We start from the raw sequence: 264,218 nt of genomic DNA on the forward strand, positions 1-264,218 counted from the left end.
AGTTTACCCTTCAATATCCTGCGACGCTTAGGGTGTTCCAAGCGGATGGATCAATTTCAACCTTCCTCACCGCGAAAGAAGCTCAAGATGGCTTAGGTGAAGATGACGACGTCCTCGCCTTCCACAGTGGTCCATCTCAAAGAAACGGGTTCTCTGGGAGAGGAAAGAGGGTAAACCGACAGCCTAGTCGTGGATCTCCAAAGGCGACGGCCAAGACCGAGAATCACCAGGCTCTACTTTCTTCAAGACAGGACTCAGCGTGGGGATGTTGACGTAGAAACCACTGATGGGACACGTGAGATTCATGTTGAGTTTAGTTTTTTCTGTTGAAAAGGTCTGCGCCCTCTTAGTCAGGGCTGGGCGAGTCAAAGAAGATGCTCATGTAAGGAGGGGGATTATGAGCAATAGAGAAAATATTTGGTTTGATTCATGTTTTTTTACAAATGGGCTAGCGGTGGAGAAGAATGTGGACTTTGAGAATGGACAAGGGTAAAAAGGATAGCTGCAACGGCTATGCACTATCATGTGCGAAAAAAGTGAAGTCGAGATGTGGGTTGTTAACGCTGTATTATGGGGAAGGGTTTCTGTTGTTCCTGGAATGGGTTAGGGTGGGGGGCAAGGTGATTCTGACATGTGGTAGAACTGTAGATCCTGAGTATCCGACTGGTGCGGGTGGAGCGTGGGTCGTGTCAAACAATCCAGGAGTGGTTTGCCTGGATGCGCCTCCTGAGGTCAATCTTATGGTTCACGCATTATGCGGATAGTGAGTTGGAATGTAAAGGGCCTGAGATCCCAAACTAAACGTATCGCTGTTCTGAGACATCTTAAAAAAATAGAGGCTGATGTTGTCTTGTTACAGGTGACGCATCTGGGGGAATCAGACTTCTGGAGGCTTCAGTAATTATGGGTGGGCCAGGTAGTGGGTTCTCTATCATTGGGAAGAAAAGCAGGGGTCATTATCCTGCTACACAAACGTTTACAATATACTGTTACGGCCACAAAGTCGATAGAGGAAGGTAGAATACAAAAACTAGTATTGGAATCCCCGGCGGCCTCACCACATTTTATAACGTATATGCGCCAAACTCTTCCCAACAACAATTCTATAAGACTTTGGAGGTGAACATTCTGCAAGAGGGGGAAGGTCATCTGGTGGTTGCGGGGGATTTCAATAGAGTCCATGATAATGTAGAAGACAGATGTCGTAGTAGTCCACGGGTGGGTTCTAAGGCGGGGGGGGGGGGGGAACTCTCTCTTCATAACTACAAGCCACAGGTATGGTAGATGTCTGGAGACATCATCACCCAATGGAGAGAGAGTACACACACTTTTCCCACTCACAAATGTCTTGGTCGCGGTTAGATTACTTCCTGAGATCTCCAAATCTGTTGCTCAAAACGAAATCTGTAAAGATTTCTGACATTATTATATCGGACCACGCTCCGGTAGTACTACAGCTATTAGATGACGTGCCTCATGGGACAGACTTTCTGTGGAGGATCCCCCAACACCTTTCAGCCGATGAAGATTTTGTTGATAGACTTAGAGGATGGTGGTGGGAATTCTCCCAGGATAACAGAGAGCATATCTCTAATCACATACTCTTTTTTGGAACACAGCGAAAGCTTTATTAAGGGACCATACAATGGCATATACTACAGGGGAAAAGAAAGAAGCTAGGAGAAAATTTGATGAGGCCACGAAGAAGCTCAGATGCATGTACACTACTTTTCCGAACCACCCGACGGAGTCCAACAAACTACAGTGGGTAACAGCCAAACTTGCGTATGATTATGCTCTAGCAGGCATCTAAATGGTTCGGGGACCGTAAGAGGGCCGATCTCTTTCAGCATGGAAACAAGGCGGGAAAGTTGTTATCCAATCTCACTAAATCTTACGTTAAGCAATCCCACTACCACCCCTTAAAAGATGAGTGTGGAAACCTCCGCTCTAAACCAGAGGAAATATTGGGAATAATGGGGAAATATTTTCAATCCCTTTACACCCGGGACCCCTTCATGAGAGAAAGGGCTGAAGATCTTTTGAACAAGGTAACTTTACCCTTAGTGTCATAGGAGGCCCAAGTAGTCATGAACAAAGAGATAACGGAGGACGAGCTGAAAATGACGATCAAAACCCTGTCTGGTGGTAAAGCCCCAGGACCTGACGGCTTCCCGGCCGAGTTTTACAAAGCTCTTCCAGGGGAATTGGGGAATTGGCCCCCATTCTTACTCCATTATACAATTCTATTATGAAAGGCAATAGTTTGCCGCCATCAGGTCATATGGCTTATATAAAAATGATCCCCAAGCCCGATAGAGACTTGACACAACCGGGATCCTATAGACCCATATCTCTTATCAACCAAGACGTCAAACTCCTGTCGAAAATAATAGCCAATAGGCTAGCCTCTCTGCTGCCGTCAATTATAGGGGAGCATCAGGTAGGCTTCATGAAGGGTAGGTCGGCGATCACTAACATTCGGATAGTCCTCACGATACAGGACGGACTGAAAGGGAGACAACATAGGGGCAATCCGGCTTTATTGGCGATTGACGCCGAAAAAGCCTTTGACAACGTCAGTTGGGAATGGCTCGATTTGGTTTTGGATACTATAGGCTTTACGGGGGAATTTCGCAATTGTCTAAAGGCTCTCTATTCTAAACCCGAAGTGAAAATATATGTACCCGGCTTCCTATCCAATACAATTGCACTCGAGAAAGGAACCAGGCAGGGATGTCCTTTATCCCCTCTATTATTTAATATAGCTCTGGAACCACTTGTTTTATATCTAAAACATTCCGATCTGTTCAAGGGTATTGACGCAGGGGAGATGGAAACCAAGGTGACATGCTTCGCTGACGACTTACTACTTTACTTAGATTCCCCGGACTTGCACTTCACAGGGGTACTAGATGCTTTACTTCACTATGGCTCGTTAACGGGATACAAAATAAATGTATCCAAAAGCCAAATCCTCTTTCTAAGTCACAACCAGAGAGACAAGCGGCGATATGACACCATAGAAGTTAGAAAGGATTACCTGAAATATTTGGGGATTAAGATTGGGCGTTCATCCACAGCCTTGTATCTCCTAAATTTTCCTCCCCTGATCCAAAAGATAACACAGGATTTGATAAAATGGAAAGACCTGCCGCTTTCTTTAAGCGGAAGGGCACACCTGATTAAAATGTCATGTTTCTCTAAACTCCTATACCCTTTACAGACAATCCCTCTGTTATTAAGACACGATGATGTCAGGAAAATCCATTCAGCTTTCATAGCCTTCTTGTGGAAGCATAAAAGGTCACGTATATCCTATGAGAAACTTACGATGCTAAAATGGGAGGGGGGCCTTCAGATGCCAAATGTTCGTCACTATAACCTGGCAGCGTTATTTTGCCACGTGAGGGACTGGATATGGAGTACCTCCTTCTTTTCGGCTACTTCCCTGGAACAGGAGTTGGCACGCCCGTGGCGACTGGGGGCGCTGCTACACACAAAATTAAGTGATATCCCATCCCGAATTAAACAGAGTGTGGTATTGCAAGATACAATTATGTCCTGGAAAGCCATTAGAAAGATCTACCGACTGTCGTTCTATGTGTCGCCGCAGATGCCACTGTGGTCTTTGACTTTTTTCCCCCAGGGTAGGGAAAACAAGATGTTTCGGGTGTGGAGAGAAAAAGGTATACATAAGCTACATCAACTGCTAGACAGCACTGGCCAGGCCCTTCTCCCTTGGGAAGAACTTAGAGATAAACACCACCTGCTCCCTTATCAACAATTGAAAGCCTACTGTAAATCGCAATCAGAAAAGATGGGCGGATAGACTGTTGTGGTTTGATGCACTTCTGGGCACAGGGGCATCATTACGCCCTCTGTCAGAATTGTATCAGAGGATCCACAGTACTCAAATGTTAGGTCTGGTAAATAGTGTTTTTCACACATGGGAGAGAGAGTTAGAGGACCAAGACGTACCCAAAAAGATGAGGGATGGCTTTGAATGTATCAGGAAATTAATCTTAAATGAGCAATGGAGGGAAACGCAATTGTGCATACTGTATAAAGCAACGTACGCATTTGACTTGCCCTACAGAGAGGCGCCAGCTCATTATTTGAGACACTGCCCTAAATGTGCATTGCCAAAGGCGAACCTCTTATATTGTTTTCTTCCTTCAATTTTTATATAGTTTTTCTGTTTTTATCCTTTAACAAACATTGTTTTATGCAATATTGTATGCTATTATCATAGAATCCTAAACTGTTTCCCAAAAAAAAGGGGGGGGGGGGGTGGTCCCCTTAGGAAGCGCTTTGTTGCCAGAATACATTTCTGGTCCGCCCAGTGAGCTCCCTCGATGCGCTCCTTGGTTTAAAGCGTATCTCCGGTACCATGTGACCAGAAGCCATGTGAAGTTTCCCGCTGTGATGCGTCCCATGGGTGGAACGCACTTCCGGATTCCGGTACCATATAACCAGAAGTCCACACATCGGGCACAATTTTTCATCTCCGCCCACCTCAGTCTCCGGTGCCGAACCGGAAGTGAACCTGTGAGTTAGATACGGACAAGTTTCACAACCCTTACAGTAAGAACAAAATTATCTCTTTTTATGTGAAACCCATACACCCAACCCCTGAGAGTTTTATTGGGTGTCATTGGTACTTATTCTAATGTTAGTTAGGTTCTGTTTAATTCCAAATCCTACGGGGAGGGTACACTTCTGGTTCCGGGTATCCGGGCCGGGAGGTGGGCCCACCAAGTGGAGGAAGTTCCTGCCTGCTTGTTTGTTATGTATATATGTTGTTGATTCAGTGTAACATGCATTGCTCCTGAGGAAGGGGTTGTTGTTAATACCCCGAAACGCATCGAGCTCTAATTAAAGTCAATCCGTATTACCTGAGAAGTCCACCGGGTCATCTTTTACCGAGACAATGAAGGGACTACCATACTACAGGCTACCTCGGCGAGGGGGGGGAGGTTTCTTGGTGTCAAGTGTCTTGAGGTTATCTTGCACCAACCTCCCCTAGTGACTTGAGTAACACACAAGATTGTGTAAAAATTCCTTCCCCACTGTGGTAAAAATCTCCTCCCACTTTATGTTGGTGGAACGACTTCACAGTGGCCATCAGATCTCAAGTGTAGGTTACACACAATTGGTGTTCCTTTTAACCTATTTTTTTCATTTTTTTAATTTATGTCTGATACATACGGCCCTTCTCCCTCTCCTTTCTTCCCTGGGGGAAACAGGAATACCCTGTGACCCCGGGAGAGCCAAGGAAGAAGGTGGCTGTTCGGTCTCTTAGATTTGGATTTTGTTATAATAATACTATAGTTACTATTTTTAAATCAGTATAATACTGTATTCTAATTGGATATTCTCTATTTTTATGACCTTGGGCGCCCCACTGATTCCTTTTTTTCTTGCGTATTTATTGCATGCTGCGGCGTGCGAGTCAACCGTTAGTCCAACCTGGTGTGAGCAGCCTACACTTACCGCTTCTTTTCTCTGCCTCACATCACTAACTTCACCTTTCTATTTTTCCCTCCCCCCCCTTTCCTTCTCTCATCTATATCTGTTCCCTCTCCTTTCTTCTTCTGTCTTTCTTCCTCCTCCATATCCCTCCTCTCTCCCTTTTCTTTCCTTCTGTCCCCCTAACCTTTCTAACATACGCTTCATTTTTTCTTCTTTTTATACATTATGGACCGATCCTCCCTGATGGAAGCACCGGCTGGAGCCATAGGGGCTGACTTGGGATACTAATATCTACTAAATGATGTACAGGACCTACCTAAAAGAGTCTCCAATGAAATTGAGAATCTTAACACTCCATATGAACTGGACCCATGGAAACAGGGACTCCAGGACATGAGATCGTCCATCAATAATAATCCTGGAGAATATCCCGTACCGGGTGGCACAACCCTTTCTAAAGATTTGAAGGAACTTATACACCACAAAAGTGATTGGTACTTTTTGAGTCTTTACCTACATCTAAATATTATACCAAGGGGTCTGCGGATATCCTTCAAACCTGTCTTTCTTAATGACTTGGAGTTTACCAATTGTTGGTATGAACATATTGATGGATGTTCGAGATCCCTTATGAACACACTGATATGCCCCCATTGTCTTATAGGTGCGGGTCCCACCGCTGGGACCCGCACCTATATCAAGAACGAAGCCCCGCAATATTCCCACATTGTGCAATATATCTATTTCTTATGATCTTACACTTGTGTCTCATTTATTATACCCAACTTAAAGGGGTTCTGCAGTTTTTTTTAAATTGATAATCTATCCTCTGGATAGATCATCAGCATCTGATCGGCGGGGGTCAGACACCCGGGATCCCTGCTGATCAGCTGTTTGAGAAGGCAGCGGTGCTGGCAGTAGCGCCGCGGCCTTCTCGCTGTTTACCGCAGGCCCAGTGACATCACGACTAGTATCAATGGCCTGGGCGGGGCTAAGCTCCATTCAAATAAACAGAGCTTAGCCCCGCCCAGGCCATCGATACTAGTCGTGACGTCACTGGGCCTGCGGTAAATAGCGAGAAGGCCGTGGCGCTACTGCCAGCGCCGCTGCCTTCTCAAACAGATGATCGGCAGGGGTCCCGGGTGTCTGACCCCCGCCGATCAGATGCTGATGATCTATACAGAGGATAGATCATCAGTTTAAAAAAACTGCAGAACCCCTTTAAAGAATCAGACTGAGTAATAGGGTATATTATATATACCAATCTATGAGGCCAAGTAAACAAGCTTGACCAATTACTCCCAAAAACAAATGACAAAATGTACTGATCCCCTAGGGGACAAAGGGGAAAAACTTAACATTTTATATGCATTTCTAAAATAGATAAGCGCTAGCAAGGAGAGCCTCTAATACAAACAAACAAAAGACAGCCCAATAGGGCCTAGACAAACAAAGGCTGGATGGTAACAAAAAAGATATAGCATAAAAAGTTGACCTTAATAGGGTGTACTAGGGATTCCGCCCGGGCACAGGGTAAGGTATCTGGACAGGGATGCTCCTTGCGGGGCAAGTACCTCGTATAGACAGGTAGGGCGTTATAGGCCCTGCCCCTCCAGTAGGGTGATCTAGGGTCTTTTTGCTCCCTAGTCCTGTTCATGCTGAGGTCTACACGCTGGCACCGATCCGGTATGGTAACATGTCAACACTGTCTACCGCCTGATATTTGCAGCACGAAAGAGACTCTACCATCTACGTCTACAGCATTTATGGGTGAGAACGTTCCTTTTTATGCTATATCTTTTTTGTTACCATCCAGCGTTTGTTTGTCTAGGCCAGTGGTCGGCAAAGTGCGGCTCGCGGGCCACAAGCGGCTCTTTTGATCCTTCAATGCGGCTCTTTGGTGCGGGCTGGCGGGTGGGCGCCCGCGCAGCCATATCGCGCCGCTCAAGCTGCTTGTAAAATGTCCGTCATGCGCCTGCTGCCCCGTCTGTCTGCTCCTTCCACTTTATGAATGAAGCAGGCAAGCGGGGCAGGAGGCGCATGACGGAGGGAGAGATGTCACGCTGCGCACAGCAGCAGAAGGGCGGGCAGCGGCGCTCTAGTTCGGCTGCCCACTGACGGCCATGTGACGAGTGGTGAAGAGGCCGCCGCTCAGGAGGAACGAAATGTCCTGCAGCAGAAAGGTAGGAGCTGCCCCCGGTGTGTGCACTACACCGGCCCCGCCGCAAGTGTCCCTGCCTCCTTCCTTCCCCCCACTAATACATTACTTACTGGAAGGCACTTATGGGGGATATCTGTGGAGGGCACTTATGGGGGATATCTGTGGAGGGCACTTATGGGGGATATCTGTGGAGGGCACTTATGGGGGATATCTGTGGGGGGCACTTATGGGGGATATCTGTGGAGGGCACTTATGGGGGATATCTGTGGAGGGCACTTATGGGGGATATCTGTGGAGGGCACTTATGGGGGATATCTGTGGATGACACATATATAGCATCTTATGCTATATATGTGTCATCCACAGATATCCCCCATAAGTGCGTCATCCACAGATATCCGCCATAAGTGCGTCATCCACAGATATCCCCCATAAGTGCGTCATCCACAGATATCCCCTATAAGTGCGTCATCCACAGATATCCCCCATAACTGCGTCATCCACAGATATCCCCCATAACTGCGTCATCCACAGATATCCCCCATAACTGCGTCATCCACATTACATCCACATCTGCAGACAAGTTTAATAAAAGTAAAATATGATAAAGATAAAATGAAATAATAATCAACATCCAAATAAAAGAAAGTACATATAAAAGTATGTAAAAACACATTCTGGGCTCATGCCCACGAATGTAAGGGCGCCGTGCCTGTGCTGCAGACCGCAAATAGCGGTCCGCAATGCACGGACACAGACCATGGGGAAGCTGTATGGGGAAGCTGAATGGGGTTCGCGATTCGCATCCGACTGCCCGCACCGCAAAAAAGTAGCGCATGCTGAAGTGAATGGGTCCAGGATCCGGGATATGAGTGCTACAGAGTGCTCCCGTGGTGCTTCTGGCTGTGCCTCCGCACCGCAAAAAAGTAGTGCATGCGCTACTTTTTTGCAGTGCGGAGGCACAGCCAGAAGCACCACGGAAGCACTCTGTAGCACTCATATGACCGGATCCTGGACCCATTGAAGTGAATGGGTCCTTGATGCGGGCTGCACACAACCGTGTGCAGCCCGCATCATGGACCCATTCACTTCAGCATGCGCTACTTTTTTGCGGGCACACGGTTGTGTGCATGAGCCTAATAGTCCTCACTGGTACTGTTGACGCAATATTTTAGGTTTTAAAAATGTGGCTCTCTAAAGAAATTCCAATCGTGGTTTTGGCGATATTTGGCTCAGTTGACAAAAAAGTTTGCCCACCACTGGTCTAGGCCGTATTGGGCTGTCTTTTGTTTGTTTGTATTAGAGGCTCTCCTTGCTAGCGCTTATCTATTTTAGAAATGCATATTAAATGTTAAGTTTTACCCCTTTGTCCCCTAGGGGATCAGTACATTTAGTTTTTTATATTATATATACATTTTATGTATAAGAATTTCTTACAACGAGTATATTAGGAGCACTATATATATTACTAGTATATTAAGAGCACTATGTGTCAGTAGTATATTAGGAGCACTATGTATCACTAGTATATTAGGAGCACTATGTGTCACTAGTATATTATGAGCACTATGTATCACTAGTATATTAGGAGCACTGTGTGTCAGTAGTATATTATGAGCACTATGTATCACTAGTATATTAGGAGCACTATGTGTCAGTAGTATATTAGGAGCACTATGTATCACTAGTATATTAGGAGCACTATGTGTCAGTAGTATATTATGAGCACTATGTATCACTAGTATATTAGGAGCACTATGTGTCACTGGTATATTAGGAGCACTGTGTGTCAGTAGTATATTAGGAGCACTGTGTGTCAGTAGTATATTACGAGCACTATATATCACTAGTATATTAGGAGCACTGTGTGTCAGTAGTATATTATGAGCACTGTGTGTCAGTAGTATATTAGGAGCACTATGTGTCAGTAGTATATTAGGAGCACTATGTGTCAGTAGTATATTAGGAGCACTATGTATCACTAGTATATTAGGAGCACTATGTGTCAGTAGTATATTATGAGCACTATGTATCACTAGTATATTAGGAGCACTATGTGTCAGTAGTATATTAGGAGCACTATGTATCACTAGTATATTAGGAGCACTATGTGTCAGTAGTATATTATGAGCACTATGTATCACTAGTATATTAGGAGCACTATGTGTCACTGGTATATTAGGAGCACTGTGTGTCAGTAGTATATTAGGAGCACTGTGTGTCAGTAGTATATTACGAGCACTATATATCACTAGTATATTAGGAGCACTGTGTGTCAGTAGTATATTATGAGCACTGTGTGTCAGTAGTATATTAGGAGCACTATGTGTCAGTAGTATATTAGGAGCACTATGTGTCAGTAGTATATTAGGAGCACTATGTGTCAGTAGTATATTAGGAGCACTATGTGTCAGTAGTATATTAGGAGCACTGTGTGTCAGTAGTATATTAGGAGCACTATGTGTCAGTAGTATATTAGGAGCACTGTGTGTCAGTAGTATATTAGGAGCACTATGTGTCAGTAGTATATTACGAGCACTATATATCACTAGTATATTAGGAGCACTGTGTGTCAGTAGTATATTAGGAGCACTGTGTGTCAGTAGTATATTAGGAGCACTATGTGTCAGTAGTATATTAGGAGCACTGTGTGTCAGTAGTATATTACGAGCACTATATATCACTAGTATATTAGGAGCACTGTGTGTCAGTAGTATATTAGGAGCACTGTGTGTCAGTAGTATATTAGGAGCACTATGTGTCAGTAGTATATTAGGAGCACTATGTGTCAGTAGTATATTAGGAGCACTGTGTGTCAGTAGTATATTAGGAGCACTATGTGTCAGTAGTATATTAGGAGCACTGTGTGTCAGCACGTTGTAGGTTTTGCACACATTATATAATCAGATTCCTGATAATCTTCTATGTGTCTCTTCTGTGCTGTATATAGGCCGTTGTCACTGTCACCATAGAAACCATCTCCCCGCCCCCCTGCGTAAAGACGCAAGGGTAGAACGTTCGTCACGTCGTAAGTAGGATGGTGGGCGGGGCTTTTCTTGTGGCACGTCCCTGCTGATGATGCGCGGGCACGGGAGGTGGGGGTAGCCGGGTGCGGGTTCTTGTATGTTGTCAGGCCCCGGACAGACTGCAGCAGCGGCGGACGACGAGGGAATAGTAAACCGGGTTCTCTCCGCCAGCAGGTAAGCGACTGTTCACACTGCATGTCCTCCCCTCCCTGAGAGTGTGTGGTGCATGACTGCTCCTCCTCCTGTCAGTGCTCGCAGCCCTGCTGTCACTGCTTCCCTGGGCATCATAACAGGGCTGTCAGTGGGTATCTGCTATCCTGCTCTACTATCATGCATGCTCTTGTCATTGCTTTCTAGGGCTGCACGGCTGAGGGGGCGCTCAGGACCCCCATTGCTTCCCATGGCGCTCCGGACCCCCATGGCTGAGGGGGGGGGGGCGCTCAGGACCCCCATGGCTGAGGGGGGGGGGGCGCTCAGGACCCCCATGGCTGAGGGGGGGGGGCGCTCAGGACCCCCATGGCTGAGGGGGGGGGGGGTGCTCAGGACCCCCATGGCTGAGGGGGGGGGGGCGCTCAGGACCCCCATGGCTGAGGGGGGTGGGGCGCTCAGGACCCCCATGGCTGAGGGGGGTGGGGCGCTCAGGACCCCCATGGCTGAGGGGGGTGGGGCGCTCAGGACCCCCATGGCTGAGGGGGGTGGGGCGCTCAGGACCCCCATGGCTTCACATGGCTAGGGGGGCGGGGCGCTCAGGACCCCCATGGCTTCACATGGCTAGGGGGGCTCTCAGGACACCCATGGCTGAGGGGCGCGCTCAGGACCCCCATGGCTGAGGGGGGGCGCTCAGGACCCGCATTGCTTCACATGGCTGAGGGGGCACTTTGGACCCCATGGCTGAGGGGGGTGCTCAGGACCCCATTGCGTCTCATGGCTGAGGGAGGCACTTTGGACCCCCATGGCTGAGGGGGGTGCTCAGGACCCTCACTGCTTTCCAATGGCTGAGGGGGGCGCTCAGGACCCCCATTGCTTCACATGGCTAGGGGGGTGCTCAGGACCCCCATGGCTAAAGGGGGCGCTCAGGACCCCCATGGCTGAGGGGGGCGCTCAGGACCCCCATTGCTTCACATGGCTAGGGGGGTGCTCAGGACCCCCATGGCTAAAGGGGGCGCTAAGGACCCGCATTGCTTCACATGGCTGAGGGGGCACTTTGGACCCCATGGCTGAGGGGGGTGCTCAGGACCCCATTGCGTCCCATAGCTGAGGGAGACACTTTGGACCCCCATGGCTGAGGGGGGCGCTCAGGACCCCCATTGCTTCACATGGATGAGGGGGCACTTTGGACCCCCATGGCTGAGGGGGGCGCTCAGGACCTATAGCTTGCTTCCTATAGCTGAGGGGTTCGCTCAGGACCCTCATTGCTTCACATGGCTAGGGGGGTGCTCAGGACCCCCATGGCTGAAGGGGGCGCTCAGGACCCCCATTGCTTCACATGGCTGAGGGGGCACTTTGGACCCCCATGGCTGAGGGGGCGCTCAGGACCCTCATTGCTTCTATGGCTGAGGGCGGGTTGTATTCAGGGCCCCCACTGCTTCCCATGGCTGAGGGGGGTGCTCAGGACCGCCACTGCTTCCCATGGCTAAGGAGGGTGCTCAGGACCCCCATTGCTTCCTATGCCTGAGGGGGGCGTTTAGGACCCAGTGCAAAAATAGCGTGCATCGGGTTCACACAATACACCTTGGGTCGTGTGACGCCAGTGTACTGATGCATGACTGCATTCGCCCCTGTCATACAGCTTAGTGACACCATCATGGTGCTCGGATCATCATATGGCGGTTTATTTGTGGATTATGCAAATGTTGCAGCAGATTGGACCATTGTGCACATGCAGCTGTATTGAGTACTGCGTGCTGTGTAATCTGGAGGCTAGATCGGTGCTGTTCTCTTCCAGCGGGTACTAGAAGACCGATCCTGCACGCCTATAGTGTGCATTGGCATTGGTGTGGTAGGACACATGGAGGCACATTGATGCGTCATGCCGTCAGGTTATGGGGTGATCCAGCTGGTTCCTGATAGTAATGTATGTACCCGCACTGTGGAAGCCCCTGTATACTCTCCATGCAGCGAGGGGTTGTTATGGGCGGCGAGCCCAGGTATAGCCCTTCTGCTTCCTGCCCATCTGGTACCCTGGTCAGCTCGGAGTTCACACGTGTGACGCCACTTTCACCTAGTGGGTGTTATCTCCACGACCAACGACTTGTGTCAATAGTCTAATTCTCCTGTCACAGTTCATGCCCTACAGCCCCGGCTTCTATTACGACCCATTCTTTTCAGGTTACTCATTTCCACTCCAGTGTCATTCTTCAAATTTTTTTCTATTGCGTCTTCTGATCTGGTGACTGATGTGTAATATTGGATTTAGAGCTCCCTGTTATACTGTCTGGGAAAATGCTTTGCTGCTTGCATCTCTCTTACAGGGGTTCTCCAGGAATAGAATACATGGCTGCTTTCTTCAATAAACAGCATCACACCTGTCCACAGGTCGTGTCTGGTATTGCAGCTGAGCTCCATTGAAGTAAATATGGCTGAGATGTAATATCGCACACATCCTGTGGGCAGGGGTGGCGCTCTTTCTAGAAGAAAGCAGCCATATTTTTTTCTAGTCCCGGAGAAGCCCTTTAAAGAAGACTTGTCCCCTCTCCTGACTTGTCTGGTTTAGTTACTACTTGCATTCCCCATGTAATAACAATTTCTGAACCTCTATTATTATGACGTTATGTTGTGTCATTCCTGCTAGAAATTATGAATGAATAGCTAGAAGTTTGAAATAAAGGTCCAGATGGGTGTTACAAGTTGTGGGCGTGTCCCTGCAAAGTATAAAGCCTCATTCACACATTGATGTTTGTTTTGGTCATTTCCATCAGGGATTTTGAGCCAAAACCATGATTGGAGCCTCCACATACATAAGGGATCGGGGAAAGATCTGCACCTGTTCTGTGTTTAGAGACGCACCTGGTTTCTGCTCAAAATCGCTGATGGAAATCACTGACCGAACACTGATGTGTGAATGAGGCATAACTGATAACGTCAGACTGTGCAAGGACACCTCCCCAACAGGTAACACTCATCTGGACCTTTATTGCAGACTGTTGGCAAATTCTAGCAGGAATAATAGAGGAATGGCACAACATCGTCATAAGAATAGATGCTCCAGAGCTGTTTTTATATGGGGAATGCAAGTAGTTAGTTACCACAACAGACATGTCAGGAGAGGTGAAGGGGTCTTTTTAAAGTGCTGACAGTCCTTCCTTGCATGGGGGCACCATGCCATCAGCTGTGCGGGGAACTTCCACACAGTGGATCGGTCAGGCTGCAGCGCCCTGCATAGCTGGGAGGCCGGGGTGCAAACATTGAAGGGGCTGCAGTATTGAATCAGCGCCGGGCCCCCTCTATTTTCAGGTTTGGTGGGGGTGATAGAGGTCGGAGCCCCCTCCCATTATACTATCTCTGAGCCATAACTTTATGAGATGGGAATATCCCTTTGTGTCATTAACATCTCTGGTCGGTAGGGTCCCAGCCGTTGGCATGCCCACCTCTGCTTTCAATGAAAGGGGCACAGACTTTTTCCAAAGCGGCGCCACTTCCTAAGTGAATGGGGCTATGTTCCAGCACAGCTCTTGGTTGGGGGTGACCTTTTCTTGGTTAAAATGAGAAGGGGCGTGACCCTTTAATTATTCACTTTAATCATTGGAGTCTCAGTTGATGATCTCCGACCATTACTGGGAACGGGTGGACAATTTGGCGTCCATTCCTGATATCTGCTGTGGTGGTAACACGTGCAGCGTTAATTGCAGTATAGGACGGACTTATCCTGTTCGGTCTCTTTTTTATTTATTTTTTGCTCTGGAGAAGAGGTGCCAGTGGCGGCCGCTTATCTCCCTTTACCCTATAGAAATGACGTGCATACAGTTTCTTCCCCATGTGATCTGCATGTGCTGCCGGCTCCCATCCCCCTCACTTGTCACCATTCCTGTCTTCCTTCTTACCAGCCGCCCTTCTTCCTCCTCTTGACAGTAATGGCCCTTGCTGCCTCTTCATCACGCTCTCCAATTTACTCCTGATGAAGTCATGGTCCCCGCTCCTCACAGCCGCCTTTCAGTTTTGGATGTAGGTCATTATCCGCCCGTTGCTCCAGTGCTGGTTCGTGACGTCGCCCCATCGCCCTGATTCCTCCGTATTGATTGAAGACACGACCTCCGCTTCACGCTGTCCTTGCACAGATTGTCATGTAGCCCCATAGGAATAATCCAAGAATAACCTGCAGCCTTTCCTTCGCCCTCCTGTCGTCCCCACTGACGGTTTCCCTCCCCCCGAGGAGACTGCTGCCTCTCCCTGGACTGGACGTATGTCCCTGCACCCCTGGACGGTCGGATCAGTGCCATAGACTGAACGGGGTGGAAGTACGCCCGTCTGACCTCTGCTCATTCTCACATTGGTCTTGGGGACCCCCGTTTTAGTGATGGCTTGGGGGTCCTAGCATTTTGACAGGTGATAGGTTGCTATGGTGGGACAACCCATTTAAAGGGGTTATCCCATGATGGACGTAAAAAACGAACATCAGACATCATACAGTACATGACAGTAGTATTTCTGACACAGCTAGAACCGGCCCTGTACCTCACATTGGTCTAGAGATCTCTCCATCCGCTGCTCCAACTGTTCTGCTACATTTAATTCAGGCTGTCAGCTCAGGGGTGTGTCCTTTCTGCTGCAACTGTCTCCATATCACAGCTCAGGGGGCCTGTCCTTTGCTGCAGCTCTCTCCCTATCACAGCCCCGGGTGACGTGGCCTTTCAGTTTAATCTCTCCCTATAATAGCTTAAGGGGTGTCCTCCTTCAGCTTTCTCCCTATCAGATCACAAGGGATGTGTCCTTTCTGTTGCAGTTCTCCCTAGCCCAGCTCGTCGGGGCGTGTCCTTTCTGCTGCAACCCCCTATCACAGCTTGATGGACATGTCCTTTCTGGCACCTCTCTCCCTATCAGAAATCAGAGGGAGCATGTCCTATCTGCTGCAGTTCTCTCCCTGTAACTGTCACAGTAGATATAGCCGCTGGTAGTTCTAGAAAGGAACTGAGCATGTGCGTCCACCTCAGCAATATTACCGAGGTGGACAGAGAAATAAGGCATGGAAGAAAGAGCAGGTGGCTCTATACAGATAGATTTTATTGAATAACTGGCTATTTCTGCTTCCTGGGAAAGCTGTCAATCAATATGGCTTCCACAGGGGAGTGCAAATGTAGCACAGTTGTTCGTTTAAAGGGATTGTCCAGGATTAGGAAAACATGTGTGCTTTTTCCCCCAAAAACAGCACAGGGGTTTTACCGTCACAGACAATGGGGGCGTATCGATAGGATATGCCCCCATTGTCTGTGATGGGAATACCCCTTTAAGTCGCTTTACTGTTTGCAATTCGATGAGGGAAGACCTCAATGTACCTGTACCGTGAGGACAGAAAATATGGCGTTTCATTCAGAGCAATTCAAAACCTGCGTTTAAAGGGGTTGTCCGACTGAGCTGAGCATGGATTGGTTGCTATAAGCAACAAGCCAGTCTGTTACGCCAAGTCCAGGCCTAGCGGGTATATTCAGCAGCGGATTTTGACGCAAAGTCAGGAATTATGATTAAAAAAAAAAAACATCCGCCCACCTACCTTACCCTCCACCACTTCCAGCGCCACCGTTCTGATCCTCGCCGCCACTGCAGCCATGACGTAATCTTTTTGGATGTAGCAGTGAAGTGTCCGTGTAGACCCAGACCAGTGACGTCACATGACTGCTGAGGCCAATGATTGGCTGCAGCTGCCACATGGAGTATATGTGCATGTCAACAAAAAAAAAGCCTGACGGTGAGGTGGCATTGATAGAGACAGGCGGTGAAATATGTTCTTATATATTCTTTTATTATTTTATGAGGGTTTCTGCCTGGGGTGACTTTTATTTTATTTTATTTTTCTTTAGCACATAAGGATTTGGGCACAGATTAAACATGGATTTGCACCAAAATCTGCTGCCGAAACCATCCACTTTGTCAGACAGGAAAAAAAAAAAACTGCTTGTTGCCTGTAGCAACCAATCAGTGTTCAGCTTTCACTTCATGAGCTGCTGAGGGGAAATGAAAGCTGTGCTGTGATTGGTTGCTGTGGGTAGTGAGGCGTGTGTTCAACTTTAACTTCATAAGCTCCTGAGGAGAAATGAAAGCTGTGCTGTGATTGGCTGCTGAGGGCAACCAATCCATGTTCCGCTTTTGCTTCATAAGCTGCTGTTGGGAAATGAAAGCTGCGCTGTGATTGGTTGCTGTGTGCAACCAATCCGTGTTCAGCTTTCACTTAATAAGCTGCTGTGGGGAAGTGAAAGCTTTGCTGTGATTGGTTGCCATGGGTAGTGAGGCGTGTGTTCAGCTTTCACTTCATAAGCTGCTGAGGAGAAATGAAAGCTGCGCTGTGATTGGTTACTGTGGGCCTGGTTTTCTGTATAAAATGGCTTGTAAATGGTGAATTTGATTTCTTGAAACTCTTGTTTTACGGCCCGTATTGAACAATGGCTGTCACACTGTAGTCGGGGCTTCCTCTGTAATGACGCCCCAAGGCAAAAGAAAGATGAAGGCCTCATACCTCAGTGAGGTGAAAAGTTCTCACTACATGGACTGTAAAATGTCTGCCTCCATGTTTTAGTCACCAGCGGTGTATCATGGCAAGTGCAGCCATGACCTTCCCCCACCACTGCAGGAGCCATGGGTAACAGTCTGCCAATGGAGGAGGCGTACAGGAGGAGGAGGCAGATGGCTGATAGTATTGTCATCCCCTAAGTAAAACCTGCCTTTAGCCTGCGCGGCCTGACTACTGTGTGCACAGGCCGTGACAGAGCGCGCGTCACAGAGGCTCCAGGTCTGTGTACATACAGTGGGAGGGATCCTGATGCTTTTAGTTTCGTGTTTATATTGTGACTTCGACGACAGAAGGCGTCTCGGAACAGATGCGGAAAACTTGCTTGGAGATACGGCACAGATTGGCAGCCATGAGCTGATGGAGCGCACATGCCATAAGGAAAAATACTTGTGCTGGTGTATGGGAGGGACGGGGATGCTGGTAGCTGCCCAGGCTTAAAGGGAATGTGTCTTCTGAAAGTGACCTAATCATGTTTTCTTAATTTTTCATAGTTATATTTTTAATTTTCCTTGTCACTATAAATATAAAAAAAAAAAAAAAAAAAAATCCTGCAGTTTTCACCCTGGCCATTAAGCCAAATAATAGGTGCCACTTCTTGCTCTGTCCAGACTCCGTGTGCCATCTGTATTCCACGGACACTGCTCAGCTGAAAATTTCTCCCTATAAGACGCACCTTGGTTTTAGTGGAGAAAGAGAAGAGAAAAAATATTTTTATCAGACTCCCAATCAGACCCCCCCCCCTGCAGTTTTAATCAGACCCCCATGTTTCTAAGACCTCCAGTCAGACCCACATGTTAATCAGACCTCAGATCAGAGAAAAAAAATCAACTCGCCGCTCCTGCTCTGGATGCCGCCGCCACTCCTGCTCTGGATGGCGCGCTGTTCTGTGACCTGACGTCACACACAGGGCAAGGTCACAGCGCGGGCCCCCGACCTCGCACTGTGCACCATGTTACAGCACAGTGTGAGGAGCCTTCAGGAGAAGACCAGGAAGCAGTGAGTACAGAGCAAGCACAGGGAGCGCTGCATTCACCGTTTCTTGGTGGGTACTAATGAGCGCCTCCATAATGGAAGCATTTATTCATATTCGCACCATAAGAAGCACTGACATTTTTCCCCTCCACTTAAAGGGCGAAAAATACGGTAATTCCAGAGCAGTGGTCAGTGAAAAATGGTTCAAACACAGATGCTGTCCATGGAAGATGCAGACCGCACACGTCAGTGAAAAAACTAAATGTAAACCAGGCCTTTCCCGCTCCCCACTGGATTCCGGCTCCTTTGATCCCCTGCCTCCACCGGTTTCTATGTGTCACGTTGGCCACTAGGTCAAATGACACATGGGGGACACTTTACTGCTGGATCAACCAGAGCGAGGCGGCAGCGAGGGACCGAAAAAGGCCTCATTGCTCTGATTGGCTGCAGCAGTCATGGGACCAAGCTTCTTCCTGGTCCTGTGGGGACCAATAACAGCCAGGAATAGAGCAACGGCAGGACGACGGACAATACATTTTTTATTTATTTTTTTATGCTCAGGTGCGGGAAGAACCCCAGGGGTTGCCAGCTCCAAGGCTGAACAATTCATTTAAAGGATATCTTTCATCATGACAGTCTCTTTTTTTTTATTAAAAGGGGTTGTAGAGTATTAGAAAAACATGGCTGCTTTCTTCCAGAACTGGCCTGTCTATGGGTAATCTCCCTTGAAGTGAATGAGGCTAAGCTGCAATACCACGTACAACCTGTGGACAGGTGGGGCGCTCTTTTTGGAAGAAAGAATCCATTATTATTATTTTTTTTATATCCCCTTAAGGCCCCCTGCACACGATCAGGATTGCGTGCGGATTTTCCGCGCGGATTTGCGTGCGGAAAATCCGCACCGTAGGTCATGTCCATTGTATTCTATGAGAATTTGAAATTCTCAATGCACACGATGCAGATTTTTTCCGCGCGGATTTTGACCTGCGGTGCGGATTTTAAAATCCGCGACATGTCAATTAATTTTTTTTTTCCTGACCGGATTTTCTTCATTCACTTAGTGAAATCCGCATGCGGAAAATCCGCACCAAATCCGCACGCAAATCCGTATGCAAATCCGCACCAATTAATGCGGATTGACCGCACAGATTTGCCTGCGAACACCTGCGGATTTCAGTGCGGATTCTCCGCACATGAATCCTGAACGTGTGCATGTACCCTAAACCTCCTGCTCTTCAGACACCAGGACGCATAGTCTCGAATGGCTGCCCTGCCACAGGCCAGAGGTGACCTTCCTTTATACAATAGATGTACTAGGAATACGAATAATTTATAAAATTATTAGTAATTTTTATAACGCATACCCCATGTTCTAATGGTAAGGAGGAGGCGGACATTGTCTACCTGCCAGAGGTAGCCCCTGCTCTCATTGCAACCTTAAAGAGTTAAACAGCAAATTCAGCTCTGCTTCATCTTTATGAACTGGCGTGCTCAGTGATTGATATCTACGTTTCCAGCGAGATGCAGGGAGCGATGACTATAATTGAGAGGACATGACTCCCGGCAGGCAGGGGGGCGGCAGCGGTGAGGGACGGAATTAGAAGCGGAAGGGATGAAGGGTGAGATGTTCCAGCAGAGCAGCAGGGGCAGATGATTAATAGAAGCAGGGAGAGATTGATCCGCACGTATGAGGATGGCCGCGGTGGAGCCGAGGCTCAGGGATGGATGTGCGCAGCGCGATGAGGAAGCAGGAAAAACAAGGAGAGGGATTGCTGTGCGGATCACTGCCAAGGCAGGGGGAGAGGATCGTACATGAGTCTAATGCATGAGATGGTGGGTGCACCTCCTCTGGTCAGGTGCATTGGGATGGGGGGGGGAGATTGTGCTGGGGGCAGGAGGGGGGGGGCTGTGCTGGGAGGTGTGGATATGTGGAGAGCAGATGTTTTTTGGGAGAGGAGATTCAGCCTAGGGCATTGAGAGAAGGGTTGGTTGTGCAATGAGGCAATGACGGATGGTTGTGCTGGGTCAGGATTCTTGGTGAGGAAGCACTTTGGCCAGGCAGGTGGGCATGGTGGGTTTCTGATGAAGGGCACCGCTGTGGGGCAACTGGGCAGTGCTACAAGGGTACTTGGCCAGGTGACTGCTCAGAGGGGGTGGGATATATGGCGGGGGTCTACATCAAGGATACATGATGAGGGGCACCACTGCACAGGTAGTGAGATTCCCAAGCTGTAGGGCAGATCATTGCTGAAGGGTAAGAACGCTAAGGGACAGGGCAGCACTCTGTGCCGGGGATGCATGCCAGGAGGCTGTGTTGTGTCGAAGTGTGATGCATACAAGGTAAAACGCACGTATGATGTACGTGCATGGCGAGGTATGTGTAGAAGGGGGGAGGGCCGTGCACGGTGAGGTGGTGGAAGTATTGGTGGCAGAAGATCAGGAAGATGGTAATCTGCAGATGATTACGCACCAGGATGATATCAGATGCATACATTAAAAGCTTCTCGGTATAAGGAGGCTGTCAGAAGCGCTGCGCAGGGCGGCCCCCACCATTGTACCCCCACTTGCAGTCTGATCTTTGTATGTAGACCTGATATGATGGGCTAACGTCCGTTCCAATTTTTCCCCAGGTCCCTGCTGGTGATCCCACGTGGTCAGCAATGGTCCAGCGAGCAGAGTCGGAGCTTGTAAAATGAAATAGTACTACGGCAGCACCATGGGGCAGAAGAAGAAGCAGCCGTGTCCCAGGTTGCTGGACTACCTGGTAATCGTAGGCGCAAGGTAAGTCCTCCGGGCAGTGCACGGCTCCTGTGCCCACAAGTGGAAAACAACCGTCATCCGACGAACGCTAATAGCATAATGGGAAGAAATTAGGGATCATGCAGCATAATTAGGTTTCCTTTCAGAGAGGATCCGCCACGGTGAATTAATATTTCATTCATTCACTGGGAACATCAAATTACCTTTATGTCATGTAAGTCGTAGGCGCCGTTAACCATTTCCTCTCTGCATTGACTCCTGTTATCCTGCCTTTGGCTTTCCATCTGCTTTATGTATATATTGGTTGCAGACATTTCTGCCAGTGTTCAGTTCTCGTCACCACAACAATCCAATTAGGATGAATGGAAGGGATTTTCAGCGGCAGAAATGTTTTCAGCAAATCTGCCATGTGTGACCTAAACAGAAAACCGAGGGCACCTGATTGACCGTAAAGAGATGATGGACTGCCAACAATTGCATCTGCTGACATGTAAGATTCATCAAACCGGTGTAAAGTAGAACTGGCTTAGTTTCCCATAGCAACCAATCAGATTTCACATTTAATTTTCCAAAGGAACTGTGAAAAATAAAAGGAGGAATCTGATTGGTTGCTATGGGCAACTAAGCCAGTTCTACTTTACACCAGTTTGATAAATCTCCCCCTATATGTTCACTGCCTGGTATAATATTATACTGCTCAGTAGGTAGCACTGCTTCCTTGCAACCCAGAGGCCACGGCTTCGACCCATTTTCTGCATGTTCTTCCTGTGTTTCCCCAGACACTGACTTCCTCTTAAACATCCCCAAAAACAAGAAGATATTAACTGACTTCTTAAAGGGGTATTCCCATCTCAGAAAATGGGGGCATATGGCTAGGGATTGCCCCCATTGTCTGAAAGGTGCGGGTCCCACCTCTGGGACCCGCACCTACAATGAGAACGGAGCGGGAGAGAGCTGTGGCCGGAGGACCCCGGATTTCCCGGGGTCTGTCCACCACCAAGCGCTGCTCCCATAGAAGTGAATGGGAGCGCATCGTGCACGTGCGGCCCCTGCTCCCATTCATTTCTATGGGGCAGAGGGAAATAGCCGAGCCAGTGCTCGGCTATTTTCAGTGGCCCCATAGAAATGAATGGAGGGCGGCTGCGCATGCACAGTGCATCCTCCATTCATTTCCCTGTTCTGTTCTCATTGTGGGTGCGAGTCCCAGAGGTGGGACCCGCACCTATCAGACAATGGGGGCATATCCTAGCGATATGCCCCCATTGTCTGAGATAGGAATGCGTCTTTAAATTAAAGGGGATTTGCCATCTCAGACATTGATGTTATATCGCTAGGATGTGTTGTCAGTGTCAGATAAGTGCAGATCCCACCTTTGGGACCCGCTCCTATCTGCAGAAAGGGGTCCCTGAAGTGAAGGAGAGTGCACTGTGCATGCTCTGCATTCATTGCTATGGGAGTTCATAAGACACTAATAGTGGTGAATGAAGAGCACTTTGTGCATACACAGCCACCTCTTCACTCACCACTATCCCACTGCTGGAAACTATGCTGCACTATTTTCGGAACTCCCATAGCCGTGAACAGAGGGTCGCTGCATATGTTTGACTGCTCTCCCTTTACGTAGCTGGGAACCCATTCTGCAGGTAGGTGAAAGTACCAGAGGTGGGACCCCCACCTATCTGACATCTGATATTCTAGCAATATGCCATTAATAATATCATCTGTTTATAGAGGAAAAAGTCTCTAGCCCAGAATACCCCTTTAAGGAGTTCACACGTCAGTTATTTCATCAGTTATCTCTATCAGTTAGGTCTCATGCACACGACCGTATGTATTTTGTGGTCCGCAAAAAAAAATACGAATGACGTCTGGGTGCATTCCATATTTTGCGAAACGGAACAGCTGGCCCCTAATAGAACATTCCTATCCTTCTCCGTAATGCGGACAATAATAGGACATGTTCTATTATTTTGCGGAACGGACATACGGAAACGCAATGCACATGGAGTAACTTCCATTTTTTTCTTCTTTTTTGCGGACCTATTGAAGTAAATGGTTCCGCATACGGTCTGTAAAAAAAAAAACGGACACGGAAAGAAAATACGTTTGTGTGCATTAGCCCTTATTGTGAGCCAAAACCAGCAGTGAAGCCTACACAGAGATCAGGTATAATGGAAACATCTGCACCTGTTCTGTGTTTTTTGACCGGCACCTGGTTTTGGCTCACAATAACTGATCAAAATAACTGACCATGAAAACTGAAGTGTGAACTTGGCCTAAGATGGTCAAATTCAATTGTGTGCACCACAGGGACCAATATGTACTGTTTATAAAATCTTTAAAGAGTTGCTGTCCCCTCTCCTGACATGTCTGTTGTCGTAACTTCTTGCATTCCCCATATAACAACCATTCTGGAGCATCTATTCTTATGACTCTATGATGTGCCATTCCTCTATTATTCCTACTAGAAGTAGATCTAGTCTGCTTATAACAAGACCACTGTTTATGGCTCTGTCTTATCTCAATGATGCATCTCCCCATGTACATGTCTTCCTGTAACATCCTCTAAATGTTGTTCCTGTTTCTCAGTCTTTCATTTGTAAGGCCGCATTTCACACAAGCGAGTTTTCCGCGCGGGTGTAATGTGTTTTGATGCGTTTTTCACGCGCGTGATAAACTGAAGGTTTACAAACAACATCTCTTAGCAACCATCAGTGAAAAACATATTTCATCCGCACTTGCTTGCGTATGCAATGCGTTTTTCACTGATCCCCATTCACTCCTATGGGGCCAGGGCTGCGTTAAAAAACGCAGAATATAGAACATGCTGCGTTTTTCACGCAACGCAGAAATGATGCGTGAAAAAAAACGCTCATGTACACAGACCTATTGCAATGAATGGGTCAGTATTCAGCGCGGGTGCCTTAGGCCCTTTTCACACGAGCAAGTTTTCCGCGCTGGTGCAATGCGTGACGTGAACGCATAACACCCGCACTGAATCCTGACCCATTCCTTTCAATGTGTCTGTGTACAACATGAGCGTTTTTTTTTCTCGCATCAGTTCTGTGTTGCATGAAAAACGCAGCTTGTTCTATATTCTGCGTTTTTCACGCAGCCCTGGCCCCATAGAAGTGAATGGAGCTTCAGTGAAAAACGCATTGCGTTCGGAAGCAAGTGCGGATGTATTGCATTCTTCACTGATGGTTGCTAAGAGATGTTGTTTGTAAACCTTCAGTTTTTTTACCACGCGTGTGAAAAACGCATCAAAACGCATTGCACCCGCGCGGAAAAAAACTGAACAACTGAACGCAATCGCAGACAAAACTGACTGAACTTGCTTGCAAAATGGTGCGAGTTTCACTGAACGCATGCGTCCAGAGCCAATCCGTCATGCTCGTGTGATAGAGGCCTAAGGCCCCTTGCAGATGAGCGTGTCCGGATTAGGTCCGGATGCGTTGCTCCTGCGATCAGGGAAAATCGTGTGAGTGCGTACGCAATTTCAGTCAGTTTTGACTGAGATTGTGTTGCTCAGTTTTTTCCGCACGAGTGCAATGCGTTTTGGACGTGCGTGAGAAAAAACTGATTGTGGGACCCAGACCCAGACCATGGTTATAAGGGAAAATAATAGCATTCTTAATACAGAATGCTTAGTATAAAGTCAATTGAGGGTTAAAAAATAATAAAAACATAACTCACCTCATCCACTTGTTCGTGCAGCCGGCATCGTCGTCTTTCTTCTTCTTTCAGGGCCTGCCAAAGGAGCTTTGACGTAATCGCGCTCATCACGCGGTGAGCGCGGTGACGTCAGCGCAGGTCCTGCTGAATGAAGATAGAAGATTACGTCATCAAAGGTCCTTTGGCAGGTCCTGAAAGAAGACGATGCCGGCTGCGCGATCAAGTGGATGAGGTGAGTTAATTATTTTTATTTTTTAACCCCTCAAGCCACATTTTACTAAGCATTCTGTGTTAAGAATGCTATTATTTCCCCTTATAACCATGTTATAAGGGAAAATAATACAGTCAATAGACTTTAATGGGGTCCGGGGTTACTCATTCCTATCATCTCCTAGCAACCATGCGTGAAAATCGCACCGCATCCGCACTTGCTTGCGGATGCTTGCGATTTTCATGCAGCCCCATTCATTTCTATGGGGCCTGCGTTGCGTGAAAAACGCAGAATATAGAACATGCTGCGATTTTTCACACAACACCCAAGTGATGCGTGAAAATCACCGCTCATCTGAACAGCTCCATTGAAGTGAATGGGTCCAGATTCAGTGCGGGTGCAATGCGTTCACCTCACGCATTGCACACGCACAGAATTCTCGCCGTGTGAAAGGGGCCTAACTCTGCCTGAAGAAGGAGCCTCTGCGCTCTGAAAGCTTACAGTATGATTTTTGTAGATTTAGCCAATAAAGGTAGTATTCAACATCTCGTGTTTTTTTTTTTTCTGGCTGACATGGTACTATGCAATTTTTACTACACGTTATACTAGAAGTTATGAATGAATTACTAGCAATTTACAGTGAAGGTCCAGAAGAGTGTTACCTGTTGAGGGTGTGTCCCTGCTCTGACACTATCCAATAAGTGTTGCCAGTGCCAGACTGTGCAGGGGACCCCCCCAACTGGAAACAACCATCTGGACCTTCGTTGCAAACTGTTAGTAATTTGTTCTTAAAGGGGTTGTGACATTTATCACGCAGAGAAAGTGAATCCATTGCACTTACTAATGTATTGTAATTGAATCCAGCCAGCAGAGGAAGCAATGTGGACAATCGCATTACGTTAGTAGAAGATATTGGCATGCTCATTTGCCTCGCAATAAACCCGTCTGAATTGCAGTGATTACTGGAATTAATAAATAATTGAAGATTGCATTATATACACTTGATTGCATAATACCACTGACACATACGAACACGGGGAAATAAAGTGATTTTTATTAAAAGGGTTTTCCAAGATATTTCTTTTACTGATGGTCTATCCTCTGGATAGGTCATCAGTATCTGATCGGTGGGGGTCTGACACCCGGGACCCCCCGCCAATCAACTCCTTGCAGCTGACCAAGCACAGCGCCGTACATTGTATAGTGGCTGTGCTTGGTATTGCAGCTCAGCTCCATTCACGTGACTGGGGGGGACTGAGCTGCGCCTAGGCCACGTGATCGCTGAACTTGTCATCACGCAGTCTAAGAAAAGCAGAGAGAAAGCGCTCACAACTGATCGGTGGGAATCCTGGGTGTCGGACCCCCACCGATCAGATACTGATGGCCTATCCAGAGGTTAGTTCATCAGTAAAAAAAAAATAATCTCAGAAACCCCTTTAAACTATTTCCGGCTTGGCGCTGATTTCACCACTTGGTCTTACAGATGATGACTAAATCTCAGCCTCTTGTGTGCTTTTCCGTCTCCCGTACAAACCGCTTCTGTCTTGTGAGCCATCTGTACACAATCCTTTTCTCTCCTTGCCAGGCAGCCAAGCAGCGACAGCGTTGCCCAGACGCCTGAACTTCTTCGGCGTTACCCCCTCGAGGACCATCCAGAATTTCCCCTGCCGCCTGACGTGGTGTTTTTCTGCCAGCCGGAGGGATGTCTCAGCGTACGGCAGAAACGGATGAGTTTGCGGGACGATACTTCATTTGTGTTCACGCTGACGGATAAGGACAGCGGAGTGACACGTTACGGGATCTGTGTGAATTTTTACCGCTCCTTTCAAAAACGCATTCCGAAGGACAAAAGCCGCAAGCAGCCCAAGCCAGCTTCCGAGAATGGGTCCGAAGGATCGGATGGGGGCCACTCCTTAAAGGCAACGAGCGCCGAGTCTACTCCAGATATCAATCATTCTCCCCGAGGGAAGCGTCTGTCTAAAGGGGCCCAGAGATCACGGAACAGCACTCTCACCTCTCTTTGTATCATCAGTCACTATCCATTCTTCTCCACCTTCCGGGAATGCCTGTATATTCTCAAGAGGTTGGTTGACTGCTGCAGTGACAGGCTGGTCAGCAAGAAGGCCGGAATATCCAAGGGGGTCCAGAGGTAAGTTCTTTTTTTTAGTCCTTGCATGTCTTAAGATAAAATGATTTGTCTTCATTTCGGGAGGTAGCTGTGTGACAACAATATCACCCCGTGTGACAACCACATCACAGGTTGTCACCGGGCTTTTTCTAGACCACTTACAAGGTGGTAATTGGTGATATATCTCTAAAAACAGGACATCGGGTCTCTAGGACAGCTGTGACAACCCTTCTGGGAGAAATAACGAAGGCCATAGTTGTCAGTAAAATGGCTAATGATTTTCCGCATTGCTTTGACTTTTTAAAGGTGCCTTAAAGGCTTACTCCACCTCCTAAAGTGATGGCATATCGCTTTTATATGGTGAGAGGACCCTCAACCTCTGGGACCCTCACCGATACTGAGACTGAAGATGCTGAAGCCCTTCTTTGCCTGCAAAGCGGTACCCAGCCTCCCGGTTGTGCAGGCTGCCAGCCCTATTCACTGAAATGTGACGGTTTTAGTGCATCTGCACCGCCAGTGGCCGGGTGCTTCTGTGCAGGGAAAGACTGAAGAGGCCGCAGCACCTTTAGGCTACATGCACAGGAACGTTGTTTGTTTCTGTGTCCGTTCCGTTTTTTGTTCTTTTTTGCGGATAGGATGCGGACCCGTTCATTTCAATGGGTCCGCAAACAATGCCGACAGCACACACATGTCCGTTCCATAGCCCCGCAAAAAAAATAGAATATGTCCTATTCTTGTCAGTTTTAGGCATTGGTACAATGGATCTGCAAAAAAAAAAAAGGATGGCATACGGATGTCATCTGTTTTTTTTTTGCAGACCCGCAATTTGCAGACCTTAAAACACATACGGTCGTGCGCATGTAGCCTTATTCTGAAGAATGTGTGGCTGTCTGCATGCTGGGAGTTGTAGTTTCTCAATAGCCACGGGTTGATGTAAACAGGTCTGCGCTGCACTACAACTTCCACTGTGGCCTAAAGCCATTACATTATATGTTCCTAAGTGCTAATGGAGATGGCGTGTGACATGCAGGCAGAGAGCCTGATCGCATCGTAATGGAACAGATGGCGAATCCAGGACAGGCCGCGAGGGCTCCAGCATTGGATGATTTTATCAGCTCCGAGAAATATGAGGATTAAGACCTTATGCACACAACCATATTTGTTTTGCGGTCTGCAAATTGGGGATCCGCAAAATACGGATGTGGACCGTGTGCCTTCCGCATTGTTTTTGCGGACCCATTGATTTTAATAGGTCTGTGGTCTGCATTTTGCAAACATATTCTATCTTTTTGCTGAACGGACATATGGATGCGGAAAGCACACAGATGATCTTTGATGGCCGCCAGTTATTGCACGTCTGTGGGCACCTGTACTTTTGAGGTATTTGCCAACTGTGCTCCACAAAGGAGGCAGAATGGGGGGAGATTTATCAAACTGGTGTAAACTAGAACTGTCTGAGTTGCCCATAGCAACCAATCAGATTCCACCTTTCATTTTTCATAGCTTCTTTGGAAAATGAATGGTGGAATCTGATTGGTTGCTATGGGCAGCTAAGACAGTTCTACTTTACACCAGTTTGATAAATCTCCCACAATGTGTCCAAAAAAGGGCAATTGTCCCTATGACACTGTCTGACCTGTTACATGTGCACTTGGCAGCTGAAGGCATCTGTGTTGGTCCCATGTTCATATGTGCCCGCATTGCTGAGAAAAATGATGTTTTAATATATGCAAATGAGCCTCTAGGAGCAACGGGGGCGTTGCAATTACTCCTAGAGGCTCTGCTCTCTCTGCAAATAGTGCACTCTCTCCAGTTTGATTAGCAGGGACAGGTGTGATGACGTTTTCCCTCCCTGGTCCTGTCAATCAAAGTGCAGAGGGCGCGGCAGTTGCAGAGAGAGCAGAGCCTCTAGGTGTAATGGCAACGCCCCCGTTGCTCCTAGAGGCTCATTTGCATATAGTAAAACTCAATTTTGCACAGCAATGCGGGCACATATGAACATGGGACCAACACAGATGCCTTAATATATGCAAATGAGCCTCTAGGAGCAACGGGGGCGTTTCCTTTACTCCTAGATGCTCTGCTCTCTCGCCAAATTCTGCGCCCTCTGCACTTTGACAGGACCAGGCAGTAAAAAACATCATTTTTCTCAGCAATGTGGGCACATATGAACATGGGACCAACACAGATGCCTTCAGCTGCCAAGCGCACATGTAACAGGTCAGCCAGTGTCATAGGTACAAATCTACTGAGAGATGTCCTCTAACAAGATGTCTTGGTGGAACAAAATGGATTTGTGACCCTTTTCCTAAGAAGTCACTGTTTCGTCCTTGGTAAGGGCCACAGAGCTCTTCTAGCCTCGGGTCTTTTATTGCTGGTGGACAGATCACAGGGCAGTGTCACCTAGTACTTTACTACTTTCTGCAGAAGGGCGTTGTGTTCACCTCTCCACACCCCTCCCCCGGTATAATATCTTTATGACACTATGCTGTTGTCACACGTCACCTCCGTGATCGAGCCGCAGGCTATGTGGATTTGATGAAACAATGGGGCTGTAGGTGATTCTCCATAGTCCTGTTTGCTTCCTAATAACGTTACAATGTTAATAAAATTATTCTATATTGGTTTTATGCAGAAATGGAAATCTAGAACAAATTGCTATTTGCTATATTATTTTTTTTTTACTGTTTATAGAATGAATCTACATGAAAAGCTGCGTAGCCTTGTAAATATATAATATTGTACTGATCCTGAGTTAGGCCTCTTTCACACGGGCGTTGCGGGAAAAGGTGCGGGTGCGTTGCGGGAACATGCGTGATTTTTTCCGCGCGAGTACAAAACATTGTAATGCGTTTTGCACGCGCGTGAGAAAAATCGGCATGTTTGGTGTTCTGTAGATTGATAACATGGTTATAAGGGAAAATAATAGCATTCTACATACAGAATGCAGAGTACAATAGGGCTGGAGGGGTTAAAAAATAAAATAAAATAAAAATAAAATGTAACTCACCTTAATCCACTTGATCGCTGTCGGCATCTCTTCTGTCTTCTTCTTTGCTGTGTACAGGAAAAGGACCTGTGGTGATGTCACTCCGGTCATCACATGGTCCGTCACATGATCTTTTACCATGGTTATGGACCAAGTGATGACCGGAGTGACGTCACCACAGGTCCTTTTCCTGCACACAGCAAAGAAGACAGAAGGAGATGCCGGGCTGCGCGATCAAGTGGATTAAGGTGAGTTACATTTTTTTTTTATAACCCCTCCGGCGCTATTCTACTATGCATTCTGTATTCAGAATGCTATTATTTCCCCTTTATAACCATGTTATAAGGGAAAATATGCTTGCGATTTTCACGCAGCCCCATTCACTTCTATGGGGCCTGTGTTGCTTGGAAAACGCACAATATAGAGCATGCTGCGATTTTCACGCAACGCACAAGTGATGCGTGAAAATCACTGCTCGTGTGCACAGCCCCATAGAAATGAATGGGTCGGTATTCAGTGCGGGTGTAATGCGTTCACCTCACGCATTGCACCCGCGCGGAATACTCGCCCGTGTGAAAGGGGCCTTACTGTATTGTAGTCAAAAGAAGCTGCACAGGTCTTCTGGTTACTAATGGCAACAGTCGACAAGCTTGTTGTCAGACACGCCCCCTGAACAGAAATATTTACTTAGACGTGTGACTGATATTAGAAAATCGTAGTGTAGGATGCAGATTTCAGATCTACTGCCAGTGAAGCCTTGCGGCCACTTTATTCTCCTAATCTGTGGGGTTCGTGTCCTCAGTGATCGGTGTTGAGCATTAGTTTAGGATTTTTATATATTTTTTTTTTTACTGATTAAAGACAGAATCTGATACATATTCTCTATTTTTGTGTATATATATATATATATATATATATATATATATATATATATATATATATATATATATATATATATAATTTTTTTTTTTTTTTTTAATTTTCTGTACAGGGTTATGGGGGTGGCCATGTTGCCTGATCTATTGACTGCTTCGTTAACAGCAGTTCAGAGCTGTGCTTTTCAGCAGCCACATGTTCCATACAGAACTGGTGTCTAGAGGTGACTTCTGTAGGGCAATGCTGTGGGCATGCTGTGCAAACTGTGCAGGGGTCAATGGGCAGGGAGGGGGAGGAGTTAAGTTGTGACCATCACCTAGTGTTATTTATATATGTGATATCTGTCTTTGCAATCCTTCCTGTGATGATAGTGAGATGACTGTTAGGCCTCTTTCACACAACTTTTTTTTCCGTTTACAGGCCGTTTTTTGCATTCCGTATATGGAACCATTAATTTCAATATTTCCGCTAAAAAAAAATAATGGAATGTAGTCTGCATTCCGGTTCGTTGAGGCCTCTTTCACAAGACCGTTTTTTTTTCTTTTCCGTTTACAGGCCATTTTTTGCGTTCCGTATATTATATTTTTGCCTGTGCATCCCTTTTCTTGTGCTGTCAGCGGGCAGTATAGAGGGTACAATTCTATACCTCTAGTGATATTGGTCACATACACAGCGGGACTGTGGGGTCGGAGTGAGAACCATAGGAGTCAGAGTTTTGACTTACATCTCCCCAGCCGCATACACAGCGCCCGGTACACCGGCATGGGTAACGCTGGTCTGATGATGTGGGAGATGCAGAACAGACGGTGTTTGCTGCCTCCGCTTGTCGACTTTGTAAAATCTGTTGAATGTGTGATATTGTACAAAAAAGACTCCGGTGAGATTTGAGACTTTTCTGTATTTGCAGATTTTTTGGGTGAGAATCGAATGCAGAGTGTTCTTTTTTTGGTGGTGGAGGGGGATGTGTCCTTTCCGGTATCGGAGAATGTGGTGAACGGTTTCATTTTCTAGAAACGGCATGGTGCAAGATATCGGGCCGAAATCCATGGCTTCCTTAAGGGATGGTCTTAGATTCCAGCGGCAGAGGGTACATCTGGTATTGCGGCTCAGCCCCATTCAAAGCCATACAGTTGAGCTAAATTACCAGATACAGCCTATGGACAGGAGTGATGCTCTTTCTGTAGGGTCCATTCACACGTCCGCAATTTCGTTTCGCATTTTGCGGAACGGAATTTCGGACCCATTCATTTCTATGGGGCAGCACAATGTGCTGCCCGGATCCGGAATTGCCGATCCGCACTTCCGGGTCCGCAAGTCCGTTCCCGAAAAAAATAGAACATGTCCTATTCTTGTCCACAATTGCGGACAAGAATAGTCATTTTCTATTAAGTGCTGGCGATGTGCGGTCCGCAAAATGCGGAACGCACATCACTGATGTCCGTGTTTTGCGGATCCAAAATACACACTGACGTGTGAATGGAGCCTAATTATTATTATTTTTTTGACTATTTTTGGACAACCACTGAATAAAAAATAGCTGGAAAAATCTGCAGCACCCATAGAGATTACCATTGACTCTGAATAACATGCATCCTCAGGTAAATTAAGAGAACTCCCCCCCCCCCCCCCCCCCAAGGAGATGTGGGACTGATTGCTGTGACCCCAAACAAAGCTGCTGTCACACATATTACAGGCCGCCCATTAGTGTCGAAGGGGCAGTCATTTATTACATGGGTGCACTGAATCCTTTGGACCAAGGGCCACTCATTGCAACGTCTCCTAGAGTTGGGGTGCTGATTGTGAGATGCCACCGTCCTCATGTATTATATCTATTTCCGCTATCGCATGATTGAAAAGTACAAAACCATCCAAAATGAGATGTGCGCCTTATCCGGCTTTTCCATTGGATTCAGTTAGTGCGATGTATCCCGAACCATTAGACCTCTTTCACACGGGCGAGTTTTGCGCGGGTGCAATGCGTGAGTTGAACGCATTGCACCCGCACTGAATCAGGACCCATTAATTTCTATGCGGCTGTTCACATGAGCGGTGATTTTCACGCATCACTTGTGCGTTGCGTGAAAATCGCAGCATGCTCTATATTCAGCGTTTTTCACGCAACGCAGGCCCCATAGAAGTGAATGGGGCTGCGTGAAAATCGCAAGCATCTGCAAGCAAGTGCGGATGCGGTGAGATTTTCATGCACGGTTGCTAGGTGACGATCGGGATGGAGACCCGATCATTATAATTATACCTTATAACATGGTTATAAGGGAAAATAATAGCATTCTGAATACAGAATGCATAGTAAAATAGCGCTGGAGGGGTTAAAAAATAAATAAATAATAATTTAACTCCCCTTAATCCACTTGATCGCGCAGCCGGCATCTCTTCTGTCTTCATCTTAGCTGTGTGCAGGAAAAGGACCTTTGATGACGTCACTCCGGTCATCACATGATCCATCACATGATCTTTTACCATGGTGATGGATCATGTGATGGACCATGTGATGACCGGAGTGACGTCACCACAGGTCCTTTTCCTGCAATCAGCAAAGAAGGAGACAGAAGATATGCCGGGCTGCGCGATCAAGTGGTCTAAGGTGAGTTTAATAAAAAAAAAAAATTTTTAACCCCTCCAGCGCTATTGTACTCTGCATTCTGTATTCAGAATGCGATTATTTCCCCTTATAACCATGTTATTAGGGAAAATAATACAATCTACAGAACACCGATCCCAAGCCCGAACTTCTGTGAAGAAGTTCGGGTTTGGGTACCAAACATGCGCCATTTTTCTCACGTGAGTGCAAAATGCATTACAATGTTTTGCACTCGCGCGGAAAAATCGCGCATGTTCCCGCAACGCACCCGGACCTTTTCCCGCAACGCCCGTGTGAAAGAGGCCTTAGTCTGGATGATTCACATAATTTCCTGCGCTGGACATCATCCCTGTAACAACAGTACTATTGTCTTCCTATACTTTACTGCCAGAGCCACTCATGTTTACCTTTCCGTGACACATATATGACCAGGCTTTGTGTGCACATGTAAACAGGCGAAGACCGAGCAGCGTATACAGGACCTGCATTGTAAAAAGCTATCGCTACATTACACCAGAAAAGTGCCCCTCTCGCCTTAGGCTGCAGGCAGCGTTTTGGTGTCCGCCTCCAAAGCGGAATGTAGACCGAATGGAGACTGAACTGAGGCATTCTGAGCGGATCCTTTTACATTCAGAATGCATTAGGGCAAAACTGATCAGTTTTGGACCGCTTGTGAGAGCCCTGAACGGATCTCGCAAAAGGAAAGCCAAAACACCAGTGTGAAAGTAGCCTAACCCTTTGTCACCCATGGGTCTCTTATGGTAATGTTCATATGTGGCGAATCTTCATATCAAATCATCAGGTACGTTTCCGGTGCTCTCATTTCTGCCGTTGATGTGTGGTTTGATGCGCTGCAAATTTAAGTGGCATGCGCACTAAGCTCTCCTGATATATCGATGGCCTATCGCTAGGATGTGCCATCAATGCCACATAGGTGAAGGACCCACCTCTGGGACCTGCTCCTATCTCCAGAATGGTCTCCCTGCAAGTGCAGGGAGAGTAGCTGCGCATGCACAGAAACTCTCCATTCTCCTCCTTGGGAATTCTGGAAATAGCTGACCTGGTTTTGGCTATTTCCAGCAGTCCCATGGTGGAGAATAGAGAAATGGCTGCCTTGAATTTACCGCTATGCGACTTTCAAAAATGCGCTCTGCTCTTTTTAGTTCTCCCATAGCAGTAAATTGAGAGCACGCTGCACTTGTGCCGCACGCTCTCCTTCACTTTTGGTGCCCAGTTTTACAGTTAGGAGCAAGTCCCAGAGGCAATGGTAAAAGTGGATAGAGACCCCCCCCCCCTTTTAACTCTTTAGAGCTCTATATCAGAAACACTCTGTCAGCTATCAGGAAACAGAAAGAAATAAATTAACAGAGAATGTTGGACCTAAAATTCCCATAAAAAAAAAAAAATTCTCCCACATTTATATTTTCCGTCGGGTTGAACATTAGACCAATCTATTGTCTGACGCCGTCTACACGTTTGATTTATTCTGTCTGTGACCTCGATCAGCGCTGCGGTCCGGGCGAGGTGCTCCAGTTTGTGAATTTCACGTATTTTCGTATCAGTCCCGGGGCTGGAGAACAGCAGATTAGTCATTTAGCCGGAGAAAGGTGACATTTCGAGATGTTTGTGTACTGCTTCACGCGTGGATGAGATGGAAAAATGGGAATTAGTTCAGGCCTCCTTCTGGTTGACTCTGGCTGAGATTACGCAGCGCCGCTGTAATCGTGACACAAAACATGATTTGACTATAATAAGCGAATGCGCTGTTATGGGAAACTACAACTCTCAGCATACCCAGGCATCTATAGACTGTCACAGTATGCTGGGAGTTCTAAATCTACCCCAGCTGGTAAGGCTTAGCTAGGAAACTACCGCACTATGGGGGCAGCCCATTGATTGTCCCATTACGACAACTTAGCCCACAGGATAGGGGATAAGTGTTGAATCAGCGGGCGTCCGACCTTACGCCCCCCTACCGGTCATGAGATATGTGCTGTCGCTCCATTCAACGCTATGGGCCTGCTGGAGATCGCCAAGCACTGTTACTCCGCTATATCCGGCAGTTCCATAGAGCTAAAGGGAGTGGCGGACGCGCGTGCAAGTTAAACGCTCCATTTAAATGGAAGAACAGGGCACCCCTTTCTCATGATCTGTAGGGGGCCCAGCGGTTGAACATAACTTAAAGGGGTTGTCTCACTTCAGCGAATGGCATTTATCATGTAGAGAAAGTTAATACGAGGCACTTACTAATGTATTATTATTATTCATATTGCCTCCTTTGCTGGCTGGATTCCTTTTTCAATCACATTATACACTGCTCGTTTCCATGGTTACGACCACCCTGCAATCTATCAGCGGTGGTCGTGCTTGCGCACTATAGGAAAAAGCGCCAGCCTAAGTGCGCTCCCGCAGTCCCTGCCACCAGAGAGTCGACACTTTTTCCTATAGTGTGCAAGCACGACCACCGCTGATGGATTGCAGGGGGGTCTGCAACCATGGAAATGAGCAGAGTATAATGTAATGGAAAAATAAATCCAGCCAGCAAATGAGGCAATATTTACAATCACAATACATTAGAAAGTGGCTTGTATTAACTTCCACCCCTTTTAAAATTGCAACTGCGCTTGCTGGTTTCTCAAAATAGGAAATTGGAGATGACCACCATAATACACTGCTCAAAAAAATAAAGGGAACACAAAAATAACACATCCTAGATCTGAATTAATTAAATATTCTTCTGAAATGCTTTGTTCTTTACATAGTTGAATGTGCTGACAACAAAATCACACAAAAATTAAAAAATGGAAATCTAATTTTTCAACCCATGGAGGTCTGGATTTGGAGTCACACTCAAAATTAAAGTGGAAAAACACACTACAGGCTGATCCAACTTTGATGTAATGTCCTTAAAACAAGTCAAAATGAGGCTCAGTAGTGTGTGTGGCCTCCACGTGCCTGTATGACCTCCCTACAACGCCTGTGCATGCTCCTGATGAGGTGGCGGACGGTCTCCTGAGGGATCTCCTCCCAGACCTGGACTAAAGCATCTGCCAAATCCTGGACAGTCTGTGGTGCAACGTGACGTTGGTGGAGACATGATGTCCCAGATGTGCTCAATTGGATTCAGGTCTGGGGAACGGGCGGGCCAGTCCATAGCATCAATGCCTTCGTCTTGCAGGAACTGCTGACACACTTCAGCCACATGAGGTCTAGCATTGTCTTGCATTAGGAGGAACCCAGGGCCAACCGCACCAGCATATGGTCTCACAAGGGGTCTGAGGATCTGATCTTCGTACCTAATGGCAGTCAGGCTACCTCTGGCGAGCACATGGAGGGCTGTGCGGCCCTCCAAAGAAATGCCACCCCACACCATTACTGACCCAATGCCAAACCGGTCATGCTGGAGGATGTTGCAGGCAGCAGAACGTTCTCCACAGCGTCTCCAGACTCTGTCACGTCTGTCACATGTGCTCAGTGTGAACCTGCTTTCATCTGTGAAGAGCACAGGGCGCCAGTGGCGAATTTGCCAATCTTGGTGTTCTCTGGCAAATGCCAAACGTCCTGCACGGTGTTGGGCTGTAAGCACAAAACCCACCTGTGGACGTCGGGCCCTCCTATCACCCTCATGGAGTCTGTTTCTGACTGAGCAGACACATGCACATTTGTGGCCTGCTGGAGGTCATTTTGCAGGGCTCTGGCAGTGCTCCTCCTGTTCCTCCTTTCACAAAGGCGGAGGTAGCGGTCCTGCTGCAGGGTTGTTGCCCTCCTACGGCCTCCTCCACGTCTCCTGATGTACTGGCCTGTCTCCTGGTAGCGCCTCCATGCTCTGGACACTACGCTGACAGACACAGCAAACCTTCTTGCCACAGCTCACATTGATGTGCCATCCTGGATAAGCTGCACTACCTGAGCCACTTGTGTGGGTTGTAGACTCCGTCTCATGCTACCACTAGAGTGAAAGCAGTGCCAGCATTCAAAAGTGACCAAAACATCAGCCAGGAAGCATAGGAACTGAGAAGTGGTCTGTGGTCACCACCTGCAGAACCACTCCTTTATTGGGGGTGTCTTGCTAATTGCCTATAATTTCCACCTGTTGTCTATCCCATTTGCACAACAGCATGTGAAATTGATTGTCCCTCAGTGTTGCTTCCTAAGTGGACAGTTTGATTTCACAGAAGTGTGATTGACTTGGAGTTACATTGTGTTGTTTAAGTGTTCCCTTTTATTTTTTTGAGCAGTGTATATAGCTATTAGCACGCTTCGTATGGATGACAATTCTACGGCTCCCCTCCCCCGCGGTGAGGAGGTGTTATTACTTACATTAACCACTTCATATCCGCCCATAGGATATAAACGTCCTATGGGTGGATGTTTATCTCTGAATGGACGTTCTGGAATTGGCGTGCAGCTGCGGAGCGGGGGCCCTCTGTCAGTGACAGCAGGGCAACCCAGAGAGAAGGCAGGGACAGTTCCCAGGTGTCCCTGCCTTCTAGATTGCTGTATTGCTTCAAAACAGCTATTATTGTGTTAAAGTGAAATAAAAAAAAGAAATGAAGTGGACATACTGGTATTGCCGCATCCGTAACAGCCTGCTCTATAAAAATATCATATGACCTAATGCCTGAGGTGAACGCCGTAAAAAAAAAAATTATAAACTGTGCCAAAAAGCCATTTTTTGTCACCTAACATCACATAAAGTGCAACACCAAGCGATCAAAAAGGTGTATGCCCCCCAAAATAGTTCCAATCAAACTGTCACCTCTTCCTGCAAAAATTGAGACCCTAATTAAGACGATCGGTCAAAAAATTAAAAAGCTATGGCTCTCAGACTATGGAGATCCTAAAACATCATAATTTTTTTGGGGGGTTTTCAAAAATGCTATTATTGTGTAAATCTTCAATAAATAAGAAAAAGTATAAATATTAGGTCTTGCCACGTCCGTAACGATCTGCTCTATAAAAATGGCACATGACCTAACCCCTCAGGTGAACGCTGTAAAAATAAATAAACTGTGCTAAAACAACCAATTTTTTGGCCACCTTGCCCCATAAAGTGTAATGATGAATGATCAAAAAATCATATGTATCCAAAAATGGTACCAATAAAAACTTTAACTCTTCCTGCAAAAAACGAGCCCCTGCACAATACGATCGGCAGAAAAAAAAAAAAAAAAAAATGGCATTCAGAAAATGGAGAAAAAAACATATATTTTTTTTCAAAAATGCTTTATTATGTAAAACTGAAACAAGACATATTTGATATCATTGCGTCCGTAAAACAACCTGCTCAATAAAAACAGCACATGATCTACCCTGTCAGATGAATGTTGTAAAAAATTAAAACCAGTGCCAAAACAGCAATTTTTTGGTTACCTTGCCTCACAAAAAACTTAATATATGGCAATTAAAAATCGTATGTACCCCAAAATAGTACCAATAAAACTGGCACCTTATCACCTAGTTTCTAAAATGGGGTCACTTTTTGGGAGTTTCTACTGTAAGGGTGCATCAGGGGGGCTTCAAATGGGACATGGCATCTAAAAACCAGTTCAGCAAAATCTGCCTTCCAAAAACCATGTGGCGCTCCTTTTCTTCTGCGCCCTGCCGTGTGCCCTTACATCAGTTTACGACCACGTGTGGGCTGTTTCTGTAAACAGCAGAATGAGGGTAATAAATATTGAGTTTTGTTTGGCTGTTAACCCTTGATGTGTTAAAAGAAAAAAAATTAAAATCTGCCAAAAAAGTGAAATTTAGAACTGTCATCTCCATTTTCCTTTAATTCTTGTGGAACAGCTAAAGGGTTAACCAATTTTTTAAAATCAGTTTTGAGTAACTTGAGGGGTGTAGTTTCTACAATGGGGTCATTTATGGGGGGTTTCCACTATGTAAGCCCCACAAAGTGACTTCAGAGCTGAACTGGTCCTTTTTAAAAAGTGAGTTTTGGAAATTTTCTTAAAAATGTTAAGAATTGCTTCTAAAATTCTAAGCCTTCTAACGTCCTAAAAAAATAAAATGACATTTACAAAATTATGCCAACATAAAGTAGACCTGTGGGGAATGTAAAGTAATAAATATTTTATGAGGTATCACTTTCTGTTTTAAAAGCAGAGAAATTGAAATTTGGAAAATTGCAAATTTTTCAAAATGTTCGGTAAATTTTGGATTATTTTATAAATAAAATATACCGACTCTAATTTACCACTGTCTTGAAGTACAATGTGTCGAGAAAACAATCTCAGAATGGCCTGGATAAATAAGTGTTCCAAAGTTATTACCACATAACGTGACACATGTCAGATTTGCAAAATTAGGCTCTGTCAGGCAGGGGGTAAGTGGTTAAAGGGGTTGTCCAAGATTAAGAAGAAATGGGGCACAGGCAGGCGTAAAATGACAAAATAATCACTGCGTAGCCGTTGATTTTCCCACCGTTCCAGCACTGCTATGCGGCCCTCCTCTTCAGCCTTTGGCCGCCGAGTTCGCATTGACACCACATGACAATCACTGGGCAATATAGGAACATTTGTAAGTAAATTCAGCTTACAGAGGTTATACATAGTCCAAGGGGGTTGTACTTTTTAAAGGGGTCATCCAACTAGGACAAGCCCCTTTTATTAGGCAACTCTGTACAAAGTTGGGTGACAACCCCAGTGGGAATTGTATCGACACAATTTTTTTTCTCAGCATGTAACAAGAAGAGATCTGGACGACAATTTCATTTTATTGAGGAGTTTTGTTTTCTATTTAGGGGGAATTTCTTTTGACCCCCCCCCCCCCCCCCTCCCATTATTGTCATTAGTTATGTGCTCGCCCCCGGACGTCTCTTCTTCTTGCCCGTGACACCTTCTACAGATATCCTATCTTCTCTCTTTTCCCTGCAGTACTACTGGCGGCCAGCACTTTTACCAGACAAGCGGAGGTACTGTGATACCATTACCTCCTGTAATACCTCATTACCTCCGCCCTCCCCTGGAGGCACAGACTGTCTGGTAGTAGCCGGCGTCTCCATCAATAGTGGATGAGTGTGAGCCTGCGCGTCACGTTGTCTGTAAATCCTAAAGCGTGCACCTGCTGATAAGAGACTAAGCCGCAGGGTGTATATAGGAACGACGTGCCTACAGCTCTGCGGAACATATAGATCTCTCCAAGGATATGGAGCGAATAGTGACCACTCTATAGGATGTGGAGGTATAGAATGTACAGTGACCTCTGTATGGGATGTGGCGGTATAGAACGTACAGTGACCTCTGTATAGGACATGGAGGTATAGAACGTACAGGGACCTCCTGTATAAGACACAGAGGTATAGAACGTACAGTGCCCTCTGTATAGGACGGGGAGGTATAGAACGTACAGTGCCCTCTGTATAGGACATGGAGGTATAGAACGTACAGTGACCTCTGTATAGGACGGGGAGGTATAGAACGTACAGTGCCCTCTGTATAGGACATGGAGGTATAGAACGTACAGTGACCTCTGTATAGGACGGGGAGGTATAGAACGTACAGTGACCTCTATAGGACATGGAGGTATAGAACGTACAGTGACCTCTATAGGACGGGGAGGTATAGAACGTACAGTGACCTCTGTATAGGACATGGAGGTATAGAACGTACAGTGACCTCTGTATAGGACATGGAGGTATAGAACGTACAGTGACCTCTGTATAGGACGGGGAGGTATAGAACGTACAGTGACCTCTGTATAGGACATGGAGGTATAGAACGTACAGTGACCTCTGTATAGGACATGGAGGTATAGAACGTACAGTGACCTCTATAGGACATGGAGGTATAGAACGTACAGTGACCTCTATAGGACGGGGAGGTATAGAACGTACAGTGACCTCTGTATAGGACATGGAGGTATAGAACGTACAGTGACCTCTGTATAGGACGGGGAGGTATAGAACGTACAGTGACCTCTGTATAGGACGGGGAGGTATAGAACGTACAGTGACCTCTGTATAGGACATGGAGGTATAGAACGTACAGTGACCTCTGTATAGGACGGGGAGGTATAGAACGTACAGTGACTTCTGTATAGGACATGGAGGTATAGAACGTACAGTGACCTCTGTATAGGACGGGGAGGTATAGAACGTACAGTGACCTCTCTATAGGACGGGGAGGTATAGAACGTACAGTGACCTCTGTATAGGACGGGGAGGTATAGAACGTACAGTGACCTCTGTATAGGACATGGAGGTATAGAACGTACAGTGACCTCTGTATAGGACATGGAGGTATAGAACGTACAGTGACCTCTGTATAGGACATGGAGGTATAGAACGTACAGTGACCTCTGTATAGGACATGGAGGTATAGAACGTACAGTGACCTCTGTATAGGACGGGGAGGTATAGAACGTACAGTGACCTCTGTATAGGACATGGAGGTATAGAACGTACAGTGACCTCTGTATAGGACATGGAGGTATAGAACGTACAGTGACCTCTGTATAGGACATGGAGGTATAGAACGTACAGTGACCTCTGTATACGACGGGGAGGTATAGAACGTACAGTGACCTCTGTATAGGACGGGGAGGTATAGAACGTACAGTGACCTCTGTATAGGACATGGAGGTATAGAACGTACAGTGACCTCTGTATAGGACGGGGAGGTATAGAACGTACAGTGACCTCTGTATAGGACGGGGAGGTATAGAACGTACAGTGACCTCTGTATAGGACAGGGAGGTATAGAACGTACAGTGACCTCTGTATAGGACATGGAGGTATAGAACGTACAGTGACCTCTATAGGACGGGGAGGTATAGAACGTACAGTAACCTCTATAGGACGGGGAGGTATAGAACGTACAGTGACCTCTGTATAGGACGGGGAGGTATAGAACGTACAGTGACCTCTATAGGACGGGGAGGTATAGAACGTACAGTGACCTCTATAGGACGGGGAGGTATAGAACGTACAGTGACCTCTGTATAGGACGGGGAGGTATAGAACGTACAGTGACCTCTATAGGACGGGGAGGTATAGAACGTACAGTGACCTCTGTATAGGACGGGGAGGTATAGAACGTACAGTGACCTCTGTATAGGACGGGGAGGTATAGAACGTACAGTGACCTCTGTATAGGACAGGGAGGTATAGAACGTACAGTGACCTCTGTATAGGACGGGGAGGTATATTACAGAACATCGGCGTATAGATTATATAGTGACATTTCCAGGACATGGGAAGATATAGAACGTCAAGTGCCCTTTCTGTAGGATATTAGGGCTGAAGGGGATGGGATGTATAGTGACTCCTACATGGCATGGTTGGCACAGATGATGGTCTGGAACATGGCGACTGTTCTTCAGGACGTAAGGAACATATAGTGACCTGAGGAGCAGTCGCCCATACTGACCGATCAGGTTACAGCCTGGGGTCAGGGACTGATGGGAGGAATACTCTGTATGTACAGAGCAGCGGAATATGTTAGCGATATGTACACAATGGAAAACCACGTTTTTCTTCTGCTATGCGGGGAGGCAGAGCAAATAGAGTTGTTTGACATTGTGACATTGTCCCAGTAAGGGTAAATATTACTTTCTAGGACTAGAAAAACACAACGGCTTTCTTCCTGAAACAGCGCCACACCTGTCCATGGGTTGTGTATGGTATTGCAGCTCAGCTCCATTGACATGAACGAGACTGAGCTGCAATACCATACCCAGCCTGTGGGCAGATGTAGCGCTGTTTTTGGAAGATGGTGGCCATGATTTTCTAATCGTAAACCCTTTCCCTCAGCGCCACCATGAAGCTATTATAGGACCGCGCAGCCTCAATTCTTACCCCTAAGCAGCAGCCCGCGGGTGCCTAGTAGCTAATAACATAACATAGTAACATAGTACATGAGGCCGAAAAAAGACATCTGTCCATCCAGTTCAGCCTGTTATCCTGCAAGTTTATCCAGAGGAAGGCAAAAAAAACACCTGTGAGGTAGAAGCCAATAAGACCTAGGTGATCAGTCAGTGCTCTGCCTGATCATTAAAGGGATTTCCCAGGATTACTATGATGTTTAAGGCCACTTTCACACTAGCGTTTTTCTTTTCCGGCATTGAGTTCCGTCCTAGGGGCTCTATACCAAAAAAGAACTGATCGGGCATATCCCCATGCATTCTGAATGGAGAGCAATCCGATCAGGATGCATCAGGATGTCTTCAGTTCAGTCTTTTAGACTGCTCAGGCAAAAGATAAAACCGCAGCATGCTACGGTTTTATCTACGGCCAAAAAAACTGAACACTTGCCTGATTGCCAGATCCGGCATTTTTTTCCATAGGAATGTATTAGTGCCAGATTCGGCATTCAAAATACAGGAATGCCGGATCCGTCCATGCGCAGACCGAAATTTTTAAAAAATAAATGCCGGAACCGTTTTTCCGGATGACACCGGAACGACGGATCCGGCATTTCAATGCATTTGTAAGACAGATCAGGATCAGGTCTTACAAATGCCATCAGTTGGCACACGTTTTGCCGGATCCGGCAGGCAGTTCCGGCGACGGAATCCTCTGCTGCAAGTGTGAAAGTAGCCTAACAGATCTGCTCATGCAGTTTCTTACCTCATGTTCATCTCCCCCATGCTTTTTTGTTTTTTCTTCAATTTGGTTCAATCTGGACTCTCCTGACCCATTTGTTTCCCTCCTGTATGTCGCTCTTCTTGTTGCTGGATCCAACCAAACCCATGAAGCACTTCTCTTTTCTTTGCCATACCCCTAGCACCGTCCCTAACAACTCCCAGTTGGTTTATAGCTCCTCCCACCCAGCTAGTTACATAGACACGCCCATATCACCGCCCCCCTACCAACGCCCAGCTAGTTTATAGCTCCTCCCACCCTTCTAGTTACATAGACACTCCCCTATCACTGCCCCACCCACGGACATAACATCACAGGAAATAAAGAGCTGCATGGACATGGTCATGTGACCACAGCCCAGACTGGAAGATAGGAGCAATTTACAGCTACCTTCATAAATATTGTTGATGCAAACTGGAAAACCCCTTTAAGGGTCCATTCACATGTCCGCAATATCGGCAATGGGTGCGGACCCATTCATTCTCTATGGGGCCGGAAGAGATGTGGAGATGTGCATCCGCATTTCCGGAGCGCGGCCCCGCAAAAATAGAACATGTCTTATTCTGGTGCGCAATTGCGGACAAGAATGGGCAGTTCTATGGGGGGTGCTGACCGGGTGTATTGCGGATCCGCAATACACCACGGACGTGTGAATGGACCCTTAGGTCGTGGCTGGGAAGGTCTGGACTGGCACCGTCGGCCCTCCTTACTGCAGAATTTTTGAGCAGCTATTTTTATTTTTTTCCTGCTGAAACTCTCCTCCCCCTGGGGGAACCCTGTCAGATAAAAACTTGTTCAGCCAGGAACCATCTCCCGTGACTTCACCGTTAAGTGGGATTTTCTGGACTTAAAGGTCGATGACCTATCTTCAGGACAGGTCATCAGTATCAAATGGGTGAGGGTCCGTCTCCCGGCAGCCCCTCTGATCCTCTGTTTGAAGGGACCGCAGAGCTATGCTTGGTATTGCAGCTCAATCCCATTCACTTCAATAGAACCGAGCTGCAGAAAGGCCATGTGCCTGATGGGAGATGGTTCCTGACGTCACAGGCCGATGAAGAGGCCGCGCTGATCAGGGACGGCAGCTTCCAACAGCTGATCGGCAGGGTGCCCCCCCCCCCCCACTGATCATATATTGATGACCTGTCCTGTTTTATGTCCTGGGCAACTCCTTTAGGTCTCATGCACATGACTGTAAGCAAACTGCGGATCCACAAAATTATATTATATTATATTATTATTATTTTATTTGTTTGCAGACCCATTGACTTCAATGGGTCCACATTTTGCGGACAAGTATAGGACATGTTCTGTCTTTTGTGGAACGGTCATACGGATGCGGACAGCAGGCGAATGCTCAGCGCAGTGGGGACGGCTGGTGCCTGATGCCTCTTGCTGCGGCTTATCTCCCAAGCAAACAAAGTAGTAAATATTAAAATTCAGCATGCCTGGAAGACATTGAGTTGCAGGTGGATCCAAAACGAAATCCCTGGGTTTGGCTGACCGTTGGGCAGAGCTGACCATCGGTGACTGTGGCAATGATGGAGGCAGTGTGCTGTGTGGGATGCAGAAGGAGGCAGTGATTCGTACTTGGCCCTTTTCTGTGTATTTTTCTCTCCCTTCCCTCTCATTGTAATGACATAATGAACCCATGACCAGACGGCGGCCGTTTATGTACTGAAGCCCTTGAAAATGGATTGTGTTCTCCTGCATAAGCATCCTTCTGTTATAAGAAGACCTCTGATTCATCTCCGTAATGTCCTTCTAATATGAAGCAATGAGTAAACCGCCTGCGCTGTCCTCCTCGTGATAAAGGCGAGCGTGTCCTGCAAGGCGGCCATGGAGGAGAGTGATTAATCCCCCGACATGGCATGATCGTTTTAGTCATTACTTGCATTCTCCTTGTAATAACATTTCTGAAGCATCTATTCTTAGGACTGTGTGTTGTGCCTTTCCTCTTTTATTCCTGCTAGAAGTTTGGATGATTCCAGCTAGGGGGGGGGGGGGCGTCCCTGCACAGTCTAACACTGGCCGTTGTCAGACTGTGCAGTTACACCCCCTTATTGGTAACGCCTTTACTTCTAAAATATCTAATGGGAGTAATAGAGGAACATCACAACAGAGTCATAAGAATAGATGCTCCAGAAGTGTTATTACATGGGAAATGCAAGTAGATACTACAACAGACATGTCAGGAGAGGGGACGGCTCCTCTTTAAAATGTAAAAGAAGCGGTGTGGTTTGGGTATGCCTGAGCCCTCGAGCGTGCAGCAAAGCGTACACAGCGTCGCACAAAGCCCCTACTGATCCGTGAGGCGCTGGAAGCAATCCCTTTAGGGGCGAATACGTCTTTAACATGTCATGTGACAGAGCACGCCACAATGGGACGCATAATATGGCTTCATCTGTATGTGCCTCTATATATCTGCATTAAAAATCTTTCTATCTGCTGTCTAAAAAGTTCCAAAGTCGCCAAAAGTTTATGGTTCTGGTTTTGGCAGTGATATTTCTTGGACTGGAGCAGATCGTTTCAAATAGACAGGAAGCAGTCGGCCCGACGCACAAATTCCTCCGCTTCTTCAGCTCTGGTTGTTCTTACTTAGGGTACTTTCACAATAGCGTTTTTATTTTCCGGCACGGAGTTCCGTCCTAGGGGCTCTATACCGGAAAATAACTGATCAGTTTTATCCCCATGCATTCTGAATGGAGAGCGATCCGTTCAGGATGTCTTCAGTTCAGTCTTTTTGGCTGATCAGGCAAAAGATAAAACCGCAGCATGCGGCCCAAAAAACTGAACACTGGCCTGAATGCCAGATCAGGCATTTTTTCCATAGGAATGTACTAGTGCCGGATTCGGCATTCAAAATGCCGAATGCGTCCTTCCAGTCTGCGCATGCGCAGATCAGTAAAAATGTGGAAAAAAAATCAAAACGGATCCGTTTGTCCGTATGACAAACGGACAGACAGATACGTTCTTGCAATGCATTTGTAAGACGGATCCTGATCAGTCTTAAAATGCAATCAGTTGGCATACTCCCTACCGGACTCCTCTGCCGCAAGTGTGAAAGTAGCTTTAAAAGGGTTGTCAGGCCAATTACAATTTTTAATATTTTTTTTTTAAACTTCAGAATGGTGTAAAATAATAAAATGAGTGACACTAACCCTACTGATCCCCCACCACTCCCGTCCCGTCGCTTTCTGGTTAGGGAATGACCCTAGTGTCAGTCGAGAGGGAGCAGACATGGAGACCAGCAGGGGAGTGAGCGAGGTGGGGGGTCCGTCTATTGTTTTACATCATTCTGGGCCTTTCTTCAAAAATTGGAGGTATCTGAAATAATATTAAAAGGGTTTTCATGACTCCGATATCCTTAGGATCGGTCATCAGTATCTGATCGTTGGCGGTCCGAGCTGCTGTGACTCGGCACGACCTCTACACGGTGTGTGGAGCTATCTGCTCCTGTGTTGGGCTGCTTTCACACTAGCGTTTTCAATTCCGCTATTGAGATCTGTCATAGGGTCTCAATACCGTAAAAAAAAGCTTCCGTTTTGTCCCCATTCATTGTCAATGGGGACAAAACTGAACTGAACAAAACGGAGCGCTCCAAAATGCATTCCGTTCCGTTTGGTTGCGTCCCCATCGCAGACAGAATAACGCTGCAAGCAGCAAGACAGATCCGTCTTGACACACAATGTAAGTCAATGGGGACAGATCCGTTTTATCTGACGCCCCAATTGACTTTCAGTGGTGTTCATGACGGATCCGTCATGGCTATAGAAGACATAATACAACCGGATCCGTTCATGACGGATGCATGCGGTTGTATTATTGTAACAGAAGCGTTTTTGCAGATCCATGACGGATTCGCAAAAAACGCTAGTGTGAAAATAGCCTTAGGTCCGATGGCCCTGTAGCAGTTGATTAGAGGGGGTGGCCATCAGTCTAGTATTGATGCCTCATCCTAAGGGTAGCCCATCAATAACAAAGTCTTGGAGACCCCATTTAAGGAAATTCACTCTCTACAGCTCCCTGTTCTACATGGTAACTAGATATTGGTGCCCGTAGTGTTAAATACTAATGTCCCGGTCGATTTCTCTGTGGGAAGTAGATTGATTGGCTCGACATTTGTGTTTCAGAGACACCATGTGGAGGATCTTCACCGGCTCTTTACAGTTAGAAGAAAAGTCTAACGTTCTCCTGCACGACCTACGGGAGATAGAAGCGTGGATTTATCGCTTGCTCCGATCTCCCACTCCAGTGCCCGGCCAGAAGAGAGTCGACGTGGAAGTCTTACCCTTAGAGATGCAGCCACCCTTGACCTTTGCTCTTCCCGACCCTTCCAGATTCTCCCTGGTGGATTTTCCCCTACACCTGCCCCTCGAGCTCCTTGGAGTGGAGGCCTGTTTGCAAGTCTTATCCTGCATTTTGCTGGAACATAAGGTATGGAAAGAGTCGCTTACACCCATGTGTTTTTTAAATTTTTTATAATTATACATCATGGCTGGATGAATTTCTGCAGAATTCCTTCCAGGTGGGTAAAGGAGTTGTATGACATTGGGGGAGGAGATGGGCAGTGGCGTGCCTGGGGTGTTTGGCACCCGGGGCTGGTCCTTTCTCTGGCACCCCACTCCCCCAATACTTTAAAAAAATGGTACCCCCTCACAGTAGTTTTGCCCTCATTGTACAACCTTCACAGTAGTTTTGTACAGATGTGTGCCCCCCCCCCCACAGTAGTTATGCCCACATTGTGTCCTCTCACAGTAGTTATGCCCACATTGTGTCCTCTCACAGTAGTTATGCCCACATTGTGTCCTCTCACAGTAGTTATGCCCACATTGTGTCCTCTCACAGTAGTTATGCCCACATTGTGTCCTCTCACAGTAGTTATGCCCACATTGTGTCCTCTCACAGTAGTTATGCCCACATTGTGTCCTCTCACAGTAGTTATGCCCACATTGTGCCCTCTCACAGTAGTTATGCCCACATTGTGCCCTCTCACAGTAGTTATGCCCACATTGTGCCCCTTTTACGGTAGTTATGCCCACATTGTGCCCCTTTTACAGTAGTTATGCCTTCTCTGTGCCCCTTTCACAGTTGTAATGCCCTCTTTGTGCCCCTTCACAGTAATAATCCCCATTGTGCCCCCTTCATAGTAATAATCCCCATTGTGCCCCCTTTTATAGTAATATTCCCCATTGTGCCCCATTCACAGTAATAATGCCCACTGTGCCCCCTTCATTGTAGTAATGCCCTCCCTCTGGCTCTGTGCCCCCTCCATAGTAATAAAGCCCTCTGTGCCTCTTCCATAGTAACAAAGCCCTCTGTGCCCCTTCCATAGTAATAAAGCCCTCTGTGCCCCCTCCATAGTAATAAAGCCCTCTGTGCCCCCTCCATAGTAATAAAGCCCTCTGTGCCCCCTCTGTATTAAAAAAAACCAAAAACACAGTAACTACCCACCTTGTCCTGTTCCTGAAGCTCGCATACCTCTCTTCCCCGCCGGCAGAGATCACTCTGCAGCACTGTGTGCGTGGAGCTTATGCAGATCCTCTGGCTGCAGGCTCCGCCCACACAGGTCAGCAGCGCGATCTATGACTGCAGGATGAACGGTGGAGCAGGGAGAAGTCCTGCTTCACCATTAAGAGCGCCGCCGGCCTGAAGGAGGGGTGGAGTGCTGGGAGCTGAGCGGTGAGTAACAGGACCCTGCGCTCCAGCAATGAGCGCTTCCATCTGTATTGTTGGAAGTGCACATTGCTTCTGGCACCCCACTGAGAGCCTGCACCCGGGCGGACTGCACCCCTTCCCCCTTGTCACGCCACTGGAGATGTGCCATTATCATTCTTGTCCGTCATCTATATCTGGTATTACAGCTCAGCACTACTCATTTCATTGTGCCCGTCCTGCAATACCACACACAACTGATGGACAAAAATGTCGCTGGGGAAAAAAGAGGCCATTTTTATTTTCCAGCCTCCTTTAATCCTATTAAGCCCTTGATGATACAGCAGCTAGTAATTAGTGCTAAGGCATAGCCGGATACTGCTGTCCACCGCTGGAATGCCTTGACTATAATGGGATCCTGCGGGCATCCGGCTGGTTTCTGTCATGACTGCCTGGTTTCGGACAGACAAAAACTGGTGCGTGCACCGGTTCTTGTCTAGCGGAAACCCAGCACTCATGTCGGAAACCGGACGGATCCCATTGTAGTCAATAGTGATGCTGTGGCGAACGGCAGTATCTGGTTATGCCGTATACGGTGAACTCCAGCAGGACTTTCCTCTGCTGGATTTCAAAATGCAGATGTGAAACTGGCTTAAAGGGTTTCTATCACTTCGTTTTACATAATTAGCTGTCAGACACTAGCGATCCGCTAGTGTCTGCTCTGCCAAACCATCCTAATATAATAGGTTTTGGGGCAGCCGTTTTGCTAAAAAAAGAACTTTTATTAATATGCTAATGAGCCTCTAGGTGCTATGGGGGCGTCATTAGCACCTAAAGGCTCAGTCTACCTTCAGAAACTGCCGCCGCCCAGCGCGTCCCTCCAGCCCGCCCATCTCCTCCTGAATGCGATCCTCCCTGTGAGCGCCTGTATTCGGCGCATGCGCAGTGAATGTCTGACCGCTTCTCTGCTCAGACATCTCCACTGTGCCTGCGTGATGACGTCATAGTGCTCCGAGGAACAGGCGCAGTGGAGATGTCTGAGCAGGGAAGCTGTCAGACATTCACTGCGCATGCGCCGAATACAGGCGCTCACAGGGAGGATTGCATTCAGGAGGAGATGGGCGGGCTGGAGGGACGCGCTGGGCGGCGGCAGTTTCTGAAGGTAGACTGAGCCTCTAGGTGCTAATGACGCCCCCATAGCACCTAGAGGCTCATTAGCATATTAATAAAATATTCTTTTTTTAGAAAAACGGCTGCCCCAAAAGCAGTTATATTAGGATGGTTTAGCAGAGCAGACACTAGCGGATCGCTAGTGTCTGACAGCTAATTATGTAAAACGAAGTGATAGAAACCCTTTAACCACTTAAGGACCACAGGTTTATACCCCCCTAAAGACCAGGCCCTTTTTTACAAATCGGCACTACACTACTTTCACCGTTTATTGCTCGGTCATGCAACTTACCACCCAAATGAATTTTACCTCCTTTTCTTCTCACTAATAGAGCTTTCATTTGGTGGTATTTCATTGCTGCTGACATTTTTACTTTTTTTGTTATTAATCGAAATTTAACGATTTTTTTTGCAAAAAAATGACATTTTTCACTTTCAGTTGTAAAATTTTGCAAAAAAAAACGAGATCCATATAGAAATTTTGCTCTAAATTTATAGTTCTACATGTCTTTGATAAAAAAAAAATGTTTGGGTAAAAAAAAAATGGTTTGGGTAAAAGTTATAGCGTTTACAAACTATGGTACAAAAATGTGAATTTCCGCTTTTTGAAGCAGCTCTGACTTTCTGAGCACCTGTCATGTTTCCTGAGGTTCTACAATGCCCAGACAGTACAAACACCCCACAAATGACCCCATTTCGGAAAGTACACACCCTAAGGTATTCGCTGATGGGCATAGTGAGTTCATAGAACTTTTTATTTTTTGTCACAAGTTAGCGGAAAATGATGATTTTTTTTTATTTTATTTTTTTTCCTACAAAGTCTCATATTCCACTAACTTGTGACAAAAAATAAAAACTTCCATGAACTCATTATGCCCATCACGAAATACCTTGGGGTCTCTTCTTTCCAAAATGGGGTCACTTGTGGGGTAGTTATACTGCCCTGGCATTCTAGGGGCCCAAATGTGTGGTAAGGAGTTTGAAATCAAATTCTGTAAAAAATGACCAGTGAAATCCGAAAGGTGCTCTTTGGAATATGGGCCCCTTTGCCCACCTAGGCTGCAAAAAAGTGTCACACATCTGGTATCTACGTACTCAGGAGAAGTTGAGGAATGTGTTTTGGGGTGTCATTTTACATATACCCATGCTGGGTGAGATAAATATCTTGGTCAAATGCCAACTTTGTATAAAAAAATGGGAAAAGTTGTCTTTTGCCAAGATATTTCTCTCACCCAGCATGGGTATATGTAAAATGACACCCCAAAACACATTCCCCACCTTCTCCTGAGTACGGAGATACCAGATGTGTGACACTTTTTTGCAGCCTAGGTGGGCAAAGGGGCCCATATTCCAAAGAGCACCTTTCGGATTTCACTCGTCATTTTTTACAGAATTTGATTTCAAACTCCTTACCACACATTTGGGCCCCTAGAATGCCAGGGCAGTATAACTACCCCACAAGTGACCCCATTTTGGAAAGAAGACACCCCAAGGTATTCCGTGAGGGGCATGGCAAGTTCCTAGAATTTTTTATTTTTTGTCACAAGTTAGTGGAAAATGATGATTTTTTTTTTTTTTTTTTTTTTCATACAAAGTCTCATATTCCACTAACTTGTGACAAAAAATAAAAACTTCCATGAACTCACTATGCCCATCAGCGAATACCTTGGGGTCTCTTCTTTCCAAAATGGGGTCACTTGTGGGGTAGTTATACTGCCCTGGCATTCTAGGGGCCCGAATGTGTGGTAAGGAGTTTGAAATCAAATTCTGTAAAAAATGACCTGTGAAATCCGAAAGGTGCTCTTTGGAATATGGGCCCCTTTGCCCACCTAGGCTGCAAAAAAGTGTCACACATCTGGTATCTCTGTATTCAGGAGAAGTTGAGGAATGTGTTTTGGGGTGTCTTTTTACATATACCCATGCTGGGTGAGATAAATATCTTGGTCAAATGCCAACTTTGTATAAAAAAATGGGAAAAGTTGTCTTTTGCCAAGATATTTCTCTCACCCAGCAGGGGTATATGTAAAATGACACCCCAAAACACATTCCCCACCTTCTCCTGAGTACGGGGATACCAGATGTGTGACACTTTTTTGCAGCCTAGGTGGGCAAAGGGGCCCATATTCCAAAGAGCACCTTTCGGATTTCACAGGTCATTTTTTACAGAATTTGATTTCAAACTCCTTACCACACATTTGGGCCCCTAGAATGCCAGGGCAGTATAACTACCCCACAAGTGACCCCATTTTGGAAAGAAGAGACCCCAAGGTATTCGCTGATGGGCATAGTGAGTTCATGGAAGTTTTTATTTTTTGTCACAAGTTAGTGGAATATGAGACTTTGTATGAAAAAAAAAAAAAAAAAAAAATCTGCATTTTCCACTAACTTGTGACAAAAAATAAAAAATTCTAGGAACTTGCCATGCCCCTCACGGAATACCTTGGGGTGTCTTCTTTCCAAAATGGGGTCACTTGTGGGGTAGTTATACTGCCCTGGCATTTTCCAGGGGCCCTAATGTGTGGTAAGTAGGTAAATGACCTGTGAAATCCTAAAGGTGCTCTTTGGAATATGGGCCCCTTTGCCCACCTAGGCTGCAAAAAAGTGTCACACATGTGGTATCGCCGTATTCAGGAGAAGTTGGGGAATGTGTTTTGGGGTGTCATTTTACATATACCCTTGCTGGGTGAGAGAAATATCTTGGCAAAAGACAACTTTTCCCATTTTTTTATACAAAGTTGGCATTTGACCAAGATATTTCTCTCACCCAGCATGGGTATATGTAAAATGACACCCCAAAACACATTCCCCAACTTCTCCTGAGTACGGCGATACCAGATGTGTGACACTTTATTGCAGCCTAGATGCGCAAAGGTGCCCAAATTCCTTTTAGGAGGGCATTTTTAGACATTTGGATACCAGACTTCTTCTCACGCTTTGGGGCCCCTAGAATGCCAGGGCAGTATAAATACCCCACATGTGACCCCATTTTGGAAAGAAGACACCCCAAGGTATTCAATGAGGGGCATGGCGAGTTCATAGAAATTTTTTTTTTTTGGCACAAGTTAGCGGAAATTGATATTTTTAATTTTTTTCTCACAAAGTCTCCCTTTCCGCTAACTTGGGACAAAAATTTCAATCTTTCATGGACTCAATATGCCCCTCACGGAATACCTGGGGGTGTCTTCTTTCCGAAATGGGGTCACATGTGGGGTATTTATACTGCCCTGGCATTCTAGGGGCCCTAAAGCGTGAGAAGAAGTCTGGAATATAAATGTCTAAAAAATTTTACGCATTTGGTTTCCGTGAGGGGTATGGTGAGTTCATGTGAGATTTCATTTTTTGACACAAGTTAGTGGAATATGAGACTTTGTAAGAAAAAAAAAATAATAATTCCGCTAACTTGGGCCAAAAAAATGTCTGAATGGAGCCTTACAGAGGGGTGATCAATGACAGGGGGGTGATCAATGACAGGGGGGGTGATCAATGACAGGGGGGGTAATCAATGACAGGGGGGGTAATCAATGACAGGGGGGGTGATCAATGACAGGGGGGGTGATCAATGACAGGGGGGGTGATCAATGACAGGGGGGGTGATCAATGACAGGGGGGGTGATCAATGACAGGGGGGGTGATCAATGACAGGGGGGGTGATCAATGACAGGGGGGGTGATCAATGACAGGGGGGTGATCAATGACAGGGGGGTGATCAATGACAGGGGGGGTGATCAATGACAGGGGGGTGATCAATGACAGGGGGGTGATCAGGGAGTCAATATGGGGTGATAACCACAGTCATTGATCACGCCCGTGTAAGGCTTCATTCAGACGTCCGTATGCGTTTTGCGGATCCGATCCATCTATCAGTGCATCCGTAAAAATCATGCGGACATCTGAATGGAGCTTTACAGGGGGGTAATCAATGACAGGGGGGTGATCAGGGAGTCTATATGGGGTGATCACCACAGTCATTGATCACGCCCCTGTAAGGCTTCATTCAGACGTCCGGATGCGTTTTGCGGATCCGATCCATCTATCAGTGGATCCGTAAAAATCATGCGGACATCTGAATGGAGCTTTACAGGGGGGTAATCAATGACAGGGGGGTAATCAATGACAGGGGGGTGATCAGGGAGTCTATATGGGGTGATCACCACAGTCATTGATCACGCCCCTGTAAGGCTTCATTCAGACGTCCGGATGCGTTTTGCGGATCCGATCCATCTATCAGTGGATCCGTAAAAATCATGCGGACATCTGAATGGAGCTTTACAGGGGGGTAATCAATGACAGGGGGGTGATCAGGGAGTCTATATGGGGTGATCACCACAGTCATTGATCATGCCCCTGTAAGGCTTCATTCAGACGTCCGGATGCGTTTTGCGGATCCGATCCATCTATCAGTGGATCCGTAAAAATCATGCGGACATCTGAATGGAGCTTTACAGGGGGGTGATCAATGACAGGGGTGTAATCAATGACAGGGGGGTGATCAGGGAGTCTATATGGGGTGATAACCACAGTCATTGATCACGCCCCTGTAAGGCTTCATTCAGACGTCCGGATGCGTTTTGCGGATCCGATCCATCTATCAGTGCATCCGTAAAAATCATGCGGACATCTGAATGGAGCTTTACAGGGGGGTAATCAATGACAGGGGGGTGATCACCACAGTCATTGATCATGCCCCTGTAAGGCTTCATTCAGACGTCTGTATGCGTTTTGCGGATCCGATCCATCTATCAGTGCATCCGTAAAAATCATGCGGACATCTGAATGGAGCTTTACAGGGGGGTGATCAATGACAGGGGTGTAATCAATGACAGGGGGGTGATCAGGGAGTCTATATGGGGTGATCACCACAATCATTGATCATGCCCCTGTAAGGCTTCATTCAGACGTCCGGATGCGTTTTGCGGATCCGATCCATCTATCAGTGCATCCGTAAAAATCATGCGGACATCTGAATGGAGCTTTACAGGGGGGTGATCAGGGAGTCTATATGGGGTGATCACCACAGTCATTGATCATGCCCCTGTAAGGCTTCATTCAGACGTCCGGATGCGTTTTGCGGATCCGATCCATCTATCAGTGGATCCGTAAAAATCATGCGGACGTCTGAATGGAGCTTTACAGGGGGGTAATCAATGACAGGGGGGTAATCAATGACAGGGGGGTGATCAGGGAGTCTATATGGGGTGATCACCACAGTCATTGATCACGCCCCTGTAAGGCTTCATTCAGACGTCCGGATGCGTTTTGCGGATCCGATCCATCTATCAGTGGATCCGTAAAAATCATGCGGACGTCTGAATGGAGCTTTACAGGGGGGTGATCAATGACAGGGGGGTAATCAATGACAGGGGGTGATCAGGGAGTCTATATGGGGTGATCAGGGGTGATCAGGGGCTAATAAGGGGTTAATAAGTGACGGGGGGGGGTGTAGTGTAGTGTAGTGGTGCTTGGTGCTACTTTACTGAGCTACCTGTGTCCTCTGGTGGTCGATCCAAACAAAGGGGACCACCAGAGGACCAGGTAGCAGGTATATTAGACGCTGTTATCAAAACAGCGTCTAATATACCTGTTAGGGGTTAAAAAAAACACATCTCCAGCCTGCCAGCGAACGATCGCCGCTGGCAGGCTGGAGATCAACTCTCTTACCTTCCGTTCCTGTGAGCGCGCGCGCCTGTGTGCGCGCGTTCACAGGAAATCTCGGCTCACGCGAGATGACGCCTATTGGCGTTAGCGTAGCCTGGGGGAGCCGCCGCAATGACGCCTTTCGGCGTTACAGTTGCGGGAAGTGGTTAAAGGGGTTGTCCCATGAAAAATATTCTACAGTTTTCAAACCAGCACCTGGATCTGAAGACTTTTGTAATTGCATGTAATTAAAAATTTAGCACAGCCAGTGAGTTATTAAATAAAATGTATCTGTATAGCGCCACCTACTCTTAGTTTTTCTTCTTACTACTTTGTCCTGCTCACTGAGATGGTCGCACATGCTCAGTTTCCTGCTTCAGCTGCCTCCTGAGCGGTGATAGGGAGAGCTGAGACACGCCTCCTGAGCTGTGATAGGGAGAGCTGAGACACGCCTCCTGAGCTGTGATAGGGAGAGCTGAGACACGCCTCCTGAGCTGTGATAGGGAGAGCTGAGACACGCCTCCTGAGCTGTGATAGGGAGAGCTGAGACACGCCTCCTGAGCTGTGATAGGGAGAGCTGAGACACGCCTCCTGAGCTGTGATAGGGAGAGCTGAGACACGCCTCCTGAGCTGTGATAGGGAGAGCTGAGACACGCCTCCTTGAGCTGTGATAGGGAGAGCTGAGACACGCCTCCTTGAGCTGTGATAGGGAGAGCTGAGACACGCCTCCTGAGCTGTGATAGGGAGAGCTGAGACACGCCTCCTGAGCTGTGATAGGGAGAGCTGAGACACGCCTCCTGAGCTGTGATAGGGAGAGCTGAGACACGCCCCCTTGAGCTGTGATAGGGAGAGCTGAGACACGCCCCCTTGAGCTGTGATGGGGAGAGCTGAGACACTCCTCCTGAGCTGTGATGGGGAGAGCTGAGACACTCCTCCTGAGCTGTGATGGGGAGAGCTGAGACACTCCTCCTGAGCTGTGATGGGGAGAGCTGAGACACTCCTCCTGAGCTGTGATGGGGAGAGCTGAGACACTCCTCCTGAGCTGTGATAGGGAGAGCTGAGACACGCCTCCTGAGCTGTGATGGGGAGAGCTGAGACACTCCTCCTGAGCTGTGATAGGGAGAGCTGAGACACTCCTCCTGAGCTGTGATGGGGAGAGCTGAGACACTCCTCCTGAGCTGTGATAGGGAGAGCTGAGACACGCCTCCTGAGCTGTGATAGGGAGAGCTGAGACACTTCTCCTGAGCTGTGATGGGGAGAGCTGAGACACGCCCCCTTGAGCTGTAATAGGGAGAGCTGAGACACGCCTCCTTGAGCTGTGATAGGGAGAGCTGAGACACGCCTCCTTGAGCTGTGATAGGGAGAGCTGAGACACGCCCCCTTGAGCTGTGATAGGGAGAGCTGAGACACGCCCCCTTGAGCTGTGATAGGGAGAGCTGAGACACGCCCCCTTGAGCTGTGATGGGGAGAGCTGAGACACTCCTCCTGAACTGTGATAGGGAGATCTGAGACACGCCCCCTTGAGCTGTGATGGGGAGAGCTGAGACACGCCCCCTTGAGCTGTGATAGGGAGAGCTGAGACACGCCCCCTTGAGCTGTGATAGGGAGAGCTGAGACACGCCTCCTGAGCTGTGATAGGGAGAGCTGAGACACGCCTCCTGAGCTGTGATAGGGAGAGCTGAGACACACCCCCTTGAGCTGCCAGCTTGATATTATGAACGGGAAGATCTCTGTATCCATGTGAGGTACAGGGCTGGTTCTAGCTTTGTTAGAAAGAGATTGTCATGTACTATATGATGTCTGATTTTCATTTTTTACATTAGTCATGGGAGAACCCCTTTAAGCTCCGTACATTTATAGTATACATGGGGTGATTGATGGTCACCAGACTGCAAGAGCAGCCAGGATTGGAGAAAACCTAGATCCTGCCGTTTTAACCCCTTTAATGCCATGATCAATAGCAATAGATCACTGCCTAGAAATGTATTAACGATATATCATATTGCTCTCCTTTGTTTGAGCCCTTGCTATCAGTGGGCCACGTGATGCACATTCCAGTAGACCACGTGCTATGTGTTTGGCGCTCCTATTATTGCCCTCGCTTGGCGGTTCTCTTGGGCAGTTCCGGTTTCAATTCTGAATATTGCTTTACACATTTCAGGTGGTTCTGCAGTCCCGGGACTACAACGCATTGTCTATGTCCGTCATGGCATTTGTATCGATGCTCTATCCACTAGAATATATGTTTCCTGTAATCCCTCTACTGCCCACGTGTATGGCCTCAGCAGAGCAGGTAAGACTCGGTCTTCTCCAGCCGTCCTATATGCTTTTTGTAGGTCCCTACCTTTCTCATCTCACCTGAGTTTGCCTTGGCTCCTGGCAGCGGACGGATTCCTAATTTAAGACTCCTGTTCCTCTTCACTGTTGCTGCCTGTATTTGTTCACGCCGTATCAGGAAATCTCACAATGTATTTACTGTTTAGCTGCTCTTGGCACCTACCCCATACATCATAGGAGTTCCTGCCAGCTTCTTCCTCTACAAATCTGACTTCAGGATGCCAGACGACGTGTGGCTAGTAGACCTGGACACCAACAAGGTAAAGATGGACTCCTCTTTCCTGCTGTTCTGTAATACTAGTGCAGGAATGGCCAACCTGCGGCTCTCCAGCTGTTGTAAAACTACAACTCCCACCATTCCCTGTTGTAAGCTGATAGCTGTAGGCAGACTGGGCATGCTGGGAGTTGTCGTTTTGCAACAGCTGGAGAGCCGCAGGTTGGCCAGCCCTGTACTAGTGCATTTATGTTCAGCTTCATTCAGCATTTATCTTTTCCGAGCAGGTTGTGGTCCCCACCAATGCAGAACTGCTGCCTGTTCTCCCGGAGCCAGAAGCTTCTGAACTCAAGAAGCACCTGAAACAGGTGACAGGCCAAGTGTCGGTGCTGTACCCTACAGTGTACATGGGGGTGGGAGGTGGTATATGTCCCATTGATTCCCATTTATATTGTTTTTTACGTCAGTTTTAGCTTTATAAAGGTTTTCCGCTCCATTATTCTTTGTTACGCTTTCTGCTCCTTCTGTCAACTTTCCATTTTCTCCTCTTTTTGATTATTCAAAACATGACTGCATTAAGTCACTGCTCGCATGTTATTTTTCTAAATGTAGGTAGTATGCATCAGGAGAATTCCTTGATTGGCTGTTAGAAGAGACCAGGCACTCAGTAAGCAGCCGACTCCTCCTAGGCCAGTGACGTCACTGTACATCGGTCACATGGCCTAGTTGCAGTACAGCCCTATTCAAGTCAATGGGGGCAGAGCTACAATACAATTTTTTTGCCTATTTGCTTTCCCTTCTTTCTCTGATGTTTGTGTTCCTTCTATCGACCTTTGTACCTTTTTGTTGGTTCTGGAGTTATGGCTTCATTATTAGTCTATGACTATAGTGAACTCCAAGTATCAAGGAGCTGCCTCAAGCACATTAAGCTTATCCTTTTATTTCCCTTTCATCTTATCTTGTATTGTACAGTTTCTACAATGTATTTATCATTTGCTTCTTTTAAGGCTACTTTCACACTAGCGTTGTTTGAATCCGGCGTTCAATTCCGACACCGGAACTGCCCGCCGGATCCGGAAAAACGTGTGAAAACTGATTTACATTTGAATCCTGATCAGGATTTTGATCACAATGCAAAAATGCATTGGAAAAAACGGATCCGCCATTTATGGACTTTAACTTTTTTTTCACATTTTTCGGGTTTAACATGCAAAAGCCGGATCCGGTTTGACGGAACACACGGCGCCGGATCCGGCGTTAATGCAAGTGAATGGGAAAATGGCCGGATTCGGCGTTCAGTCAAAGTGTTCAGGATTTTTGGCCGGAGGTAAAAATACAACATGCTACGGTTTTCTGAAAAGACTGATCAGTCAAAAAGACTGAACTGAAGGCATCCTGAACGGATTACTCTCCATTCAGAATGCATTAGAATAAAACTGATCAGTTCTTTTCCGGATTTGAGCCCCTAGGACGGAACTCAGCGCCGGAAAAGAAAAACGTGTGAAAGTACCCTTAACCTACATAGGTCTAATGTATGTGCGGAGTCATTTCATACATATTTAGCAGGGTTTTGATACAGAGCTCGAGTACTCCCATCTACCGTACTTTACTTCAAAGGGGTTACCGCTATGCTACTTATTGAAACGATTTGTCATCACTTTATTATCATGGGAGTTCGAGCTGTGGGACCCAGACTGTTCCTCAGAATCATAGGGCTGCAGTGCTGATTGCAGCCATACCCATTCTTTTAAGCGAAGCTGTGTTGCAATTCCCTACCCAGTGGGTGGCTGGGTTCCCTTACGCGGTGGGTGGCTGGGTTCCCTTACGCGGTGGGTGGCTGGGTTCCCTTACGCGGTGGGTGGCTGGGTTCCCTTACGCGGTGGGTGGCTGGGTTCCCTTACGCGGTGGGTGGCTGGGTTCCCTTACGCGGTGGGTGGCTGGGTTCCCTTACGCGGTGGGTGGCTGGGTTCCCTTACGCGGTGGGTGGCTGGGTTCCCTTACGCGGTGGGTGGCTGGGTTCCCTTACGCGGTGGGTGGCTGGGTTCCCCAACGCGGTGGGTGGCTGGGTTCCCCAACGCGGTGGGTGGCTGGGTTCCCCAACGCGGTGGGTGGCTGGGTTCCCCAACGCGGTGGGTGGCTGGGTTCCCCAACGCGGTGGGTGGCTGGGTTCCCCAACGCGGTGGGTGGCTGGGTTCCCCAACGCGGTGGGTGGCTGGGTTCCCCAACGCGGTGGGTGGCTGGGTTCCCCAACGCGGTGGGTGGCTGGGTTCCCCAACGCGGTGGGTGGCTGGGTTCCCCAACGCGGTGGGTGGCTGGGTTCCCCAACGCGGTGGGTGGCTGGGTTCCCCAACGCGGTGGGTGGCTGGGTTCCCCTACGCGGTGGGTGGCTGGGTTCCCCAACGCGGTGGGTGGCTGGGTTCCCCAACGCGGTGGGTGGCTGGGTTCTCCAACGCGGTGGGTGGCTGGGTTCCTATTACGAATGGAGAGTAAGAGGGACTTGCACGGTCACCGCTCTATTCAGCGCTGTAGGACTACCAAAAATAACGAAGCACTTGTCCTTGAGTTAAGACGGGTCTCGGAGGTGGCACTCGCTCCTATTAGACATTTGACTGTGTGAAGGGAAGTCAGGGTCTGGAGTTCTGTAACATAAATCAAGAGCTGGTCCCCATCAAGATATTTTATGAAATGAATCAGCAAAGAACTTTGGATCTATTTAGAAAAAAATTAATGAAATGATAGGTACACCTTAAAGGGGCATTCCAGAATTTTAATATCCGTGCCCTATCCTTAGGATGGGCCATCAATGTCTGATCGGCAGAGGCCTAACACTCCACATCCCCGCCGATCAGCTGTTTCAGAATAGTTTTGGTGCCTGAATTCATGATTGGAATGACACAGCGCCGTCCTTTGTGTAGTTGATGGAGCTGGTAACTGCAGCGCTGCTTCCGTTGAAGTGAATGGGAGCAACGCTGCAGTTACCATCCCTGTCCACTACTCAATGGACGGCGCTGTGTAGTTTCAACCCTGGAGCTACTCTGAAACAGCTGATTGTCAGGGTGTCAGATCCCCCACCAATCAGGTACTGATGGCCTGTCTTGAGGATAGGCCTTTAATGCTAGGATCCTAGCAATGCCCCTTTAAGCTCTTTTTCTCTGGTGAGTGTTTTCCTTTACATTTTTATTGTTGCAAAAGTTTATTTTTTCCTCACTTTGAAAAAATAAAATTGAAATCTGGTGTTCTTGTGCCTTCATTTTCTCATCTGTGCTCAGTGATTCTTAATTTTCTTCCCTCCATCTGTCTCTTTGTGCTCATGTGTCCGTCTTGTCTCTGATTGGCCGCTGATAATGTCATGTGACGTCCTCTCAGTGTCTGCACAGCATGTCCGTGATCACGCAGCAGCGCCTTCTCGCCTCAGATAACAAGGTTCTTGCCGTTCTTTCTATTTTCAGACCTTTATAGTTTTATATACAAGTATATGTATGATAACTACTGCAATGTTGCATCTTGTGGCTCATGGTGCAGAACATAGCCTCTCGAGGGCACAGATAGGGCGATTCTTAAAGTGAATGAATGACTAAGACATTCTTTCTTACAAATGAAAGCCAGACACCCATACATATTATTTTTGTTTTTATTAATCTGTTATTTTCTGAATTTAGATTTTTTATTTATTTTATTTTCTCCATATTATTGTCAGTGGCCATCTTGCATGCGCGGCTAATAAAAATATTCAGAGGTATGTTTTGCAGCATACTATAGGAACCTTTAGTCTAGAGATGACCCTGGTTTCTATGGGAGCATATTTTAGGCATGCTCTGTGACCTGTGTAGAGGTCATTGTGCAGTGAGGGGAGTAGGTGAGCTGTAGTTATCTATTGTGACTGGTGAATACTGTTATCTGTATATAGGTGTTACCTATAACGCCTATATATAGGTCATCAACCATCTTGCCTGAGTGGCTGATAAAAGCAATAAGAGGTATGCTACACAGCATTCCATAGGACCCTGTAGTCTGGAGATGACTCTGGTTTCTATGGGAGCATATTTTAGGCATGCTCTGTGACCTGTGCAGAGGTCATTGTGCAGTGAGGGGGAGTAGGTGAGCTGTAGTTACGGTATCTATTGTGAATAATGAAAACTGTTATCTATATACAGGTATTACCTGTCATTGTATTCCTGTCCGTGATAATAATGAGACCACTTCTAAAAAGTGATCTGTACAGAACAGGAAGTGTCAGACTATTATGAGGCTCAGGGGGCAATGTGAAAAATGCAGAATTTCAGGATTATTTAATAATTTTGAAATTCAAATAAGCGTCACCTTAAAAAAAAAAAAAATTCACGGTGTTCAGTAGTTTTTCTCAATTATTGGCTTATCCTTATGAGCTGGGTCCCTCAGAGCAAATCATACAAGGGGTTGTGGGCAGAGGACCTTTTCTCTGTGAGATCCGTTTGCTGTAAAGCGGTTGTCTGAAGCATATATACCGCAGCACAGTGCCGATCCAGCGTTAAGATGACGCATGTCTGACATTCTGGTCGCTGGGGATTCACTGCTGTGCAACCCTCTTCTCATGGTAGTTACCAGCAGCATGTTGCTAGCAACAGGTCCCAGGTTACATAGGTCTTCAGCTCTTAAAGGGAACCTGTCATCAACTTTATGCTATCCATACTAACAGTAGTATAAAGTAGAGACAGGTGAGCTGATTTCAGCGGTCTATCATATAAAAGTTAAAAGTAAATGGTTGCTGAGAACCAACATCACAATCATTGCAGACTGGGCCTGGAAAAGAGTCTCGGCCACCTGAGAAGAGTCCTGGTTATTCATGACTTCCTGCTCTCCTGCCACCTGCTGATGACTGACAGTCTAATCCCTAGTTTTCTCCTTTTCTCTCTAGGAGAGAACTGCCAATCATCAGCAGATGGGCGGGAGAGCAGGAGATTATAATAACCAGGACTCTTCTCGGGTAGATGTGACTCTTTTCAAGGCCTGTGCTGCAATGATTATGATGCTCATGAGTGACACACCGCTGAAATCAGCATTTCTGTCACTATTTTATGCTGCCCTCAGTGAAGTCAGCATAAGGGTTTGTTCACACGACCCTGTGAAGCCCGTGCCCGTGCTGTGGACCGCAAATTGCGGTCCGCAATGCACGGGCACCCATTGGGGCCCGGTCGCATGGGGATCCTTCCGGTCCGCAAAAAGATAGAGCAAGTTCTATCTTTTTGCGGTGTGGAGGCAACGAACGGAAGCCCTCAGTAGTGCTTCCGTAGTGTTCCGTTCCGCATCTCCGAATTTGCGGACCCATTGAAGTGAATGGACACGGAACAGTGCCCATGTATTGCGCATCCGCAAATGCGGTCCTGCAATACGGCAACGGGCAGCACACGTTTGTGTGAATGAGCTCTAAAGTTGATGACAGGTTCCCTTTAATTTTAAGGACGGAAATGGTGTATGTAGGCTTGGCAGGACTCGGATAATGCCATGTGCTAAGCATATATGAAAGACCTTTATGGTGCCGACCGCTCTGTATTTCATCAGACCTTCCTGACACATAATAAGCAATGATGCATTCATGTTGTAAAGCAAGTTAAGTGCGTGCTTCTCTTCAGGAGTCCTCCATGGAGATTGTAATAACCAGATGTAATGACTCTTTCCTTGATGTAGGCCCTGGCCAGCATGAGTCTGAACACACAGCCTATCCTGAACTTGGACCGATTCCATGAGGGATCGGAGGCGGCCATGCTCCGACATCACAACGATGCCCAGGGTACACCCTCCACAGAATTCAACCCTCTTATTTATGGAAATGACGTGGACTCTGTGGACGTGGCGACGCGGTACGAAACTCTTCATTGAACTCTTTGCAAAACATGGGTTGTACTTCAGCAAGGCTTCTTCATTACAGTGCAAACCGGATTAGTGCTCCATATTCTATTATACAGTCTGGTATTCCGTTGTGCAATGAGTACAAATTGCCCTCTTACCTGGGTAATCTGGTTTGGCAGCCCTTACATGATGCCACAGCCTCGTGTGCTGGAGGAAAATTATAATTTATGCTCTTCAATACAGGTTCTGTGACTAAATGTATTGAAGATGTTATCTGGGGTATAAATATTGGTGACCTATCCTTGGGGGGGCCACAGTGCTCGGGTGAGTCTTGCGCTGTCCTCCTAATATACCAGGCATAATGCCTTACGTATGGCTGTGCTTAGTATTGCAGCTCGGTCCCGTTCACCTTGAATATGATTGAGCTGTAGAACGGCCATGTGACAACGAACATGACTTCACAGGTCCATTTGAGAGACCGCAGCCGACTCCTTCAAACATCTAATCAGCGGGAAAGCCCTGGAAATCCTCTTAAATTTATATATTGTATGTCCAGAAGGGACCTTAAAGGGGTTATCCAAGAGTTTAAAGTGACACTGTACTTTCAGTAAACTTCTGATATGTCATAGGGGTAAATCAATAGCGCGGAGACCCTCACTGATCTCTAGAATGAGGGGAAAGAAACGTTTGCGTTCCCTCTCCTCGCTGCAGGACAGAAAGTGAGACGACTCACAGAACTGTTTTGTTGTATTTCAATAAAAATACAAATATATATATATATATATATATATATAAGTCTATGGACCTGTCTCGTGGAGCGAGGATGGAGCCTGCTGAGCGAGCACTTCTCTCCCCTCACTCTAGATATTGGTGAGGTCTCAGTGCTCAGACCCCTACCAATCTAAACTTTTAATATGTCCCTATGACATATCAAAGGTTTACTGAAGGTACTGTGCCACTTTAAGAAATATAAGATGAAAGTAATGTAAAATAAAATAAAAAACGCACACACACAACAAACTTACCTGTTAAATCCTCCGCCTGCCGCCAGTTTCAGCGCTGTTGCACTGGTGGTCCCTGTCAGTTTTTATTTTCCTGCAACCTCCTATACTGTGCAAGGACTGTAGATGGCTGGTTGACAAACCTTAAGGGGCATCTGTCAGCAGCTTTGTACCTATGACACTGGCTGACCTGTTACATGCGCACTTGGCAGCTGAAGACGTCTGTGTTGGCCCCATGTTCATATGTGCCCGCATTGCTGAGGAAAATGATGTTTTAATATATGCAAATGAGCCTCTAGGAGCAACGGGGGAGTTGCCATTACACCTAGAGGCTCTGCAACTGAAGCACCCTTTACCCCTTAGGAGAAGTCAAGGTCAGGTGTGATGAAGTTTACACTGCCTGTCCCTGCCAATTAAAGAGCAGAGCCTCTAGGTGTAATGGCAACGCCCCTGTTGCTCCTAGAGGCTCATTTGCATATATTAAAACTCAATTTTTCTCAGCAATGTGGGCACATATAAACATGGGACCTACACAGATGCCTTCAGCTGCCAAGCGCCCATGTAACAAGTCACCAGTTTGAGAGGTACAAAGCTGCTGACAGATGCCCTTTAAGTACACATAATGGCTGTAAATAGCGGTGGTCAGTATTATAGAAATGCTACCTCTCATAAAGACCACTTTCTATTTCAAATGAATTCAAACCTGGTGAATAGCAGATCTTTGCAGGTCCGGCTTGTAAAACCCTTGACAAACGGGTAATATAGCTGGGGAGGTTCCGGCCAGCCGTGCGTTTCTCCTGCACTGGTCATAGCAAGGCCAAGGTAGTGGTACAGGCTCTTTACCTTCTTCGTTGAGGGTCTCGAGTAGGGGACTTTCTTACATGATGTTTATGTAGCAAAATGGAATATTACCAGACTTTGCAAGGAATAACCGGCTGTTTGGCATAGTGGCGCCTCTAATGTTCTTCATTGTTCTCTTCCGTCTCCATTTTCTGGTTACAGGGTAGCCATGGTCCGGTTCTTTAATTCTCCCAACATGTTACATGGTTTCCAGTATCATACCCGTACCCTGCGTCTCTTCCCTCGCCCCGTGGTGGCTTTCCAGGCTTCTTCCTTCCTGGCTTCCAGACCTAAGGCTTCTGCCTTTTCTGAGAAGCTTTCCAAAACACAAGCAGTGGAGTACTTTGGAGAATGGTCTTTAAATCCCACTAATTTTGCCTTTCAGAGGATCCACAACAGTAAGTCCCTTTCTGTCTTCTCTACATCTGTCCACCTCCTGGCCTTTGTGAAGGTGTTGATTCCCCCCCCCCCCCCCCCTCTTATTTAGATATGTTTGACCCAGCATCTATTGGGGATAAGCCTAAGTGGTATGCCTATCAGCTGCAGCCCATCCGTTATCGTGTGTATGATGCAAATTCACAGCTCTCCGAAGCCCTCAGCGTCCCAATGGAGCAGGACAGCGATTCAGATCCCACTGATGACAGGTGTGTATTAAAGAGATTATCTAATTTCAAGAAATTGCACCTGTAATTGTGGCAAACCATGGCAAAATTCACCTTTTTTGCAGTGGTGCAGCTTCCTGTGAATGTAGCCTAATGACTCGTGTTGTCTTCACAGTGGCAGCGACAGTGTGGAATATGACGACTCCAGCTCTTCGTACTCTTCCCTTGGAGACTTTGTCAGTGAAATGATAAAATGTGACATAAATGGGGACACACCAAGTGAGTGTATACCAGGCAGGTGATGTGATTGATGATTTTTCTGCAGCTTCAGTTCAACGCCGCTATGTTTGTTACCTGCAGACGTAGATCCACTAACACATGCAGCACTGGGAGACGCCAGCGAAGTGGAGTTTGATGATTTCCATGAGTACTCGGGAGAGGTGGAGGAAGTGGCACCTGATAGTGAGAACTCTCCCGATAACAACCAGCCACGGTCGGGTTCTAGCACCACCGCTAGCAGCAGCCCTAGCACTGTCATCCATGGAGCCAACACAGTAAGTGCAGCATCACATTATTTAAAGAGGACATTTTTCTTCTCTTGGTAGCTGTCTTTTGTTCCCCATGAAATAGTAATTTAACAATATTGGTGCTATCCCTCCTGGAGATGTAAGAACAACTTAAAGGAGTTTTCAGGATAGGTCATCAATATCAGATCCCGTTCTGGTGAGTGCTGTGGCCTGTGACTTTACGTTCATCGGACACATGTCTCATGAGCAGCTCAGTCTGAGTGCAATGGTGCTGAGTGCAATACCAAGCACGACTGCTATCCAATACACAGTGATTAAATGGCCAAAGAGAAAAGGGGAGAAGGCGCTAATCAAAAAATAAAAAATACTTTGTATCCTCAACTGGGTTGTGAATTGCGCCTTGTGTCCACCCACTCACTGCATGCACCCAGTGCAGACGAGCCCCCTGGCGCCGGCGTCTTCTCTTCCGGGTGTATGCGATGACGTCATCGACGCAGGCGCATTGAGGATGGAGCGGTCGAGCAGAGCGGCCACCTCTCAGTGCGCCTGCGCCGATTGAAGCCAGGTACGGCGCAGGCGCGAGATTTCAAATTCTACCAGCGCCAGCAGAGAAGGATTACCTTCCCTGGCCCTGTCAATCAGCATGCCGAGGGGGCGTCATTACCATCGGAGGATGCGGCTGCTACCAGCAAGTAGCCGCCCTACTTGCTGGTAGCAAGGTAATTAGCATATTTTAAAAATCGTTTTTTAGCAAAATCTACTGAACCAAAATTATTAATTTGATTATGTATCATGAGATCACACTATAGGGATTATTATTAAAGAAAAAAAAAAAAAAACGGTTTAATGGGGTGACAGAAACCCTTTAAAGACGTGAAGAACCCCTTTAAGAACTGTGCTTTATTATTCCACTTGTCAAAAGAATAATCCACATGAAGTCTGACATCATCGGCGTTGATTGGACAGTGTCAGAGTGTGTAGGGTTATGTCCCTTTAACATGGAGAAAGGTATAAACCTGTTGTCAATGTATTCATTTATTTCTAGGAGGAATAAAAGAGGAATGGCACGACACAGGAATATGCTCTATAATTTTTAGGGAATTCATGTATTACAAGAACACGTCAGGAGAGTTGACAGGTCCCCGTTAGGGGATTTTCTATAAAGCTTATGGAAACAAGCATTTGTCTTTGCTTATAGTGCTATTTTCAGTTCCACAGGATATACCATGCCTGATAAATCTCTAGGACATTTATCTATCTCCAATATGGGTGCCCCATTCTGTACTCATACTGTAGGTGCGGATCCCTGAGGTGGGACCCACATCTGTTAGATATTTATGGCATATCCTGTGTATATTCCATTAATGTCTAATGTGGTAATACCCCTTAAAGGGAACCTGTCACCTGGATTTTGGTTATAGAGCTGAGGACATGGGCTGCTAGATGGCCGTTAGCACATCCGCAATACCCAGTCCCCATAGCTCTCTGTGCTTTTATTGTGTAAAAAAAAACGATTTGATACATATGCAAATTAACATAAGAGTCATATCTTACTTGTGTGACCAGAGAAGAGTCCTATTTTCAAGCTCTGACTCTCAGGTTAATTTGCATATGTATCAAATCGTTTTTTTTACACAATAAAAGCACACAGAGCTATATGGACTGGGTATTGCGGATGTGCTAGCGGCCATCTAGCAACCCATGTCCTTAGCTCTATACCCAAAATCCCGGTGACAGGTTCCCTTTAAAAAAAATAAAAAAAATAATAATAATAAATATATATATACTCTATAGGTATGCCAGGTGCAAATTCCGCAATAGTTCCCGGACCAGGAACAGTGAACTAGAGATGATGAAAAGAGGGCAGCACTCCGGTCTTGTGGTGAAGATAAGGTGATGTTTATTACACCCAAAAGCAATGCAGCATTTCAGCTCTCTCAATGGAGCCTTTGTCAAGCTGTAACCTTATCTTCACCACAAGACCGGAGTGCTGCCCTCTTTTCATCATCTCTAGTTCACTGTTCCTGGTCCGGGAACTATTGCGGAATTTGCACCTGAGTGCTGCCCATAATTATTCATACCCCTGGCAAATTTTGACTTAAAGTTACTTTTATTCAACCAGCAAGTAATTTTTTGACGGCAAATGACATAGGTGTCTCCCAAAAGATAATACGACGATGCACAAGAGGCAATATTGTGGAAAAAAACATTTCTCAGCTTTTATTTACATTTGAGCAAAAAGTGTCCAGTCCAAAATTATTCCTACCCTTCTCAATAATCAATAGAAAAGCCTTTATTGGCTATTTCAGCAATCAAACGCTTCCTATAATTGCAGACCAGCTTTTTGCAGGTCTCCACAGGTATTTTTGCCCATTCATCTTTAGCAATGAGCTCCAGATCTTTCAGGTTGGAGGGTCTTCTTGCCATCACCCTGATCTTTAGCTCCCTCCACAGATTCTCAATTGGGTTCAAGTCTGGACTCTGGCTGGGCCTCTCCAAAACGTTAATGTTGTTGTCTGCCAACCATTTCTTCACCACTTTTGCTGGGTGTTTTGGGTCATTGTCATGCTGAAATGTCCACTGGTGCCCAAGGCCACGTTTCTCTGCAGACTGCCTGATGTTGTCGCTGAGAATCCTCATGTATTACTCTTTTTTCATGGTGCCGTTCACTGTGATCAGGTTCCCTGGTCCATTGGCTGAAAAACACCCCCAAAGCATTAGGTTCCCACCGCCATGTTTGACAGTGGGGATGGTGTTCTTTGGGTTGAAGGTTTCTCCTTTTTTACGCCAAATGAAGGAAACATCATTGTGACCAAACAATTCAATTTGTGTTTCATCTGACCATAACACAGAAGACCAGAAGGCGTCTTCTTTGTCCAGATGAGCTTTTGCAAAGGCCAAGCGAGCTTTTGTGTGCCTTATCTGGAGAAGTGGCGTCCTCCTTGGTCTGCATTGTGCAGTGTCCGTTGGATTGTCTGCCTTGAGACATTGCCTCCAGCAGAGCCCAGATTCCCCAGGATGGCCTTGGTGGTGATCCTTGGATTATTTTTCACCTCTCTAACTATCCTCCTATTTGCCAGGGGTATGAATAATTATGGGCAGCACTGTGTGTATGTATGTATGTGTGTATATATATTATAATTTGTGTGTTTGTCTTTTCAAATCTCTGGATACCCCTTAAAGAAACCAGTCAAGTGTGAATAACCATATTCAAACCCAAAAGTTTAAAGTAGTCTTCTTCTGACCAATATTTCAGCAAGAATCTGCCGATTCCACAGAGCCTGATGAGAAGGTTTTGGGGGTCCTACAGAATCACTTGCCTCCTCTGGCGCCCACATTCAACCGCCTGGTTATGGAACGACGTGAGAGTGAGGCATCTATTGGTGGGGAAGCGCAAAGACGCGAGTACGACAATCCGTATTTTGAGCCACAATATGGATTTCCACCAGAGGAAGAGAATGAAGACCGGGAAGAAAGTTACACCCCAATGTTTAATCAAACTGTCAATGGCACCCGGTAAGACTTTTCTTTCGCTTATGCAGGTTTGAGACAAATTATTTAGCAGCCCTATTCAGATAAGGCAAACCCTCTGTGAATAGGTCCCTGAGCTGCCTCCACTGAATAGCAATGCACATGGCGTGGATAGCTAGTGCATGCGCAGGGATATTAAATGGAGACCGTTGATGGACGGCTCTCGTCATCTGCCACTCCATCAGCAGCCATATTGTTGGGACCAGAGCGCTGTGCGTACAGTTGAGCTGACTAGTACACATGGATGCTGCACTGCTTAGGTGCATTTATAACAGTATATTAGTTAATTGATCATAGTGCTTTTTCCAGCACTTAAAGGGGTTGCTCAGGTTATCCTTACTTGCGACCTTCTTTCGGGAACCGTGCCAAGCCTGTGTGTGGTATTGCAGATCAGACCCATTCAGTGCAATGGAGCCTAGCTGCAATACCGGACACAACCCATAGACAGGTGCAGCCATGTTTTTTTGTAATCCTGTACAATCCATTTAAAGTGCATCTGTCAGCAGATTTGTACCAATGAAAATGGCTGACCTGTTGCATGTGCGCTTGGCAGCTGAAGACATCTGTGTTGGTCCCATGTTCATATGTGCCCGCATTGCTGAGAAAAATGATGTTTTAATATATGCAAATGAGCCTCTAGGAGCAATGGGGGCGTTACCATTACACCTAGAGGCTACGCTCTCTCTGCAACTGACACACCCTCTCCACTTTCATTGACAGGGCCAGGGGTGATGACATTTTCACTGCCTGGCCCTGGCAATCATAGTACAGAGGACGCAGCAGTTAGGTGTAACGGCAACGCCCCCGTTGCTCTGAGAGGCTAATTTGCATATATTAAAACATAATTGCGGGCACATATGAACATGGGACCAACACAGATGCCTTCAGCTGCCAAGCGCACATGTAACAGGTCAGCCAGTGTCATAGGGACAAATCTGCTGACAGATGCCCTTTAAGGTGTTTTCTGTGCCACAATTTTTTTTGAAGGAAGAAATTATTTTTTGGAGATGTCAGTAGATATACATAGGCCTCAACCGTGCAGATTGTCTTCTGAGACCTCCCCTCTATTCTTCATCAGTTCCCAGAAGCCTCTTCTGCGACCTAATAGTCTCAAACTAGCGAGTGATTCTGACGCAGAAACGGATTCTCGAGGCAGCTCGCCCACCTCCACCGTGTCCAACAACAGTAGCAATAATGAAGGCTTTGGAGGGATCATGTCCTTTGCAAGTAAGTTGTGCCAATAGGGATCTTACTGAAATGTGTCACAACTCAGAGCTTTGTTTCACACTGCTAGATGGTTACCTTTTGTAGATGGTGGCAAGACCATCCACCACTTTGTTTCTCATAGGGAAACATTGCGCTTGTGGTTACACTGCAATTCAGAGCCAACTTGGGGTTGGGCAGATGTTGCCATGTAGCCCCCACCCAATGGCACACAGGTCTTGCCACTTCCATTCAGAGGTGATTGAGAATGGAGGGCTGTTAAGCTTTAGTTGCTTTCTCTATTTGCAGGTAATCTATACAAGAGTCATAGTAGTACCTTCAGTTTGTCAAGCTTGACGCTTCCAACCAAGAGCAACCGAGATAAGGCAACGCCATTTCCCAGCTTAAAAGGTAAGTGGTCCCTTAGTCTAGATATTATATAGACAAGTATTCCATATAGTGTGAAAGGTAAGTGCTTTTAGTACAGAGTGCACATGGACAGCAGCGCTCTTCATGACCTTGGGAAGGTAAGTCATTCATCTATAAACTCTGGATGTTGGAATGAGGCTGATGGTTATGTCTGTGCAGCGATCGGGGGGGTCATTTTCCATGAACCACTACATTGTATTCATCTCTCATCCACAGCTTTGTAGAATGGGGGTGAAGTGCGATCACTGACATTTTGTGTTTTTACATTCTCTTATTATTTAACATTTTTTTTATTTCAATTGCTGCATGCTTCTTGGGGGTTAAAGGTCAGCAAGAAATGGCAGGGGAATTGGGAAAAGGTTAGTATATAATCTGGATAATCTTTGGCATAGTGAGCAACCAAAGATTGCTTCCAGGGGTGTGTGTGCAAAGATTGTCTTATCGCTTGGTTGTGAGCGTGCACATAGGATAGCTCAGTCTAGGTGCTTTACCTTATAATAGATAAATGATCTGTCAGTCTTGCAGAGCAGCACAGAGCATTTTTAAGCTGTCTATTCGACCAATAGTCAATACGAAGAGAGAGAATATAGTAGGAATTTGCATAGCTAGCAATATTCTAAAATGATGAATTGCTCCTTTTTCAACCTAGCTCTCCTGTAGAAAGAGACACGTGTAGGTAGCTACCTTGTAATTGTGCCAACCATTAAAGGGGTTTTCCAGGGTTTCCTATTGAGGGTTTATACTCAGTATAAGGCTACTTTCACATCTGCACTTTCCCTTTCCGCTATTGAGATCCGTCATAGGATCTCAATAGCGGGGGGAAAACTCTTCAGTTTTGACCCCATTTATTGTCAATGTGGACAAAACTGAACTGAAGGGAACGGAGTCACCAGAATGCATTCCGTTCTGCTTCATTGCGTTCCCATGACGCACACAAAGGCAGCGTTTTTTAGTGCGTCCTGGGATGCGGAGCAAGATGGATTCGTCATGACTCGCAATGTAAGTCAATGGTGACGGATCAGTTTTCTCTGACACAAAAAACCCGCTATTTTAAAGGTAATACAACCTGATCCATTCCTAACGGATGCAGACTGTTGTATTATCATGACAGAAGCGTTTTTGCTGATCCATGACGGATCCATCAAAAACGCAGATGTGAATAGCTTAAGTCATAAATATCTGATTGGCAGGGTCCCACACCCCGCACGCTCGACGATCAGCTTTTTCAAAGTAGTGGACAGCTGGTAATTGCAGTTCTGCTCCTATGCACTTCAAAGGGCGCAGCGCTGCATTAATCAGCTCTGTCCACTGCACATTAGACGGAGATGTGTAGTTATGACGCCAGAGCTACTCTAAATCAGCTGATCAAGAGGGATGCAGGGTGTTGGACTCCCACCGGTCAAATATTGGTGGCCTATCCTGAAGATAGGCCCTCTGTAGTATATTCCTGAAGAACCCCTTTAAAGAGCCCATGCTTGTTCTCAAGGCATGGACATTCATCACCTGTCCACAGGATGGGGGATAAGTATTTGATCACTGGGGCCACACTGATCATAACCGTAGTGAGGAGGAGTTCAAATGGAGCACCTGTCGATTACCCACACTGCCGCTGCATTAAAAATCTGGCTGACTGAGCAAGATAGCTGCGCTTTGTACATGGCTATCTTCGGCAGTTCCATAGACTTTGAATGGAGGAGCTGGGAGCATGCTTGACCATTGCTCTGTTCAAACTCTGCGATCGGTGCAGCCCCTCCTGTGCATAGGTGATAAATATTGTTTGTGGAAATATCCCTTTAATGGCTCATATTCCTAGTAAGGTTTGAAGACTTTAAGGCCCCTTGCAGACTAGCATGTGTCACGCTGTGAGTTCGCAGCGCAGCTCCCGACGGCCTGACCTCCCAGCGCTGATGGGGTCACATAGCATTATATTGATTTATGATGCTATGTAACCCTTACAGTTCTGGAATGTATTGGATAACACTGGCAGCATTATGTCAGTGTCATCTAATACATTCCAGAACTGTAAGGGTTACATAGCATCATAAATCAATATAATGCTATGTGACCCCGGCAGTGCTGGGAGGTCAGGCCGGGAGCTGCTCTGCGGACTGGCTTCATGACACACGCTCATCTGCAAGGAGCCTACGGCTATACACACCTTCGGGGCAAATTTTTTTATGATTGCATTTTACTCATTTTGGGCTAAAAATAATTTTTTCAGTTGGTCTTGAAAATAGTCAGCCATTCTGTTACAGGGTTAACCGTCTAGCTGTGTGAATGGTATTTTCACTTTGTACCGTCATCTAATAAACCTTATCTCTAAATTTCTAAAAGACCTTTAATTAAAGGGGTATTCCCATCTTAGACAATGGGAGCATGTCGCTAGGATATACCCCCATTGTCTGATAGGTGCGGGTCCCACTGTTGGGACCCGCACCTATATGGAGAACAGAGCGGGGAGCACTGTGGCTGGAGGACCCCAGATTTCCCAGGGTCCGTCCACCACCAAGCGCTAATCCCCACCTCTCCAATAGAAGTGAATGGGAGCGTGTCGCACATGCGCGCCCCATGCTCCCATTCATTTCGCGCTCGGCTATTTTCGGTGGCCCCATAGAAATGAATGGAGGGCGGCTGTGCATGCGCTGTGCGCTCTCCTTCACTTTCGGGGCTCCGTTCTCGATATAGGTGCGGGTCCCAGCGGTGGGACCCGCACCTATAAGACAATGGGGGCATATCCTAGCGATATGCCCCCATTGTCTGAGATAAGAAAACCACTTTAAGCCACATTCTTAACAGTGAGATGATAATTCAGCTATGAGTGTTTATAAGGTCAGAGATAAGGAGCCATCAGCTGAGCTAGCTGACAGTAAAAATACAGACTCTTTTTAATAAAGACCAATTGAAAAAAATATTTTTAGCTCCTAATGAGCACAATGCAAAATGCCGCCAATGTTGTACTTAGCCTTTTAATTGTTCAGATAGATGGCACTAGAGAGATTTTTCTTTCTTCTGGAGGAGAGCTTATTTGCATGTTTTTTTTCCGAAGGAGCATTGCTTGTAAGGCTCCCTATGCAAGCTGAAGATCTACAAAGAACCAGTAACCCTTCAAGAGCTCCTTTTGCAATGAAACATGATACTGATAACTAAATTGCTGCAACAGTGATTCGGCGCTGTTCTGTTGCTCTGAGATAACAAGGTTTCTCATCCGTATCATTGGGGAACACAGGCTTGACCTTGGGTATAGCTGCTGCCACTAGGAGGCGACACTAAGCACAAAAGTCTGAGCTCCTCCCTCCAGCTATACCCTTCCTACAGGGACTAAGCTAAAACAGTTTTAGCTTAGTGTCTGTAGGAGGCAGACCTCCCTGCTTTGCAGGTCTGCAGATATTTTTTTTTTCCCTTTTTTTTTTCTTTTCTCCTAGCGGGTTTACAGGCAGTTCTAGATGCCTGCACTCCCACCCGGGAGACCAGGGGGTCCCCAAGCCCGCTGATTTTTTTCCGGTCTCCAGAAGACAAGGTGGACCAGAGGTTCCTCAAGCCTCTGCATCCCGCCATCCTTCTGGTTACCACGGCAATCCATGACAAGTCCCCTCTGTTTCCGGTGTAGCACCCCTCCCCAAGGGGCCGCACATCGAAGCTGGAATTAGGGGGGGCAGAACACGGCAGATGGGTAAGTATTCCTGGCTCCAAACCTCCCAACTCCCCCTTCTCCCCCCCCACCTCTCCCTCCGCTGCCCATTCCTTTTTTTCTGGCTATTCTCTCCCTTCTGCGGCAGGGAGTGATTGTTCCTGTTCCGCCTCAAGACCGTTTTTGCGGATTCTACTCCAATCTCTTTGTAGTTCCCAAGAAGGAGGGTACGGTCCGTCCCATCCTAGACCTCAAAGCCCTCAACCGATTACTTCTTGCTCTGCCGCTTCTGGATGGAGTCCCTGCGTTCGGTCATTGCATCCACGGACCCAGGGGAATACCTGTCCTCGATAGACATCAAGGACACCTACCTCCATATTCCGATCTGCGTTGGTCACCAGAAATATCTTCGGTTCGCAGTGGGACTTTTTCATTACCAGTTTGTGGCCCTCTCGTTCGGTCTTGCCATAGCTCCCAGAGTCTTTACTAAGATTCTGGCCTCAGTCATGGCTCTGCTTCATGCCAGGGGGATAGTGGCGATTCCGTACTTGGACGATATCCTGATCAAGGGTCCGTCATTCCAGGCAACGGCGGACAGCCTGTGCATCATCTAGGACACCCTGGAACGCTTTGGATGTGTTCTGAACATATCAAAGTCATGTCTTCATCCATCTCGAGAGCTGATGTTTCTGGTCATGCTGTTCGACACTGATCAGGCCAAGATATTCTTGCCCCCAGACAAACTCTCCGTCGTCAGATACTCTCCTTGTTGCGGCCTCAGTTTCTTCCCATTCGCCAGTGCATGAGGGCTCTGGGCCCCATGGTCTCTTCCTTCGAAGCAGTGCCCTATGCTCAGTTCCATACCAGGGCTCTTCAGCGGTGCATTCTGACCATTTGGGACTGTTCCCCAGCCTCCCTGGATCGACTCATCTGTCTCCCTGCCCAGACGCGCCGAGACCTTCGGTGGTGGTTGAAGTCTCCGATGTTAACGTCGGGCCGCTCCTTCCTTCCCCTGGATAGTGTTGACGACGGACGCCAGTCTCCGGGGCTGGGGGGGGAGTTCTGGACAATCTCTCAGTCCAGGGTTCCTGGTCCCGTGAGGAACGCCAACTTTCGATCAATATCCTGGAATTGCGGGCAATTTCGTCTTTCTCTGGTTCATTGGTCTCCGGGGGTATCCAGTTCAGGTTCAATCCGACAACTCCACGGCAGTCGCATATATCTAAACCACCAGGGTGGCACCCGTAGCACCTCAGCCATGTCAGAAGCAGCTCATCCTCTCCTGGGTGGAGAGCCATGTCCCAGCTCTGTCGGCAGTTCATATCCCTGGCATCGACAACTGGATCGCCGACTTTCTCAGCCAAGAGAGACTCTATCCCGGCGAATGGGCTCTGCATCCACAGGTCTTTCTCGTGACCTGCGAGCTGTGGGGTCGGCTGGATGTGGATCTTATGGCCTCCCGCTTCAACCGCAAGGTAGAGACCTACGTGACGAGGTCCAAGGATCCTCTGGCTCGGGTGTCAGATGCCCTTGTGATCCCGTGGACGCAGTTCACGTTTCCTTGCATGTTCCCTCCTCTTCCGCTCATTCTGCGTCTTCTCCGAAAAGTCAGGTCCGAAGGTCTGCCTGTCATTGTCGTGGCCCTGGACTGGCCACGCAGAGTATGGCACGCATCCATAGTCTGCATCCTTGCCGACGAACCTTGTCGTCTTCCCCTTTGGGAGGACCTCTTGTCGCAGGGACCGATCTTCGACCCCAACTTACGGTCACTACATTTAACGGCATGGCTGTTGAAGCCGCCATACTAAGGGCTCTGGGTTTCTCGGATGCGGTTTTCCAGACCATGATTCGTGCTATGAAGCCGTCGTCCTCCCAGATCTATCACCAGACCTGGAAGTCCTACTTCAGTTGGTGCGAACGCCACCAGTTGTCTCCCATTCGGTTCTCGTTGCCTCGAATCTGGTCTTTCCTGCAGTCGGTTGTGGACTTGGGGCTGGCTCTCAGTTCCCTCAAAGGGCAAGTTTTAGCCCTTTCCATTCTTTTTCAACGAAACTTGGCTTCGCTTTCTGCGGTTCGGTCCTTTCTGCAGGGGGTGGTGCACGCTGCGCCCCCTTACCGTCCTCCGTTGAATCCATGGGACCTTAATCTGGTGCTCAGCGCTCTCCAGTCCCTCTCCGTTTGAGCCTTTGCAGTAGGTGTCCCTTTGCTTCCTGTCCTACAAGGTGGCCTTTTTGGTGGCAATCACTTCCATCCGTAGGGTGTCGGAGCTAGCGGCTCTTTCCTGTCGGTCCCCCCTTCCTTATCCTCCACCAAGACAAAAAGTAGTTCTTCACCCTGTTCAGTCCTTTCTTCTGATGGTCGTTTCGGCATTCTATCTCAATGAAGAGATCATTCTCTCATCCTCGTGAGCAGTCGCTCCACACTCTGGATTTGGTTCGGGCCATTCGCATCTGTCTGTCTCAGACATCCTCTTTTTACGACTGGCGGTTTCTCTATTCATCATTCCAGAGGGACCGAGACGAGGGCTGGCTGCGTCCAAAGTTTCCATTTACCGATGGATTTGTTTGGCGATTGTGGAAGCGTACCGCATCAGTGACCGGGCTCCGCTTTTCCGGGTTACTGCTCATTCTGCTCGGGCAGTGGGGGCCTCTTGGGCAGTACATCATGGGGCTTCTGCCCTTCAGTTGTGCAAGGCGGCTACCTGGTCGTCTTTGCACACTTTTTTGCATCTTCTGACTCTTCTCTGGGGCATAGAGTATTGCAGACGGCGGTTATCTGATTGGCCGGATGGCTTCTTCGTTTATGGCCCACCCCTGGGACTGCTCTGTAATGTCCCAAGTTCAAGCCTGTGTCCCCCAATGATACGGATGAGAAAACTAGATTTTTGTGCTTACCGTAAAATCTGTTTCTCTTCCGGTCATTGGGGGACACAGCTCCCACCCATTCTCTCTGGTTACAGGCCTCGTTGTGGCCCTGTTTTTCCTTTTGCTTCTCCTACTGCTTTTGCACTGTTTTTGCTTAGTCCCTGTAGGAAGGGTAAAGCTGGAGGGAGGAGATCACACTTTTGTGCTTAGTGTCGCCTCCTAGTGGCAGCAGCTATACCCACGGTCAATGCCTGTGTCCTCTAATGAACAGAAGAGAAACAGATTTTACAGGAAGTACAAAAATCTATTTTTCCCTTGCACCAGTTTTGATAAATCGCGCTCCTGCAGGAGTTTTCTTTTACCTCGGCAGTTTTTGCAGTGGCATACTGTTAATCACTTTGCATTAGCTTGCAGTCCATTTAGATGGCAGCGTTGTCCGTGTATTTGCCCTTCTCCAGCTTTCGCTCCTCCATGTAGGTATAGCTGCCACCTTTAAGTTCCTGGGTTGTTGGGATCAGCCATCTCATTCACCATTCCATTACTTGGGTACAGATTTGGCCTTGTGGGATCAGGTTTAATATTGTAAATGTAAGTGTTCACATTCTCAACAGTGAGAAGTAATAGGGGGGGGGGGGGGGTTTAATGTAAAAGAGCTTTTTTTTACAAATTAGGGGATGGGCTTGTCTGATGCTTACCTGTGTTATTTAATGTACAATATATATAGTCTTTAACCTGTAGGACTGTCTGGGTTTTCGTCACAATGTAGGGTGCTAGCTGTATTCACTGATTGATTGGTTGCCACTAACCTTGAATTTTTTTGCCCCAGTATTTGGGCTTAATACTATAATGGAGATAATTGCAGACTCCGGGCCTGCCCCTGCAGAAGGTGGGTGCCTGTAGCATGAGTTCTGCATGTTACCACTCCCAGCATCCTCTCTACCACCGATCATTTTGTCCTTCTCATCGGTCATCATCTGTCATATATACATTGCCTTGTGCTTCTCACTTGTGGTGGTTGTTATCTAGTTTCAGTAGTTTTTTTTTATCCCTTTCGGTCGCCTTTTCTTCTAGTTAAAGTGACCACATTCTCTGGCCTCCATGTTTACCCACAGGTCATGGTTTCTTGGCTCCTCTAACCATGTCCTTTCTTATCCTCTTTCTCAACAGTTTTTTTCCCACTTTTGCTTATCTGAGCGGTGAATTTGAAACAGACCAAAATAAATGACTATTTTTGCAGGACAAATCTCAAATTCACAGTTTAGTCAGCGTCTTTCCTTCTCATATTCTCTCTTTACAGCTTCCGTCATTATTAAAACCCTTTTCTCCCAATGGAAAAAAATAATATTTCTAGTCTTTTGAATTCCACCTTGTTATAAATGATATCTGTGCTGGGCGATGGTAAATGTGGCTTTTTCAGCTTTCACAGGGATTTAAAGGGGTTCCTCACCAGATCTTGGATATACCATTGCTATCTCATCAGTGGGGCTTACCGTTCTGCACATTGAAGGAGCTGCAGTGTGCATAGATTCTCCCTTCACAGCAGCGCTCCCTGTCCCACCCACTCTGCAATACCATTCCATTTACTTCAAAGGAGCTGTGTTGCAGTTCCTGGTGGCCGGGAGTGCCAATATTGCAAGAAAAAGCAGATGGAAAATTGGTCCCTTCTGCCTACCACCACAGTCGTAATGTCATGGCATAGCCTAGTGATCTGAAGTAAAATTATAAAAATATAATACCCCATTAAATTGGTGTCTGATACTGCCCCAGCTTTCATAGGGCTGCCTTACCGGAATATGTTTGCTGTTCAGGACTCTTGAATGCTGGCTATGGGAGCTGAAATGGTGACATTTCCCAGAAATCCATATGACTGAGGATCAATTAAAAGTAACTTTTACAGGAACAGAACATCACTGGTTGATCATCTGATTTTAGTGGGAAATACTACTTTTGAATGCGTTTGACAGGGGCGGACTGGTAAATTAAAGTGGCCATGAAAAAAAAAATAAGCAAAAAGTGGCCCATCCAAATTGACAGAAGATGGTAGCAACACGAGTAGGCGGCTCAGCCATACCATCTGCAGTGCAGGCCACAGGCCTCTTCCAGCATGGAGCCTGAGGTGCCTGCGTTCCTGTGCTGTTTGTACACTGCCTCATAGACTTCAAGCCTACAGGCCTGTTTTCTGCGAGGGTGAACGATGGGGCAGGAAGCCATGGGTAATGATGGTACAGTTGAATTCAGGAACACCCGGCTGGGTACATAAGTACCTGATGCTCCCATTGTTTATGTTGAGAACGATGGATCGTTACGCACCCATTGGCCATGAGGAGGGCTTGAGTGGTCCCCCTGGGTATCGGCCCACTGGGAAATTTTCCTGTATGATCTATGGCCAGTCCGCCCCTGGCGTCTGAAGTTTGCGCCTCTGTAATTTTAAAATTTCCAATTGTTCTTTTGCAGCCAGCAACAGGCGAGCGCTTGTCGATCACAAATCTTCTGTTATAAAACACAGCCCGACCGTAAAAAGGGAGTCTCCTTCCCCTCAGGGCAGAGCAAACAATTCCAGGTGAGTTTATGCTTTCATCCCGGCCAGTCGACAATCTAATGCACATGGAGAGCTCCCGACTCTCCCCTGGCAGAAGATGTCGGGGGAGAAAAAGGATCCGGCGACTTGTATAGTGTTACATGATCCTGTTGATCTCCCTGTGGATAGCTGCTGCAAGAGGTGTCTGGCGGAGGCTTTCCCTCTCTCCCCAATAGGACACATGCATGCTTGGCTGAACCAAGCATGTATTCTAGGAAGTTAGGAGAGATAGCTGTCGGTCAGATGATCATAAGGCTGGAGCAGGCTTACGGGCACCTTAACATTTCTGCTGCCTTACTTTTATAGGCTGCCTGATCTGATGGTTCTTCAGAGGTGCTTTGGGTGTGCCATGCATCTCTCAATGCTGGGCATGGTGACACATAACATGCTCATTTGGGTGCCAAGTCGGTCAACCTGCAGAAATAAGGTGGCAGGGAATTTAATTAAAGGCTGGTAGAGTGAGCTTTTGCCTTGAGCAGTGAGGCAGCACATGATTTCATGGAGAAATGGGTGCGGTTCCTTAAGCTTGACTCTTATGTTAAAGGGCTATTCCAGTTGTGTGAAGAAGATTAAAGTGTATAGAGAATAACTATTAGATCGTTGGGGGTCCTACCACTGGGACCACCACCAATGATGAAAACGGGGACCCGGTAGCCCGTGGAGCACCCCCCCCCCCCCCCTTCCTGAAATGAAAGTAGCGACCATTCAGGCATGCACGATGCAGCTCTATTCATTTCTATAGGAGTTCAGAAGATAGGCAAACATTGTTCCTTGCAATCTCGGGAGCTCCCATAGAAATGAATGAAACGGCAGCGCATGCCCAATCGGCCATTCCATTCACTTCGGTGGTTACAGGGTCCCCAGCGGTAGGACACCTACAATCTAATAGTTGTCACTTATCCTGTGGATAGGGGATAACTTCCAACAACTGGAATAACCATTTAAGTAGAAAATATGTTGTTGTTTTTTTGTGATTCATGATGACCTTTTCACAAATCAAATATCCGTCTATAAATCACTGCTATAGTGTTATACAGGATGGTAATGGCTTTCTAGGGATGTGAACTTGAAATGGTCCTTGAAGCATAAAAGAAAAAGGGATAAAGTGTAACTTGCTATCTATGAATAGTCATGTGGGCGATCCTAGTCTCTGGAGTAGTCCTGCATCCCTAGCATTACAAGTAGCACACTACTTTGTAACTCTATTTTTTTCCCTTTATGCTCCAAGGCACATTTCAAAGAGTTAGCTTCCTCGAAAAATTTGAATATCGTGCAAAAGTCCATTTATTTCAGTAATGCAAATGAAAAGGAATTGCATTAATGCAGCTTAAAATTAGAATTTCTCGCCCAGTTTCCTTGGGGGACACAGAAGACCTTGGGTATAGCTCATCTCCATAGGAGGCGTGACACTAAGTGAAGACTGTTAAGCCCCTCCTCCACAGCTATACCCTCAGCCTGGAGAGAGAGACTGCCAGTTTTTTGCTTAGTGTCCAAGGAGGCAAGACACTCCCTGCTCTGCAGGGCTGGTTTCTCCTTGTTTCAATTTGAGATTTTTACTTTTTTCTTTTTGTTCCAGATCATCAGGGATAACAGAGTCGCACTAGACCTCTCTGTTCTCCCGGGGTTGAGCTGCGCCAGTGCCGGTCACCCGCACTGCTGCCTCCCCCACAGAAGGCAAGGTGGATCAGGGCAGCCCAGCTCCCCTACATCCCGCCAGCGCAAGGGTCGCCCGCACGCCAAGTCCCTCTTCCAGCGTCCTGCCACTACGGTGCCAGTAGCTGAAGGGGCGACCCTGCTGGAATGGACCGAGGGTGAAGACGGCTGTGGTAAGAGAGAGGCTTCTCCAGCCCTACGTCCCACACCCCCCCACCCTGGTCTCCTGCGTGCCTGACCCCCATACTGGGCCTCTAGTCCCCTGCTGGATCTATGCTGGCCCCTGGGGTGCCGCAGAGCGGCAATCTCTTCTGCTCCCTGCCTGGCCCCCATAGACATGCAGCCAGTGGCTGTCCCCACAGCCAGCTACAGAAGCGGCGACATAGTTTATTTCTCTGGGTCCCCCCCCCCCCCATCTCCTACCGGAGTGTTGCTCAAAGCCTGAGGCTCCTGACGGCTGTAGAGTAAGGCCTCACCTCCGGCCGACATTGGTATCCTGGTGCGGCCGGGCGCCGCAAAAATCTTAGCCCAGGCTTCGCGGCCTGCTAGGCCGCCATTCCGGGTCCCTGACTCTTCCGGCCGCGGGGTGGGCTCCCGCGGCCGGCAAGCCGCCATTCGAGCCCCTGACTCTTCCGGCCGGCGGGGTGGGCTCCCGCGGCCGGCAAGCCGCCATTCGAGCCCCTGACTCTTCCGGCCGGCGGGGTGGGCTCCCGCGGCCGGCTTTGGGCTTGACTTCTATGCAGCAGGCCCCGGCCGACCGTTGGTGCCGGTCGGTGGGGCTCCGCAAATTTTGGCCCAGGCTTCGCGGCCTGCTGGGCCGCAATTCCGACCGGCCCGCGGGGTGGGCACCCGCGGCCGGTTTTGATGCGTCACTCCCCTCAGGTCCCAGAGAAGATACAAGCGGCACTTCTGCTTTCAGCGGTGCGGTGCGCGCGTCCCGGGAGGAAGATCCACAGATAATGGTATAGTAAGGACCAGCACTCGCTTCAGTAATAATTGAATCATTTGTATGTGACCATTAAATCTATTTGAAATTATTACTGAAGCGAGTGCTGGTCCTTACTATACCATCCCCTCAGGTCCCGGCGGTACATACCGGGCGCCGCAAATTTAGACCCCGGCTTCACGGCCTACTAGGCCGCAAAATTCCGGGCTCTGGTGGAGGGGGCGGGAACTTCTCCAGGCGCGAATTCTTCCCGCCGGGAGGTTCCTCCGCCCCCAGGGGATCGCAGTGCCGCCCTCCAGGCCGGATCCATGTTAACCCTTTGGGTACAGGCCGGCTCCCAATGGGCCTGTATGGCTGGCCCCACTTTTCCTGACTATCTGTGCCCCTATAGGTGGCCCCCCTTTAGCCTCAGAGAAGCTGTGTTTTTAATGAAAAAAAAAATAAAAAAAATAATAATAACAGATTTCTATTGGACTGCGCAGGACGCTGCAGCCTCATCAGTAGTGCTGCATGTCTGCATGCCCTCTTTCCACAGGTGGCATAGTGTTGCGCTCCCAACCTGCGTCGGTGCTAGGGCATTTCCCCTTTTAGGTGGTTTTCCTGCCCTCTTCCAGGATATGGCGCTGGCCAAGTGCATGCGGCCCTTCCGTAGGCAGCATTCATCATCTCTCCAGTTATGGTGCCTGCCATGTGCATCCCCCCCCCTCCTAGGCGGGATACTGCACTCTCCCTGGCTGCCGGCTGGCCATGTGCATGAACCCCTTTTAGGCGGAATACTGCACCTTCACCGGATACGGTGCTGGCCATGTGCATGACCCCCTTCCATAGGCGGAATGCTGCACTCTCTATGGATTTGCTGCCGGCCATGTGCGTGACCCCCTTCTCTAGGCGGAACGCTGCACTCTCACTGGATTCTCTGCCGGCCATGTGCGTGACCCCCTTCCATGGGCGGAACGCAGCGTTCTCACTGGATTCGCTGTCGGCCATGTGCGTGACCCCCTTCTCTAGGCGGAACGCTGCACTCTCACTGGTTTCACTGCCGGCCATGTGCGTGACCCCCTTCCATGGGCGGAACGCAGCGCTCTCACTGGATTCGCTCTCGGCCATGTGCGTGACCCCCTTCTTAGGCGGAACGCTACACTCTCACTGGATCTGTTGCCGATCATGTGCATGACCCCCCTTTTTAGGCGGAATACTGCACTCTCACCGGATACGGTACTGGCTATGTGCACGACCCCCTTCCATAGGCGGAACGCTGCACTCTCTCTGATGTGCTATGATGTACTTATGTACTATGTTGCTATGCTGCACTCTCACTGGTTTCGCTGCCGGCCATAGGCAGCATACATACATACATCCCTCTGTCTGTGGTTGTTTTCTCGCAGGTACGTTGCTGGCCATGTGCATGTACCCCATACATGGCGGGGTGCTTGCACTCTCGCTGGATCCGCTGTCGCCATATGCATGACCCCTCTTCCGTGGGCTGTGTACGCACTCTCGCTGGATTCGCTGCCTGCCATGGGCATGCCTTCCTTCCTTCCTCAGGTGACATACACACATTCTCACTGACTGTGTTTGTCTCTCACCAGTACGATGCTGGCCATGTGTATGACTCCCATACATGGCGGGGTGCTCGCACTCTCCCTGGATGAGATGCTGGCCATGTGCATTACCCCCCTTTTTTTCTGGGCGGCATGCTACACTCTCACCGGATACCTTGCTGGCCATGAGCATTGCCCTCTAACATGGGTGGAACGCTTGCACTCCCATTGGATACGGTGCTGGCCTTGTGCGTGGCCACCCCTCATTCCATGGGCAGAATCTGGCACGCTCATGAGATTCACAGCTGTCCTTGATGGCTGTGCTGGACTTGTACATATCCCCCTTCATTGGCAGAGTAGTTGCACTCTCGCTGAGTTCAGTGTTGGGTGTATTATTGCACACTCACTGAATGCTAGGATAACCCTGTGCATGTTCCCCTTTCACTAGGTGGACCTCCTGCGTTCCTGCTGGATTATAGGGTATGTCCTGCTTCTCTGAAGTAGGTACGGCTTTAAGCATCACTCCCCTTTGGGACCGGCCTTTGCACTCTTGCCGACTGCAGTTTGCCTGATACAATTCCCCCCTTTCGGGGCGGACTGCTTGCGTTCCATCGCATGCTATACTAGGCTTGTGCATAACTCCCTTTCAGGTTGCACTTTGCAATTCCGTACATGCTGTGGCACTCTGTGGCGAGCCCCCTTTTTCGCTGAATTAACCTTTTTGCAGTGAGCGGACGTTCTTGTGCGTTGTTTGGGCCGTGTATGCCTTCTCCTCCTGTAGGTGGGTTGGCCTTCTCACTGCTTACGGGCTGCTCGTACGTATGCCTCATCTACTTCCTGCGGCATACTTTTGTTTTCTTGGGAAACGATGCTTGCCGCAAACCTTGCACTCGTCTCTAAGGAGTTCATTCTGTCCACCTGACCCGGACGGGCTCTACTTGCTCTCTGCTGCACGGAGCTGTGTGGTACTCATTCATTTAGTTGGCCCTTCATCCCAGGGAGTGTTCATGGGTCCTAGATGCGTGCCCATTCGTCCTTCCGCGGTATTGCTTCCCTGCGCTAGTGGTCACATGGTCGAGAGTGCGGTTGTCTGGAGCGCCCCTCGGATTCTTCGTTGGCTCTGGCAGGACTGCGGTTCCCTTGCCTGCTGCAATTTCCTCCTCTTCGGATGTAGTGTGGTATGAGTCCTTCCTCTTGGCGCCTCTACGCTTCAGTCTGATCTGCTACCAGGTGCGGGCCGCTTTCTCGGGAAGGTCACCCAAATTCTCTTGGGTGCTCGATTACCCAGGTCCGGAGGACCTCCGCCTTGGGTTCTTCAGGGTATTCGCCTTTTGCGAGGCGGTGAACCGGGCATCTCACAGTGTAGCAGGGTTCTGCTTTTGAGCTGTCCTATGGCTTCCCTGTTGCCACTCCTCCGTTCGGTTGGAGGGTGTTACGCCGGCCTCTGTCTCGACTACCTTATCTCGCCGGCTCTGTTTGGCTCCCGCTCGGTACAGATCACTCCGATGTGGCTTCTGTCCCGCCAGACTTCAGAGGTTGTTCCTTCACTGTCCTCCCCTCTGGGGAGAGCATGGTTGTTCATGTGGATGGTTCCGGTGTTCCTTTTGGCCTTGTACTGTCTCCCTTGTTCACACTGACTGTATTAGCTGTGCCTATTTACCGAGTCTACCGCGTTCTGTCTTCCCGCTGAGTGCAGATTGCGTGGTCCATTCTAAGACAATGGTCCTGCTGTAGACTTACCTTCTCGGTAACTTGGGGAGGACTACCTTTCGGTCCAGATTGTCCTTTGATCTCCTACACCGGGACTGTAGAACATGGCTACATCAGCATGAACTTTAGCCTGTCTTGTCCTGGCATCTGGCGGATGCTGGGCGGACCCTTTGGTTCCTTTCCGTCTGTCCTTCTGCTCCCCCACTTGGGTGGATACGGGACAACGTTGCTCGGGGGCCGACGGGACCAGTTTTGTCGACTTCTGCCCGTGTTACTGGTCTGCGCCTGATCACATTTGGTTTTTAGCCCGCTTGCCAGGCGACTCCAGCGGGTTCGCTACTGTCCGCTCCTGGCTGTATTTCGGCCAGGATCTGTCGTAAGACTTATGATTTTTTTATCTGGGGTTCTGTGGGAAGCTGTGCATTCCCCACTCTGACTTTTTCTCTCCCCATGGTTCTGTCTTTTTTCCAGTCCGGCCTGGACCTGGGACTGGGATTCCTTTACTTGAGGTATCAAGTGTCAGCGCTGTTCTTCCTCTTCCAGCGTTCCCCGGCCCTCTGGGCCTGTCAAGACCTTCTTACTCGAAATGGCTCTTTGGTTCCTCTGTACTGTCCTTCGGTACCGCCCTGGGAACTACATACTGAGTTCTCGGCGCTCCAATCTTGTCCTTTGGAGCCGTTACAGAAGTTCTCTCTACCCCGCCTGTCCTGTAAGGTTGTGTTTCCGTATCAGTCGTGTCTCTGACGGGTGCCTGAATGGCCCCTTTTTTTGTTCTGAGCCTTCTGTCTTTTCCCAGGACAGGGCTGTTCTACATCCCGTTCCTTCCTTCTGAAGGTGGTGTTTGCCTTTCGCTTCAACACTTCACCGATTTGGACGTTGTTTGGGCCTTGCAGTTTTTACTTGGAGATCTCCGACTCTTGTCGACGTTCGGTCTCTTGGGTTTCCTGGAGGTCCGCGCTTAGAGTTGACGGACTCCAGGGTGGTTTTCCTCCGCTTTATCAGATTGGCTATTGCTGAGGTTACTGCACCGTGGGCAGGATTCTGCCTTTGCTGTCACCGTTCATTTCACCAGAGCGGTCGGTGCCTCCTGGGCCGGAGGCATTGGGCTTCGGCCATGCATTTGAGCAAGGCGGCCACAGGTCTTCCTTGCACGCTTTACAGAGTTCTACAGGGTGCATACTCTGGCTTCGGCGTATGCTGCCTTGGTCCGCCTGGGTCTGCAGGCGGCGGTTCCTTGATGCCTTCGGGTGCTTCGCCTTGGAGCTGTGGTCCCTCCCCTTTTGGACTGCTTTTGAACGTCCCAAGGTCTTCTGTGTCCCCCAAGGAAACTGGGCGAGAAAACGAGATTTTTGTATAACTTACCAGTAAAATCTCTTTCTCGCTCTTTCCTTGGGGGACACAGCACCCACCCATTCGTTGTTTTTCTCTACACGGTTTCCGAGTTTGTGTTACCCGTTGGGTAGTTGGCTTGTTGGTTCCTTGTTGGACTTTGCCTTTTCTCACTGCTTGGACACGCAACTGGCAGTCTCTCTCTCCAGGCTGAGGGTATAGCTGCTGGAGGAGGGGCTTAACAGTCTTCACTTAGTGTCACGCCTCCTATGGAGATGAGCTATACCCAAGGTCTTCTGTGTCCCCCAAGGAAAGAGCGAGAAAGAGATTTTACTGGTAAGTTATACAAAAATCTCGTTTTTGTGAAAAGGTTCAATATTCTAGGCTCAAAGTGTCGCACTCTAGTCGGCTAATTAATCCATACCCCCTGAGCAAAGGGGACCTCAATATTGTGTCTTTGGGGTTTCATAAGCTGTAAGCCATAATCATCCAAATTATAACAAATAAAGGCTTGAAATATCTCGCTTTGCATGTAATGGGCCAGATTTATCATTCCTCTGACAGCTCACTCCACTTTAACATATGGCTAAAGTCAGTTTTAGCCAAGTCAGATTTATGATCGGCCCTTTAAGACTGTAATAAATGTGGTTTGACGGTAGCAGTTTATCCGTCAGTAAGCAGCTTTACAAAAGTCGCACATCTTTACGAAAAAGTCGCACGTTTTTATGAAAAAGTCGCATGTTCTATTAAAAAGTCTCATAAGATAAGCATGGTCCTCACTGGAGTGAAATTGGGACTTTTTTGCGACTTTTTTGCGACTTTTTTAAATAGTCCCAATAGTAAATCTGTCTAGAGATTCATTTACATAAGAAAACACGCCCACTTTCAGAAAACTGGCGAGCAAAGTGAAGAGCAGAAAAAAGTCGCAAATTTGTGCGCAGTTTTAGCGTTTGGGACTTTTTCACTCCATTATTCTGACTTGAGCTAATGATAAATCTGGCCCAATGAGTCTCATGTGTTAGTTTCACCTTTTAAGTTGCATTACTGAAATAAATTAACTTTGCACGATATTCAAATTTTTCGAGTTTCACCTGTATAACACTATGACGGCTGTATTTTTGATGACATGTTCTCTTTAATTCGGACAATTCTTCTTTCCTGCAGTGAGAACCAGCAGTTTCTGAAGGAGGTGGCACTTAGTGTCTTAGAAGGACAGGGCGTTGGGTGGCTTAACATGAAGAAAGTTCGACGGTTGCTAGAAAGTGAGCAGCTCCGTGTTTTTGTCCTGAGCAAACTGAACAGATCCATCCAGACAGAAGAGGATGCACGGAATGATGTCATCCAAGAAGTGGTGAGTTTGTATGAGGATAATGGATAGTTGCTAGAATGTTATCATTTGGGGGGGTTACTGTGTCCCCTTTATGAGATCAAATAGGCTGCTGTACCTGGTGGAGCACCATGACCTCTCCATCTTTTACCAGGCACAGCTCGTTACCAACAATCTGCCCGTCTAAATGTGCCACTGATCACTCGATGAACGAGCAAAGCGCTCGTTCATCGAGGGATCCCGTCATTTGTACAGGCACATCAATCATCGTTTCTGGGCAGCAGATTGTGCTCTGCTGACCAGATACAGTGCAGCTCTATGGGGATTAGCGATTGCAATAGCAATCCCTTCTTCTCATACTGTGAAATGTGGCCAAGGAAAGAAAAAAGCGCTCATAGGGTAAATAAGTTAAAAGACGAGCCTCCAAAGAAACAGGAAGAGTGGTACTGCTCACCTGTTGTTGTTGCACCTATTGTTCGGTGCAACTGAAATGGAGGTGAATAAGAGTGATTACGTCTCACTGGTTGGTGCTGCCGATTCCGTCCGCGTTCCCCTTTGGCGGGGGCCAAGCCGCCGTCTGGGTCAATAAATAGGGTATATTTCCACTGGACCGGGGGTCGAGTGGAGAGGTGGACCGTAGGCGCAAAAACGCAACCAGAGTTTTTTTTTACAAACCAATAGTTTTTTTTATTGTTACCTATTGGTTTGTAAAAAAAAACTCTGGTTGTGTTTTTGCGCCTACGGTCCACCTCTCCACTCGACCCCCGGTCCAGTGGAAATATATCTCATACTGTGAAGGAGATCGCTGCATGTAAATGCAGCAGTCTCCTTCACTGAACGAGCAGCCGACTGTCGGGATGAAATGCTTCCTTCCTGACAATCGGCTGAATATTGCAGCGTGTAAACACGCCTTTAGGCTGTGTCTGATATTGCAGGTCAGTCCCAATCAATTGAAAGTGGCAGAGCTGCTAATATACTGCCGTGCTAGACAAAAAGTACACAGGCAAAGGTGATGCTGTGACATGTTCAAAGCTTAGGGGGCCACAATACTCCAGCAGTCATCGCCCTTCTCATGATAGTTGTGAGTCCCACTATTAGACCAATGCTGATCATGTAATGACTGCATAGCCCAACAGTAGGTCATCAATAGTTAGAAGCATGAAACCACTTTAAATGGATATTATGGTTGTTAAACGTTATCCCCTATTCACAGGATAGGGTATAATATTAGATTGGTGTGGGTCCTACCTCTTGGACCCCCACTGATCACGAAAACTGTTAACTCCTACCCCTTGGAGCGCACCGAAAGGAACGGAACAGAAGATCAGGCATGTGCACTGCCGCCCCATCCATCTCTACGGGAGTTCTGCAGACAGCGGAGTACAGCCCTTGACTATGTCCAGAGCTCCCATACAGACGGATGGAGCAGCAGTTCACAATATTGACCTGCTGTTCTGTTCCTTTCGGGTTGATCTAAGGAGTACAGGGTAACCTTTCTTGTCATCGGTGTGGGTCCAAGCGGTATGAGAGTTATCGGACAGCCCGTTTAACCCACATGTGTTTTTCTCTGAAGATAGTCAATTCTACTTTTGCTTTCGATATGCCTTTTATTTTAGATCGGTGTGTATCCGAAATTTGGGATCCTCACTTATTGCAGGGTGGTCGTAACCATGGGAACGAGCAGTGTATAATGTATATATAAATGCCTTGTATTCACTTTCTGTACATGATAAATGCTATTTGCTAAAATGAGCCAACCCCTTTAAATACATGAACAACATCTAGATGTCCTTTTATTTTTCTATGTGATCATACAGGAGATCAGCAAAAAAGTCTACAAGGGGATGCTGGATCTGCTGAAGTGTACGGTATCCAGTTTGGAGCAGTCTTATGCCAATGCTGGCCTGGGCGGCATGGCTAGCGTCTTCAGCCTCCTAGAAATTGCTCACACGCACTATTACAACAAAGGTAAAGGATAATGCTCGATCTGACGGAAATGACAATGTGTTGATACGTGGTGGTCATTATAAACTATGTCATCTCTATGATCTTACAAAATAACTTTCACGTTTTTTTTCCCTTTACCACTTCTCTCTTGAATCTTTCTCTTTACATCTTTCTTTTCTCCTCTCTTCAATCTTTTTTATCTCCTTTTATATTCTCCTCATGCTTCTTTTAAGAATCTGAGAAAAGGAAGCACAGTCCTTCTGCCGATGGCACTGTGACCCCCGTGTCTAGGGATTCTGTCACCATCCCGCGAGGAGAGTCTCGACCTACCCCACAGCTGCCTGTCCCACAGCTGCCAGCCCAGCAGCTGCTTCCCCGCTCATCGGGCCCGGCTGGCCGGGGGACACGAGAGTTTGACACTCGGAGTCTCAAGGAAGAAAATTTTGTGGCCTCCATTGGTGTGTATAGAGCAGAAGAAAGAGAACATGAGGCAATGCTATCAGAACCACACTGCATTACCCACCTCCAGCATCACTGCTGCCCCCCCTCCCTTGTCATCCACCATCATCCGTTCCCAGATTCAATCCATAGTAACGTGATTGGTAGGAGTTGCTTCTTTGGGCACATTCTTGTGGGTTTTCCTGGGGATTAGAGGTGTCTGCTCCATTTGTGGGAGCTCACGAATAATGTGCATATCTTTGCGTAAGCAAGGCGACTATGCACCATAGGGATTTCCGAAATGAGGTTGTGATCAGACAGAGGCCCAGTGATTGGAACCTGCTGATCATGAGAACATGGGGGTCTAATGTTCCTCCATTTTAAAGGAGCAGTGGTCACACCTGCCCACCCGTCCATTGGCGTTCTCTTCAGCTCTATGGGACTGCCAGAGACATTACGGCACCCGCTTGTCTCAATCAGCCCCATAAATTTGGCTGAAATGGCATCGGACATGCTCAACTGCCGCTCCATTCAAATGATGGTACATAGGACATCTCTTCTTGTTACTGGCGGAGGCCCCAGTGGTTGGACCCCTGCTGATCAGACACTTATCCTCTACCCACAGGATAGACGATAAGTGTAGCAGATTAAAGGGGATCCATAGGATAGGACATCAGTATCAGATCGGTGGGGGTCTGGTACGCTCAATATCAGAGTCCTGGAAAAGTCCCATTTCATGTACAGTAAGTGGTATGTTATTGTACTTTGTGTAAAAATAGAGGTGCTAAAGTGTAGAAAGTTAAACTGGCCATACCCATTCGAATACATTCAGCTGCACCTGTCGATTTCAGTCGGATCAGCTGTCGTGTGTGTGTGTGTGTGTGTGTGTGTGTGTGTGTGTGTGTGAGGGGCCACACGACAAGACCCCCAATGACAGATGTAGAGAGAAACAAGGATCAGGCATGTTGAATTTTTACATGCCCCATCCTTTTTTCCCCCTTGCATTAAGAGATAAACTTAAATCATACAGCAGCTTATGCTCGTCTCGCCATTTGTAGAAGGAAGTGCATGCTGCGCAGATCATGTTTATGGTGGAGTAACAACAAGTGTATGATCAGCTCCACCCTGTGACATATACCATTGGCTGCAGGCTGTTTGTCGTTTGCACAAAGAGATTTTTCCTGAATGTTGGAATATCTCAGTGCGATTTAAAGGGATTCTGTCACCAGTTTTGGGGCTATAGAGATACGGACATGCACGGCTAGATCGCCGCTAGCATGTCCGCAATATACCTGTCCTATAGGGCTGTGTGGTTTTAATTTCTTTAAAAATGATTTTATAGATATGTAAATGAGTGTTGAATGTGTCCAAGGGGCTGCACTAACCTTCCTGGAGCCCAGCACCGCCTATGTCTCCTCCTTTCATCAACGATAGATGGCCGTAATCTCGCGATGCGCGAGCTCGCGCATGCGCAGTTCTTTCCCTGAAGCTGATGCCAGCACAGGGAAGGAACACTATACCGGCACTGCGCATGCGCGAGCTCGCGCATCGCGAGATTACGGCTATCTATCGTTGATGAAAGGAGGAGACATAGGCGGTGCTGGGCTCCTTCACAGGCGGGCGTGGCTGGGCACAAGGAAGGTTAGTGCAGCCCCTTGGACACATTCAACACTCATTTACATATCTATAAAATGCTTTTTTAAAGAAATTAAAACCACACAGCCCTATAGGACACATATATTGCGGACATGCTAGCGGCGATCTAGCCGTGCATGTCCGTATCTCTATAGCCCCAAACCTGGTGACAGAATCCCTTTAAGCAAAAGTTTTCTTTTAATCCAGTCACTTAGGTGGGTTTGTGGAGAGTTGGGGACCGCAGGATGGTGTCTTGAGAAATATAAGAAGCATTCATTCTGCCAGGAAACCGTAGGATAAGTCGCTTGTATTCATGACTTACTGCATGCGGCTTCTTCTACATATGTATTTGTGAATGAAACAAGGGTACGTGAATTCGAAAGATGCTGTAGGTAGATCAATGCGAGAGATGGGTACGTCTATACCTATAGCCATAGCTCTTGCTATGAGGCCCAGTGGTTGAGGGGGCCCAGTTAGGTTCAAGAACATGGTTATTCCCCACAAAAAGGTACAATCTGGTGGCTTTTTGCCATACAGATGAAACTCGAAAAATTAGAATATCGTGCAAAAGTCCATTTATTTCAGTAATGCAAATTAAGAGGAATTGCATTAATGCAGCTTAAAATTAGAATTTTGTGAAAAGGTTCAATATTCTAGGCTCAGAGTGTCGCACTCTAGTCAGATAATTAATCCATACCCCCTGAGCAAAGGGGACCTGAGATTGTGACTTTATGGCTTACAGCTTATGAAACCCCAATCATCCAAATTATAACAAATAAAGGCTTGCAATATCTCTCTTTGCATGTAATGAGTCTCATATGTTAGTTTCACCTTTTAAGTTGCATTACTGAAATAAATTAACTTTACACGATATTCAAATTTTTCGAGTTTCACCTGTAATGCGTTTTTTTAAATATATATGGTGCTATTATAACCTTTAAGTTATTGCTACTCGTGCTGCTGTTTTAATTTCTTTACACTAGGTGGCGGAGGCCCTATATTATTTTGCTATGGGGCCCTATGAATTATAGTTATGCCCGTGGCTGCGTGAGATGGGTACGTGGCTGCGAGAGATGGGTACCTGGGTGCGAGAGATAGCTAGGCGTTAAAGGTATTTTCCAGCTCAGCGGCAGTATGATAGGACACAAGTTTAATTGTTTCATTCATCTTGATTATAAGGGCTGTATTTGTGGCCTTCTTTCCGTTGATGGAAGAGAGTTCTATGGATTAGTTGGGTTCCTGGCTGCTGGACCACTGGCCACACTTTCTTGATTCGCCATGACTTTCAGCCTGGCCCCAGAAGTTTCCTCTCTATCTCTCTATGGCTCGAAGTGTCACTTTTTTTTTTTTTTACTACAATGATTATGTCCTTGGAAATGTCTGGGTGCATGGTGCTCTGTGAATGGATGCATCTGTGTCTTTGGTCCAGCTGGGGGATTTTGGCTTGTGGGACACTTACCTGCGTCCCACCATATACACTACGCTCTGGTTTTGTGCTGAAATGCACTCGACAGGTTGCTATCCTCTATGGTGGATAATGTTGGACACTAGTGAGTTCTGGGTTTCTCGTGAGGGTGGGTTTCCATATATCCTATGTATATATGCCCCCCCAGGTATATATACATCTGTAAATGAATATTTATGTATATCGTGTACTCATACATAAATATATCAGCTACTAATCGTGCCCTTTCTCTCTGACACTTTCTCACCATTACACTCGTGCTCACATGTCTGTGCCCCTCGCTTTCTGTGATTTGTGGGGAGGGGGCAGGAGGTCTCTGTGTCCATTTAAGGCCTGTCTGATCCTCATCTGACTCTCTCTGTCTTTCTCTCCTGCTTGCAATGCATCTTGGGTAGAATTATGGAACAAGCACCAAGAAGTGAGAAAGCAAAAAGCTATGGATAAACAGAGTAAGAAACTGAAGAAACCCCCCAAACCATTCCCAGATCTGCCAGCAGGGCGGCCACAGAGATGCGCTTTATGGGAGGGGGCGCGTCCAACATATTGCTCTTCACACAGGGCAGAGGTTCTCTTAGTATTTGGACTTCTGTCTCCTGTAGGAAAAGTAAAAGTCTGGAATTTTTTTTTTTTTTTTTAAAGCTAGACAATATGGTCGTCCATAGACATCAGCCCAGATATTTCGGCTGCATGTTTCTGGGTGCACTGCCTCCATCCCCAGTATACCACCGTTCAGTGCGTAATGTAAATTGGGAATTCATTTTGCAGTGGCATAATCTGTCACGTGAACTGTCATAAAATCAAATGGCAGCAGCTAGCCTGCTTGCTGATGGGTTCCAGATAGCAACACACTTTTTTTTTATTTTCTACAAATCTCATGCTAAAATAATGATTATTTTTATAATGTATTTTTTTATATATTATATTAGTATTTATGATATTTTTTTATATATGTTTTATTTATTTTCTATAGTATATTTTATTTGTTATTTATATATTTTTTATTTTGTTTGTATATTTTATTTGTTATTATTTATATATTTTATTACATTTATATTTTATTTATATTATTTTATTATTATTTATTAATTATAAAGACGCTATATATTTTTTTTTATTAAGACTCTATGACCCACATTATAAAATAATATATCACCAAGAGTTGTAACATGCGATCTCTTGCTTGGTAATGTCCATTATATATTTCTCTCGTAGTTTTATATAGTAATAAATATTGACATCCCCCCCCCCTCGTCGCCATGCCCGTTCCATTTACAAGTACTGAACACTATTCTCCCAGGCTTGCCTATAGGAGAAGTATCAGGGGACTGACGCGTACCCCAGTACTACTAGTCGCTTAGACTCTGGGTCATGCTGGCAGATTGACCATTGGCGAATGATTTGCTGGGGTTTCTTGTCCTGAGATAGTATCTGTAGTGGTGAATACACTCCTCCCCTTCCCTCTCTCCCGCCATCTTCCTGATCTAGCGCTTTTTAATCATGCTCTCACTCCTCTCTCATAATCACTCAGCACCATATGAGCCTTCAGTCTACCGACCCTGAAGTCAATGCTGCGGTGACACCTTCTCTAACTGCACATGAAAGGATTGATTTTTCTGAATGGAAGCAGCATCACCCTACGTGTGTCTACAGAGATATAACTGACTCGATCCTTTCATTATTACATTGGCTAGTCACAATTTGGTCGCCCTAGTGGCCGGAGCCTGCAACTACAATAGCTGATTGAATCCTGATTTTGTGCAAACTGAGGAGGAGTGATATACACGATCATGTTATAAAGTGGTTTTCTGCATAAATAGCTTTCTTATTAATGCCACTGGTGTTATATTAGTATCATTATTTATCTTATTATTTCATCTTTTGATTTAATATCCGTTCTAGACCGGTTCAGGCTCTTTTAAAAAAAAAAAAAAAAAAAGGAAAAGAGAAATAAAAACCATCACCAGCAAATACAAGCCCTTAAGGGGATTATCCTATGATTATTGTAAAAAAAACACGAAAATCTGATATCATATAAAACATGGCAATCTCTTTCTAGCCAACTTAGAACCAGCTTCCATCTCAGTGAGTGGGACAGAGAAATTAGAAAAAGAGCAAACAGCAGGTGGCGCTATATAGATTTCAGAGAATAACACGGTGGCTATGCAAAATTTTTAATTACATACAATTACAAAAGTATTCAGATCCAGGTGCTGGTTTGAAAAATTTAGAATATATATATATATATATATATATATATATAATCTCATCACTATCTGATCGGCAGGGGTTCAACATTCCACGCTGCACCAGCTGTTCTGCAGTAGCTTGGCACTGGAATTACATAGATTCATCCATTGTGCAGTGGATGGAGCTGTTTACTGCAGCACTACTCCCATTCACTACAGTAGGAGCAGCACTGCATTAATCTGATTGTTAAGGAACCCCCGCCAACCAGCTGATAAGTGGGGGTACTGGTTTCCTGACCCCCCTCTAGAGAGGTAGTGATGACTTTTCCTGAGGAGTGCTAAACAAACCCTTTAAATGGGTTATCCCATGACGAATGTAAAAAATAAATATCATACATCCTATAGTACATGGTAATCTCTTTCTAACAAAGTTAGAACCAGCCCTGCACCTCGCATGGATCCAGAGATCTCCCCATTTATTGCTCTGCTAGATTTATATCAAGCTGACAGCTCAGGGGGCGTGTCTCAGCTCTCCCTATCACAGCTCAGGGGGCGTGTCTCAGCTCTCCCTATCACAGTGCAGGGGGCGTGTCTCAGCTCTCCCTATCACAGCTCAGGGGGCGTGTCTCAGCTCTCCCTATTACAGCTCAGGAGGAAGCTGAAGGATGAAACTGAGCATGTGCGACCATCTCCATGAGCTGGACAAAGAAGTAAGAAAAAACAAGCAGCAGATGGCACTATACATATACATTTTATTGAATAGCTCAGTGGCTATGCTACATTTTTAATGACCTATAATTACAAAAATATTCAGATCCAGGTGCCAGTTTGTAAACTGTAGAATATTATCTATGGGAGAATCTCTTTAAGTTACGGCTGTGTTCTGATGACATTGTTGGTATCTGCTTACCATGTACGATGGGGAAAGCTCTCGCCGACAGAGGCCTTGTGAGTGTCCTTTTTGCCTCTATCGGGTAGACTACGCCATTCCATACAAATGGTACTCGGTAAGCAAAAACCTATATATTGAGATCCATTAAGTGACGTATATCATGATATGCTTATACGACGTAGTCCTCCATAGCAGGTATACATCAGGAGGTTTCCCAGCGTATATTGTGATCTGAACAGGGCCTAATATGGTTGACATTATATTTTCTGCCGTTCCCTTGACTTTACAAGAGTCTTTGATGACAAATCTGCCTAATTGCACAACCCTATAGGCACTGATAATGTATCACTGGATACCTAAGAAGCCATTCATGAGACTTGCAAAGCTGGGTGACAACCTTATGAGCTCTGTATTGACGGCCATATTGGTTGCCACTCAGCTTTCCAAGGAACAGATATATCTAAGAATTTTCAAAGCTTGAGCGTTGTCGGGAACTTAAGGACTTTTATTTACTGGTGATAAGATTTGGACCATCTAAGAATTATACGTTTCCTCGGCCCAGACCTGGCCTAGAACTTTCTTTTGCTTAGGCAGGATGTATATTAACGTTCAGCAGCTTGAGCTGAGAATATTGGATCTCCCTTAGTTTTGTTTCTTACATTCTATCACTTTAACCCAGTGTCCTTAACGTTTGCAGGCACTGAGCAGCCTAAACAGGTACCGGACAGCAGCGACACGGAAGAGAAGCGCTCTCAGATAAGTGCGGACAGCGGCTTGAGTGTCACGTCCGGATCTCAGGTAAAGATGTTAGATGTAGTATAATAGTTGGCGGGAGTAGATACTGTCTCATTAGCATTGTGCAGTCTGGGGTCAGAATCCCCATATCTCATAAGATGGGTTGTTTGTTTTTGTCTTGTGTCTCCTTACTTTTGCCTGCGGAAGCAGCGGGGTGATTTGGATGGTGTCAGCTCGGGACCTGCTATTCTCATCCGAAGCAGCAGTCAGGATTCTGAAATCAGCACAGTGGTAGGATCTGAGCATGTACCGTGTGGACGGGGGTTAGCTAGGCATGACCTAATTGCGGAAGGACACATTTAAAAGGAACCTGTCACCGGGATTTTGTGCATAGAGCTGAGGACATGGGTTGCTAGATGGCCGCTAGCACATCCGCAATACCCAGTCCCCATAGCTCTGTGTGCTTTTATTGTGTAAAAAAAACGATTTGATACATATGCAAATTAACCTGAGACGAGTTCTGTCCCTGACTCATCTCACCTACAGGACTCGTCTCAGGTTAATTTGCATATGTATCAAATCGTTTTTTTCCAAAATGAAAGCACACAGAGCTATGGGGACTGGGTATTGCAGATGTGCTAGCGGCCATCTAGCAACCCATGTCCTCAGCTCTATACACAAAATCCCGGTGACAGGTTCCTTTTAAATACTGCACATGACAGCCCCATCAACCTTTTCTTTTAGGTTAGCAACAGCTCTGGTGAAACGCTTGGCGCAGATAGTGACCTGAGCAGCAATGCTGGAGACAACTTGGGAGGACCAGGCGGAGGGCGGCTTTCCGGGTCCAAATTAGCGGTGTCTGACAGTGAAATTCAGTTGAGTTCTTTTACCGGGGCTATATTTGTAAGTACTCGGTAATACGCTAACTTTTGTATATTGTTTGTATACATTTCCATCCTTTAAAAAAAAAGTATTTAGTCAATTATAGGATACATTTTTCATGTCTTTTAAGCATCTGGATTGTATTGTACTGTTCAAAATTTTTATCCCGTTGTTTGTCCATGTGTCCGTCAATGTGGCAGTTCCTCCTGCTCTGAGCAAACTTTTATTATCTGGAGCAGAAAGCTGCTATAAAGATCCTCTCCTGCCCTGGAGAAGTAATTGCAGGCATGAATGTCATGGTCTATTCATTGCATGCATGCTGTGTAATACTACATTTCTCCTGCTGTACCGCTGCAGGGAGAGTATATACCGCTACATGGAGAGTACCCGCATAATCTGCTTAGTATATGAGCTGATCTTTAGTGGCTTAAAGGGGTTTTCAGACAGTTTTTAACTGATGACCTATGCGCAGGATAGATTATCAGTATCTAATCAGTGGGGGTCTGACACCTGGGACCCCTGCCGATCAGCTGTTTAAGGAAGCCGTTGCTTACCTAGGCCAGTAACGTTCATCGGTCACTTGGCCTGGGAGCAGCTCAGTCCCATTCAAATGATCCGGGCTGAGCTGTGATACCAAACACATCCGCTATACGATGTACAGCGCTGTGCTTGGTGAGCTACACGATAGTTGTTGCCACACATTGGAGGGCCACAGCCTCCCTAAACAGCTGATGTCCCAGGTATTGGACCCCCGCCGATCAGATACCGATGACCTGTCCTGAGTATAGGTAATCAGTAAGAAAAAGAAAAAGTTTAATTAGCCTGGCCCTCAGGGATCCAGCCAAATGGCTTCTAAAATTAGTCAACTTCCGATGGAACAGGGTTCCTTTTTCGGATAGTAGTCCTTGATTTTTCCTTTTGGGTTGCAAGTTGGAAAAATGTAGCATCAAGGAAGAGAGCAATATAATAGAAAGAGTTACTGGCCTTTCTATGGTGAGTGCAATTTTGCCTACTAAACAGTCTCCCATATTGCCCGCCATGAGGCTGGTATATAGGATGCCACACATGCACCAGAGCCGAGAGGTGAATCGGTAGATTTTTTTCCCCATGAGTGTGCATCTTAAAGGTGTTGTGCAGTGGAATAATATGGATGACGTATCCTCAGGATAGGTCAACAATATCAGATGGGGGCTTTGCCGGGCAACCCCCGGCGTCCCCGACGATCAGCTGTTTTGGCACTCCTGAGAGCGTTGTGTCCTCTTTAGTGTTTACCTGCCTTTTACTGGTGGCGCAGTATAATTACCGCTTCCTCTCCCATTCAAGTGAATGAGATCAGCAGTTGTAATTACAATAGGGAGACAGCTTACAGATAAATATTGAAGAGGAGACTACGCTGGCACAAAAGCCGCAACCACTTCAAACAGCTGATCGAAGGGGGGTGCTGGGCGTCGGACCCGTGCCAACCTGATATTGATGACCTATCCTGAGGACAGGTCATCAGTTTATTCCACTGCACATCCCCTTTAGGAAGCAGGCAGAATCTATTGCTAATGGCACATTAAGACACACAGATTTGTAAATGATTTTTTTTTTTTGTTCTTATATTGGCACAACAGGGAAAGCCACAGATGCTACGTCCTGGGGAAAGGGATAGCGCTGTCAGCCCTGGACGTCCACCACAAGACGTCAGTCAACGCATTTACCTATATGAAGGACTTCTAGGTAAGGCTTTCATTTCTTTTTACTTTCAAAAATATACACTTGAAATGTTATTCGCTTGAAGGGGTATTCTGGTATCAACAAGTGATTGATGACTGATAACTTGTTGTTACTGGGATACCCATTTAATGTTATTCTGCAAAGCTGGAAGTAAGTTGTACAAATTTCATAACTAATTCACTTTTTAAGAGTGAAATCTGTGCAATGAGTGCACGTGGCACCGTGTCTCGTGCCTCACTGCCCTTACAGGCCGAACCTTTATTCATCCCAGATATATAATACAGTGAAATGCTCTTTTTAACCCTTGCTTGCTCTTCTGTCTTTCTTCCTCTTCTCATGCTGCATTATGCTGTGCACTGGCTTCTTTGTACAGGAAGAGATAAGGGTTCAGTCTGGGACCAGCTGGAAGAGGCAGCGATGGAGACCTTCTCTCTGAGTAATACATCTCGCCGGTCTTGCTAGATACCCTGGCATGCCTGTGTGTTTGTGATCTCTGCTTGCCCCTGCACTTTTCCTGGTTGTGCCTCCCCAACGTTTGTACCTTTTTTTTAAAGCTGTAGGATATCCATAGCTACAGTAGATGTATGCAGCCCTTATACAGGTATATGTATGTAGGCTGTGGCTAGAGGATATCTTTTTTGTCTTTTACTTTGGTCAAATGCATGATGGAGGTGCTGTAGATGATTGCGTGCAATTTCAGTGTTGGGGTTCAAAGGTGGTTGCAGTGTTTGTTCAGTCTATTTGATGTTATGGACCCTGTTGTGCCTATAACCTACCAGAGGTCAGCAGCCTTCGGCACTCCAGCTGCTGTGAAACTACAAATCCCAGCATGCGCCTTTCATGTCTTTGATGGTTCAAGAACAGCTGAGTAAGTGTTCATGCTGGGAATTGTAGTTTCACAGCAGACTGAGATCTAGAGGATCTATATAATGCAACATGTTAAATTACCTGTCTTAAGATATTCGTCTAGGCTGGTTGTCCGCATTTAGGAAATTCTCCTTCACTTTTATGGTAAGAATAAGTAGCAACGGCCATTCATAACGAAAGAAACCTGAAAGTGCCTCAGCAGTGGACGACAAAGTGCCCCATAACAGTCACCCCAACAGTCTCCCCACAAAAACTACAGCCTTAAGCCCTTAACAGCAATGATGTAAAGGATTCTCATTTGTCACTGGAAACACTATGGGGCATTCTAAGCAATATGCATTATTCAGTAGAAGAACCGAAGTAACTGGTCTGACATTAGAAGTAAGCTGATCTTCTGGATGGTGAGGAATGCAGTCAGGTTAGCGGAGACTGTAACATCCACTTTCCATTTTATGGTAATTGAGGATTTTTAACTTATGTGATAGTAAGGAGGTGAATAAGGTTTCCATTCTTTAAAAAAAAAAGTGTGCAAATAGATTAAAGGGCATGTGTCAGCAGATTTGTACCTATGAAACTGGCCGACCTGTTGCCTTCAGCTGCCAAGCGCACGTGCATCTGTGTTGGTCCCATGTCCATATGTGCCCGCATTGCTGAGAAAAATAATGTTTTAATATATGGAAATGAGCGTCTAGGAGCAACGGGGGCCATACCGTTACACCTAGAGGCTCTGCTCTCTCTGCGATCTCCACTTTGATAGACAGGTCAGGTTTGATTACTTTTTCCCCGCCTGGCCCTGCCAATCAAAGTGGAGAGGGTGCAGCAGTTAATGCGACCATACACTATCCAAACAAATTTCCTGTACAGTGTCCTGATAATACCTCCATTTAATGCTGAAATAATACTTCTAAACATTGTCCACATAATGTCATCGCAGATGATATGCAGTGATAATATCTAGTATTCTCCGAAGGAGCCTACACAAGATGTGCTTGTACAGTAGTTCCTACACAATACTGCAATTAAATTTCCAAATAGCACATTGCAAATTACCATAATACCGCCTAATTTTACAATTAATTTCAATCTAATGATGTCACTGGGTAATTGCCCAGTTTCATGTCCTAAAATCAGCCCTGTACCAATATGCTGTCTGTAGTTGAAATATTGTTCCTGGCATTTATCTCTTGCTTGTGTGATGTCGGTCACACATCTTGTCCTGTTCTTTCCTTGCCATCTCTGTCCATTCACATGTTGGGCAGCAGATCTTGCAGTTTGTCAGTAGTATAGTAGTGTCCCAGTATCAGAACTGTGGTATGTGTGAAGACAGGGAGTAAATGTAATCCTTTACATTGCACCCACAGTAAGCTCTGGCAGCCTCAAAACAAATGTGCAGAGCAGATTAGGGTAAAACAAAGAAAATAAAAAAAATCTACTTCTGATAAGCATTCAGACACATACAGATACTTTTCTTTATAGATATAATAAAGATATATGTACCCACCAGACAAGCACCACAAACGCCACAGAATATTGAGGTATCCTCATACCTGCGTAGTCCTGGCTTCTGTTCATTTTATTTTTTTATCAACGAGCTAGGGTAGAGTAAAATATGAATAACATGGCTTCTAAAATAAGAGTCTAGTGGGTGGGCTACACAGTAATTGACAGCCTTCCCCATATGATTGTGCACAAAGAGATATCTGTTAGTCACTGATAAGACTGGACTCCTAAGCCCAATTGAGCAGAGGTTTAAATGAATACCTGGTTTGCTGAATCTTTCCCCTTAAAACTATTAATTAATCTGCTCAGCTCCTTCTGCTCTAATTGCAGATTAACTGCACGGTCATGGCGATAGGTTCCCTTTAAATGGAAATATGGTTAAATATTGACTGTATTTCTGCCAAAAATTAAGGTGCTCCTTCACTATAGTACCCTCCAGCAGCTTGCATCAGACTGTCCTACACAGTTAGAAAAAAGTATACCAGTGCATATCAACCCAGCATGTGCCAGTCTTTGGGCATACATTGGGTGCATGGGGGCCTATTGATGCTTTCAGTGTGTGTGTGCTGGAAGCTTTCCTGGCACATACGGCAGAGGTGAAGTAAAAACAAGGGGGCACATTTACTGCGCCTGTTTTTAGTGTCAAAAATAATTTTTTATATTTTTTTTTGTTACATTTGCTTATAAAATTGCGCCTATTTTGGGGGCTTTTTTTTTATTTTGTAGACTAATTCAGAAGTTTTGTAACTTTTGCAAATTTTTTCCAACCTGTTTATGTATAGGCGTGCTTTTTGCTCCTAAATTTGTTGCAAAAACTGTATAACTTATGGTCCGTGGTAGCAGAATCCATAACGTAATTCTTAGATAACTCGAACCTTGTACGCCGAACTTGAAAACAGAAGTGACTAGTGACTAGTGATCATTTAAATGATCAAGCTTTTATCTGGTGTAGGGAGAAAAAAAACTAATTTCTCAGAGTGCTGAGGTGCATCTAAATGTCGATTTGGTTCCATTAGTTACCTGCAGAAATCTGAATTCAGCTCTGGGCTGCAATACATGGTGTCAGGCAGGATCAGTACAACATGAGCGATGTGGATTACATCTATATACTAACCATATGTAGATGTAGAAACATTTTACGTTCAATGCTTGCATAGGTTTCTGTTATCGTATATGAGAGTATATAATGCCAGTGTATTTCTATTTTTATTTTTGGTTTATATTGTATTGGTTTATCTTTGACATGTAGTGTGGTGGTTGATCAGATTGTTCATGCCATTACTAAGAAAGGTTCACCATAAAATCTGTATATATTTTAGGTAAAGAACGTTCCACACTCTGGGACCAAATGCAGTTTTGGGAAGATGCTTTCCTTGATGCTGTGATGCTGGAGAGAGAGGGAATGGGTATGGACCAAGGACCTCAGGAAATGATAGACAGGTGAGATATCTCTGCTTAGCTGTCTTTAAAGGGACCTTCTGGTTGTACCTACGCAGTACATACTAGAAGTTTGTATTGGGGTCTCGGTGCTGAGATCTCTTCGCTGATGAACAAAGTCCCTCTGAGCACTACGTTCTTCAGTCTCCAAAGATACAGTATATGTATGAATATGGATATAATACATATGTGCATTCATTGCTGTAGCTGGGGTATACAGAGTATCCATTCAGGGCTCTCAAAAGCGGTCCAAAACTGATCAGTTTTGCCCCAATGCATTCTGAATGGAAACGTATCCGATCAGAATGTATCAGTTTGTCTCCGTTCAGTCTCCATTCCGCTTTGGAGGCGGACACCAAAACACTGCTTGCAGCGTTTTGGTGTCCGTCTGGCGAAAATGAGCACAATGACACACAATGTTAGTCGATGGGGACGTTTTCTATGACACAATCTGGCACAATAGAAAACTGATCCGTCCTCCATTGACTTTCAATGGTGTTCATGACGGATCCGTCTTGGCTATGTTAAAGATGATACAAACTGATCCGTTCTGTACGGATGCAGACGGTTGTATTATCTGAACCGGATCTGTCTGTGCAGATCCATGACTGATCCGCACCAAACGCGAGTGTGAAAGTAGCCTTAGGAAGCATACTTGCCTGCTTCCCAGTGCTAGCTTCCTGCTCCTTATCTTAAACTTCCAGTTTGACGCCTTTACAGCTAATGGCTGGCTGCAGTGGTGACTTGCTCCCCTTACATCATGGCAAATGGTCATGTGACGCAAGGGGAGCAGGTCACAGCTGTGGCCAGCGATCGGCTGCAGTGGCGTTAAACAGGAAGTATATATCCACGGAGCCCGGCAGAGCAGGAAGACAACGTCGGGAATCCTGTTAGTATGCATTGCTCTGCAGATCTCCGAGGGGGTATGGGGTGGAGGTTAATAGAAAGTCCTAACCTCAGAGTTGCACAACCCCTTTAGAGGGCTTCAGCACACTTTGCTCCAGATTATGGTCTCCCACCAACATGAGCTTCTGAGATACCACTAAATAATTTGTTAAAGACTAGTGCCTCTTTAATGAGGGTTTGTTTTACCTTCTGACTGGTTCATGCTTCTATGTTTAGGTATTTCTCTTTGGGCGATCATGACCGGAAGCGCCTGGAAGATGATGAGGATCGCCTGTTGGGGACTCTTCTGCACAATATGGTGGCCTACATGGTGATGATGAAGGTAAGGTTGTTCTGCTGTTTGCATGTTACATTCCCTTCTGATTTCTGTGTTATTTCCGCTGTGGTTTTTACATCTAGTGAAGAACAATGAATCTCAGGCTACTGCTAAGCGAAGTCATTTTATGCGCTGATACAATGGTTGTAATACATGGCCCACTGTTACTGGAAAAAACACTCTTAGGCCACTTTCACATCTGCGTTTTCGCTTGATCCGTCAGGGGATCCGCAAGAATGCATCTGGTATATAATTCAACCGTCTGTATCCGTTCAGAACGGATCCGGTTGTATTATCTCTATAATGACCAAAACTCTTTTGTGTCGGAGAAAACTGATCAGGCACCAGTGACTTACTTTGTGTTTCATTCCGGATCTGTCTTGCTCCATCTCCCATGACGCACTCCAAAAAACAGCTTGCAGCGTTTTTTGTGAGCATCATGAGAATGGAACGGAATATATTCTGGTGCACTCCGTTCAGTTTTGTCCCTATTGACAATGAATGGGGACAAAACTGACGCGTTTTCCTCTGGTTTTGAGATCCTATGATGGATCTCAATACCGGAATTGAAAACCCAGATGTGAAAGTAGCCTTATTTGCTCTTCTCACACAACCCCTTTAATCCTTTAAAAGGGGTTTCTCCACAATGCACATATATCACCTATTAGGTGAGCAATATCTGATCGCTAGGAACCTCATCGCAAGGCGCCAACAATCGCTAGAACGAAGGTCCTGAGCCCCCTGTTTCTCCTCTCTATTTAGGAAAAGTTTTAATGGCCGGTGATCGACGTGCACCCCTCTCCAGATGATATACCGGTACTCGGGCTGTCTCCGCCTGTCCTTGAATGGAGCTGCGGGGCACATGTTCAACCAGGGCTTCATTCAAACTCCCCCCTCACTGCGGTCATGTAGTGAGGAGAAACAGGGGCTCAGGGATGTTCTTCTAGTGAATCCGGGGCCACCGTGATCAAACATTTGGCAGCTATCTTTTGGATACATAATAAACAACCATTTTAGGAGACATAATGTTTTTCCCTTGTTATTCCTAGTTAAATAAGACAGAACTGCGGAGGAAGGTTCGCCGACTCCTGGGAAAGTCTCACATTGGTTTATTGCACAGTCAGCAAGTCAACGAGCTGCTGGACAGAGTGTCTGACTTGGTGAGACTTTTTGAAAACTTTTAAGTGTAATAATACAAAAGGTCAGAATGTAATGAAATAAAAGATGAATGCCACATTTTAAATGTACATAATTGGACAGAAACCAGATTACATAGTACATAGTGCAGCCAATAATTCAGAAAGTCAAGGCTGGAATGTAATATTTCATTCTCGCTTGTTCAGAAGATTCACTCCTCTCTTTGGGTGAATGCCAGACTTGATGCACTTGCTGGATTTGCCTGTCACATGAAGCTGTCCTATATGTGATAATTGAATGGGAGGATCAGCCTGATCTGTAATCTTTTCATATCAATTGGAAGCTTTTTTTTTTTTAATGCACTGAAAAAAATCTATATTAAATGCAAACTGACATTATTTAACCCAAAATATAGAATGGCCGTGACCTCGGCTTACGACCTAGTGGAAGCCGTCATATCAAGAAGCAGACGTTCGTAGTGCATGCTGGAACTGACACTAGCGGAGACCTATTCTTCATGGAGGCAAGTCATACAGATGTGGTAGCTATTACTGTACACTGGTTATGTTGTAAATCTTGAGCTTACCATCACTATATACTAGACTTTTGACTCTCTAAAATATATTCACTTTTATATTCGAGCTAAAGAGGGGTTGTATGAGATTAGAAAAACATGGCTGTTTCTGGAATTCTAGCTTGGCCCCATTCACGTGACCTGCAATATTACACACAGTCCGAGGACAGGAGAGAAGGCATTTTCTAATCTCATACAGCACAACCTCAGCAATGTGTGGCTAGTTTACATTTTGCTTATTGTGTGACAACTTATGTTGTCAGCACTTTATCTTGCGCCATCTCTCTCCCTCTAGGTCTGTGACGACTGCATTGTATTACGCAGTAACATTGGGGCTGTCTATGAGCGCTGGTGGTATGAGAAGCTCATTAATATGACCTATTGTCCAAAGACCAAAGTGCTGTGCTTGTGGAGGAGAAACGGACAGGAGACGCAACTCAATAAATTCTTCACTAAAAAGGTTGGTTGTACTTAGACTTTTGGAGGAATCTAGGTAATAAGTGGTGCCTTTTTTTTATTAGGATGGGGCTACACAGCAATTTTGGCTGCGACATGCGCCGTGTGACTAAAGATCTCTGTGTAGCAGCGCCGCCTTAAAACATATTGTCACTGAATTTGTGTGCAGCGTAGTTCGCAAGTTACCACAACCCAAGAATTGCAATTGCATTTTTTTTTTTCGATTCTGGGGTCATAGCTATTTGCAAGTTGCCCTGCAACCTCATTCAGTTCCATTATGTTTTGAGGCTGGACTGTTGCACAACGATTTTTGGTCGTGCGACACTTGTCACAGCCAAAGTTTCTAACCCCAGCCCTAAAACCTGCTGGAAGTAATTGGATTGTGGATAGGCTTTCACTTGTTACTTCTGGGTCAGGTTAATTGAATTTTAAATTTCAGATAGTTGGTGTTGAGTGGTTCATTTACACTGATGGCCTGAGGAATATCTGATCAATATCTGTTATGTCGATGTCTGACACCCTGCCCCCCTGCTGTTCAGCTGACCGGGAGTAGTTATGGTGGCAGAACCGCACCTCTCCGCCCATTATGTAGTTGTTTGAACTGGTTACTGCAGTGCTGCTCCCAATTACGTGAATGGAAGCAGCACTGGAGTAACCAGCTCCATCCACTTCACAGTAGACTGAGCTGTATAGTCCAGTGCCGAAGCTACTCCCAAACAGTTGATTGATGGGGGGTGCACAGTGTTGGACCCCCAACAGTCATATAATTTGTGGCCTGTCCTGAGGATAGGCCATCAGTATAAGAGGACTGGAAATCCCCTTTAAATGGATCTCGATTAAAATTTTTGTACTATATTTTCCTCTAGTGTCGGGAGCTGTACTACTGTGTAAAGGAAAGCATGGAGAGAGCGGCCGCCCGGCAGCAGAGTATTAAACCAGGTGATTGCTGGAGGTTTTCATTCTTGTAATATATTGGGGAAAAAAAATAAAAATAATAACTATAAATATATATTGACCTGTGTCTGTGTAGGTCACATTGGCTGTTGTGCGATCTGTTCATGTGTTTGGAAAGTATGAAGAGGTTTTCTCACTAACGCTAGTTTCACACTAGCAGTTTTAGTTCAGCCGATTCTCGGCATACAGTATTTGCCGGTAGTTAATAGGACCGGACAACAATCAAGTAGTTTCCGGCAGTATCGTATGCACTGAGACCTGGCAGTCTGTTCCCTGAAGGATCTCAAAAACACTAGTGTGAAACTAGCCTAAGGCCCCTTTCACACGGGCGAGTATTCCGCGCGGATGCGATGCGTGTGGTGAACGCATTGCACCCGCACTGAATACCGACCTATTCATTTCTATGGGGCTGTTCACATAAGCGGTGATTTTCACGCATTACTTGTGCGTTGCGTGAAAATCGCAGCATGCTCTATATTCTGCGTTTTTCACGCAACGCAGGCCCCATAGAAGTGAATGGGGCTGCGTGAAAATCGCAAGCATCCGCAAGCAAGTGCGGATGCGGTGCGATTTTTACGCACGGTTGCTAGGAGACGATCGGGATGGAGACCCGATCATTATTATTTTCCCTTATAACATGGTTATAAGGGAAAATAATAGCATTCTGAATACAGAATGCATAGTAAAACAGCGCTGGAGGGGTTAAAAAAAATAAAAAATAATTTAACTCCCCTTAGTCCACTTGATCGCGGCCCGGCTTCTCTTCTGTCTCCTTTGCTGAACAGGACCTGTGGTGAGCATTAATTACAGGTAAAGGACCTTTGGTGACGTCACTCCGGTCATCACATGATCCATCACATGATCTTTTACCATGGTGATGGATAATGTGATGACCGGAGTGACGTCACCAAAGGTCCTTTACCTGTAATTAATGCTCACCACGGGTCCTGTTCAGCAAAGGAGACAGAAGGAGATGCCGGGCTACGCGATCAAGTGGACTAAGGTGAGTTAAATTATTTTTAACCCCTCCAGCGCTAGTTTACTATGCAGTCTGTATTCAGAATGCTATTATTTTCCCTTATAACTATGTTATAAGGGGAAATAATACAATCTACAGAACACCGATCCCAAGACCGAACTTCTGTGAAGAAGTTCGGGTTTGGGTACCAAACATGCGCGATTTTTCTCACGCGAGTGCAAAACACATTACAATGTTTTGCCCACGCGCAGAAAAATTTCGGGTGTTCCCGCAACGCACCCGCACATTTTCCCGCAACGCCCGTGTGAACCCAGCCTAAGACAACCACTTTCTGTGTGGCCTATAGTCATCATAGAGGAGGGGTGTGCTCTGAATCCCTCTCGGTGTGCCAGAGAAGAGATCCTGTGAGCCGCTGTTACATGGCAATCGTTTGAATGGCTGCCACACAATGCTACATTTTCACAAGGACTTCTTGGGGTGAGGTAGCCCTTTAAGGTTGGTCACTGTTAAGATGCCCATACACCTTCAATGGCTGAAGGCTGAATGCTTGTTTAGTTGACAGCTCTCTCTCTCTTGACTTCCCCATACACATACAGGCTCAGCTTGGCTGAGTGTGTACCTGTTTTTAATTGAGGGGGAGGTGAAAACCTCTGCCAGCATTTCCTCTTCCAGGAGAACTAAAGGATCAGGTGTTGAAATTCAACTTGCCTGAGTCTTCTGTTCCCCAACATCCTCCTCGTGGAGAGTTGACATTTCCTCAGACATGCTAGATCGTCAACTGTTCCCATGAAATGGGAGGCAAAATCATTACACTCGTCTATGCTTTTAATTAGTTGGGTTTACCAAAATATTTATTTGAAAAGGTTATTCCCATTTGGACGTTTATGGCACATCCATGGGATATGCCATAAATGTCCGATAGGTGCGTGTTCTACTTCTGGGGTCTGGTCCTATTTTAAAGAAGCGCTCCAACAGAAATTTTTATTCTCTTACCTGTTAGAAAGGTACATGATATACATGAGTGTTGGTCACATGACACAGCTGAGGATTAGAAGGGAGGTTATAACTCACAAATACAGTCACCAGTAAGAAGATTACCTTCACTACAGTTTACATCATGTACCTTTCTAGGTCAGAGAATAACAATTTCTGTGGGAGTGCTTCTTTAAAAGAGTTGTCTGGGTTCAGAGCTGTTGTCTGGCCCCCTGCTCCTCATACTCCGATGCTCTCCCTTGCCCTGCGCTGTATTACTCACTTACTTGTTTAAAATTGCACACTTCTAGGCGGAGGCTTCTGCCCAGCAGTGTTCCCGTTGACATCACAGGCTCTGATGGCGCTGCCCTAGCCGTTTTACAGGTTAGGGCAGTGCTAAAGCCCGCACCTTACTGCCAGTGACGTCACCGGGATCACTTCTGGGTGCACACCTCCACCTAGCAGTCCCTATGGAGAGCCCCAGTACGTCACCGGATCTCGAAAAAATGCCTTTGACCTGTGCGATTCAGCGCAGGGCAAAGGAGAGCATTGAAGCATAAAATGCTCCAATGCTGATATCATGGGGGCTGCCTGGTCGAAGATGGGGATATGTCCGGTTCAGTTCTGAATGGATGGGACCCTGTCTTGCACCACTGGTAATTGAGAGGTGGCCGTACATGCACCTCTCTCCATTCACTGTAAAAAGATGTCTGAAAATAGATGAGCGCACTTACTTAGTTTTTAGAGCTCCTATAGATGTGAATGGAAACCTCTGGTGATGTGAAACATTGCCCCGTCCTTGAGATAGAAGTTGTCCCCAGAGGTGGAACACGCACTCTCAGACATTTATGGCATGTCTTATGTCCAGATGGGACAACCCCTTTAAGCACCAATATTGAACGGGGCTCATCATACTGCCCATCTGCAGCAGTAATCAGGAATTCTGCTGCGCTTCCGGTAGTAAATTTGTGCAAATCTGACGCGTTCCTTCAGCTGTAAAGAAACCTTTTGGCTGACTCTTACCTGATCATGTCTTGTCTCGCAGGCCCAGAGCTTGGTGGAGAGTTCCCAGTTCAGGATATGAAAACTGGGGAAGGGGGTCTTCTACAAGTGACCCTGGAAGGCATTAACCTGAAATTCATGCACAGTCAGGTATGAGGGGAGTGTGAATGTGGACGGCAATATGAGTCAGGGCATAGCGTGACTGTACATAGGGAAAGTTACAGTGTCTGTAAGTAAGGGTTAGTCGTGAACGTGTGCAAATGAGGGTCCGTTGTGCGGTGGTGATACCCCCATAATCCATACATACAAAAAACATAAGTGTTGTACTTCCGTTTTATGTTACATGCGTCGTGTTCTATTCTCACAAGCCCATGATGTGTGTGCAGACCCTGTGTGTTTATGTTGGGGAAAGAGCGTGTAAGTTTGTAGTGTCTGGGATGCAGTGTGCCGGGTACCCCCATATCTTGAGCCCCTTTTCTGCCTCTCAGTCTGTGTTTCCTCTGCTTGCTCTAGCTGTGTGACACACGTGCTGTCTTTCGCTGTCTTTGCTCCATGCTGCCCTTTTGCCTGCTGGGGTTGAGGTTGTCTGATGCTGTCTTTCTGTAACCCCTCCCTGGCTCGGGCTGACCTCTCCCAGTGCTGAACCTCCATACACAGCTCATCCTCGGGTCACCCAGGGGGCAAAGAATAAAAATTCAGGTCGCCTTGGTTGGTCCAGAAGTCATCACAAGGTCACCCAGGGCTCAGCAGGTCATTCAGGGATCATTCGATTTTTCTTTCCATCTCATATATCCGGATATTCCGAGGACAGATGAGAATTAAAGGAAGACGCACAGCCTTCAAACTGACTCATTAGTGAGCAAATTTCCATATGACATCCATACACTCAGGGGGTAGGTTCACGGCAGTATCCAGCGTGATCCCCCCCCCCCCCTTCCCCCTTCCTGAGGAGGGCCTGCGCTCCGTGCTGGGTGAGGAGCAGGGACGGATTTGATAACGGGGCTGCTTTTTCCTGGCCTCCCCGTGTTGATGTCTTGGTCTGGGCTGTGTGTTGCTGGGGGTTATACGAAGTGAGGGGAGGTGTGGTCTCGCTGTGTCACTAACAGTCTCATTTCTCTCCCACGCTCACTCCTCCTGCAAGGAGCGGAAGGTACTCACTCTGCCGCCATCTTTGCTTCTCGCTGCTCTCCCACCCCCACCCTCTCCCGTTAGTTTTGAGCTGTCTGTGCTACCCTCCCGTCTTACCTCAACACTTTCCCTTCCCCCCCCCCCCCCCCCGGCTTTAGTTATGGTTTACCTCCTGATTATTTGCTGTGTTTTAGGGTATGTCTCCCCATTATTCCAAAGCTGTTTTCTCCCCTTCACACATTAATTCTGTTACAAATATGTTGTGACCAACAGTGAAAATCCAGGATATCAAAAATTAACCAGTGCCTTCTGTCTCTCTCCCTTTCCCTCGAAATCTCTCTCCCAACCTTCTTCTTCCTGTCTCTTTTCCATCCTATCCTGTATGCTTCCTCCTCCATATTTATACTTTATCCTCATTCCTCGCCCCCCTCTTATGTTTTCTTTCCTCCCCGTCTCTCTGTCCCCTTTCTCCTCCAGGTTTTTATACAGCTGAATCACATTAAAAAGTGTAACACTGTACGGGGCGTCTTTGTCTTGGAGGAATTTGGTAATTACCATCCTTGTGCCGCTGGGTCTGTATTGCTGTGGCAGTAACTCAGAGAGTAGGACCCCCCCTTCCCCCTCTTATTTAGGATTTATCTCTGGAGGGGGGGTTTCAAGGAATGTAAAGATGGAGTCTCTGAGTTACTGCCGTATAATCTGTGCTTCGTCTGCCTGTGGCAGCTATGAAAACCTTCCTCCTCCAATCAGGTAATGTTCTAGCTCGTGGACTGTAGAGGATCACGATAAAGGCCAATCCCTTAACCCGCTAACATCCCCTTTATCTTACGTCCTCCTTATAGACGAGATAGATTCTCCTTTGATTGCATGAGTCCAATACAGAATCGGAGAACTTTTTGAAACCAGTTCAGTATTTTTGAGGTTAGGTTGATAAGCCCGACCCATATCCATTCAGATGATACCGTCACATAGTCCTGTAAGCATAGACAGTAAGACGGTCCTTGTTAAGAACTAATCCTATTTCCCATGTAAAAAAAAATTTGGTTATGATCAGAACAATTTTCCAGTTGAAAATCGTTGTGATTGTAGAAACGTTTTTGGTTTTTTTTTGCAGGTTTTTGTTTCTCCCTTTAGAAACGACCACTAAATTGACACTTATCATTTTCTTTACATCTGTGGGCACCTTGAAGGGATTCTCTGGTTCAGAAAGCCCATTTTCCAATACCCTTTTTTAAAGGATTTTGATTTAATAAACGGGGGTCCCACGTTCAGGACCTCCATCAAGAAGCTGGAGTAGAAAATGCCTCTGGAGGACCCAACCTCTCCACCTATTACAAAGACCATCCATTGATTTTATTTAGAACTTTATAATGCTTCATTTCCCCTGCGGTGGCGCTGTAGGGAAATTGAACACTTTTTTTTTACAAGGGTCCTCCTCAGATTATAGGTGATTGCTGGCATACCCATTGATCGGTTTATTTTATGGACGGCCCTTTAGATCAGATCAGACAGCTGGACCGCATGAGCCCCGTGGTTTGCAAACTTGCTAGAGCAGCGATTGCACAACCTTTGCTGGACCACGTGGTCATATTGAAGCAACCACAAGGGCCGCAATAAAACCTAAAGGGGTAGAACCTTTCACATTAAAAGCATGCCATAAATGACCAACAGGTGCAGGTCCCACTTCCAGGACTTGCACCTATCAGGCAAATAGGGGTCAGACAGAAATGCGTTGCGGGGCGCATGTGTCCCCTGGGCCACAGGTTGTACACCTTTGCCCTAGATGATAAGATTACTTGGCTGATATAGAAAAAACATGCTCCAACTTTATGTATATAAATGTCCATAAATGCTGTTTTATTTTGTTTTGTCTACCCGTCCCCCATGTCCCCATACCTACACGTATCATCTCTTTATTTTTATGGTGTTTACATCCTTCTTCCGTTATGTCACTGCTTGCTGCTGGGAATAAAAGAAAAAAGACGCTATGCTAACCGTTCTAATTCAATAAACTATTGGGGTAGACCTAATGATGCTTCTGTGCATGTGTGTGACCACCGTCTGATGAAACAGGCCCGATCTTATGTATCGCAGACGCTAACATTGTTAGGGGACCTTTCAGGAGGTCTGTATTAAAGCTCCTTTTGTTCACTTTAAAATTGGCAAAATATTTTAAATTTATTAATAAATTTTTTTTGTCCCTATGACAACTCATCCTGTCCTGTGATCTGGCAGCTTAAGGGGTTTTCTGGGATTTTCATATTGATGGCCTATCCTCAGGGTAGGTCGTCAATCTCAGATCGGCGGGGGTCCGACTCCGTAAACATCCGCCGATCTGTTGTACGAAGAGGCCGCAAGCGCTTGGTCTTCTTCCTAGGCCATGTGACGACACGTTCATCCGTCACATAGGCACCGCTCAGTCCCATTCAAGTGAATTGGGCTTGATATTGGTGCTGGGCTTGATAAGCTGTTGGGACGCTGCGGTGTTCGCCAAAAACCACTTTCTCAGACAGTTGGAGGGGTGCTGGGAGTCGCCTCCCCCGGCCGATCAGATACTGATGACCTATCCTGTGGATATGAAAATCACTGAAAACCCCTTTAAAGAGCATCTGTCATCAGATCAACTCTACTAAACCAGGGACAATGCCTGGTAGGGTTCATCCTGCTGAGTAAAACAATACCTCATTTATGTTCTTCTGTTCCTGAGAAAAATACGTTTTTATTAATTTGTAAATTAGGTCTTCGGTGCCCCATGGGGCGAGTCCGAGCCCCTCGAAGCACCAGGCAACAGAGGAGCTCTAGTGCTGTGAGGGTCATGGGACCATCCCTCGGTGCAATGGAGGAATATGAATAAGGTATAGTTTTACTCATCCGGATCTACCCTTCCAGGCATCGTGCCTGCTTCAATAAGGATGATCCTGCTGACTGACAGAAATGGTTTGAAAGAGTTGTCCCAAGATTGAAACTTATAACCTTTCCACAGGATAGATGATAAGTATCTGATCAGTAGTGGTCCCTCCGATCACCAGAATGGGGGTCCCGTGTTTTAGAGAGGCAGTCGCACGTGTGCACTACCGCTCCATTCAAAGTCTATGGGACTGCCAAAGAGAAGCCGAGTACAGTGCTCTGCTATCTCCAGCAGTCCCATAGGGTTTGAATGGAGCGCATTGCAGACGTTCGACCACCACTTCATTCAAACTCGGCACTGGGGGGCCCCCATCCCTGTGACGGTCCTCAGTGGGACTCCCAGAGGTCAGACACATGTCACCTATCATGTGGAGAAGTTTAAATCTCGAGACACACAGACAGTATATTCTTTCATTTTCTGGCCTTTTACTGTAAAAGCTGCATTCAGATTGATTGCCAGGATAGCACTGAGCTGACCGAACACGGGGCAGGTAGTGTTGTCATAGGGATTCTGCAGATTTCTGATAACACAAGGAAAGTCGCACCAAATGGGCTTTAATATGGATGTTGTGGAGCTTCACTTCTTCTCTTTTGAGAGATTCTAATCGGATCCTTTACATACGTGACTCGGACTTTATCTTGTCACTTTTTTTTTCTTTTTTTTATTAAAAGCAAAATGTAAAAACTAATCTTTGTGTCGCTTACCCAGTCTAATTCTGATAACCACATTAACCCTAGCTGTAAAATTTCTCTAATCACTGACATCTTGGTCTGACCTCGCTGGCTCTCTTCCTTAATCGGAGTGATTATGACACTTGATTCTACTGACCTTGCTTCCCTGGGTGTCATTGTGCTACTTAATTCTCCGTTGTCATTGTGACCCCCCCTTCCCCGTGGCCTGAAATCCCTGGTGTTGTCGTGTCTGTGACCATCTAACATGTCCCCTGGGTGTCCTCGATAGCTCCCGGCCTGGGTGACCTATCTCCCACTGGTTTCATGTTTTCTCTCTGTGTTTTTGAACTCTCTGTTTTGTCTCTTGGATCCGATTTTAGTTCCTGAAACTAAAGAAGTGGTGAGCCACAGATACAAGACACCGATGGTAAGTGGACACCACGCTGATGGCTTTTAAGGCATGTGACAACTTTGTGGAATAACGTTGCATAAAATGAGAGAGTTGCATCAAAGGGGGTCTTTTCATATTCATGGCCAATAGACCATCAGTATCAGATCGTCGGGGGTCCGACACCCCAGAGCCCCGCCGGTCAGTCGTTCTGTAGTCGCTCCAGCGCCATTGTGAAATGGACAGAGCTGGTTACTGCAGCGCTGCTCCCGTTCACTTCAGTGTGTAGTTTCGGCGCCCAGTCTCCTGCAGAACAGCGGAGCGGTGGGGGTGCGGGGTGTTGTACACCTCCTGATCTGATATATAGATAGCCTGTACCGAGAATAGGCCATCAATATAAAAGTACGGGAAAACAGCCATCTAAAAATGGAGCCAGGGTATCTGTAGAAATATTACTTTTCCTAAGGTTACCCCGAAATCCTATTTTTCGTTTGCAGACCACCATTAATAGTGGTGCTCAACCTGCCACCTTCTGTGGGCCTCCAATGTTGTGAGCCCATCATAGGGCCTCATTCATGCATGTATAGGTTTCATTCGCAGGTTTGTATTTGTGGTGTTAATTAAAGGTTTGTGAAGGCTTTTGTTTTGTTTTGTTTTTTGGCTTTGCAAAAGAATTGCTGCTTTATTTTATTCTATAAACAGCGCCAAACCTGGTGTTTGCATCTCGGCTCCATTTAGAGGGGTTCTCTCACTTAGTAGAGAAGGTGAATACAAGGCACTTCCTAATGTATTGTGATTGTCCATGTTACCTCCTTTGCTGGCTGGATTCATTTTTCCATCACATTATACTCTCCTCATATCCAAGGGTTGCGGCCACCGCTGCAGCGCAGATATGGGACGGACGCTGTGCATGCGTGCCTATGTGCGCTCCCACAGCCCCGGCCAGCAGAGAGGCCAGCGCTTTTTCCTGTAGTGTGCAAGCACGACCGCCACTGCTGGATTGCAGGGTGGTCTTAACCCCTGGAATCAAGCCGTGTGAAATATGATGGAAAAATGAATAAAGCCAGCAAAGAAAGGAGGCAATATGGACAATCACAATACATTAGTAAGTGCTTTGTATTAACCTTCTCTACATGATAAATGCCATTTGCTGAAGTGAGAAAACCCCCTTTAAAGTAGTCAGCCAGCTCTGCAATTCCAGATACATCCCATAGACCGGTGTGTCTGTGGTTTTGGAAGAAAGCAGCCATGTTTTTTTAAACCCTGCACAAGATCTGTTTTGACCCCCACTCTTTTTTGGCATATTAGCTTATTATGGCAGGGGTCAGCACTCCAGCTGGTATGATACTACTGCTCCCAGCTTGTGTGCATGCTGGGAGTTTTAGTTTCTCAACAGATGGCATGCCGAAGCCTGCTGATCTCTGCAGCTCTACTTGTAAGGTCAGCCACAAGGACATTTTTAAAGGACCATTCCTATGTTTATTCTGGACGACTGATGTGTGAAGTGCTGCTTTTGTAGGGATCAACCATATAGTTTCCCCATGATAAAAAACATATCTCCTATCCACAGGGTAGGGGTGTCTGATTCCTTGGGTTCGGCTGCTGGGCCCCCACCAGTCATGCTAATGATGGCCTTCATTATCTAGCGGCTGAATGGAGCGGTCAGCGGGGCATGCTCCATTCAACTCTATGGGACTGACGGAGATATCTGCTATATCCACTATATCTGGCAGTCCCATAGAGATGAATGGAGCGGCAGCAGATCTGCACCACTGCCTACTATATTAAAATCTACTTCCCTACCCTGCAGCTCCTGAGCTTTGTGGGTAGTGCAGTCGATCTGTAGCTCTGAGCAAAATCCAGTAGTTGTCACAGGGGTCAGCAGTCTTTTTAATGGCCTCGTATTTCATGCAGCTAAAAAGCCGTTTACACCCAGTAATTACTCCGCTGATAGAAATGCACGAAATCCGTCATATTCATGAACCCGTAATGTGCGGACGGGTCTGGTTTTAGGTTACAAGCATCCTCCTGAGTGAACCTTACCCCTGGTTTGGCCTCAAGTGTCCATATGGCGACATCATTAACTCTTCTGTGAATCTGACACTCTGATGATGTCACCATCTGTCAGTAACTATAGCACGGGGATGAGCTGAAACCATGACTTATTGATGGCTCCAGAGCTTAGGAATAGCAGCCTGCTCCACCCTGGTCAGAAATACCCAAGGTGGCCATACACGGTAGGTCGGTGGTTGAACAGCTGTTGACTGAACGACCATTTGCTGATGCAGCCGTACACATTTTAGTCGACATTGGCCGTTACGGTTGTCACACCGGCCACACACTGGGCGAAGCAAAGGTCCAGCGACCTGTCAAAGGAAGAGTGTCCGTGGACGAAAGCTCACCACCAGAGAAAAATTTCAACTTTTTATTCCTGGCCATGACAATGGTTCACTTCTCAGCTATGACGATCATTTATTGTTAAATTTCACTCAATGGACGTTTGTTATGGTTGAAATCTTCCCTTTTCATCAACTTTTGTCTATCAGCACCACTATATTCATGAGGGGAGCGTTCCCTCCATCCCTACCTGCCCTAGTAAGGAGTGGTTGACAGGCCGCTTTCACTTGCTGATCTGTTGCTTCATTCTGCAGAGTTTTTTTTTTTTAAAATCTTTGTGCAAATGAGCAGTTAAGTGCACCGGGGGCGGGTCTGTGCACCCTTGTTCCTCCTGCTTCCTGTCCCAGCCCCTCCCTCTCCTCCTTGATTGGCAGGGCCAGGCGAGATGACTACGCGGGGACTTGGCTCTGTAAGTTTAGATGGGGGGGTCCCAGCAGAGCAGGAGGAACAATGGTGCTCAGAGGGGCTTGGAACCGCCCTTGATGCACTTAACGGCTCATTTGCATAAGGATTAAAAGTACTTTTTATCCAGAATGAAGCAACAGATCACTAAGTGAAAGGCATCATTACATTCAGCTGAGCTAGAATGACAAGGCAGTGTCCCTAGTTTATCAGTGGCATATTCCCTTTAAATGATAAAAATGTTGCTTCTGCAGCCACCACTAGAGAAGGCTTCCTGAATGCTGCTCATTGAGTTCAATATGTGACAATATGCAATGAATACAACAAACCTGACCGAGATAAATGAAGGGTATGCAGTGAGCTCCCTCTAGTGGTGACTGCGACCAGAATGTTATGGTTTAAATCTGTCCCGGGAATTTTGAGCTCTGCATCGGAAAATGACGTTCTTAGCACTATAAAGATCTATTTGGCAATCAGCTGCCACAGAATTGTGGACTTATGTTAATAGGTATAAGTTTCTGGTTAAACAATAGAATATAAAATGAAAGGTAGGCTATTTATTGGGGGAGGTTTAAGTGAGTTGTCAGACCAAAAACTTAAATTAAGCAGGGGAGGTCCCACTGATCCGACCCCATGGCTCCTGTCCCCGCTGGACGTATCGTTCCCAATCCTTTGGTCCCTTTAGTCCGTCACTGGCCTCAACAGTCGTGCGCAAGTTATCTGCTCGAGAAAAGAAGGGTTGGGCAGTTGAACTCCAGCATGCCCGATCTTTATCTCCCCTAATATCTGTCGTCAGGGAAGGATTGGGAGACCCCTATACACAGTAGATGGTTGGCCAGTCCCGCCAACCTTTATCTAATGTGTATGGCCAGCTTATGGGTTCAGTGTTATAGGAGGCCACTAAAACCGCTCAGCTTTCAGAGTGTGGGAGCGATCATTAACTCCATGCAGATGTGATCCCTCCTCAAAGCCAAGCCCAGTGGCAGGACAACACCGAGAAACGCAGCCATTTTTGTACACTTGTATGCGATCTATGGCTATATCGCGGACATCATTGCCTGCGATATACCGTCCCTCTGACATTCCTCCTGGCCATGTATGAATAAGTTGACAATGGGGTCTTGCCATTCTTTGTCAGCAGTGCGTGTCCCCACACTCTCTCACAGGGTAGGAGCAAACTCTATTGATTTGAGAAAGTTGTCGATTTATTTCTATATTTCCAGGAGGAATAACAGAGAACTGCACAACGCAGAGTTCTAAGAAAAGGTGCTCCAGGCTTGTCAGTTCATGGAGAATGCAAGTATTTACTAAAACGGACATGTCGGGAGAGGAGATGGGTCCTCTTTAAAGGAAAGACCTGCTGGTATAAATTTCTCTAAGGCAATGGGCAACCAGACCAGCTTTGTTCTCTTAGTTGGAATAAATGAGGCTCATTGTTCCTGTGACAACACTGAGCTTGACAAAAATAATCAAAGTATTGTCCTAAGGACCTAGCAGTGGTGCAGCTTCAGGTTTTGGGCCTGCAACATAGAGCACAGATAGCTCGATATAGAAGTTAGAAATGTTTTATAAGTGTTCACTTTTTTAAATTTCCACATTGAAGGCTTTTTCTGTATTTTTTTAAATTTTTTATTTTATTTCTGGTAGTTAAAGGGGTTGTACCATGAGTGATGTAAAAAAAATGAAAATCAAACATCATACAGTACATGATAATCTCTTTCTAACAAAGCTACAACCAGCCCTGGACCTCACATGGGTCCAGAGATCTCCCCGTTCACTGCTCCTATTGCTCTGCTAGATTTTATACATTATGCTGGAAGCTCAGGGATGTGTCCTTTCTGCTGTGGATTTCTAACGGTAGATATTGCCGGTGGGAGTCGAAGGATAGAACGGAGCATGTGTGACCACCGTAGTAAGTGGATGTGCACATGACTACATCACCAGCTGAAACACCAGGAGGCGCTGTTATAATGTAGTACAGAGAATATCTCGCAACTGGAGCATTTTTGTAACCAAGAGTAAATTACTAAAGTAACTCGTTTCCAATGCAAAAATTTTATTAAAATAATATTTGATGGCACAACCCCTTTAAGCTGATAGCGGCATAAGTCCCTGAAGCCTTGTTATTGACCTCTCTTTCTTTTGCCTTTTTAACAGGCCCATGAGATCTGCTATTCCGTCCTGTGTCTCTTCTCCTACGTGGCCGCCATCCGAGGGAAGGAAGCGGAGATGAAGAGCAGGCCCCCTCGGCCTGTGTCCAGTTGACCTCTCCTGACCACCCACTCCTCCCATGTCCGCTGTGCCCCCCGCCCCTGGCATTGCTGAAAGCTGTTACGTGGGCGATCTGCTGTAAAAATCCTACTCCTGTATCTGGAGCCTGCACAAATACCCGTGTAGTAAATGCACTATGTGTTGTGACAGCATATTACAGACCCCCCCCCCCCCCGTGCGCTATTGTGTCGTGTGCTTTGCGTGTTTCTGGCGATGAGTGTGACACAACTCTTCCAGGATGGTACAAATGCTGTGTCCCTCCACATTCCCGCTGTGTGCTAGTGTTTTTGTCGCTGACAAGTTAGTTTAGAATTGGCTCCTGGCTGCTTCAAATTTGGGGTCACGGGGTAACAGTTCAGCGGGTCCCATACTGGGAGCATGACCCTACATTCGATGGAAGAACAGAACTGCTGCACCTCTTGCTCTTCTAGCATCGAAAGGGTCGACATATTTTGTGGATATCGAAACTACTGATAAATCCTAAGGTACAGAGTGTAAATATTCCTAATGTGAACGCAGCGCTCTCCCCCCCCCCCCCTCCCCCCCCCCCTGGCACTGCCCACGACTGCATGGAGAGCACGATGTAAATATCCAGGTCTTTCTTATTTATAGAAATCTGTACAGATCCTGAATGTGCAATAAACTGGCATTCTGATGCTGGCTGGGCATTGATTTACTTTGTGCCGTCTTCTCTTATTCCTGTTTGTTGCCACTAGGGGGCAGCACGTTCTAATTTGTGCGGCTGGTCTGAAAAACGATCCCACGATCCAGTTGTTTTGCACGCTGCTGCCCCCGTGTTGCTGTACTTATCGCTTCCTTGTAAGAAAGGCTCGGGCGGATTACCTAAAGTGATGTTCTAATATAAAGAATTAGTTGTTTTTTTTCCTCCCTGGCTATGTTACCAGTTGGCACATTCATTAAAGGATATTTTCAGAATCTGGCAAAGTTACTCGTCCTTGCCACACTTCAGTATTTCGATCATTTGGTTCTCACAAATTAATACTGATCCATATGGTTCGGGCTCTGCATAATACTACACCAGTGACTGCATCCCCCAGGATGTTGCTAGGCCTTGCTTCAACACCTATTTTTAAAGGTAAGTTCCTTTTTAAAAGGGTTGTCCCAACTGGAGAACTCCTTCTGTAAAGTACAACTGGCCATACAAATGACATATCTGTCAGTCGTCTCTCCTGATCTTCCCATATACATGCATGCTCGACCGAACATACATATGTCTTAGGCTACTTTCACACTAGCGTTCGGGTGTCCGCTCGTGCGCACCGTTTGAAGGGGCTCACGAGCGGCCCCGAACGCATCCGTCTGGCCCTAATGCATTCTCAGTGGAGGCGGATCCACTGAGAATGCATCCGCCTGCCAGCGTTCAGCCTCCGCTCCGCTCAGTGAGCGGACACCTGAACACTGCTTGCAGCGTTCGGGTGTCCGCCTGGCCGTGCGGAGGCGAGCGGATCCGTCCAGACTTACAATGTAAGTCAATAGGGACGGATCCGCTTGAAGATGACACCATATGGCTCAATCTTCAAGCGGATCCGTTCCCCATTGACTTTCAATGTAAAGTCTGAACGGATCCGCTCAGACAACTTTCACACTTAGAAAATTTTCTAAGTTTTAATGCAGACGCATCCGTTCTGAACGGATGCGAACGTCTGCATTATCGGAGCGGATCCGTCTGATGAAACATCAGACGGATCCGCTCCGAACGCAAGTGTGAAAGTAGCCTTAAACGAGGAGAAAGCTGTTGCCAGGTGCCTCTCCTTAAGAACAAAAGGATCAGACATCGAGTCCAACATGTCTCCGTCAGGGGAGAGTCGGAAAACCACCATGCACATTAGATGGTCGGCCAAACCCCCTAAAGTTGGCGGATTTGGCTGAGATAGGTGTAATGCGTTCGGCCTGCTTAATCCGCTGTAGTCCCCTGATGATCACTGCTCGTCTTTCATTTATTTGTAACATCTGCTACTGGGAAAGCTGGCTGCATTATAGGTAAAGGCACACGGTGCAGGTTTCCCTGCTGCAAAATTAGCCACGTTTCTGCAGCAAAATTTGCATGTGTTACATACATAAATTGTCACCATGGTGCTTATTTGCCAGAGATTTCACCCCATGCATTGCAAAAGGTGAAATCCCCAACATAAATTGACATGTTGCAGATTTAAAATCCACACAGGAGGTCATTTTCCACTGCTATAATACGGTGCACATTTTTCTGCCGGCAGTTCCACCGTGGAGAATCCTGCAGCGTGTACAGTCCATGTGAACAGGTTTCCTAGCCTCCTAAATACCAAATGAATGTAGAGCAGTAGATCTGGACATCATTGCAAACCAAGCGATTTGTTTATTCCACCATTTTAGCCCAATTTTTAACCACACACCTACACAGAAATGATTAGACCCCCCCCAGCAGACTCGGGATGAACGCCAACGGATCTGACAGATAAATACACCTCCGACAATACTATGATATTATAAAGTTAAGGTCCATTGTAGAGTTTCTAGGTACGAATTTTTGTAGAGATTAATTCCATGATATCTCTGCATGAAGCTCTGGTTTTCTCAATTCTAGAATTCTATCGGCTACCACTAGGGGGAGCTAACTGCATATAGACTCTAAACGGGGATCCAGATGGCATGGTTATGGCAGCCGTTATGGGCAGCCCAGCTCACCCACATCCTCCCATACAGATGGTACTGGGGATACGTGGTAAGAGCCCTTAGATAGAGAAAGCCTTTGGGTGTGCACAGGATTAGAACAACATGATTGCTTTTGTTGTGGAACTGTGCCACATCGTATCTGGTATTGTAGCTCGGCTCCATTGACGGGACTGGCCCAAGCTGCTGTACCACATATAAACTGTGGACCAGTGTGGTGCTGTTTTTGTAATCCTGGACCACCCCATTATTATGTGATTTAATAAGGTCTGACAGCCACATCCCAGCCACACATAACCTGTAGGTACAGCCCTCTGCCATGTCCTGTGGGTTAGGCTCACACTTCAGTTATTTGGTCAGTTATTTCCATCCGTTAGGCCTCTTGCACACGACTGTATGTATTTTGCAGTCCGCAAAATAGTGGAATGCACACGGAGCAACTTCTGTTTTTTTTTTTTTGCGGACCCATTGAATTGAATGGTTCTGCATACGGTACGGACACGGAAAGAAAATACGTTCGTGTGCAAGAGGCCTTAGGCCTCTTTCCCACGGGCGTGTGCGCCCCGTTGCCGAATTGCGGACCGCATTTGTGGATCCGCAATACACGGGTGCCGTTCCGTGGGCATTCAGCATCACGGATGCGGACCCATTCACTTCAATGGGTCCGCAAATCCAGAGATGCGGAATGGAACCCTACGGAAGCACTACTAGAACATGTCCTATCTTTTTTTGCGGAAAGGCCGGATCGCCGGACCCATTCAAGTGAATGGGTCTGCGATCCGATGCGGCTGCCCCACGGACTGTGCTCGTGCATTGCGGGCCGCAGCACGACCAGGGGGCGCACACGCCCGTGGGAAAGAGGCCTTATTGTGAGCCAAAGCTGGGCGTGGGTCAAAAACACAGAACGGGTGCAGATCTTTCCATTATACCTTATCTCTGTGTCGGCTCCACCACTGGTTTTAACTGACAACAACTGATGAAAGTGTGAGCTCTGCCTTAAGGTGTATTAGGCACTCCGACCACACAGACGATTGTCGGGAGGGAAGCGTTCCTTCCCGGCAATCCCCTGCTCTCTTGCTGAGGAGACCGCTGCTAATACATGCAGTGAAAAGGGATCGCTATGACGTCGCTCGCCCCCATGCTGTACAGTGGTTTGCCGTTGGTAGATTGTAATTAGACAGCAGAATCTGCCGCCGGAAAATCCTGATCAAGATCTGGATTACCCGATGAACGGTTGCTTATTGATCGTGCAATTTGCGGCAGTATTAAGCCTCATGCACAAGTCCGTGGAACAGGCCGCGAGATACCGGCCTGGATTCCTGCTGAGTGCAGGAGCGCACGGCGTCATTGGTTGCTGTGCCGCCGCTGCTGTACAGTGTATTACTGTACAGCGGCGGCACAAAGCGCACAGCGTCATAGCAACCAATGACGCCGTGCGCTCCTGCACTCAGCAGGAATCCAGACCTGTTCCACGGTCGTGTGCATGAGGCTTTACAGATGATTGCTAATGAGCTTTACAACAAACGCTCTTTGGCAATCATTGAGCAGAAAATCTGCCTAATACTCCCTTTACTTCTGGCTTCTGCAGCGTCCCCCTCCCCCCCCATTCCTGTCTCCTGGACATTTGTCTCTGCTTTTTCTCCGCCTGTCAGCAGCAGCAGGTGCTGAGCCTTCAAACTTCCATTTGAGGCATTGAGGACTGAATCTTCACCCCTAAACCTGTCAGCAAGTCTGACTGCTGCAAGAGCACATTCTGAATGGACTCTGCAGACCTGACGGGTCCTGCACCTAAAATAGTGCCCTCTGCTTACTGCTGTCTCCGGTGACTGTCAGGTCATAGCACGATACTTGCATGAAAGGACCAGGAGCTACACTTAATGTCCTGTACTGTCAGAAGAAAGGAAAATTTACCAAGAAATACTGACTAATATAGCCCAGGTTTAGGGACTGTCCATTTCAGCAGTGCCCTTCATCCAGGGAGGGAGTATCGCTTTATGAACCTAAAGAGCATTTAGTCCTCTATATAGACCCAGAATGGCTAGAACAGGGATCAGCAACCTCCAGCGGTTCAGAAACTACAACTCCCAGAATGCTTCATTCACTTCTCTGGGAGTTAGAAGAGCAGCTGAGCGTATTTGCATGCTGGGAGTTTTAGTTTCACTGAAGGTTTTTTAATCCCTGGGCTAGAAAGTCACCGGATGCATGACAATCACTACGGGCGCCTTTGCATCTCCCGCAGGGCTGTTTAGGATTCTTTCACGTGTCCATTAAACATGCGAGGCAAGATGGTCATCAGTTCATCTATGTTCGCTCCGTGGATACATTTTTTGTTTATTTTGCCCTTCACATGTCGTCCGTATTCCACAGACACCAGTAGGCAGTAAATGTAGTTTCCAGAGCATCTCCTACCAATGGTCTGTGGAAACCATGGACCAAACAAGGGTGGGATCCGCGCGGTGTTCACGGTGTTCATGAATCCATAGACTATAATGTGTGAGTGATCCGTAATCGCAGACAAGAGCATGCCTTCGGGCAGACCCAGTGTCCGTGGAAAAGCAATTATGTGTGAATACGGACATTACAGCCTGTGGAGACCACAGAAAGCACACGTCCGCGGTTCACTGGCCTCACTTCGTTTTTGCAGAGTCCTGAAAGGCAAGATACAGACCATTCTGCCATATTGGATGGAAATAAGCAGTCTTGGGGTATTTTCACACTTGCGACAGAGGACTGCCTGCCGGGTCTGGACGCAAACTGATGCCATTTGTCACACGGATCCTGAAAACAAAAACGCTAGTACCCCTAGGAGTTGTCTGCAGTCACTATATTTTGCAGCATGGTTTGTATGTATACTGGAAAAATCTCCCAGTGCATGCAAGACAGATGTGGTATGGACAGAGTGAAGCCTAAGTATTGTTCTTTAAATTCTTGTAACTCCCTCGCCTGTTGTTAGTGACCTGCTGACTGGCACATGGGGATAGTCTGGGGCATCGATGGCGATTTTCATTTTTCCAGGCAACCCCGCAGTAGTTTTCAATACCCTGTGAAGCATTATTCTTGCCCGTACACGTCTCTAAAAGACTGCACTAATATACAAGTTACAGACAAGGGGGCACATTTACAAAGACCGGCGTTTTAACATTGCTGTTGGTTTCCTCTTGTGCTGCCAGGCACGCGTCTCTTCATAAATGTGGCGCTGTGCACCTGGCGGAAAAACTATGCCAGCCAAAGGCTGGTGTCGTTTTTTTTACCCACATGTACACCAGTTTACAAAGAGAACGAGAGTGCACCGCGCATGCGCAGCTGCCCTCCATTCTATTCTATGGGAGTGCCGAAAATAGCCGAGCGCTGGCGCAGCTAAAGAAGTGAATAGAGCGGTGGTCATTTCTATGGGACTTCCGAAAATGATTGGCTGTTTTCAGTGCTCCCATAGAAATAAATGGAGGGCGACCGCGCATAAGCAACCCTCTCTCACGAACTTTTGGGTGCTTCGTTCCAAAGGTGAGACCCGCACGCCCTAGTGTTATGCCACCAATGTTCCAAGTGAGACAACCCCTTTAGGGCTCATGCATACGAACATATTTTTTTTGCCTGTGTCCGTTCCGTTTTTTTCGTGGCCCGTATGTGTAACCATTTACTTCAACGAGGCTGTAAAAAAACCTCAAATTGCTCCATGTGCGTTCCGTGTCCGCATGGCCATTCCACAAAAAAACCGAAACGTGTCCTAATATTGTCCACATTACAGACAAGGATAGGACTGTTCTATTATGGGCGGACCGCTCCGTTCCGCAAAATGCGGAATGAACGCGGTCGGTATCCGTGTTTTGCAGGTTCCTTCATTTTTTGGACCGCAAAATAGCAACGGTCGTGTGCATGAGCTCTTATGGGGAGAGTTCAAGGACTCTGCACCTGGAGCAGACTTTCCCTGAGCGGGAGCCGCTTCACTTTCCACCGCCTGCAGCCGCCACTGATGGACGCTATTATAGATCTATATGTAGTTTGCATCCAGCTCCACCAGCTTGCCTCTTAGGGTGGGTTCACATCACGTTTTATGCCTCCATTTGACGTACACGTTCTTGTATCCTGCACAGTCTGGTAAAAAAAAAAAAAGTATACTGCATTATCTGCCTATACGGAAACCTGTAACGGGCGTATCATATGGCACACGCTCTGAGCAGAGGCCATAAGCGGAGTGCTCCGCGTGCATCAGGAGTCTGCCATAACTGGGGGTCATGTTTCTGGGGACGGCACCGGGCCAGGTGGGAAGTGAGTTCCTGTTTGTAGGGGATTATAAGTAATTAGTGTGATTGGAACGGACACTGAAAGCGCTTCTCCCTGCTGTGCGGAGGCTGCTGAGAGGTCGGGGGTGTCGGAGAGATAAGCTGGGATGATAGGGAGATGCAATAAAACATAAACCATAATCATGTAATGAGGCATAGAGTGTTTCCAGTCTCAGAGTTAGGGCTCATGCACACGACAGTGTGGCTTTTTCAGTGTTTTGCGGTCCGTTTTTTGTTTCCATTTCCTTTCCGTTTTTCCGTATGCCATGTACAGTATACAGTAATTACATAGAAAAAATTGGGCTGGGCATAACATTTTCAATAGATGGTTCAGCAAAGGCGGAACGGATACGGAAGACATACGGATGCAATTCCGTATGTGTTCTGTTTTTTTTTGCGGACCCATTGACTTGAATGGAGCCAAGCACCGTGATTTGCGGAGAAGAATAGGACATGTTCTATCTTTTCACGGTACGGAAATACTGAAATGGAATGCACACGGAGGCACCATTTTTTTTTGCTGAACCATTGAAATGAATGGTTCAGTATATGTACCGCATACTGAACTAAAAAAACGGCCAGTATACTGAACGCAAAATACTGTCGTGTGCATGAGCCCTTAAGGCTACATGCACACAAACGTTGTTTGTTTCCGTGTCCGTTCCCTATTTTGCTGTCCGCATCAGTATGTCCATTCCGTAGCCCCGCAAAAGAAATAGTGCATGTCCTACTCTTGTCCGCTTTAGGCATTGTTACAATGGATCCGGGGGAAAAAAACGGATGGCATATGGATGTCATCCGTTTTTTTTTTTTTTTTGCAGACTGCAAAACACAGACGGTCGTGTGTATGTAGCCTTATGATGTGATGGGGGGTGTTAAATGATTAAAACCGCCCCATGTGCCGCTTTCAACTGCATCCACATTATCAGATCATGGTTACAGTTGAGTGCTGTATACTCTCATCGGCCGCCTGCGCCGCGCAGGTCACACGCTGGAAGAGGCTCTCTGTTTATCATGGGCCTTAGTATTTTTTCTTTTTTTTTTTTTCTTTTAGGAGACATTTTTACCCTGTGGAGACACTAAGGGCGTCTTCACACACAGCAGAAAATTCTGCCGCTGAAAATCAGTTCCATTGATTTGAATGGGGCAGCAAACACATGGATTTCTGCAAGCCTCATTCAGGTGAATGGAACCGATTTTCAGTCGTGCAATTTTCTGCCGCGTGTGAAGGCGCCCTAATTTGCTGTGTGGGAACTGGGAAGGGGGGGGGTGGCGGTTGGGGGGCAGATGCTAAGGGGACGCTCTACATGTCTTAGGCCTCATGTGCATGACCATATATATTTTGCAGTCTGCAAACGGCGGATCTGCTATATATGGATACTGTCCGTGTTGCATCCGCATTTTTTGCAGACCCATTGGGCCAGATTTATCATGACTCTGACAGCTCACTCCACTTTCACATATGGCTAAAGTCAGTTTTAGCCAAGTCAGATTTATGATCGGCCCTTTAAGACTGTAATAAATGTGGTTTGACGGTAGCAGTTTATCCGTCAGTAAGCAGCTTTACAAAAGTCGCACATCTTTACGAAAAAGTCGCATGTTCTATTAAAAAGTCTCATAAGATAAGCATGGTCCTCACTGGAGTGAAATTGCAACTTTTTTGTGACTTTTTTAAATAGTCCCAATAGTAAATCTGTCTAGAGATTCATTTACATAAGAAAACACGCCCACTTTCAGAAAACTGGCGAGCATAGTGCAGAGCAGAAAAAAGTCGCAAATTTGTGCGCAGTTTTAGCGTTTGGGACTTTTTTTTGGGACTTTTTCACTCCATTATTCTGACCTGAGCTAATGATAAATCTGACCCATTGACTTTAGTAGGTCCATGGTCCTCAGTTTGCAGCCAAGTATAGGACAGGCTCTATCTTTTTGTGGAACGGACATATGGATGCGAAAAGCACATGGATCATCTGTGCGCTTTCTGCATACGTATGCCCGTTCTGCAAAACACGAACCATGCACCCAACGGGTCTGCAAAAAAATGAAAATTATTTTTCAGCTGTGGGGCGGTGTCAGTGAAACACGGATCCTTCACGGATGCATCACTGACCACAGATTTGAGCACGGACACGGATGTGTGAATGAGGCTTCAGCCATGTTTCCTACAGCCCTGCACCATGCATAATAAAGTACTTCCCGTGGTCTATCTTAATTGCACCCATCTGTGGCAGCTCTGCTAGGCAAACGCTTGCGCGGTTGACAGTGAGCTCTTCCATCGTCGCACCACCACAAGCTGACTTGGGCGTATCGGATATTATTTGTTAATTTAGGGGGTCAAGCTTCTCCCGTGCACAGGATCCTTTTAAGGGATATTCCAGAAGTAGTCATTTATGTCATAACCCCTGTTTAGAGGTGACTCCGCAGCCACTTTTCTCTGTTCCTTATGAGGTGATTCTCCAATTACTTAGTAGACCTCACCGATCTGGACATGTATAGATGGAGGCCCTCTGATGGACCCAGTCTGAATCTACAGGCCTACAAGACCACTGGATCACCAAGGATTGTGCACTGCATCTACCACTGTGCCGCCAGGGGTTAGGGACCTCTCAATCACCTGGAACTGGAAATCAGGGACTGTATTGGATTCTTCATCAATTCTTTCAAAAGTGGCAGTAGGCGATGGCTTCACCTATAGTTGTCCATATTCGGGTTGCCACCAAGCTTCCCAGGTAATTCTTTCACATCAGCACTTTATATTTCCGTTCTTCTGCTCCGTAGGTCTACACGACGTCATTTGTCGCACCAATGTCACGCGACAATTTTTATAATGATAGTCTGCGGTGAAGCACTGCGACGCGTCAGTCGCAAAAAATCCATTCAAAATGACACCATAGACTATCATTATAAAAATTGTTGCGTGACAAATGTTGCAGTGTAGTTGTGCCCAATCTGTCGCGCGACACATGTGGTTGTGTAGACCTATAGAAATGAATGGAAAGCAGTCTCAAGAAATCCAACACGGCTGGATGTATTGCGATTGCCACAGCGATCCCATTCATTTCTATGGGATCACCGCTGCTCAGCGATCCTGGCCGCGACCAGTGTCGCGGTGTAGCCCTTGCCTTACTGAACCGCGAATGTACTAATTATGCAATAAAACCGGGGTGATGGGAGAACAGGAAGGTCGGTTATTCTCGGACTCCAGAGTAGGAAACCTGAGTAACCACCCCCGCGAAAGATATAATGACAGCCATATTGTGTGTCACACAGCTTTCACGTGCATAGGATGGAATGTAAAGGAAGACTATAGTAGAGCACCTACCACCAGTATCAACCCTATCAAACCAGGAATACTGTCAGTAGGGTTGAACCTGCTGTCTAGTCAGTTGAAGCGTTCCAGAGGGGAAAAAAAGACATACCGTACTTTATGGAAATGACGGCTTCAGCGCAACAAGGATCATGGCCAGCAGTGGAAAACTGAGGGGCTGGGGTGCATCAAGGGACTAGTGTACATCTTGGGAGTTGTAGTTTTACCACAGCTGCAGCCCTGGAGGATAGACCCACCCCTCAGTGCATAAAGAAACAAGGATTTTTTTTTCTTGGGAACCCCACAGTCAATTTTCACAAGACAGATATTGTTTTTATCAGAAGGATCAATCCTATCAGGCAGTATGCCTGGTGGGCTAGAGCTATACTGGAGTTAAATGATAACATCCCTTGTAGTTTAGGGCAATCAAAGTGTTATCATAGCATCCTTGGTGGTCTAGAGCAATGCAAGGGTTATCATAGCATCCTTGGTGGTCTAGAGCAATGAAAGGGTTATCATAGCATCCTTGGTGGTCTAGAGCAATGAAAGGGTTATCATAGCATCCTTGGTGGTCTAGGGCACTGAAAGGATCACACATCCCTGGATGTCTAGTGCAGTGACGAGTTTATTCTCTGTGAAGGCGTTCTCCTTCTTCTTGCCCTTTCATCTGTGGCTGCTCATCTATTTTAGTTTTTTGTGTAATCTATGAGAGACCAGTAGTGATGTCCAGCCATACACTGTAGATGGCTGTCAGCTGAATGCTAGTCTATCCGACAGCGATCCCTCCAAACTGCCATGCACTCTGTTACAATTACAGGGAGAGAGCTGCAGCAGAAAGGACACACCTCCTGAGCTGTGCTAGGAGAGAGCTGTGGCAGAAAGGACACACCTCCTGAGCTGTGATAGGAGAGAGCTGCGGCAGAAAGGAGATGCCTCCTGAACTGATAGGAGAGAGCTGTAGTGGAAATAACAACCCCTGAGCTGTGATAGGTAGAAATCTGCAGCAGAAAGGACATGCCCACTGGACTCATCCTCTAAGCTCCCAGCTTGAGCAGAGCATGAAGCAATAAATGGAGAGATCTCTTGGTCCATGTGAGGTGCAGGGCTGGTTCTAGCTTTGTTAGAAAGAGGTTGTCCTGTACTATATGAGGTCTGATTTAAATATTTTTTTTTACTTAATCATGGGATAACCCCCTCTAATAGTGGTCGTGGACATGATACTGTATGTATAGATGGAAGATGGGCCATTTGAAATCCAATCCGGTGTTTGACCCCCACCTGGCTGCAAATCAGCCCAGCAGCACATACTGGGAGGAAAATACCTGTCCATCCCAGACCAAACTCTTCACTGTGTCACAATATATATATATATATATATATACACTCACCTAAAGAATTATTAGGAACACCTGTTCTATTTCTCATTAATGCAATTATCTAGTCAACCAATCACATGGCAGTTGCTTCAATGCATTTAGGGGGGTGCTCCTGGTCAAGACAATCTCCTGAACTCCAAACTGAATGTCAGAATGGGAAAGAAAGGGGATTTAAGCAATTTTGAGCGTGGCATGGTTGTTGGTGCCAGACGGGCCGGTCTGAGTATTTCACAATCTGCTCAGTTACTGGGATTTTCACGCACAACCATTTCTAGGGTTTACAAAGAATGGTGAGAAAACGGAAAAACATCCAGTATGCGGCAGTCCTGTGGGCGAAAATGCCTTGTGGATGCTAGAGGTCAGAGGAGAATGGGCCGACTGATTCAAGCTGATAGAAGAGCAACGTTGGCTGAAATAACCACTCGTTACAACCGAGGTATGCAGCAAAGCATTTGTGAAGCCACAACACGCACAACCTTGTGGCGGATGGGCTACAACAGCAGAAGACCCCACCGGGTACCACTCATCTCCACTACAAATAGGAAAAAGAGGCTACAATTTGCACGAGCTCACCAAAATTGGACTGTTGAAGACTGGAAAAATGTTGCCTGGTCTGATGAGTCTCGATTTCTGTTGAGACATTCAAATGGTAGAGTCCGAATTTGGCGTAAACAGAATGAGAACATGTATCGATCATGCCTTGTTACCACTGTGCAGGCTGGTGGTGGTGGTGTAATGGTGTGGGGGATGTTTTCTGGGCACACTGTAGGCCCCTTAGTGCCAATTGGGCATAGTTTAAAAGACACTGGCTACCTGAGCATTGTTTCTGATGTCCATCCCTTCATGACCACCATGTACCCATCCTCTGATGGCTACTTCCAGCAGGATAATGCACCATGTCACAAAGCTCCAATCATTTCAAATTGGTTTCTTGAACATGACAATGAGTTCACTGTACTAAAATGGCCCCACAGTCACCAGATCTCAACCCAATAGAGCATATTTGGGATGTGGTGGAACGGGAGCTTCGTGCCCTGGATGTGCATCCCTCAAATCTCCATCAACTGCAAGATGCTATCCTATCAATATGGGCCAACATTTCTAATGAATGCTATCAGCACCTTGTGGAATCAATGCCACGTAGAATTAAGGCAGTTCTGAAGGCGTTCCGAATAATTTTTTAGGTGAGTGTATATACTAGCAGAAAGACCCGGCTTCGCACGGGTATATTTCATCTATTTTATTTTATTTTTCCATGTGTTGTAAAAAGATATCATTAGTCTCCCCCATAACAGTGACCTCTACAGTACCCACCCCTTTAACAATGACCTCAACAGTGGCCGCCCCTTTAACATTGACCTCCACAGTGACAACATCTTTAACAGTGACCTGCACAGTGCCTGCCCCTTTAACAGCGACCTCTGCACTGCCTGTCCCTTTAACAATGACCTCCACAGTGCCTGCCCCTTTAACAGTGATCTCCGCAGTGCCCGGCCCTTTAACAGTGACCTGCAAAGTGGCCGCCCCTTTAACATTGACCTCCACAGTGGTTGCCACTTTAACGATGACCTCCACAGTGCCTGCCCCTTTAAGGTGACCTCCACAGTGCCCGCCCCCTTAACAGTGACCGCATCTTTAACAATGACCTGCACAGTGCTTGCCCCTTTAACAGTGACCTCCACAGTGCCCGCCCCTTTAACAGTGACCTCCACAGTGCTTGCCCCTTTAACATTGACCACCCCTTTAACAGTGACCTCCACAGTGTCTGCCCCTTTAACAGTGACCTCCACAGTGCCCGCCCCTTTAACAATTACCTTCACAGTGCCCGCCCTTTTAACAGTGACCTTCACAGTGCCCGCCCCTTTAACAGTGACTTCCACAGTGCCGTCCCCTTTAACAGAGACCTCCATAGTGCCCACCCCTTTAACAGTAACAGCCCCTTTAACAGTGACCTACACAGTGCCCAACCCTTTAATAGTGATCTCCACAGTGTCCACCCCTTTAACAGTGACCTCCACAATGCCCACCATTTTAACAGTGACTGCCACTTTAACAGTGACATCTACAGTGCCCACCCCTTTAACAGTGACCTTTACATTGCCCGCCCCTTTAACAGTGACTTCCACAGTGCCCTCCCCTTTAACAGAGACCTCCATAGTGCCCACCCCTTTAACAGTAACAGCCCCTTTAATAGTGACCTCCACAGTGCCCAACCCTTTAATAGTGATCTCCACAGTGTCCACCCCTTTAACAGTGACCTTTACATTGCCCGTCCCTTTAATAGTGCCCGCCCCTTTAACAGTGACCTCCAGAGTGCCCGCCCATTTAATAGTGACCTCCACAGTGGCCGACCCTTTAACAGTGACCTCCACAGTGTCCACCCCTTTAATATTGACCAACCCTTTTAGCAGTGACCTCCACAGTGGCCGCCCCTGAAACAGTGACCTCCACAGTGGCTGCCCCTTTAACTGTGACCTATTGGCTGATAAGGGACATGTGACCGTGTGTATAGTCTATTTATGGCTGTGTTGTTATGAAAACCTGGATAAATTAAATATGAACTTATATTGACTGACACACCTCATATGACTGAATATTTAAGGACCCGCAAACTGCTAAAACCTTTGATCAGTTGTTATGGAAACCTGGAGTAGGACCTGCGAGTTTCTATTGGCTAATAAGGGACATGTGACCGTGTAAATGGCAGTTCGGATTTAAGTGAAAGGCTTGCTGGCTTCTATCGGTTAATGCAGGTCATTTTTTGGGGAATATCTCAGGAACAGTAAGTCCTTGAGAGCTTAGTCTAAAACCTTCCCGGACACCTGATGTACCTGTGTGCCAAATTTGGTGAAGATCGGTCCTGTCGTTTGGTCGCGCATAAAGAACGTCCAGACAGACAGACAGAAACTCATTTTTATAATATAAGAGATATATATTTTTAAAAAAAACACCTTCTAGAAACACTGGGCATTTTTATTCCTTTATTTCACCTTCTGAATCCACATAAAGCACTTCTGTGTATGACTGTAGATAGGAGTCATATCATATCCTCAATAACATTTAGAAAAAGACAAGAAAAAAAAAAATGCAATTCAAGCCAATGTATCCGTCGTGGAATATGCAGTGCACATGGCGGTGCGATGATGTCATCATGATGTCATCAGCGTGTTGTCTGCACTGCATTATACACATGTATGGACACTAGATGTGTATGAAACTGCTGCGTTCTGTAGATGGCACCTCTTACAGGTTTGCCGCCTTCCTTCACCTGTCAAGAGAAACAACTTTGAGTTATCAGTTATCTCTCTCCAACCTATGGCTTTCATAACTGTGAGTGGAGGTCACATGACAGGAAGTAGAAGCACAAGATCCTGTTGATGTTACCATGGCAACCCCAGAGCAAGCAAAATGGGGTGTAGCATGCAAACTGGCTTAGTTGTCCATAGCAACCAATTAGATTCCACCTTTCATTTTCCGAATGAGTTGTGAAAAAAGAAAAGTGGAATCTGATTGGCTCAACTGTTCTAGCAGTCTGTTAACTGTCGCAGCGGTCAGGCCCCATTGACTATACTGGGACCCGGCGGGGGTCCAGGTTTTTTTCCGGCATCAGTGTTTAGATTTGGCTGGGAAAAGTAGTGTCCGGCAATGCCGGAGGGGGTGAACCTCGGCAGGCTGGTCATCTACTGAAACAGCCTGCCAGAACAGTATAGTGGAAAACTAGCCTAAGCCAGTTTTGATAAATCTACCCCCTTGTGTTTGCAATTTTTTTAGCGCCATTGTGTCAAAATCTAGGCGCAAGAGGCTTTTCAACGCCACACTCGCCACTTTATGAAAAAGGGATATGGTGAATTTATCACCTTTAACACTAGTTTTTTCAGAAGACTGAAATCCACGGCAGCTCCGAGGTGCTATAGATTACAGCCTACGCTCATGGACTGCCGGATGATGCGCCTCACTTATGACGAGGGCTGCGCAGGTGATGTCATAGACCGGCGCCAGACTATGATAAACTCCCCCCAATACGTATTTAACTGCAGAGACTGAATAGTAGAGGAAAAGATCATTATCAGTTTAAAATCTATGGAGCTTCATTTGAATGCAGCCAAGTGGAGAAAGAGGCACAGCAATATTTTAAATTTTTATTTTTTGCCGTATCCACATTACCATATAGACTGTAGTGTGGGCGACTCTGAATGGACCAACTCATGAAACACAGACTTAGCTAAAGACGCCTTTGCTGCAAAAATTTTTGCCACTGAAAGCCGTTACCTTTTGTCTTAGGCCTCTTTCACACGGGCGTCATGTTTTTTTGCCCGGATAAGATGATAATAATTTAACTCACCTTAATCCACTTGATCGCGCAGCCGGCATCTCTTCTGTCTTCTTCTTTGCTGTGCACAGGAATAAGACCTTTGATGACGTCACTGTGCTCATCACATGGTCCAATCACATGGTTCATCACCATGGTGAGGGACCATGTGATTGGATCATGTGATGTGACGTCACCACAGGTCCTTAGCCGGCAGCTCAACATTACAGAAGAAGACAGAGATCCGCAACTACACGATCAAGTGGACTCGGTGAGTTAATTTATTTTTATTTTTAACCCCTCCATCACTATTTTACTATGCATTCTGTATTCAGAATGCTATTATTTTCCCTTATAACCATGTTATAAGGGAAAATAATAATGATCGGGTCCCCAGCCCGATCGTCACCTAGCAACCATGCGTGAAAATCGCACCGCATCCGCACTTGCTTGCGGATGCTTGCGATTTTCACGCGGCCCCATTCACTTCTATGGGGCCTGCGTTGCGTGAAAAACGCAGAATATAGAGCTTGCTGCGATTTTCACGCAACGCACAAGTGATGTGTGAAAATCACCGCTCATGTGCACAGCCCCATAGAAGTAAATGGGTCCGGATTCAGTGCGGGTGCAATGCGTTCAACTCACGCATTGTACCCGTGCGGAATACTCACCCGTGTGAAAGGGGCCTTAAAGTGGTTGTCCTGGTTCAGAGCTGAACCCGGACATAACCCCTTCTTCCCCCATTCAGCCCCTCTGCACTGCATCGTGCAGGACAAGGGCTGTTTGTTTACCTTCTTACACTGCTAGGCGGAGGCTTCCACCTAGCAGTGATTCCGGTGACGTCACCGGCACAAATGGGTAATCTTTATGTTTTACAGGCTAGTGCAGTGCTAAGGACCACCCATTAGTGCCGGTGATGTCACTCCTCCGCCTAGCATAGCCTGGTACATCACTAGATCCTAAGAAATTACGCAGAGCAATGGAGAGAATCTGAGCATGAAATTCTCCAATGCGCAACTCAGAGGGGCTGGATCGGGGAAGAGAGGGTTATGCAGGGTTGGTCAACTGTCCTGGACTTTTTGGACAGTCTGTAAAAATAAGTGACTGTTCTCCTGTGTCCGTGAAAAAAAAAAGATGTGTCTGTGATTTTCTTGAGACTGGTGGTACATTAATATTTTGGTGGTAATTATTAGGGATGAGCGAATTTAATGTTATGAAATTCGTTTGCGGTTCTTTTTGGTGGTAAAAGCAGCATTGCGTCATAATAGAAGTCTATGACCTGCATAACAGATACGTCCCATTTCTGTTATGCAGGAGAGGACTCCCCTGCATAACGGAAACGGATGGATTCGTTTTGCAGCCCATAGGCTTCCATTATGACGGAATGAAAGGCATTCCGTCATAGAATTGTGTTATGGTCTGTGGTAACGGAATCCATAACGCAATTCTGCTTTTACCACCAAACAAAGCGCAAACAAAATTTGGAAATTCGCTCATCTCTAGTAATTATCATAATTTTACACCTTACAGTAAATGCTGGTAATGGGGTGTTATCAGTATATTGAGCTATAGACATGTGTCACTTAGAATCTTTATAATTTATTATGGTTTTCCTATTTGTTTGCTGACTGTGATTTTGGGATAAGCTGTCTAGAAAAAAGATAAATTCAGGTTGGCGACCCTGCTCCTAAGGCCTCATGCACACCTCCGGTGTGAATTCTGGCAGGCTCTTCCGGAGTTCGCCAGTTCCGGCACTGCTGGATGCGGACAGAAAGTCCACTGGCCCTATTAAGTATAATGGGGTCGGTCGGAGATCCGTACGCTGTTCCGGCAGACAAACGGAGAGTCTGCCGGACACAAACCACTGCATGATGCGGTTTGTGTCCGGACGATTCTTCATTTGTCTGGCGGAACTAGCCTTAGACCGGACTATTGTTTTCAGAAACAGCGCCACCCTTGTCCATCGCTCTGTCTGGTATTGCAGCTCAGCCACATTCACTTGATTAGAGACAAGCGGCAAGACCAGATGCTGTCCATAGACATGAGATAACCGTGTAACAGGCAGGGTGGCCGCGCCAAGTGGGTACTCCACCCCAGTACTTGTGCCCTGATGAGCGGAGCTCAGGATTACGTTACATCGGACAATACGGAGCTGGCAGCTGTCGCCAAACTACTAGAAGCGACTTATATATAGAGATACGTTGTAAGCAGGGAGACAGCACAGCTGATACTTGAGAAGTGGAGTCCGAGGAGTGCGGACAACTTATTTATATCCTGCCAGGTTCTGCAGCTTTATCCATTTCTGTTCTTGTGACAACAGCTTCGGCAGATGGCATCTCCATGTGTCAGTATAGTCAATGTGCCTCCGCGCCAATATAGGCTGGTAAGATGCTGTGTAGGGCACAAGGGAGCCGGCTCCAGTCACACAGTGATTCGTATTGGGGCGTGCCTTTTGTCAGCACATGGATTGCAGTTGCAAACATTTACTAATGTGAATGCGCCTAGATTTTGCTGTAAATGTAGCCAAAATGTGGCGCATTTAAGCTTATGGTCGTTATAGGCACCTAACCCAATGAATACCACTTTTTAAAATCTAAATAGGTTAAAAATGAGGCGCTCATTTTTAGGGCATACGGAGGTCTGATTTTCTGACACATAAAACAGTATGCAGCAATCTGAGCTCCCTCTAGTGGTGGCTCCAGGCAGGGTGAATGTTGCATTCTGACTCAATGTCTATGTAGAGGATTTAGAGATCTCCAACCGCTATTATGATGTATTAGGAATTGAATCAGCACAGAAAACAAGAGGACGTAGAGAATCATCTTAGGTCCCATGAAGGCAGCCACAGTTATCAGTCCCTTCCCCCACTCTAGATGCAGACATGTTATAATGAACTTACCTGCCATGACCCATCACTGCAATTTACTGGGGCACTGGAAAGTAAAGAAAATTTGATATCATTTAAACTATTTTTGACTTTTTGCACAATAAATGTTCACCTCGGTGTCTCCCCCAGGCCTCCTTTATATCGGAAAGGCATCATTTAGAATCTTTTGTGTACAGTCTTTTAATGCTCTCTGTCGCCCGAGTTGGGTATCATAGAGTAGAGCAAATAGACTTTTTCTGCTGACAACTGCTACATGGGTGGTCACCGAGAAAGGAAGTCAAGTGATTGCTAGGCAACCTTAAAGGGGTTGTGCTTTTAGGACAACCCATGTCCATGTACTTGCCCTGTTAGGGCATAACACACTGACCCGGCTATCATGGGCCGTAGTAGAAAGCCACTAGAAGTCTCCTGGTCTGGTGGACTCAGCGTGACCACGTATTACATGATCACCCATTCTGTGGCGCACTTCCTCTTACATATGGGGCTCCCACCCCACATGGGGCGTCACTCAGCTCTCCCAAACTCCTGACACTGCACAATTTGGCAGATTTGCTGGATTTAAATGGGATGACACCGGCCCCACTAATAAATGCAATGGCCCAATTGGTTGTCACTCAATTTCCTCTGCATGAGATATACCCATCACAGAGCCCAACATATCATTTTACTACAAATTGGGGAAAGCTAAGACTCACCTCGAACCTCCAGTCGGCATTCAGTCTCAGCCTCTCCATGCTCATTTACGGCTTTGCACGTGTAGACGCCACCATCAAATGGACTGGGCTTCCTCACCTCTAGGGTCAGCACACCCTGCTTACTTAAGTTGCGGTAACGGGCCTCCCCGGACAGGTCCATCTTGTTCTTGTACCAAGTGATTCTTGGCTACAGGCAGAAAACAAATGTGAAAAGTTAAAGGAGTGATAAAATGGACAAAGAGAAAGATAAAGGAAAAGATAGCACTATAGAAAAATAATAGGTTAATAAAGGATCACTGCCCTTCCCCATTAAACGGGTTGTGCCACAAAAAAATATTCTACATTTTGTAAACCAGCACCTGGATCGGATATACTCTTGTAATTGCATGTAATTAAAAATTTTGCATAGCCACTGAGTTATTCAATAAAATGTATCTGTATAGCGCCACCTGCTGTTTGTTCTTTTCCTTATTTCTTGTCCTCCTCACTGAAGTGGTCGCACGTGCTCAGTTTTAATGTTCAACTGTCACGAGCCACGTTTTCTTTTACGGAAAGAGATCAAGCAGAAAGGACACACCCCTTGAGAAAGGACAGATCCCCTGAGCTGCCAACCTGAGATACATTTAGCTAAACAAATTGGAACTATGAATGTGGAGATCTCTGGATCCATGTCAGGTACAGGGCTGGTTGTCATGTACTATATGATGTCTGATTTTCATTTTTTACATCAATCATGGCATAACCCTTTTAATGGTTCAAATAACCCAAACTTGCTGACACTGAGTCCTGGAATATGTGGAGTCCTGCATCCTGACTATATACTCACCTCTCCTCGTTCCTTCAGTTCTCAGGAAGTTGTACTGGTGACAAGGAGTGGGGAGAACTTCAGGAACAGGTAGAGGGGGCTATCTCAGAGACTGGTCAGGTTCTGCATTTATATAGGGAGCCTGTGTTGATTTAGGGAAAGTGGTCTGGGTTTGCATTGGGGGTCCAGGGTCTATATTAGTTTACAGAGTGTGGTCTGTATTTCTTTAGTGGGTCTGGTCTGGAGACTGTTTTTAATAAAAGGTGTATTCAGGTTATTTCAAGTTATCCCCTACCCAGCAGCGGGATCACGAGAATGAAGGTCCCAAACCCCATGGAGCTGACCTGAAATGAACAAAGCGGGTGGCCGGAAATGCATGCGACCGCGCCATTCATTTCTGTGGGAGTTGTAGAAATAGGAGAGTACAGTTCTAGCATCTCTAATAGTTTAGGAAGGGGGGTTAGTCTGGGGCCCTGGTGTGTGTTTATGGTATCTGGTCTGGGGTCTTTATTTAGGGTATCCGGTCGAGGAGGGGAGAATCTGCATTTATTTATTTAGAGGACCTGAACTTGGATATGTATTTATGTAGGGTGTCTGGGGTCTGTGTTTTTTTAGGGCATCTGGTCTGGGTCTGTATTAGTTTTGGGGTTTGGTCTAAGGTCTTAATTTATTTAGGGCATCTGGTCTGCATTCTGTATTTATTTAGGAGGCGTAGGCTCCGTATTTAGTTAGGGAGCATCATCTAGGGTCCATATTAGTTTAGAGCGTCATCTGGTTTCCAAATGGATCTGCTCTGGGGTCTTCATATGTTTAAGGGTCTGGTCTGGGGTCTGTTTTGAAGCAGACTTATAGCTCATTTCCCATATGACCCTTTATTTCAATTCTCCAGTGTTGCTGGTAAAAGGCCAACCCATAAATGTTTGAGTCTATAGTAATATTCCTGGTAGACATACCTTGGGTGAACCACGCAAAGAACAGCTGAGGGTTGCATTGTATCCAGCAACTACAGAGCGGCTCACAAGAGGGTGTGTGAATTTAGGTGCCTCCTCAAACTCATGTTCTTTGTAATTGGGAGGCTTGTAGGAAATTCCTAAAGAAAAGAATAAAGGTAAGTAAATTCCAACAATTAGTATTTGACTTGAAAGTACCATAAAACCATTGTGAAAAGTAGACAACCCCTTTTAGTCACCCAAACTGTAATTTATGACAGAGTGTCTCCGTGCTAGGACACCCATCGATCAGATCTGATCAGTGTGGGAACAAGCCAGGAATCATTTGATTCTCCTACAGCACCACCACAGGTGAAATGAAGCATTACACGGTGGCCATTGAGCTCAGTAGTTTGTTTGGGATTGCGCCAAGTGCATAAAGCTCATCGCTTCAGCTAATTGATGAATTTCCCAGAAGGACATTTTTAACTCCAAATGCCCTATTAGGGTGTTTGGAATATGTTTTATATATATTTCAGTAGACATTGCTGTATTGGAGCACATATACCTGTTTTCAGGATATGTGCACTGTCCTTGGAGTTGGCGGGTTTCTCACTCAGTCCACACATGTTCGCGCTGAATACTCTGAAAAAATACTCGTTGCCCATAATCAGATCGGACACAACACAGTTAAGACGTCTGTAATGTTCATAGACTGTGAACCATTCCTGAGGAAAGAGTAAGAGATGGTGATCACATACATGTATCTCATGGGACCAGGAATGTCTCATATTTGTGTGTGTGTACATAAGTTTTTATGGGGATCACACATTTAAGAGAGCTGGTGGCCGAACTCCCCCATTAAAAATGCATGTTTGGCTTGTTTTTTCAATGGGCGAAGGGGAACAAGACACTACTAGACACCTTTTGGCTGCAGCATATGTCCAGCAAGAACAGAAGATTGGGGATAATGTTTGTGAAGAGTTGGCGACACCGATCCACATTAGATAGTTGACTGGTCACAGGTCGTTGGGTTCAGCCATCATTTATCTAATATCTACAATGCATTTCAGAAAGTCTTTAAACCCTTTCACTTTTTTTATGTTATGTTGTGGTCTTGTGCCAAAATAAAAACAAATTCGAGTTTTTTCCCCCCATCATTCTGCACTTATTAGCCCATAAGGAGAAAGCAGAATGTTAGAAATGTTATAAGGAGTATTCAGACCTTTACTCAGGACTTAGTTGAAGCCCTATTGGTAGTGATTACAGCCTCCAATCTTCTTGGGGATGATGCCACAAGGTTGGTGCACCAGGATTTGGGAATTTTCTGCCATTCTTTTCTGCAGTGGACAGCTATTTTCAGGTTTCTCCAGAGATATTCGATTGAGTTCAAATCAGAGCTGTGACTTGGCCACTAAAGAACATTCACACAGTTGTCCATAAGCAGCTCCTGTATTATCTTGGCTGTGTGCTTAGGTTCATCGTCTTGTTGGAAGGTGAAACTTCAGCCCAATCTAAGGTTCCGAGCACTCTGGATCAGGTTTTCAGTAAGAATATCTCTGTACTTTGCTCCATTCAGCTTTCCCTCCACCCTGACCAGTCTCGGTCCCAGCTGCTGAAAAACACCGCCACAGCAGGATGCTGCCCTCACCATACTTGTGAGTACCATACTTCACTGTAGGGATGGTATTGGGAACGGGATGGGCAGTGCCTGGTTTCCTCCAGACATGATGCTTAGAATTGAGGCCAAAAAGTTCATTCTTGGTTTTATCAGACCAGAGAATCTTGTTTCTCACAGTCTGGGAGTCCTTTAGGTGACTTAATGAGGAGAAGAATCTTTCTGGCCACTCTGCTCTAAAGCCAAAATTGGTGGCGCACTGCTCTGATGGTTGACCTTCTGGAAGTTTCCCCATCTGTACACAGGATCTTTTAAGCTTAGCCAGAGTGACCATTGGGTCCTTGGTCACCTATATTACCAAGACCTTTCCTGGATATTTAGTTTGGTAAGGTGGACAGCTCTAAGAAGAGCCCTGGTTTTTCCAAATGTCTTCCATTTAAGGTTTATGGAGGCCACTGTGCACTTGGGAACTTTCAGTGCAGCAGAAATCTTTTTGTCCCCTTCTCCAGTTCTGTGCCTCCACACAATCCTGTCTCTGAGCTCTACAGGCAGTTCTTTCCTCCTCATGGATTGGTTTTTGCTCTGATATGCATTGTCAGCTGTGAGATCTTACATAGACAGGGCTGTGTCTTTCCAAATCATGTCAAATCAACTGAATTTACCACAGGTGATGCCAATCAAGGTGTAGAAACATCTCAAGGATGATCAAGAGAAATGGGAGGGCACAAAGCAAAATATCAAATGTCATAGCGAAGGTTCTGAATACTTATGTCAAAGAGAAACTTTAGTTTTTCCTTCTTAATACATATTTAAAATTCCATTTTCACTTTGTCATTATGGTGTATTCAGTGCAGACTGATGGGGGGAAAGTTCTTAGTTGTTTTTTTCACAAGACCGCAACACAACATGAGAAAAGAGTGAAAGGGTCTGAAGGCTTTCTGAATGCATTGTTTGGAAACTTTTAGGCAAAGCAACTATTTTTTCTTTCGTCTTTCTTAGTCTATCCCAGCTCACCATTGTCTTTTTGTCTGCTTTTTGGATAGTGTAGCCGCTAATCTCAGTATTTCCATCGTCTTGAGGTGGAGACCATTCCAGGGCCACATTGAATCCCCATATTTCCACGATCTTCAAGTTTTGAGGAGCACTGGGCTTGTCTGAAACAAAAGATTTCCATTATAATCACATCAGTATCAGGAGTCTAGGTGATTCCTCTACTGTCTTTATGACTTACCTACAATCTGGATATGGATGGTGGCAGTGTCCTCACAGTTCTCAATCTGGATTTTAACCTGGTATTCTCCGGAGTGATGCCTCTCAGCAGATCTGATGAACAGGATGGTGTCGGCCTCGCTGTTTCTAATGCCAATTTGTTTTGGATCAATGGGTTGGCCGTCCTTTAACCAGGTGACCACTGGGCGAGGTTTTCCCTATATCCCAAAAAGTAAGAAGACATCAGAACGATTAGTCAAATAGTAATCACAGTTATGGTAGAACTACTGTAAACTTAGGCCCGGTATTAGCTATGGGATCCATAGAAGGCACTCGGAGTGGGACGCTTGTTAGGACCACCAGAACTGAGGGGGGCAGTGTAACATTGCTCAGACGATGACTTCTGAGCAAGAAGGAATCTGAGGCCTTACAGCAAAACTTAGAAATGGGTCTCCACTCTTCCATGGTTACCATGAGCACCAAGGAAGCAATAATGGCTTTCTCCCTGTCCTCTTTGTAAAATATATCTTAGACTCTGTTCACACTGCTGTCCTAGCTTCAGTTTATAACCGCTCCTTATAAGAATGATCTAATAATCTGTCCAGGGGTCATCCAATACAGATTTTTGTTCCCTGGGAGTAAAGAATGAAGATACCTCCTGGATGACAGAAAGCGGAGATCTTGGAAAATATAAGTAATTGAGCAGAAATTTATACATAAAATATAATAAAAAAAATTGTATAATTGTGTTTTACCTATTATACCGTAACACAGTGCCCTCTGGTTGGCTCCTATCAATATGTCTTTTACGGTGGCCGATAAGGGTCTTTATTCTACAGTGTCCTGTTTTTAACAATGCTAGGATAAGCCCTTCATGGGTGTCTCGTGCTATCTAATTACAGCCAAGCTGCAGCTCTAACAGCCGCGATTGGAAGAATCTCAAATCCCTTCCATTTAACCTTTTGATCACCACAATCAAGAGTGATCACAGGGTGATCAAAGGGGACTCTTTGCTTCAATCAGGTCACCTAGTTTCCTAGTGATATGATTGTGGACTGGGGACCTACAAAGGTGTGAATGTGTTCCTGAACAGTCTGACACTATACAATCAGTGCTGCCAGTGTCAGACTGTGCAGGGACACAACCCCAATCGGTAACGCCCATCTGGACCTTCATTGCAAACTGTTAGTAATTTTTTCATAACTAGAAATAATAAAGTCGTGGCACAACATGGAGTCATAAGAATAGATGCTCCAGAATTTTTATGACATGGAGAATACAAGTAGTTACTAAAACAGACATGTCAGGAGAGGTCCATACCAAGCATACCAGGCCCGTGAGATCTTGTTACAGAATTTATACCTACTGTCATCCCCGGGCTTACAGTCACATCTTTTAATATAAACGTGAGTAGTGCAATGTGAGCCGCTGTGGACTTCAGATTAACCACAGGGCTCTCAAGTCCTTACTTCAGTAATTATTTCTGTAGCAGTTTTTCATTTTTTAATACTAACCTCTCACCCCCTGTTGTATCATCCCTAAGCTAATGTTTCACACAGGCACACAGGATCCTAAATTTAACCTGTGCCTTGCCCCTGGTCACCATGTGCTCCCCTTTTACAGTACTCAGTCATCATCTTCAAGACCTCACCCCCCATATTGTACATTCCCATCACTCATCTGCCTCCACTTGGTGTGAAGTACAGGGCAAAATTACATCGGTCCCTCTACGCTGTAATCAATACAGAAATGCCCTTAGCTTTACTGCAGCTCATGGGCTTCAATATAATATCTAACCTATTTTATTCCTGGCCTACCACTTTCTGCATCTGCAAGCCACCCGCTAGAAGCCAAATTTATTTGGACACCCCTGTAGGACAGTTGTAATATCTAGCTCTGCGCCATTAGGACCCAGCGATGATCAATGACTCCAGCTTAGCTGCATTGTCTATTAGGAGTCTACGGTGGTCTGAAATCTGCCTCCTGTAGTTAGAAGTTTTAAATATCTCTACCCCATACTTTACACTGCTGATGAGTCCAAGGGATGTGACACTAGAGAAGTTGTTTGCTCCGAACAATCCCTTTTTGTCAGTATGGTGTGCGGAAAATTATTTGACTACAGGTTGTCCCAGTGCTGGACAGCCCAGCTATGATCAGCAGAGGAACCTGGAGGCCAGTGTTCAATTTTCCTACAGAGTCACCACAGAGAGAATTAAGTATTACGTGTGATCTGCATATGTAATGCATGGGCATGCTGGGTCTTCAAAGTGCCTCAATGGGGTACCTGAATGCAGTGGTGGCCTGGGGTTCTTTGGGCCCACCAGAGGAAATTATTCTCAGAGCCCAACCCCAATATCATCAGCAATGTCTAATAGGTTTTGAATAAAAAATGGTCCCTAATGGTTGGCTCCAAAGGCAGCTCCAAATGTTTTTTTTCTCCTGGGTCTTTGGGGTCCATTATTGCATCTGAGCCTAGGCCCACCAGAGGAACCTTTGGTATCCTGGTGAGCAAGTTGGGCCTTGTCTGAATGTAATTTTTCTAAACAAAACAACCCCAAAGACTTATAGGTCAGCAGACTGCATTGTCATCGGGATAGTAGCCAGGAGAGCATAGTGGTTAATCTGGAGATCACTATCCTAAAACAACCAGGGCTTTAGGTGGAGTTTTCAGGTATCTCCAGATTATCAGAGATCAGTAGGTTCTCCTCAACATTTGCTCTCATGGTGGCTGATGGATTGACATTGAGAAGTGATAGAACTGCCTGTGAATAAGCTATAAATGAAGGTCACAGAGCATACTGTGGACATCATCAGTGCATACCTGGAAGGGTATGACAATGTTCACCGTCTCACCAACTTTCTTCACAAGTTTCTGTCTCAGGAAGCGTGGGAGCCAGATCTTTGGTCGTTCTGATGGAAGATAAAAGATGTAATATTAATGCTGGTACCAATCAGAACCTACTGTTATCATAGATCATATTCCTTGACCCGTGAACACTCACGCATGATCTCGCGGATGGTGACAGGCTCTTTCATGGTGCAGGGATCACTGGGTCCTGCCAGGTTGATTGCTCTGACCCTGAAGGTGAGTCTCTCCCCTGTGGGAAGATCTCGGATCAAAGTAGATGTTCTCTCAGTTAGGCCTTGTAGTGCGGGGACCCATTCAGAAGCTGCAGACGAAAAGTAATGATCCAGTGAGGCCTTATGTAATAAGGAGACACAGAAGAAGACCAGGGCATGGAATTCACAAAAAAAGTATGGCCTGGAGTAAATGGCCTACAAGCTTTTGGGAGATGTTTTCTTTTGCACCAATGAAACTTGTCAGGATTATGGCCACAACCCCCAGTCTCCAGATGAACAGCCTTACGACCCTTTCCGGAGCTGCCTGACACCAACACACCCCATAATCACCTGTCACCGGGGGTCCTGATGTCCCTACCACATTTTTTGGATGTAGGTACATTTTCTCTTTTCTCTATGGTATATGGACTGTTGTCTACCATTTATGCGGCCTTCTAGATTAGGCATTTAAGGGTACTTCAGACGTGGCAGAATTTTTCTGCTGTGGCGGGACGATACCTGAGAGGCGATGCTGGAGTAGATGGGGTTCCAACCGTCGATAACTTCTTTTTATTATTTTAACACCTTCCGTTTCTTTGACCATTTTATTCAACAACCCCTTTAAGGCACACAGTAATGTGCCAAGGCATTATCCGATGATAATACCCCATCATAAAGAAGGGCTTCTAACTAAATCCTACCCTAACGAGCCTTTCACTGGAACATCTCTGTGCATCTGGCACATCCTCGCTGTCCTGATATCTGATACGCGGATCCCTGTGCCATTCTCGTACAAATGGAAATAGCGGAGAGCCTCATCGCCCCTATCAGGTTCTGTGAATCCTCAGTTGGCCTCCCCTATGTCAGACACCGAACACAAGAGATGTGAGCGTCCTGCCCAAATCACATTAAATCATTATCAGCACCTTGGAAGCCAGCAGTAAATAAATCTGGTGCGATGGGGGCGGCGAGCTTGAGGGACAACTGACTATAGAGAATAGGCACGGCCAGCTGGACTGCAATTAATCGGGACATTCCTGCGCATGTTACTGAGCTCTATAGTCTCCGAGTACAAGCAGAGCACAGAGTTTATCATGGCAGAGACCCAACTTTTAAGATGGACTGAGAAACACAAGAAGATAAGCCTTTAAGCTGCTTTCTTCCAGTGTCAGAGATGTCTCTGTGTCCTTCTGTAAAGTAACCATGTGCTGTCTTTCTGATATAACCTCTGCTGCCCGTGTCCACAACGTTTCCTACCTTCAATTTCTACAACAGGAAGTAGCTACCTCACAGCCACCAGTGTCAGACATATTAGCTCTTCTGGGGCTGATGTCCTGTCACCTGGTCACCCAGAAGCTCCTCTTCTCTAAGTATCTCTTCTCTAAACCAGTGCTGGGAGGGTGTCCATTTTGCTGTGAAGCCACCCGTCATCCATGGATGACCCTGATGCTATATCTCTGCACTTGAAGACATAAACTAGTAAACTAATTCTACCACTTGGTTGGGGTTGTGGAGTGATTTGTCAAAATTGTGTACCACGTTTACAGTGTGTTCATGTTTTTACTCCATTGGACAATAATTGCCAGTTTGGGCGAGCGGTGGACTGTAGAAGAGTTTATAGAAGCATGGGCCAATAAACTTCAAAGTCGCATATCTGGCGCATTAAAGTTGCAGCCTCGTGCAACTTCTATTATTACCTATGGAAAAGAAGTCAAACACGACCTTGCGACTTGCTCAGGGTTTATAACCACGTCTGAAGATTAGCAAAGGTTAAGGTTATATGTAACTGGGTCCTGCAGGCGACTTTAAGGTGCCACGTGGACCACAAACTATAGGAAACTGAAAGGCAAGCGACGTTTGATTTATTTTGAGATTGATTTGGCATTTCAGTTTTTTGATGGGTGACTCAGTGGTGATGACCAGGAACCATGAATTAAGAACGTCTTAGAAGATGGTGGCTCGTAAGTTTCAATCCAACCAAAATCCAACATCTGTGTGGAGTTTTTAGGGTTTTCTGTGATTTGCATGGCTGTTCTCCCACATGCCAGAAGCAGACTGGTAGGTTATTTGCTTTTCAATGAAATTGGCCCTAGTGTGTTCAGAGAAAGGGGAATTAGGTTCTGAGGCCCATCAGAGACAGTGACTGACATGGGGGGGCCCTAAAAAAAAAAAAAAGTAGAGCCATGTTGTAGGCAGGTCCAAATTGACAGAAGGTAGAAGGCAACACAAGTAGGCAGGGCCTGCAATACTGTAGTATAGCACAAAATACCGCCCCAGCAGAACCAAATAGCACATTGCAGCACAAAATACCACTGCCTTGTTGCTGTATTCAACTGCATCACGGCCCTAAGGACGATGATACAGTTCAGGAGGGCAGTTGCGGCTGTTGGCCAGGTGCATAAGTTCCTGATGCTCCTAGCATTAATTAATGCTTGGAGCATCAGAACGTTAAGTACCTGGCCTGTGGCCATGAGGAGAGCTCGGGTGACCCCCACTGGGCATCAGCCCGCTGGGAAATTTCTCTGTAGGGTCTATGGCCAGTCCTCCCCAGGGGATTGATGTCACTGATGACAATCTTTGTAGAGCACAACCAGGGGTATAATGATCATGGTCAAAAAGGGTAAGAGGATCTGGCGGCTCTGGTCGAGCTCTGCATTCAACTCGTTCTGCATCCCAAGGATGTGGTTCCAGTTGAGATCATTGGCTCCCTGCTTAAAATTGTAAGCTGCAGAAGACTTCAGGCGTGTGGTCTATAAGACATTGGGTGCATGCTGAGACCATGGGCATCCTAGTGCAGGCAGTGTCATAACATGACTGCATTGTGCTGCCTGCAGGGGCACCATTGGCATCCAGGGTAAATTTCTGTAGAGTGGGAAGGGTGCTGGAAAAGCAAGGGTCCAAAGATGTCTGGATGTTCTGCAGAGACGTGGCTGGAAGAAGTATCCGTGAATTATATTGTATGAGAAGTGGCAAAACATATATCTTTGTAGACCCTATCAAGGTCATTGGCCCAAGCTGCAAGCTATGCATGGGGGTCAATCAGTGGAGTACATAAAGAAATGAGGGCCCCATAGCAAGGGTCAAACCAGGCCCCCCACACAGGACAGAAGGCTTTCTGCCTAAACCCCTTTCAATGACCCATGGGACATTTTTCCACTGCCTCATTTGCTAAAAGTTGTTCCTTTAGAGGTTAGAGTCCTGACCAAGTTTTCACCTCCAGTAGAAGAGGGGATGATCCCAACTAAGACTAGGCCCCCTCTTGCCCTGGGCCCCATAGCAGTCGCATGGTCTGCCGCTATGGTAGTTACGCCCCTGGGGTCAATGTCCAAAATTTCTGGACTTTAGTTACACCCCAGAGCACTGCAGAATATGTTGGAGGTATATAAGCAACAGTAATAATGTAATAATATTAAGAATACAAGTAGTTGAATCACTTACACCCCTCCTTGCAATATTCCACCATGTATCCGTCCAGTCCTCCGGCACCGATTCTCTCTGGAGGCCTCCATTTCAGAGTGATGCTGGTGTCACTCACATCGTCCACGGTCAGCTGGGTGGGCTCACTTGTGGGAGCTAAAGGAAAACAAAGGTAATTAAACTATTGGGAAGGTATAAAGCGGAGTCATATGCTGCAGAATGTGCACAGGGTTTGTTAGGCTTCATGACCGATCGCTGTACGGACGTGACCCAACATACTGATGGGCTCCCTCCTGAGCATAGTAATGACCACTCTCCCAATATCACACTGAGATCAGTGCTATAAAGGAAGCTGAAAATAACCTGCGCATCTAAACAGTCATTCACATTTAGCATAAGGACTCATGCACACAGCCATATGATGGCTCTGAGTAAGGGCTCATTCACACGACCGTTCGATGTCTATGCAATCCGTGAATCCCGTATTGGGGTGCGGATCCTTTGACACGATCTGCAATGTACGGCAAAAGATAGGACATGTCTAATGGTGGGCATCCGATCCATGCCTCTGCTCTGCACCGTGCGGTATCTGGCGGATTCCGGATCCATTCAAGTCAATGGGCCGCAATGCGGGCACGGATGGGCTACGGTCGAGTAATTGATCCCTTATACTGAGCCGTGCTCCCATAGAAGTCAATAAGGCCATATTTTCTACAGTATATGAAATCGGATTACTACTATGCCATATTATGGAGATATAACACTATATGGAGTCATCCACCAAGTGCCTATGTAGTATGGAGGCGTAGGGACCTTGTACGTTAAAGGCTATGGACACCTTTGGGGCAATTTGTTTATGATTCCATTCTACCCATTTTAGGCTAAAAATACTTTTTATAGTTGGACTTTATTAAATGTTCAGCCGTTTTTGAGATACAAGGGTTAAAAAAAAAATCTGTCTATTTACAAGCTGTCTGTTTGTGTTTTCCTTAAATCCTATCATCTGACAGCTCATGTGTAGCTATTTATCCCTGATCCACTGATGTCATAAACAAATATTTAAGCCATGCCGTTATCAGTTTGATAAGCACTGAGCTATAATGAGCGTCTTTGAGGTCAGGAGTTCAGAGATAAGCGCTACACATGAGCCGTGAGATGACGGGATTCAAAGAAAACAGAAAGTGACAGTTTACAAATAGACTGATTTTTGTTACCCCTGTATTTCAGAAATGGTTGAACATTTTAAAAATGGGTGACCAAATAAAATAAAAAAAGATTATTATCCCAAAATGAATAAAGCACAATCATAAAAAGTTGCCCTGAAGGTGTCCATGGCCTTTAATCCTAAAAATCTGATGGCTTTTTACAAAGCTGGAGGATGTAACGCAGTCCTACTCCTTTCAAGGACTCAATTCTTTCCACTACAAATGACCTGAAATCGCCATATAAATCTTCATTTTCTAAACTAAAAACATTTAAAATTCAAACTTCAATAAACTTTATTGATGCTATCAACTGACACAAATACGACAAACCTCTAACAACCCTCATCCAGGAAGATTCAATGATTACATAATAAAAAGTTCCTTTGTACTATACATTATGCTCCAGTAGGGTGACCGAGCTGAGATCTTGGGGACCTCGGCTGTCACATCTATACAGGGCGGTCTATGACCCCTCTACATACATGGAAGTCTACATATGCAGCAAGTCCATAATCAGGTTGTCACCTCAAGGAACAATCCCCAAAGCAACGTCAATCACAGCGACCGACATCCTGTTCTTACTTATATCAGTGCAAGTTAAAAAAGTACAGCGCCCCTTTAAGTAAGAAATAAAAAGATACAAAGTCTGTGTATTACGTAAAAAATATCATGAAACTGTCACCCTTGTGTAAATACACAGATGTAGCAGAGCTAAATTTGTAAGTAGGGTTAACTGCAGTATTACCGAAATAAGAAATGATGAGTTGGGTCAGATAACAAACACAGCTCTGCTATATCTGTACATGTAAGGCTCCATTCACACGTCCGTGGTGTGTTGCGGACCCGCAAATTGCAGATCCGCAACGCAGCCGCCCGGCACCCCTATAGAAATGCCTATTCTTGTCCTCAAGGTGCGGACAAGAATAGGACATGTTCTATCTTTTGCGGAGCTGCGGACCTGAAGATTGGGGCCGCGCTCCGCAAATGCGGATGCTGACAGCACACTGTGTGCTGTGCGCATCCATTCCGTCCCCATAGAAAATGAATGGGTCCGCACCCCTTCCGCAAAATTGCGGAACGAATGCGGACCCATTTGCGGACGTGTGAATGGAGCCTAAGTGTAGAGGTGCCTGCAACTATTTTTCGACAATGGTTCAACCACAAAAAGTAACATGATCACAACCATTGGTAAATGATGATATTGGTCGTTCCATTTGACCTAATTATCAGACCTATGACCAGATAATTATCTGGGCCTCCGCACTATTGATGGCCGTACACATTAGATAAATGTCACCGATGATGGCGGCACCATCCGGCGATCTAATGAGTATGGGCGTCTCCTGGTCTCTGGGGGAGATGAGAATTGGATTGTTGGATTTCAGCTGCCTGATACTTTGGTTCTCGGGGACATTAGTCGCCATCAGAGGAGTCTGGAAGCAGCTTTCTCCCCTCTCCCTATTCAGGGCACACGCATGCTTGACTGAGCTAAGCATGCATGTGTATGGCGGGCGATCAGGAGACTTAGTTGTTGTTCACCTGTCAGCTATCTAATGCGTATAGTCAGCTTAAGACTGGTTTTAGACAGCCCTAATGTGCCTGGTATAACAGCTGCAATACTGTGGACCACCCGCAGCTCTAGTGACCACAATAAAGTTTTTGGGCAATTTAAGTTTAGTTCAGTAGAACTAGAGGGGTCTGCGTATTGCAGATGTAAGTTGCTTTACAGACAAGTCGCCTGGAACTAGCAAACCGAGGTTTATGTGAGCGCTTTTTTTGGCATAAACTTTATCGTATTGCATCAAAAACTTCATGTGTGTGTTTTAAGCCTTAGGCTGCAGCGATACATTGTTATTTGTTGTATTTTGTCCGGGTTTTTTTCTTTGTAAAAAGGAAAAGAAAATATATTTCATGTCATTTTTACAAGAAACTGTGGCGGAAAAAATGCAAAAATAGCAAAATGCAAAACAAATAGTACAAAAATAGCTTAACACAATCCACATCAAATATTTCAATGATTACATATTATATTTTAATAATAAATTGATTTCATTTATAAAATAATTTCATGACTATGTTGCCGTAGGACGTACAGGAAATAAATTATATATATATATATGATATAAATATATATAAAATTGTTCATTGTGGTTCCAAACTTCTCTTGTCCTCACCCTTTACACTTCTATTGCTACATCTTATTCTACAAGAAATACAGGTCAATGACTAGCTAATATTTCCTTATCAATCTCTAATTTCTGCTCATCTACTAATCCCTCACATACAAAGAATAAGCCACACACAATATACAACACACAAGGCGTAAAACAACCAGTTGGATGACAGCAGCAATAAGAACATAAACTTCCGTTAAAAAAACCTTCACAGGAGGCATCAAACTCCAAAACTGTCTTGAACAATCACGCTTGATATATCAAGGATAGTTCCGCCAGTTGGCATCACACAACTGTTCCTCCAAACCTACGACATTAAGTCCTCAGAAACAGTGGACATAGATTATTCCAATGAAAAGGGTGATGGAGGTGACCCAGACCTGAAAATTCTTTTTGCTTTCTTCTAACAGGTCTTTGAGATTCCACTTGAGACCTCTCCTCAACGCGTGACAATCGAGTCATGGTGGAACTTCTGGAGGCTCCAGTTGGAAACCAAACTTCCTCTTCGAATGTGAGGATGAAGGAACTAAGGCAGGGATGTATGAATGTAGGGAAGGAGAGGGGAGGGTGGAGGATGGGCTCAACAGAGACCCCTCTGCCCACCCCTTCTTATAGCAAGGAACATTTCTTTCCTGCATTCTGAGTCTTGATCCTCAACAACACTAATGCTCTCACCTCTAAATATAGCAGGCACTTTACCATCAGCACATTTACGTAACTAAAGCCAGACAAGGAACGAGAATTTCATATAAATTATTTGAGAGGAGGACGATGCCAAAGAGGAGAAGGAAGATCTCAACCTTCCATACAACAAACTACAAGAGTCTTTATAGGTAGACCATATGTATGAAGAGAGAAGGTCGTATGTTCGTTTCCTTCAAGACATTGTGTGAAAGGTGACTTTAAGTGACAGAACATTTCATGAAAATAGAAAAGATGGGATTGATCTATCCAGCACGAAGACCCTCACCAGCTGTCGTAAAGAATCTCTTGGTGTCATCAGGATCTGACTCATTTGCAATAAAAAAAATTATTACTACATGGTTGTGCATGAAGAGTTTATGCCACGGCTCTGTTTCAAGTCACGGAAAGTTCTTGTCAACCCTCTTACTTTAAACCGCCACATGAAAGATGGATAAATCTATGGACTATGTTTTCATGATGGCGTCAAGTCAAAAAAAAAAAGGCTGATAAAAATTCCAAAGGTGTAAGGCAGCCTTAGAAGAACTGGAATAGAGATCAGCTACACATTTCAGTTATCATGTCCAGATCAAGGTCTGTGGAGACCACGGGGAAAAATATCTATGGTGACCCCAAACGTGTCCCATACCTATTAGAGGAACGTTGGCCAGACCCTCTGATTCCATCAGGATTGGTTTGCTCTTTAATGGTTATGGGTGTTCCAATTCTTGTTCTCGATGGCCGATGTTGAGAGAAAGAAGGATCGGGCTGTGGGATTTTCAAAATGATGATCCTTTGTTCCCCCAGGAGATAAGACAACGTCTGGCAGTGGTTTATTCCCTTCTCCCCACTCATGCCCACTATGGGGCGATTGAGAAAAAGGTGTCTGCCAAAAAAGCATTTACCCAACAGCTACTGAAGGTGTATGAGCACTTTAAAGGGTCACAGTAAACTTTTGATATGTCAAAAAATTTGATTGGTGGGGGTTGGGGTTCTATTGAGTAGGCCCCCCGCAGCGAGGAGAGAGCGTTATATGTGGACACTTCTCTCTCCTCGTTCTAGAGATTGGAGGGGGTCTCAGCACTCAGACCCCTACTAATCAAAACCTTTGATACCGTATGTCTCCATAACATATCAAGAGTTTGCTAACAACTCAGTGACCTTTTGAGTCTGAGAAAGAAAGTAGTGAAACAGATCAAAACTACCATAGTACTGCCCTAATAGTCCCATATCATGCTGAAATAATGCACCACACAGTAGCCAAACAACAGTGCCTTATAGCACCTATAGACTGCCATATAGTGCTGAAATAATAGTCCAATGAGGTGCACACATAACATATGAATATAGTTCCTAAATCATAGCACAGTACATTAGTTAGAAATCCTAAATCTTACAGGTCCTGGGTCAACGGTGCTATAAATTAGCCTAAGAAAGTGATACAATGGCCCAAAACGGAACGGCAAGCTGAGCAGTGACCCATTTATCAGATGGAAAGTGGCTGCATGCAGTATCATCCCTTTAACCCCGTGTGGTCTTGCACGACTAGGGGCCATAACTGGGATGTCGTGTGCACCCGGTTATAATACTGACTTGTGTATTATCTAAATAAGGTAATATTTCTACCATCATTAAATTGAATTCGGATTCCATTACGAGTAAAGTTATTGACACGTATAGCCTGCATTGTAGTAAGGGGGAGTCATTCCAGCCCGATGCACTGGATCTAGATCACAGCCCGCTATGTATACCTAGGAATTTGTACTAGACTATAATTGTATGAAGTGTTCACCAAAAAAAAGTGAATCTTAAAGCAAATCTTTTGAGGCATCAATGAAGATGCTTCCGAAAGGGGCCGTCCGTATTTGGGCAGGAAACACACACCTTTTGTCTCTCCTGCCTCCCCAGAGCTCTGTAAATAGGGGTGTAACGCTAGCTGGCTTTACTTTTAGACTCTGGCATTCCTTAGGTTTGAAATCTGGCCCAGTCATGAAAGGGTTAAGAGAACTCATCGGCTAAGGCTACTTTCACACTTGCGGCAGAGGGATCCGGCAAAACTTATGCCAACCGATGGCATTTGTAAGACTGATCAGGATCCTGATCAGTCAAAAAAATGCATTGAAATGCCGGATCCGTCTTTTCCGGGGTCATCCTGCAAAACGGATCCGGCATTTATTTTTTTCACCTTTTTTTTTTTCGGTCTGCGCATGCACAGACCGGAAGGACGGATCCGGCATTCTGGTATTTTGAATGCCGGATCTGGCACTAATACATTCCTATGGGAAAAAATGCCGGATCCGGCATTCAGGCAAGTCTTCCGTTTTTTTCGCCGGAGATAAAACCGTAGCATGCTACGGTTTTATCTTTTGCCTGATCAGTCAAAATGACGGAACTGAAGACATCCTGATGCATCCTGAACGGATTACTCTCCATTCAGAATGCATTAGGATAAAACTGATCAGTTCTTTTCTGGTATAGAGCCCCTAGGACAGAACTCAATACCTGAGAAGAAAAACGCTAGCGTGAAAGTATTCTTAGGCTCCTTTCACACTAGCGCTTTTCCTGGATCCGGCAGGGTTCAGCAAAAAAGCTTCCGTTACTGATAATACAACCGTCTGCATCTGTTATGAACGGATCTGGTTGTATTATCTTTAACTTGGCCAAGACGGATCCGTCATAAACTTCATGGAAAGTCAATGGGGGACGGATGCGTTTTCTAATGTGTCAGAAAGTCTCAGAGTTAAACGGATCTGTCCCCATTGACTTGCATTGTGGGTCTTGACGGATCCGTCTTGCTCCGCATCCCATGACGGAATGAAAACCGCACGATGCTGCGGTTTGCTCTCTGGTATGAGAACGCAACCAAACGGAACGTAATGCATTTTGGAGCATTCTGTTCTGTTCAGTTATGTTTTTTCCCCATTGACAATGAATGGAGACAAAACAGAAGTGTTTTTCTCCAGTATTGAGACCCTATGACGGATTTCAATACCGGAAAATAAAAACGCTAGTGTGAGAAGTAGCCATTTTTGTCTACAAAAACTGTAATGGGCGCGTGCGAAGACCTCTCCAAGACATCGATTTAATGGCTCTGTAACAGGTGGGCACACCAGAGGTTGGCAAGGTCACCATTGGCACAGCCCAGCTGATGATTGGTACACATATGACCTTTTTTCAGCTATGTTTTTTTTGGGTAAAAAAATATCCCAAAAAGAGCAATGGAAAAACCTTCACTGAATTAAATGGAACCAGGGCTGGCATTACGTTGGATGGTGCCCTGTGTGGATCCTTCTATTGGTGGCCGTCATAAAGTGCACCCATAACTATCCAATATATTAGCGAGTAATATTTCCATACAGTTCTCTAAAAACAAATGTTATGCGGTGCTATCACCACCAACACCATACACTGCCAAACTAATATTCTGCATAGTACCTAAAAAACGAACGCTACCGTCAGTATACGAAACCTACAGGAAAACTCCATCATCAACACGCCGCCAGACCAAAAGGTAGTAAATCTAAGAGCGAACAACCCTAACTTTAGTAACTTAGTGACACTTGTGACAGCTGTGACACGGTTGGGACATTTACCTTGACAAATGAATACTACTGTGAGTATTTCTGTAGACTACAAACACATGGGACCCGACGCGCGTAAAGTCTATTTTTACAACTCAGCACCTTAAGGTGCCATAAAAATAGAACAAGCCTTTTCTGGATGTGTTCTGGAGTTGTCACCTACACAATGTCTCTAATGTGGCCAATACTGGACATCAAGGCAAATACAATAAAAAACAAGACCATGATCCTAAAAATTCCTGGTTTTAAAATTCCCTCTAGAGATTTAAAGGGGTTAAGAAAATTTAAATACTTAAATATTACTTTATTATAAAAAATATTCCCAAATACCTTTCATTTGTTATAATGGCTCGTTTTGTCTAGGGTGCAATCATCAGGGGAAATAAAATGGCTGCCGTCCTATTAGTACACACAAAACCCGTCCTAGTCGAACAGCAGGACAAGTTACTTCACAACGCTGAGCTAAAGAGCTGACTCATCCTCCTCTCTGCTCTACTTGTCAGCGATTATGATCCTGAATACGGTTTAATATGATCTTCAGTTGAATCTCTGTAGGAACGGAGTTCATGAGGAGAAATGAAGTGTAGAGAGGAGGTAGGGATGTGGCTGATTAGCAGTAGCACTTGTGTGCAGTCTCCATTACCACAGCCCCACATTACCACAGTCTGTCCTGTCCGTCCTCTCTGTACTTCATTCCTACAGGGATTCGGCTGAAGATCTTATCATCTGTTTTCAATATTATAATCCCTGACAAGCAGAGCATAGAGGAGGATGAGGCAGCTCTTAAGCTCAGTGTTGTGAAGTCACTTTTCCTCCTGTATGATTAGGACAGGTTCCGCGTATACTAATAGGACAGCGGCCATTTTAATTTTCCTAATGATTGCTCCCTGGACAAAACAAGCTATTATAACTAATAAAAGGTATTTGCGAACATATTAATAATAAAATAATATTTAAGTATTTTCATTTTCTTAATTCTGGAGAACCTCTTTAAAGACATTGGATGAGAAATAGAGGTGAATCGATTGGTCTTATTAGGCAAAGTTCTGCATCTAAACTGGGGTGTCCCCGAAGCTGAGGATGCTCCCCCTGCCGCTTGGTCGACAAAGCCGGACATCTCAGCCGATCCCAACAATGTTGCACCTGCAAGTAGCGGCACAAACACAGGGGCTCTGCTTCCGCTACTAGAGCAGTTCATTGTGCACTATACTTTTGGGTAGTGGCGCAGGAAAAGTCCATGTTCCAGAAGCGTGGCAGAGTCTCTGCACTTGCTCCACTACCAGGGACATACACAGATCTCCTAAGACCCCATCAGTACAACTTAGCATATCCCCCCCCCCCCCCCCCAATTTCCTAGTGCTCATGGGTCAGTAACTCCCAGGCAATGTGGAATGCAAAGCATAGTGCCCCAGATTTCTGATGAATTTACAATTTTTTTTTATGAGCAGAAGAAATGGTAATAGAAAATATTATGATAAGAAAAAAAGTCGCCCTCAGCCTCACCCACTTCTGTGTCTGAAAAAGTGGAAAAGGTGCTCTATAAATATGGTGCTCATCCTGAACACCATATTTCTCAACGTATTTGCAGCAGACAACTGTCTCATAAATTCTCCAGCTTCACTTCACATATTACAAATATGTCTGCTTGCAGCCAACACTAGGGGGAGCTCAGTGCATCAGAGTTTATACAGTGCAATTGAAGCTATTATAATGTCTATGCGCTGAGCTCCCTCTAGTGTTAGTTGCATGAAAATGCAGTTTTTTTCATGTCCTGTCCTATCAATCAAGTGGCAGGGGGAGTGTCCTCAGCTTCTGGGGCAGCCCATCTTAGTTGCAGAACTCTGCTTGATGAGAAAATCATGGATACTTCCAGCACCACCCCTGTCCAGATTGATGTGGCAATAGCACTAGGGAAACTTGGATATTCTTGCTTTTATTTCAAATGCTGCATGATTGGCTCATGGTAGTCAATGGCTGACCACCAGGAGGCAAAGTGGGACAGCACTTTCCTAGCACCACTTTCACTTTGTTCTTGTGATTGGCTGAGATCATGGCAATTGGACTACTGACTATCAAACACATATCCTAGACATATGCCACCAGCCTCTATCCTTAGACTATCCCTTTAAGTAGCCAAGTAATCTTGTCTTTCTACCATTGTGTCTACAGCTGTTACAGACCATAGAGTTGACCTCAGATATCTCACATGACTTCAAATACCAATGGAATTAACCAGATAGCAGTTAGTAGATTCACTACAAGTTGGGTTCACGCTTCTTTTGCATTTCCAGGACAATGCTAACATAATAACTTATGGGAAATGAAAATCAGCCTTCACATGATGTTCATATAGGTTTTCTACTGTAAAAGTATGGTTTCAACAGGGCAGCAGTCTGTGGCTGTTAACTCCTAGACTCCAGGAGATGTATCTACTGTACGGTAATTAGCATTCTCAACAACAGGTGTTGCTACAAACAGGTGTTGCTACAACAGCTAAGCTACAAACAATATAAAATTAAATAAATCAAACTACAACTTTCCAAATACACAATACAAAATAAACAACCAAAATATCACAGGAAAGCATTCAACTATTCAACACAATGACATACATTTCATCAGATTCAAACACCAAAAATAACAACCATCAAAAATAACAAACCAAACTTTTTCAGTCCAACAAGAAGGGGTAATATCAAATCCATTGCAGTTATTTTTTGCTTCATGAATGTTTTTTTTTTTTGGGGGGGGGGGGGCAGGATCAGAATGCCTCGACAGAGTATCAGAGGATCTCTGGTGGGCCCAGTCTCTGAAGCCATGGAGGGCTCCAAAGATCCAGGAGAAAAACACCATTTGGAGCTGCCTTTGGAGCCAATCACTTGCCAGTATTTCTTCATTTAAAAACCCATCAGACTGTATTGGTGATATAGGGGTTGGACCCTAAGAATAATTTCCTCTAATGGGCCCCAGGAACCTCCAGCCATCATTGAAAGATGGGTTCCCCTAGGACCTCACTCTGTTATCATAATACTGAGCTATTGTAAAGAAGGGCTTTCATTCTGGAGGACAAACTACAGCCATACAAAGAAGACTAATAGGAGCCATGTAATTATCAAATGCTGAGAAGCTCACATGGCAATGACAACATGGGCCCACCAGGAGACTACCCACAATTAGCTGGTCAAAAGAGTAACTGAAATGAGTTATCGAGGGTGGACAATCCCCTTAAATTCAGAAGTACCAAATTGGGTGAGATTGGCCCAACAGTGTACCAGAGGATTCAGGTTCTATCCACAATAAGTCCCAAGGGTCCAGCAGAAGAGATAACTTTGGAGTCAATCACTTACCACTAGGGCTGATATGCATATACAATGATAGCAACAAAGATTACAAAGCAAAAGTGAATGTGTACATATTCTGTATGGAAGGAGGGTGAGTCCTCAGAAAGGTTTCCTCTGATGGGCCCAAGGAACCCTGACCCTTGGATACAGGTAGAAAGGTAATATGAAAGAACGGTGTACATGAACTGTATACTACTTACCAATTGGCATGAATGGCTGAGAAGGCTGGCTGGGAAGAGACATGCCAATGGCATTGACGGCATAGATCCTCATCTCATAGATGACTCCTTCAATCATACGTTTAGATTCATAGGTCAGCTCCTTCACCAGGTCATAGTTTAGCCGCATCCAGCGGTAACTTTTCTTCTTCTTCCTCTCCAAAACGTAACCTGTAGCATCAAATAAAGTTTAGAATAGGTGACCCCTCAAATTATTGATGCCCAAATGTGAACTCTGGTAAGTGGTACGAAAGCTATTTGACTATAGCTGCATAACTAGAGATGAACAGTGGAAGTTGTACTGATGGCCACATTGGCCCTATAGGTAAGAACCACAACTTGGCAGGGTGACTCACTCTCCCACCCATTAATCTTGGTATACAGGGTAAACCTGTCTGATCACCACTCACCTGTGATTGGCATGCCTCCATCATAGTTGGGTGGCTGCCACTGAACGGTGCAGAAATCTTCTCCAATGTTCAGGATTTTGGGGGCCTGGGGAGGATCTGGTGCCTCTGTGAAAGAAAGGCCATGAGAAGATGACAATGGACGGTTGACTATTTCAGTAATGCATCAGTAGATAGGTATATGGCCACTGTTTATGTCTCTGTTCCAGTACTAGATGGCCTTCAAGGTGAACTGCGGTCAATCTCCCAACAAGGTAACCTGCTTGGTGAAGATTAGGACCTTTATAATGTTCCCCAGTTTTTCATGGAGTGTGTTCCTAAAAACGCTATATTCCCTCTCCTGAACCCATCCACAAGGAGCTGGCAGGTTGCGTATGAAAATGCAGCCTTGTGGATGTTTTGGGTGGATTTGATAGACAAAGCTGGACGAGAGTATTAATGTACATTAATGTTCTTGATTGAGGAATGTCTAACAAAATGGTCTCTATGATGTCTTACCAATGACTTTCACATTAATGGTGGCCTTGTCCTCTCCAGCTGGATTCTTAAGCAGGACAGTGTATGCCCCCTCGTCAGATTTCTCTGCCCCTTCAATGATGAACACGCAGTGGTCCGGGTGGGTCTCCACATGGACTCTGCCATCAGTTTCTGAAATGATCTAAGTTACAAATTCATTACTCTAAACGTCATGACCAAGAAAACATTGCTTTATGAGACAAGGAAGTAAGGAGATTCTGGAGACTAATTATCTATCTATCTATCTATCTATCTATCTATCTATCTATCTATCTAAAATGAACGTTGTAAAGTCACAACAGTGCAGTCAACCAACCAAACCAAAGTGAAAGTGAGTTGTGTGTGATCACAAACGGACAGTCTACAGGTGATATAAGTAATGGTGCACGCTATTCACTTCTTAAAACACATGGAGGGCAGAGTGTGCCCACTTACATCCACATCGTCGTTGACCTCCACCCCTGGCTCAGGGTGAGTCCTGACAGGGGCCTGTTGAATGACCTGATATTGGGAAATAAAGCTGAGACTAAAGGAAGAGTAGAGGGCACAGAAATGGGAGGGAAGTGGATCATGGGAGGGAAGTGGATCATGGGAGGTAGACATATGTCGTGCTCAAGACAGCTGCTGGTGAGATGACTGGCATAAGTGCGAAACCACAAAGAACGAGAGCGATGTCAAACATTTTGGTCTACATGACATTCTTCAAAATCCTACAGTGGTCCTTGTGAAGTCAATGAGGACATTTATGGAAGCTGCACAAATGGATGAAGCTAGAGGTGGAACGCAAGGCTTCTGGACCATAATGCAAATGGTGTAACCCCACCTACCCATGTCTTATGTGGGGCAGAGGAACTTTTTGGCCTGCTTGCAATGCTAACTCTGCACCTCTATAACTACACCTCTGCCTGCAAGAGATCTTTGGAATTGTAATCCTCCTGGCAACTATGTATGGAAATCTGGAATACCGCCACAGAAACCATTAGTAACCAATACTCTCGCAAATCTCAGTTTCGCGTTATTAGTTTCACTGGTTGTGCCATCAACATTATTTGGAGATTTGGGCCCAAAAGGACAAATTGCTTAGACGGGCACTTCAGGTCTTTTACCATTACTAGTGGTGGGTCCTAGTTCACAGCCCTCAATGTCTTCAGACATGTCGTATGGTATGTGAACATGCAGAATAATGTGTATTAAAGGGTACGTCTACTTACGAATCTAATGGTGAGAGACACAGCCAAAAGATCAGGTGGTCCCGTGAACTAGGCAACCTAATGATGGCCAAAGCCTGTCCTTCTAAGGATCCTGTGAGGATTATTCCAGATCACATGGAAGCATTCTTTTGGTTGTGCCTACCACCATCACTTTCATAGATGTTTTCTACCTTGGACAGTCCCTTTTTGTTACAAAAGTCCCTGATGATGACCTAATCGCAGGAAATCCCACTACTGGAACCCTTAGAAGTCAGCTGTGATCTGTAAGCAAATGAAGCAGCAAGTGTTCAATTTTCCTGCAGTGCCTCCAGAGGGGTAATGAAGCATTACATGGTGCCAATTAAAAAAAACTGTTCGTGTAAAGCACAAGGGTTTTTTTGGCCTCCAGGTTTAGAGATGCTCTTTGTAGCTTCACTCTGCTAATAGGCAAGGGTCCTGATTAAGGGATTCCCCTCTCTTAAATGGGTTTTTAACTCGAAGAATCCCATTTATTGAGTTTTCTAAACCAAATGAACTCTTAAGAGTTACCCTTTAATGCACATTAATAAGCATGTTTACATAATATGTGACGTGTCATGTAAATTGTAATCTTACCAGTGACTGTATTTGTGACTTATAACCTCACTTTTGATCCTCAGCTGTGTCATGTCACCAACTCGCCAAATAACACAGCATCTTATGTGGGGACAGGAAGTCAGTTTCTCTATGTATTCTTACAGGAACCTCAATGTCAGCCCTTATAGGAATGAATAGAGAAGTAACTGACTTCCTGTCCTGTGTCAGTTGGAGATCAGAATGTTGGTCACATGACACAGCTGAGGATTAGAAGCGAGGTTATAACTCACAAATACAGTCCCTGGTAAGAAGATTACCTTCCCTACAGTTTACATCATGTACCTTCCTAACAGGTCAGAGAATAAAAAAAAAGAGGAGTGCTTCTTTAAAACAAAAATTAAGAAAGAACACATGTTCAATTCATTACCTGGTCTCCTTTGCTCCATATGAATGTAGGCGCTGGATCTCCAGTGATAGGAACGTCCAGACGCAGCTTGTTCCCAGCCACGACGATGATGGTGTCGGCATTACCGGACGCATAGTCCAGCTTAATCTTTGGAGGTTCTGATGAGGTTGGATAATGCACATGAGAAAATAGAAGTAGTGGAAGGCTCACAGACTACACAAACATCCTACAGATACATGGACCAGGACAAGAAGATTACATGATGCATGACGGGAATGCAGCAGACTTGACATGTCCTGTGGATCAATGTGTCATAATATCAGGATGAATTAGCAGTGGTTTGCAGAGTGGTGTAAGGATCATGGCCACAGGTGGGGTGACCATGACCAGGCCCAGAGGGAAGGGAAGCCAATTGCATCCCCAGGTGAGCACCACTTTCAATTGTGTCCTCAGAATGTGAGTTTGCAGAGGAGCACCACCGCTGAGGTCACTAAATGTCTGCAGAGGTCCATGTAACGGAGGATTGGATGTCACAACTCTGGTCCACAAGGGACTGAAAGCAGAAAAGCGGGACGCTAGGAGCCTAGGTAAGTGGCTTTGTTTCTTTAGGCAGAGCAGATTCTAGGCATGTATCTAAAATTGTGGTGGGGGTCGGACAACCCCTTTAAAATGAATGATTCAACAGCTATTCATGCTGAACTCCAAGGACTAAAGAGGGCACATTTTGAAACCACTAGAGACCACCAAGAGACCATCTCCTGGTGGGGAAACCTAAAGGGTTACCCATACTCAGTTAAAGAGGTTTTCTAGGAGTTCAATATTGATGGTCTATCCTTAGGATAGGCCATCAATATCTGATCAAAGGGGGTCCAACTCTCGGCACCCCTGCCGACCAGCCAATGGTGTCATCAAAGGCAAATAATGTCACGTTCATAGGACACATGGCCCATTTGCAGATCAGTCCCAGTCAAGTGAATGGGTCTGGGCTGCAATACCAAGCACTGCCACTATACAATGCACGGCGCTGTGGTTGGTGAGCTATGAGGAAGCCTCAGAGCTCACCAGAGCATCGCGATCCATTCAAATAGCTGATAGGCAGGGGTGTCGGGTGTCGGGTGTCGGACCCCCACTGACCAGATATTGATGACCTATCCTGAGGATAGCCCTACAATATTGAGACTTATGGAAAATCCCTTTAAAGAAGCCGATGACAATTTCAGCTCTGCTACATCTTTGTTAGTCTGAAAAATAATAAAAGATCATTTATTTTGATGGATTTTCCATGGAGACAACTGAATGATAGAATCCACTGCGGGAGTACATTTATCCATTATTCTTATAAATTCAATAAATATTGAAAAAAAACGATTTCTTTATAAGGAAACCTATGAGGCTATATCAGTAGAAAACCTCAAACACGACCATTGATTTTACAAAAACTTGGCTTTGCTCCATTCCACCACAGATCAAACACTATACTAACACAAAAGACGCCCCCTACAGTTCTCAATGGGAACTGCAGCCAGGTTTCACATTTTCTTTGATCTCTCTCATGATACACATAAAAGGACACATCCATCATAACGTTCTGTACCCTATGAAGCTACAGATGAGGAGAATGCTGCACATAATGACCCTGATGTCAGCAAGACGCGCCTGCACAAAGTAAAAGGGATACAGCGCATGCGCAGAGATATCAGTGGTGGTCACAAGCACCCTACCTTGTCTGGGAACAAAGTCGATTTTCACCTCTGAGGAAAGACAAAGAGAGACAAATTATCAGAGAGGAGACTGAGCAAAACTGTCATGGATTGGTTTTGTACGGAGGCATAATATGGCACCCACCGAGGTACATGGCGTCTTATAGTGCCTCTGTATGCCTCCAAATTCATACTTCAAATGGCATGCAATGGAATATCTAGCCGGAATTTCTTACTAAATTCTTATACTTCGTACAAAGGAAAAGTAGAGTAGTTGCCCCATATCTACCAACCAATAAAGGTGTGCCATTTCTCTGGGTTTTTGTACTCATCTGCTTCTCTTTGCATTAAAATCAGTTTCAACCTGCAACCGCCACTAGGGGGAGCTCACTGCATACAGACTTATACAGCTGACAATACATTCACTGCTTCCTGTATAAAAGAATATGCAAGGAGCTCCACCTAGTGGTGGCTGCAGGTAACTTCTGTCACCTTAAAGGGACTCTGTCACCACTTTCTAACCCCCCCTTTTCAAAGTATTGTTATCTGCATGGCGCCCCTGTGATTATAAATGTGTTGTTAGAAGTTAAATTCGCCGTCTCCTTTTGATAAAAAGAGCTTTTATCTAACCTGTCAATCTTCTTGATAAGGTGCCCAGGGCGTTTCTTTTCGTCTCAATCTGCCGCCCGCCGCCGCCACCGTTGGTGCCCAGCTCCTCCCCTCATGCTTTCAGCGCCGCCTGAATGTAATCAAATACGCCTCCGGCTCTCTCTCAGTGCCCCCTCCTCCTTTTCAAAGATCCCGCGCGTGCGCACAGGGCTGTGCCTGATGCGCCCGTGCGGACATTTACAATCAGCCTCATTGAGCGAAGTGCGCATGCGCGCACTTCGCTCAACCTCCTCATCAGACGAGCACTGCAGCCGGCTGGCTGCAGTGCTCGTCTGATGAGGAGGTTGAGCGAAGTGCGCGCATGCGCACTTCGCTCAATGAGGCTGATTGTAAATGTCCGCACGGGCGCATCAGGCACAGCCCTGTGCGCACGCGCGGGATCTTTGAAAAGGAGGAGGGGGCACTGAGAGAGAGCCGGAGGCGTATTTGATTACATTCAGGCGGCGCTGAAAGCATGAGGGGAGGAGCTGGGCACCAACGGTGGCGGCGGCGGGCGGCAGATTGAGACGAAAAGAAACGCCCTGGGCACCTTATCAAGAAGATTGACAGGTTAGATAAAAGCTCTTTTTATCAAAAGGAGACGGCGAATTTAACTTCTAACAACACATTTATAATCACAGGGGCGCCATGCAGATAACAATACTTTGAAAAGGGGGGGTTAGAAAGTGGTGACAGAGTCCCTTTAATAAAAAGCAGGGGATTTGTAGCTCTGTGTCAGGGCAAAATGGAGCTTTACCACTGTAAGATATATTCTAAAATAATTCCGATTTTTTTTTTGGCCAGTCTTTTTGCAGGTGGGGCCCATTTTGGGAGTTGAAAAACTATTTTACCTCTGCCATGTCATCCAGTATCCCCATCATTATTACTTTACAGTGGCTCGCTATGTTTCGACGCCTTTTCACTCACCCATAAAGTGCAGTTTTGCAGAAAGGTTGAAGGCAAAGCCATTGGGGATGAAGGAATAGTCTCCTTCGTCGGAGGACACCACGTCATCGATGGTCAGCTTGTGAACCCTGCGGAAATTAAACGCCTTGGTAAATCGCCTCTCTGGCCAAATAGTAAAACTTCTTCATTTGTTAGAGCTGCAGTTGGGGAACCAGAGCTGCAATTACTTTAGCAGCTGGTGAGCTAAATAGCGCCCCCTGGTGGAATTGTCCATCAGAACACTAGCATCAAAAAGTCACCATGCTTGTGCAAAATTTTGCAAAAATTTTCGGGGTTTGAAGCCCAGCTTGCTACTTCTTCAAAAAGTTGGATGGGGAGGGACTTGTGGCTAGCTGGATCGGCACATTTCTTATGATCTACACCAGGAACCTGGCACAGATAATAACGGACATCTACAGCAGTTCCTTTGCTGGTGTAGATTTTCGTTTTGGCACACAGACCTGCACAACTGAGCCTTTCAATAATTGTGGCGCATCTGACGGCAGTGGGGGATAGGTTAAGACTGGTGTTAAAGGGGTAGTCCCATCTTGGACATTGGGGGCATATCTCTAGGATGTGTCACCCAATGTCTGATTGGTGCGGGTTCAATCTCTGGGACTTGCACCAATCCTTATAACGGAGCCCGCAAAGTGATGGAGGGCGCACCGCACATCCGCAGCCGCCCTCCATTCTGCGAGAGCCGAAAATAGCATGCGCGGCCCATGCTCCCATTCATTTCTATGGGGCAGATGGCAATAGCCGAGCCAGCGCTCGTCAATTTTCTACGGCTCCATCGAAATGAATGGAGGGCAGCTGCGCATGCGCAGTGCGCTCTCCTTCACTTTCGGGGCTCCGTTCTCGATATAGGTGCGGGTCCTGTACCTATAAGACAATGGGGGCATATCCTAGCGATATTCCCCCATTGTCTGAGATGAGAAAACCCCTTTAAGCCCCATAAAAGTGAATGGAGAGGTGGCCGCGCTTGCGCAGTGCGCTACCCATTCATTTCAATGGGACTTCCGAAAATAGCAGAGCATGTTGCTCGGCTATTTTCGGCACTCCCATAGAACGAATAGAGGGTGGCGGCGCGTGTGTTGTGCACCCTGCGGCACTTTACGGGCTCCATTCTAAGGGTGGAGATATGCCCCCCCTAATGTCCAAGATGGGAATACCCCTTTATTAAAATGTCAGACTGACCTTCCAATATGGGAGATTTTGATCCTCTCATTGGCGACGACCTCTTTTCCATTCTTCACCCATATTCCGGTGACAGTCTCGTCTGACACTTCGCACTTGAATACAGCCTGCTCCTTGGCCTTCACCGTCAGGTCGGCTACACCCTGCAGAATTTCCAGCTGTTTCTCTGGAGAGACAAAGTGATAGGTTCTAACGCCGGAGAGAAAATACTGGAAAAGTGATTAAAAGGCTATTCCACAAACTCATAGTATTGTATTGAATCGCTATAAAGCAATTATGCTACTGCTATTTTCGGAAGTCCCATTGAAATGAATAGGTAGCGCACTGCGCAAGCGCGGCCACCTCTCCATTCACTTTTATGGGGCTTAAAGGGGTTTTCTCATCTCAGACAATGGGGGCATACCGCTAGGATATGCCCCTATTGTCTTATAGGTACAGGTCCCACCGCTGGGACCCGCACATATATCGAGAACGGAGCCCCGAAAGTGAAGGAGAGCGCACTGCGCATGCGCAGCCGCCCTCCATTCATTTCTATGGGGCCGCCGAAAATTGACGAGCACTGGCTCGGCTATTGCCATCTGCCCCATAGAAATGAATGGGAGCATGGGCCGCGCATGCTATTTTCGGCTCTCGCAGAATGGAAGGCGGCTGCGGATGTGCGGTGCGCCCTCCATCACTTTGTGGGCTCCGTTCTAAGGATTGGTGCAAGTTCCAGAGATTGAACCCGCACCAATCAGACATTGGGGAATCTACTACTGTGTTGTTTTTAGTCCAACATATTGGTAACAATTCATTTCTTAAAGGGGTTTTCTTGGCCAAACGTAAGGATCAGCTATCCCTAGCATGTCAATATCGGATCCCATTAACGTGAACCGAAGCAGGGCTGTAGGAACCAGGCACGGCCGTGTAATTCCAGTTCCGGTGCGCAGGTAGTAAATACAGCTGATCGGTGGGGACTGCCCAGAGTCAGTTAGTCTGGGAAACCCCTTTTTAATATATATCCATTGTGTCTGGAGCTGTTTTTCTGATGGAGAGCTCCAAACCCTTTTAAGTTATGCTGGTTACTCAAAGTCTCCACTAGAGGGAGCTTATTACATACTTGAGTTAGGTATGCAGTAAGCTCCTAAGCTCCCTCTAGTGGTGGCTTCAGGTAATTTGCATGTTATCTGTTATATCTCTGTGTCTCCATTGCAATGCTGTCACATACCAACATTTGCATGCAGAAATCACCTCCACTGTATAGGGATGAGCTATTGCTGCTGTGATCGCTCCTCCCATACACAATCATTGTTTGCGGGCAGGAGAACCCTATTTATAGAGGATAATCAGCTATCCAAAAATATCATGACCTGACGAATGACTTGTCAGTCAGATGATTATTTACATGGGAACTAGAAACGCTACAAGCACTTATCCCTGATAACTGTGATCGACGCATGTAATGGACATCTTCGGGGCAATTTTTATGATTGCACTTTACTCAGTTTGGGTTAAAAATAATTTTTCCAATTGGTCTTTTTTTTTTTTTAAATACAGGGGTTAAAAATCAGTCTGTTTGCAGAGTATCACTTCTCAGTCCCATCAGCTGAAGACCTCATCATAAACACTCATTATAGCTAAACTCTTATCAGACTGATAAGAATAAGTCTTAAATGAGTGTTTAAGCAATCAGGAGGTCAGAGATAAGGCTTCACATGAGCCTTCAGCTGATGGTACTGAAAAGTAATACTCTGCAACAGACTGATTATTAACCCATGTATCTATAAAACAACAGAATATTTTTTTTTAAAAGACCAATTTAAAAAAATTAGCCCAAAATGAATAAAATGCAATCATAAATTTTTTTCTCCATAGCCTTTTAGTCATTGCGGTGTGGTGGGGCAGGTAGAATGTGTCATATAACACTGCTCCTTGCTTTATTATCTTTGATGTTTGCTCGAAGACGTTGGGGGACATTGACTAAAACCGGTGATTTAGAGGCTGGTCTTAGTTCATGTCCGTTGGCATTTGATGCGTCTAAGTTATGTAGAGGCGCCGGCCTCTATGTAACTTAGGCGCTGGCCGTGCGAATTGCTTAAATCTATGCCAGTGATTTAAGCACCCGGAGAAAATGATAAATGAGACGGGCTTGCCCGGCCCGCTCCCTTCCCCCGCCGACATCCTGCCCCCTTTTTCTGCGACCTCGAAAAGGTGGTGTGAGCGGGGAAAAGCGGCGTACCTTGCATCATAAATGACCCCCATTATCTCTAGCGCATACCAGCTTCTCTCATGGTAACCCATTTCCACCCATTACCTTGTACCAACAGCTCAGCGACGGAGTCTCCTCCGTTGGTCTTCACGACATAGTTGCCACTGTCTTCCAAGGTTGTCTCATTAATGATGAGGAAATGTTTCTTCCCGTCTTTCTTAAACCGATATTTAAAGGTTTCTTCTCTGGTCAGTTCTACTCCATTCTTCTCCCTGGAGGAGATACGAGGAAGCCATAAAACAAGCGCATCCCATCAATGGAACATCGGACAGCTCAGAGGCGAAACGTTACGCTGCTGGACCCTGATGGAAAATCTGTAGCAGAGCCCCCCCCCCCCCAACATGTGCCATTTATAATACTGGTGGCCTTCGTAGGTGGTAGACCCTCCACAGGGACCAGGTTACCCCCGATGTCTGCTCCCCTGGCTCAGCTCTAGACTGTATTTTTCAGCTATAATATTCTAGGGGCAAAGGGATGTCATATAAGGGGTCTCCTGCTTGGACACCTTCCATTAACCCAAGCTGAGAGGCAATGACAGCTCAAATTTTTTTTAAAGGGAATGTGTCATGTGTCACCGAATTTTTTTTTCTGCCAGTTAAAACCAGATATAGTATCTACTTTTTTTTTTATCTGTTTCTATTTTCTGATTTTAGATTTTTTTTAAATTCTATTTCCAGAATGTGATCATGGGGGTGGCCATCTTGTCTGAGCTGGTCTTAACAGCATGTAGAGAATTGCTTTACAGCAGTCACATGGGCAATATAAAACAATGGTCAGGAGAGGACCTCATTGACTTCTATGGGAGAGTTTTCTAGGCATGCTCTGTGACCTGTGCAGAGGTCAGGAGGAAGTAGATAAGCTCTGATATCACCTGCTGTGAATGGTGAATCCTGTGTTATCTATATACACAGGTGATATCCGTCATTCCAATCCTGCCTGTAATGATAAGCGGATAACTACAGTAAATTGACCTGTACAGACTAACAAGTGGCGCCTGATATTAGACTTAGTGGCCAATGTGAAAACTGCAGGATTTATGTTTTTGTTTAAAAGTAGATATTGACATGGAAAATTAAAAATTATTTCATCAGAAATTCTTTAGAAATGTGATTTAAACAATAGGTCATTTTCTGATGACACAAGTCTCTGTTAAGCAAATTCTGCATTCATTGTAGCACTTTGTAACTCCAAGCCAACAATGATAAAAAACTGGTCAATTTGAAATTATGCGCACCCATGACAGACATACATAGATCCATTATTCTTTTTTAATTTTTTTTTATTTAACCCCGATTAATCAAATACTATACTAACGAGAAGAAAAGAAAATATTCTGTAGAACAATGTGCAATAGCATTACATGCATATAGGTGGCGCTGTTGTCATAGGAAAAGAACTGCTGCAGTATATAATGAGTATGTCAGGGTTCAGTGAGATACTCAGGTCAAGCGACATCTTGCTGGACCAGGGAGAAAATATATAGTATTAATTAATTAATTAATTAAACCTGCAATTGATATAATTGATACTACTACTACCACTACCAAGGGCGTAACTTTAATTCATAGGGCCCCATAGCAAAATAAGATGGGGCCCCACCACCTAGTGTAAGAAAATTAAAACAGCAGCATAAGTAGCAAAAATTCTAGGTATATATAATATTTCCATATATCAGAAAATCCACATTATAGCAAAAAGGCGCCATATTGTTATTCCCCACGAATAGGTACAATGTTCTTGCATCTGATCGGGCCTCCTCAACCTCGGGGTCCCAATAGCAAGTGCTATGGCCATAGTTACGCCCCGTGACGGCTATTATAATAAGTCTTCCAATTGTATCAGAAACCTTTATATTCCCTATGATTTCCATGAGTTGTGCTTTTGTCTTACACAGAGGTGTAGCTGTACAGGTGCAGAGGTGGAACCAAAATATAAGAAATCACCAGTAGGATAAATGATACATGGTAGATGGGGGGGGGTTACAGATTTTGCATTGTGGCCCATGAACCTCCTTTGTTCTGTGTAATCTCTGCACCAGTGAACATAAAGAAATGACAAGAAATGCAAGGATTTGGTTGTACTGACCACTAAATAAAAATGTTAATCGTTTTGTATAAAAAAAGTATTTATTAGTAATTGATAGTAATTATAACAATCTATTGAACTATTTATTAGTAATTAATAGTAATCAAAGTAATTTATTAAAGTATTTATTAGTATTTATTAGTAATCATATTAATTTATTAAAGTATTTATTAGTAATTAATAGTAGTCATAGTAATTTATAAAAGTTTTTATTAGTAATTAATAGTAGTCATAGTAATTTATTAAAGTATTTATTAGTACTTATTAGTAATCATAGTAATTTATTAAAGTATTTATTAGTAATTAATAGTAATCATAGTAATTCATTAAATTATTTATTAGTAATTAACAGTAACCATAGTAATTTATTAAAGTATTTATTAGTAATTAATAGTAATTTATTAAAGTATTTATTAGTAATCATAGTAATTTATTAAAATATTTATTACTAACTGATTGCAATCATAGTAATTAATTAAAGTATTTATTAGTAATTAATAGTAATCATAGTAATTCATTAAATTATTTATTAGTAATTAACAGTAACCATAGTAATTTATTAAATTATTTATTAGTAATTAATAGTAATTTATTTAAGTATTTATTAGTACTTATTAGTAATCATAGTAATTTATTAAAGTATTTATTACTAACTGATTGTAATCATAGTCATTAATTAAAGTATTTATTAGTAATTAATAGTAATCATAGTAATTCATTAAATTATTTATTAGTAGTTAACAGTAACCATAGCAATTTATTAAAGTACTTATTAGTAATTAATAGTAATCATAGTAATTTATTCAAGTATTTATTTAGTTGTTTCTTTCATATCGTTATAGTGTAGATTGTTCATGACAATGATTTATTTCTGGACCACGTTCCGCCACTCTTGGCCTGTGCCCGGTGCTGCGACTACAAGTGAACGGGGCACAGCTACTAGACGCAGTCCATAGGCAAGAACAGAACAGTTTTTTTTTTCTAATGTTATACAACAAGGGAAATAGCGGCTGCTGTTGACAGATCTGTTATCCCTGTTATGCTATCAATGTGTAATGGTGTCCTGCTGGGATTTGGGACTGACTTAACCCTGTGCAGCCTAGCCTGTTAATGAATGAATATGAAGGGCAAGCATTAAACATTGACATGTGAGTAATAATTAATGATGCTACTGAGCTGAGATGTAAGGGTGTATGTAAGCGAAGGAGGGCACACCACGCGTGCGCAGCGTGTTCTCCTTTCACTAGTACAGGAGTTTAGAAAATAGCCAAACGAGTGCACTCTGCTATTTTCAGAAGTAGTGGTGAATGGACAAGCACAGCCACTTCTCTGTTCATCGCCATGGGGCTGACGGAAATCGCCGAGCCAGTGCTCAGTTCTTTTCGGAACTCCCCTAGCGGCAAATGGAGGGTAGCAGCGCTTGCGTGGTGCATCCTCTTTCACCTTGGGGGGCCTCGTTCTGGAGATATGAGCGGGTCCCAGAGGTGGTACATGAACCTGTCTGACCTTGATGGCATTTATTAGTAATATGCCATCAATGTCTGGGATGGGAATACCCCTTTAGGGCCTGTAAACCAAAATTATAAAAATAATATACCAGAAATCCAAGCCTGCTTGTTTATAGCTTCCAGGAAGTAACATAATATTTCTAAGCTGCAAATAATAACACGTTAAGTAAATAAAGAACAATGAGAAACAACAGAATTGTCAACAGCAGCTTGCTGATGGTTTTCATGCGGCAGTTAAATGCATATGGTTACAGAACTGCGTGCATAAAATCTGCAGAATAGCACAACAGCAGCAGCAACATGGATTAGATTTTAACGATTTCATCACAATGGGATGGGCACATAAATTGACCTGCAGTGTGGATTTTAAATCCATGGCAAATAGACACGTCATGCAGATTTTGCCTTAGAGACGTTGAATTTCTTACAACTTAATATGTGAAAAGAAAAGTGAAAGAAGGTAATTGATGCTATATTTTCTGATCCAGAAAACCCACTGCATCTATCCATTGATAAAGAAGATTTCCATCAATTTGACAGAATCTAGAGTTGCCACAAAGAGCGTCACTTGCTCCGGAGGAAGCGGCATTTCCATGCATTCAATTGATTTTAGTGGGTAACATGTAATACGTCAGTTACCCTGCGGAGGTGCTGTAGGGAACGTGAACACTGCGTGCCAAGTTTCTCAGCAGACTGCAGCTGATTGCTGGGGAACTCATCTGCATATTTTCTAGGGACCCTTCCAATTAAAGAGGAAACCCCCTTCAAAGGCATCACATTAAATGAAGCATCTCCTGGAAGCGTGTTAGGTAATTTAGACTTCCATATCTTGGTTACATTCCTCCACTTGTCTCCTTATAGATTTACGTTTTAGTCTGAATTGCTGACACTGTAGGATATATGACGGGGATTGAGATTCGAAGAAAAAATGTCCTAGTGGACGAAGCATCTGATGACACGGAGTGATGGTCCCAGTAGCTGTCTGCAGCTTACAGGGATCTACGCAAGATGCCCTTCATATCAATTTTGCGGACAAAGTATCCCAAGCCTGTGCTACTGGAAGACACATTTTGGCAGCTGTTAGAGGACACCCTTGAGAAGGCATCCTGGGCTTTACATGTCCACGGTAGGGGCAGATAGACCACAGCAGGCGGGGGCTATTTTAAATGCTGAAACATACACTCTGTTATAATTATACGGGTTGCAGGATCGGTGCGAGAAGGTTTGTTAAAATGCCGGCACTTCCCTGGAGACGTGTAAGACTCATTCCCTGGAATGTGAGCGCTATTTCTAAGTGTAAAAGCAAACAACCGTGCCTTCCAAGCTGATAATTAATAGACAGGGTGCAAACATGTACATAGACCGGGGGCTCATATTGCAAAGTGGCAGAAGGTCAAGGGGACTGAAGTCCAGGTGGGGTCTAACCAGCTGGTGACATCGTTTTAAACTACGAAGCCATAGCTTCTCCAAACAAGGACATCTACTGTATATATATAGTTATATATAATCATTGACAAAAATAATGCACCAAGAAGGTGTTAGAATGAAACTTTCTGTGTGTGACTGTAATGGTCATATATGTACCGTAAGTGATTTGAATATTAGAGTGGGAAGAAAGGGATGCAAATGAGCTCTTAACAAGCTCTGCCACCAGATATATGGCAGCTATCCTAGAAGTCAATGTTCAACCCTATAAATAGGCCTTGAGACATGACTCGGATATTAAATAAGCCAGAACCTCATCTGCAGACAGCTGTTTTGGGGTGATTGCCCCTCATCAGTGCAGAGCAGAGAGAACTGGCGTAACTGGGTGAGAGGCCTAGGTCGGGATTTGGGGGGTACTGTATCTCCTTGGGGAGACTTATAGGCCATACATGCTCCTCTGGAATTCTGGGAAGAAAGGGATGCAAAGGAGCTCTCTTCCCAAGGAGCTATCTCCTCATCTGCAGATGAGGTGCTGGCTTATTTAATATCCGAGTCATGTCTCAAGGCCTTTCTTAAAGGATAGCTGCCTTACATCTGGTGGCATTAGAGGCAGAGCTTGTTAAGAGCTCATTTGCATCCCTTTCTTCCCAGAATTCCAGAGGAGCATGTATGGCCTTTAGGTCTCCTCAGGCCCATTAAGGTGATCTCTCCCCAAGGAGAGATAGTACCCCCCAGAATATTAGTGAAAGGAGTTTATTAGGGAAACTTGTATAACTGAAAGGACCCTATTAGGCCGCCTCTAGCCTGGATGCAAGATGAGATACGGTTGGACATGGAGGCTTACAGGTTCCATATGGTATCCCGTGGCACATTTGCCCACAGATGTTGCAGCTGGGCCTGTAGATGCTGCACACTCGTAGGTTGCAGAAGCTGGCGTCCCAGCAGCTCCCATAAATGCTTGACTGGAGATAAATCTGGTGACCGGGCAGCTAAGGAAGTGTTATAATCTGGAGGAGACATTCCTGGGAAACCCTTGCTGTGTGTGGGTGAGCATTATCCTAAAATGCCAGTTGGAAGCCCTGCCACGAGAGACAACACATGTGGCTGCAGGATGTTCTGCAGATATCACTGAGCTGTTAGTGTCCCTCGTATCACCACTAGGGCTGACGGACTGTTGTATGCATTTGCTCCCCAGATCATCACATAACCACTGCTCCCAACATCTCCCAACATCTAGGTCAGAATGGCCTAGGTGGCAGGCAATTCATTGAAATGATCATCCTGCTCCTCTCAGTCCGATGATGCGCCCCCTCTCAAAGTCTGGGCAAAATGTCTTGGAGTGTGTCGTAGAGGCATGTCTCTTACCAAGAGGTACACTACCCAAAAGTAGCCTCTGAGAGGCTTTTTATAGGGCATCCATGGAAGCACTTTGACCCCATCTTGTGGCAAGACCCTGTGTCTAATCAGATTAGCTCACTCATCTCCTGCTGTTGTCATCATTCCAGTTCTTGCCTGACAAAAGGACATAAAATGGCAATCTTATCATGCCTCGTTCCTTAGTGTCTCTTACCATTTCACCTGCGCCCCTTCCTCTGACACTTCACATTCAAACTCCACTCTTTCCCCTACCATCACCACTTGATCTTCCAGAGGATGGAGGATCAGCACCGGTGGCTCTGTAAGAGAAATACAATATATTATTCCATGCATGCTATTCCTATGGTTAATTGTAAGTGATGGGATCACAGCAGCAGAAGAGGAATGTGTTGATTTTGTGGGGGGCAGTCACCTGTGCACTGATACTAATACATTGTAAAAGCACTAGTGACGAATTAATCAAGCTAATTATTGAAATCCCGAGGCGTAGACATCTCTTTTCCCAGCACATAACCTGCAGCCGTGGTTTAGACCATGCAAATAGTTTCATTAGGTGGGAAGACAGTCTAGATTGAGTGTCTAGAGTTGGGGGGGGGGGGGGGGGGGGGCGTAATATGGGAAGTGACATGACGTGCAAACAGCAGGGAACCCAAGAAGTGATATGTTGTAATGTGAGAATTCTGGCAGACGGATACTTGAAGATTCTGAGGATTTGATGGCGGGCCAGTGACATTTCTGACACATTCATTTGTCATCTGCAAACTTCATGTCAGATATTTTTCAGAAGTGATTCACATCGACGCTACAGTGTCTCCATGTTGTTTTTACTTAAAGGGGTTATGTCATGATTGATGTAAAAATAAATAAATAAATATGTCTCTATGTTGTTTTTACTTAAAGGGGTTATGTCATGATTGATATAAAAATAAATAAATTAATTAAATAAATAAATAAATAAATAAATAATACATCATATAATACAGGACAATCTCTTTCTAACAAAGCTCCAACCAGCCCTGCACCTCACATGGAGCCAGATATCTCCACATTCATTGCTCCAAATGTTTTGCTAGATTCTGTTCAGGCTGACAGCTCGGGGGGAGGGGGGGGGGGAATGTCCTTTCTGCTGCAGCTCTCTCCCTATCACAGCTCAGGTGGGGGTGTCCTTTCTACTGTAGCTCCTTCCCTGCCACAGCTTCTAACAGTATATATGGCTGGAGCCAGTGAGGTGGACAAGAAATAAGGAAAAGAACAAACAGCAGGTGGCGCTATACAGATGCATTTTATTGAATAACTCAGTGGCTGTACTAAATTTTTAATTACAAGTATTCAGATCCAGGTGCTGGTTTGAAAAATATAGAATGTGTTTGATGGCACTACCCCTTTAAGTTTAGATCATGCTACTCAATGTAGGGAGAAAAATAGCTCTTTTTGTTATGCGGAAACCATCAGCAAGGTGTTGATTTACATGGAAACAGTGGGTCTGATTGTTTAATTAACACCAATAGGCCCTGAAAGTCATTGAAAAGGTTGTCTCAATAAAGAGAACCCCTGCCCAGTGCCAGTATTAAGGAATATGACTATATAGAGGAGGGTACCTGACTTGGGGCCCCCTCTATTAGCAAGAGCAGAGAGTGTAGTATTGATCTAAATTAATTGGCTTGATACTTAGCCAGATACCCGCTCATTTGCGGACGTTTTATATACCTGACAAGAGTCACTAACCAACAGCAGGTTATGGCTGTGGTCTGAGTTATCTCCAGACCTGACCATTGCACTAAGGTGTCATCTGTATGGTATACCTTCTACTGATGGCGTGGTCCCCTCTCCTGAGCCTGCACCATCATTGTGCTGTAAACATATGGCGGTTCGTGGAAGCTACCCGAGTAGTGCATCATACATTGATGGCACTTGTGGAAAGGGGTTGCCTCATTGGTGATCCGCTGTGGAAGCTGTTGGTGGCTGTACTTATCACACTGACCCTCTGCTGTGGCCTACAGAAGGAAGTCCAAGCTTTGGACCACCTCCATGAGATCCATATGCCATAACAGGACTTATAGACAGGGCTTGTCCTAGTCTAGAACCCAGCCAAGGTCAAAGATACTGAGAAGAAAAAGATTCTGATCGTGCTTTACAGACACCAACCTCTTACGAACAGTTCAGTGAAGGACTTCTCCTCTCCGATGACACAGGTATATGCTGCATCATCGGCCAGCGAGCAGTTATTAATAGTCAAGATTCTCTTATTCCCAATGCTCTCGAAGATGTACCTAAGAAAAGTAAAGAGAATGTCATGAACCATTGACGATTGATCTCTATTAGGTTATGACTGGGGTCAGATTTACTATCTAGTGTGTTCCTTTGCTTGGGACGCCAAGTGATTTAGCTTGTGGCTTGTCATGGTGTGCCGCACTATAACCCAGGCCATATCGTTTCTGCTTTCATACATGTGCCATGTGCATCAGCAGAAAATACATGTATGCATGTGTTGCATTGGCTGATCTTCTATAGTAATACTATGGACTGGTCGGTTGCAAGAATAGTTGGCAGCTCGTTTCTTTCCTCCTCCTCATTCAGCCGCTGACAGATCGAGGTACATGATGCACTTAGGCACATCATTAGGGAAAGGACAAGAATCTAGCACTAAGTAAAATTAAAGTGGTGATAAGCAGGGAGGAAAAATACTCTCAGCTCTGTACTGAAGGAGGTAATGCATCCTGTCCTCCATAACCTCAACTAAGGACTGAGAATCCTTGTGTGAGACCCACAGTCTGTATTTGGTTTCCTAGAGCAGGCATGCTCAACCTACGGCCCTCCAGCTGTTGCAAAACTACAACTCCCAGCATGCCTGAACAACCTACAGGTATCAGCCTACAGCAGGGCATTATGGGAGTTGTAGTTTTACAACAGCTGGAGGGCCGCAGGTTGACCATGCCTGTCCTAGAGCATCTGTCATAAAGGAAAATAAGTACATGCTGTCAAAGCTTCACTGTCTTTACTTTATAAAGTCTAATATGTTAATTTTAGGAATTACAGTGTTATTTTACATATAAATGCAACCCATCATCACTGTTTGGAGTACCTCTTGTCATCATGTCCCCAATAATGTTTTGGGGGTAGTTGTGTAGTGCCCTGGAGCAAGGGTACTTTGGACTATGGACATTTGTGGCATTTGCCCCTGTTGCTATTATGCAAAGCCATCAACCCCCCCTACTTTATTGAACTTCGAAGGGTTAACTTGCACTGTGATTTATGCTGTTGTGTGCACTGATAATGTTTCATAGTGTTGAACCACATGTTATATACAGACTATACAGGTGAAACTCAAAAAGTTAGAATATCATGCAAAAGTTCATTTATTTCAGTAATGCAGCTTAAAATTAGAATTTTGTGAAAAGGTTCAATATTCTAGGCTCAAAGTGTCCCACTCTAGTCAGATAATTAATCCATACCCCCTGAGCAAAGGGGACCTGAGATTGTGACTTTGGGGTTTCATAAGCTGTAAACCGTAATAATCCAAATGATATCAAATAAAGGCTTGAAATATCTCGCTTTGCCTGTAATGAGTCTCATGTGTTAGTTTCACCTTTTAAGTTACATTTCTGAAATAACTGAACTTTGCACCATATTCCAGTTTTTCGAGTTTCCCCTTTATACTGTATATATTGTTATAAATCCTGCTGATCTGCAAGATATCTGTACTGAACCATGGAAAGGGTTAATGAACACCCAGCTAATACTGAGAGACTTTGGGACTTTCTACCAATCCACTGAGAAGTTAGAAATCTTACACAGTTACTATAAGGGACTATGCAACATTTTGTAGGGGAAAAAACAAACACACTGACTTTTTGACTGGTTCATCCGTGTTGTTTATGTCTTGAAAAATGGCTTAGGCTAATTTTACATTGGAGTTTTTTGCGGATCCGTCATGGATTTGCATAAACGCTTCCGGCACAATAATACAACCGCATGCATCCGTCATGAACGGATCCGGTTGTATTATGCCTTCTATGGCCATGACGGATCATGAACACCATTGGAAGTCAATGGGGGACGGGTCCGTTTTCTATTGTGTCAGAGAAAACGGTTCCGTCCCTATTTACTTACATTGTGTATCAGGACAGATCCGTCTTGCTCCGCACCACATCGCGGACAGAAAAACGTTTGCTTGCAGCGTTATTCTGTCCGCGATGGGGACGCAACCAAATGAAACGGAATGCATTTTGGTGCACTCCGTTTCGTTTAGTTCAGTTTTTTCCCGATTGACAATGAATGGGGACAAAACTGAAGCGTTTTCTTCCGCTATTGAGATCCTATGACGGATCTAAATAGTAGAATTGAAAACGCTAGTGTGAAAGTAGCCTTAGTCATTCTTGTATTTAAAGGGGTTCTACAGTTTGTTTTAACTGATGATCTATCCTCTGGATAGATCATCAGCATCTGATCGGCGGGGGTCCGACACCTGGGACCCCTGCCGATCAGTTGTTTGAGAAGGCAGCGGCGCTCCAGCAGTGCCGCGGCCTTCTCACTGTTTACCGCTGGCCCAGTGACGTCACGACTAAAATCAACTGGCCTGGGCGCGGCTAAGCTCCATTCACTTAAAAACAAACTGTAGAACCCCTTTAAACTCTATGTTTATGACAGACTGAAATTGAAACATTGTTTCTGTCTAGGCTATGATTCTTCACTCCACCTCTCCCACCAGAATGTTCTAGTTCACTTAGAAACTGCAGTTAGAGCCCCTAGTTGTCTGCAGATAGGGACCAGTGCTTAGTAAAAGAAACTCCAGACTATTGCCAGACTATTGAAGGACCAGAAGAAGATGCTGATACTCCTGCCACAGGTCCTGGGTCATCAGTCTTTTGACCAGGGAGTTAACCGGATGACTGAGCCACAGACCCTGGGCCACCAGCCCTTTGGCCAAGGTGCCAGCCTTCTGAGAGAGAGGGAGATTGGGGGACAGCTAGCTCAGGCCTTTCCTCAGCAACAAACCTTCTTCTGCCAGGGAGGAGGCTGGAGAAGACAGCTCAGTTTTGCACTTAAGTTCCTCTAGTAAAGAATAAAACTGGTTTGCAGACCTTGACTCTCTGGACTTAAATCCACTTGGGGTGCACAATGGCTTACCATCCCCTCTAGAGAGCAGCAACACATGGTGAAACAGTGTACAGGGGATCCAGAGTAGCATTGGGCCACCACAAACCTGGAGTTGGGCCGATGCATAACTTTGCTGCAAAACCACTTTATTTCCCCAAGGCAAATGAACCCTTTGAAATCACGAGGGCATTAGTCTTGATGCTCCATTTCAAGCTTGCCACCCCTCCAAAGTTGTCCATCAGATGAACTACCCCAAAACATCATTGGGGGCATGATGACCAGAGCTGTGAGGTACCCAAGGTGGTAGAAGGTCCATTATGATGATGACAAGTTCCCTTTAAATATAACCTTTAAGGATCTGCTTACTGCTGTCACCACTAGGGCAAGTTCAACTGACTCAGCTCTTGGTCTCCCTCGACTGGTAGTTGAATGCAAAAGGTTATCACTACAGCTGTATGAAGAGGAGCTAAGGATTTGGAGCTAGGTAACAGCAAAACAGAGCTACTTTTATAAAGTTAAAATAAGAAATTAATCGGTGTTGGATTTTGTAGCTCTTTAGAATGAACAGAGGAATTACGATAGGTACAACCTGATGACCTTGCTATGATCCTCTAGAATAGACTAAAATTTCAAGAAAGATAAAATAAATAGTAAAAAAAATAATAAACCAGGGATTTTGAACTATAATGAAATGGCCACACCACTCATGGACATTTATAGAATATATCTAAAAACTTACTTGCTGGAGGATCATTGACAGTTCCAGGTCAATCCCAAAAGGCACATAGAAAATGATAGGAAAAGAAGAAGAAAAGACAATATAGGGATTAAATACTTTCTGAAGAGTAGTCTTCATGCATTCCGTCATTATGTACACATAGGCAAAGATACACATCATAATACGGCACTGCCACTTGGATGTTCATCTTACTATATGAGAAGGGTGCCCACAATTCTTGATATGGAATAGGGCTCAGCTTTATTGGTTCTGCACTAGTGGTAGATCATCACTTAGGCTACATTTACTTTTGTGTCAAGTTCATTGGTCCAATGACCCAAATTGCTCCTAGCAAACCCTATTAAATTGTAATGGAGTTAGGGTTCCATCAAGACTTCTGGTCGTCTTGACCACAAAAACAGTGCTCCATGCTGCTCTGTTCTTGGAGGCCCCAATCGTATGCCAAAACCCAATGGAATTACAACAACCATTTCCATTTCTGGTACTCTGAAGATCTGAAAATGTTCTTTGCACTCAAGTCACCAGTAACACACTTGCAAATCTATTGCTGACCTTTTGCTATATATTGTGGAGGCTCTTGAGTATATATTGTGGAGGCTCACTTTATGGGTGAGGAGTAGCCTAGTTTGGAAGGGGGGAATTCACAGCAAAGATCCCTCAAATAATACTGTAGAGTACAATGTCCAAATAATCTACTACACAAGGGCTAAATAATACCACTATATACTGCCATATAATGCCCAAATAACTATCATATAGTGCTAACATAATGTGACCATTTATGGTCCCCCATCTCTCCATAATCAGCTCCTATATACGGGATCTTCTCACCTTCCAGTAACACGAAGCTCTTGACCATTCTTCATCCATTTCACTTCTGCATCAGGATTTGCTACTTCCACAACCAGCTTCATCTTCTGCCCCTTATCCACTTGGTATGCAGGATCCAGCTTCTTCAAGAAAGCTAATGGAAAAAAACAAGCAGTAGAATAAAGAACAATTATTGGCAAGAACTACAGTTACAGAATTTTTCTATTAAAAATGTATGTAAAATAAAACGTTCAACATTTTTGCCCCATTGATTTTTTCCCCCCATGGATCCTCTGTGAAAAGCAGAGATAATTGTGGATGATCCCCCTTTACTTATACCGGTGACGACCTAAAACAAGATCATCTAAAACAAGCAAAGGGGTGGCCAAACGTTTTGAGACACACCGCTGCGACCCGCACCTATCTCCTAAACGGAGCCCCGCAAACTGGTGGCTGGAGGACTCCGGTCTGCCCACCGACCAAGCGCTCTCCCCATAGAAGTGAGTGGGAGTGTACCGTGCATGTCCGGCCACGGCTCCCATTCACTTCTATGGGCCCGACGGAAATAGCCGAGCCAGTACTCGCCTATTTTTGGCGGCCCCATAGAAAATGAATGGAGGGCGGCTGCGCGTTTGCAGTGTGCCCTCCACCACTTTCGGGGCTTCGTTCTCGGTACAGGTGCTGCTATTTTCAGAAGTCCCATTGAAATGAAAGGGAAGCGCACTGCGCAAGCGCGGCCACCTCTCCATTCACTTTTATGGGACTTAAGGAAATAGCCGAGCCAACGCTCAGCTATTTTCGGTTCTCGCAGAATGGAGGGCGGCCGCGGATGTGCGGTGCGCCCTCCATCACTTTGCGGGCTCCGTTCTAAGGATTGGTGCAAGTCCCAGAGATGGAACCCGCACCTATCAGACACTGGGGGCACATCCTAGCGATATGACTCTATTGTCTGAGATGTGACAACCCCTTTAACTTAATCACAAAAAAACTAATTTCCAATGCATTTCAGCTCTGCCACAAAATGACCTGCTAACCTAATATCAGTGATCTTCTCTTTAGCTCAGGAGAAAGTGTTAACAGGGCTGTCCGGTCTTCCATATTGATGACCTATCCACGGCAAGTCTCATCAGACTCATCTCCCTCATAGTGCTGGCACATGCAGCAAGGTTTGGCATGTCGGTTGTATAAACGTACTGACTGCCAGCTGAAAAGTGACAGAGCACTGAAACCAGGTGGTTCGTCACTATACCATACTGGCCTCATTGTGGGCAGCATAGTAGAGGCGACAGGTTTCCTTTAAATGAGGAATGTGGCCAAGCTGAACACATGAAATAATTTGTACCCCATTACAGTTCCTTTAACCTCCCCCTACACATAAGAAGCCACAGACATTAGTCTTTTGATGCAGCCTTCCGACCTCAATGGGATTTGCTGCCTTTCCAAAAATGGATACTGTAGTGAAAGATATTTTTGTCTGAGTGATGTCACAGTGACATCGTTATCTTGGAGTGATGTCATGGAATTCAAAGCATTCCTAAATGATAAGGATATCAGAAGCCGCAGAAGTGATCTGTGCTCATGTCAACAAGCAGGAATGTCAAGAGCTAGAGACACAATGTGACTTCCAATATCTTTATCTTTTTAGAGACTGTTTTAATGTTTGTTTGTTTTTTTCAAATTTACAACTACTGAATAAGGCTAACTATGCAAGTTATAAAGTTATATAGCCCCATTGCACACTTGACATTTCCTAGAAATGGGTGAGTTTTTCTTTACTCATTAAAGAGGACTTGTCACCAAAAGTACCATGTTATAAAGCAGGAGGAGCTGAGCAGATTGATGTATATTTTTGTAGGAAAAGATTCAGTAAAACTTGTAATTTTTACATTTCTATCTGCAGCCTGTGAGGAGCTATCGGTACAGGAGGGAGGAGTTATCAGTGACTGACAGCTATCTCAGAGTGCCATCAATCACTGGTAACTCCTCCCTCCTGTACCAATAGCTGTTCACAGGAGATAGAAAAATGTTATAAATGTATAAATTACAGGTTTTTCTAAATTTCCCCCCCAAAAAAAATATACATTAATCTACTGGGCTCATCCTGCTCTATAACTTGCTGCTTTCCGATTTCATCGCATTTTTTGGTGACAGGTTCTCTTTAAGTTCTTTCTCCAAAACAGTTCTTGCAGAATAAGGCACAGGTGCCAAATGTTTTCTAATATAGGGCCAGTTAGTCAGTAGGTTTTAAAGGGGTTTTCTGGGAGTCCAATATTGATGGCTTATGTTCAGGATGGGGGTTCGATTCCTGGCACTCACGATTAGCTGCTTGAAGATGCTGTGGTGCTCCAGTGGTCCATTACTAGGCCAGTGACATCATATACATCAATCACACGGCCTAGATGCAGCTCAGTCCCACTCAAGTGAATGGTCCTGGGCTGCAATACCAAGCACAGCAACTATACAATGTATGGCGCTGTGCTTGTTTGTACGGAGGCTGCAGCGCTGGCGGAGCATCGCGGTCTCTTCATACAGCTGACTGGCAGGGCAGCCGGGTGTGGGACCCTCACAGATAAGATATTGATGATCTATCCTGAGGATAGGCTATCAGTATCAAACTCCTGGAAAAGCCCTTTAATACTGCCTGCCTGATTTGTGCACTGGTGTAAGGCCAGGCGGTGGTTATGCTTGTGTAATCCCCTAGCTGCAGTAGCTAAGACAACATAACCGAAAGCATTGTTTAGCAAACAGCTGGTTGTGAAATATTGGGATATTTTTGCCACTTTGACATCCGTAAAGAAAACTAAAATCACTGTATGTTAATGTGTTTACGGAAAAATTTTCAAATTCTACACATTTCCTATGATCTTAAGCTCATTTAATGGAGCCTGTCAGCAGTTCTGACCATACAAAACTGCTGACAGCACTAGATAGGGGCCAGAGAGAGTAGGATAAAGGTACCTTTTGTGAATCTTTTATTATCAGAAGTAGTGAGAATATGAAGCTTTATTCTGCCAGGTTCTGCTTCTGCAAGTGCCCAGGAGGCGGAGCTTCAATGCTCACTGCATTGTTCTGATGTATAGGCCCTCCCCTGTGGTCTGAGTGACAGCTGTAGCATCCAAACAGGAGACCACTACAGGTCACTCAGGGGATAAGCCTCTGAATGGTGGGAGTCTGACTGCTGGGAATCCCACCTATAATGAGAACCTGGATCCGATTTCACTGAATGGATGGAGTGGCAGGTGAAGCATGTCTACTGCCATTATCTTCAGTTTCCATGGGACTGACAGAGATATCTGAGCACTGTACTCCGTATCTCCAGGAGTCCTATAGAGATGAATGGAGCGGCAATGTTCATGCTCGACCATTCATTTTTGGGGGAAGCACTGTGGGGCAAGGGACTGCCGTTCTTGTGATCGGTGAGGGTCCCAGTGATAGGACCTTCACTGATCTAATCCTATGGATAGGGGATAACTTGAAATATACCCCTTTAATAACTTGCCACGACTCCTTTAATAAGAATACAGTATGCTGTGCTCCCCCTACTGGTGGCTGCAGGTGGTCAGAATTCTGTCATTACTAAGTTCTTAATCATATACAGTATCTCTAGTTGTGAGAATCTCCTGCCCATCACATTAGCAGATATCTCATTTATAGAAATTTAGAAACATAATTCTATTTTTTAGTATTATTGAGTCTTTCGAGAGCCTCCACCTCCTCACCTTCGCTCTTCTTCTCCTCTTTCTTCATCTTCTTCAGACGTTTCAGTAGCCCACGAAGATCTGTGATACCATACTGGAAAGCAATCTTCTCATACTCCGAGGGAGGTGCCTTACGAAGGATCTCCCAAACATCGACGTCTGGTCCCGTATCCTGCTTAGCCTCATTACTGTCAGGAGAGATTATGTCAGTATACAGCCATGGATGCCTCCAGCCTGGACATCAGGGTGGAGGATGACAACCTCACAGTGACTACTGACTGGCTACAAACCTTTGAGGGCTTTGGTTGCCCAGATAAAGGTTGCAGATATTGAAGGTGTCTGCTACCAGTGCTGGCAATGTGCTATCACTTGATTACTATAGGTCTACACATTGTATTATTTGAGTAGATGGCTTCTGCGTGTCAGTAGGTGACAAAAGCCATTGCAGAACCATAGGCTTTGAGTAACGAAACTTTGCAGACTTAGCAAACATGAATCTGATATTTAATGTGTTACGTGCCATTGAAATACCAATTTAACATTTGCAATAATATCAACTGCAGCAATTTACTGCAACATGTGTAATACAAACCTGTTACCCAATACTCATAATGTATCAGACATACATTTCCATTCCATCCATGACTTCAAGGGGAACCCCTATTTCAGGCATTGATGGCATATCGCTAGGACTGTGATGGTTAACCTCCGGCACTCCAGCTGTGGTGAAACTACGACTCCCAGCATGCTCCATTCATTTCTTTGGATTTCTGAGAACAGCCAAGCAAGTGTGCATCTTGGCAGTTGTAGTTTTACCACAGCTGGAGAGCCGAAGGTTAGCCATCACATCGCTAGGATATGCCTTCCATTTCAGATAGGGAAAATTGGTTACCTGGAATTTTGCTTTCCTTGAGTCGAAAGGCAGCACATGAAGGGTTAATCTTGCCTCATTCTCCCCACTAGGACCGCCCACCTGGATTAAACATACAATTAGTATAATGACTTAGATAGTATATAAACACGCCCCCAACAACCATATACTGTGTGTTTTAAAAATAGATTCAGACAATAGATGCAGTACAACATTTTTTTTATTTAGGGGGTGTATATATGTGCTGCCTTCGGACTCAAGGAAAGCAAAATTCCAGGTAACCAATTTTCCCTTTCCTTTTTCGTCCTCAGCAGCACATGAAGGGATTTGGATAGTTAGCAAAGGGTGGGTACCTCAACATAGGACTGCACTTAGTACACCCGTGCCAAAAGGCTGAGCTCTTAGCATCGATGTCCAGCTGATAATAATGCTTCATAAAAGTTGATGGCGTAGACCAGGAAGCTGCATTGCAAATATCCGTTTCTGAGACTTGTGCTTGCTCTGCCCATGATGCTGCTGTGGATCTTGTTAAATGGGCTCTAAGCGGAAACGGAGAGGCTTCACCCTCTAAGGAATAAGATTCCATAATTATGGCTTTAATCCATCTAGCGAGTGTGTCTTTAGATGCTTTCTGCCCTTTTCTTGGTCCACCAAACAAAAGAAATAGATTTTCAACAGCTCTAAATTCTTCTGTTCTATGAAGATAAATTTCAATAGCTCTCTTGACATCTAAGGTGTGTAGGAGAGCTTGGTCTTCATTGGAAGGGTCTGAAAAAAATACCGGAAGGAATTATTCCCTGTTCACATTAGAAGAAGACTAATGTCTGTACAATTAGACTCCATCAGCCAGGATGCAAATTGTTTCTTTGCATATTTAATATTTGTAGAGTCTTTATGGGCACAAAGTAAAGTATTAATCACTGACTCAGAGAGACCTTGTTCTTCTAATCTTCAGTCTCCAAGCTGTAAGATGAAGTCTGTCTAGGTTTTGGTGATATAGCCCGTTCTGTAATAACAGATCGGGAACAAGCAGGAGTTTCCAATACTCTCCCTTCGACAAATGGAGTAGAAGAGAGAAACAAGTCCTTTGCGGCCAAAACGGGGCTACTAGTCTAGTATAGCCAGAGGCTTCTCCACTAGAATCTTCTGTAAAACCCTCAGAATGAGAGGGACTGAAGGAAATATGTAAACAGACAGGCCTTTCTGGCTGATTGAGAATGCGTCCACTATCGTAGGTCTGTCGAACTTGTTTAGGGAATAAAATTTGAGTACTTTTCTGTTCCGCCTGGACGCCATCAAATTCCAAGCTGGCATGCCCCACTTGGCTGTAATCTGTTGGAAGTAACGTGGGTTTAGCTTGGAGAAGAGATTAGAGCTTTTACTTCTTTCTTTAGAGAATTGATAGAGGTAAGTAAAGGGTCATGGCACATGCATCTATCTGGAATCCCAGAAATAGCTTGGAAGTGGTAGGGTGGATGTCTGATTTTTCCCAGTTGATCAGGAACCCTAATGATTGGAGAAAGTTGGTGACCACCTGAAGAATAATATGAGACTTTAACAGGCCCTCGGATGGAGCTACTATGAGCCAGTCGTCTAGATAAGGGAACACTTGTAAGGCCTGAAGACGAAGACTCGCCACTGCTACGACTGCAATCTTTGTGAATATCCTGGGCGTGGAAGAAAGACCCAAAGGTAGTGCTTTGAACTGGAAATGTCCTATTTTGCCATTCTTGAGAATGGCCACTCTCAGGAATTTTCTTGAAGACTGTCTTATTCGTATATGTAAGTAAGTATCTTTCAGGTCTAACGAAGCCATGAACTGACCCTCTTGAAGCACTGCAGTGACCGATCTTATGGTTTCCATTCTGAAGTGGATTTTTCTGATAACGATTCTGATAACGAAGGTCTATGATCAAACTCCATCTTCCCCCTGGCTTGGGAACTGGGAACAGCCTTGAATACACTCCTGCCCCTTCTTGATGTTTCGGAACCGGTTCTAATGCTCCTTTTTGCAGAAATTCTTCTACTAGTTGTATAATTTGCGGGTCTTCTTTTTGATTTAGAAGGAATCTGTTTCTTGGACAGCGATGGAAATCTAGAGCATAACCTTCTTTTATGTTCTCCAGAACCCATTTGTCTGAAGTAGTCTTTTGCCAAGTTGAATAATATTAAGTAAGGCAACCCCCTACTCTTCGACTTCTGGCATCAGAATTCTGATTTGGATGGCTTATTTTCATCCATTTTTCTCCTTGATTTTTCTGACGATACTCCATGGAATCTACGGTCTGTTCTCCCTCTGTCAGAGCGTCCACGGAAGCCAGATCTCTGGTATCCTTGTCTTCTGTAGGGACGAAAAAACCTTGCCTGGTTCTTTCGCCGGGACTGCGGGAATTCTAGAACTTCATCTTCCTTGTTGGCTTCTAGCAGTTTGTCCAGCTGAGAGCCAAACGATCTTCTTGGCTCAAAAGGAAGAGAACATAAATTACTCTTTGATGCCTTGTCTCCTGACCACAGTTTCAGCCAAATGGATCTTCTAGCAGAATTAGAAAGTGCCATGTTCTTTGCTAGAACAATCGCAGAGGAAATCTGCTGCAAGCTTCATGGTTGGCAATTGCTAGAGTAATTTTTCCCTTGGTACTCCATCTTCTATATCTTTCCCAAAATGACTTAACCAGACTCTAAGAGCACGGACTACTGGTACTGCAGCCATGGTGGCTTTATTGAGTGAAGCCAGATAGGTATGCAGTCTTTTTAAAAGGTTGTCTGCTTTTTTATCCTTGGATCCTTAAGCAAAGTGGAATCATCTGAAGGAAAAAATGATTTTCTGGCAAGTCTAGTGACAGCAGGATCAACCCTGGATGGAGACTCCCAGCTTACTAACTCAGAAGGATCCGTTTTGTACATGGCTTTAAATCTGGACCCTAGGTCCATCATTTTAATGGGATATTTCTATTCATTCTGAATGACAGATTCCAATACCGGATGGCTTGGGAATATACATGCTCTTTTTCTTGGAAAGTGGAATAAACTTTCTTCATCCTGATCATCAGTCGTCTCCTTCTTAGACTCCATTATATTCTTTACCTCCTTTATTAAACTATTTGCATTTTCCTTTCTGAAAAGAAAATTATCTTCAGCAATGGTCAATTCATCTTCTGAACCAGAAGAAACTTCTCCTTCAGAGCGAGCAGATTTCTCAGAGGAGGAAGATGGTAATAGGGACAGCTTCTTTTTTACCGCCTTTCTTTTCTTTTGAGAACGTGACAGAATAGATTTTAAAAGTATCAAAAACTTTTTAGTTTCATCATCAGAAGCTTCATCAGGCTGAGAACAATCTACACAAATGTTAGATGAGTAGTCATCAGGCAGAGGTGGGATACAGGAGATGCACAGAGCATGTTTTCTCTTTTGCTTTTTTAGAGGTCTGGCAGGAGAGGACTTCTGAGAAGAATGAGCAGCTAATTCCACATCACAAGCCTCCCAGTAATCACACAGGTGTTTATCAGGAAGGGGCTGTTCACGTGACGGACACAGCCTGTGCCTGTGTTTCTTAGATTTCTTTCCACCCTTTCTGGAATGGATGGACATCCGTTTAAATAATAGAAACAGGGACCCAGTTACTCACAAACATCGGCATCAATAAGGTAGGTCTGACCCAGGACAGAAACTGCACCTCGTAACTGCAAGAGCTCGGCGCTACACCGCCTAAATACTTAACTTTGGCACCAGAAACGGGAAGGAGGAGGCGCGCTAATGACGTCAGACGCTGCTGAACAATGTGCGTTCCACCCGTGCATTCCACCGCCTTGCACAGGATGCTGACTTTTATATGTAGACACGCGCCTCCCGGCATGCGCACCCCGCTCACTGCCATGCGATACTCTCCCGCCGGCCCCCTGGATCATGCCCGATACACAGGGTGAACGGAGCGGACACATCAATACAGAGCAGCGCCAGGGACACACCACCTGGCTATGCTGAACTCTAAGCCATGTAACCTGGGAATGCACCCCACGGTATAGGAGGCAAACACACCACAGGCGGGCTTCTCTTCAGGAATAAGGACAAATAAAAAACACAGAGTATGGTTGTTGGGGCGTGTTCATATACTAAGTCATTATACTAATTGTATGTTTAATCTAGGTGGGCGTTCCTAGTAGGAAGAATGAGGCAAGATTAACCCTTCATGTGCTGCCTTTGGACAAAAAGGGAAAGGTGCAGATCCCACCTCTGGGACACACTTCTATCTGTAGTACGTGGCCCACGAAGTGAAGGAGAGCAACTGCGCATGCGCAGTGTGCTTACCATCCACTGTTATGGGACTGTTGGATATAGCTGAGCCAGTACTCAGCTATTTTCAGAACTCCCATAGCAGGGTGGCCACCCATGTGTGGCTGTTCTCTTCACTTCAACGACCCCGTTCTGGAGGGGACCGGCACCTATCTGAAAGGGATAGCCTTCAGTGTCTGAGATAGTGGAAAACCCCTTTGTTTCCATTTGCAAGTTTTATTTGGGGACTTCCACTGCTTAATGGGAATGTGTCGCCTAGATTTAGTAGTAGTAAGTAGTAACACATATTCATTTTTTTCTAATTTGTTTCATTTTCTAATTGTAAAATGTTTTAACTCTATTTTCTAGGCAAGATTATGGGGGCTTCCATTTTACTTATGATGTAAAAAGCATTTAGAGATATGCTCTACAGCAGTGATGTAGGCCATAGTTATAACAGACTGGAGAGGACTCATTGGCCTTCCCTATGGGAGAGTGTTGTGGGCATGCTCTTTGACCTGTGCAGTGGTCAGTGTACAGGGAGGGGGAGTAGATAAGCTATAAGATGCCATATATGGAGCAGATTGTGAATGGTGGGTACTGTGTTCTTTCTCTATGGGTGTTACCTTTCATTGTAATCCTGTCTGTGACGATAATGAGATAACTGTTGAGAAGGGATCTCTACAGAATAGGAAGCGTCACTAGGCTTGGTGACCAGTGTGAAAACAACAGGATTTTGTATTTTTTTTTTAAATATAGAAAGGGATATGGGGAATTTAAGAAAATTGCCAAAAATTCTTTTAAAATATACGTTTAACATAAAAACTTGATTTAAACAACAGGTCATTTCCTGGTGACACATTCCCTTTAAGTCTCTTTTAAAATATTGCAAGGCATGCATTTCCATATAATCCTATATTCTATCCACAATTTATGATTGGCCATTGTGCTTCCTGTTGAAAAATTGACCTAAATTACACAATCTGTCAAACAGTGGAATTGTCGGATTAACATTGATCACTTGTATTTTAGATAATTCATTTTCATCTCAGAGTTTAGCAATTACATCACATATTCAGGTGATTTAAGGTGATTCTGGGCTGGAAATAGAGAATGAAATATGTAATTATTTTTCTCTGGGCATGTAATCTCAAGGGATTAACAGCACAAATAGCATAAAAAACCAAAGTGTTTCTGTGAGATTAATCCCGTCATGAGATTTCATCTGGCGAAAACCTGTCCTTGTAGCTGTAGCCTTGTTTTCTCATATTGGGGCTTAGAGAAGCTCGTTCATCAGGGCCGTAGCTGGGAGGGAAAGGGCAAGCGGGGCATGTGGACCTGGTGGTGGGTACCAGGGGGGATGTTAACAAGCAGCTCTGCCTTAGACAGGGTATTTAGATACAGGGCTTAATGTTTGCTTCAGGAACCTCTGCCTCTGACCCTTAAGGATTCTTTTTTACAATGAAATTTGAAAGTTGCAATTTGCTAGCAATAAAAAGGCCACAAATAGAAACAGGTTGGTGGAAACCATCATTCTTTGGCTGGTGTTCAGAAAAGTGAGCTGGTAGTCCCGTGTAAATCGCAACTGGAGCATGTGTTTATGGGGGAGATTAATTCATCGGCACTCCATGTTGTTAAGGACAGTAAATCCTTTTATAAAGAAAAGACTGAACGCCAGTCGAGAGAGTCCTTCAGGATACAAGAACTGGCACTGCTCATAGTCCTGTGGTTTCTATTTGTGTCATGTACATATAGGGGTGTACATGGAAGAGAAGGGGGTCAGGTGGCAAATATTGTGGCCCTTTTTTGTTACTTTTGCAAACCTTTGGACAAATGGTTCCAGCTCTTTTATTGCCTTATTTTTCAAGGCAAAAGGGAGACAAGACCCTCCAATTATTTATATCCTCCATTAATTACCATTTCAGGATCACAACTACTCTTGAGTGCTTAGAAGGGGCCATCAGTTTAAGACATTTGCTGACCCATAGCTTTACCTTTTTGGTGCTTCCACCATGTTTAGTAGACCTTTCGCAGTAGAAAAACTTTTTAGACGTAGGACCTTTCTCCTAAATGGTAGCTAATAAGATTTGCCAGGATTAGGAAATCTATATTGAAGAACCCTGCTAAGGAAGAGGCAAATCTCTTATTTGGGAGCCCCAATTTTTATAGTGGGGAGTGGCTACAAAGACCATATTTTTCTCTGAAGGACCCAGCCTGGCCATTCATTATGAGCAACATGTAATACTACATCTGCCTTGTGGTGGTACTGTAGGAGATTTAAACACTTGCTGGTGGGTTCTAACACATATTTCAGCGGATTGTTGGGATTCCAGCAGTAAGACATCCACTTTATATTTGGAGGAACCTTCTACCAAAAAGGTATGGTCCAAAGTGGAGACTCCATTTAATAAATGTCTTAAAAGAGTTGACCAGAAGGAAAATAAAATGGTAAAGGGTCAAAGTAAGCAAAAAAAAAAACAGTAAAAGAACCAATATCTCACCGCCACTCCCATTACGATGAAGATCTCTGCTTTCTGGTCCTGTCTCTGTACACATGAAATGCCTGCTCAGCCAATCACTGCCCACAGTGGAGACCAGCATCCAGAAAGTAGACACCAATGGGAGATCCTTTGAGGTTAGTATCACTTCTTTTAATTTTTTAACCCACTATGATCCCTTTGCCAAAGTTTTTCCATTTTGGACGACCTCTTTAACAATCTCCAACTATGACTTTTATGAGCTTGGCTCAGGGGAACATAGCATTACTTCAGGAGACAATAAAATTCATGGTTCTTAAATTAAAAAAGGTCTCTAGTCACAGATCACCTCTTGGCCTTATGGGAAGACCTTCTTGCGTTCTGGGTCTTACCGATTTACGCAACGCAGGAAACTGCTGGACTTTCAAAGAGGCATTCAGAAAAGCATGCATCGGAGACAGCACCCGCATCACCGGGGCAAGAGAGAGCAAGACAAGTCAGTGCAAGTCAATCACCATAACCACCATCACTTGCCAAGACCGGGCAAAGAGATAGACAGAAAGGCAGACATAATTTCTTGGACATGCAGTACAAAGAAATTGTCCATTACATGCAAAAAGAGAACGTGACAACCAACAAAGAGTGGGAAAAAAAAAACTGTGCAAAACCTGGGCCAGTGCAGGCCAGGACTAGAGGAACCTAAGAACAGGCTAGTGAAGCTTTAGGTGTTCTCCAAATCTCCATGGCTGTGACAGCATTCACGGAGCACATTTGTTGACAACTTGGGGCAAAATTTGTTTCATATATGTCTACTTTTACCTTCATAGTAAATAACCATTCCAACGTTTCTACATCAAAATTCAGCCTAAGATGGTTGCAAGAAGGAACACAGCTTCTACCACATTATTCATATGGTCAAAGTGATTGTAGGAAGCTCCGAAGGATCATGGAGAACTAGGTATTGAGGAAACCAATTGTTGCCGCTTGACGACCCTTCCTTAGGATAGTGTGGAGCTGGTTGGGGGCTGACTTCAAGAATTGCCGGTGATTAGCTGAATTACCTGGCTGTGGCACTTGTTGTTTTCTCCAGGAACAGCGCCATACATCAGGTTATGGCTGTGCTTGGAACTGCAGCTCAACTGAATGGGACTTACTGTAGCCACAACCATATTCATGGCGCCATGCCTAGCTAAATATTGAAGGAACCATGGGTCCTTTAGTCAGCTGATTAATGGGAGGTGGACACACCTGGTCAAACAGCGATGGGCTATCCTAAAGAAATCGCTTTAAGGAATGGCAAATTTCCTCGAGGCACTTAGTCAACTGCCAAAAAATTCCACTTTATGGGGACCTTCAAGATCAACGTCCAACCCATTTTAAAGCATCTTTTTAGTCTCTTCTAGATGAATTTCCCACCATTGGTTTTAGTGGGTGGTCAGAGGGTTATACACGTTTGCTCTGTGGATTGCTGTCACAGCCAAGTGGTCGCCAGAAATTGCGCATTGTGAAGATAAGGCGGCATCTAAAGGAATGTGGTATAAGTAGTCTGAAGTTGCAAGGGTTGCAGTTAGTTAAAAGTCATAGGTTACCAACAAGCAGTCAAGGAAGCCATTGTTCACCCAATGTACTACAGAGAATACCGTTTTATCATATAACCAAAGTGATGACAGTTTTCCTAATTACAAGGGATGTAACCCTCGGGTCAGTTTCCTATTCAATTTAAGTTACAACGGTGATGTGAACTCCGCCTTAGTGCACCCACTTCAGCCTCCCATTACTCTTTGCCCTGTCCTCTCTGGTTCCTAGAGAGCACCACACAACCTGGAAAGATACCATGACCCAGTGCACTTGGGCGCCCCTGGTTGACCCCTACATTTCAGCATTATTTAACGAGGACCTGTCCCCTCTCCTGTCCTGATATCTCCATTTTACTAACTACTTGCATCCCCCATGTAATAACGATTCTGGAGCATCTATTCTTATGGCTGTATGCTGTGCCATTCCTGCTAGCAGATTATGAATGAATTGCTAGCACTTTGCAATTATGGGTGTTACCAGTTGGCAGCCCTGATTGCATAGAGTCAGACTGTGCAGGGCTCCCCCCCCCCCCCAACTGGTAATACTCATCTGGACCTTCATTGCAAACTGCTAGCAATTTTTTTCATAACGTCTAGAAGGAATAACAAAGGAATAACACATTATAGAGTCATTAGAATAGAAGCTCCAGAATTGTTATTACATGGGGAATGCAAGTATTGGGTTATTAAAATCGCACCCACCAATATATAAAGCACCTGAATACGCAGAATGATGTTTAACGGTTCCAATCCTGGTGCCGGCGAATGGCTGCCCGCACTGTGGGAGGTGATGTGCTAACTAAATCTAAAGTTATTTTAATGAAAATTTGCAGTTAAGTGGGAAATTTAGTATCATAAATTCTTTGCAGCTAATGATTCTTTTCATTACATATAGACTGAAAACACTTCGACCCTCGGCCTTAGTAGTCGAAATGTATTCAAGCCACCATAAACAGTGACTAGATCTATTCAATGGGCTACTTGTGAGACTGATTTCTCAATACATACATGGGTAGTATACTTGCCAATTCAGGGAGGCCCCCAAAATAATAGGAAGCCTCCAGGACTCCTGGAAAAGTTGGCTAAACTTCCAAGTGGTGCAGACACCAGTGCTTTATTGTGCTTGATGCTAACATGCTGATTCATCATAAGCAGCCATGGCATCCAAATGCACACTATGGGGTCATGAAAAAGACGTATGCTCTGCAAAATTCCCCAGACACTAGATTCAGAAAGTTGGTGTGTGTGATTTATAGACAGAATTCTATTTTTTCTTAGAGCTCAAAACTGACCTCTCTAGATGTGACCAAATTCTGGTTTCCTGCAGCCACCACTAGAGGGAGCTGAACAGCTTTTGTTCATATATATATATACACACAGTGTGCTGTGATCTCATGAGCTCCCTCTAGTGGTGGCTGCAGACAGTGTATCAATTAAAGGAGTATTCTAGTCCTTTTATATTGATGGCCTATCCTTGGAAGGGGTCTGAGACCCCGCACCCCTCACCGATCCGCTCTGATCATTGCGTGTGGCGAAGGGAGCTGGCTATTGCAGCGCTGCTCCCATTGAGGTGAATACAAGTAACCAGCTTTGTTCGCCACACAATGAATGCTGCTGTGAAGTTCTGACACCCAAGCCGTTGTGGGGTGTAGGAGACATGCCGATCAGATATTGACTTACTTTGTAAATTTGTAGTGTACAAGCCCCACCCTTTGGAACGTCACCAAACCCAACTGGTACTGCCTGATGATGGGTGAGGCTTATGACGATGATGGATGGGGCCTGATAATGGATGTGGCCTGATGATGGGTGAGGCTTATGACGATGATGGATGGGGCCTGATAATGGATGGGGCCTGGTGATGGGTGAGGCTTATGACGATGATGGATGGGGCCTGATGATGGGTGGGGCCCTGCCTATTTTGGACCCTGGGACAGTCCCTGCAAATTCGAGAATTTGGCATCTATGTATTCATGGCCTTTCTTGAGGACAGGCCATTACTATAAATAGACTAGAAACCCCTTTACCGCTGTCTCTGGACTTTCTTGAGATACTAAGTTCAAATATATTACATTTTTAAAATTCTGACCATCCCTATGATCCGTATTTACAATTACCCACAATTCGTTTTTTGCGTATTTTACTTTTCAGCCTGTCTTTAGATGACAATGACGCTACCCTCTCCACCCAGAATAACTCCTCTCCTAAACTCAGGTTCTTTCATGTTCCTTTCTTTCATTCAAGCCGTGAAGTGATGAGAGATCCATCTGACAAATAGGGCCTAATATAGCAGCACGGCTCTGTCTTCAGGCTATGATGGATGCGATCCTGTTACTCACTGGAGACCAGCTGTCACTTCCACACAAAGGTGCTATTCCCTGAGAAAGAGACAGCTGCTTTGTGCGCTCTCTTCCAAACTCTCCACTTTCTGGAGGATCGGGGACATTCATCGGATTAGTGAGCCTCTAGCATTGCACTCACTGTCTATATAGATATATATAAATGATTAGCAGAACCAGTGGCAATGACTCACTAGTTAGATCTGATCAGCGGCATCAGAGGATGATTGACGAGTGCGACATTCGCTAAGCGTTACTAAATGCGTATTGCTGGCCCATGGACCTCAGTCCAAGTCATCGGCGTATTAGGCTCGGCCAGAAGCGTCAGTAAAGCTGACTTAATCATGCACATGGCAGGCATATCATCGAGAACTTACTCTCTGTATGCGGGAACAAGGGCAGAAAGAATAAGAAAAAGATTATTATAGAAAAAAAAAAAGAAAATGGTAGTTTTTGTGAAGTGTTACAGAGACAAAGATAAGAAGTACATAAGAGTGCAGCAAGCATTGCAAGAGCCAAGGATCAGGGTAAATTCACACGTGGAAGATTTGCTGCAGACATTTCTGTTTGTTTGTTTGTTTGTTTTAGAAGTACATGGCCTTTCTGCCAAAACAACCTCATCCTGATGAATGGAGCTGATTTTCAGTTGCAGGAATTTCTGCAATAAAATCTGACGCATTTGTGAATCAACCCTTAAGAAGAATAGAGCAGAGAACGTGTTGCTGCAAGCAATGCAAACATTGAACACAGCAGACACTGCAAAAGAGCATGTATTGAGGAAGCACTTGGTGCATCCCCATCATCAAGTGATTCTTCTATATGTGCAACAGAGCAGGACAAAGAAACATTGCAAGTAATACTAGAGCACATGACAAAACTAAGGCTGCAAGCAAAGCTAGAGCATAAGACAAAAGAGTTGCCGCAAGCAATGCTAGAGGAAGGACAATAGATGATGCAAGCAATACTAGAGGAAGGACAATAGATGATGCAAGCAATGCTAGAGCACGGGACAGAAGGGATGCTGCAAGCAATGCTAGAGCATGGGACAAAAAGAATGCTGCAAGCAATGCTAGAGCATGGGACAAAAAGGATGCTGCAAGCAATGCTAGAGCATGGGACAAAAAGGATGCTGCAAGCAATGCTAGAGCATGGGACAAAAAGGATGCTGCAAGCAATGCTAGAGCACGGGACAAAAAGGATGCTGCAAGCAATGCTAGAGCATGGGACAAAAGGGATGCTGCAAGCAATGCTAGAGCACAGGACAAAAGGGAAGCTGCAAGCAATGCTAGAGCACAGGACAAAAGGGAAGCTGCAAGCAATGCTAGAGCACGGGACAAAAGGGAAGCTGCAAGCAATGCTAGAGCACGGGACAAAAGGGAAGCTGCAAGCAATGCTAGAGCACGGGACAAAAGGGAAGCTGCAAGCAATGCTAGAGCACGGGACAAAAGGGAAGCTGCAAGCAATGCTAGAGCACGGGACAAAGGGGATGCTGCAAGCAATGCTAGAGCACAGGACAAAAGGGATGCTCCAAGCAATGCTAGAGCACGGGACAAAAGGGAAGCTGCAAGCCACGGTAGAGTACATGATAAAATAAAGATGCTGCAAATAATGCTAGAGGAAGGACAATAGATGATGCAAGCAATGCTAGAACACTAGACAAAAGGGATGCTGCAAACAATGGTAGAGCACAGGACAAATGAATGTCGCAAGCAATGCTAGAGCAGACAGGACAAAGGGGATGCTGCAAGTAATGTTAGAGGCAGGACAATAGATGATGCAAGCAATGATAGATCACAGTAGAAAAGGGATGCTGCAAGTGAAACTAGAACCCAGAACACAGGATATGCAACAAGCAATGCAAAGCAGGACAAAGTAGGTACAGTAGGAAGCATGGCAATAGAGCAAGGAACATTGCAAGCAATGATAAAACACAAAATGAACGGGAGGAAGCAACCTCTAAGACAGTGGATGGATGACAAAGGGTATGTTATAGTGATACAATAAATAACAAGCAATTCTACTGCAGGGCACAATGATTGCATCCAGCAGCGCTAAAGCACGTGAGGAAGTATTTCAAGCAAGAGAACATGGAAATGAATGGGAATGAAGCAAACAAGTATGGTGCACTGCAAGAAATATGATGGAGTAGGACATAGAGACAAAGAGCAGACAGTCCAGTAGCATAGGGAACATAACAAGCCATTCCTGAGGAAGGATTCTGCAAGCAATGCAAGAGCACTGCAAGTAGCGGACTGCTGGCAACAGAAGCGGCCTACGGTTCTTCCCTCATACTATGTAGGTATAAAGGAAGTGTCCTTGTACCTTCCTGATTAACTCCCCAAGTCAACGATTGTCTCCAACACTAGAAAAGCCTGGTCTGGAGGAGAAGGAACCCCCTGTGCTTCGTGCCAGCTCTTGCCAGATAGCAAAAGGGAAGCAGGGAGCAAAGTAGATTGGCCACAGACATTGCAGGTAGCATAAGGAGGTATAGCAAGCAATGCGAGAGAGCTATACGAGGGTGTAGCCAGCGAGGAGCGGAGACATAAAGCTATTCAGCTATAGGGGCACAGAAAGCAATAGTCACAATACAGCAATGAAGAATTACAGTGCAAATCAGAGACATATCAGATATACAGATTGATAGGGACAATGCGCCACGTGACATGGGATGTTCAAAGCTTATATCCTCACTGCCTCTCACAGGGTCATGAATGGAAGTTTTACTTCGTCGGTACTAAAAATTGTCAAATATATTATAATTTTGGATAAATTCATTAGGGACGATTTATCAAGACCAGAGCATGCTGCATCGGTCTTGATATCCCTGTGTCGGTGGATTCGTCTAATTTATGTGGGAGGCACAGGGGTCGTCATAAACTAGACGCATCCTCCGGCAATCCGTGTGCCTAAACTGGATAAATGTGTCGGGCCTGCTGACCCCTCACAATGCCCCCTTTTCAGGGCGGCAGAGAAACGTCAACATTTTGTCACAGTGGAATTTTTAATGTCACTAACACAGAGTTTGCACCTGGCGTAGGGAGATGATAAATCTCCTCCCGTGAGTTAATGGACGTACGCACAAAGATGGGCATATGTACAATAGTTTTTTTTTAATGAAAATGTAGAATTTTTAACAAATTAGTTGGAAAGTTGAAAGAAAAATTTGGAATGGAACTGCAAGAAATTGTAAGGATGGGAAACTTGGAATGGAGACCTGGATGTCATTACCATGCTAACAGAAGCTGCTATGGGGCCCAGAAAATTAAAGGGGTTCAACAGGATTTACATAATGATGACCTATCTTCACGATAGGACCTCAGGGATGGGCAAACTGCGGCCCTCCAGCTGTTGTAAAACTACAACTCCCAGTATGCCCAGTCTGCCTACAGCTATCAGCCTACAGCAGGGCATGATGGGATTTGTAGTTTTACAACAGCTGGAGAGCCGCAGTTTGCCCATCACTGCGATAGGTCATCAATATGAGATGGGTGGGGGTCCGACACCCAGGATCCCCGGCGATCAGCTGTTTGAGGAGGCCGCAGCCATCCTGTGAGCACCACAGCCTCCTTGCAACTTACCAAGCACAGCGCTGTACAATTGAATGGGGCTAAGCTGCGTCTAGGCCTTCTGACCAATGAACATGACGTTACATGGCGTAAGTGCTCACAGAGAGCTGCGGCCTCTTTGTACAGCTGATCGGTGGGGGTGCCGGGTGTCGGACCACCACCGATCTGATATTGATGACTTATCCTGAGGATAGCTCACCAATATCTGTAGCTCTGCCAACCTCAGTTGACATGAAGGAAATGTAAGAAAGTGTCACAGAACATGTCCATGTCCATTTCTAATTGCAACATTGTTGCTATCGTTGAACACGCAGGACGTATCATCGTGAAGATCTAATAGGTTACTTAGAGTCAACTCTTAAGTGATTAGACCCTGGTGGCAAGTGATTGGCTCCAAAGTCACCTCCAGATGTCTTCTGGAGGATCTTTTGGATCCATTATTCTGAGAGTCTGGGTCCATCAGAAGATCCTCTACTACTCTGATGGGCCAGTCTGACTTTGGACATACTTCCTGAACATATGACAGTCAATGTCCTCCCCTGTTAATGGCAGCCTTTTGGCTTCCAAATTTTCAGTCCACCCTGTGAGTCATACTCCCATACCTTGTGAGAGGGGATATAACGCATTCAAAACCATGGCTGGGCACAGGATGACAGTCCCATGTGAGAGAGATATCACTACCCAAGGCTCACCTTTTCTTGAGAATAGAACTGAAGTCCAGTTCTCCAGCTTCTTCAGTCCCGTCTCCGCTGGAATAAAATACAAAAAGGCCCCAAAATGAGTATTGTACCATAATGGCAGTATAAGTGCGGTAGAAACAGAGATGATGCCAACCTCATGAGTGTAGAACGTTAAGGGCTGATGTCAAGGTGGTCATCATCTTTATTATCACCAATATGGCTGCATTGAGTCATATAGGTTCTGTATTACACCAGTGATACCCAGACCTCCTCCACACCTAGATCACCATCGGATCTAAGACCAGTTCTGTATATCGCAGGAGAGGCAGATATTGCTGCAGTAATATGGATGCTAAAATAGGACTTCAATGTGCCATCTGAATGCATCCTTATCATTGCAGACCAGAATAAGCATTTCTACTGATGGGAGAGAGAAAATGACGGTATGCACATGGTCGGTTTTCATGTTTTGTGGATCCACGGTTTGCAAACCACAAGATGCATATGGTTATGTGTATGAGGCCTTCTCCATAGACCTTGTCTTGTATTGCAGCTCAGCCCTATTCATTAGAATATGGTGAAGTTGCCCTACACAGTCCACGGACAAGGGCTCATGCACACGAACGTAATTTCTGTCCGCATCCGATCCACATTTTTTCGGGTCGGATGCGGACCCATTCACTTCAATGTGCAAAAGACCGTGTGCTGTCCGCTTCCGTATTTCTGTTCCACGGTCCCGCAAAAATATAGAACATCTCCTATTCTTGTCTGAATTATGAACAAGGATAGGACGGTTCTATTATGGCCCAGGCATAATGCGCAACGCACGTGGCCGGTATCCGTGTTTTGCAGATCCGCAGTTTGCGGACCGCAAAACTGGCAACGGTCGTGTGCAAAAGCCCTAAACCTGCTGATTTTCATGGTACTGGCTAACCATCTGTGTTTGGACATGTATTAACTTTCTCCCAGTGGTAGAGTTTGAGGAAAAGAAGATCAGACAGTTGGTTTTCAACATGTCTGATCCTTTTAGCTCTCGTTATAGAAAATCTGCTTCTAGCGGCAGCTTTCTCCCCTCTCCCCGTTTGGAGGAGGATGGGAGGGAGCAATAGCCTTCACCCTGCAGTCCATAACTGATCGGTGGGATCGGTTTGTGCTACGGTTGTACAAATTGGACCATTTGCATCCTGGGATATGACCAGTCCTGCAAGCTGGGAAGAAAAAGGCAACCTAATTATTTATAACACCAATTATACATACAACATCAGTGACAAGTTTGAGAAAGTGGGAGAAATATTTGCAAAATGTGCTTGGATGGCAAGGAACAGACATAGCCGGCAGCAATATATAGACGTTACAAGCTGTATGTTCTGGGGAAACATAAATCTTGTGATGACAGCTGGTAATACAAGCTTCCTGGAGCCAGAGAGCATAGAATTCTATACATCGAGTTGTGCACAGCATGCAAGAAAGAGTGAGCGGTGGATAGAGGTGTAGGGCGGTATAACAGGGACTCAATACAGTTGTATTGATAATCAAAGGACAGAATCAGATCTTCATTCACAACACACAATTCTGGTTTTTCATTTGCTCGGCAATTATCCCAATGATAAAATGATTAGAGTCTTCCTAACGGATGGGAAATCGGATCTTATACTGAAGAGATCTTGACTCCATATCAGGGCTGGCACCAGGCAAAGACCAGTCCATTCCAAGTGCTGGACTACACATGGGCCGCTCTGCACAATAAGCAACACTTTAAGACAAGTGGCCATTATATTCCTTCTTCGACTAAATTATGAGCTACTTGCCTCTTCTTTTCTCTCAAGCTTGCTTGCCATCTCCAAGCCAGTCATCATACTCTGGTGGTAAGACCTAAGCTAAATACTGTCCCATCTTTGCACTGGTAGAAAAGGAGGTGTAAGAAACTGAACTTATATGGCCTGACTAGTCTGTCTTGTCTGTAATCCTGTTTGTTTTTAGCTTCGTCACTACTACTCGCTCTTGTGTACCAAACTCTGCAGACATCTGACCACTGGTGATCTCTTTATTCTGTGTACCAAACTCTGCAGACATCTGACCACTGGTGATCACTCTCTTCTGTGTACTAAACTCTGCATACATCTGACCACTGGTGATCACTCTCTTCTGTGTACCAAACTCTGCAGACATCTGACCACTGGTGACAGGGCTGGGACAAGGCCATTTGGTGCCCAGGGCGAAGATGGCAAACTGCGCCCCCCCCCCCCCCCCCGTTTTTAAGAAAGAATCAATGTTGTTTCAAAACAAGAATATACTTAAAGCAATAGAACAAAGGACTGTGGGACTTTGAAAGTCACAGACACTATAAAGTTCCCCCCCATCATCATGTGCCAGTATAAAGTCCCCCCCCATCATCATGTGCCAGTTTTGTAATAAGCCCCCCCAATGTGCCAGTAACACTATTGTAAAAAAAAAAAAAAAAAAAAACACTTATACTTACCTAAGTGTCAGCGATGCGATGCAGCCTCTTCCTGTGTCCCACGCTGTAATGTAAGGCTCAGGCGGCACGATGACGTCATTGCGCCGGCCTCTGATAGGCTGCCGGCCTAGTGCCTGCAGCCAGGGGCGTACATAAAAATCACTGGGCCCCATAGCAGGAATCTAAATTGGGCCCCCATTCCCCTTTTATAGCCCCTCCCTTTGTTCCATGAACTATTCTTGCTGCTGCGTTTTATAATTTATGCCATCAGGGCCGGAATGGGATTACAAAACAGCCCTGGCACACAAAAGAGGTATAATAGATGCAGATGTATATTATATACAGCAGTGTACAGTTATGTGAGGTACGCGGTATAATAGATGCAGTGTGTACAGGTATATAGTATATTCCCTAGTGTTCTGATATGTGAGGTACAGGGTATAATAGATGCAGTGTGTACAGGTATATAGTATATACAGCAGTGTACTGATATGTGAGGTACGGGGTATAATATATGCAGTGTATACAGTATATACAGTAGTGTAATATGTGAGGTACGAGGTATAATAGATGCAGTGTGTACAGGTATATAGTAAATACAGCAGTGTATTGACACCTCGTACCTCACATATCAGTACACTGCTGTATATACTATATATCTGTACACACTGCATCTATTATACCTCGTACCTCACATATATAGTATATACAGAAGTGTACTGATATCTGTACACACAGCATCTATTATACCTCATACCTCACATATCAGTGCACTGCGGTATATACTATATATCTGTACATATTGCATGTATAATACTGTGTAATATATGCAGTGTGTGTGCATGTATGTGTGTGTATATATTATATATATATATATATATATATATACAGAGCAGTGTATTGATGTGACACATAGAAGGTATAATACTGTAGATGCAGTGTTTATAGAAATATGTGGTCAGTTATGCATTATAGTCACTGTGAGGTACATGAGGTAGTGGTAACTGTCTGAAGTAGTATACATGAGTGAGCAATGAGTAAAAACAGGGCATGGAGGGGGGGGGGGGGGGGTAAATGATGAAAAGTGGAGGACCTCCTCTTACCTCTCCATTCCAGTCTGTATGGATCAATACAGAGCTGCTTGTGAACTTTTAATACTTGCTGTTAGGGGTTGAAGGACCTGTGATGATGTCATCACAGGTCCTGGCAGATGTACCTTTGAAACCTAGGAACTACACCATTTTTGGTGCAGTTCCTTTGCTAGATTCTGCAGGACCTGTGATGTTGAAGATGATGTCATCACAGGTCCTGGCAGATGCACTGTTCTAACCTGGGAACTACACTTTACACTGTGCAGTTCCCTTACAGGACCTGTGATGACATCATCAAAGGTCCTTTAGCTTTAGAAAGGTAAACAGGAGTAATTAGGGGGCGGGGCCTCTCCTCCACTTCGGTGCCTGCCTGCAGCCTATCAGAGGAAAGGGAAGGGACACGCCTCTCCCTCCCCTGCACCTCCGCTGGCACAGACAGTTTACAATGGAGATGAGCGCAATGGAAGCGCTCATCTCCCTGTGCCCGGCGGCGGCTGCTCACTTGGGGGGGGGGGGGTCATTTTAGTTGGGGGGGCACAGCATGATGTAGGGGGGGCCGTGGCCCCCTCTGGCCCCCCCCTGGCGACGCCACTGCTGCTGGCACTTCACCTGCGCCCCCCTCCTGTCCGCAAATGGTAGCGCCCAGGGCACCCGCTCCTTCGGCCCCTGCCTTGTACCGGCCCTGACTGGTGATCTCTTATTCCTCAATATCAAACTCTGCATACATCTGACCACTGGTGATCACTCTCTCCTGTTTACCAGACTCTGCATACATCTGACCACTGGTGATCACTCTTTACTGTGTACCAAACTCTGCATACATCTGACCACTGGTGATCACTCTCTTCTGTGTACTAAACTCTGCATACATCTGACCACTGGTGATCACTCTCTTCTGTGTACTAAACTCTGCATACATCTGACCACTGGTGATCACTCTCTCCTGTTTACCAGACTCTGCATACATCTGACCACTGGTGATCACTCTCTTCTGTGTACTAAACTCTGCATACATCTGACCACTGGTGATCACTCTCTTCTGTGTACCAAACTCTGCATACATCTGACCACTGGTGATCACTCTCTTCTGTGTACCAAACTCTGCATACATCTGACCACTGGTGATCACTCTCTCCTGTTTACCAGACTCTGCATACATCTGACCACTGGTGATCACTCTCTTCTGTTTACCAGACTCTGCAGACATCTGACCACTGGTGATCACTCTTTACTGTGTACCAAACTCTGCATACATCTGACCACTGGTGATCACTCTCTTCTGTGTACTAAACTCTGCAGATATCTGACCACTGGTGATCACTCTCTCCTGTTTACCAAACTCTGCATACATCTGACCACTGGTGATCACTCTCTTCTGTGTACCAAACTCTGCATACATCTGACCACTGGTGATCACTCTCTTCTGTGTACCAAACTCTGCATACATCTGACCACTGGTGATCTCTCTCTCTCTCTCTCTCTCCTGTTTACCAGACTCTGCAGACATCTGACCACTGGTGATCACTTATTCCTCTATACCAAACTCTGCATACATCTGACCAAGGCTAGTTTCTTGCTCCTTTCTACTGAACCTTCATTCATCTCTTGTCTACTGAACCTTGCATTCATTAGATGACGGCTGATTGCTCGCTCCCATGTCTAGAACCTGCATATATATCTGACCACTACAGACCTCTTTCCCTTGTACTCCATCTTGCTGCTTACAACTTGCTGAGATACAGCTCCTTGCAGTGCTACCTGTTATTTTGTATGTTTTTGCATTACTTCTGGCTATTATAAAGAACAGTGTCAGTTGCCTCTCCCATAGGGTTCCAGATCTGAGAACTCACATTATTACTGTGGGATGTTCTTTGCTCAATTTTGGTAAAATTTTATAATTCCTTATGTCTAAAAACATCATGCAGTAGCTCTCTTAACAAAAAAAAAACCTTTGTTCTGTAGGATGCCAGTTGATAAATATGCAATATATAAAATCTAGTTGCGATGGCAGACATGTTGATAGACGTTGCAGTTATGACTGTAAACCTAGGGGCATGTTGGCTAGGGTAGACATTACATTTGGCTTTGGAATCTTGTCTTCTAGAGGGATAGACCTCTCAAAGAACATGGTCAATATGCATAAGATATAGAAGTGAAAATCTGCCACAGGAACTCTAGTCTAGATAAAAAGGTGGTCTTCTCAAGGAGGTGGTCTGTGTAGCTGTTACATTGTATACACCCCTCACTTTTCATTCATGGTCCTTACTATGTTGGTTATACACAGTAAGGAAGATGACTGGTTAGTAAACGCTACTTTTCCTAAATGTAGCTATAGATATGAAATGGTATCAGAACTTCCCACCACCGAAGCATCTTCCTTGAGAAGGTCCCTTTCATTGCCTTCAAGATCAGTCAGCCAAGTGGTAGTATTAATATAAGAACAGATTTATGGTGTCCTATTAGGAAGACAGTCATTGGGATGTTTTATGAGAATTGCCGGAGCAAAGCTTAGCTACCTGGCGACGGATATCCTCCTTCTTGCTGGTCCTACTAAGATCCTGGGTGTTTTAGACAAATTTTAGACATCTATTCATTACTATAACATGGCAACTAGGGGTGAGCGAATTGACTTCGGATGAAACATCCAAAGTCGATTCGCATAAAACTTTGTTCTAATTCTGTACGGAGCAGGAGCTCTGTACAGTATTAGAATGTATTGCCTTCATAAATTAATTTCTACTGTAAAAAAACATTTCCGAACTCGGGTTCAGTAAGGTACCACTTGGAACCGAACCCGAGTTCGGGAAAAGTTTTTTTACAGTACAAATTAATTTATGAAGTTATTGCACAAAGTCTCGCGAGACTTCGCGAAGCAATATCTTCGGCTCATCGGAGCCAATACATTCTAATACTGTACGGAGATCCTGCTCCGTACAGTATTAGAACGAAGTTTTATGCGAAACAACTTCGAATGTTTAATCCGAAGTCGATTCGCTCATCCCTAATGGCAGCCAATACACATTGAAAAATCCAATAATACAATATTTATTTATAGCCAAATAACATTTAAATAAAAATAGCTTATAAAAGCAGTTTTCTGGGATTTTTTTAACTGATGGCCAATCCTCCAGATAGGTCATCAGTACATGATCAGTGGAGGTCCGACACCCGGGACCTCCGCTGATCAGCTATTTGAGAAGGCAGCCATGCGCGCAGTAGCGCTGTGGCCTTCCTCAGCTCTCCAAGCACAGCGCTGTACATTGTATAGTGGCCATGTTTGGTATCGCACTCAGCCCCATTCACTTCAATAGGGCTGAGCTGCACCTAGGCCATGCGACTGATGAACCTAGGCAGAGCTACTGTGAGTGCCGGTGCCATCTCAGACAGCTGATCAACAGGGGTCCCGGGTGTCAGACCCCCACCGATCAGGTACAGATGACCTATCCAGATGAAGGGTCATCAGTATAAAAATGTTGGAAAACTCTTTTAACTTTTCCAACGTAGACTGCATTTACATTGCCTTTTAGACCTCCACAGGACTTTCTGTCAAAGAGCATAGATCTGAACGGACGAAAACCGTATTCAGATGTATACCATGATGGGTACATTGACTTTCTTTGGACTCATTTTGACCTGTTTTCCATCCCTTTCTGGCTGCCTGTCGCCAGGGAATTCGCTGATAAACCAGGTACAATGTCTCAGCTGAATGAATCAGTAGCTTTCATTTAGCGATCCATTGCATCATTCTTGAGAAATACTTTTAAACCATATATAAATGATCAGTTAAGTGCACAGAGGGCGGGCCCAAGCCACTCTGTGCACCCTTGCTCCTCCTGCTTCCTGTCCCAGCCCCTCCCTCTCCTTCTTGATTGGCAGGGCCAGGCGAGATGACTATGCAGGAACCTGGCCCTGTCAATCAAGATGGAGAGGGAGGAGCTGGCAAAGGAAGCAGGAGGGGAAAGGGTGCACTGAGTGGTTTGGTCCCACCCTCGGTGCACTTTACTGGTATTGTGGCTGGTTTAACAGTGAATTTCTTGTTCACAGACTCCCTTTAGGTTTAGGCAAGTCCTGCCTCCCCTTTCTATTCACTGCTATGAGACTGAAAATCGTCTGACGTGCTTACTCGACTATAGCCGTGAACAGAGAGAGCCGCACATGCGCTGCCTTCTCTCCCTTCCCAGTGGAGAGAGACAGGGCCCTGTTATTGAGAACGGAGGCAGGACCTGCACCCTTTGGACGTTTATTACATATCCTTTCGATGTACCATATAAGCCCAGGTGGGACAACCCGTTTCAGTGGATTACACCTACATTTTCAGGAGGTAGGCCTTAAAGGGGTATTCCCATCTGACACAATGGGGGCATATCGCTAGGATATGCTCCCATTGTCTAATAGGTGCGTGTCCCACACGTACACTGAGAACTGAGCGGGGAAGGTGGTGGCCGGAGGACCCCGGGTTTTCCAGGGTCCGGCCCCCACCAAGCGCTCTCCTCGTAGTAGTGAATAGGAGCGCACCACACTTGCGCGGCCACAGCTCTTATTCATTTCTATAGGACCGACGAAAATAGCCGAGCCAGCAGCGGCCCCATAGAAATGAATGGTGGGCGGCTGCGCAGTGCGCCTTCCATACCTTTCGGGGCTCCGTTCTCAGTGTAGGTGTGGATCCCAGCGGTGGGACCCGCACCTATCAGACAATGGGGGCATATCCTAGCGATAGGCCTCCCTTGTCTGAAATGAGAAAACCCCTTTAATTAACAGACGCAATAAAGAGAAACCTGACTTCATATTAATACTTACGTGCGTTTGAAGGCAGAGCGAATATCTATGTCTCCGGCAGTGTTGACCTCTGGATGGATAAAAAAAACAATGAATTAGATTTATAAAAAAGCAAGGCCCAGCATGGAAATACAATTTACCAGGACAGGCGTATTTATTGTCCCTAGTGACATCACATCCAGCAGTCATGTCACACGATGACATCATCAAAATGTGTGTGACTTATCTATGATAGCCAAATCGAGCCAAACCGAGGACAGGTCAAAGGCACACGTGACTTGTATTGTGGTCTATGGTGGCAAGGTCATGTACAATTGTCGTCCCACAGTCACGTTAGGTTGCAGGTCCCATCGACAACTTATGGCTGCAATGGGTTAAACCCAACTGGGTCTTCTTTTCCCAGTATTCCCAAGTTTGGGTCAGTGGATCCCCTAAGTCCTGCCTCAAAGCATTGCAGCCACAGCCCAGTATCTGTGCCCTAATAGTATATTATGCAGGGCAACGGTTGTGGAACCCCTGTGATCCTTGCGGCTGCTCGGTACTTAAACACATCGCGGCCACGTCATGTGTTCCTACCCGTACAAGAAGATTTTTTTTTTTTTCTGGTGTATAATTGAAGATTTCCATGAAATTTACCATTCACGTTTAAGTTAAAGTTGCAGCTGTCAAACTTGTCCTTGCTGGATACTTCACACCTGTATCCTCCGGCATAAGTGGTCTTGGCCTTGATAATCTGGATCTCAAAGGTATAAATCTGAAAGCAAATGGAAGAAAGATATGCGTTTACGGATACATCGGGGATCTGCCGCTTGCATTGTACAGTACCAGCAAAGTGGATGAGATTATAAGGAATCCTATACACACATTCTGATATCAAAATCCCAGATTTGCCCAGGAACCAGGGAATATGTGTTCAGTTTCCCTACAGCGATACCATAGGGAAAGCAAAGCATTGCATATTGCCCATTAAACTCAATGGATTGTGTATAATACAAGCACAGGACTTGCATTGCAAACTGCAATCAGTTTTCTAGATCAGACAACCCCTTTACGCTCTAGCAACCAATCAGCTATTAACGACGCAAGGCTGGCAATGGCGCAGAGGGAGGCTAGTTAGGAGTGGATCAGATAATGTCAAAGCAGTTGTGTTTGAAATTGAAAGTTAGGGCTCATGCACACAAATGTATTTTTTTTTACGTTTCCGTAACGTTTTTTTTACAGGTCTGCATGTAGAACCTTTCCCTTCAATTAGGGCTTGAAAAAAAACGGAAATGACTCCGTGTGCATTCTGTTTTCGTATGTCCGCATGTCCATTCCGCAAAAAAATAGAACATGTCCTATTCTTGTCCGTTTTGCGGACAAGGACAGGCCTTTTTACAATGGATCAGCAAAAAAAACGGATGGAATCCGTTTTTTGTTTTTTTTGCAGATCCGTGTTTTGTGTACCGCAAAATACATACGGTCGTGTGCATGAGCCCTGAGGCAGGACTTTCTGCATGCTGAGTAGACACCTCAGACATGGAGACGTCGATATCTTCTCTGTTTCCTACCTTCCAGTGATCAGTGAGGAATCTTTCTAACATACCTTATGTCAGTACGAGCCTTATAAAAGAGGCTTCCGTTATTAAAGGGGTTGTCCAGGATAGGCCATCAGTATCTGATTGGCGGGGGTCTGACACCCCGTACCTCTAATACCTGGAGGTACTACAATTGTAAACAGTTTTGCATTATAATATTATGTATTATTTTAGATGCTATGGTCGTAAGTTCCAGTAAGGTTGTGGATGGCAAGGGTTAATCAGGAACAGGGCTAACCACCCTGTTCCTCTCCTCTTGGTAGGATTGGGCTGGTCCTGCATCCTGCTAGGAGGGGGAGTTCCAGAGCAACCTGAGTGTGGAGAGGAAGCACCAGCCAGAGCTCCTGCTCCTGTTACAGATTCTCCAGAGATCACTTATTTTTCTGCCTCAAGTGAAGTCTTGAGAAGTTTGGCAGCAGAGTGAACAGCTATAACCAGCATCTCCAGACACTGCTGCAAGGTGAGGGACTACAGCAAAGACACCCATCACCCAGAACCTTACTAGGCCAGTATGACCTAGGTGCTAAATTGCTACCATCCAACCTGCTTCCATATTTCTTACTGGTGCCACAGAAGTTTTGCACTTGAAATCAACTGCTATTGAATGTATTTGAAGTTCCATGTTGCACTTACAGTAGCAAAAAGACTGTTGTTATGTTTAACTCTGGCTTCATTCTTTAGTACTACATTTCCAATGCACTGATCCTCAGGGGGTACAGCGTGACACTACACTTCATCAGGGCCACTACCACTCCTATCCCCTGCACCGGCTCCTTCAGGGCTCGCTGCACACCCTCCACCAGTAAGCTGTTGCAGAGTGGCTACTGTGCTGGAAGTAGACGTTGGAGTGCTGCTCCCAGTCACTTCAATAGGAGCAGTGCTGCAGTTACCAACTCTGTCCACTAGGCAATGAATGATGCTGTGCAGTTCTGGCTCTAACTTCCGGCGCTAGAGCTACCCTTCAACAGTGTATAGGTGGAGATGCGGTGTGTCGGACCTCTGACAATCAGATATTGATCCTTAGGATAGGCCATCTCTTATGAAAATTATTAATGGCAGAGGTCTCCATGCTAAATACAAGAGCCTAGGAGACTGATCGCACAGCCCGGTCACCGTATCTAAGGTTACTGTGCAGCACAGACCTTAACTTGCTCTGGTTCCTGGAATATTTACCCAAAAATAGCAAACTCAATTAGATCTTTCTATTCTAAGCGAGTGCTACAAATAATACCAGCACGTTCCAGATAGAAAATGCAAAACCTGGTTATTAGTCCAGTCGTGGGTTTCTATTCTGAGCCATAATCAGCCCCCATATGTGCATTAATCATGACTTAGTGCATGCTGTCCTGTCTGTAACCATGGTGAGCGGGACCAGAGGTAGGTACCAGAGGTAGACTTAGTGCAAGCATGTCCTGTGATTATAATCCAATTACTGAGTAATGGAAAACTACTTGAATTCGCCATTCTTAGAAGTCTTTGTTGTATCTTTCCTCTGTTATTCCACCTTGATATGTAGGAATGATTTCACCACTGGGTGTTACCATTTCTTTGCACTGATTGGTCAGACACGTTCCTTTAAGAAGTGGAGTGGTAACACCCTGTTTGTGCATTTCCAGCAGCAATTAAAGAGAAACAATATCATGAGTTCTAAGGGTACTTTCACACTAGCGGTATTCTTTTCCGGTATTGAGTTCCGTCCTAGGGGCTCAATACCGGAAAAAAACGGATCAGTTTAATCCTAATGCATTCTGAATGGAGAGCATTCCGTTCAGGATGCATCAGTTCAGTCCCTCTTACGGTATTTCGCAGCATGCTGCGGTATTTTCTCCGTCCAAAAATCCGGAACACTTGCCGGAATGCCGGATCCGGCATTAATTTCCATTGAAATGCATTGACGGATCCTCACAACGCAAGTGTGAAAGTACCCTTAGAAAAGATGATCCAGAATCCAACCTTTCAAATTTCTACCGTCGATGGTAAGTAACCTCTCCCTTTACCTTATTGTTCCGGTCGTACGTCTCAGTGATCTGCAGGTGTTTGCCCACTTTGCTGGACAGGTCCATCCATTTGCCCTTGAACCATTTCACCACCGGTTTCTTCAGTAGGTTGGCGCCACTAACCTTCGCAGTGAATTTTATGTTTGCCCCTAATGGGTGAAATTAAATTGTACAGATGAGAAAAATCCATGGCTTTCTAGTATAATACAATATAGCAGGCAGCAGTACTAAGAGACTGACCAACAGCGACTTCTCCATCAACTGGTCTCTCCAAGAACAGGCCGATGTCATCCTTGGGAGCCTCCGGTGGTGGTGCGGGAGCTATGAGATTGGAAAGAGATAAGCATACAGGTTAGATTACCATTCATGGTAGCAATGCTAAAGTGCTGGAGTATCTGGGGAACCAGTGGCAGAAAGAACTTAATATATATGGATTGGTGGCGGGCTGGCATCAACATCGGGCAAACCTCAGCAGATGCCAAGGTGGACTAGGATCGAGGAGTCAGAGGAATTATGGGTGAACAATCTATATGCTTATCAGGCTGACACCTAAAACATACTCATTAGATTAAAGTGAGTCGAAATAGGTGATACCGATTTCGGCTACTTTCTGTCTGCCACAATTGTGACTGGCTAGGTTGGAAAAGTTCGTCCTTGTCAACTGAAATAACGTGTAAGGTATGATCGGCCATTTGTTTGTCATTGTGCTGAAGGACCAGGGAGACAGTTTAGTCTGAGACATTGCTGATGGGATCGTTCGTAATAATGATACTGAAGACGACTGAGCAGCTGATTGCCATTGTGTTGAAGGACCAGGGAGTCAGTTTTGTCTGACACGTTGCTGGTGGGATTGTTCGTATCAAAACTATGAATTAACACATGTGGAATTATATGAAAATATGTCATATTCTAGGTTCTTCAAAGTAGCCACCTTTTGCTTTGATTACTGCTTTGCACACTCTTGGCATTCTCTTGATGAGCTTCAAGAGGTAGTCCCCTGAAATGGTCTTCCAACAGTCTTGAAGGAGTTCCCAGAGATGCTTAGCACTTGTTGGCCCTTTTGCCTTCACTCTGCGGTCCAGCTCACCCCAAACCATCTCGATTGGGTTCAGGTCCAGTGACTGTGGAGGCCAGGTCATCTGGCGCAGCACCCCATCACTCTCCTTCATGGTCAAATAGCCCTTACTTTCAAAGTTTTCCCAATTTTTCGGCTGACTGACTGACTGACCTTTCTTAAAGTAATGATGGCCACTCGTTTTTCTTTACTTAGCTGCTTTTTTCTTACCATAACACAAATTCTAACAGTCTATTCAGTAGGACTATCAGCTGTGTATCCACCTGACTTCTCCTCAACGCAACTGATGGTCCCAACCCCATTTATAAGGCAAGAAATCCCACTTATTAAACCTGACAGGGCACACCTGTGAAGTGAAAACCATTTCAGGGGACTACCTCTTGAAGCTCATCAAGAGAATGCCAAGAGTGTGCAAAGCAGTAATCAAAGCAAAAGGTGGCTACTTTGAAGAACCTAGAATATGACATATTTTCAGTTGTTTCACACTTGTTTGTTATGTATATAATTCCACATGTGTTAATTGAATGTTTTGATGCCTTCAGTGTGAATCTACAATTTGCATAGTCATGAAAATAAAGAAAACTCTTTGAATGAGAAGGTGTGTCCAAACTTTTGGTCTGTACTGTATATAGGTACAATACTGGATAATGATGGGGGGGCTACTGGCACATGATGGGGGGGGCTACTGGCACATGATAAGGGGGGCTACTGGCACATAATGGGGGCTGCTGGCACATGGGGGGGCTATTGGCACATGATAAGGGGCTACTGGCACATGATGAGGGGCTACTGGAACATAATAAGGGGGGTCTACTGGCACATAAGGACGACTATTGGCACATAAGGGGGGCTACTGGCACATTATAGGGGCTACTGGAACACGATAAGGGGGGCTACTGGCACTTAAGGAAAACTACTGGCACATAAGGGGGGCTACTGGCACATGATGGGGGGCTACAGGCACATGATGGGGGGCTAATGGCACATAAGGGGGGCTACTGGCACATGATAAGGGGGGCTACTGGCACATAAGGGGGGCTACTGGCACATAAGGGGGGCTGCTGGCACATGGGGGGGCTATTGGCACATGATAAGGGGCTACTGGCACATGATAAGGGGCGGCTACTGGCACATAAGGGGGCTACTGGATCATGATAAGCGGGGGCTACTGGCACATAAGGAGGACTACTGGCACATAAGGACGACTACTGGCACATGATGGGGGCTGCTGGCACATGGGGAGGGGACTATTGGCACATGGGGAGGGGACTATTGGCACATAAGGGGGCTATTGGCACATGATATGGGGGCTAATGGCACATAAGGGGGGCTACTGGCACATAAGGGGGGCTACTGGCACATAAGGGGGCTATTGGCACATGATGAGGGGGCTACTGGCACATAAGGGGGCTACTGGAACATAAGGGGGGCTACTGGCACATAAGGGGGGCTACTGGCACATGATAAGAGGTGGCTACTGCCACATAAGGGGGGCTACTGGCACATGAGGGTGGCTACTGGCACATAAGGGGGACTACTGGCACATAATAGGGGGGGCTACTGGCACATGTTAAGGGGGGCACTCTGGCTACTGGCACATGATGGTGGGGGGCTCTTATTACTGGCACATGATTGGGGGGCATCTATGGGGCACAGCTTACTAGCACATGATTAGGGGGCATCTACTGAGGCTAAAAAGAAGGGGTATTTTATATGGGGGGCTCTGTATAGGGGCATTTCATACTGGGACACATAATGGTGGGTACTATGGGAAAGGGGGGGAGCACTATGGGGTCATCTACGGGGGCACTGAGAAGGGGTATTTTATATTGGCACATTATGGGAACATTAGCTCAACTGGGGGCATTACAAAGGGGTATGTTTTGCAAATTATAAGGAGAATTATTACTACTGGGGGGCATTATGGTGGGCTTTATTACTCCCCCATGGTATGACCCCCTAGTAGCAGCACCAGCCTCTCCCTGCTCTGCTATCCCTCTGCCCCTTCTCCAAATTCTTATTATGAAATCTTTCTCATTAGGATAAAACACATCAGCTCCGCCGAGCCCCCGGCCAAAGTGTTGAAGTGGCGTCCGAGATCCCTAAGGGCCAAGTCAAGTAACTGTAAGTTTTCATGTGAAAAATGTTTGTTTGTAGTTGATCTTTATTATCGATTTTACATTGCAGATGTTTTGTTTTTTTTGCAGCATATTTTATAAATATTTTTATTATTTGGTCGAAAGGCTCATGGGGGGGGGAGGGGGGATTGTAACAGGACTGCCGTAGAATATCTAAAATAGCTGGTCAAGTAAAATGTTGCATGCAACAATCATTGGCTGAGTGGGGGAAGAAGGGGATATGTCCGGGTTCAGTTCTGAACCTGGACAACCCCTTTAAGTTGGTCTGAATTGTTACAGTGACCATTAACAATATAGACCCACTGGACAGTGAGGTATCATTACTTTAATTAGAGCCTTCTGTGGACTGTACGGACTGTACAGCCGGATTGAAATTGCCACACAACCATGCCGTGTGCTCGTATGGACTTTTTTTGTCTTCTCTCTGGATCAATGGGGGTTGGGGCAGAGTTCTAAGACTTACCCTATTCTTCCTTCCTTTCTTATGGTACGGGCAGGTAAGTAGAAGTGAAAGATTTGTGGTAGCAAAGCCATCCCAGCAACAATCAGCCGATTTCCAACAATACAGTGATAGAACTGTTGTGTGGTTAGATTAAAACTTTGGGGGAAATTCATCATTTGCCTGGTGTAGAAAATCCACCAGATTTGTGGCTTTTCTAGTTGCAAACTGTATTTTATTCCTCCTTGGCCAAGTCTACAAAAAGGGGGAACGACGAGGGGGGATTGAGGGCATCACGAGAATGGGACCATCGGTCCTTGCTAATTCATCATTATTTACGTCAAAAACTGGCATGAATACTTTCTAAAATTTACGGCAGTTTGGAGCTGGAGCTAGATATCATTCTGCTGCACGGAGAGCCGGAGAAGGTAAGTCATTTAAGACATATCCAAAAGGCACAATGCCTTGGTTGAACTTGATGGACAAATATCATTTTCCAACCAGTAACTACTATGGGGGGAAACAATTTACCTTACAGGAACCCTCTTCAAAATGTACCTTCTTTGAATGGTTGCAACTATTATAATGCCATTTATATATATATATATATATATATATATAGCTAGAATTACCGTCAACAGGTGCCTCATCTTTCTTCTCTCCCTCTACAGCAGGTGCTGGAGCTTCTGGAGCAGGTGCTGGTGCCTCTGGGGCAGGCGCTGGAGCTTCTGGAGCAGGTGCTGGAGCTTCTGGTGCAGGAGCTGGAGCACCTTTTGCTACAGGTTTTTATAGGAATTTGAATCAGTTGGCCGCAATAAAAATGTTTACACTTTGATAAAAGTTAACATTTTGGGGTGTCTTACACTGATACCTAAGGATCGGCATGCCTTAGAACATAATACATTGCTAATGGATGCATAATAAATCTCCACTGGACCTTATTGGTCATAATTAGTGAGAGGCTACAAGTAGAAATTTGAGTGTTACCATACACAGGGGTTAGTCTTAACCATGCTGTTAGATTGTAAAGAGGCTGCTAGCAACAGGCAGGTTATCACGGGATGCTTGTGAGATAATTAGGAATATGAATGAAAGAGTTGAAACCTTGATTTACCAAACCACTGAAGACCCTTGTGGCTTACTACCATATTCTGTCCATGAGGCATATCTTGAAGCTTCTGAGCTCCAGCACAAAAATGTGTAACAGGGTCTCCATTCACCCTGTGCCCTTAATAGTCCTGGTGTCTTCTCAGAGGCTTTCAGGTTCCAGGGCTTGGTTGTGACTTTTATCTTCTGCATTCCCTATAGCTATCGCCCTTATCTTTTCTACTCTGGGCTCAAATTTGACCAAGAGCTTGGATGTTCTCCATGGGTTTTCGCTATTAGACAATAGGTCTTTGCGTCATCTTTCCAGATACTTTTAAACAGATGATGTCCCCTCTCCTGACATTTCTGTTTTAGCAACCGCTTGCATTCCCCATGTAATAACGATTTTGGAGCATTTTTATACTTATGACTTATATGTTGTGCTTGTTTCTCTATTACTTCTACTAGAAGTTATGAATGAATTACTAGCAGTTTGCAATGAAAGTCCAGATGGGCGTTACCAGTTGGGGGAGTGTTCCTGGATTGGATAGTGTCAGACTATGCAGGGACACCCCCCGCAACTTTTAACAGCCACCTGGACCTTCAGAAACTTGTAGAAGGAATAACAGAGGACTAGCACAACATAGAGTCATAAGCTGGGATGCACCTAGCCTTTCTGCTGCCTGAGGCGAAAACTGAAACTTCCCAAATGACAATTTCTTAACCTAACCCCTCTGCCACAATGAAAGCGCTCATTGCCCATGGCCCTTCCGCTGCCCCCTCTTGTCCCTACCTGGTACTGTCGCCTCAACTAGCCTCATTGGTGGTGCACCCCTGGTCATAAGAATAGATGATGCAGAATTGTTATTACATGGGGAATGCAAGTAGTTACTAAAACAGACATGTCAGGAGAGGAGGACGGGTCCTCTTTAACAAAATGTGGCCAATACACTACTTTTAACCTGGATATAGAAACTTCCAGTTAAAGTTAAATGGAGTCTAATGGGGAACAATATGGAAAAAGGCAACAGATGTAGGATTTTTTCTTATATCTGATCGAAATTGCCCAAAATAGTAGAACTGTCAGGAAAAATGAGCGTTTCCTCTAGCAAGTAAGTACCAATCATGGAAATACCATGTACGGTAACTTGAGCGCTTCCAAAGCCTGAAAATTATTTCCGACCCTTGAAGAAGAAGTCAGTTTTGTTCATTCTGCCTCCCCTACTAATTGTTTAGCGGCAAGCGATGCCATACACATTACTCCGGATGAAGACATATGAGATAAGTCATCCTATGCCTCCCTGACAGCTGCACAGGAGCTTAAGACGGGCGAGGGTCATAAACACACCATCTAAAATGCTCCTTTTTTTATGATCCGTCTCGGGATAGGATTGCAGTTAAAAAGGGAAACGCCAAGAACCTAAATCCTATAAGTCATGATTTACAGGTTTAGAGTTCACGAAGCAGGCCCAAGAAGATGGAGTTAAAAATGTTCCATTTCTCGGTTATACCTCAACACGAGCTGCTGTGTAAAATATATCTTTGGTGTCGGCAAAGGAAGAGGAAGATGGAAGAGAGCAATAGTCTGCAGATTTCCAGAAGGGTTTCTAAGCTGGTATACGTATTAATAGCACAGAAAGTAAAAGGAATATTGTGCAAAAAGGGGAACTTCAAGATTCTGATGGTGCAAGCAACTTTTTGGGTTGATGTCTTCAGTTTCTGTTAGGAAACACAAGTTGACCTCCACCTTATGACCCTCTTAAAGGGGTTGTCTGTTTTCTTGACCCTCCCCTATCATCTTACTTTCTTAACGTCTGGTTCACTATGTCAGTATATTACTAATGCATGGATTACCGGGCTACATAGAGATGGGTAAAAAGGAGCTGGCATTTGAGAAGCTCCCAACATGCCATGCCAAGCATGTAGCTGTAAGTCTTACCCTTGAATACTACGGCGCACCTTTTAAACATCTGCGTCATGTACTCCAATCAATACTGATAGTAGTCATTGTAGTTCCCAGAGTTCCAGTCTCATGAAAGCTCTCATAATGCCAACTACCCACTAAGTCCCAACAGTGCCATCCTCATGGTGAAGCATGGTCCCATAAACCCACGCTTCCGCACTGACTGCCTTCTCCATGGCCTGCAGTTAGCATGTTACACGTGTGTAGCATCTCAGTGGTTGTTGGTACGTCTTCTTTCTTAGGCTACTTTCACATCTGTGTCTTTCTGGTATTGAAATCCGGCAGAGGATCTCAATACCGGAGAAAAACGCTTCCGTTTTGTCCCCATTCATTGTCAACGGGGACAAAACTGAACTGAACAGAACAGAATGCTCCAAAATGCTGCATTCCGTTCTGTTTGGTTGCGTTCCCATACTGGAGAGCAAACCGTCCGGCATGGGATACGGAGCAAAACGGACACACAATGCAAGTCAATGGTGCCGGATCCATTTTCTCAGACACAATAGAAAACAGATCCAGCACCCTTTGACTTACAATAGTTTTAGAAACTGATTCGCCATGGCTATTTTAAAGATGATACAACCAGATCCGCTCATCACGGATGCAGCCGGTTGTATTATCAGTAACGGAAGTGTTTTTGCTGATCAGGCAAAAATGCAAGTGTGAAAGTAGCCTTATTAGAGACTGGCACAGGAGACAGAGGTGCGCTCAACCAAAGTGCATATTGTGACATTAAGTTGCTTAGGTTCTGTGTGTGAATATGCTCCAAATTAGTAATTGTGCCACAATGTTTACACAGTGAAAATACGGTGGTTAGGAAGAAAAAAAATAGCAACTATTGTACCTAAAACATAAGAAATAAAAAATAAAATAAATCTAATTCTCCTATATGGTAGATGTGGATCTGGTTATTATATAACATAGTAATATACCAAAAGAGTGGACATTGCAAACAACCAATACTTATTATATGTAACACTAGTTGTAATATATGTTGAATGAATGGATGTAGGCTGTTTAGTTCCTACCTGGTTCCTTTACTTTGAGTTCAAACTTCACCTTTGCGGCCCCAGCAATAATGGCGTAGACGACTTCATCCTCGGCGCTAGCCTTGTTGATGGTCAAGGAGTGGCTTTTGCCATCGGCTTTGATGATGTACTTGTCACTAGCGGCGATGTCTACGTTATTTCTCTGCCACCTCACCCTAAGACCATCTTTCTCTACCTCAGCCTCAAAGGTAATGGAATCTCCGACCACAACCTCTGAAGATTTTGGCTTCTTGGTAAAAGCTGTGCGTAAAAGTGAGCAAAAGTAGTGGAGTAATACTGCAAAACCATACAGGGAACACTACAGTTCAGAGAGAGATTTGGGGGATCCTTTGGTGCGGTACCCCTTGCAAATTGTTATTGCTGTGTAACGTTATCTAATGTATTTTATGGCATCCTTATAGTTTTGTATGGATCAGTCAGGGATAACAATCCTGACTACCCCTGTAGGAAGCTGGGAGAGGGACTTAGGTCCACCCCTAGTTCAGTCTAGGGCAATGTAGTGTGTTAGCTGAGGAAGTGAGGGAAGCAGGGGCGTAGCTATAGGGGGTGCAGAGGTAGCAGTCGCTACCGGGCCCAGGAGCCTGAGGGGCCCCAAAGACCCTTGTACCACATGAGAAGACACCTGTTTTATTGAAGGTGCATGCTGGTCAAGTTACACCTCTGGCTGGAGGGAAGGTGTTAGGTCAAGAATTTGGCATGAGGGGGTGCAGTTTGAATTTTTGCCTCAGGCAGCAGGAAGGCAATGTGCTTCCCTGGCCACAAAGCAATGAGGGATGGGGGGCCCAAGCTAAACTCTTGCACCAGGGCACATGAGCCTTTAGCTACGCCCCTGGAGGGAAGCTACATGTGCTCACTCCTCAGAGTACTAGGCCTATGTCCCAGAGAATCGCAACCTCTGAGAGACCTACAGAAAGAAAGCAATTTCTACTCTCCAGTACTCCAGAAAGAAAGAATCAAGAAGGTCCAGAATCTGCATGGCCGAGCACTGGAGTCGGGTCAGTAAGATATTCGCTGTTTAATGCTGAAACTTTACTGCAGTGAGAGGGACTTTGCTAATACACCCTTTCCCACTTTGACACAAGTCCAGCTGTATCTTAATTCTGTACCCCTCAGCTGGGAATTACAGAGAAGTTTTTCAAGAACCTTATTGCCAGCCTTAGATTCTGCAGAGAGAGACTATGGAAAGATAGAGGAAAGGAGTACTACAACCTCAATCCTTGCTTATAGCCATACAACGCTATTTGGGAATATTTGCACTGTGAATTGTCTGGAACTGTGTTTGATACCATTGGATGTACTAGATTCGGCACTTTAGTAAAGACAGACTTATCTATTTTCTGCAACTGGTCTGATTACTGACTCCATCACCATTTTCCAATCCATCTACATCTCTTGCCTTGCACTTTCACCAAACCCACAATACCATAGGTGCCCCAACCACCATCCTCCCACTGTTCAGCCCTAGGGAGCATCAGTGTGAGGACTGCAACTGTGAACTACTGTTACAGCCAAAGCCATTAAATAATCTCTTGCTCTGCTCCGCTAGGGCTTGTAGCAAGTGTGATCATCTTCGTTTTGTTGTACAAGTTAAGATCCATCAACGTTGGCCATCATATCTTGAGGTCTCCATGTGCAGTATAAACCCACCCATATTATGCAGTAGATAATAGAATAAATAGTTTCAGGGTCTAATACGCAAAGGCATACAAACCATGTAGGCAGAGCATGTGGATCCATTAGGGCCCTTAGAGAGAGGGGACTCCGTTGTGGTGGGTCCTATTCTCATTCCTATTGGATGGTGAGAACCTGTGCAGGACCCCCCTCTACAGAGGAACCTCATTGTTAGCAATGGTTAGACTAGGGGTGGGGAACAAGCTCAAAAGTCTTGAAAGGGGCATAAACCAGAAAAAACACTAGGGTCTTCTATTCTTGGTGATAAAACCCAACCATCATAATTGGGGGCTTTTTTGATATTTGTTTTGAGGCATCGTCTCTTCTATACATGCCCCACTGCTACTCACAGTATACATATTTTCAGTTTACATTATTTTCAGACAGAAAATTTAATTGAGTGTTGTACATAGGATCTTTTTGTGATTTCCAATTTTTTTTTGTATATACTGTATGCATTGACCCAGCGAATCACTGCTAAAAGTTAGTTTTTTTTCAAGAGTTAAATGTTGTGATTTAATGCTAAAAACTGTTATCTCTTTATGCACTGTGTACCCCAAAGGGTTGCGTATGGACAACAAAAGTTAACACTGGAAGTGCTAGCCTAGTTTCCAGAGTGATGGGCTGGTCCTTCCCCCTGGTTAGAGAGAAGTCTTAGTTGTGCAGAGCTAGAGTCAAGACCTACATGTAGACGCCTTATCCGGGAAACACCATTACTGAGCCTGAACAGTTAACTGAGAGAATACCCTTGAGGGGAAGAGGAAAGAGATTGAAAGAATGTTTACAACTATCAAGGCCGTGCTGGATTCAGACAGTAAAGTACCTCACGTTTATGGCAATAAGACTTTACTGCCATAAACATTTATTGCTACTGCCTATACACAACTATTGTGAGAAGCCTACTATGTAACATACTTCTGAACTGTGCCTATTGCTGCTATATGAACTACTACACCCATTATCTATTCAGTAAAGAGAGACTATATTGCAACCAAACAGCTGCCCTCCTACATTGCACGCATCTACCTAGCATCAAGCACCCCACCTAACACCGGGCACGAGCCCCCAAAAGGTTCAGGGTGTGCCCCAAGGGAAGAACGCGTACGCTCTCCATTCAACCCAGGGAGCGTTGAAGTGAGGATAGCCACTGCGAACCACTACCACTCCTATCAGTGTCACAACTACCACTTCCCTCCACCCAGCTCCAGGTACTTTTACATGGGGCATGTACACTGAGGATTTCCTGACATGGAATTGCAGTGTTTGGCAGTAGCAGAAAGGTGGATCAGATCAGATTTAAGAAAATTTTATCCATGAGCTGCATGAATAATCAGAATCCACATGGAAATTAACATGACAGTGCAGAATTTTTAAAATTTGCAGATTGTCAATTAAAAATGCTGCTTATTTCCACTATGGATTTCACCATTCGTGGCAAATCTGCAGCAAAATCTTCATTGAAATTGGATTGTAACTGGACTTTAATGCCTGCAGCAAACTATGCAGTGGATTTTCAACACACGATTTCTACCCATGTGGCCGTATCCTATGGGGGACATTTATTAACATTAGTGTCAGATGCACCACAATTATTAAGAGACACTTGCCCACTCCCTGCCCTGCTCTGACCACTTTTTGGAAAAATAGCAAACCGGGTTCTAAACCGCCCAAAATTTGCAAAACTTTGCTCATTGGTTACAATAATCAAGACCTTAGATGGAAAATGTGAAACCCTTGCAAATATCTCTTTAGGACCAGGCTTCCTAGAGAGGGTATGCTGTAGAATGGTTAAATGAAGGACTGAATCAAGGCTGCTGTTGCACATGTTAATGCCTATGACCATGAGACTTCCATATGACAAGAGGTTACAACTACAGCTCGCTAAAAAATTGTGCCTTTTGGTCATTCCATAGCACTAGTGGAGAAGACAGTCCTACACGTCAACGCTCAACATAGGAAGACTATGAGGAGTAAAAGGATGCGGGTGTCCTCACCAGAGGTTGGATATATGGAACAATATTACATTGGTCAAGTCCAGACCTCAGATCTGGAGATATTCTCCTGCTTGACATGAAGATTGTCCACACAATCTTGATTTTATACAGAATTATTCACAGGTTTGTCCAGCAGGCACACAGAGACTTTTGTTGAAGTCATGGCTAGAAAAAAGAGGGGAGCTACTTAGGGTTTCGCTAACTTTCTTCATTGATGACCTTAGTTAATTAAACCAAGATGAAGTTGAGATCATATAGACGTATATAGATAATTCCATAAGGTTCGGAGACTTTCTCTTCACAACTGTATGTACAGTATCTCTAGGTAATGCCTGGGCAAAAAAAAAAAAAAAAACGCTGCAAATGATACTCAAGTATATACTGTATTGTGGCTACTAGAGGCACCTACATATGAGATTAAAGGATAATTCCACCCAAAATACATGGTTCTCCTAGTAGTCTCTGGTTGCAAGTGTTAACTTTTGCAGAGGAGTTTATTGAATAGTTTCCTGATATTGCTGGACTACACTAGTCCATCTTCTGAGGGTGACAATTTGACAACCACTGTAAATTGGAGAAGTCACAGTCTCACCCCTGCATTTGGCATATCTGAAGTGTAATATGATCTTGCTAACTAGCCTGACTTCCAATTATGGGTCAATGCATACGGCACTGCCACATGCAAGGGCCCTGTATGGCAGTCTATGTATTAATGACTCATAGACACTTCAGCTGCCATCATCTGCCTCCCCTACTGTGTCCTTCCCCTTTCCCTTGTAGATTGTACTTTATGCTATTTTATATTATTTATGTACTAAACACATAGTGCAACAGCACTCTACAAACCAAATAAAGTACAAAGGTATATTATATTGCCAATGCTATGCTAATAACTTAGAGATGCTTTGCAAATACTTTTTGTACAAAATTATTTGAGCCCGTCTGGCACACGCCAAGGCGATCTCTAATCAGACGGGCATCTCTGATTATTTATGTACTGTATACCCTCTCTTAGGTGTACAGCACCATGGAATTAAAGGGGTTATCCAAGACTAAAAATTGCCTCCCAGAGTGGCCAACTCGCGGTGGTGTTCATACTTACCCTGCCGCTGGGTTCAGTCTCCATGGCTTCACCGCCGACTCTTCTCCTCCCTGCTGTGCTGAAATCAACATCCTGTTGATGGGGGGGCACATGACTGCTGCAGCCAATTTGTGGCCGCAGCGGTGACTTTGCTCCCCTTGTATCGCATGACCATTTGTTGTGACGCATGGGAAGGAGGTCACCGCAGCAGCCAGCGATTGCCTGCAGAGGTCACGTCCACCTCCTCCCTGGTAAACAGAATGTTGATTTCAGCGCAGCAGGGAGATGACGAGCCATACGTGGAGCAGTGGAGACTGAACCCAGCGGCCGGGACCAGGTAAATATCATCGCCACCGCGAGTCGGCCACTCTGTGAGGTCTTGGTTAACCGTTTTAACAGCGCTCTCAAATAAATGATGTCTCTGTGGGTCACCATATTCTCCTCCAAAGGTATCAATAAAAATAAAAATTATGAGTTTGTGGCCTCTATAAGCCAAGTCAAGGCTGACCTATCCGGGCATTAGGGTGAGGACCCAAGTTCTATGGGCTATCAGTCAGGTTTACCATAAGGACATTCAGGGCCCCAGATTTTATTGCCTAGGGGTCCAGAGTGAGCAAATGCTAAACCTTCTGTAGGTCGAGATCATAAAGACTCGGCACATGGAAATTACCCAAGTAATCACAGCTCAGTAGATGAATCAGCACTGTGGTCCTTTATTCTTGGGGTCAGTGGGGGACCCAGATATCGGACTCAACAATCGTAAAGTAATTACATATAGTAGCAATATGCTGTTTGAGATTGGAAAACCGCTTTAATGATCATACCATAGATGACTATCATAACACTTAATACCTGGGGGCCCAGACCGATGTCAGCTGCACTTAAGCCAAAATACTTGGGAAAATTTTTAAGCTGAAGGCTCAGTGCATATGGTTCAATGCCAGCTCTGTTCATGAGCTACACATTAAATGACAAGGACAGGATCCCATCCACATCTTCCAAAGATTGAATCCATACCTGTCCTCAGCTCCTGCTCTGAGCTGTAATATGGCCGTATACGCAGAGCCTAATATACACTGAATAAATCTATTAGAAGCATATTTCTCAAATAATTCTCAACCAGATTACACAATTTCCTCAAAAATTGTCCATAAAAAACTGTCTATGCAACCTGAATCAATGGATGAATCAAGGCAGCAGAAGGCAGCAAATTCAAGTCCAAAATAGGTTTGCAATTTCTTGGAGGACAGGGATTAAAAATAAAATATTTTTTAATCTACATGGGCAACTTTAAAATCAAGATATCTCTTTGCAAAAACAGTAAAAGTGTCCCCAAAACAGGGTCACAAGAATCCCAGCTTGTGTTCATAACCATGATGGATCAGTTATTGAACAAGTCCCAACTAATAATGGTGAGGGACCCCCATTAACAACGATGTCTATTTGGTTTCCATCGGGGTTCCAGGATTCTTGTTATCTAAAATATCAGAACCCTTGATGGAAGTCTCAACAATAGCTGGTCCATCACAAGAAAGTAGCCGCTTTTCTACAGTGGGGGGCATTTTTTTTTAAATACAAATCCATGATGTGCTCTACAGGGCACTGTTATTTGGTGCAGCACTTGGCAAAGTAGAAGGACAGTACGTCTGCGTGCATTATTGTAAAAGTGACAATAACCAAACAAAACCCAACAATTTCCATCACCGACTCTCATATTTGTCCTCTAATAAGTCCATGCCAATAGAGAAAGATTTTTCGATAGATCTTCAAAAGGGTTCCTCTCCAACAAAAGACCACAACATGTCAATCAGACCTGTGAGATCTGTGTAGAACATGGCGGTCTTGTTCCATGTTTTCAGTGGTGCCACCTCCCCATTGAAAACTCAAGATTTGAGGATCCCCAGTTGCCAGATCCCCAGTCACCAATCTAATTTTTATGATATGTCTGATTCTATTTGCCGGACACCCTCATAAATTCTTATGAAAATTGCACTCAGTGCTCCTTTCACCCATCTAGAAGTCAACCATTGCAGAGATTAGTGATCACACTGATGCTTCTTAGACCATGCTAATTGTAACCCAGTCAACATATATAGATACTGTACATGTATACGTGCAAGGCAGATGAGAAGATTCTAAGCCCAGGCATGCCTGTTAACACTGAATGTCATAGGAAGGTCACTCATCCTAAGACAGTCCAGACCAATGTGTCCTATTAAATTTGCATCCTCAAATGCCAAGATGCCATGATCTCCCATGCATAATATCTCATGCGTTACTTCTACATGCTTCCCCCCAGGGCATGTTGTCACCTCCCCACATGTCCCATGTACCTGTTTTCTTAACAGGCTCAGGCATCCTGGCTCAGCCTGCAGAAGACAAAAAAGTCCAACAAGAAGTTTGCAAGTTGCAGAAGAACTAATCCAGTCCGTGGTGGAGACTGGTATGAGGCTGCTGGATTCTAACAGACCCCCCTTAAAAAAGTAAGATAAGGAGAAACCCTTGGTGCTCCACCCCCCGACACTCTCTCCTGTTGTCACACAGTCCTGTCACCTTCTAGGCAGCAGACCTCACTTGACAGGACATATCAGCTGGGATATATATAGCAGAGCTGCCAGTGCCTTGTTGTTTGACCCTATGATCCTGGTGGGTTTTTGTATAGATTTGAAGTCTATGCCAGGCAATTCTCTTGCCAAGCCCAGTTTTACTTGCCCGACGGCAGGTAGCACATATCTCGCCCGTGTTACCATGAGTCGCCCTGTATCAGCAGTGTCACCGGAGTGTTCTCCGTCCTCGCTGATTGAAGCCACCTTGCTGAAAGCTCCTGTCATTTTGTAGCTGACCTTTTATACATACAAGACACGTACACAGTGTATAGAGATATTTCAAGACCCGCCAGGCCAGAGACAGAAATAGTTGAGGTCCCATGGTCCGCCATTTTCTCTTCTGTCCATGCTTGTAGCATGTGATGTGAGCAATGAAAGAAGTTGGATTAAAGTTGAGGGACAATTGTTGTGTTGTAGGTGTCTGGCCTCCATGGCCTACATTTACTAATGCTGTGTGATATTTAGACAGCATGACGGCAGTCTCAAGGCCTGCCAAATTTATGGCAGTGGTGCATGCCGTTTGATAGATTTGGAACTTTCTAATAGAAGCTAGAGACTTTTCTCTTTTTACACCTTCGTTGGATTATATTTGGAGACTATTTTGAGGGCAATAATAAAATTGGCACAATATATGATTCCAATAAACCCTGCCCACCTTCGAGCAGAGAAAATAGGTGAGCGTGGCGGTCATTCATAATTAATGAAACGTGGCACAAACCACACCAGAAATGGGCGCACTAAGTTTAGTAAATATGGGCACTAGAGTCACAGTGGGCTGCCTTAAAGGGGTTGTCTAGGATTTTGATATTGATGGTATGCTCAGGACAGGAAATCAATATCAGATTGTCGGAGGTGTGACCCCCTGCGCTCCTGCTGATCAGCTGTTCTGCAGTAACTCCGGAAGTTGGCACCAGAACTCCACAGCTCCATCCGTTGTGCAGTGGACGGAGCTGGTAATTGCAGCAGTGATGCTCCTATTCACTACACAATAGACAAAGCTGTGGTAGCTACAAGGTAGCAGCTGATCGGCGGGGGTGAATGGTGTCAGACTCCCAACAATATGATATTGGCTGCCTGTCCTGGTGGCCTAGGCCATCATTATCAAAGTCTTGGAAACTTCTCTAAGCATCAACCTCTTTCACCCAATATTCTGTAAGCCGATTATGGCGCCAGTGATGTTTTTGTCATGATTTTTAATGCATGGTTGCTCAGTGGTTAGCGCTGGTGCCTTGCACCGCTGGGGTCCTGGGTTCGAATCTGACCAAGGACAACATCTTCATGAAGTTTGTATGTTCTCCCCGTGTTTGTGTGGCTTTCCTCTGAGTTCTCTGGTTTCCTCCCACACTCCAAAGACATAGTGATAGGGAAGATTGGAGACACCAAGTGATGCTAATGCATGCAAAGCGCTGCAGAATATGTCAGCGACGCACAATATGAGTAAGTTAAATAAATCGTATTTTAGTGTTTTTTTTATTGCAAAAATGAAACCAAAAAACACCACGTGAACATAACCTAAAAAGGAGAGAGGCAACTGTTTGTAATTTTATCCTTTTACTGATGGACATTTGGGTGCTGTGCTTGTAAGGAAGAACTTTTTGTTTTTGCCTTCCCGCATTCATATAACAGCCATAACTTTTTTACAGTGCCCATGCCTTCTCAAACAGCTGATCGGCGGGACTCCCGGGTGTCGGACCCCCACCGATCAGATGCTGATGACCCAATCAGACGATAGGACATCAGTAAGAAAATCTCAGAAAACCTCTTTAATGTGTACGACAAAAAAACAACTGCGTCATTTTCATTTGTCATTTACTGAACACCATAAATAACAGGTTCGCTGTATTACATGATTTGTTACCTCATTATTTTTTTGGAACTCCACAAAAACAAAAAAAAAACTTAGGGGGTCATTTATCGAACTGGTGTAAAGTAGAACTGGCTTAATTGCCGATAGCAACCAATCAGATTCTGTCATTGATTTTCCAAAGGAACTGTCCAAAATTAAAGGTGGAATCTGATTGGTTGCTATGGGCAACTAAGCCAGTTCTACTTTACACCTTTTTTCCAGACTGTGGCTCGTGATTAGTGTTCCTACCTCCCAGAGTTCAGATGCCACAAACCCCAGAGGAGCAGAGTGGAGGATGGGAGTGGTAGTGACTCTGACTGCAATACTTATCCACAGTGGCAATCCTCACACTGATACTCCCTAGGGCTAAGGCAGTAATAGGAGGGCGTACCTTTTCTTCTCTAAGGGCACACGCTAATGTTGGGGCTCCAGCTTAATAGTAGTTGGGGTGCCCTTGGTGTTATGGGTATTGGATGGGTGCAAAGCAGGAGGTGTAGATGTGGTAGCCGGTGAATGGTGCTGGAGTCAGTAACCAGGCAGACTGTAGGAGATGTCAAGGCACAGTTCCAAGGCAATTCACAGTGCAGTCTTTTCCCCAATGGCAACAATGATGATAATAGGAGTAGTAGTTCCGGAGCTCCTTCTAAACATGCAAAACTCTCAAATATTTGGTAGGCGCCCCAGACTACAAACCATCCACACACATTACAAGAAGGTGTGGTAGATGCCAGAGACTACAAACCATCTCCATGCTAAAAGTGTCACAATCAGTCCTAAACAGGATCAATAGAAAACTTCTATATGAAAAACGGATCCTTTCCTTGTAACACCGACCCGGCCGCCACTCTTGATTCTCCCTAAGAGTAGAGAACATGGAGGAACTAAAGCAATCTCCATGGGCCCCATAGCATCCATGTGGCACCTATATCAGTGCATTCAACCCTGCAGATATTGGACAGAAGTAGGAGAAGGGGGTGGCACCAAATGACCCAGGTTCTTACTATGGAGTGGCACCTTCCTCAGCCCTGTGCCCCTGCACCTCCTTGGCCCCATACCAATGAGTAACCATAGGTATTCTTTGTAGAACCCCTTGTAACCTTGTATTCTACACAGTCCAGGCCGGGAAGCGAGGCAGCTATCAGTAACAGGGAGACAGCTACCAAGAACTCTTAAGGCTTATCTCAGTCACATTCTCTGTGTCCTATGTGACCTTCGTAACTTTGAGATCTGAGACTGAACTCAGCACAAATAGAACGATGGAGGAGAGTGACTGTCAGCGACGGATTACTACCCTGAACACCTCACCTTTTATTAATTTTCCTTTACGAATCTATGAAGCCATTTAAATCCCAATACATAATTGCCGACAACGGTAAACGATGGCCATTAGGCGGCAGGGGATTTAGGGAGTTGTCACAGTATCCCCCGGATTATGCAGTGTGATTAGTCATCACGCCAACACAGATTTCTAGATTTTCTGGTACTTAGGCGGATTATGCAGTTTCCGCTGGTGGTATGTTCAACTGACCTGCCAGGCACGTTGCGCATTGTGTGGCTCAGAAACATTGCAAGCTCGGGAGATTATAGAATTTGCAACTGATCCCTTGCTTTGATCTCAGAATTAAGACAGGATTTGCAGAGCGTTCTATATTCAAGAAGCAGATTTACCATGTCGTGAGAGATGCAAGGAACGGCGGATGTTAGCTCGAAGGCATTCGCCAGTGCACACCGTCACTGCATATGAAGATAGGTGCTACTTGCTGAGTGTCTAAGTGTTGGTTATGTCATAGTAGAAGATGCTGTTTGTCAGAAGCCATCCATGAAACATAGTCATCCGAATCTGCGACATCTGTCGTACGTAGTTTCATTATAGAGAATACAGTGACAGGATCTGGACTCCATCCAAATGTTCAGCTCTTCGTCTGCGCAGTTTTTCACAATGTAGAGCAAATAGAGCTAATGGAAAAGGCAACAGCACACAGTCTTCATTGGAAGTTAACGGGGTTCTCTGGGTCCTCTATAGGATAGATCATCAGTATTAGAGATGAGTGAAGTATTCAAAAATTTTGATTTGACTGCTTCATAGAATTTTACAAAAAAATTTGCTTTGTGACGAATTATTTCATCCCAAAGGGCATTTCTTTGTAAGCAGTGGGTGCAATGAGAGGGAGCGGCGATTGCGCCTCTCCCTATCATTGTATCCCGCATTCATAGCCGATCGCGGCATCTGACAGTATTAGAGTGCCAAATTAAAAGAAAAATAAATTGAATCATACTTACCTCATCCATTTGCTCGCGACGGGCCGGCCGCCGTCATCTTGACTGAAGATCTAGCGATAAATTTCACCCTGCCCGTGATGACGCCATCATGTCGGCTGGCGGGGTGATGTCATACATCTCCGTGCACAGGATTTTTTGCGAGACCTTTAATCAAGGTGGCGGCAGCCGGCTCGTCACAAGCAAATGGATGAGGTAAGTATGATTTTTATTTATTTTTTTACACCATTTCAGGAAAAATTCGCCACCATGAAGCACAAGGAAATTCGGCTTTGCGGCAAATTAAATTTTCCCTGAAATTCGGATCGAAGTCTACTTTGGGAATTCGATTCGCTCAACACTAATCAGTATGTGATCGGTACTTCGAGGAGGTTGGTGAGCTCTGTGGCCTCCAAGCACAGCACCGTCCATGCTTGGTATTGCTGCTCAGGCGCATTTATTTCAACAGGACTGAGCTGCGCCTAGGTCATGTGACCGATTAATGTGTTGTCATTGGTCTAAGTAGAGGCTGCAACGCTCTGGTGATGGAAGGGACTGCCGGCAGCCGGACTCCCACTCATCAGATTTCGATGATCTCCAATATAGAGGACACGGAAGGCTGGTTTATTCCACACAAGTGTCCATGAAATGCTTGAGCTCCAATTCAAGCCTTTTTGCAGCCAATCACTGACGTCAGGGGTGTTCCTGTGAGGCCGGTGACTGGCTGCAAGGGTCATGTGGGTAGTCAGCCATGTCACCACTGCAGCACAGTAAGGGTAAGTCCACACTGTGTATTTGAGCAACATTCAGCGTGTATGCAGGAAAAACTTCAGACATACAAGCTAAATGTGTTTGTAGGTCAGAAGGAGGTCAAAAGAGTGTCCATTTGGCCTGCATCTGACTGGCATACACCTGTGCTGGAGGTTCTGTTAACATGGTAGGCCAAATGGTGCAGCGTGCTTTGCTATATATAGTAGTTTGGTAAAATGATGGGTACCATAAGGGAAACCCAACACACCCAAGCGTGGTCAATAAAGTCCATCAGACGCTGTTGGTTTCCGCAAGTGTGAACCTAGTCTAAAAACGAGGGTGGAAGGACATGGTAGACTACGCTATTCTATCCCATGGAGTCAAGTAAAAAATATAGACAGTAAACGAATAATTTTTTTTTATATGGCAGCTTATGGGTGATGGATGCCACGGTATGGCATCTGAGGCTGTGCTGGATACATCACCCATAGGCTATGATTAGAGATGAGCGAATTTCAGGTTATGAAATTCGTTCACGCTTCGTTTACTGGTAAAAGCAGAATTGCGTAATGGATTCCGTTACCACGGACCATGACGCAATTCTATGACGGAATGCACAACGGAATGCCTTTAGAGGCATTCAGTTATTCATTCCGTCATAATAGAAGTCTATGGGCTGCAAAACAGATCCGCCCTGTTTCCGTTATGCAGGCGAGGACTCCCCTGCATAACGGAAACGGGACTGATCCGTTTTGCAGGCCATAACATTTCTATGTTGAAATTCAGTATGCTCGGTCATTCTTTCCCCTTGACTTTCACAGTTGGGAGACAGTTAGGAGACATTGGATTGATTAATTTAGGGTCTGGTTTGGGGTCTGAATTTACTTAGAGGTCTGTTGTATGGGTCTAATCTGGGGTATGATTAACTTAACGGTCTGGGGTCTGATTAATTTAGGAGTCTAATCTGGAGTCTGACTAATTTAGGCGTCTGGCCTGGAGTCTGATTAATTTCAGAGAGTGTTGTGGAATCTTAATAATTTTGGTGCATTGGTCTTGGGAAAGAGTTAATACGCAGCTAATACTGAGAGACTTTGGGACTTTTTACCGATGCTCTGAGAAGTTAGAAATCTTCCACAGTTACTATAATGGATTATGCAAAGTTTTGGAGGGACAAAAAAAAAGACACAGTGACCTTTTGACTGTCTGGTTAAGGCTCCATTCACACGTCCGCAACGTGTTTTGGGGATACACGGAGCCGCGGATCCGCAAAACACGGAAAGCGGTAATGTGCGTTCCGCATTTTGCGGACCGCACATTGCCAGCACTAATAGAATATGCCTATTCTTGTCCGCAATTGCGGACAAGAATAGGACATGTTCTATTTTTTTGTGGAACGGAAGTGCGGACCCGGAAGTGCGGATCCGCAATTCCGTGTCTGGGCAGCACATCGTGCTGCCCCATAGGAATGAATGGGTCCGCAATTCCGTTCCGCAAAATGCATAACGAAATTGCGGACGTGTGAATGGAGCCTTAGCTCTGTTTATGTCTGGAAAAAGTGTTTCATCATTCCCATGGACTTGTATTTAGGGTCCATTCACACGTCCGTAGAATGTGTCCGCACCCGTTCCGCAATTATCCGGAACGGGTGCGGACCCATTCATTCTCTATGGGGCAGGAATGGATGCGGACAGCACACAGTGTGCTGTCCGCATCCGCATTTCCGGAGCGCAGCCCCGAACTTCCGGTCCGCGGCTCTGAAAAAAAATAGAACATGTCCTATTCTTGTCCACAATTGCGGACAAGAATAGGCAGTTCTATGGGGGTGCCGGCCGGGTGTATTACGGATTCGCAATACACTACGGACGTGTGACCGGACCCTTAAACTGTATACAAGCCTATGACAGACTGAAATTGTAACATTGTTTCTGTTTAGACTATGCTTCTCCACCATCCCTCCCACCGGAAGGTTCTAATTCAGTTGGAAATTGTATATAAGGAGAGAAGATAGAGCCCCTTGTTGTCTGCAGATAGGGACCAGTGTTTAGTAGAAGAGACTGCCAGACTGCACAAGTGACCAGAAGATGCTGAGATGGGAATACTGTGCCACAGACCATGGGGTGCCAACCCTTTGACCAGAGGGGCAGCTGGACAACTGAGCAACAGACTCTGGGCCACCAGCCAGCCTTGTGAGAGAGAGACAGCTAGCTCAGGCTTTTCCTCAGCACAGAACTTTCTTTGCCATGGAGAAGACTGGAGGAGACAGCTCAGTGTTTTCCCCGTATTGTTTTGTTCTTGAGTTCGTCTAGTAAAGCACACTGGTTTGCTGCAAACTCTGACTCTCTGGACTTATTTCCCATTGGGGTGCATCATGCCTTACCATCCCCTCCGGAGAGCAGCAACACATGGTCACACCTCAATGGTGTCTGGGGGACCTAGCATAACGTTTAGGCCACCCCAAACCTGGCCACTGCACATGCCTCTCTAGGCCCTTAAAAAAATGATTGGTCAGGCAACCACTTTAAGGTGTTATAGTCAGAGATGCTAAAATGACCCTTGTCGTATTCTCTGCTAACTATAGGCACTGAGGATCCTGAACAGAAGACCCCCCCCCCCCCCGTCCTCCAGTCTATTTACCAAGAATTCCCTAAAAGGGTATATGAAAATAGGTTTTCTAAACTAGACAATTCCTTTAAAGGGGTTTTGGTCCTTTTTAAAGTAAGCCCTCTAGTTTGTAGTACCTAAGGAAGAATCATACTCACCTGCTCCAAGCTGCACTGGTCCTGCGCCCTTGCTCAGTTTGGTGATCTTATGGACCCCTGCTTGTTCACTTCTAGTCGAGATAAAGATGTGGTCACATGCGCCACTACAGCCAATGGCTGCCCTCAGGCAGGGGTGACATGTTCCCACGGGACACAAGACCCAGCAGTGATGTGGTGCTTGGGAACACATGCAGCCAGCCAGAACCGCAGGGGCAACACGTGAGGTGCACGGTGGGCCAATGAGGGGCTAAATAATAACACAGTTCATCGGTTTACTCACGGTTAGCAGAAAGCCTCCCTGGGCTGGCAGCACAGTGTTGAGGAAGACAGCACGAAATCCTCCAGGGCACGCTCTGTGGTAGGGAAGCACCTAGATGGAGGTTGAGGTGCCCTTGGTGGCAGTGGTGTTTAGGGTGCTTGTGGCGGCTGGGTCCCTTGGTGTTATTTGTCGTGACGCCAGTACCGTTAATGGTGGTACAACCATTGGTAAGGATGAAGTAGACAGTGGTAGGATACAACTCACAACTTTTACTGATGTTGGTTCCAGTTGCGGCATATACATCCAGACAGAATACAGTCTTTTGCAATTTAGAGGAATTCTGTTGATCCACTGTTAATAGGTTTGGCTGGGTTTAGACTTAGCTTGTGGTTCTGTATAAGTATTTCTGGTTGTGACTTCAGGTCCCTTGTAAACCAGAGTAATTTGGTGAGGTTGCCTGTAATGCTTATTGGTATGCTTAGTCCTATTACTTCTGTATCTTCCAAGCCCTTAAAACAGGTAGCTAATCTGTATTCTTCAATATATGGTGAGGCTGCCTGTAGCTAGATTGTCCTCCACCATGTGCAAAGGTGCCCATTAAGCCTTAAGTAATGGCTGTTATCACCGATGTCTCTCTTTAGCTTGGTCTTCTTCCAGGGACGAAAACGCTATCCTCTGGTTGTAGGATGTAGGAACTAAGAGGATCACAGAAGGAAAATGCTCTCCTGCGCCTCATACCTTGGCTCTACCACATTTCTGCAGCTGGCTTCACCCACTACTCCGTGGTATGTAGCCTCAGCTTAAAGGGTTTCTACCACTTCGTTTTCACATAATTAGCTTTCAGACACTAGCGATCCGCTAGTGTCTGCTCTACCGAACCATCCTAATATAATAGCTTTTGGGGCAGCCGTTTCGCTAAAAAAAGAACTTATATCTATATGCTAATGAGCCTCTAGGTGCTATGGGGGCGTCATTAGCACCTAGAGGCTCCGTCTACCTTCGAATGCGATCCTCCCTGTGAGCGTATGTATTCGGCGCATGTGCAGTGAATGTCTGACCGCTTCCCTGCACAGACATCTCCACTGCGCCTGTTCCTCGGAGCACTATGACATCATCGGCGCAGGCGCAGTGGAGATGTCTGTGCAGGGAAGCGGTCAGACATTCACTGCGCATGCGCCGAATACATACGCTCACAGGGAGGATCGCATTCCGGAGGAGATGGGCGGGCTGGAGGGACGCGCTGGGTGGCGGCATTTTGTGAAGGTAGACCGAGCCTCTAGGTGCTAATGACGCCCCCATAGCACCTAGAGGCTCATTAGCATATCAATATAAGTTCTTTTTTTAGCGAAACGGCTGCCCCAAAAGCAATTATATTAGGATTGTTTGGTAGAGCAGACACTAGCGGATCGCTAATTATGTGAAAACGAAGTGGTAGAAACCCTTTAAGAAACTGGCTCTGCTCTCCACTAACTCCCAACTCTTCTCTACCTTCTCCCTTACACTAGGCCTGACTTAAGTATTTATTTGAACTAAGTGCTATCCCCATCTAGTGGTGGGATGTATAAATTACACCTAGCCAGCCTATGAACAGGGATACAACAGGTGTTGTAATACCAAATGACATGCAATATGATAATGACGTTTCACAGTAATTTTGCAGTTCCCACGTGTCCTGAGTGGGACGCTGCACACACCCTCACTGAGGGCCATTTGTGGTCCGCAATGCATGGGCACCTACCGTGGGGCTGCTGCATGCATATCGCTGACCCTTTCACTTGAATGGGGTCCGCGATCCGCATCTGACTGTCCGCACCGCAAAAAGTAGTGCATGCACTACTTTTTTGCGGTGCAGAGACACGGACAGAAAATCCACGGAAGCATTCCGTAGTGCTTCCGTGGGCTTCCAATCCATGTCTCCGTTCCGCACCGCATCTCCCGGATTGCAGACCCATTCAAGTGAATGAGTCCGCATCCGTGTGCATGAGGCCTTAACCAGATGGAGCCAGGGTGCAGGACCAGAGTGGCGGGGGTGCAGATGATTATGATTCTTTACTTAGGTACCACATGCTAGGGGGTTTACATAAAAGGGACCCAAATTCTGGAATACCCCTTTGAATCCAATCTTCTCTTGCATCGACACAAGTTGAGAAGATCCACCAGTAGCTGCTGCAGGAGTAATACATGGAGGTACTGTATTTTATAAGTGGTGGTGCTAATCGTTAGTGTAGCAGCTCACGTGCTCTTCTGCTTGACAACCCAGTGATGAGGGATGCGCCTTGTACAGCCATCTAAAGCAAAACCAGCAGCTCTCCGGGAGAACTTCAAACACATTCCACTGCGGTCAATAGAAAATGAGCAGTTTAGTGATAGATGTCATGAGTAGGGATGAGCGAATCGACTTCGGATGAAACTTCCACAGTCTATTCGCATAAAACTTTGTTTCAAGCTCTCGCTCCGTACAGCATTAGAATGTATTGGCTCTGATGAGCCGAAGTTATTACTTCGTGAAGTCTCGCGAGACTTTGCATAATAACTTCAGAAATTGATTTATACTGTAAAAAAACATTTCCCGAACTCGGGTTCGGTTCAAGGTACCAGTCATGAGCTCATGTCCACAGCTGATGGGATGACGCGTCTGGGTTAGAGGTGGCCATGATCTACTAAAGCAGCTCCTATTGATTCATAACCCCACAATCTATTAGTGAAGAGACTGAAGAGTTCCTCAGACATATGCATCCTCCTCTGTGCGTTTTATGCCTCATTCACACGTTCGTGTCCGTGCTTAAATCCGTGAAAAGGTGGTCAGTGATGCCTCCATGAAGATGTCCGTGATAGATCTGTGTGTGGTCCATGTGTCTGTTTTTTGCTGTCCGTGTGTCATCTGTGTTTCATTGACACGGCACAGCTGAAAAAGAATTTTCAAAGCATCTCTTCCTAATGATCTGTGAAACACGCATGAAACACGGATGGTATCTGTGGCTTTCACGGACCCATAGACTATAATGGGCGTGATGGATCCGTGAACACGGACAAAATAGAGCATACTTCCGTGCTAAAAAACACAGACCCACACACGGTGGTAAAAAAACGTATGTGTGAATACACTGTAGGGATTTGCTCTGGTAGGTAGGGTAAGCGGACGCAATACAGGAGGCAAGACCACGGTTGACAAAACAAAAGTCCAGTGTTTATTCACACAGAAAAGGCAAAAAATAAAAAACAATACTTTACAGAGTCCTGGTGTTAGTTCACACAGCAAGAGTCCCCAGAACAACATAAATCACCTGGCAGACCACAGCAGGCTTTAGGGCGCCTGACTCCCAGCAGGCGGGTCTCATGCAGCTCCCAAAACCACAGACCTTCACAGCTCCACTCTCACTTGCAGGATCATACCACACCCAGCTGAGCTGCTGGCTGGGATTTTAAACCCCAGCCCAAAACCCGGCCTGGACGTGGGGAACAGCCACCCACCCTGCTGTTTGGCTGCTCCCAGTAAGAACTGACCCGGATCGACTTTACAGCCACACTAATAAAACAGTGTCAGCGAGCACTAGCTGCCGCTGACACGCAAAATTACCAGTTCTTATCTCACCGAGGCCAGAAACCTCGGTGACACGTACCTTCCGTCAATGACGGACCCTTGCACCCTCCTACATACCTCCCCCCTTTGTTCAACCCTAAGGGGATGAACACACACCAGACAGTGTACTCGGGACAGGGCATCTGCATTTCCCTGTAACCTGCCTGCCCTATGTTCCACAGAGAATTTAAAGTTCTGTAGAGACAAGAACCAGCTGGTGACCCGAGCATTCCTCTCTTTGGCCTGGCTCATCCACTTGAGAGGGGAGTGGTCGGTCACCAGACGGAACTTCCTCCCCAACAGATAATAGCGGAGAGACTCGAGTGCCCACTTGATGGCCAGGCACTCTCTCTCCACTATACGGTACCGGGTCTCCGCTGGAGTGACCTTACGGCTGAGGAAGATAATGGGATGCTCCTCCCCGTTGACTTCCTGAGACAGCACCGCACTAAGGCCTACTTCGGAGGCATCGGTCTGTACCACAAATTCCCTCTTGAAGTCGGGCATCACCAAAACCGGGGACCCACACAGGGCAAAGCGGAGAAAGCCTCTTCCGCCTGGTCATTCCAGCAGACTATCACGGACTTCCGTCCCTTTAAGAGTCCCGTCAACTGAGCCGCTAAAGTGGCAAAATGGGGGAAAAATCTCATATAATAGCTCACCATTCCCAGGAACGACCTTACTTGTCTAGAGGTGGCAGGTAGGGGCCAATTCCGTATCGCCTCTATTTTGCTTACTTGGGGTTTATTGACTCCGCGCCCAATGACATACCCAAGGTATTTAGTCTCCTCTAACCCTATCGCACATTTCTTTGGGTTAGCGGTTAGTCCAGCCTTTCGAAGGGAGTCCATTACGGCCTGTACTTTGGGCAGGTGACTTTCCCAGTCAGTACTGTGAATGATAATATCGTCCAGGTAAGCCAAGGCGTACCGCCGATATGGACGAAGTACAATATCCCTTAGCCGCTAAAAAGTGGCAGGGGCGCCATGCAGGCCAAAGGGTAATACCTTATATTGTTACAGCCCCTCTGGCATCATCCGTCAAGGGTACCTACCAGTACCCTTTGGTGAGGTCCAAAACAGAAAAATACCGGGCTTGGCCTAGCTTCTCAATTAGTTCCTCTACCCGAGGCATGGGATATGCATCGACTCTACCCGAGGCATAGGATATGCATCAAATTTAGATATTTCATTCAACTTTCTAAAATCGTAACGTCCCGTCTGGCTTAGGAATCAAGACTATAGGACTGGCCCACTCACTTTTAGATTCCTCAATGACGTCTAGCCGAAGCATGAGCTGCACTCCTCGGGTACCTGTTATGGCTTTAACCGGACTTTGGCCTGAGGCTCAGTGACAATGTCATGTTGGATTACGGAAGTGCGTCCAGGGAGGTCTGAGAACACATCCGTGTTCTGACTAACGAACTCCCTGGTTTCCTGAGCCTGTTTAGAGGAGAAGCTGTCAGCAATTTTTATTAGGGCAACCGCTGCCTTTGCATCAGACAGAGGAGCCGGAACCTCTTCTCCTAGAAAACCCAGTCGCTGGCTGTCTTCCGTATAGGTTTCCCTATCCTTCCAAGGTTTTAGTAAATTAACATGGTAAACCTGCTTCGGCTTTCGCCTCTGCGGCTGGTGTACCTTGTAATTTACGTCTCCAATTTTTTCACGTACCTCGTAGGGCCCCTGCCACCTGGCTAGGAACTAACTGTCCACGGTCAGCACCAGAAATGAAACCTGATCAACCGGGTTAAAGATCTGGACCCGAGCCTGCCGATTATAGATCCGACTCTGGGCTCGCTGTGCGGCCTCCATATGCTCCCTGACAAGAGGCAAAACGGTCTCTATCCGCTGTTGCATCTTGGTAATATACTCAAGGACGCTTTTATGCGGAGTGGGTTGTTGTTCCCACGCCTCTTTGGCTACGTCCAAGAAACCAAGAGGATGTCTGCCCTATAGCAATTCGAAGGGCGAGAAACCAGTAGAGGCCTGGGGCACCTCTCGCACTGCGAACATGAGATAGGGCAGAAGAAGGTCCTAATCCTTTCCATCTTTGGACACCACCGTTTTTAACATAGTTTTTAGAGTTTTGTTAAACCTTGCAACCAGTCCGTCTGTTTGTGGATGGTACACAGACGTCCGTAACTGTTTAATACGCAGTAACTTACAGAGTTCCCTCATGACCTTGGACATAAAAGGGGTCCCCTGGTCAGTCAGAACCTCTTTAGGTAACCCCACTCAGGAGAACATCTCCATTAGCTCTTTAGCTATAAGTCTCGCCGATGTATGTCGCAGTGGCACTGCCTCCGGGTACCGAGTGGTGTAATCAAGGACAACCAAGATGTGTTGATGTCCCCTAGCGGACTTCGGAACTGGGCCTACTAGGTCCATAGCGATTCGCTCAAACAGCACCTCGATGATCGGGAGAGTCACCAAGGGACTGCGAAAAAGGTGCTGGGGCTAGTTGCCTGACAGGTTGGGCAAGACTTACAGAACTCGTCTACCTCTTTAAACACACTGGGCCAGTAAAACCGTTGTAGTATCCGGTCCTGTGTTTTCTGCATTCCCAGATGACCCCCGAGAACATGCTGGTGGGCTAACTCTAACACGAGTTTGCGATAAGCTTGGGGCACCACCAACTGTTCAATGGATTCACCTCGCAGCTGATTTACCCGATACAACATATCCTGATAAACCACAAAACGGGGGAACACCGACTCTGCCCATGGTCGTTTTGGTTCACTATCTATTATTAGTAAGTTTTACCAGGCTCGGGATAAGGTTGGATCCCGGTGTTGTACAGTACCAAAATTATCCCCAAAGACATTGAGGTCTGCCATCTCAGGCCCCGGCGGCAAGTCCTCCATGTCTCCCACCATTACACTTAGCAGGGTTGTTTCCCCCCGTCACCCCTACCGCTGGCCCTTCGGACTCAGGTTCCCAGGGTTCTGGTCTCCCCCCTGAGCCGGGCCTTTCCCTATTATAAGTTCATAGTGAAGGTTGGTTGTGACAGCCACCTCGTGGGTCCACCTGCGGGAAACCGTGGACAGAGACACCATAGCAGTAGGGTAGTCTTTTAAGTCCCCATGTATACACATGACCCCTACTTTACGGCCAGTATACTCAGTGGAGCGTACCAGGGAAGCCCTTACCAGGGTTACCAGACTCCCTTAGTCCAACAGAGCATCCGCTGGAGTGTCTCCCACTTCCACCTGGCACAGGTGGTTCAGAGACTCCGGAGCACCCACCGCACACAGTTTCCTGGCATACAATGATTGACGGAAGCCATAGTTCGTGTTCATGGGTTCCCCCTGCTGTGGACAGTCCGCTCGAACATGGCCAGGCGCCCGACACTGCCAGCAGACCATTGGAGTGGGGTTCACAGGGGCCTCATCCCAGGCAGGTTTGGTGGGCACCAGTCGCCGGGTCCGGGGCTGAGGGACACGGGATTTGAGTGCCCCCCCCTCCCAAAAGAACCCCCCTGTAAGTTCCGGGTAGCATCATAGCGCTCCACCAGGTCGACCATCTCCAGCGCATTACCTGGAGAGACCTTGCTGGAGAGGGGGTGGCAGAACCCTCCAGAACCTGTCTGCTAGCAACCGATCCAGCATAGCAGTGGGGCTCAGCACGTCAGGTTGTAGCTACTTTTGCAACAGGTTGAGCAGGTTATAATTCTGGGGTCTCACGGGTTCAGCCGGGTTGAACCCCCACTGATACCCGCTGGGCCCGAACCAGCACATTCACCCCCAGTCTTGTCAAAAATCTCCCCCTTTACCTTTGGGTAGTCGGCCGCTGGATCGTCCGGCAAATCGAAGTACACACGCTGAGACTCTGATGCCAGGAAAAGGAGCCCACTGGTCCGGGGGCAGCCTTTACCTGGTGGCCACTTTGTCATACATCGCCAGGTATGTTTCGATGTCATCTGTGGGTGTCATCTTTTTCTGCATCGTGGACGCTTGGAGTTGCTCCTGCTGTTTGCAAAGCCATCACATGTTGTAGCAGCAACCGGTTGGTCTCTTGCTGCTGCTTATTAGCCTCGCGTTGCTGCAGGTTGGTCTCTTGCTGCTGCAGATTAGCCTCCATGAGGGCCTTCAAAACAGCCTCCATTTTGTCACGTGACACAGGTTTAAACCTAGCAGCTTTGATAAACGACATACACCCGTGTGCAAACCAAAAATATTTTGGCAATCACGCCAGCCTCACTGAGCTTGCCCGCTCCAAGCCACCAATTGTAGGGATTTGCTCTGGTAGGCAGGGTAAGCGGACACAATACAGGAGGCAAGACCACGGTTGAAAAAACAAAAGTCCAGTGTTTATTCACACAGAAAAGGCAGAAAAGAAAAAAACAATACTTTACAGAGTCCTGGTATTAGTTCACACAGCAAGAGTTCCCCAGAACAACATAAATCACCTGGCAGACCACAGCAGGCATTTCTCATGCAGCTCCCAAAAACACAGACCTTCACAGCTCCACTCTCACTTGGAGGAACATACCCCCAGTGATGGCCAGTTCGCTTTGCAAGTCCAGCGAGGCACAGGTAAGCCCTTACCTGTGCCTGTGCCGCGAGCCGGTCTGAAACAAATGTGGTCACCGGGAGCAGGCAGTTCCGAGAACAGCACGATGAAGGCCCCCGCCGGCTGTTCTCGGAACTGCCTGCTCCTGGTGACCGCATTTGATTTCAGACCGGCTCGCACACAGGCAGGGGCTTACCTGTGCCTCGCTGGACTTGTGAGAAAAGATGGCAGCCGGCATGTGTTCACTGCATACCACACCCAGCTGAGCTGCTGGCTGGGTTTTTAAACCCCAGCCCAAAACCTGGCCTGGCTGTGGGGGAACAGCCACCCACCCTGCTCTTTGGCTGCTCCCAATAAGAACCGGCCCGGATTGGCTTTACAGACACACTAAGTGACACAGTGTCAGCGAGCACTAGCTGCCGCTGACACACAAAACTCCCGGTTCTTATCTCACCGAGGCCAGGAACCTCGGTGACATGTACCTTCCGTCAATGACGGACCCTTGTGCCGTCCTACAACACACATTAAAATGAATGGGGGCGCGTGCTGTCCGAGGAGAACACGTTCAGCACACATCCGTGGAACACTGACGAGGCTTTATTTTACAGTATATTTTACTCCTTGGTGTCATGTGGAAAACAGGTGTTCCCTGAATTTAAGCTGTGAACTTCACGAGAAGGTAAGTAAAAGTGCAATACGACAGACTTTAACATGTCATAAAACTAATAATAGAAAAGATATGAGGACGGTCAGCAAATTCCATAAAGTCATAAAGTTAACCAAGTTAAAATATGCACCGGAGGTCAATCTGCAAATTTATTTTCTGCAGCAATTGCATGAGATTTGGACCAGTGTAACTGGGGGGAAAAAGGAGTCATATTTTTCTGCTCCCATTGAGGTGAATAGTGACCAGCTCCATCCTCTACTGTAGTTCCAGCACCTACTTCTGGCAGCAGAGCAACTTGGGGACAGCTGATCAGTGGGGCTGGGGGGTGTTGGACCCAAACAGATATTGATGGCGTATCTTGAGAATAGGCCATCAATATTTAAAATCCTAAAGAACCTCTTTAAGGCCTCATGCACAAAACAGTTGTTTTTCTCGGCCTCCGTTCCGTTTTTTTTGCGGATAGGATGGGGACCCATTCATTTCAATGGGTCAGCCAAAAAATGCTGATAGTTCATCCGTTTGTGTTCCGTGTCCGTTGTCCGTGTTTCCCTTTAGCAAAAAAAATTGTGCATGTCCTACTTTTTTTACATTTGCGGACAAGGATAGGCATTTATTACAAGGGATCTGTGGAAAAAAATGGATCCTCCTAAAAAAACGGATGCCACATCCGTTTTTTGGGGCGGACGGAAAGAACAACTGTCGTGTGCATGAGGCCTAAAAGGAATGATTGAGATTAGAAAAATATGGCTCCATTTTTCCAGTTACACTTGCAGCCCCATTCAAGTGAATGCAATATCAGACATATGTAGCACAAAGGGAACTGCGGGAGAGTGCAGACAGGGACAGATACAGGAGCTTCCTCTTAGTATCTACTGTGTGAGGGCACTAAGGGGGCATTACTACTGTGTGGGTGTACTAAGAGGTAATCACTATTGTGTGGGTGCACTAAGGGGGCATCACTACTGTGTGGGTGCACTAAGAGGAATCACTACTGTGTGAGTGCACTAAGGGGAATCACTACTGTGTGGGTGCACTAAGAGGAATCACTACTGTGTGAGTGCGCTAAGATGAATCACTACTGTGTGGGTGCACTAAGATGATACACTACTGTGTGGGTGTACTGAGAGAATCACTACTGTGTGGGTGCTCTAAGAAGGAATCACTACTGTGTGGGTGCACTAAGGGGGCATCACTACTGTGTGGGTGCACTAAGAGGAGTCACTACTGTGTGGGTGCACTAAGAGGGAACCACTACTGTGTGGAGGCACTAAGGGGGCATCACTGCTGTGTACAGTCTAAAAGGGGCATCACTACTGTGTGGGGGCACTAAGAGGAATCACTACTGTGTGGGTGCACTAAGAGGAATCACTACTGTGTGGGTGCACTAAGATGAATCACTACTGTGTGGGTGCACTAAGATGAATCACTACTGTGTGGGTGCACTAAGAGGGAATCACTACTGTGTGGGTGCACTAAGAGGGAATCACTACTGTGTGGGTGCTCTAAGAAGGAATCACTACTGTGTGGGTGCACTAAGGGGACATCACTACTGTGTGGGTGCACTAAGAGGAGTCACTACTGTGTGGGTGCACTAAGAGGGAACCACTACTGTGTGGAGGCACTAAGGGGGCATCACTGCTGTGTACAGTCTAAAAGGGGCATCACTACTGTGTGGGGGCACTAAGAGGAATCACTACTGTGTGGGTGCACTAAGATGAATCACTACTGTGTGGGTGCACTAAGATGAATCACTACTGTGTGGGTGTACTAAGAGGGAATCACTACTGTGTGGGTGCACTAAGAGGGAATCACTACTGTGTGGGTGCACTAAGAGGAATCACTACTGTGTGGGTGCACTAAGATGAATCACTACTGTGTGGGTGCACTAAGATGAATCACTACTGTGTGGGTGTACTAAGAGGGAATCACTACTGTGTGGGTGCACTAAGAGGGAATCACTACTGTGTGGGTGCACTAAGAGGAATCACTACTGTGTGGGTGCACTAAGAGGGAACAACTACTGTGTGGAGGCACTAAGTTGGCATCACTACTGTGTGGGTGTACTAAGGGAGCATTACTCCTAGTATGGAGGCACTAAGGGGGCATACCTACTGTGTAGGGCACTAAGAGGGAAAAACTAATATGTATGGGCACTAAGGGGTATCACTACTGTGTGGGTGCACTAAGGGGGCATACTTACTGTGAACGGGCACTAAGGGGGCATCACTACTGTGTGGAGGCATTAAGAGGAAATCATTACTGTGTGGGAACACTAAGGGGGCATCACTACTGTGTCAAAGTACTAAGAGGGAATCATTACTGTGTGAGGGCACTAAGGAGGCATAACTACTGTGTGGGGGCACCAAGGGGACATAACTACTGTGTGGGGGCACCAAGGGGACATAACTACTGTGTGGAGGCACCAAGGGGACATAACTACTGTGTGGGGCACTAAGGGGACATAACTACTGTGTGGAGGCACTAAGGGGACAAAACTACTGTGTGGGGGCACTAAGGGGGCATCACTACTGTGTGGTGGCACAAAGAGGGGATAACTACGGTGTGTGAGCTTTAAGCAGGTATAAATACTGTGTGAGGGTACTAAGGGGACATATCTACGCGCTTTTCATGACATCGCAGCGAAGGTCGAGCTGGATATACAGTATCAGCAAGCAGGTTTTCCATATGGTGCAAACTATGTGTCGGCTCCGAAGTTCATTAACGTTTAAATGTCTGTTCATTATAAGACACTCAGGCCATGAATAGTACCTTCTCTGCCAATGATCTAAGCTCTATAACGGTGTCATATCGTGTGTCACTGTGTTGTGGCGGACATTTTTTATTTGTGTGTGTCTATGTATGGTGAATGATACAAGCTATGGTAGGCAGCGGATGGCGCTCTGACCTCAGAACTGTGATACCTTCAGGATCCAAAAACATATTGAACCTCATTTGTCAAAACTTCTGTAAAATTTTCTTAGGAGCCCATGGCAACCAATCAGCCAACTTGCCCATTATTATTACCCATTCTTTGTATTTAGAAGTCGGCTTGTGAGCAGATCCTGATTGTGGCGCACTTCGTCCACCATCGGTATCTTATTAAGCCTGGATATGCTCCTTTTCCCAAGAGTAAGCCCCTTCTATCTGCAGCGAACCCAAGTGAAAAGGAGAGGAGAGAATAGGATTGGCAGTAGCAAGAATGGTGGTTGTTCCATAATGTCCTCAGCAGAATTTGGATTTTTAGCAACTTCCACAGTGTGCTTGTAAAGTATGTCCAGGTACCATAAGTCTTAAATCTCCTTAACAAGTTTGCTGTAGAGTGTATAAGTTTCTTGTAGGCAAGTTATCTCCACAGAGCTTCTACATGCATCTCCTATTGATACTAGTTTGCTTCAAAAATATATATGTTGCTCTTTCTTCCACTTTTCACATGCAGACACGATGCAGTGATGTCCTTGCACCTGCTACATTGCCTGGATATGCTCCTTTTCCCAAAATGAAGCCCCTTCTATCTGTAGTGAGCCCAGGTGAAGGGGAGAGGAGAGAATAGGATTGGCAATAGCGAGAATGGTGGTTGTTCCATAATGTCCTCAGCAGGATGTGGATTTTTAGCAACTTCCACAGTGTGCTTGTAAAGTATGTCCAGGTACCATAAGTCTTAAATCTCCTTAACAAGTTTGCTGTAGAGTGTATGAGTTTCTTGTAGGCAAGTTATCTCCACAGAGCTTCTACATGCATCTCCTATTGATACTGGTTTGCTTCAAAAATATATATTTTGCTCTTTCTTCCACTTTTCACATGCAGACACGATGCAGTGATGTCCTTGCACCTGCTGTATATCTACTCTTCACTGTTCCTCATGGGAACATAGGATAGGTGAGTATTCAAATTAAGGGGGTATCACCGTGCATGGGGACACTTATGGGGCCTCATACTGTGTGGGGAGCACTTGTGAGGGCCTCATATTGTGTGGTAGGGAACTGATGGGGGCCTCATACTATGTGGGGGGAACTTATTGGGGCATCCTTCTGTGTGCTGGGCATTTAAGGTGGCATCACTCTGTATAAGGGCACTTAAAGGGGCCTCATATTATATGGGGGCAATTATGGGCAACCTTATACTGTGTGGGAGACACTTAAGGTGGCATCACTCTGTATGAGGACACTTAAAGGGGCCTCAGACTATGTTGGGGGTACCTATGGGACCTAATACTGTGTGTTATGCTTTATACTGTGCGAGGGGCACTTATGGGCACTTCGTACTGTGTGGGGGGCATTTAAGAGGGCATCTATCTGTATGAGGTCACTTAAAGGGGGCATCACTCTGTGTGTGGGGCACTTTTGGGAACTTCCTACTGTAAGAGGGCATTATATTGTGTAGGGGCATCATACGGTGTGAGGGGCGCTAACAGTGCATCATTACTGTCTGAGGGGCATTAAGGGGAGTATTCTTACTGTGTGTGGGGCACTAGTGCTGCGGGCGGGGTAGAGTGTATATAGATAGGCATTGGACAGGGTATATAGATAGGCATTGGACAGCGTGGTTTAGAATAAAAATTAGACACGCCCTCCATGAATGTCACCCTCTCTATTACCCGGCTGTACTTTACATGTAATCTAAAGCTCCCCTCTATTAACACCTGGCTCACTTATAAAAACAAGCATTTTCCCATTCCCCAGGGTCTATAATCTGCAGGCGCAAGCAATGGAATTCATTCTTTCTGAAGCGGAAGTAAGCCTTGGATGGCCTCCATGCAGAAATCTTTCGAGCTGCCAGAGTTAGCCTGCGGTTAATGAGTTATGTATGGGGATTAATCTGGCATCAGAAGAGAATCAAGAAGCACCTGACACAGGCATCCCTGGCACGAGCTGCCATCTTTCAGTGGCTGTGCACTTCTCCCTAAGGATTGAATTATGGCCTCTATATTTAGGCTCCAGCTCACAGCTCCAACTGAGGCCTGGAATATTTTGAGCCTGCCAAGTACAGAGCTGACATCCCCTCACCCCTCCTTCCATCCTAGCAACATGTGTTGACACGAGAATGGTGACTAGATCTGAGCGGCCACCCTGGATTCTGTAAAATAAACTGACCATAGCTCCAATGATACACTATCCAGCTTCCTCATATAGAAAGCTCACCATGGTCATATTAGAGCTGGATGGGTGAACGGGCAATCACGGTCTTATATATTATCCTTGGATATTCTTATATACCTTTATACCATAGAAGCTTCATGTATTGATCTTCAAGGGGTACTCCAGAAGAGGAGGGATTGACTAGCGAGATCTTGTCAATAGGTTTACTATATTAGCTAATCTTCAAGCAATGTCACTCAAAACTGAGGGCTCTAGGCAGCATATAATCAGCAGTATTACTATAGTAGCTCTGTGTAGCCTAGTAAATGGGCGAATTAAAAGAGGCGGAGTCAGCACGTAGTATTGGTGCATTAATATTATAATTAACCACATTGCATTTTCTTAGGCTACGTTCACATCTTTGTTTCGGAGACCCAGGTGCATGCAAGACCCAGTATTTATGCTGGAAATCGTCTGGATCACCTCCGGACCTCATTGCAGTCAATGGGGATCCAGCGGTGAAGTAGAGGATCCAGCAATGCCAGATCCTGTGAGATCCGGTAGGCTGCTCTGTGCCTGACCAGCCTGCCGGATCTCCTAATGGAGATGTGGAGAACAAGGCCTTAATTAGCAGCAGCACAGAAAAAGATTGGTGGACCATAGGCTTTAAATAGGTCTGCGAGGTGGATGCCCCATCAAATTCATGCTTGCCAGCTTTCAGAACCCCTCATGTGGGAGGGAAAAAGGTTGCAAATTTTTAATCTGGCAACCACGCCTCCTTCACACATGCCATGCCCCTTTTACATAATACTCTGCTCCCTTTGCTGATGTGACCCAGTAGCCACACCCCTTTTCCATATATACCACGCCCCTTTATTGCTGCCTCCCCTCCTTAGTGTGTATTTGGGTGCTGGGACAGCATCTAAGTCCCAATGCCCAAGCGCAATTAGGGTTTCCCCAGCATCAATAGATTTGCCAACTCTTCCAGGAGTTTGGGAGGTCTCCCCTTTATCTGGGAGCCGCCCGGATGTTCTTGGAGGGTTGGCATGTATGGTCAAACTGGTTTCGAAAACATATTTTAGTTAATAGAAGTGCAGCGACCTGGATTGAAGCGTGAGAGGAGGAGAGGATGGGAGTGGTAGTAGTGTTAGGTGGTGGTAGTACTCGCAGTGGCAGCAGTACTGCTCCCATGCTCCCTGGGTTATGCACAGTGACGAGGGAGTGCACCTGATGTTGGTATTTCCCCGGACCACACCCTGGTTGGAGGTCTCCTGCTCAATGGAAGATGGGGTGGCTTTGGTATTGCTGGTGCAAAAACAGGAGACTTTTACACAGGTGGAAACAGTTCAACTGACAGACTTTACTTAAACAGTTCCAACAAAATCACAACAGGCTATGTGGTGGCTGACCCAGCTCCAGCGCCCTCCCAGGCCGCGAATGGAGGGACACAACCCTTCGTCCCCTCTGGCACACATTGAAGGTTGGGATCTCCTGCCTGTTGGTGGCTGTGGTGCCACTGATGCTGGGTAGTTGGCAGGGTTCAAGGCAGGAGGACAGGAGCAGGGGGCAGGGTGTATGCTGGAAGCTATGACCAGGCCCACTTGGTTAGAATAAATAAAGTCTCTACTTAATGAATAGATGATGAGAGTTGCAATAGAAATGTAAGCAATAGGCACTGTTTTCAAGCAGTTCTACACTCATACCTCCAAGGGCACCCCAACTACCATCAGGCAGGAGCCCCAACATTAGGGTGTGACCCAAAGATAGAAATGGTGCACCCTCCTGTCACTGGACGGCCCTAGGGAGCATCGGTGTGAGGAAAACCACTGTGAACAACTGTTGCAGCAAGAGCCACTATCACTCCCGTCCTCCACTCTGCGGCACTATTGCAGTGCCCTTTAAGAGGAAAAAGTACAGGGCCCCTTTTAGTGATGTAGTAGATTGTACCCAGGTGTAGGAATGCTAGAGTGGTGTAGGGTGGCTTACAATGTCCCTTAAATTTACTTGTGCATGTGTCACGGTGCTCCTACCTGGATACGCTGGACCCTAGGCATTGGCTCCAAAGCAATAAAAACTGGGTTGTTGATGAAGGGGATGGAGAAATAAATTGAGTCCAGACCTTGTGATAAAGTTGATAACAGCTTTACTTTGCATAAACGTTTCTCCAAACAGTTTCAGGCTTTGTCTTGGTTCCCAGCAGGCTTTAGCATTAACTAGCAGGCAAACTCCTCCCTGCTACATCTGGTACTCTCTGGCTCTGCTGTACTGACAGGATAGATGTATAATTTAGCTTCCTCTGGATGCTGCAACTTCTCTCTAGTAGTCTGACTCTAGGTTAGCCTAGGGCAAAATCACATCCTGAAGGAGACTCCACCATCTACGTCCACAACACTTGATGGGTGAGAACCTTTTTTTCATGCTATTTACTTTTGTTACCATCTAGTGTTTGTGTGTCCAGGCCCAACTGGGCTGTCTTTTGTTTGTTTGTCTTTGAGGCTCTCCTGGCTAGCGCTTCATCTATTTTAGATATACACATTAAATATTAAGTTTTACCCCTTTGTCCGCTAGGGGATCAGTACATTTCGCCTATCATCATTGGTCAAGCCTCATTTACTTGGCCTCACAGATTGTTATATATAGTCTAGGGCGAACTCCTCCTGGCCTCAGAGTTTCCAAGCTTCTGCTTCCATGTCCAGCTGAGCTGAAGGTGCTCCAGCTGGCCTGGGCAAGGCACGTCCATCAGGAACGTGCACCTGCTTCCTTCCCCTAGCAGGGGGTAACTGCAACTAACTAACACTCCACCCTCCCTGCAGCCAGCGGGACACGCCCACCACACCACAGAGGGGGTGTTAGAATGGAAAGGAAAGCTCCATTCTCTGTATCTGTAGCTCTGCCATTTATGCTGCCACCTACTGGTGAACCAGGCATATTACACTTAAACATAACAGTTGCAAAATAGGAAATGCACATTATATAGGACCTGACCAAAATACATAAGATGAGACAGTAGTGAGGTGCAGAAGTGGTAATGCCACTCTGGGGCGTTACACTATCACTAGCAGTGGCCTAGTGTAGTCATTGCAGAAGGGATCCCTCAGTCACAATCTCCATCAATTAGCCAGAGTAGAGAGCAGCTAGAAGGGTTTCTCTCTCTGGACGACCGAGTATACCCTTGAATTACACGGATGTCTCATTGGTTTTAATAGACACCATGCATTGCCTTATTTCCCCTGTGGTGGCACTGCAGGAAATCTGAGTACTTGCTGCTTGGTTCCCACAGAAATCACAGTTTATCACTGTCTCTGAGTTAGTTAACAGCTTAGACTAACCCTTGTCCTGCTAAATAATTTAAAATTACCATCTGCAAAAGTGAGAGTGGAACAGAGGGCAGCGTTCCCTGCCAGCCCTCTAGCGAATGCCAACCCAACCATACTCTAATGATTCATGAAAATACATTAATGCCGGTTTTTATATATAGCACTCTCAGAAATAAAATTTTTACCATAGGATATGTTTGAAACTGTGTACGAGTGGTTTCTAGGGGGTCTCTATTTGTAGTCCCAGCTGTGTTCTTTTTTTGTCCTTCACCAGACTGTCACATCATGACGCCTGCTATGCACTGAGGGATCACCAAAAGGCAAGGCAAAAGCAGGGTTAACTGCACAGACACAAGAGGTGCAAAGAGCACGAGTCCACATCTCACCTCCACTTGGGAAATACCCCTCGTTTCACACTAGGAAATAAGTGCACGTGTCATTTAGTGCATACAATGTCCTTTCTATCACTCCAGACCATGAAGAGATCCTTAGTTTAATAAAAAACAATATTCCAAGGATGCGACGGGTGAACAAAAAAGTTCTCATAAAATTAATTATTTTTTTCTGATCCAAAGCTCCAAATCCCCTGCATAGCCACAGGAGTAAATGATAAAATTCTGCCTGCCCGCAGCCACCACTAGAGGGAGCTTAGGATCTAACTGCATACTATTTGTACTATTTGTACACTGCAGTAAGCTCCTATCCCTTTTGCAATAAGATAGTTGGATCTAAAAAGACGAGATGGAATTTACCATGCCCTTTGCCAGTTTCTGCCATGAAAGGCACACAAATGTTTGAGAATGCATTGTTTACTCAATCATTTTGTGACTTTTTAAGGTTATGTCACAAAAGTGGGAGAGGCTTGGTGGAAGGGGGCGTTACTTCATGCAGCCCAACAGATTATAATATACACCAGAAATTGGCATAAATTTAGGGCACAAAGCCACAAATCTAAACAAGTTCATAGCTGCCTTAGAATTGCTTTCTGGCTCACAGGCCGCCAGAAGAAAATTTGCCGCATCTTACTCCAGTGAATTTTTTCTAAAATTCAAACTGGATTCTGAAAAGTCAGAACGTTTAACATTTAATTCAAGGCCACTCAAATACAGCTCTAAAATGCCCACGTACCCATAGGACTAGAACTAGAAGCATGATGGGAATTGTAGGCTGCTTTAGGAAAACCATATGAGAGAGGAAGAAGGAACCACGGTGGCAGACAACTCATAAATAGGCTTCATCTAAAACAAGCATACACAAGAGCCTCTATGTTATTATTCTCTTATAATAGCCTATACCGTACTATATTGCCAAATAAAATCTAAAATTTACTGGAGTGCTTTTTTAACCCCTTCCTCTTCATATCTTTAAAGATGGAGCCCACTCCAGAGCACAGCAGACACCCAGATGTAATGCCTGTGATCGGTGTTAACACCTATCACTTGCATTTAACCCATCAGATGCTGTGTTCAATGGTGAATATGGCGATGCAAAGAAAAAAAAGAAATTTCAAAGTTAATTATTGCTTTTTCTAAGTATTAAAACACAAGAAAAACTATACAAATGTGGCCTTACTGTAATCATGCTGACCACAGTTTTACTGCACAGGGAGCACCGTAAAAAACGAAATCTATAAAACTATGGTGAAATATTTTTTTTTTCCATTTTGAATTTCTGTACAGCTTCCGACTGAAATGTACGCAATATTTAATGGTGCCATTAGAAAGTGCAACTTGCCCTGCACAAAAAACAAGCCCTCATACGGCTATGTGAATGGAAAAATAAAAAAGTTATGGCTCCAGGAAGGCAGGGAGTAAGAAAAAAAACATAAGAACGAAATCCATAAAGCTATGACGAAATTTTTTTTTTTTTCCATTTGGATTTTTTTTTCAGCTTAAGTAAAACTTATCAATATTAAATGGTGCCATTGGAAAGTGCAACTTGCGGTGCACAAAAAACAAGCCCTCATATGGCTGTGAATGGAAAAATAAAAAAGTTATGGCTCCAGGAAGGCAGGAAGTAAAAAAAACTAAAAATGCAAAAAAATGGAAAATCTCAGGGTCTTGAAAGGGTTGTCAAAAATTGGAAAATAGACCCTGCTTTTTGCCCCCCATAAAGAGAAGCACTTTTGCACGTCTGGTATTGCAACTGAGCCCTATTTACTTGAACGAGACTAAGTTGCAATACCACACACAGCCTCTGGACAAGAGTGGTGCTATTTGTGAAAATATCAGACTGTTTTAATCCATATTAACAGTAGAAATCATACAGTTTCAGGGTATGGATCTGATGGTGCATCATTTTTTGGGATCTCGCATGTGTGGCACTATTCTACAGTAATAATGGGATGCATTTTCTAAGTGCACAGATACATTCTTTAAAGTCAAAAATGTATGTTTTTTTTCACCTGTACAAAAAGAAAGCTACAACAACGTCCAGAATATTTAGGAAATTCATGCAGAACTACTGTAAAATGCTTTTCTCCATCTACTTCCATCGTAGAGCACCGATATTTCCAGCTGGACCTTCCCCTTCATCCTGGGAAAGTGGCCAGAAAATTGTCGCCGTGGTTTTTGTAGATCTGTGGGTGACAGATGAATCACGCGCTGACCCCCACTCACCGTTGCCATGTCAGAGAATAATGACTTGTGGGTGTTGGGGAAATTGCTTAATTTGCTCAAAATTTCCAGATGTCTCAAGAAGGATTGTGAAAGATTCAGCCTCTGTGCAAACATCATAACCTCAAGCCCTGATGTCTGCAGATCATAGGGCCGTGACCATATCTGACGGATGAGCTTGAATCTTCTTATACCATAGCTTACGTCTGACCTGCCAAACACCTCATGCTTATGTATTATCCCGTAATAGTTCAAGTGAATCAGTTTGACATTCTATGATGATTAATTAATTAAAGGGCATCTGTCAGCAGTTTTGTGCCTATGACACCGGCTGACCTGTTACATGTGCACTTGGCAGCTGAAGGCATCTGTGTTAGTCCCATGTTCATATGTGAAAATGAGCCTCTAGGAGCAACGGGGGCGTTACCATTACACCTAGAGGCTCTGCTCTCTCTGCAACTGCCGCACCCTCTGCGCTTTGATTGACAGGGTCAGGCAGTGAAAACGTGACTGCTGACTGATGCTCTTTAATATATCCTTATGGCAGGACAAGCTCCATTTTTCTGATACAAACCTCTGAATCCCATACATAGTAATAGCATGAAATAATAAAACTGTGTCAGTCCACAGTCCACTCCACTAGAGGGAGATGAAGAGGTAAACCCCTCCCTGGCATCAGACGTACATGGATGGCACTATCAGGAGGTGCTCACTGACGTCTGCTATATATGCTGTACGTGTATGACAGGAACTGAGCTTAAAGGGGTTGTCTCATCTCACCGTTACTAAGGTGAGATGGGACTAAGTCGCGGACACAGGTGGCTGAGAAACAGAGCAAGAAATCGGAAACAATGGGAGCTTCTGAAACAGCAGTGCACCAGCCTGGCCAACTGCCTGACCTGGTGCTTTTTCCTGGCCAACTGTTAGTTGGGACTTGAGAGACAACCCCTTTATCCCTGCAACGGCCGGGATTGGAGATAACTTTGGCCCTGGTGCTATAATCAATAGGGATTAAGGCAAATCTGTATTTAGGAATAGAGAGGTAGTCCTCTGCGAAACCATCAGTCTCCCTCCAACGCACGTGTGGGGCACCAATGGATTGCTATATCAGCCTAACAATAGCAAGTATATCTGTCATTTTAGTACATGGCTGCCTGTCAGTTTTACACTGACAGGCATCTTACTATTCACTTCAGAAGTATTGCGGTATATTAGAACAGTAAACACTACACTAGTGGGGCTAAAAAAGTTTTTAAAAAAGTGTTCAAATTCAAGTAATAAGCAGCTTTAAAAAAAAAAATTATGAGTCACAGAATATTGTGACACAAAAACTATTTAAAAAAAAAAGGTTTCCATATTGCAAAACTAGTCAAAAATAAAATACATAAATTGTTAATCATATTGACCCGCAGAATACTTACCTACAGAATACTTGCTGTTTTCCATTCACTCCCCCCAAAAATATTAATTAATACTTTTTAATACATTATATGTACCCCAATGATAACCTACAACTCGAATCGTTAAAAAAAACAAGCCCTCATATGGCTTAGGGCTACTTTCACACTAGCGTTTCTATTTTCCGGTATTGAGA

The 264,218-nt window shown here is 45.6% G+C and overlaps 2 protein-coding genes across 12 annotated transcripts; one reads left to right on the plus strand and one right to left on the minus strand.

Annotated features, from left to right (window-relative positions):
- The first annotated feature begins 10,703 nt into the window (after positions 1-10,703).
- MADD (MAP kinase activating death domain) lies at positions 10,704-124,541 on the plus strand. 10 transcript variants are annotated; one of them, XM_040409196.1, is made up of 34 exons: positions 10,704-10,836; positions 20,983-21,133; positions 26,584-27,147; positions 48,306-48,609; positions 58,793-58,924; positions 59,115-59,228; positions 59,470-59,550; positions 62,549-62,605; positions 64,847-65,019; positions 67,012-67,247; positions 67,337-67,493; positions 67,627-67,730; positions 67,812-68,005; positions 71,235-71,494; positions 72,588-72,736; positions 73,022-73,123; positions 82,088-82,193; positions 90,555-90,741; positions 92,535-92,685; positions 92,898-93,122; positions 99,978-100,078; positions 100,226-100,306; positions 100,760-100,918; positions 102,514-102,619; positions 106,303-106,423; positions 107,543-107,648; positions 108,692-108,802; positions 109,195-109,302; positions 109,649-109,813; positions 110,676-110,748; positions 113,760-113,866; positions 115,322-115,391; positions 118,804-118,850; positions 123,768-124,541. In XM_040409196.1, exons 2-34 carry the CDS (start codon positions 21,069-21,071, stop codon positions 123,873-123,875), a joined length of 4,824 nt encoding a protein of 1,607 aa, XP_040265130.1. In that variant the 5' UTR covers positions 10,704-10,836; positions 20,983-21,068; the 3' UTR covers positions 123,876-124,541. The 10 variants fall into 10 exon arrangements, with proteins under 10 accessions (XP_040265130.1, XP_040265131.1, XP_040265134.1 ...); XM_040409197.1 differs by having other exon boundaries at positions 100,226-100,303; XM_040409200.1 differs by lacking the exon at positions 115,322-115,391.
- A 13,934-nt stretch (positions 124,542-138,475) lies between these two features.
- On the minus strand, positions 138,476-234,866 carry MYBPC3 (myosin binding protein C3). Of its 2 annotated transcripts, XM_040409206.1 has the most exons (36): positions 234,717-234,866; positions 227,617-227,877; positions 227,225-227,228; positions 224,172-224,317; positions 220,128-220,208; positions 219,888-220,036; positions 216,950-217,067; positions 216,335-216,383; positions 214,054-214,095; positions 208,001-208,057; positions 204,120-204,122; positions 200,219-200,242; positions 192,231-192,397; positions 188,533-188,665; positions 187,702-187,704; positions 184,011-184,135; positions 182,059-182,164; positions 175,516-175,682; positions 173,223-173,388; positions 172,008-172,114; positions 170,454-170,483; positions 168,754-168,890; positions 166,996-167,061; positions 166,543-166,702; positions 166,048-166,152; positions 165,620-165,808; positions 154,459-154,593; positions 150,963-151,130; positions 150,782-150,870; positions 147,983-148,178; positions 147,766-147,905; positions 145,702-145,861; positions 145,158-145,294; positions 143,400-143,586; positions 142,717-142,750; positions 138,476-138,776 (listed from the first exon to the last, which is right to left on the minus strand). In XM_040409206.1, the coding sequence occupies exons 1-35, from the start codon at positions 234,739-234,741 to the stop codon at positions 142,740-142,742; spliced, it is 3,843 nt and encodes a 1,280-aa protein (XP_040265140.1). In that variant the 5' UTR covers positions 234,742-234,866; the 3' UTR covers positions 138,476-138,776; positions 142,717-142,739. The 2 variants fall into 2 exon arrangements, with proteins under 2 accessions (XP_040265140.1, XP_040265141.1); XM_040409207.1 differs by lacking the exon at positions 200,219-200,242.
- Positions 234,867-264,218: the final 29,352 nt, after the last annotated feature.

This window comes from Bufo bufo, chromosome 10 (genome assembly GCF_905171765.1).
Source record: "Bufo bufo chromosome 10, aBufBuf1.1, whole genome shotgun sequence".
Classification (NCBI taxonomy): Eukaryota; Metazoa; Chordata; class Amphibia; order Anura; family Bufonidae; genus Bufo; species Bufo bufo.

Bases quoted from the DNA above. Each gene is read 5' to 3' on its own strand.
- MYBPC3 (XM_040409206.1), bottom strand. From the start codon at position 234,741: ATGCCTGAGCCTGTTAAGAAAACAG. The intron at 216,384-216,949 runs GTAAATTTCATG...TTATCCATCCAG, and splicing joins CTTTAACTTAAACGTGAATG to AGGTCAACACTGCCGGAGAC. The intron at 143,587-145,157 runs GTATGTCTACCA...TTCTGCCTGTAG, and splicing joins CTTTGCGTGGTTCACCCAAG to CCAAGAATCACTTGGTACAA.
- MADD (XM_040409196.1), top strand. From the start codon at position 21,069: ATGGGGCAGAAGAAGAAGCAGCCGTGTCCCAGGTTGCTGGACTACCTG. The intron at 62,606-64,846 runs GTTCTTGCCGTT...TCCTTGATGTAG, and splicing joins TTCTCGCCTCAGATAACAAG to GCCCTGGCCAGCATGAGTCT. The intron at 65,020-67,011 runs GTACGAAACTCT...TTCTGGTTACAG, and splicing joins TCTGTGGACGTGGCGACGCG to GGTAGCCATGGTCCGGTTCT.